Raw genomic sequence first — 285,870 nt, forward strand, 5'->3', positions numbered from 1 at the left:
TGTTCTCTCTAATAAATTCTGGTATTCCTGTTTCACTGTTGAATATCAGTTCAGTGATCCAAATGGACAAGCCCTTCCCCTCCTCCCCAAACCCCTGCTTTCCCATCACACTTGGTCCTCATCCCTGAAGTTGTCTTTCTCTCTGTCTCTCTGGGTTGTCCTTTCCCCTTCTGTTTCTCTAAGTTGCCTTAGAGTCTCTTGGATGCAAATCCAACTCAAACCAGCTTAAGCTTTTTTTGCTCACATAACTGAAAAGTCTAAGGTTAGACTTCAGGTGTAGCTGGATCCAGGTACTCAGATGATGTCATCTGGCATCTGTCTCTCTTCAACTCTTGCCTCTGCTTTCCTTTGTGCTAGCTTTACTCTCTGGTAGCCACTCCTCAAGTGTTTTAAGCAGCTCCAGGCTTAAACCTACCAGTGTAACAAACCCAACAGAAAGAAAGCACTCCTTTTCCAATAATTCCTCAAAAGATCCAGTGCTGATCTTACTTAATCAACTTTTACCGAATCTTTTTATAGCCTTCTTTTTGGCTCTACATAGGCAATTTTGATATATCTGAAAAATGTTCATTTTCCAAATACAAATATTGATATTTTCCCTTAAAAAAAAAAGAACTTTTACCAAATCACATGGCCCAGGGATGGAAGGCAGAGATGGGACAGCTCTAGTCACATGCCTACCCTAAGATCTTGGGTAAGGTCAGGTTAAGTCAGCCTTTTCTAAACTACATGGACAGAGGTAGGGAAGGGATGATTCCTCAGGGAAGATCTGAGAGAGCTCAGTAGCAGAAGGAGATGGAGAGTGGGACACAAATCAGTGTGACACTGACTTGGGAGTGGCCTTCACTTCCTCTGGGTCTTAGTTTCCTTTCGTGAAAAACTGGGTATAGTGTCTGGATCTGATTCTCTGCCCTTGGACACCCTCACAGCCTGGCTTCTTTTCATAGCCTTGGGCATGTGACCTGCATGGAAGCAGCTTCCAGATCTTTCTGCATCACCACCATGCTCACCACTCCCTTCCCTGTTTCTGCTCCCTGTGGAGATTCTATGGTGCAGAGCGGGACAGGGGGAGAGAAAAGAGAAAGGAAGAGATGGGCTGGGACAGGAAGAGAAGAGAAAAGCAATGGAGGCAGAGGCAGAGGCAGGGAGGGAGGCAGCAGTTCAACAGCAAACTTCCGAGGCTGTGCTGGTGCTGGGCACCTCGGCCCACCTCCCTGCTCCCCACCGCCCACAGCCCCCAGCCTGGAAGGGGTGCGTCGTGGCTTAGCTGTGCCAGCACCCTGGCCGGGCTGGGCTCCAAGCCCCCACTGCTTTGTCAGGGTATCATTATCCCCGCTCTGCAGCCCTCGTCACCTGGAGGTTCTTCCTCCCCCTCTGGCCCACACACTGACGTGCACAGGTGCTTCTGTGCCCGCCTCCTAGATGCCGTCTCCTCCAGACCCTCTCCACTGTTGCACAGTCAGTGCCTTTGCTCCTTGGGGTGCCATCCCTGCCCCAAGCCCATTTTGTCCTCCTCTTGTCTCTCTCTGACTGGGTTCTCTACTCTTGGTCTAGAGAGAGCCAAGGTCTCTGCTCCAGGGAGCCTCCTTGTCCTTCCTGGGTAGACAGAGGTGGAAGAGGCCAGACATCAGAGGAGGCACAACCAGGGTGCTGGGCACATCCGGTCAACTGATCCTCCAGTGAGAACTGAGCACTCACCCAGTGTTCAGTCTGCAGTGCATCCACAGGCTTCTCCACAGCTTCAAGTTGGCTGTTTCCTTACTGGTTATCCCATACTGAGGACCCACTTTCCCTGGGTCCCTTATCTTTGTCTAGGAGATGTACAACTTTCACCTGGGTTTTAGGAGACAGCAAGGGCTGAGATCTGCCTCCAATTCACTGTGTAAACCTTGGATAAGTCTCTTCCCCTCTGGGCTTCTCAGTTGCTCCAGAATGAAGAGGCTGAAACTAGATCAGGGATGTAAATTCTGACACACATGCCACCATTTCTAATCCAGTGCCCATGGCAGACATTGCTAATCAATAAAGGCACTCTTCTCAGGACACACTCCTGGCAGCTGCTATTCATCATTCAGCATTAGCTCGTGACTTGAAACTCCTTTGCCACTCCCAGACTGGTTGATCTCTAAGGGCCCTTCCAACACTGACAGTCAAGGATTCTTTTGGCCTGGTTGAATCAATAACATTTTCCCCATTTCCCATTTCTCCTTCCAGCTCATTCTTTTGATCAGCTCATCCTTCTCTCTCTTCCGTCTTGCCTTCTTTCTAAGTTCCTGCTGCTGAGTCCAGGTAAGCCCTAGATAATGTCTGGGTCTCCAAGGTTCTGTTCACTGTCATTCAACCTCAGTCTCCTTGAAAGTTACATTTTTCCAGGTAGTCACACTTAGACATGTTGGACGATTCTGTGGAATTGGCTTGGGGGAGGGAGACAGTAATAGAGACACCAGAGACAGTCAGAGGAGGAGCAGAAGTGACATGACCAGAAAAATATTAAGAAAGAGGTAACAGAGAAGGCAGATGGGGAGGCTAGACTTCAATTCATGTCTCAAGGCCATACTGGTAGGAATGGGGAAGGGAAGTTTGAATGGAATTTATCCTGGACATCCACGGTCACAGTAGGAGGGAGGATCAGGTAAGGCCTAAAAGCAAAGGACAAAGGGAACATATACATTTGTAGCCCAGCTGACAAACGTGAAAAGGGAGGGGGGATCCTTTGGTGGGGAGGAGCTATCAAGAATTACGATAATGAGATGGTATATCAGTGGGGGCTTTATGAGCATAAAACCACTAGTTATTGATCAGAAGAGTTTGGTACAGGAAGGTGAGTGCTGGCCAGCAGCCAACTAGAGGGTTAAAGCAAAGGCTGACCTGAGTTGTAGGACATGTCTATCCCATCAGAACTGCTTTGGAAGCACTTTTGGAATTTCAGGAACCTTTACCCGAGGGGCGTGCGTACGTGTGGGACATGCACCAGGGCCGCTCAGCCAGGAGCAGAGTGACTGCAAGAAAGTCACTTACCTACAGGACTGGGTTCAAGTCCCAGCTCATTCACTTACTTTGTGAGTGAGACTTCGGCCTCAGTTTTCTCATCTGTGAGATGAGGATGAGTAGCATCTAACTTATAGGTCGTTAAAAATATTAAATGTCTGTAAAGTGCTCAGCACGGTGTCAGGCTTGTGACTGATAATAACCGGTAGCTGGTAAGGCGATCATCCTTTATCATAGCGTTATCACCATGGGTAATGCATCCAAGGGTTCCCATGAGGACCCCCCTAATTCACCCACTGTATATATGCCAGGTGCTGGCCTAAGTGTTTACATATGCTACCAACTTTAATGGCGGGATTCTCCCAGGTCCAGGCACACCATCGAATTCCCATGTGACAGATACATTTTGTCAAAACCCAAAAGGCTGCAGTTCAAAATAACTACTTTCGAGTGGGGATTGTGTGTCCTAGAGGAAGAGCTGGACAGCTCCCCTCGGGCCTCAAGAGGAGGGGCTCATTCTTTTTAAGATGCACAAGCCACGTGAGGGGAATAGCACCAGGGCCAGGGTACAGGCTAAGAAAAGACCCTAAGAGGCTGATAGGAGACAGGGGCAGCTTCTCAAGTCAGTCTTTGTTTCCAGCACTGTCATGCTGTGGGCAGGCCCTGTCTGGGCTGGCAGCCCCACCCAGCCTCCTGCTGAAGGAAATGGGGAGGCCAGCAAGCCCTCTGCAGGAGTCAGCCAGGCCTGTGCACTGGCCGTCCGTCCGGATGTCATTTACTAGTGTGACCTGGGGCTAGGGTCAGCTCTGTGAGCAGTCTGTGCCTCAGCTTCCTCACCAAGAAGTTAGGGGTGATAAGAATGGGTTCCTGACAGCATTAAGTGAGAATGATGCATGTGTCATGTAGAGCCTAGGTCTACCACAAAATAAGTGCTTCAAAAATGTTAGCTATTGTTCTTCCAATTAATTATTACTACTGTTCACGAGGTCCCCAAACGTACTAGGATTGAGTAGTTGCACTAATTACAGCCAGGGAGTTCGTAGGGCCGAGTGTGAGGGTGAGTCTTGTCAAAGTCCAGTACGATTCGGTCCCAGTCCTGCCACCCTGTGGAGGCGGCCTGGGTCAGCCAGAGGGGCTGAGTGTCCCTTCGGGGCACTGAGGAGCCCCCCTTTCCCATGGCCATCTGATTGCACAGCGGGGAAAGGCCAGAGGATCTTAGATGATGTGTCCAGGGTCTAGGAGGAGGCAGAGGGATGGGGAACAGATATCTCTGAGCAGCGTTGCCCAGAGTGGCCATCCTGCCCATTCGTGGGAGACAGAGCAGGGTAGATAGGGCCCAAACCTGTTGGAATTTCCCTGGATTTCGGTCCTGACTCCAGATGTGCAGGGCTGGCCACGGGGGAAGGCCGCCCACCACTTCTCCAAGCAATTGCTGAAAAAGTAGGAGGGGAGTAATAGTAGGGGAGGCCATGAGGAGACCCCAGGCCCTCTGTTAGGGACCTTAGCTCAAGAGCCTTCCTGTGCCCATCCTCCACTCCTGCCTGCTTTCCCCTCAGGAGCAGACTGCCTTCCTGTGTTTACCTGGGAGGGTGGGGGCTGCTGCGTCTGGGTATTTCTCTGTACACAGGTCCTTCCTCGTCCCCACCCGACGGATGCCTGGGCTGGACTGTATATTTCCGGAGTTGCCTCCTTGAAATACAGGCTTTTATTTTTAGAAAATTACAAATGCGGGAGCTGGGAGGAAAGGCCTGGGGGCCCAGAGCTGGGGCAGGGGAAGAAACTCAGGGGTCTGACTATGGTGACTCTGGAATGAGAGTGGAGTGAGGCACTAAGTGGAATAACTGAGATGGTGGGAAACATGAGGTGAGGAAGTAGGGGATCCCTCTCTGCCAGCACCCTGAGCAGGGATCAGAGTCTTTGCTTGGTTTGGTTGGGCTGGGGAGGGCGGGCAGGCAGGCGGGTGGAGGGGGAAGGGTCAAGGGTCACCTCTCCGGCATGTAGCTGGATCCCCAGAGAGGCTGAGGAGCCTGGGAACGAGACTGAGCAAGCCGTTCCCCTCCCCACTCCCTGAGGCCTTGGGACTGGGAGAGCAGCTTCCAGCACAGACAACTCCTCAGTCCCCGGGGCAGGGGACATCTTAACCCTTTTGGTGCTGGTATCAGGGAGAGCAGAGAGTAACACAGATGTGGACACATGTTCTCGTGGGCATGGCCCAAATGCTGCATCCCACACAGCTGTGAGCCTTCCTCATGCGGTCCTGCTTAATCTGCTCACCACACCCATCCCAACCCCAAAGCCCCAGCTGGCCTGAAGCAGCAAGAATTCAACTGATTCTCTTCTCCCAGAGCACAGAGAGAGGGGAAATGGGGGCGCATCCCCCTGGGGATGGTTGGCACAGCACCTAGTCCTTCCCTGGTGGGCGTGAAGGGATATCGGACAGAATTTAGAGCGCCTAAGAATAGGAAGTCCCCATCCTGCAATGACTGGGAGGCGCTGGGCTGGGGGTGAAATCCCCTGAGAGTAGGGAGCCCTGCTTTGCATGCCTGTCTCTGTGTGACCTTGGGGAGTTACTTGACTCTCTGGGGTTCAGATGCAGCCTCTGAAAAACAGGAGGAAATCAGACCAGAGATAATCTGGTGCTGGAAGGGGCAGACCCTTCTCTTGGCCCTTCATTCCCTGGATTCCTCTGACCAACGCAGCCCCACGTCCCCAGACACTGAACTTCAGGGCTTTCCTCTCCACCTGCTCCACGGAGGCAGGAAAACGTTTGCTTCCTCCATCCCGGAATAAGCGTGCCCAGCACCATGCCTTGCAAGACCCTTCCAACAAGCTTGTGACCAGTAAGTAAACAGATGAACCACCCACCCTTGACTTAGGGATGGGGTATCTTTTTCTCTTTCCATTATCTCCTCAAGAGCACTAGACTAGGAGTAAGGAGGACCTGGCCTGGGTTCAAATTCTGTTATTGTCTGCGAGGTTCTTGGCAAGCCACGTCACCCCTCCAAGCCTCAGTTTCTTTTCTCTGCCAAGTAAGGATTAGAAATAAAACATCTACCTTGTGGACTTGTCAGGATACATCCAAACAGCCTTTGTCAGTTCTAAAGCAAAAGGATTATATACAAAAAACAAGAAGTATTACTATCAGTTACATTATTGTTAATCCTAGACGCATTGGGGTAGTATAAAGTGTGGTGGTTTAGAGTCTGAGGAGTCTTGATAGTCGTGTGACTTTGGTCAAGTTTCTTAACCTCTCTAAGCCTCAATTTTCTTATCTGCAAAATGGGGATTCTAATGGTACCCACAGCAAAGGGCTGTTGTGGGTGTAAAGGAGAGAGTACACATAAGCGGTCTGAATGGTCTGCGCAGTGCCTGGTGAGTGGCAAACTCCACAAACAGTGACTCCTGTTATTTTCACCGCCCCTCCCCCGCCACCACCTGGAGGAAGTGGTGGTCTCACCCATACCCTTCTTGCCTGATGCAGACATTCCTAGCCTCATTTGGATGAATATGTATCCTGCAGAAGCTGCCCTCCCTGTCGCCGCTCTTAGAGGAGGCAGAGCAGGAGTGAGTGCTGCTGAGGGGAAGCCAGAGAAGGAGGCGCTGCAAAGGGCTGTGTGGCAGCCAGGGGCCAGGGGCCGGGGGAGGGGGGGGGTGGGGGTCAGAGGTTGTCCCCACACCCCCACCAGCCTCCTGGGATTGAGGCCACTCCGCCTGCCAGGCTGGGCCTCATCGATGTTGGGAGCTGCTTATCAGGTTAGCGTGGAGCCGCTGTCTCTGGCTGTCTCTGCATATTACCGGACCCATCCGTCCCGCTCTCCTGCGCGCCCTGCCTGCCCCCAGCTCTGCCTGCCCCCAGCTCTGCCTGCGCTGACTAGCTAATTGGATCTTGGCTAACCTGGTTATGGGCCGAGTCAGCCTAGCTCCTCTGCCTCCAGAAACGCAGGTGGGGGCAGGGCAGCGCGGCTGTGCGCGCGCGCGCGCGTGTGTGTGTATGTGTGTGTGAGTGAGTGAGTGTGTCTGTGTGAAGGTGTCTGTTGGAGCCCTTGTTCCAATTCTCCCGGGGCCCCCTGGACTCACCAAGACTGGATTTTGGCTCCTGGGGTGAGCCCAGAGTACGCCAACCCGCCATGAGTGGTTGAGTTTGGTTATTCCAAACTCAGCTCTAACTCACTACCTAATCTAGATGACTTCGGACAGCTGAGCCTCAACTTCCTCCTCCGTGAAGGGTATTACGGAATAATAAAATGTGCCTCCTTGGGTGGCTTGAAGACGCATTCCAGTGCCTAGCATTTAGCAGGCACTCTGGGAATGAGAACTGCGATCTCTGATTGCCACCGTCATCGTTAGGCGTGCTGGGTTGCTGGGGTGGGGGTGGGAGGGAGATAGAGACGGGGGCGGGAGAGGCTTTCATTCACAGTTCCTTGCAGGTGTTTCCTTTGTGGCACGGCTCCAATCTCCTCAATTGTTCCTTATGCAAATATTATGCTAATGACCACGTCAGCGCGCCCCAGAGCGAGCCGGGTTCTGGGAAGGTGAAGGGTGGGCTGATTCTCCAGGTGTCACTTCGGCTGGTCTGTCCCCGTCCCCTTCCTCCCCTAAAGAGGAACAAGTGCTGGTCCCCTGACAACACCGGTCCTCACGGCAGAGCGAGCGAGCGAGACACCCCCCAACCCTGATTGAGAGAGAAACAAAGAAAGGCCCTAGTCTTGGTAGGAGATGGACAGCCTCATCATCGCCATAATCACCAACATCAAAAACGCCTTTGGAAACGTCAGATTCTTCCCCGCCCTGCTCAGGCTACTCTACAATTATAGAGGCGAAGCCCCTGGCTCTGGGGAGCCGGGGAGGAGTCGGAGGAGGGAGAGAGGGAGAGAGGGAGAGCTCGGGTTTGCTATAAAGGCCGGGGGCCGCTCTCTCTTTGTCCTTGTGGGCAGGGGGGGCCTTGCTCGGGCCTTCCCCCAGCACCTCAGCTCCTGGCAGAGGCCAGGCTCGCAAGAAGTAGGGAGGCCAAGGTGAGGAAAGTGACCCTGAGTCTGCCACCGCGGTTCTGTCCTGCTCCGCTTTCACTTTCTTACCAGTGTGACTTCACCTCTTTGTCCCGTTTCCTCAGCTACTAAATGGGCATGACAACTCCTGCTTCTCTGGGGTCCCCTGAGAATTAAATGAGATGCTGTAGGCCCCACCCAAAGATGATCACAGCTGGCAATGAGAGTGATAGCAAAGGCAAAACGCACGCCCACCCCTGCTCCGGGGCCCTCAAGAGGGTGGTCAGATGAAACTGGTCCCATTCTGCACCTGGCAATGTGAGGTAGGGTCTCCATTGAACATTGAACCTACCCTCCGGGTTAATGTTTAACAAGACTGGCAGTTGACCCTCAGCCTTCTGATGCAGTCCTCTGTTAGAAAAGAGGTGGAAGGGGATGTGCGGAGACACTGTGGGCCCAAGTACAGCCACGGGGAGGGGTGCTGAGGAGGCCACTGTGAAACTAGCTCCTTCCTCATGGGGAACCCCCTGTGGACGGACACTGCCATTGTTTTGTTGAGATGTCAGGCCTGTAGGCAGCTCGATGGTGACCCCTCCAGCCCCCCAGCACTCAGAGCCTCCTCCAGGGCAGACCTGGGCCTTGAGACATAGCAGGTGCTCAATACATACCAATTGGATGGACTGGGGAGACCGCCCCAGCACACTGCCAAATAAATAACAAATTGTGCAAGCTGGCTGCTCTAATTAGACCAAGGAAGACAGTCAGTTATTCATATCACACACGCAGCAAGGCTGACAGTCACTGAGGGTGGCTATAATGAAGAAAGAGTCACCTCCTGTGCCCTCAGGGCCTCCCCTCCCTGGTGGCCTTCTGAAGAGGACTGAACGGCACCCAGTGCTCCGGCTGCTTCAGGATCCCCCTGCCTTCATGGTGGCGCCCTAGATGGACTCTGTCTGGGAGCCCTGCCATTAGGGCCCCTGCCCCTCCTATTCCTGCCTCCCTCCTGGAACCCCCACAGCCTTCTTTCTGCACCTCCGTCTGTTATGATGCCTATCAGGACAGAGCCCAATTAGAGTTTTTTATACCTAAGCCTTATCTCCTCCATGGGATTCTAAACTCCCCAGGGCAGGATTTATCTGGTGTCCATTGCTGCATCCCCAGTGGCGGAAGCCAGCCCCTGGCCTGGAAGGGATGCTTCATAAATCTGTGTTGAAATGGAAAATTAGGGTGTGGAGGAGAAGGGAGAGAGAGGAGAGAGGAGAAGAAGGGAAGAAGAGAAGGAGCCAGAAAGAGGGGACAGCGAGGCAGCCATGTTGTTCTCTGATTGGGGGCCACAGCTCAGCCCCTTTGGTGTTCATAGTCTACTTGGAAAGAGAAGGGGCCACACAAAGAACCTGGCCCGCTGTCCTGCCCTGCTGCTGGGCTCCTGCGTCCACGACCCAGACCTCCTCTCTCTGCCCTGTCAGTCCAGGCTCCCCTCACTCCCCGGCTCCCCTTGGCAACCACCTCTAGGAGATGCTCCTGGGTGTCATCCAGGGGGTGGGGGCCGGACGGGAACCATGCCAAGCCAGGGAGCATGGCCAGGAAGGAGTCGGCGAGGCAGATGCCGCCCCTCTCCTGCTGCCTTGATTAGAGAAATTGAGATGTTAATAATATTCCGAGATGCAAGGTGCTAATTAAAGTTAATTACTGTTTCCTTGTGAAGTAACCTCTCCTCATGTTTACCAGGAGCAGGGCTGCCAGCCGCTCCCCTGGCTCGTGCCAATCACGATGCCCGCTGCTCAGTGTCCCCACACCCTCACAGGTGCCCTCGGCTGCCCAGCCCAGCCCAGCCCAGGCAGGCACCACGATCGGAAGTTCCCAGGCCCTGACTTTTGGCAGGGGACAGACCAGCCCTGCAGAGGAGCAGTGGGGCACATGGGCAGGAGTTTCCCAGGGGGCCTGGGGACAGGACAAGTGGCCTTAGGGGCTGGTAACTGGGTCCTCTGCCTCCTCCCCTCCTGCAGAATCTTGCTCTGTCTCTTTCCAGCTCCTGGACCTGGAAAAAGTTACTTCACGTCTTAGAATCTCGGTTTTCACATCTGTAAATGGGGCTAATAATTCCTACCATGTACAGTTGTTGTGAGGATCAAATGAGACACTGCCTGTAAAATGCTCCCCACAATCACAGAGCTGGGATTTAATAAGCTCTCAATTAAGATTAACTGTGATTGCTATTGTCCTTGTTAGTAACCATCTCCCTCCGCAATCCCTCTCCTGTGTGGTCTGACTGCAGGACTGGGAGTGGGCGAGTTGAGTAGACTTTTGTCCTCTACACATACTGGGACACCACTCCAGGCACACTGCACACATTCCCCACAACAACACACTTGGCAAGCAGCCCTCACCTTGTGGAGGGCCTCCCCCTCCCTGGCCCCCAACCAACATCCTCTTCTCATGGCCCTATCCCTGGTCTCAGCCTCACCCAGGGGAAGAGGAAGCTAACAGGGCTGTCTTGGGGAGAATGAGGCAGGTAGAGTTCTGCAAAGCCCAGAGAGAGAGAGAGAGTATGTGTGTGTGTGTCTCCACTCCTATGTTCCAGGATTCACAGGGCTTTGGGGGAGAGGCCACCCTCTTGGGATGCAAGTCAGGTTGCCATGACAACCACTGCAGGTGCACACCACCAACCTCCTCTGCTTCCCCCTCCACAGCCACTCTGACCAATTCTGGGGGAGACACCATCTGTCTGATGGGAGTCTCCCCATCCCCACCCCAGGCTACCACCCCTGTCCCTTGCCCTGGGCCCAGGAGAGGATCCAGAGACAAGGAAGAGCCCTGGGAAAGGATTCCTCCTTCAAGCCCAGCTTCCTCTGGGGGCTTAGTGCTAACGAGTTAATATTGCTGTCACCTTTGATTTGGGCGGATGGAGGCTTCTGAAGCTCAAGTAATCAGTCAGGACCCCCTGCTGGCTTTGTGCACCTCCCTTCCACCCTAGGAAGATCCCTGGCTCTTTCTCTGAAGGCGGCACTGGCCAGCCCAGCCTGGGGCATTTCCTGTTTATGGGCTTAGAAGGGCAAAGGGAGGGGAACTCAGGCTGGGCATCTGACCCAGATTTGGGGGTGTGGGTGAGTTGGGAGGACACTAATGGCACCAGCAAGCCCTGGGAAACCCCCATAGCTCAGCTGTTTCTGGTGGATCTCTGTGTTTTACCCACTCTGGCCCCAAACCCAAATTCTAAGCATAGCCTTGCCGAGGATAGACCCTGTCCTTGACTTTCTATTTTAAGCTTGAGCTCCTTCTGCCCAAAGCCCCTGCCTCTAGTCCCTCTGGAGGTCTGGATGCCTTCCCCCAAAGCGCATGCCTCATGCCATCTACCCCCATCCCAGCTCCCTCCTCACATCCCCCTCTTCCCCAATCATCCTCTCATCCTCATCCCACCCACTCCCCCCAATTTCCACAACTCCGTCCCTGTATCCACTACAGCCCATCCCACCTACATCCCTGCTCACCTGTGGCCGCCCTCCCTCTGCTTCCCTTCTCTTGGTCTGGCTGCAGAATCCCCAAGCAGATCTATTCCCATTCATTCATTCATTCAGCGAAAATTTTTGAGGACTGGTAAATAAGTTAAATAAGATTCTTGCCTCTTGCAAGCTTTTATTCTAGTGGGAAGAGACAGAAATTGAACAAGTAAACAAATAAATGAAATAATGATAGATTGGCTAAGGTCAAGGAAAAGGATAAAGGGAGGCTTGTGACAGAGATCACAAGGGCACCTTCTAATCCCCCACTCAGATATGGGTCAGGAAACCTGGAGGCAGAGATTTGGCAGAGGCCGTCCCCCAGCTCATCTGTAAGCAGTAGACATGGAAGCTACCAGACCCTGCTGCTCTCCGCCCATTCCCCACCTGCTCTGATAGATACCTTGCTTTGCAGTCAACCATGACAGACAGAGACATAAAATCAGGGAGACCTCCTCCCTGCTACCCCACCCGTGCCCCCAACCCACCAGCTTTTTCCAACTCTGTGGCTCTCCCGATAATGCTGAGATGAGAGGCAAAAGCATCACCAGTCCTGGGGCATCTAGAGAGGGAAACCCAGCAGACAGCCAAGAAAAACGTGACCATGTCAAAATACAGCCTCCAACCTGAACACACTACGACAACGGTAAGAAATAAGATGTGCACCAGGCTGAGGGGTTTTGGAGGGCTCATGGCCAGGAAAGGGTCTGCTGTGGGCAGTCTTCTGTGGGTACAGAGGGCACCGAGCACGTGGCACAGCTCCAAGCCACGTGGAGTCCAAAGCACATTCACGAACACAGCTTGGGGACTCTGTTCTTCCCCACGCTGCAGCCCCATGAAATATTCAGGTTTCTGGACGCTGCTCATCCCTTCTTGTCCCTCTCAGCAAGTGCGCTTTCCCTACATCATTTATGGCTGTCCCCTTTCCTCCTCTTTGAGGCTTGCAGAGGAGGGAAAACCAGTCCCCAGACTGGAGGAGGGTATGTCCTGACCGCTCCCCCCACCACCCCAGGCCAGGGGCAGGATCCAAGCATAACCTCCCACTCCGTACTCCCCCCAACCCTGACAGGGACACCCACCCTTCGAGAGGAGACTTGGGATGAGGCAACAGTAGCGAGTCTCAGAACTGAGAGGTAATTTGGGGGCCACAAGAATGGGGTAGCCGAACAAGAAGAGGAAGACGCACGGGTCCTGGTTCCTGCAGACCCCTGCGGAAAGGAAAGGCGCCGAGGACGGATGATAAAAGCTGCCTTCATTGAGTGCTTACAAGCTACTACACTAAGCAGTTCACATGCATTATCCTCTTAAATCCACACTACAAATTTAGGATTTATTATCCCCATCTCATAACTAGAGAAACTGATGTTCAGAGAGGTTAAGTTACTTGCCCAAGGCAATCCACACAGTTCTGCTCCACACACTCCAGAGAGGTGAAGAGGCTTGGTTAGGGGTGAGAAGTGGGAATAGAGAGGGGTGTGTGGGTGTGTGTGTGTGTGTGTGTGTGTGTCTGTGTGTGTCTGTGTGTGTGTAGGGGGATCCATGCCAGGGCAGTGTCTGCCCCGGTCCCTCTTACTCCCCAAAGATGAGGCTGCTCTCAATATAATCCCCTCCCCCTGCCTCTCCTCCACTCCAAAGTGGCTCAGCCTACAATGGCCTACAACAATGTACGCAAACATTGTTGGCCAGAGATTGGGAGACGCTGAGGAGGGAGGAAAGGAAGGCGAGGAGACAGAGATGGAGAGCAGGAGAGAGAGTGAGAGAGAGCTAGACTGAAACAGAGGCACCGAGACACTGAGCAGAAAACAGGTGCCTGTGAGGGGGAGCGAATGACAGCTGGGTGGGGGTATCAGAGTGACCCACAGCCCTGACTGTTACAGCTCAGCCCATCCACTGGATGGTGACAGAATGGATGGAAGGTGACAGAAGGAACTCCCCCTCCCCACCCCCACCTAGCTCCCTCTCCACCCATCCTTCCCCCTTCCTCTCCTTCCCCTCCCCCAATGTCTTCTCTGGAACAATTCTAATTAGACTAAGTGACTAAGAGGTGGTTTCAGCCTGAACAGCCAATTAGGCCGAGAAGAAAGGAAAGTAGCTCCCCCAAGTCTCCCATCCCTACCCACCCCCCTCATCTGCCTTTTACCCCAAAATCCAGTATTCTTAGCCAATGACTCCAGACTCACTCAACTTCCCATGGTCATGCTCCTCCCTCACTGCCCCCCTGGGCCCCCATTACCTGTGTCCAGACAGCCCTCAGCCCACTGCTTCTTGCCTACCGTGAGCCCCTCCATCCTTGGGCCCTGAGCCTATTCAAGTCTTCCTGGCAGGGGGTGCAAGGAAAGAGAGGGGGTCTCCTTGGGAGGCTATCTTTCTGAGTGTCTTTATTTCTGATGTTGCTTCTCTCTCTCTCTTTCCTCTTCCTCTGGCACTTATTTCTAACATCCATGGACCAGGCCTACTGGTTGCCATGGAGACACAACGTGCAGCTGGATGGTGAGCGTGTGAGAGGAGCTGTGTGCGCTCTGCAGCACGGGTGGCTGTGAGTGAAACGTAGCTGTGTGCGAGGAAGCTTTCCTCAAGGTCTGCCTGAAGGGAGACCTCAGCAGATGGGGAGACTCCAGAGGGCCCCAGTGACCCTCAACCACAAGGCCCCTGCTGGTCAGACACCAATTTATGTTCAATCCAGGGTCTTGATCGGCAGATTCTGGAGGGCCCCCCCCCTGCCCTCCCTGTCCAAGGAGAGGACTGGAAACCCCAGGAAAGGAACCCAGAGTGGGCAGAGACCTTTCCTGTATAGAACAGCTGGAGTGAAGATTAAGTGGTGCAGATGGGCAGGCTGGTAAGAGGCCAGTACCTTCCCCCAACACACTCCAGGGGGTGGGGGTGGGGACGTTGGCCTAGCAAGCCTGAAATCCCCTTCCAGTTCTATTTAATTCACCCGATATTTATCAAGGTCAGGAGGAATGAGAGACCTAGGTTCCTGCCCTCAGAAAGCTTAGCGTCTTAGAGGAATCAGGCTAATCTCTTTAGGGTCTCCCATCTCAGGAGGTTGGCAGCTGCAATTTTCTGTACCTGGAATACTCTGTTCCGAGTTCTAAATCTTCAGGTTCCCTTAGACAAGCTTCCTGGGCCACACTGAGTAAGGCAGCCCCTTCCTCTCCCCTACGTCCAGTTATCCTCCTTCATGTCCCACTGTTTGTTTCCTTCACAGCTCTTTAACACAATCTATAATTATCTCATTTGTTTGTTTGTTTATTGTCTGTCTTCTCCACTGGAATGTAAGTTCTAAGAGACAGTAGGGACCATCCATGCCTGTCTAATTCAGTGCTGTAATGCCAGCAGCTGGAAGAGAGGCTACCCCATAGCAGGTGTTAAATACATGTTAAATTAAAGAGTGGACACATGATTTCCTTGAAGCGCCACAGTAATCCTCCAGGATGGTAAGCATTATTATCCCCATTTTACAGATGAAGAAACCAAGGCTCAGTCACCTGCCCAAGCTCATACCACTGGGCAGTAGTACAGACAGATTTCTAATGTAAGTCTCTCTGACTCCAGGTGTGATGGAAAGACAGACATGGGGACTGAATTTCCTCACCTACACTGCACCTGATTCCTCTGATTCCTCTTCCTGTCTATCTTGTGGGTGTGTGCCTCCACTCCCTACCCAGGCATCTCCTGGGCAGAGAAGGGAGGGGGACAGTTAGAATCTGTAAGGAAGGTATTATCTGACCTTTTCTTTCAGAGGCTTAGAATCCCTCAGTGGCTCCCTCTTGCCCCCCACTTAGGTTGACCAGCAGGCCCTTCTAGCTGTGGTCCTTGCCTCCCTCTCCAACTTCTCTTGCCCTCCTGAACTACCTCACCTTCCCTTTCTGCTCCTCCAGGGCTTTGCTCCGTCAGCCTGGGATGCTGACCCCTTCCTCAGTGGGCTCTTCCCCCATCTGCCTTTTAAAACTAAGCTCTGGCACCACCTTTTCCAGGAAGCCTACTGGACAGTGCTGGAGGAGATGCCTTCTTTGGTTCTCCAGCCTGAATTTATGGCTCAGGGCAGGGCTGAACACATGATGTGGTTATTGTTTACCTGTCTGCCTCTCCCAAAGAGACTGTGTGTCATTCTTAAGAGTGTCCCAGTACCTGTGCTGGGCAGGCACGAGGGAGGGGCTCAGGAAATATTTGTAGAATGAATGAACCAATGAGGGACACTACTTTAGTGCCCAAGTTCCTTGACCCCTTACATCTTTTCCAGGGTTTGGCCTCAACAAAAGGAGCTCCTAACCACCCCCCACCCCCCACTCCCGCCACTGGTCTGGCCAAGTCAGGGGTGGAGATGAGGTGGGGCCCTCCTGCTGACTCAGTGCCTCCTGGGATTAGGAGATGAGGCTTCAAGGTTAGGGGCGGTCACCCTGGCCACTGGTAGAGGGAGGGCTGGGGATTCTGTGACTGGAGGACTGGTGCGGGGCACAGGGTTGCACACGAGCTGAGGCGCTGAACCAACGCCTTGCGGATTCAGAGGCTTCCAGAGGGGCCTTTGCCCATCCTTTCCAGCTGCCCACCTTCCACCCCAACGCCAGGGCGTGACTGATCCAGACCTGATCTTCACCCTGACCCCCCTTACCCCTCCATCCCCGCCCGCACAGCAGATCCAACCACTTGTCTCCGTAGTAGCGAGGGGACCGCGGGTGCGTCCAGGCGCTGCGAAGCCCCGCGTATGGGAATGGAAGAAGGGGCCCCCGCGACCCCCGCCGTACTCGCGGTCGATCCGGGTTTACAAGGAGGCTCATCCAGGATTAGTCCCTGCGCTCGGCTAATCCCAGCAGCTGAACCGACCCCGGGGTCCGGGAGCCAGGCCCACGCTGCGCTGGCGGGGGGAGGGGGCACGCGGGCCGAGCGGAAGCGCACGAGGGGTGCTGGGGGAGGGGCGCCCTGGGAGGCGGGGCGGGGAAACCGGCTGATCCGGTCTCTGTTCTACGACCTCTCCGGAGCCGGTGTTTACCCGGGAGCCGGACGGAGGAGGCAGGGGCCGTTGGGGCCCGGAAGCTGGGGGAGGGGAGTGCAGTAGGAGACTGGGGCCGAGACCTTTTCGTGTCTCCTTACATCGACTTCTAACCCTCGTTCCTGAGCGTGGGAGGGAGCAACAGACAGACCGATTGTCTCTCGCCCTTCTCCCATCCAGTTCCGCAATTCAAACTCGTTGCTAAATGAGGGGGAGCAGGAATGGATACATGCCCCATGGAAGAAGGCAGCACAGCGTAACCCTCGGCAGCGCTGCGCCCCCCTCGCCAGCCCAATCCCTAGCTTGCACTTTCAGCTCCAGTGGGAATGGGGTTGCGTGGAGCTGATGGGGCCCAGCGGATGGGGTGGCGAGCACTTTGAGGTGTGCAAAGTAGATGTCTGCCCGCAGTCTGCGTCCTCTTGCCCCATCCCTGCCTGGCACCGCTTAATCCCAGTGTAGGTCTCGGTCCCCCTTCTCTCGTCCGCGTTCCTCCGCCCCCTCCAAGGTCTCTACCCCAGGCTTAGCCCCCACACGCCCCGGGACGCAGGCCCGAGGGCCTGGAAGAAGCCAAGTGGGGTCCGGTTTTCACACTTTTATTGTAAAGCTCGGGAATAATTACACGGGTCTTTCATTGACAGCTCAGCAAACAAACCGGAAACGAACCGAACCGGAGGGATAGGGGCGGTGCCTGCGCATGCTCGCGGCGGGGTTGGTGGTGGGGGGAGATCAGAGAAAGAGAAAGACAGAAAGAGACAGAAATCATTACAAATCAACGGGATTGTGCTCGCAGCGCCAGGGAGGGGGGGTGGAGTGGGAGCGGGACGGGGGCCCTTCCCGGAAGGAGCGAGGCGGTGGGAAGTGGCACGAACCAAGAGAAACACGACCCCAGTGTGGGCACCCGACTCGCCCAAAACCCCCCTCCCCAACCCCACCCCTCCCCAACACACGAGAGAGACACTGCCCCCCTCCCCACTAAGATAACCCGAGGAGACACAGTCTCCCCCTCCCCACGGGCAGACACACCGCCCGGGAACCTCAGGGCGAGACACAGTCCCCCCTCCCAGAGAAGTCCCGCGTGGAGACGCCCCCTAAGAGACTTTCTCTTGGCCAACACAAGCCAACCCAACACCAGGAGACAGCCCCCACCCAGGGAAGAAATGGCTCCAGGGGCCGGGGCCCTCAGGAAGGAGAGGTATCCCAGAGCCCCTAGAAGAAAAGACAACTCAGAGCTGCCTAGTCTCATCCCAAGTGCTGCAGGTCAGAGACGCGCCGGGAAGAGAGGTGCGGGGAGGACCAGAAACATCACTTCCCAGACATGCTTCAGAGATAGCCCCCCTTCCCTGGGAAGAGAGATGGCCCAAGACTGACATGCCTTAAGTACTCCCAGGAACCCTGGGAGGAAAACAGGCTCCCCAGAGAGCCTGGGTAGGGGGGAGACATGCTCCCATGGTCCCCAGAGGGAATACATGTCCCCCCAGAGACTCCCAAGGGGAGAGATAGGGCCTAGGGAACCCCCAGAGGTGAGGGATGCCCCAGAGACCCTCCCCCCGGGGATGTGAGACACGCTTCAGGGACCCTAGGAGAAAAATATGTCCCCAAATACCCTCCCCCTACCAAGAGACAGGCTCTGAAGTAGGGGGGTGGGGACAGACTACGTCCCCTCTAGGAAGACACTGACTGGGTCAGGCTGGGTTTGAGCGGGGTCTCCTCTGGCCAAATGTCGCCTATTTGTACATAAAACTGTACGCGACACAAGGCATTGGGGAAGGGCTTCACAGACCTAGGACCAAGAGGGGTGGTCCCCAGTGCTGTCACCCATCCCCTGCCCACCTTTGGTTTCACCTCTCGAGTGCCCAGGTGGTGACAGACTCAGCGCCCCAACCCCAACCAGGGGGCCAGGGGCTCTGCCTTTGCCTGTTGGAAGGGCTCCTCCTCTGTGCTTCTCAGCCCTCCCAGCCACCTGGGCCACCCCCTTCCTTCTGGCTTCTCCACTGTGCAAAATGCTCCTCTGCCCTTCCACTCAGTGCTCGGGAATTCTCCAAGACCAGGGCAGGGTGCCCAGGCCATCAGGGGCTTCCGAGGGGAGTCCACTGACTCCAGGAATGCCTCCTGTCTGGACCACCCTCTCCACCAAGCAAATGGGCCTCATACAATCTTCTTGCCAGAATTCTGACCTCCAGGACCCAGGACAGCCCTTGAGGCCACTGACCCACCCACCAGCTGGGCACCTCACATTACCAGCTCCACCACTATTGCACCTGCCCCGTTTGTGCAGGGGGAAGGGGCTATCTCTTTAACAAGCCCCAGCCCACTTCTGGGCCTCCCCCAGGGAAAGGAGCCTTTGGCCAATCCCTAGACCTGGTTTGCTGCCACCCCAGCCCACATCTACCTCCTGCGCTCCATAGAAGGGCTGTGTATGCTGGGGCCACCAGCCTAACAATGCTCTCCTTCCCAGCACTGTTACCCCAAGCCAAGTTAGGGGCAAGGAGCAGAGAATACGGTGATTCTTCAGCCCCCCGGCTTTCAAGGGTGGTGGTGGGGTCTCTGGGGTTACAGGAGTCAAGATCCCAGCAGCACAGCTCCCAAAGGCACCAGACGACCCAGCAGCCTGTACCCACCCCTCCCACCCTTGGGCCGCCCCCCCAAGCTTAGACCAAGTCAAGCAAGGGCCATACCCTGAGTCTCCAGCCTCCCAGCCTGGGCCCCTGGGGAGCTGGAGAGGTATGGGCCAAGGCAGTGGGGGTTTCTGGAAGGAAGAGGGACTGAGGCTTTGAGATGGCCACAGTGGGAGATGGGGGCTCTGAGGATGCCCCTCACACCCTGGCCCCCTGAGGTGAAGAACAGAATCCCACCTCATCATGGCTGACTGGGCTTCTCTGCCCCCCAGTCTCCCCACCCCCTCCCCCACGGGACCCCTGACCCTGGCAAAGGGAAGCCCAACTGGAAGAAGGGGGCCTGGAGCCCAGGGTGTCCTGAGGCAGCCCTTCCCACCCCCTGAGATCAAGGCAATGGTGGTTTTACAGGCTGACGGGTCAGTCATGGCAGGGGCTGGGGGGTGGGGGGCAGGGAGGGGGCAGGGTGCAGGTCCCCCTTCTTGGGGGCAGCAACCAGCCACCCCCTGAGCAAACCTTCCTGCTCCCAACTCACCCAACCAGGCCAGAGGCACAGTCATCCCACCCCTGTCCAGCTGCCCCCCCACAGCCTCAGGGCCCCTCTGTGATGCTTATCTGGATGTGGGGGGCCAGCCTGAGCGGGGACTCCCCACCAGGGCACAGCGCAACAGTTCCAAAAAAATAGAGATTTGTATTCTTAAAAAAAATTAAATAAAAGCCCAGCTCTGCTGATAGGCGAATGTTACCCACATCCCCACCCCCACCCACCATTTGTTTCCCTGGCCTGCACCCCCATCCCGCCACGGCCCCAGGGATATTTACAACATGGAACAGTAGAGGCCTGGGGTGGGGGGCACTGCGGCAGGGAGGAGGGGGCACAGGGCAGGTCCCCCCCAGAGGGGTCCCCCAAGACAACACAACATCAACAAGAAAAGTTGCAAATCAGGCAGAAATGGGGACATCATTCCAAGGTCCTTATATACAGACACTGCATGACCAGCGGGAAGGGAGGCCCAGATAGGACCGGGCGTGGGCATGTAGCAGGCAGGTGGGCCAGCCCAGGAGCAGTACAGGAAGACAAGGCCTCCACTCCACTCCCACCCCCATCCCCACCCCACCTTTGGTAACAAAAGCCCTTCAGGGAGCCCCTGGCAGTCAAGAGTTTCTTCTGGGAGTTCCCAGGGAGAGGGTCTCCTCAGTTCAGCCCTGCTTCAGGGCTGGAACAGGGGCATCCTATCCCCGCCCTGGTCGGCCATGTGGGAAACAATGAATTAAAAGTGTGCTGCCCACCCTTGACTCCACCATCTGCCCAAAGTGAGGGGGTGCTCCCTGGAAGTCGAGGGAAGGGAGCCTAGTTGTTGTAGAGGAGCCCTCTTGGGCATCGGCTGGGAGGAGCCCCATAAAGGGGAAGAAAGGGCTCCCTAGGGTCTGGGGGATGAAGTGAGGGGAGAGGACCTGGACCCTGCATGGGGGAAGGGCCAGCGTGGTCATGAGGCCAGTACCCACCCCCCACTTAGGGCCCTGGCCAGGAAGTCCACGCTGGAGGGGTCAGGAGCGGGGGCCCTGGAGTGGGCCCACCTGGGAGCTGGCCGGCGGCTGGGGAAGGGCTGGCCACCAGCCAGAAGGGAGCTCACAGGTAGATCTCGCGCTTGGCCGTCTGGGCAGATGCCGGTGTGGCTGCAGGTGGGAAGTCCGAGGTCTGGGTCAGGGGGATTTCCTCCAAGGTGGCCGAGTCCTTGCAGGAATCATGGCTACTGTGGGAGAAGGCACTGTAGGAGGGCAGGAGGCGCACGGGGGCCGTTTTGGTGTTCCGGTCTTCCGGGGGGCTGGGGCTGCCGGCGCCCGCAGGCTCCTGCCCTCCTCGGTCCTGGTAAGGCACGAAGGTGGAGAGTTTGAGGGCGCTGCTCTTGGTCCGGCGGCTGGGAGACGACTGGCCAGGCATCCAGCACGTGTCGGAGTGGCCAAACTCACTGCACTCCCGGGTACATGTGCCTGTCATGGCGACGTCGGGCAAAGGGCGCAGGTCTGCCAGAGAGAGAGGGGGAGGGCCGTCGTCAGGCAGGACAGCCTTGCCAAACTCTGCTCTGTGGCCTCCCACCGGTGCCTCCACACTGCTGCAGAACAGGGGTGCACGCCCCTTCCTGCCACCCAGCTCCGCAGGCACACACACTCTCAAATAGACACACAGCCTCCCACCATCCACCTCATGCTCCCTCTCTCTCTCACACACAATCTATCCTTAAATAGACACGTTCCTTCCACCCTCACCCACCTTCCAGACCTCCTCTCGCACACCCATCACATCTGCCCTCAGACAGGTGCACAAACAAACTCATCTACACACTCTGTCATCTAGTTCCAGACAAGCTGAAACGTGCACATCTACCTTCAGGTTGGAGTGAGGAAACCCCCACCCTCATTTAAAGACGCAATCACTTTCTCTTGTGTGCACACGCACATACACATTTACACTCAGAGAGATGTGGACACACATATCTACACTGGGCATCTCCAGCCTCAGACAAAGGTGAGCACATAACTTCCTTCTGAGCCCCCTGAAGCCTCACCATGCTCCCAGGTGTCCTGGGACCCCACCCTAGCGCAGCCCAGCAAGGCCTGGCTACAAAGCCAGGGGTTCGCGTAGAAGCACACACTCACATACCCACAAGTGCGCTCATGCAGCCCCTCCCCGCCTCACTCCGGCCCCTACACCAACCACCACCCCTGGCCTTGCCCCGGCTCCCTGCCCAGAACACCCATGGGAATGGGAGTTGGCCGTCTGACATCAGCAGTAGCCGGCATGGTTGCTGGGCAGCAGGGGAGGGGGGTGTCTCCACGGAACGGCTGGGCCATGAGCACTTCCTGTCACAGTTGCCCCTGTCCCACCCTCGCTTGGGGACAGTACCAGGCGGTGACCCCTCCCCTCAGGGATGTAACTGAGCAACACCACCTGAGGTGGGGGCTCCCCTGGCACCACCCAACCTGGCTTGGCCTCCTGCCAGTGCGAAGTGAAGAGGGGACAGCTCTGTGTTAACCCTCAAAGCTCCTGGGCTCTTCAGCTCAGGGCACAGTGGGGGACCCAACATGGCACGGAGCACTGGGTGGGCGGGGCTGGGTGCTGGGCCGAGTCCCACAGACCCCAGACCCCAGAGCAGCTCCCACATACCTGGCAGTTCAACTCAGGGCCTGCTCCGGCCAGCCGGCTCTGCGCGGGCACAAAAAGGACGAGACGGGCGTGAGATCGCGCATGGAGGGGCAGGGTGGGGGCGGAGGGCACTCTGAGACCTAGGGCCTGGGAGGCTAGACAAGGGCCCTGTGCCCGATGGGTGGGGTGTGGAACTTTTCATCTTTTGGGGGAGTGGGAGAGTTTGGTCTGAGGGAGGGGGTGAGACCTGAGGACAGATCCAAGATGGAGAGTCTTTCCATCCCAAGGGGAAGCTTGTTGTCTCCCCCACCATGGATGACTTCACACACGCACACGAGCTACACACACACATCCTGACAGCATGCCCTGTTGTCCATGCCCGCGCTGACCTCTGCTCCCACCCAGACCCCTCTTCTGCCATCACCCTCCAAACCCCTCCCAGATAAGCCTTTCTCCCCACCAGGTCTCCCCACTCCCTCTCCTCAGCCAAATCCTCTCTGGCTCCTCCCCACAGGGGGTCATCATACCCTTTTCTGAGCTCCTCATAGCATCTAGAGTCCCCTCCTTTTTCTCAAGGCCTTCTGGCCCCGTTAAGGGACCCTCATTACCCCAAGGGTCCCTCAAGCTGCCCTCACCACTCTCTGAGCCCTCTGGCCCCCATTCTCGGGGTCCCTGTTCCCTGGAAGCATTGTAATGGAAGGCTGAATCCAAAGTCTCCAGAATCAGAGAAGCCTGGGTTTGAATCCCTCCCCACTCTCTCACTGACTGCGTATGGCTTTGGGTAACTGACTCAACCTCTCTGAGCCTCAGTTTCCTCCACTGTAAAGTGGGCACAAGAAAGGTCTCAGATCAGAGAGTGGTTGTGAAGATTAAATGACTATATACCTGAAAGCGCTCAGCACGGTGACGACTGAACACACAAGAGCTCAACTAAGAGAGGCCATTTCTAAGGTCTCGTCACCATTCTCAGGCTCCTACTCATTCCCGGGGTGCCCCGACCACACAGACGCCCCTCACCGTTCTCGGGGTGCTCCATCTCTCCTATGCTGCCATCGGGGGTGGTGCGCTCATAGTGATCCTCAGGCAGAGCCAGGGGACCGAGTCGGGGCCCCGAGGATGACTTGCTGGACGGCGTCTCAGACTCCTCCAGGCCACTGTCATAGTAACTGTGCTGGGACGGATCCTGCAGCTCCTGCGCCTGGCTGGTGGCGGAGAAGGTGACGCGGCGGTGAGGTAACTGCAGGGAGAAGGAGTGTCACTGCTGGCCAGCCGGCCTGCCCCACGGGACCCACCACCAGCCCAGGCTGCGGCCCCAGCCAGGCCCACCCTCACAGCTGCCAGCCCCCACCCCGGCCTCAGCGGCGACTAGGACGAGGCCCAGCCCTCTAGCACAGCATAGCCCCCCAGAAAGCCAGAAAGCAAGGACCTTAATAGAGGACTGCCCCTTAATTCTAGGACAGCTCCCAGGACAGCCAAGACCACACAGTGAAATTCCCAACACAGCACAGGCCCCAGTGTTATTATAGCCCCCAGGCCACCACAATAAGCCTAACTCATTACAACCACTTGTTACAGCAGCTTCCCAGTACTGGCACGGCCTCCTTTTAATTCCAGACAGCCAAAACCAAATAGCACAATACCAGCCAACTCCCCTAATTCCAGCATAGCCTCTGAAATCCAGCAAGCCTCCAACTTCTAGAGCAGCTCCTTTCTAAAAGCAGGACAGACTCTTAATTCCAAAACAGTTCACCGATACTAGAACAGTTCCCTATTTCCAAAGAAACCCCCGCCCCCCCCCCCCCGCCCCGCCGAAAACTCCAGCTCCTCACCTGTCTCATTGCTCTGTAACTTCCCATTGCCTCCATCCAGGTGAGGTGCCAACCTCTCTTTGATCCTCCCTTCCTCAGCCCTGGTCTGCAATGCTGTAGGCTGCCTCAAGACTCCCTGCTGAGTCCCCTCCCACTCAGCCCCCATGTCCCTGCTTCTCTCCCCTCCAGAGAGATCTGGGAGTGGAAAAAGGTTGGGGGCAAGATGGAGAGGGAGCCTGGTAACAAACCAGGGCACCCTGGGGGTGGGGAAGCAGAACAATGGAAACTCCCCAGTCCTCCAGATCAGGAAACAGTATAAACTGGAGAGAGTAGGGCCCAGGAGGACCTGGGCATAGGGGGAGCAGCCCGGCATCCATCAGGGATTCGGAAGACTGGCCTTGAATGGAGACTTCTTCTAGGAAGTAGGAAGGAGCCTCTGGGAGGGGCCGCTGGCTTGTGGAGCTAGGATTTAGAGGCTTAGACTGGGGGCTGGGGGTGGGGGTGGGGGGTGGGATGGGACAGTGACAGGCTGTTCCCAGCCTGCAGCCCTGTCTGCCTGCCAGGGGTTAACGATCATCCCAGGAACCTGGCAACCTCAGCTTGGCACTTGGCACAACCAACCAGTCACCCAAACACCCACCTGGGACCGCCACTGTTTCTCCTGCCAACCAGAAATTAGGAGTTGTGGAGGGCGCAGACCCAGGGCCCCTGGAGGCCAGGGGTGGGAGAAGCCCAGGCCCAGATCCTGCTGATGAGGCTCCAGGCTCCCTCTAATCCTCTAAGACTTCGTGGTGCTTTGTCTTTACTCTAAATCTCCCAACAGGAGGTTATCGAGATAGCCAGAAGAGGATGCTGCGGGTCTGCAGACCCACCCTCCTGATACCCTTACACAACTTCCCTCTCATTCAGGGGAGGGGGATGTTGTCAGGACAGGGAGTTTCAGAGCTGCCTTCCCACCTTGGTTCCCACTCCATCTTCAGGAATGGGCAGCCCTTCTTGGGATCCATGTTGTGATCCAAAACACTGAAGGGTCTGGGTGATGACAGATAAGATCCCCTGAATTGACCTGACATTTGGGGCTGGGAGGATGCAAAGGAGCATGTCTACCCGGTGATGGAGTGAACAAGCTCCAGAAGGGTCGGGGAGGCACAGGACATGGTTTTCTTTTAAGATATTAGCCAGCAGCCCTTCCTCCCTGCAGACCTGCACCTGGTAATCCAAGGCACAGCCCTGCCTACTAGGTTTGCGTCACTTGGTCTCTTTTTCCTATGATTCTTTTCTGTAAAATGGAGGGTGGAGTCATACTCAACACTAAATGCTCCCTATAATTCTATGACTCAAATCTTAAAAAGCCTAGATTCAAAATCAGTCTCAAACCCTAGTCCAGAAGTTCTAGACATTTGCTGGATATATCCAATTGGCTGTCTCTATGGGCCCTTCAAATTCAACATACCTGAAACCAAAATCTTTTTCTTCAGTCAGCTTCTGCATGGGCAACGATCTCATCACTGTCCCATCACCCAGACTCAGAAGGTTGACGTCTCCCTGGGAATCCTGGTAGCTCTCCCCTCACACCCCATCACGACCCCATATCCAATTATCCCTTGAGTCGTGCGGGTCTTTTCACTAGAAGGTCCGCCTGATCCATCCATCCATCATCCTCCTTGCCGCCGTCTCAGTCCAGACCTGAGAGAGTCAATCCTCTACCTTCACCTCTACCCACTTTAAGGCCACCATACACGCCAGTGAACTTTCTGAAACTCAGTTCATCCAAAACTCATGAGCTTTCAGGGGGTCCCATTTCCTTTTAAGGAGCTTTTGGCAAGGCATCTGTGTCCTCTACAACATACAGTTCTTTCAGTCTCACGTCTCAGGTGGTCACACTCACTCCCGCATCTGGATTTGGCTCAGCCTCCCGCCCACCTCCTGCTCCTCACTGAAGAGCTGGCTCAGTGTCACATTCCCCTCCCAGGAGCTCACCCCCATGTCCTACGCAGCTTTTCTCATACTATGTATCTCAGGGAGGGGGCACCCTGGTCAAACACATTTGGAAAACCCAGAGTGATCCCAAGTTTATCAGGCTCCTCCTCTTTGCAGGCTTTGCCAAGCCTTTTATAGGCTAATGTGATGGTGCGTCCTCTCCTACCAAAACTTAGTCATGGAACCCCTTTTTTTATAGCAGAATGGAAAACAACACACTCTGGCAATCCAATTTCCTGATGATTTGTGCTTGAAATCTGACTCCATCGCTAACTAGTTTTCATTTTTGTAATATGAGCATTACAATGACCTGCATCACAAAAGGTTATGGGCGCTGAATGTGCTTAGCATGATACGACGCACTTGTTGAGGACTCAGAAAAAGGAAGTGAGCAGTAGAGGTGGTTGGTAGAACAAGTTGGGAAAAGCTTTTCTCTGTGGCTCTTCCCCTCAACACCGAGATTCTCAACTGCCTCATCTTGTCAATTGTGGGTCTTGTAGGAATACCACCATTTTTAACTCAGGGTCTAGGACTGTGCTGAACACACAGCAGAGATGCAGCCCATGTGTTTTGAGGATGACAACAGTGTTGTTGTTTGGTCGTGTTCGAATGTTTAGTGTGGCTCCATGGATGGGCTGGATTGGAGCCAAGTAAAGGATGTTCTCTCAGACCCAGGAAAAGAGAGATGAAGGAGCTAAAGGAACAGAAGAAAGAAAGAGGCGGTGGCAGTAGGGAGAAGAACGAAAGAGAAAGCAGGATTGGTCAGGAGCTGCTGGGTCAGCCTAGAGATGCTTATTTGTCCAGGAGAAAGGAAATGAAACCAGATTTCACTTTTTCCTGCCCTACTCCTCCAAAGCCCCCAGGAGTTTTTACTTTGGGGGTACCCTGGGGAATTGGGGAGTTTGTGGACGGAATCAGAGTAGAGGGCTGGTGCCTGGGACCTCCTGGGAGTGTCTCAAGCCTCTTCAGTCGCCATGGAGACAGGTTGCCTCTGGCCTCAGAGGCTCCCCCAGGACTTGAGGCCCCTCACCCAGACTTTAGCCTCCTCCTCAGGCACAGCCAGAGACAGGGCAGACCCAGGAAAGCAAGAAATGAGAGACGGAGAGAGAGAGAGTGAGTGAGAGCCAGCAGCCGCTCAGGGTGGCCAGAGTGAGGGAGGGGAGGGAGGGGGCAGGATAGGCCCCTCAGCCCCAGTCAGCAGGGAGCACCCTGAGATCGGAACAGGTCAGTCCAAAGCACTGGAGAGCCCCCTCCCGTCTCCCTGGGCCCTCCTTCCCAGCAGCCCAGGCTGGTGACCAGGGTGGGGAGACACAGGGCAGAGCAGGCTAACTGCTGGGTGTGGAGTGGTGTTGAGAAGAAGAGGCTGGGAAGGGGACTTGGGAAGATATGGCCCCAAGGGAAAGTGGCTGGTGTAATTATAGAGGTTCTTTACCTTCACCTGAGGCAGCCAGGCTGCCCTCCACCCCCACCAGCTACTCCAGTTTGAGGTCTTTCGGGAGCCACTCAGTGTGGGCTGGTGGGAGAGGTCAGGCTGGTGGAGAAAGGGCAGGACTTGGGTGCATCGCCACCTGCTCTCTCTTGGTGAAGGGTGTCATTGTCAGGGAGAAGGCCCCACAAACATGCGGTGAGGGTTCACACTGCCAGACACCTCCATGTGAAGGTTGCTCAGAAGGGCAGTTTCCCCAGATACAGACATGGTCATGGAGAGGGGGAGGACAGTCAATTAAGATAGGCTTGAGGGGAGGGGCAGGTCTGGGACGGTGGGAGGGGCGAAGAGCAGGGATGGGAAAGTGGGGCAGGACCTAGGGACAGAGGGCCGTTTCCAGTCTCTCTCACTCCTTCTCTCAGTTCCCGGAAAATAAGAAACCAAAACTCCAAAAATAGAGAACTTTATTATCAGAGGTAAGTGTTTGGGACTGGGGCCTAGCCCCAGGAGTCTGGGGTGGGGAAGAGGGTGACAACGTACACAGAGAAGGCACAAATGGGGAGGCCCCCTTTCCTGTCAGGATCCCCACGCAGTCACCTACCAGGACCACAGACTCCCTGTTTCCGCTCTAGAGAAGCACCCATGGCTGGTCTCAGACAGAGACCCGGATTCGGAGAAAACTTCCCCACTTCCCTCCCCCTGCTGCCTCCAAACCCTTCTACTCATCAGCCCCCACCCGCAGGACCCAGCAGCTGGTCTAGCATCCCAGGATGTGACAAGTCACAGGCTTCTCCCAGCGGGGAGGGGGCAGGGAGGGGAGACACAGAGCATACCCTCAGGGTTCACTCCGCCCAGCTATCCAAGCCTGGTGAGGCAGTGGAGTCATTCCCGAGGTCCCAGCACCCCCCCGATCTTTAGTTCCACCTCCCACCACTGGCTTGGGCTGGTGGGCACGGCAGGCCTGAGATGCGGGCTCTGTCACTCCCACACCTCGGTCCAGATGGCCCCGTGGTATGGGTGGGGTGGGGGCCGGGGCGTGCTGAGCCACAAGGGCTGGCCTACCTGCTTGCTGGGGTATTTGGGGGGGTTGGTGCGGTAGCTGTAGTCGGAGTACTGCTCAGACCCCGTGGACGTGGTGTCCCCGGTGCCCACGAATGTGTTTGCCGGCGGCAGGTCCTGCACCACCTGGTGCTTCTTGGAGGCCGAGGGTGACTGCGGCTGCAGCTGGATGGAAGGCAGTGGGGAGTTAGAGCGATAGTGACGGCCCAGGTCAGGGCTGCCTGGTGGGTAGTTGAGGGGCAGGTGGATGCGGGGGCTGTCCCCAGGGGTGTCGCTCATCAGGTTGAACTTGAGGGACTTCTGTAGCCCGGACTCGTCCTCGTCCTCCACTGGCTTCATGGGCTTGGGAGACTTGCTCTTCTTGCCCTTGCTTTTGTTTCCCTTGGAAACTTTGCTGCTGGGTTTGGGGGCGTACAGGTCCTTGGTCTCCTTCTTGCCAGCCTGGTAGCCACTCTTGGCCTCCCGTTGCCGGCAGTAGCGCACGAGCACGGCCAGGGCGATGAGCAAGGCCACGGCCACAACACCAGCCACCACGCCAAAGAGGATGTTGCCACGCTGCTTGGAGCGCTCGTATTCTGGATCCCCGGCAATGTCGATGTCCAGTGGCGTGTCCAGGCTGTGGCCCAGCAGGGTCTCCAGCAGCGTGCGGTTGGCCAGGGTCTCGTTGACATACAGGTGGACCAAGGCTGTCCCATAGCGTGGGGGCTTGCCGCGGTCACTGACCTTCACCACCAAGCGGTGCAGCCCGTGGTGGCGCCGCTCAATCTCCTTCTCCAGGGTGATGGCGCCTGAATGTGACCCAATCTGGAAGAGTCCATAAGGGTTGCCACCGGCGATGCTGTAGGTCAGCTCAGCATTGACACCAGAGTCTATGTCCTCAGCCATCACTTGGCTGACTGTCTCACCCAGACGTGTCTGAGGGGTCAGCAGCCGGTGGGAGGTGTTGGAAGGGGCGGTGATAAAGGGCGCATTGTCATTCTCATCCAGCACGTTGATGGTGACACCAACGTAAGCTGAGCGAGGTGGAACACCACCATCCACCGCCTTTAGCTGGAAGGTATAGGTGCTTTGCTGCTCCCGATCAAAGCTTAGGCTAGAGAGGATGGTGCCCGTGCCATTCTGGATAACAAAGTCACCGTTGTCCTGCTCCACTGTGAGCTGCACTCGGGCGTTCTCCCCCTTGTCCCCATCAATGACAGTCACCATGCCCACTGGACTCAGTGCCGGCATGTTCTCCATCACTGAGAAATTGTAGCCACTCAGCATAAACTTGGGGTCATTGTCATTGCAGTCCAGCACATTGACGAGGACGGTGGCTGTGCCCTGGAGGCTGGGGCTGCCCCGGTCGGCTGCCACCACCTTCAACTCATAGCTGTCCCGCTGTTCCCGATCAAGGGATGTCTTCACCCGGATCTCTCCAGTCTCAGGGGAGATGGTGAAAAGACCCTTGGCGGCCGGCTCAGGCTCCAGAGAGTAAACCAGCTCAGCATTGGAGCCCGAGTCAGCATCACTGGCAGTGACCTCAGCCACCACTTCACCTGGCTTATTGTTTTCTGGGAAGGCGACCTCAGTAACACTCTGAGTGAAGACAGGGGCATTGTCATTGACATCCACCACCTGCACCTTGAGGGAGTTGGTGCTTGAGAGTGGGGGGTTGCCGGAGTCCACGGCCACAATCTCAATGGTGTAGTCTTTGACCTTCTCATAGTCGAGGGGGGTGGTGGTCTGCAAGAAGTACTTCTTCTTGCTGTCACTTCCAGTCTCACTGGCCTGGCGTAGCTGGAAGGGCACGTCACCTGCCACCACACAGGTGACAGCTGCATTCTCTCCCTCATCTCGGTCAGATACCTGCACCAGGGCCACAGCTGTCTCCTCTGCCACATCCTCTGAGATGTTAGCCATGCCGTCTTGGTGGGTCACCAGCCCGATGCCCCGGATCTCGATGGTGGGGGCATTGTCGTTCATGTCCTTCACAGTCACCACCACCTGGGCTCGGGCACTCTTGGGGTTGGTGCCGCGGTCCTTGGCGAGCACCGAGAAGCGCAGGGTACTTAGGTCCTCACGGTCCACGGGGCCCTGCACAGTGATAAGTCCGGTGTTCCTGTCCAGTCGCAGAAGACGCCTCACAACTTCGGGTGCCTGGTGGAACGTGTAGTCGATCTCTGCATTGGCACCTTGGTCTGAGTCATTGGCCTTCACCTATAGGGCAGGGGGTGAAAAACAAGGAAAACAGGGCTGGGTTACTTCGGGGATAACAGATGAAGGGATGCACGTGCTGCCTTCCAATGAGCGTGGCAGACACGACTAATCTAATGCAGCACCTTTTCCAAAAGCAGCACATGCATACACCACCCTTTTCCCGATCCTGACACTGTGGAAGATATTACTGATCCGTTTCCCTGAAGAATACAGATGCAGCCCACAAATCCTCAGCGGTGATACAAGCAACTACTAGAGATACGATATCATTATAACTCTCCTTATCATTCCTAGACTAGTCCACCCAAATACAGGGATGAGGATCCAGTTAGCAACTAGGGCGGCCCTTCCACCCAGTTAAACTGGCCCTCACCCTTTCTGAAGAGCTGGAAAGGTGTGAATAGTAGAGATAGAGTATGCATGACATATGTGTAAATATTCATGCATGCAAATACATGAGTTGTGATTATGTGAGAAGGTATGTGTTTATGCACGTGTGTTTGCACACAAATGGAGACCCACATGACCACCTGGAGGCCACAGGTGCGGGGATTTCTTTTTTGAGAGCGGCCAGGTAGGGATGTGGGTCAGGAGGAGCCTGCCAGGCCAGGCCAGGCCACTACTCTGTCAAACCGGGGAAACCTGTTTCTTCTCTCTTCCCCTCCCGGGGCTGGCGCTGGCGCTGGCTGGGCACCAACTTGAGGAATCTGGCCGAGCCTGCAGCTGGGAGGGAGGGATTGGTGCAGGCTACAGAGCCTGCTGGCAGCGGGCTGGGCTCTCAGCACTAGACAATGAACTGTCTGTCCCTTTGCAGTGGGCACGCCCTCCCACGCCAACGCCACTCGGCCTGTCTGTACAAACACGGGTGGTGATGGGGCAACAGGAGCCAGGTGGGAATGGCCGTGGGGTAGCACTGGTCAGGGAGAAACAGGAGGGTTGGAGTTATGTCACAGCCAGATAGAATGTGATGGCAGCACGGGTGGGGGAATGAGGGGGAAGGACAGGATAGGCACAACTTGGCAGAGTCTCTGGGGAGCAGAACAAGAGTCCTGGGTTCAAATCTCAGCTCCACCACTTCCCAGCTTTGTAACCTCGGGCCAATTATTTAACCTCCTTAAGCCTCAGTCTACAAATGTATAAAATGGGGATAACAAAACCTATTTCACGAGGTCGTGGTGAGAATTAAATGGGATGATATGTGTAAAAATGCCTAACACTGCCTGGCACATGGCAAGTGTTCCCTAAATAGCATTTATCCCTCTTTTTGTCCATCCATCCATTCATCCATCCATCTGTCCATCCTCCAACTGTCCATCTCTGAAAATCAGTGCTGACACAGCATTGGGCTTCACACCCAGCGGGCCCTCAAGCCACTGCTGGTCTCCCCTCCTTCCCATCAGGACTTTTTCAATCGTGGAGAAACACGTGGGCAGGGTTTCCCAGCTACCTGGTCTCTGCTCACTCCTCTAATGGTTTCTCCTTGCCCTACTCCCCTAGTCTGTCACTGACTTTTTCATTATAATTCCCACTGTCTCTGTGTCTTGACATTGGTCACCCACCTCCTTATCTGCCTCTCTGACCATCTTACCTCCCTTTGTGTCTGTCTGTGACTCCTGACTTTCATCTCTGCCTCCCTCCTATCTCGCTCATTTCTCCTTTGGCCTCTTTCCCACTGCGGGTTCTCCCCTATCCTTTTTTTTCTGCTACCTGTAGCCTTGTCTCTGCCTCATGCTCCTGCTTCATCTCATTTCCCAGCTCTTACACACATGGGCTCTGAAGCCAAACTGCTGGATATGGCCAAGGTGGGATCTAAACACATCAGCTGGGTGATACCAGGCAGGTTCCCTAATCTCTACGGGCTCAGTTCCCCATCTGTAAAATGGGGATAATGCTTACCTTGTACGGTGGGAATTAAATGATATAATACACATATTGTATTCAGAACAGTGCCTGGCACCTAGGCTATTATTATTTGCCGTCCCCGACTGTCTATCTCCCTTTTCTTTCTCAGTCTCTCTTCTACAGGTTCCAGTCCACTAGCCTCTAAAAAAAACTCCTCCCTATGCCCTTCTTCAGTTCGAGGACATGGGACGAAGGGTTTCCAAGGATGGGTAATGGTGTACAGGGCAGGCCGAGCCCTTCTCAGCTCCCTTACATCAAAGATAGATAGCTGCAGCCCATGGGGAAGGAGAAAGGAGCCGGGGCTGGCAGGAGGCCAGGGCAGAGATGACAGCGGGAGATACGCCCACCTGTCTGCGAGGATGCTTTCTTTGCTCCCTCCTAGGACCTGGCCCCACCGAGCTGCCCAGTGCCTGTGGCAGTTCCCATGGAGAAGGGTGCTGAGAACTTCAGCAGAGGCCACTGACCCCCCACTGGGCCCAGCCCCCCACACCCATGGGTGCCCCGTGCCTAGGGAAGGAGGCAGGTGCACAGACATCTGAGTATGGTTTTCTAGCACTTGGAGGACTCATCTAGCTAAGATGATCTCATCTGACTGTCAGGGACGGGCAAAGTAAGGCTCTGTCCTCCAGCTTCAGGAAACTCTCATCTGGCCAAAAGGCCCGTGGTTGGGAAGATAATCTCTTCTTGGGAGAGATTCTACTTGGACGAAGGGCGATTCATTTGTTCCAACTTAGCTGGCTTGGCCTGGGAGGAGAGTATCATTTGACTTGGGAGGGGGTTTCGCTTTGCAGGTTTCTCCAACTTGAGTCTGCCCTGGGGATGGGGGATTACTGTTCACGTGCTATGCCGCTGTCACCTAAGTAGCGTGACAGAGCAAAGTGAAATCACCTGCTGGGGTGTGGTGGGCTTGTCTCACAGGCTGGGGGCTGGGGAGACGAGATCTCTCCACAGTATTTTGGTCGATTTTTTTTCCTAAGTGAAGGGAACTCTCATGAGGTTGGGGTGGGCTCCCATTTCTAAAGGTGGGTCACCCTGACAGTTAGATGGACGGGCCTCTCACCTGGATGACTGAGTGGCCTATGGGGCTGTTCTCAGACAGCTCGGCCTCGTAGGAGGGGCGCTCGAACTTGGGGGCGTTGTCATTGGTGTCGAGCACGGTGACTCGCAGCAGGGCACTGCTGGCCCGTGGGGGGTTGCCACCATCCTGCACCTTGATGGTGAGGTCATAGGAGTCCCAGCGCTCCCGGTCCAGGTTGCCCATCACTATGAGCTGCGGCTGCTTCCCCTCCTGGTCTTCCGCCACCTGCAGCCCAAATAGTTCCTGGGCCTCGGGCCCGGCCTGCAGCTCATAGGATGCCACGCCATTGGGGCCAGCGTCACGGTCCGAAGCCACTGGGATGGGGAAGAGTGAGCCGATGTTGGTGTTCTCGGGGATGGGCAGTGTGATGACTGGCGAGGCGAAGTTGGGCGTGTTGTCGTTGATGTCCTGGACCTCTATCTGGCCCTCTAGCAGCCGGGGGCTGCCATTCTGCACCAGGTCCGTGATAGACACCTCAAACTCCAGGATGCAGGGCTCACCAGGGAGCTGGTTCTGGCATTCCCGGAGCCCCTCACGGTCGATAGAGGTCTCAGTGGTGAAGATGTCGCCCGTCTTGCCATCTACCCGCAGGTACGGGGCGCCTACCTCTAGTTTGTACAGGTGGCCCACGTCTGGAAAACCATAGTCAGCTGCGAGGCTCCCAATAAGAGTGTTGGGTGGCTGTTCCTCTGGCACCTTGTACACCACCCGGGTGGCGTGGCCTGGGGATGGAGCCAGCAGGAGCAGTAGTGCCAGCAGCCTGGTGGGCAGCAGCACCCGTTGCCCCCCAGGGCCTGGGCTGCGCCTCAGGGGCCCCATCTGGGCAGGCTCCAGAGTCAGGAGAGCTGTAAGGTGGGGAGGCAGAACAGAGAGTCAGCTGGGAGGAGAGCCCTGGCCCTAAGGGCTGCCCAGATCCAGTCCCCCACTCTCCTTCCCTCACCTCCACACTACTCTCCCAAGAGAGAGCTGTGCCCCAGCACAGAACCCCGAGTCTCACCCGCGGCTGGGTGTAGCAGCGGTGTCTGCCTGAGCTTGAGAAGCCGGTAGGGGCCCTGAACAGGTCTAGAGCAGTTCCCGCCCATGGAAAGCCCTGACCCTCCTGACACTCCCTCCTTCCCTCCCTGCTCTCTACTCTCTGCTTTGCCCAACACCTCCTTCTCACCAGCATCCAGCCTTAGTCACCCATGCTAATTACCCTGATACTGAGATAGGGAGAGACAGCAAGTGGAACGGTGAGACCTGGAGCACCCCCCTCCCCCAAACACGGTAGGAGAGAGACACAGGTATGCTTATACTCCCCAGACCCCAGACCCCAGATCATTGCTGCCCACACTGAAGGCCACTTTCACTGGCTGGAGGGAGAAGGGATGATGTCTTGTTCCTCTCCCTTCTGAGATGCCAAGTCAGTGCATGCATGTGAAGTATAACATCTCAAATCCCTCTCTTTTGACGATAATCACTGCTAGTGCTCAATGTCCCCACACCCACGAAGGGCCAGCTTGAACTGGGCACCAATCAAGGTTTGAAAATGGTTAGGGTTGAGGAGTAGGTGTTAGCCCTCCCCCAGCTCCTTCCAAACACACTTGCCCCTGAGCACGCACACCTGTGTGCACACACACGGTTCCTGGGGCTCCTTCACCCTCCCTCTCCAGCTTCTGGAGGTCAGGACTAGGGTCAGGGCTGACTAGCCCTGGAATTGGCACTGGGAGCTGCCCTGGCCTGTCCTTAGCAACTGGGAGCCCAGCAGGTCTAACTGGGACAGAGCTGCCAGTGGCAGCACCAGCCCTTCCCTGACCATTCCTGCCACCCCTGCTCAGTCTCAGTGAACATCCTCTCCCCAACCACCCCCAAATCTTTCCAATTAGAGCCCTGTATGCCCCAGCCAGCCACAAGCTGCACTCCCATCACAATAGCCCACTTCTGCCCATCTCCCCCAGCTCTGAGCTATGCATCAGCAGACCCCAGGCAGACCCTCCAGCTACAGTCCCAGTTGACTCCCTCCTTTATTCAAATCCAGTCTTTGGCCCAGCATTTTCAGCAGAGCCTCAGGCTCAATCTCCTTTTCCTAGCTCCCCTCTTGCACCTGGAATACCTGCCCCACACCTGGAAATTCCACCCCAGGCCCTGTCACAGGTCACAGCCACCCCACCGAAGGCAGGCTCTGGTCCCCCATGGAGCCTTTCCAGGCCTCTTCAGCCCACGGTGACCTTTCCTTCCTCCAACTCACAGCCACTTATTGTGTGTCCCAATCCCGCAGCGATGAATCACCTTGTGGCCTGGGATACCACCGCCCATGTTGTTCAATTCCTGTATTGTGTGCCTGTTTCTGTGTTGTCTGCCTCTCCAAGGGACAGGAGAGGGACAGGGCTCCCTACACTCATCCCCCAGCCCCCACCTATGCACCGTCACAGAGCTGGGCACACTGTAGGTGCTTGTTCATGCATTCACTGAAAGTTTATTAGTCACTTACAATGTGCCAGGCTCTGTCCTGGGCAGTGGGACACAGCAGTGAACAAGACTGAGGTGATCTGCCATTGTGGAGCTAACAGTGGTCCTAACTCAATGACGATTTGTCACTTTTGTTGGGTGGTACCCATTTGACACATGTAAGGCAGCAGGGTAGAAAAGAGCAGGGACTGTGACATCAGACAGTCTGAGGCAAACCCCAGCTGCTCACTTACTGGCTGCCTGAGCTGGAGCAAGTGATTTAGAGCCTCAGTTTCCTTATCTGTAAAATGGGGATAATACTACCTTTTTCCCAGGGAGCTTGACCTTATATGGGCTAAATGCCTAGCACAGTGAGTCCTCAACAAATGTTCCCTCAACACACTTATCATTGTAGTTAGGGAGCTGTCTGGGAAATAATTTGTGAATTGTCTGTCTGTCCTACGAGACTGTGGGCAGAGAGCGGGAGAACCTCTGCTTTGTTTACTCCTATATCCTCAGGGTCTCGCCCTGGACCCCGCACAAAGTAGGTGCTCAGTAATAGCTCCTGAATGACTATGATTATTTTAGCTCCCAGGCTTAGCCTCTTCTGGAACTTTCTGTGTGGTGGCTACTGGTTTCCTTGCCCAACTTCCCTACTCCACTGAGAACTCCCTGGGGTCCAATTTAATCCTTCTCTGCTTAGGTCCATAGTAGACTCTCAGCAAATGGTCACTGAATGCAGATTCCTTACACACGGCCTCGCCCTGGTCATGGGCACTCCTCACACTAATGGGCTCAATGTGTGTGAGGCTCTTATCAGATTAGAGCGCGTTTGTTCCCAGCTTCAATCTTAATCTCTTTAAAGGAAGGAGGAATTTATCTGATGCTCTGTTTGGATCCACCCTCCATCTACTTCCCCTCTGTCTGCGTGGACCTGGCACTGGGCTCATCTTACTGTCAAGCCCCAACTCAAACACACCTGTCTCCAAAGAACCTCATTCCCTTCTGGGCACCTTATCCTGCCCTCCTCGCCATAGCACACACACAATATGGGATCACTGTGAGCACCACCTCTGTGCATAATCTCGGCAGGGTGGGGGTTACTTCGGAATCGCCCTAAACCTGACAAAGAGGAGAAATAAAGCAGTGATGGTTTGCCTCCACTCACTCCCTCCGGATCAAGAATTTGTAACATTTTGCGGTCACATCCCCCCTTTAAGAATTTTATGAAACTCCGCTGCCGATTTTTCCCAGAAAAATGAATGCTTACAAATTTTTGCTACAAATTCAGAGGTCCACGGTCTGGCAGCATCAGGGTGATTTTGATTTGTAGCTGCTCTAAGAGCTACCGATTAAGTACCGACCTCGGGGCTTTCTTCCCCAGCTTGAAGCCTTCAGGCCTCCCAGGCAGCACAAACACAGCAAGAGTGTGACACGTTCTCCCCTCCCCCCACCCACTTCCCCCCCACCCCAACACACATACATCTTCTCTCACTCATCCTGTCACCCTTAGGAGTCAAGAAATGATTGCGGTATGTAACTTCTGAGCTGGAAAGAAAACCGAAGAGGAATATCCAAGGCAATAACCAACCTGGTGGTTGGTTAAGAGGGGATGGTTTCCCTGGAGGAAGGAGGAATTTGGGGGGAAATGAGGTTGGGGGAGGGTTGCCCAAAGTAAGAGCAAGAATTGAAGAGGGTTTAGCTCCTTAAGCACCTGGAGAGTTCTTTAACATGACCATTATCTGGCCCCACCCTTAGGAATTTTGATACTGGAGGAGGGACCTGGAGAAACCCCCAGGCTGAAGGGTGAAGGCAGCAATGGTCTGGGACCTTCTGGGACAAACTTTGAGATATACTAAGTCTTTGGAGTTAAGAAATAAGTACAAATTCCATTATCATCACTTTTACCATCATCATCACTGTCTTCACTATCACCATCGTCCCAGCTCACACTCCCTGAGATTTTACTACATTTACATCCATTATCCCATGGAATCCTGCTAACCCTCTGCAATGGCTACTATTTAGTATTACAGTGCATCCCATAGTACAGATGAGAAAACTGAGGCTCAAAAAGAATAACTGTCTTGGGTCAGAGAAGTAGTAAGTGGAAGGGTTGGGATTTGAGAAGAGTGCCTCTTCACATGTGTTGGGGAAAGGCTGGACGGGGGAGGGAAATCAACAGAAATCCCTGAGGCCAGATTCTGTTTGTTATATACCACCTCCCCTCCAACACACACACACACACACACACACACACACACACACACACACACTCTCTCTCTCTCTCTCTCTCTCTCTCTCTCTCTCTCTCTCTCTCTCTCTCTCTCTCTCCCTCTCTCTCTCTCTCTCCCTCTCTCCCTCTCTCTCTCTCTCTCCCTCTCTCCCTCTCTCCCTCTCTCTCACTCCCCGGGCTGCCAAACCTGCCGGGCAAGGAGGGAAAGAGAAAGAGAGGGCTTAGGGTTCAAGGAACGAAGGACCCCATGCCTCCCAGGCTGCTGCTCCACATCCCCACCAACACCCCAGCCCTGAGGCCTGTAAAGATGCAGGGAGAGAGAGCAGCCAAGAGTGGCTGTGAGGCGGCCCTTCCTCTCTCTGCTCCCACCATCACCGAACTTTGTCCTGGTGGTTGGTTGTTGGGAGTCATTAGTCCCAGGCTGCAGCCTTTGAAGTGATTAGTGCCTTATCAGCCCCTCCCCCGGCACTGGCTGCCTTCCTGGCAGGGGTGTCCTAACCTCCACCTAGTGACATGGGCAACCTGGACCCTGAGAAGCCAGAGCCTGAGCAGGGACAGTGACTCATTTTTCTCAGGCCCATGGAGCACAGTGAGGTATGAGGGGGCAGAGTCCAGGCAAGGCCAAGGAAAACGCCATCTGTGTCAGTATCTGGGGAGGAAGGAGGGCAGCGGTGAGGGTTCGCCTGGAATCTTCGTTGCCAGCCCACCTCAGGGACCGGGGCCACTTCCTGCTGAATACTGTGGCCAGAGAGGAAACACATAGGGGCAGCCATCACTGTTCCAGTAGCTAAGTCAGCCCTGACACCCTCCACCCCACCATTACCCCTGCACTGTTACACAACCAACAGCCACCGCCACTATGGGCACAGAACACTGAGGGGAAAAGCAAACATCTGGGAGAGGAGGGTAAGCAAGCTGGGCTGTGTAGGGTGGGGCTGTTCAGAGGCTTCCCACAGTGACTAAGTGTGCAGCCCTCAGCTCCTCTCCCTTCTCTTTCACAACCCTTTATTAGCCTCTGCAGGGTTTCCAGGCACCTGCATTCTTCTGTCAGATTATCGTTGTGGGGGGGGGAGGGTCAAACCCTTGTTCCACCACTTCCCAGCTGTGTGACGTTGACCAGGTGACTTCACCTCTCTGAACATATTTTTCATATTGTGAAATGGAAATAATCTTGCCTCTTGAACTTATTTGTAAGGATTAAATGAGATCTGATGCATTAAGGTCTATTACGTTGTATAGGACAGATAGCTTTCCATCACTGAACAGAGCATTTTATTTCCAGTGTCAGGCACACAGTAGGTGCTCATTGGTTCAATAAATAAACAAACCAATCCCCTGCCAGTTGGGAAGACCTATGAAGGTAAAGATGGTGTGTATCTTACTACAGTACTGCATCCTCATCACCCACCATGGGCCCTGGCAGACTGTAGGTGCTCAATACATGGTTGAAAGACTCTCTCTGCAGCACCAGCTATCCTCCCTCATGGTAGGGGCAGCCCTCTGCCCGTATCAGAAGGCTTTCTCCTTCCCCCACTCTCCCATCCCCCCAGTCTTGACTTCCCCCACGCTCCCGGGCCCTCTCCTGGCCCTTCCACCCAACTCTTCACGACAGTTAGCTTACTGTCTCAATCTAGCCCAGCTCTTCTGAGCAAGTAGCCACAGCAGGAGCCCCTCTGCCAGGAAGACGCCACACCAGCAAGATGCCCCTTTCCAGCTGGAATCCCTTTTAGAATTGGGGCTGGATGGGGGGAAAGGGGAGAAACTAGATGCTGCCAGAATTGAAACCAGGCCTGCGCCCCTACCGCCCTGTCCCTGGCCATCTTTGGAGGCCCTTCTCATCCCTTTCTCCTCGATTTCACCCTACGCCCTTATCTAGTTATAATTACAGATTCCAATCCTCCCAGACCCCCAAGTCAAGAAAGCACGCGCGCGCGCACACACACACACACCCGCCCCGTGGCACACACTCAGACCTCTGGGCTGTCACAAACACCTTCCGGGCGCCCTCTTTCCTGGCAGCTACCGAGGGTTGGCCCAGAGCAGGTAATGGAAGGCTCCCTGCGTCTTCCGGCAGGACGTCCTGGACTCTGCCGGCCGGGGGCAGCCCCCTGCCTACACCGCCGTGGTCAGGGCGCTCCCCCGACACAGCCTGCGCGTGGGGAGTCTCCTCCCAGCGGACGCGGGAGTGTGAGTCGGGGGAGGGGGGACGGCGGCTGTTCCTTAGCCATCCTCCAGCTCGGCCGGCCCAACCCCCACCCCGGCGACGCCGGGCCTCCCCGAGCTCGGGGCGAGGCGGGAGCGCGGCGCGGGGAGAAAGCGCGTCGCCAGCGGGCCCCTTGCGCCTCCAGCCCCGGGGGCCGCGGCGGGGAATCCCTCCTCCTCCGCATCTCGGGCCTCAGCCTAGGGTCCCCCGCAAGCCGGCGCCGGCAGGAGCCGCGCAGCGGGCGCCGGGAGGGGGCGGGGAGGGAGCCGGCGCCGGAATCACAAAGCGGCGAGCCTGGCCGTGGGGAGAAATTCTCATAAAACGGACCCTCTCGCCGAGGGCGGATAAGAGGTCGTTGCCCCACGCTAAATCCTCAAAGCCCTCCAAGCCGCCCCGAAAATTCCCTGCTAGAAGGAATCGTCGCCGACCACTGCTGGGAAACTGAGGCCAAAAGTCTGGGCTCCCGAGGGTAGCTAGGCGGAAGGGGTGCGGGTCCTTCTGGCCGGCTAATTTTGCTTCTGTGCGTGCAGTGATCTCCCTCCTGATCTCAGGGTCTTGTGGGCGCACACGACTCTGGCCTGCAGCTGGGACCCGCGGAGGGGACGCCCAGGTGTGAGAGGGACACAGGTGCGTAGGACCCAGATGTGCTGGGGACCCAGGTGGCTTGGAGAATGCAGCTAAAAGGTCCGAAGAGGGTCGCGAACACTGCCCAAGCCTTTACCCTCTGCAAAGGGACCTAGAGCCCTAGAGCTCCGGGGAGGCGGGATGGCGCGGCCTGCCAGGTCCAGCTCGTTCCGGGAATACCCGGCCGGCCGGCCCGGCCCCGGAGTGGGGGTGGGGGAGGCGCTGGCAGGGAAGCAGATCCGGCCAGCCGGCCAGCCCCAAGGGTTACCGCTGGGCCGATATTTACACTAACAGTGTCGCGATAAGGGGAAAGGGGCGCTAGGGACTCTCTGGGCGGCCCGGCGCCTTCCCCTGATGGTATCTTGCCTCCGAGGGAGAGGCACAGAGCGTCTGTTTGTGTGTATACGCTGCAAGGTGTAATGTGACACTGTTGGTGTAAGGTGTGTGTGACAGCCAGTGTTAAGATGTGTGAAGCAGTAGATTCTGTGTTTGTGACCGTGAGGCGCTGCTGTGGGTGCCACTTGCTGTGTTAGGGTGTGTGCCGTCAAGGCGTGTGCTGAGACATAGGGTTCTGTGGTTATAGATGCAGTCAAGAAGTATAAGCGAGGCGTATGTTGTGTACCTATGTTCTGGCCAAGGAGTGTAACATAATTTATGTTAGGGTGTGTTCCTTAAAGGAATATGTGTGTGCGAGGCTGGATTTTGAGTGTTCACATGGCGAACCGTGGCCGTGACACTCGTACATGAGGGCACGAGTTTGTGTTTGTGTGTACATGTCGCGGAATGTCACACCCGGTTGTGTTCTGCTGCTCTGAATGGCCACGGGTTGTATGTCCGTGCTGCTGAGCGTTCAAATGTTGAAGCGGATTCTGAGCTAGTGACGGTGCCCCAGTGGGCGCTGGTGTGCGGGAGGTATGCCTGTGTGCACATATGTATGTATGCGTGTACATATGTCCGTGGTCTGGCCCTCCAGGTACCCGCGGGGAGCTGGAAGCACCTGAGTGATCCGAGCTGATCGCCCAACAAGTGTGTGTGTGGATGAGGGTCCTTGCTTGCTTCGTCCTCAGGGAACACCCCCCCCCCCAACTGAAGGCTGTGCGCTTCCTCCAAACCATCTCCGTCCCTCGCGCTTCTGGAGCCCCCTTATACCGCGCGGCTCCAAGCGCGCCGGGGTGCGGGACGCCTAAACTGGGGTCCGATCCAGCACCTCTTTCCTCGTTCGAGCTTCTCGCCGCGGACCTTGGAGGCCAGAGTGCCCCAGCCGCAACCCCCATTCCGAGCCCCCAACGGTTCCCACCTCAGCCCCGGCGCGCTGAGTACCGACTGGGCCCCCGTGGCCTCGGTCGGCTGAGCGCCCCTCCCTTGGCTCCCTCCGGCCATGGCCGCTCCCCGCCGGGAGTCACCGCCGCCTCCACCGCCACCGATCCTTACCCGCCTCGGGGCAGCGCCGGCCGCGGGCCCTGCTCTCCAAGAGCCGCCACTGGCCCCGGCCCGGGCTGCGGCTCTGCACGGCTCGGGCTGGCGCTACGGTTCAGGGTCCGGCTCCGGCTGGCTCTGGGCGCAGCAGCCCCGGCGGCTTCGTGTCCTCGCCGCGCTCCCGCTCCCGGAGTGTGTGAGGCTGAGGCGGCGGCGGCGGCGGCGGCGGCGGCGGCGGCGGAGCCAGCAGCGAGCGGAGCGCACAGCCGGGCCCGCCCCCTCCCTCCCCCTCCCTCCCCCTCCCTCCTGGCCCGCCCGCCCGCCTCCCGCCCGCCTCCCTGCCCCCCCCCCAACCACTGCCGCCGCGGCCGGGAGGTGGAGCTCCGGACAGCTCTGGTCCTGCTGAGAGGGACCCCGAACACCGCTCCCCAAGGCCAGAACCCCCTTTGCTATCTCCCCACTATTGGGGACCCTGACGCAGGCCTTCACCTTCCCTGGCACTTCACCTTACACTTATCCCTTCCGAGCCCCCATCTGGGACCCCTCTCGAATTCCTTTCCTGACCTCACTCAAACACCTGTCCCCTACCTTGCCTCCTGGGAAGTCCAGGCAGGGGAAGTGTCTCCCCCAGTGCCTTCTTCTCTGGGCATCTGCTCCTTCAGATCTACCTTTTCCCTACTCAGACCCCCAGATCACCCCGAGTGGCCCTCCCTTCCCACTGCGCTCCGCTCAGGGGAAGTCCACCCCTCCCCCTCTGGCCGAAGCCGCAGAGCGGTCAGCCTCGGTGGCCGCAGCAAGCCATGGGGGTGGGGCTATGGAGGGGACCGTGGGAGGGGGAGGGTAATGGAATCCAGAGGCACCTTTAGAATAAGCAATGGGGAAGATATCAAATGTGAGGATGAGGTGACGCGCCTGAGCTTGGGCTATTAGAGGGTCCCCCAGTCACCTGCCCTCTGGGAGGCATGAATCTGTGGCCCCAACACATTTACCAGTGACATACACACATTCACACAGAGTCACACGAGTCCCTACCCTGCGAAACCGCGCAGTGTCACGGCCTGTGTCACACGCCCTCGCACTGCCACACGCTCCTTGTCACACTCACACCGAGTCACACACGGTGTCACACGCAGTGTCTCACACACTTAATACTCAGTTTCTCTCGCTCAGCTCTGGCTTTCTGGCGCCATCTAGAGGTGTCTGAGCAGCCTGGAACTCCTTTTCCTTCTTCAGGAATTGGTACCCCAGACTCTCAAATACCCCAGTCCAATAAGACCTCCAGCCTTTGGCTACTTCCGGGCAAACGCAGAGTGTTCTAGGCCAGAAGACTGAGAAAGGCTGTCCCCGGCAAGGCCTGGCACTGAGTGTGGAAAGGCCTATTATGAGATGACTGGTTGCTGGGCCTCTATTTACCACAGCCTTTGACTCCTCCCCCTTCTCCATCCTTATTTTCCCATCACTTCCACTTGTCTATCCATTGTCTCTTTCCTCTGCTTCCTCCCTTTCTGACGCCTCCCTTTCTGTGAACACTCTTCACAGTAAAGGCGAGATCTCTGGCGGGCTAAGGGCTTCTAAGATCTCTCCAAGAGCATCCCTTCTCAACTGGACTCTTTCTGGCCTGGGCGGCCCTGCTCTAGTCCCCAGGCCCAGCCCTCAGCCCCAGAAGGCCAGATTAAGGGCTCTGGATGGGAGATGGGGTGAGCCAGTGAAAGCAGGATCTGTCTTATGAGTGGCTTCTCTTTGTCCCTTGCAAAACTCATATGCTTCCCATCACTGAGCACAGCTCCAGCGGAGGAATCAGTGGCCCAGAGAGGAGAAATCTTCCACAGAGGAGCTGCCCCAGCATCCCTGCCCCCAGCCTGTGCCTGCTGCCCACTGCAGCAAACCCTCCCCAGTCTGCTTGCTGGGAGCCACTCAAAGGCTCCTCTGTTCTCCTCCCTTGCTCAGTGCTGAGCAATATAGGCAGCCGCAGAGCTGGGCAGGAAATGCTAATCTCCCAGATGTTCTCCTCTGTCCTCCCTGCTCCACCACCATCAAACCCAAATCCTGCACCTAGTAATAGGAGCAGAACTGGGCCAGGGCAACACCGGGGTGTGTCTACTCTTTTCCCTGTTCCCCATCCCCTCCTACCCTAGCTGCCAGGCTGGGCTCTGTGGGACACCTGACTCTGGGACAATGTAGATATGAGGATGGGACTATCATCCCTAAGAAGAAGGGCAGGCAAAGGACAGAGACTGGGAGGTAGCATTTGAGAGGACAGAAGCCAGGCTCCTGGCCCCATACCAGACTAGGAGGAGGACCTGGCTGGCAAGTAGAGAATTGAGGGACTTCTAAACTGATGGTACCTGAGATTCCAGCTGAGACTGCGGCCAGGGATTGGCCCCTGGGGGATGCTTTTTTGGGAGTAGTTGGGATGCTTGTGGCTTAAGTCTCTTGCTGTGATATTTATATACCTGGGATGGGCTGTGCCTAAGAGAGTTAGGATGCTGTAGAGCCTGGCACTGTAACAGAAAAATTGTTGCCTCTGATTGCAGCTGGGACACTGTTATGATGCTATGATGCTGGTGTGCCTAGGCTATAGCCAGAACAGATTATTGAAGAGGCTGTTGCCAAGCCGTGTGTGTGTGTGTGTGTTCATGTTGAGAGGAGGGCTGTAACTGAAATGCTGTTAGACTTGAAGCTATAGGTGTAGCCTGGCATACCTGAGACTGGCTATATAGCTGAGAAACTGTTCTCTGTTACTATGACGTAAGTAGAACTGTAGCTGGATCTATTGCTTAGGTCCTAGGAGATGAGAGGCTGTTGCTAGGAGCCTGTACCTGGGAGGAAGGCTGTTACCTGGGATAAGAGCAGAGCTACTGTTGTGTATAGGACTGTAGCTCGGATGCTATTGGTCCTGAAACTATAGCTGTGATGACAGCATTCTGGGGATTGGCTATAGCTAAGATGCTGTTGCCCAGGCTTGTGGCTGGGCTGTTATCATGTGCAGAACTCTAGCTGGGATGCTGTTATGCCTGCAGCCATAGCTCTGAAGCTCAAGTGTAGCTGGGAGGCCATTTCCTGGTGATATAGCTGGACCACTGTTGTGTGGGGGCCCATAGCCCAGACTCCGTTGTCTAGGCGATGAGAAGCTATTCCCTGGGAAGCAGTTCTAGGAGGCATGCTACCTGAGATGGGAGCTGATCTGCTGTAGGAGCTGATCTACTGTTGTACTTGGGACGGTTCCCGAGTGGCTGCTGCTGCGTCTGGCTGGCTGGGTGGGGGAAGGCAAGTGAGTTCTGCCTTGAGGTCTGGGAGATGCCAGGAACCTGAGGCTGGGCGGGGGTTGCTGCTCTGGGGAGGCTTCAGCAGCTGCTTTGCTGTGGAGCTGGGAAGCCTGTTTTCATTACTGTTTTAACTCTTTTTTTAACCTTGTTTTTCTCTCGGCTGCACTTTCGCTCACTCATTAATTTTGGTATTTTTCTCACGGTGCCTCAGCCCCTGTCACGGCTGCCATGGCAACAGGAGGCAGTGTGCACAGCGCCAAAATATCTGATCAAAAAATAACCAAAATAAGCAAACACCAAAACGGCTGTACTGGGGGCTCTGGCCAAAGGAGAGTGATGGCTCAGGTCCAGGAATGTCTAGGCTCCCAAGGGACCCTTTTTACTCCCCTATCTTCCCCAGGGAAGCTTTGCTGAACCTTCTAATAACCTGAGAGGCCCCTTCCCAAGGGAACCCCCACCCAATACATTCTCCTAGGACTCTGAGGTTTCCAATGGTCACTGCTCAAGAAGCAACTTTGTTTGAGGTGGGACCATTGGGATGTTGTGAAGGCTGGGCTCACTCCCAGGACCTGACAGTCCAGCCTCTCAGAAGCTCCCTACCTGACCTCACCATGAACATCTGCACCACCCCACCTACCCCTCTCCTGACCCCTCTTTCCATAGTCTTCTTTTACTTTCCCTCCTCCCAACCCCTACTTGGCCACCTCCAATCTCTTCTTTTCATACCCCAACATACTGACAGAGTGGATAGAGGGGAGGAAGCTGAAGCCTCCAGACCCACCCCACTACCGGAGGTGGGTGCTAGGAGAGATGCTACAGAAGCACCTGACACTGCTAGGCCTCTGGCCACCTCTAGCTCCAGCTGCCTATGGGAAATTCCTGCACAGCCCTGAACACCTACACCCACCCCAATTTCCCCTCCAGTAGCCTTCTAGTGCCTCCTTCTCTCAAATGGGCATGTCCCCAGGAGGGGTAAAACTATAGAGCCTCGGGGGGAGGGTATAACTCAAGGGCTAGAGCACATGCTTAGCATGCATGAGGTCCTGGGTTCAATCCCCATTACCTCCTCTAAAAATAAATAAGCCTAATTACCTACCCACCCTGCTCACCCCCCCCAAAAAAAACACAACAATAGAGCCTTATGTGAAAAGGTACTGCCTGTCTCCCTTCCTTCTTCACCCACTGATTTCCCTTCTGTGGGGGCTTGTCTAGATTTCTGAAGCGCTAAGAACTGGAGGAACAAGAAGGAGCTCTTCAACTCTGCCTCGAATACATCATGAAAATATATCCCTGGCTCCTCTTCTTGATGCCTCCCCAACAGTGAAAATCTCACTCCCAACAGTCCCTAGAAGTAGCTAGAACTCACCTTTGGCTCCTTACTTTCAATTCCTCCACCCTTCTCCTCCCCAAGAGCAGTAGTGGCCTTGGCCTCCTGGCAGAGCCTTCCTGGACCTGTTTCCATAGAAACCGGGTAGTCTGTGCAGTGCAAGAAGGGGAGGGGAGACAGGAGGAGTAGGGAGGAGGCACCAGACCTCAGAGGTAGCCCCAGAAGAAGGGACCTGGGCGCTGAGAGAAGAAGGAAGCTGCCCCATCCAAAGGGAGTATGGGACCTTGATTTGGAGAGGGGAGAGAAGACGTAACAAAAGCTTGATAGGTTCTGACCCCACACAGCTTACTCTGCTAACTCCTGAGGAGAGGGCACAAGACTGTCCCCTCCCCTGGCACGGAGAGAAGGGTTCCTCCCTCCCCACCCAGGCCCCTAAAATCCTTCTTTACTGCTTAATCTTGGATGAATCTCTTTCCCAGGAGCCACCGGTCTTAGTCTAAGACAAGGACCATGGAATACCTCCCCTCCCCCAAGAGCTACGCACTCGCCCCAGACCAGTGGCTCCGTGCTCTGGAGGCTGGGCAGCCCCGGGACCCGGTGGCCGCTGCTGACCCCGTGGCGTGCGGCTCTCAAAGGCCCCATTCATCTCTGGGGGCTGAAGGCACCATTGTCCCTGGTGGAGGGTGGTGGGGGCACTGGGGGGTCTCGACTCAGAAGGAAGGAATGCGTCTGGAGAAGTTGCCCCCAGGGCTCCAGTCTCCAGGTCCCCACCAGATCTCCATCTGGACCCCTTCACGACCCTGAGCCCTTTCCCCCGCTAGCTCCCGGCAGCCTTCGCGCTTCTCCTGAGGGTGGGGACTGTCGCGGTGCAGGGGAAGCCTCGCCTCACCCATCCCGCTCACTACGGAGAAACTTTTCTGGGGCTGGGAGCTGTCCAGCACCTCGGGTCCTGACGGACCAGTGATTCACCTAGGTGCCATCAGACAAGAGGGTGCTGAGGGCCAGCCTAAGCTGGCGAGGGGCTCGGGAGCTCTCCTCCACCCAGGAGGAAACTTTGCAAACCATACCTGGCTGTGTGGGCATGGTGCAGCTCTGGACATGAGGATCCATGGATGCTGAGAACTGACCCAAGGAGCAACTTGACCCCTGCCCTATCTGAGCAGAATTGAAGGGTCAGGTGCCACCAGGCCACTCCCCGGGAATTCTGTCTCTGACCAGAGTCAAGGAAAAAACTGGGAGAGGTCAAGCCCTGCCTCTCCCTGCCCCCACCTCTTCCCTTCCTGTACCTCTGTTTCTGTTTTCCTCACTCTCTTCTCCCTCCTCCTTTCTTTCTCTCCCTGCTGGGTTGGGGGCTGCTGAATTATTATTTCCCAGCTCTGCTAATGTGCTCCCTGCTGTGGGGAGGGATCATAATTCTGGGAGATGATTAAGTTTCAAATTGTTTTTCTGCACGTTGTTGAAGATGAGGCTTTAATATGGTCCCTCCCCAGATAGGGAGCCTAGCCTGGCCCCAGCTGCTTGCCCCATCCCTCCTCTGCTAGCCCTCTCCTATCTGATAGGCCAGGCCTGGGAACATGTCCCTGAGGGTCCCCCCTAAACTTATGGGAAGGGGGCATGGACTTACCCTCGACACAAAGAAAAATACATACAGTGTGGTGGTGAGAAACACTGGTTTTGAAATTAGATAATTCAATTCAAATCCTAACTCTGCCACTTAACTATCTGTGTGATCTTGGATGAGTTACATAAACTGAGCTTTAGTTTCTTCATCTATTCAATGGGGATAATTTAGCAATTGTCTCATAGAGAGCTTGTGTGGATTTAAAATGATAATGCATATAAAGTGTTTAGCAGAGTACCTAGCTCATGGTAAAATTTGGTAAATGTTAGTGGTCATTAGGACATACAAACCCCATCCTGTGTGATCCTGCCTCCCTGTCCTTCCTAAATTTGTTCTTTAGTTCAGTGAATGTATCTCTAATGCCTACTATTTTCCAGGCACTGTGCAATAGAATTTAAGTTATTCAGGAGTGAGGAGGTTGGTTTTCTTGCTTATCTACCTTCAAACATCCCTTCACTCGCCTCCTTTCAATTTAAATTCACTCCCATTATACCCTCCCACATACTTTCAGCTCTTCCTTCATTATTCCTACTTCATTTTTACTTCTTTCTCTGCAGTCTTATCACTTCACCTTGATTCTTATCCTCCTAACAGACACACATCTTTTACCTTCTATATCATTCTTCATCCCATTTGGGGCCATTATAGTGAATAAAGGGGTTGAGTTCTCCAACCAGGAGAGAAAATCCTGAGTCATACCATGGGTGTGTGTATGTATATATGTGTCTATGGGTCACACACATTAATCTGTATTTAATGGTGGATCTGTAGCAGACTTCTGACTGCCACATTTGAACTGTATACTTATTTGACTGTCTATCCCCTGTGCATTAGCTTTGCAATCCTTGAAATATGTCTCTTTCTTTGCCTACTTACCTACCTGCTCTGCCCCTGCCTCTATGTCTGTTTTACTCCAAATGAGAAAGCCTACTGATTGTCAGTAAGAGAAGCTGATTTATGATAATATATATTTGTCTCTGCTTAACTGGCTTCCTACCTTTTACTATACTGACTCCCCACCTCCCCTCGTTTCTCCAAGAAGTCATTTCACAGCTGTTTGAGGTCTTAGTTCAGTGAGGAAACAGAAACTACTCTAGGTATTTTAAACTGAAGGGCATTTAACACAGGGAATTGAGAGCTTACAAAAATATTAAAAAGACTTGTGGAATGGACTCCTAAAACAGCTAATACCTGGAGAGGTATGTATGCCGTGATCAGAAAGATGCGACCTGAAGCCACCATTGGAACTACTGAATTAAAGAACACACTGCCAAAGCTTTGCCATCTAGGAATTAGGAAAAAGAGACCAGGAAGCTGGAATGACTGTTACAGGAGAACTCCATGTCTCCAGGATACTGCTTGCCAGCAGAAAACCAAAAAGAGCAGAAAGAAGTCCTCTTTCACTTTTCTGCCTTCCAGTCACACAAGTGCACTTAATTGTAAGGGAGTCGGGGAAATGTATTCTAGCTTTCTAGGCTCTGTAACACAGGAGAAGAAAGTCAGATTAGAGGACGCATGCCAACTGACCATATTCAACACTAATTTGGACCCTGCCCTTTAGGAGTTCACAGACCAGAGGAGCAGAATACCAGGATCAATGAGGGTTGAAAGGATGAGCCAGAAAGTGTCTGCGACAGCCCAAATTTCAGCCACGTGAGGTCTGGGACATTAGCGGTCTTAAACTGACTCCAGACCTAATTTGTAGCTATGGAGCTCAGACCCTGCTAATCACTGGAGGAATAAAGCTGAAGTCCATGTACTAGGGAGAGGTGGGGAAAGAAGAGACCATGACCCAATGTCCACGATAGTTCTCACTTCCTGGAATGGGCTGTACACAATAATCCAGGGCCCTAGGTCCGGCCCCAAAAGAACAGGGTCCATGCCCAGTGGCAGATCCTCCCCCTCACTAACTGGTTTTAGTTTATGTGGCCCTCTGTGGCTCACCTGTCAGCTGCCTCAGACCATCATTCTAAAATGAGCTCTCGGGATCACCACTGGGAGAAGAGAGGTCCAGAGGGGAGGCTAAAATGGGCCTCTCTTCTCAAGCAGGAGGGCCTGAGCCCAGGAGTGTTTTGCTGAGGAACATCCAGAAACTGACACCTTCCAGCGGTCTGTTTTGGCTTCCTCCTGCAATTCCAGATGTTTTGGCATCTCTTCTCTTCTCTGATTCTAGGAATCAGGAGCCAGGTCTAGGTGCTTCTAGGACAAGGAAATCATGGCAGTTTCTGAGATCCCCAATAAATCCCGTGTTCATAAATGGAATCAGTTTATATCTGCGGAGTGAATATGAAAGTCTAGGGATAAAAGGTGGGCTGGCATCTCCTCATGGGCTTAAAATAGAAGGTAGTATATCCCAGTGGGTCAAAGCTTGGCCTCCAGAATCCTGTCCTGATTCAACTGCTGCCTAGTTAGGTGCTAGTGTGACCTTGGTCCAATGACTTAATTTATCTGATCTTGTTCCCCATCTGTAAAATGGGAATAATATCTACTTACCTCATAAGACAGTTGGAGAATTAATTGAAATAATTATGTATAACCACATATAAAGTGCTTGGTTCCATTCTTGGAATATAGTGAGCTTTCAGTAAATGTTCGCTGTTAGTTTCTTATTACTATCAATACCGTATGTTCTCAGCAACAAACATTTTCCATCTTAATTACAGGGAAACATCTAGAAGAGGGGGTTCCTCACACAAGACTTGCACTATGAGCAAGGAGTATGAGCTCTTAGTCACATTTTGGAAAAGTGGGGAGCCAGGCCAGGCCAGGATGCCCCTCAAGCCTGTTTCTTCCAGCTGAGAGGTCTCTGTCCCTTTGAATCATAGTGTTGTCCCTGTGTGGTTCTATTAGGCATCTTAACATACCCCAGGGAAGGAGACATGATGTCCCTCTGGCAGGTGAGGAAAGGTGAGATTAGGGATTTTCAGAGGTCCAAGATCAAAAAAGTTTGGAACCATCTGCTCTGACATTTTGTGCCCCCTTTTCTCCTTCTTTGCTCTCCTTTCCTCAAACTCTCCAACTTCATTTAAATTTTATTGACCATCTACTATGTACCAGGCACTATGTTAGCACTGGGGCTACAGTGAGGAACAGAGGGAAGGGCAGCCCTTAACCAAGTGGAGCTCTCAGTCTACTGCAGCCACAAACTATACAAATATAATGACACCAAGAATCATTTAGTTACAGTTCTAATAGATGCATCTAAGGAAAATGACAGAGAGTAATAAGAGTGGATAATGGCAGAACTTAACCTCCCTTGTTAGTCTAGGGGAAGAGGCTATGGGCAGGAAAGGCCAGATTAGACCTGAAGAATGAGGAAGAGTCAGCCAGCCAAGGACGGGAAGTGCCCTGGGTAGAGTGAGTTCCTGGCAAAGTGTTAGATGATAACTTTATGGGGTGTTGCCTTGACCAGAGGTATTTGATTCTTAACTGGGGACTCCCAAAGGGGTAAATATCTAATGGTGGGATTTTTGAGAGGCATGTGACCAGTTGTGACCCATTGATAGGGTCAGGAGGCCTTCTCACTAGCATTCAAACCAAACCATGTGATCAGGAGGACTATCTCTGGGTATGTGGTGTGTGTGGGTGTGTAGGAATGTAAATGTGTGTTTGTGACTGTGAACACCAGCACAAGTATGTATAGATAAATGCAGAGCTATAACTAATAATTTTGACACTGGGGCCAAGCAGCAGAAACATATCTTTAAATCCAGTGTATGCCAGTTCATGGGGGAGCTACAGGAGAACAGAGAAGGAAAACTGCTCCCCCACATGCACATAGGAGCCCACAGCAGTTGGATTCCCCTATCCTTGACCTTGGACATCCCAGATCATCCCTCTCTGCCAAATGTCAGGGGCGAACTAGGCGGCCATGCTAGTGACGCATTGGTGTTGAAGGTGGGGGAGGAGGAGAGGCTTTAAAATTTGCACAGTCTTTTAGGAAATCCTTATTTGAAACATCAGCATCCTCCATTATTTTGTTCGGGGGCCCTCGGTGAGTGAGTATGCCTTTACAGAAGCTTTGAATATATGTACGCATCTATGTGTGTAGGAATGTTGACTGTAAGTGCTTATGTGTATGTGAATAGGTGTTTGGGGACACAAAAGTGTCAAATGTGATAGCTAAGAGCCCCTGTGAGTTTGGGGCCAGTGGACATGTTTGTGTGTGCCTCCCCTCCCACTATGCCTGTCTTCGCTATCTCGTGAGATGCAGAGACTGGGATTATCTGCTGGTCAGGGCTGAGTCCCTGCATATTAACAACAGACTGAAAATGTACTGACCACAACAAGGCAAACAGAACTAATAGGCTCACATTTACCTCCATTCCATAAAGCAAGTGGAACCTGGGCCCACTGCAGTGAATGAGCTTCAATAATTCAGCCCAGCTGCGGGTGTGGTATTGACATAAAGCTAATTTAACACTGGGAGAGCCAGGGGAGGTGAGGAGCAAATATGCCTTCACTTGCAGCGTGGTCCCTCTGCCACTCTCTGGTGCCATGCTGGAAAGCAGAATCCCACAGTGGGAAAAGGGCCGGAGAGGTCACTTGCCCTCTTCCCTCCGTGCAGACAGTTGACTTTCTGAGGCTGTTAAGACGATGTTCAATTTTCCTCTTGATGATATTCTTGAATAGAGACTCCCCACCCCCATCTTAGGACTTGAACTTCCCAACAGTGAAGGAGATGTTTCTTAGGTCAGACCAAGGTCTCTTCTGTATCTCTTTGAAAAATCAAAACTGCTGGCACTAAAGGGTGTGATGGTTGGAGGAGTGAGGTTGAGGCTTTTGCTGGAGAGAAATGGAACCTGTGGTTAGTATCTTACATGACATCCGACAACCCGTTTGATTTTCTTCTTTCTCAAAAATAAGAATCACTCATTCAACATGCCAACAATGTTTACTGAGTTCCTATTTTCCTTTATTTATTCAATAAATGCTTAGTAAGCACCTACTGGTACTAGGTGAACCAAACAGTCTGGATCCTTGCCTTCACAGGTTGATAGTATAGCAGGAGAGAGAAGCATTAAACAGATAAGCACATGAGTAAGTATCTAAGTGCACCTTGTTGCTAATGCTACTTATTTCTATTCATTCATTCATTCAACCATTAGTTCAACGACAGAATAACAGTGAGGAACAGCTGTGGAATGGAAAGGCCACTCGGAGCCCTGAAGGATGAGTAGCCTGGGGAAGAGAGTGGGAAGAGTAAACCAGGGGGAGGGAAAGGCACATGTTCAATGCCTTCTTGCTGCAAGCCGATGATTAAGCTTTACTGGGGCCTAGTGGGAGAGAAGGAATTGGAAAAGAAAGATCTGAGTTCAGATTCTGCTTTTGCCACTTTACAGCTGGGTGGCCTTGGGCAAGCTGCTTCTTCCCTTCAAGTCTCAGTTGTCTCATCTATAAAATGGAGATGATAACATTTCCCTCTTTATAGGATTGTTGTGAAAAATTAAGTAAAATAATGTTCTAAAGTGCTTACCAGTGCTTGGGATATGGTAAGAGTCAATAAATTACTATTATTGCTGTTATGATTATCCTCAAATGCTCCAAGTTCTTTATTACCCGCAGGCTTTGGCATAATTTGTTCCCTCTGCCTGGATCACACCCCATTCCCTTTACTCACTTATATTCATCTGTCAAGTAACAGCTGAGATGTATTTCCCTGAAAGGACATTCCTGACCCCTAGATCTATGGCTCTTAAACTTTACTGCATGTAAGAGTCACCGTGTATGTCAGTGTGTTCTTATTGCAAAGCAGGTTCCCAGTTTTGACAAAGTACCATGGTAATGTAAGATGAAACGTTATGGGAAACTGAAACTGAATGAGAGATAAAGAGGAACTCTGTACTATCTTTGCAACTTTTCTATAAATCTAAGATTATTCCAAAATATAAAGTTTACTTAAAAAGCAGATTCCTATGCAACTTAAAACCACGAGGCATCACCTGATACTATCCAAAAGCAAAAAACAAAATAGAAAATAACAAGTGTTAGTTAAGATGTGGAGAAATTGGCACGCTTGTGCACTGTTGGTAGGAATGTAAAATGATGTAGACATTTTGGAAAATAGTATGGCAGTTCCTCAAAAAATTGAAAATAGAATTACCATATTCCACCGATTCCATTTCTGGGTGTAATCCCAAAAGAATCAAAAACAGGGTCTCAAAGAGATATTTGTACACCCATGTTCATAGCAGCACTATTCACAATAGACAAAAGGTGGAAGCAACCCAAATGTTCATTGATGGATGAATGACTAAACAAAATGTATTATACGTACAATGGAATATTATTCAGCCTTAAACAGGAAGGAAATTTTGACGCATGCTACAACATGGATGAAACTCAAGGACATTATGCTAAGTGAAATAAGTCAGAGACAAAACAATGCATACTGCGTGATTCCACTTATATGAGGTATTTAGGGTAGGCAGATTTATACAGACAGAAAATAGAATGGGGTTTCTAGGGGCTGGGAGGAGAGGAAACCTGGGAGTTGTGTTTTAATGCGTATAGTTTGTTTTGCAAGATGAAAAAATTCTGGAGATTGATTGCTCAACAATGTGAATATACTAACACTATTGAACTGTACATTTAAGATGGTTAAGACGGTAAAGTTTATGTTATATATACTTTACCACAATTAAAAACATTTTTAAATAGCAGATTCCTGGACCCCACCTTCTGAGTTTTTGACTCAGTAAAGAAATAGAAAAGCTGATCCTAAACTTCATATGGAATTATAAGGGACCCTGAATGGCCAAAACAGTCTTGAAAAAGAAGAACAAAGTTGGAGGATTCACATTTCAAAGCTTACCACAAAGCTATAGTAATCAAAATAGTGTGATACTGATGTAAGTGTAGACATACAGATCAGTGGAGTGGAATTGGGAGTTCAGAAATAAACTCATACATCTGTGGTCAATTGATTTTCAATGAGGGTGCCAAAACTATTCAGTGGCGAAAGATTAATATCTTCAACAATTAGTACAGGGACAACTGGAATCCAGTGCAAGTAGAAGAAGGAAGAGGAGGAGGAAGAGGAAGAGAAGTTGGATTCCTACCTTACACTGTACACAAAAATTAACTCAATATGGATAAAAGGCCTAAATATAAGAGCTAAAACTATCACATTCTTAGCAGAAAACATAACTTCATGACCTGAATTTGGCAATGGTTTCTTAAATGTGACAACAAAAGCACAAGTAACAAAAGAAAAAAATTGATATATTGGGCATCATTAAAATTAAAAAATTTGGTATATCAAAGGACACCAACAAGAAAGTGAAAAGACACCTTGCAAGTTATATATGCAGTAAGGTTCTAGTATCCAGAATATATAAAGAATTCTTACAGCTTAATGACAAAAAGACAAATAACCCAATTTAAAAATGGGCAAAGGACTTGAATAGACATTTCTCTAAAAAAGATTATACAAGAGGCCAATAAGTACATGAAAAGATGCTCAACATCATTAGCATTAGGGAAATGGAATCAAAACCACAATGAGATTTCACTTTAAACCCACTAAGATGACTATAGTCAAACAAACAAAAATTACACAACAAGTGTTGGCAAGGATGTGATGACCTTGGAGCCCTTGTACATTTCCAGTGGGCATGTAAAATGATGGAGCACTGTGGTAAACAGTTTGGTGGTTTCTTAAAAAGCTAAACAGAATTAGCATACGACCCAGCGATTTCACTCCTAGGTATACACACAAGAGAATTGCAGACAGGTACTCAAACAAATACTTGGACATGAATGTTCATGGCAGCAATATTCACAATAGCCGAAAGGTGGAAACAACCCAAATGTCCATCAATGGATGAATGGATAAACAAAATATGGTATATCCATATAATGGAATATTTTTATTCAGCAGTAAGAAGAGAGGAAGTACTGACATATGCTACAACATAGATGAACCTCAGAAACATAAGCCAAAGAAAGCAGAAACAAAATGTCATACAATGTATCATTTCATTTGTATGAAATATCCAAGACAGGTAAATCCATGGAGACAGAAAGTAGGTTAGTGTTTGCCAAAAGATGAGGGAGGGGAGCACGGGGATTAACTGCTTGATGGGTATGGTTTTTTGGGGGGATGATGAAAATGTTTTAGAACTAGGTAGAGGTTATGATTATACAACTTTGTTAATGTACTAAATGCCACTGGAATATATACTTCTAAATGACTCATTGTATGTTATGTAAATTTTACTCCGATTAAAAAAAAAACAGGGAGGGTATAGCTCGAATGGCAGTGTGTACTTAGCATGCACAAGGTCCTGAGTTCAGTCCCCAGTACCAGGCACAGCAGCTTTGATTCCAAGACCCTTAGACGTGGCATCCAGAGGTACATACCTCTGTTGGCATCTCCTGGCTGGAAGATGCTGCCAGGTTTTCCTGGCCTCCTGGCCGATCCCAGCGCCTTTTGGCTGGGCGACTGCTCTTGCTCTTGGCCGCTTCCACGGTGCCTGAGAACACACAGTCAGCAGGATGGCTTCCCTTCTTGTCACTGAGCTGGGCCTGGGCCATCCTACTGTCGCCTGTGCTGACTTCTGAGGCCTCAACCACACTGCAGGAAGCATGATGCAGCCAAGAGGGTGTAGGTGAGACATCCCGGGAACTGGCTGGAGCCTCACGGCTGGACCTCTCATATAAAGCCGGCAAAATGCAATTTTCTCCTCACTGTTCTTATCCCTCCCATCCAGGCTTCCCTCTGTGTCTTCTCTGAGGGGGAGGGTGAAGTTTTCCAGCTCTGTCGTGCGTCACCCTATTCAGTTCTCACACAACCCTACCGGTATGTGATGCCTTAATTGTGAAATATAACAGATAAACAGAAGATGTCTGAAACATGTAAGCGAACTGTTTAACACGTACTCGTCCCCTATAATGTATTAATATAATTATAATTTACATTATAGTATTAATGTACTATCTACTATTATTACATACATCTGTGATAAACATTTCCTTGCTCTTCTTTTATTACCCATGTATGCATTCCTAAATCATATCATTTTGTCTATTTTTACACTATAAATGAATGGAATAATACAATGTATATTCTTTTGAGGTTTTTTAAAAATAATGAATTTATGTGGAGTTCACTTACGTTGTTTAGTGTATCTGAAATTACTTGATATTCATTGCTATATATTCCACTGTATGAAATACCACAATTTATATTTCCATTCATTATAGTTGGTCATTGGGTTGTTTTCCCTTTTCGGACATCACAAACATTCTTGTACATGAGTTCTGTTGTCCATGGGTCCATCATTCTCTAGGGTATATAATTAATAATGGAATTTCTGCATCATAGACTATGAATAGCTTCAGTTTTAATGGACAAGCCCAAAGATTGTTTTTCTTTTTTTTTTTTAAAGCTCAAACTTTATTCTTTAATTTTTTTTTCAGTGGAGGGGAGGTAATTAGGTTTATTTATTTATTTGTTCTTTAGAGGAGGTACTGGGGATTGAACCCAGGACCTCATGCATGCTAAGCATGTGCTTTACTACTTGAGCTATATCCTCCCCCACCAAAGACTGTTTTTCAAAGTGGTTGTGTTAAGAATTATATTTACCCCTCTCTTTTTATTGTTGAGGGAACTGAGGCTTGGGGATGTTCATCAGTAGCTCAGGATCACCAGCTCCAAGGGGCTGTAGCTATGATTAATACCAAGTCAATCTGACTTTGCAGCCCAGGCTTTCAACCAACTCACTACCCACCCTCTACTTTAATTAAGGTATGCTCAACTTCTGAAACTAGGAAGCTTAAAAATATAAATGTGTATTTCTCTCTTGTATCACGATCTGAACGGACTGTTTCAGATCAGGAGACGCTTCTGTTCCACACAGCCATTAAGAAATCAAAGTTACTCTGGGACCTTGTCATGGGGTGCGTGGTTGAGGCCAGATTGGTGCCATGTTTGAGTTCCAGCTGGTGAGAGAGTGAAATTATGTGCAAGGTTTTACGTATGTGTAAGTTTTTATGAACTTGGCCTGGAAGTGGTCCATATCCCTTCTTAGTCACCTGGCCATGCCTAGCTGTGATGGACGGTGGAAAATGTAGACCCTGACTGGACAGTCACATCCCAGCTCAATTCTATGATTGTGGACGATGGGGAAGATGGATTTTGGTAGACAATTGGCCATCTCACTGCAGTGTATTGCTTCCCCCCTCTCATTTCTGGAATTGTTTCTTCCCTGCTTACTTTGTTTAGTAACTTTCCCCTTCTTTTCTATCTCATGGCAACCTCAAGGACACATTATGTAATCAATGAGTAGGTTTTAGCTCAGGAAGAAGGCAATAGTTTTGTTCTAGGTAGTTGTTGGGCAAAGGGGATAGAAGTGCCCTCCTATACCATCTGACTCTTTATAATAATCATATTTTGAGGGCTTACTTCCTGTAAGGCATGGAGCACATGCAGAGACATCATGTCTGCTTACCATACATAGGAGTTCCGGAAAACAGCCTGTGTGGATGAAGAGTTAAGGGCACGTGCACCTACGGAGTGAGATTAGAACCAAATCATAAGAGTCCAGATATGTAGCCATGTCCTACCCTGCAGGGAGAGTCCTACGTAGCACATGCAGAGAAGCTTGGACTGGATGGGAAGGAATGTGCGTTCAGTGTGTGCTTCACAAAGGACGTGCTATGGAAGAACCTCACACTTTGAGTAACCCCTCCCTTCCATCTCAGGACTGGACATACAGCCTTGAGCCTTAGCAACGATGGGTCTTAAGGGGCTTGCTCTGTGGAAATCATGGTTTCTTCTATTCAAATGGTCCCCTTCAGTGTTCTGTGGGTCTCCTGATACCTAGGGGCATCCTCAAATAGAGGCGACTGGACTGTCAGGAGGAGCGTTTTCTGTATCTGTTGGGGAAGTCTGCCTGGATTATGTAGGAGACCAGATGAGATGACCTCTAGTTCCTTTCCAAATCTGGGCCTGTGTTCTAAGGTTAAATGGATATTGTTCTAAGGTGTCAGACATCCTGAACCACTAACATCTGGTCTTTTCTTCCGCCTCATGGAAAAGAGGGTGCCGCTTTCTGCCACAGATGCCCTATCCTGGGAAAACTGGAGGAGCTGCTGGACAAGAGTTGGGGGTGAAAAGGGTGAGGATCAGAAAGATGTCACAGTGTGTCCTGGCTCTGCCCTAGCTGGGCAAATCTAACTACCCTCAGCCTCAGTTTCTCATCTGTAAAATGTACTTGTATCTGAGAAGGAAATAATAATTATCCCCATTTTACAGAGGAGGAATCTGGGGCTCAGCGAAGTTACTACTCAAAGTAGAGTCAGGATTCAAACCCAGGCAGTCTGACTCAGAGCTGAAGCTCGAAATTATTAAGAATCACTCCTGGGGTGGGGTGTGCAGGAGGCGTCGGGGGAGGAAGAAGTAATCTAACACGTTTAATGCGGATCTCCACTGTTAGAGCTAGAGTAAGTGTTCCAGCGGGAAGGGAGAGAGCTGTCGTGAGTGGGCAGGAAGGAGAAGGAACACAGACTCACTGTGAGTCTCTCTTGCCGTTTTTCTCGGCTTTACAGCCTCAGGCTGGCACCATGCGGGGGAACAGCCACGTTAACATCGGTCTAGGGCGTCTGCCCCCCCAAAAGAGGCCATGCAGCACCCTCTCTGCAGGGTGCCACTCCGTCCCTGCCCCCAGCAGCCAGGGTTTGGAGGAGGGGGGAGGGGTGCAGCGGTTGCCACAGTTCATGCTCGTCTGGATCTCGGGGGCAAGATTTTCTCAAAAAGCCATATTAAATAAATAAAAGGAAATTCAGCAGATGGAAACATGAATCAATGAAAACTCCCAAATGAGTGCAAAGATTTATGTCAAAAAACAAAACATCAACATCTGGGAGCTGCCGCGGCTCCTCTTGGCTGCTCGTTTGGAATGGATTCTCTGTGTCGCTTTCCGTCTCTTTCTGGCCCTGAGAGAGGACAGAGAGAAAGAATGAAGCCCTTTTAAAAAACAGTCATTTTTAGTCAGAAGTGAACGCTGTTTTCCCCCTCAAGGATGTAGGAACCGTGATCCGGGCTGCGGGGGCCCCGGGATCGCGGGGAGAGGGAGCCCCCTGCCGGACGCAGAGAGGCGCCCCTCCTTCCCCACCCCGCGGCTCTCTGGGGTCCGGAAAGTCAGAATCTCACAGCTGCCGCCGCAGCGCGAGCGGGCACAGCAGCGCCCACCGCACTGCGTCCGCGCTCGGCCGCTCCCCGGCCCGTCACGTGGGTGGAGGCCCGCCTGGGGGCGGTTGGGTGGCCGCCACCGTCCGCAGTCCCGCCAGCCGCCAGGGAGCTCGTCTCGCCAGAGCGAACCTCTGCGTGGGTTCTCCCAATTCCGTGGAGGAGGACTGGGGACGTGCGGCGAAACTGGAACCTAAGACTCGAGGAACACGCAGCACGGATCGAAGACTGCATTTAACTCTTAGGCTGGGCCACGCAGGGATTAAGAGGGTAGGCATTCGGATCCTGATGTCTGAGTTCAAATCCCAGCTCTGCCACAGCCAACTGAGTTCAAATCCCAGCTCGAGCCACAGTGACCTCGAGCAAGTTAACCCCCCTGAGCCGGGGTTTCCTCATCTGTAAAATGGGATTAATAGCACCCGCCTTCTGGGGGATTGTGGGAAGTAAATGAGAAAACAAAGTACTCAGCCCAGTGCAACTCTACATAAAATTGAATAAATGTTAGCTATTATCAGGATAAAGGCTCAAATTCTCATCATAGTCTATAAGGCTCTGCATAACCCATGCTCTGAGTTCTGTGGCCTTGGAGAAGCCACTGACCTCCTCTATCAGTGGGCTTTAGCCTCATTCACCTTGTCTTCCACCAAGCAGCTTAGCTCCCTTCCACCTCAGGTTCCTCACCTGGAAGTATATTTTCCACCTTCCACTTTAACCCAGGCTGCCCTTTCTCCAGGACTCAGTCTACCTGTCACATCATCCAGTAGTCTATCCTTGATTCTCCCCTCACCCAAATGTAGTCTCTGCTCTATGCTCTCATAGCAACCTTGGCTTCTTACTAGCAATGCTCCCAGTTGTATTATCAGATTTGTTATATGTTTAATGTCCACCACTTCTTGGACAGTTCACTCCATGAGGCCAGGAGCCCATCCTGTTGCATTCACTGTGATATCCCCAGTCCCCAGGACAGTGACTGGCCTAGGCCCTCTATTTGTGGTGAAATGGTGGGACTCTGAGACCAGAGAGAATCTTGAATTTTCTATATTGTTTTACCAGTTCCTTCCAACAATAAACATCTTTATTAATCTAATCTATGTGCCAGGTCCCATGTTGGGGACCAAGGACACAGATCAGGGTGAAGACAGCAGACAGGGTATGTGTGGGGAATGGGGATGGCTGTTCCTACAAGGGCAGAGCCCTTGGTTCCAGATGGTATAGGTGGATTAAGTTTCATGCTTTCCCTGCATTATCTTACTAAAACTCACAACTATTTGGTAGACCTGTTATCATCCTTATTGCACAGATGAGCATAAAGAGGTTAAACAACCTGCCTAGGGTCTCAGAGATAGCCATGGCACAAGTGGCATTCAAACAGGGGCACATTCTGCTTCAGAGCCAGTGCTCTTAACTACTTGGGCCCCTCTGCCTCGGAACAAATGACTGTGAGGTTACCCCCCACCCCCACCCTGCCCGCCCACGACCCCCATTCTGCTCTGGGTGAGAAGGGGCCACTGCCCCTCACCACGTTCCTGCCAGTAGGGAGGCCGCCACCCGGCTGAAGAGAGGGAGGTGGGAATGCAGGGCCAAGGGGCAGGCGAAAGCCGTGCACCATGCTCCACACATGAGCTTAGTGAAGAATGTTCACAGGGTGGCAAAGGGGACCTGCATCAGCGCAGCTAAAAACAGGAGCACCTCTGGCTTTGTGCTGTCAAACCCTGGCACTGGAGGGAGGCCCCAGCCTAAGCTGGCTCAGCACCCCGAGGGTGCTGCTCTCACCTTTCACACCCATCTCCAAGCTCCACTGATCCTGCTACATCTCCTCTCACCTCCCCCAGGGCTTTTTTTTTTTTTTTAAAGGTTGGATTCACATCCTTCATTAGCTCTCTTAAGGGCCGCCTGGCTCGCTCTCCCGGATTCTAAGAGTCAGCCAGCAAAGCATTTGGAGGCTGACAGGGGAACTGTTCTTCAGTCTTCCCTGATGAGACCTGACTGAGGTTAGGTCGGGGTTCCTGAAAGGATTTGATGAGACCACCCCTCTTTTTCAGGTCCCCCGACCCTCCAGCTCTCAGAAAGCTGCGTCTTCCAGCAGTATCTGGAACATTCTGACAGGTGGATCTGAGCTCACAGCAGGACATCTAATGGAAAAGAGTAGCAGGTGATGTGAGACTGGAACTCAGGAAAGACAACAAGGGTAAGGCTAATAATTGCTACCGTTTATCAAGTCCTTTCTGTGTGCTGGGAGCTGTGCTAACTCAGCACTTTGTGTGTAGTTGCTCAGTGAATCTTCACATCAGCCCTGTCAGGAAGGGAACAGGATTATCCCCATTTCGCAGATGAGGAATTGAGGCTCAAAAAAATTCAAGTAACTTTCCCAAGTTCACTCAACTAGAAGGTGGTGGGGGATTGAAGCCTGGGCTGTTGGGATCCCAGAATCCAAGCTCTTAACCACTCTACTCCCGTTTAGGGGCCAGCAACCCAGAAGAGAGGTCAAGAGAAGAGCGACAGACAGAGCACTGGGACGCAGGAAAGCTGTACTCAGCGTCAGGAGGAATAAGCATTGGCAGAGACAGAGTGATCAGGAGGTAAACAAACTCGGGAGATGCAATATAAGGGAAACTGGAGAGGAGACAGATTCAAGGGCCTGACGCAAAAGATGGCCATTTTTACAGGACCTGGTGACTAGCTGGCTGTGGGAGTGTCTGACACCTTTGGGGTGCAGATCACGAGAAATCCAGGAAGAAAGCTAGAGAGTGAAGACTCACTTCATTGGCTCCTGAGTCTACAGTCTGCGTCTTTCCTGGGTTTCAGCTACCTCCTGCCTTTCGGGTCTATTAGCTGCCCCCCCACCCCCCCGATGCAGGAAAAAGAATATGGGGCGAGAGGATGGCCGTGTCCCAGGTCTCAGTTGAGTCCCTGGGACATGTCCCGCCAAGCATGGGTCCTTGCCTTCTTACAGGAAAGAATTCAAGAGTAAGCCACAGTTGAGTAAAGGTAGATTTATTCAGAGAGATAAATACCCCATAGACAGAGAGCAGGCTACTTCAGAAAGCAAGAGAAAGGCTAAGAGGTGTGGGTGTTAGGTGCTCAGTTTCAAGTAAAAGTAGGTAGACACTCCATAGACAGAGTATGGTCTGTCTCACTCAGAAGGGAGAGCAGTGGTCAAGAGGTGCGGTGTTCCTAGTTTTTATGGGCTTGGTAGCTTCATATGCTAACAAGTGGGAGGATTATTCCAACTACTTTGGGGAAAGGGGTGGGATTCCCAGACATTGGGCCATCACCCACCCTTTGACCTTAAAACTGTCCTGGCACCTGTGGGAGTACCATTTAGCATGCTAGTGTATTTCAGTGAGTGTATATTGAGGCTCAAGTTTTACCGGGAGTTGGATGTACGACCATCTTGGTGCTCACTGCTGTGTCATTCTTTTAATGGCTGTGTCCCCCCTTCCCTCCTGTCTCACCCTGACTCGTCTGTATCCTGATAAAACTTTTCTCAAAAACTAGCTTCCATGAGTTTCTAATCTTTGCAATAAGAGTCAAAAGTAATATGCTGGTAGGTAGAGAAAGGCAGAGTTGAGCCAACCCGGAGTTCAAGGTTTATTCCTGGACGGCTTGGGGAAATGATACAATTGACAGAAATAAGGAAGGGGAATGATGAGGCAGTTATGTGAAAGTTAAGAAGTGGATGTCCCACTGAGTCAAGAGCTCTGGATCAAGGAGACTGACTGAGCCAAGGCCCACTGGCGGTTAATGAGGTGGTCTTTGTGTCAGAAGAACAGCGATGGAAACTGGGAGACGGCTGAAAAGTGAGGGAGTCGTAAAGGAATGGGAGGCAGAATGTGTTACCTAGAAATCTGGCAGCAGAGAGAACGAAACAGAATGGTTGCTGAAAAGGGCAGGAGGATCAAATAAAGAATTTTTCCCCCAAGATAGGAAAGACCTGTGTATATTTCATGGGAAAAAAAAAAAAAAACTAGTAGAGAGATATTTGCTCGTCATGAGGGTCAGGATAACTATAGAGACAAGGGTCTAGAAGAGACAGGAAGGGAATGGGACTAAGAGCAAACACACAGCGTTTGGCCTTAGAACAAAGGAAAGAGACAGACCTCTTCAAATGAGTCTGTGTTCTTGTCATTTCCTCTAACTCACATTGATGCCTTGCATTTATTTGTACAGTGTGCAACTAAACATCCACAGCGGGGCTCCCAGCTGCTCACAAGTGCCATCCCTCTTCACATCACTCTTTGCTGACCATGTGCCAGGCAATTTATGTTTTGTCATGGGAAGGGTACAATGCTCATGCCCATCTTATAGATGAGGAAACTAAGGTAAAAGATTAGAATTCCCTTAACCAAGGTCACCCAGCTGGTAAGTGGGAGACCTGGTTGGATGCCACAGTCTCCCTTCCAGAACTTGTACTCTTCTTTGCTGCTTCCTGAAATTTCAAGAGTTGAAAATGGTTGCCTATAGGGAGTAGGACTAGAAGGGAGAGAGCTGTGTGTGGCCAGCACCTCCTGGGTTTTGTTATAAGCCTTTTAGTATTGTTTGACTTTTTACTAGAGTAGAATCTCCTTTCACTGACCCTTTCTTAAGTGGGAGGTCGAATCCACTGAGCCTAGCATGGTCCCTGCTCTTTGCAGGCAGGCTCTTCCTTAACATGGTTCACACATAGGGAAAAACGGTTTGACCACCTGGCCAACCTCAGGTCCAGATCCTACAGGGCATAAAAGGCTTTCTATGACATGCTTTAAAAAAAAATTTTTTTTTTTGCTTTTTTTAAAACTAAAACAAAAACTTGTAAAAAGGAGTTTGCATTTTTAATAATACAAATTCCTACTAACAAAAAGCAAAAAGAACTGATATTGGTGCTGAGGTGATGACTCAGCCTTCTCAGTGACAAGGTGAGGTCACTGGCTAGAAGAGACAGGATGAAAATGGGGGCCTGACCCTCTCCAAACTGTCCCCCACACAGTAGCCAAGAGCCTTTTTAGGATCCCCCTGGCCTGATGATGCCCCTCCTTCCTTCTTTGATGTTTCATGCCCTCAGGACAGAGTCCAGACATGGGGTGTGGTCGCTATGTAAGATTTTATGATCTTGCCCCATTTACCTCTCCACGCCCTCCACTATCACCCGCCCTAGCTACAGCCACACTGATCTTAAATTGTGCTCTCTTTGCCTCCCTGAGTCTTTGCACCAGCCGTTTCCCTGGCCTGAATTGTGTTTTCCCTTCCCTTCTTCATCTGGCAAGTTCCTTGACCTCATCATTCGGGTTCATCAGCTTAGATGTCACTGCCTCCAGAAAGTCTTCCTGACTTCCCTACCTAGGTTTTGGGCCTCCCCTAGGTGTTCCTGTAGCATCCCATACTTCCCCCACATAAAACCACGCTTCCCAGTATTCGGGCCCGTGTGTCCTCCCCTCTCACCCTGATTCTGGACTGACTCTGTGAATGGCTTTAGCCAGGAGTGTAGGAGAAGTGACACTGTGAGGGGCCAGGCCGAAGCCTGAGGAAGCCTGGCGGTTTCCACTTTCATACTTTGAGAAGCTCTGAGCCACTATTTAAGAAATCCAGCTCCCCAGCTGGAGAGGCCCTGGGATTACATGGAGAAAGAAAGAGGCCTAGCTGAGCCTTCACAGGGCCCCAGCCCCAGCTGCCATCTGACTGCCACCTCATGACAGACCCCAAGTGAGACCGGCAGAATTGCCCAGCTGAGCCCAGTCAATTCACAGAACTACGAGAGATAATAAAATGATTGTTTTAAGCCACTAAATTTTAGAGTGTTTGCTATGCTGCAATACATAACTAAAGGACCATTCTGGATTTTAATTGTCTGCTGAGTTTGTTTGCCCTGCTAGACTATTTTCTCTGTGAAGGCAGGAACCATATCCATTTAAATAAAAATTATTATATACTCAGGACATTCTCCAGCGCAGAATAAGATCTTCTACACTTGATTAGTGCAAATTAAGAATGTCTACAAAAACGAAGGCAACAACAAATGTCTGGAATACTCACTGTGTTGAGTTCACACTGTTACCAAGGGAAGGTGATTAACTGGACATCAGGGCAATAAGTTCCCAGTATAAGTTAGTCAGCATACCCTTATAGAGAGATTGAGTCAGACTGACTTTGGGCCACAAGCCAGCAACACAGAACAACCTTGGGAGCAGAAGAGAATGGCTAATGGTTTGGGCCTGGAAGTTCAGGCAAAGCTAAAGTCAAGGAAACAAAGCTGTCATCCCCGATGGTATTCCTCTGGGCAACACTGACCAGGTGACGTGGTGCGTCAGTGGGAACTCCAGCTGCCCTCGCCAAGCACCCCTCACTCAAATGGTTTGTTAGTGTTCCCAGGCTTCCAGGGACAAGAGACATCAGAATGCCATTTGACATATCAGAACAGACAGCTTATCTTCTTCAAAAATTTTCAACTTGCTTTCAACACGGAGGGCACTCAATGTATGTGAAAGGAATATATTTCCACTCACATCAATAAATCTCGTGACTGGGGTCTGTTGGCTGTAATCATTATCAGCACAAGATGTCCAGTCAAGTCAACGGGCATTGTTTGAACATCTTCTGTGGGCTGACAGTTTGTGTCAAGCCTTATGTGGGATGCAGAATGGGAAAATGCCATCCCTGCCCTGAGGGAGAGAGCTGGGGAGACTAGACTTACACAAATGAGATAATTAAATAATGGGACAACATATAATTACTGCAAAATTGTGTAAGGAATTAAATGCTACAGGAATTGGGAAAAGTGGAGAGCAGCGAGGGCTCCAGCTGTTGGGGAGTTGTCACTGAAGAGCTGGATGTGGCCGAGCCTTGAGGAATGAAACCAAGTGCAGACTAGCTGCAAGGAAGAAGGATGCAAAGTGCCAGGAACGAGAAGGGAGCCACACCAGCATGGTTGTTATTTTATATTGAGGTGATAACACAAGGAATGTGAGAAGTGGCTGCCCCAAATCCCAAAGCAAGGGTACTTCTCACGTTTCCCAATACTCACACTTGTGGGCTTTTATTCAGTTTCTTCCACATGCAATGCCTTTCTCCCTTCTCCACCTGGTGAACTTTTGCTCGTATTTCAAGGTCCAGCTCAAAGGCAACTGCTTTTCTGAATCCTTCCATGGTATTCTACAACCCAGTGCTCACGCTTCTCCTGGAATGTGTCTATGTCTTCTGCCTACTCACCTCTACCACTGTAATTCATAAAAACTTACATTTATTTGGCTTTTATTATGTGCCAGGGACTATGCTAAACATTTTAAATGTGTTATTTAAGCCTCACAACAATTGTATGGGGTATTATTTTTCCTATTTTATAGATAAAGAACCTAAGGCTTAAAGTGGTTAAGTAAACTGCCCGAGAACACACAGCTAGGAAGTAAGACAGCTGGGATTCAAATCATCTTTGAAACTCCAGAGACAACTCTCATCTCTGGACCAGGTCTTCCTGGAGGCTCTAAGTGCTCCTAATTCATTGGTCTTTTCAGATTCTAGGATGGTGGCTGACATATGGCTCAAAAATTGTTGAAAAATTACTTCAGTAGTCATATAGCATGCCTGGGTCTAAAAGTTGGTACCTGAAGTACTCTTTTACCCCAGGTAGAGACTTCTACCAACCTAGAAATCATATACCTGGGGGGAAGAAGGAGGGAGTATAAGCAACTTACACTTGAATTTGAGGTCCTTTATTTCATGGATGTAAGTGTGGTGAAAGAGGAGATTCTTTGCCACAAAAGAACACACGGACAACACTGGCTGGGTCTGAAGATAGGAGATCTGATTAACATACGGGAGACCTGGAGGCCAGTCTCCTCTTAGGTATTTTGAAAGCAGCCCTTCAAGTTGTCCTTGTCAAACCAGGAAGGACCAGTCGAGATCACTCCATCTGACTCTATCGTGGCGCAGACTGAGACCCAGACAGGGGAATGGCTCGGCCAGAGGCTAGTACAGTGAGACAGGGGTAGATCCCGGGAATCGGAACCCCGCCCGCAGAGTTTTTCATCGCCTACGCAGTCGGGCCTGGGCCTGCATCTCCAAGCAGAGGGCCTTGGGCAGAAAGCTCGGACTACTGGCTTCCTCTGTCAGACCCTAAGGCTCCTCTCCTCCACGCTCTGGGCCTGATGTCTCCCAACACCTCTAGCCTTGGGGCCTGGGGAAGATTGTCCCTTCGCGTCTCCACGGTGTTGGCAAGGTCGTCTCGCACCACCGAGGCCGCCCTCCCGCGCTTCTCAATGGTCCTACTTCTGAGGAGGTTCAGCTCCGCCACCTACGACCCCCGCCTTTGCGCGATCCCCCCATTCTTGTGCGGGCCAATGACACTTCCTCCACCGGAGCCCGGGCCCACATCCCAGCGCCCTTGTCTCAGTTCACCACCCCGCGGCCCCAAATACGCCTCACCCCCACTTCCTTTCTCTGGGTCCGTCCTTCCGGCTGGGCTCCCTTCTAATTGGCTGGCGGAGAGCTTCCTGGGGGACTCGGCCGCTCGCAAGGCGCCACCGCGGCCACTCTAGCCGCCGTCCCGCGCTTTGGCCTCGCTCTTTCGGCTGCTATCTCCCTATGGTGTTTGCGACGACATGTGGCGGCTCCCGGGTCTCCTGGGCCGGGGTAAGGGCTGCTGGAACCGCGGGTCTGTGGCTGCTGAGACTTGGAACCGACGAGGGGGCGAGCTGGAGGACGGAGCCAAAGCACTGATGGGCGGGGTTGGAGCAGAGGAGAGGCGGGGCTCTAAGGGGCGGGGGTAGATGCGGAGTTCTGAGCCGAGGGAATTTGGGGTGTGGGCGTGACCAGTGGGAAAGGGTGGGGCTTAGATCCAAAGAGATGGGTGGGGCTACTGGAAGGGGAGGAGTCAAGTAGAGACGGCGGGCAGAGACAATAACGGGGTTAGTGGAGGCCAATCGAGTATGCAGGGCCAATGAAGAGAGGCAGGATTTAGAGACAAAGAGCTCCAAACCTAGAACGAGTGTTTGTGTATGAATGACTAGTCATTTTAGAACAGTGGTTGTCAGCCCTGGGAGGGCATCGGAATCACCCAGGGGACTTTTTCAAAATATAGATACTCAAATCTGAATAATCCTGGTTTATTGGTTGTGGGGTGGCATGCTGGAATCTGTCCTAGGCCTAAGATTCCCACCTGTAAACTTGTTTAAGAATCTCTGCAGAAGCAGGTACCAGTGATTCCTGGGTTCCTGGCGTGGGGCTCTGTCAGTGGTCATAGGGAGGATTGGTGGGGCCACCACTGCCTCAATCCTGTTCATGTCGAAGTGACTGATCCTTGTTCTGCACAGCTCTTCCCCATGTGTCCAGATCTGGCCTCCGTGGGGTAACCCCTAAGTCCACCAGCCCAGATGGGCCTCAGGCTACGTCCTCCAACCTCCTCGTCCCTGTGCCCAGCGTTGACAGGTGAGATACTGCCATTCCATCACCCATGTTCTCCCCTGGCCTCCCTCTCCCCAACTTGGGACAGAACTCGATAGCCTCTGTTGCATTATCTAGGTCCAGTCCCCATGGCCCAGGCCCAGGCCCAGGCCCAGGCACAAGCAGGGGCCCAAGGTCCCATGGATGGAAAGATGCCTTCCAGTGGACGTCTCCCCGTGTCTCCCAGAACACATTTTGGGATGCCATATCGTGGGTAAGTTTTCCCCAGTCCTGTCCTTGACCTTCAGTGTGAATGACGATGCTCCTGTGTTGAAGTATAGCCTAGAAACAAGAGCTTGGTCATCATTGTGCCCGCACTCAAGATTTGAGTAACCCATGGTGCTGGAGCATATTTGGGGAGATATCACATTCCCCTTCTCCCTGCTCCCCATGTATTTATTCCTCTCATTCAGTAAACATTTATTTAGTATCTTCTCTGAACTAGGCATTTTTGCTAGGCACTTAGGGACATAGCAGAGAACAAGGTCGATATGATTCTTGCCTTCATGAAGCTTACAACTAAATAATAGTAACTAGCTAATATTTTATTTATTAATGTAAAGAATTATATATGCATTGTCTTCTTTAATCTTTACAAAATCTTGCAAAGGAAATACAATCTCCATTTTATAGATAAGGAAACTCTGGCTCTGAAGCTTTAGGTAACACACTTAAGGTCACACAGCTGTTAAGCAGAGGAACCAGATTTAACTCTGGAGCTCCTGCTCTTAGCTCCAATGCTGTACAGCTTGGTTGCTGCACCTCATATGGCTCGTTAAAGTACGTGGTACAAATCCTGGCCCCATAATAGTTGCTCAATAAATATTTGTTCAATCTGATCTATAAAGTCAGATGCTCAGTAGCTAATACTGTGTCTCAACAGGGCAGCATCTTTGCCTTCCAGGTTCTGCTTATAAGGTATTCCAAATGAAGTTGCCACTCACATCACTCTTGTGTCTGTCACATCTCATCCCTCTTACTTTCATGCTGTGTACTTTGGGCAAGTGATCTGACCTTTCTAAGCATCAGTTGTCTTATCTCTGACTTGGTGTCATCAGCAGAGCTGAGCCTGGAATGTCTCCATGCCATAAGCACGTCTTCCTGGGGAGCTGTGGACTAAGGGCATAACACACCTTGGAGAGGGGAGTGTTTTCCCATTTTGTCAAAGATCTGAGCCTATATCCCAGGGGTCCTGATGCCTTCCCTCAGCTCTGTCACTACTGCCCAGGTGAAGGGTCCTGAGCACAAGCTATCTCCAGTGCCACGGATACATGTCCCCGCTATTGACATTGCTGGAACCTTCTCTTCCTTCTGGCCTCAGCATACACATCACTTCTACAGAGAGACTTTCTCTGACTCGCTGTCCTGTCAGGGCTCCCTCTCATGCTCTGTGTGAACTCCTGATTTGTTTCCTTAGTGGCATTTAGCATAATTTGTAGTTATTTATTTCTCTGTGTACTTGGATTTTGTCTTTTTCCCTCAATGAAGATATAAACTCCATGAGGGCAGAGACTGGGTCTGTCTTGTTTCCCACTGTACACAGTGCCCGTGGCAACAAATAAGTATTTGGGTGTCCCTTCCCGTGCACAACACAGGAAGGGACAGGGAAAACCAGGCAGTCACTGGACTAGGAGCTAGCTCGGGTCTTCTGCAGACCTGTCAGAGAAGAGACACCTACAACAAGCCTGTATCTGTGAATGTGTGTGTGGTGGGCTGGCTGGGTTGGCAGGGAGGGGGGTTGTGCCAGGCTAGAGTAAGAGTGAACCTTATAGGAAATGCTGACCTGTCTGCATCTGGCTGCAGCTGTGGCCAAGCCCAAACTTACCACATCATCTTTTTGCCTACTTCAACTCTGTTTATTCAGTCACTCACTCACGCATTTATTCATTAATACTATATCTTAGTGCTCTGCCAGGCACCGGGGATACCTTGGTGAACAAAACAGACAGGGTTCCTGACCTCATGGTGCTTAGAGACTAACAGGAGAGACAGACCTTGATAACTCACTGTAGAAATGACTATTTAAGTAGCAGCGCACTCAGGGCTCAAGAGGGGAGGTTTGGGTGCTCTGAGAGTGTGTAGTAGGGGAGCAGCCGCAGCCAGGAGTCAGGCAAGGCTTCTCGAGGAAGTGGTGTTGGAGCTGAAGGCTGAGACTGAGGGAGTTGCCTGGCGGAGGGCTGTGTCCCCTGATGTGCTGTCTTCCGCAGGGCACTCTGGCCGTGCTGGCCCTGCAACTGGCAAGGCAGATCCACTTCCAGGCGTCCCTGCCAGCAGGACCTCGGCGAGCGGAGCGCTGCTCTTGGCGCAGCCCCCTGGACCGTTTCCTCTCATCTCCCTTGTGGCCCCTGCACTCCTGTGAGCTCTCAATCCCGGGGACAGGAGGGTTGGGCTGGGAGTTTCCAGGAAGCATCTCTGGACACACCTCAGGAAAAGAGCCATCAGCAGCTCCTCGCCTTTCCTATCTGTAGTCAGAGGAAGGGGAATGTGAGGAAGTTCTGTCTGCCCAGGGTGCAAACCACACCTGCCCTCCAGTGTCCTCCCATGTCGTCCCCTCACCATCTGTGGAGGGAGCCCCAAAGGAGTCCAGGCTGTTTTACATCCTAGGTGTGGCTTCCTGCCTACTCCCCAGCCAGGTTAGGTTAGGTCATTCTCTGGTCAATCATTCATTAATAAGTGAATCTTTACTAAATAGCTGTTATGTGCCATGGTACAGAGTCAAAGGAGCATGATGGTTAAGGCTCTGGAGTTCCACTGTCAGGGTTCAAGCCCAGAACTGCCGGTACTAGTTTTGTTTCCATAGATAAGTCACTTTTAACTTCCCTGTGTCTCAGTTTCTTCATCTATAAAAGGGGGTAATAATAAAACCCACGCCATAGGTTTCTTGCAAGGACTAAATTGAGTTAATACAAGTCAAGGACCTAGGACAGTGCCTGGCACGTAGTAAGTGCTCCGCAGGTATTAGTTTAAGTTCTTGCCCTTATTATTATGATTATAATCATTATCAATATTACCGTCAAAGTGCTAGGTGCTGGCACTAGAACAGAGAATAAGGTAGATGTCTCCCTGCCCCTGGAAGAATTCAAGCAGAGGAGTGACTTACGCTTAAGATGGGGGACCAGCATAAAGGTGGGGCCGTCTCCACCCTTGCAGAGGAAAGCCAACTGAGGAAATGGAGAAGGGGGCACGTGAAGGATGCGTCACAGGAGTTCCCAGATTCTTCCTTTGGCCCCTCCAGACCTCAGGGAGGGCTCAGTCACCCCGAGCAGGCTGAACTGATCCTCTTTGACGTGAGCGCTCTCACTGGCTCTTTCCAGCACTGCGGAGGTACGTTCTGCCCAGCCCTGACCACCCGGCTCCTAGGCACTCTGGCCTCAGGAAACTCAGGCTGGGCCACGAAGAACCCGCCACTCAGCCCGAGAGCCTCTCTTCACACAGCTCCTTGGGAGCAGCTGGTCTTCAGGGTCCCTCTGAGGAAGGTACGGTCCCCCCCACCCCAAATCAGCAGCAGGCCAGTGGGGTGGGCGTGGGGAGCTGGGCAGATGGACATTTGTTGCTGCATATGGCAGATAAGGGAACTGTCATTCCTGGAAGCCCCCAGGCTTTCTGGGGCAGTTTGGAATTATTTGGGTTCCTGGCAGTAGTGCTGGATGGAGGGGCTGGGTGGACTGGGAGAGTGGGAAAAAAGGAGAAATAGCACCTTCCCCCTTTGCCCTGGTGGGTGTCGGCCCTCTCCCTTGCAGACCCCAGTGACACCGGCTTCCTGGAGGCCAGCAATAGCTTCAAGTCAGAGGCAAAGCCAGCCCAGCCTCAGCCCCCTGGCAAAAAGCAGGTATTGTCCCCATTTGGCCACCCAGATCCCCGTAACATTCCCCTGGGCGGGTGAACTGTCCTATGATGAGTCTTTACATTTTTTCCACAGGAACAAGAGAAATCAAAAACTCTTTCTCTCGAGGAGGCCGTGACTTCCATTCAGCAGCTCTTCCAGCTCAGTGTTTCCATCGCTTTCAACCTCCTGGGTAAGGGGGTAGACTCTGCCTCAAGACAGGATGGGAAAATGGAAAGGGTGTGGGGTAGATCAAACAGAGTCAGGGTAGGGAGTGGCTTACACAAGAGAGAGTTTATTTTCTCCCAGATGGGTAGACCATGGTGGCACAGTGGTGTCAGCGACCTATTTTCAGTCAGATGGTTCTGCCATTCTTAAAATGGGTTTCCATCTCAAGGTCCGGTTTGCCTCCTATTGAAATTCTAGCCAGCTAGAAGGGGAGGCGTGGGAAAGCTAAAGGACCCTTCCTTCCCAGCTGAGAAGTTGCACAGATCATTGTCCCGAATGAAGACTTACGGCCATCCTAATCACAGGGAACCTGGGAAGTGTAGTCTTTAGCTGATTGATTACAGTTCCCTGAAAATTCGGTTACTGTGTAAGGAGGAGAAGATAAATCTTCGAGGACACCTTGCATTATCTACCACACTTAGGCAGGAACAGACTCCTGAGGTGTGAAGCAGGCCATCAAGTACAGGAATAGGAGCACTTCCTTGCCCACATCTGTAGACTCTAGATGCCCCTGCACTATTTGTCCTGTTCTCTGCAGTGACTTGGCTTGTTTCAGGCCTTCTCATATGGAGATCCAGACTCCCAGCAGCATCTGTTGAAGTCTAGTGGGCAGGTGGATAAGAGGCTGGGGTTCATTCAGTACAAATGTATTAAGCATTCACCTTCTGCTAGGCCCAGTTTAGGTATTGAGGATACAGTGATTCATAAGACAAAGTCCTTACTCTCATGCAGCTGACATATATTGAGGGAGAGGAAAACAAAAAATTGGCAAACAAATGAAAAATGAAATTTCAAATGCTGTTAAATGTTATGAGGAAAATTAAACAAGGAGATGTGTTAGTGACTTGCACAAGGAGCAGCTGTGATTTGGAAGGCCTCAAGGTTGGGAAGATCCTTGAGCTGACTGACAAAAACAAGCCAGTCTTGTTTCCATCTGGAGAAAGAGCTTTCCGAGCAGGGGGAACAGCAAGTGCAAACGTCCTGAGGCAGGCAGTTTTGTTTGTTAAAGGAACAAAAGAAAAGTGAATGTGGCTGAAGCTTAGTGATTACCAGAAGAATAGAGAGATGAAGTCAGAGAAGCAAGTGGGGGCCAGATCGGATCAGGCCTCCTGAGCTGCGGTGATGTGTGGATCTTTAAAGTGAGTCAGGAAGCCATTGGAGGGTTTTATGCTGGAGCAGGAAGCAAGTTAGTCACATAATCTGATTTACTTTTTCAAAGATCTCTCTGGCTGTTGTGTAGACAGACGTGGATTGTAGGGAAGCCAGAGGGGAAACAGACTGGATTGGAGCTGGTACTGATAGGTAAGCAAAATGCGATGGTGACTTGGTGTAGGTTAGAGGCAGAGGGGCTGGATCGGGGACCCAGCGTGGGGAATGGGGACAGGGTATCCTTTGTCCTCTCAAGTCTTCTCCTCAAGGACGGAGGGCTCTGTGAACCCTCCACAGCCAGTTTCCAGGCAGCCAGGAGGTGACTAATTCACTGCTAGCTGAATGGTACCCGGCTTCTACCTCGTTAGCTTTTTGTGATTTTGATGGGCAGACAGTCTCTTCTGAGAATTTTCTTGCCCATTCCTTCCTTCATATACATATCCATTTATTCAGTAAGTGCTAAGCACTGTGGCAGAACACAAAGGGAGCATAAGCCATAATCATATTTTGCATTTGTATAGAGCTTTCACCCTATGCAGAGTTATTTCTTCTACACTCTTTTTCTGCTTCTGCCTCCAGGATTTTACAGTATAATTGAGGGGACAGGGTTTGTACTCCTGAAACAGTCTAGCTCCTAGAAAAATCCTTGTATATTAAGTCAGTGCCAAAAGAGTGTTTAAAGCCTGAGTGTGGTCTGAAGTTTCTAGAACAGAATAGGATGGGAAGGCCTGATGATGGAGGCAGAAAAATATCACAGGCAGGAGAAATAGTCTGAGCAAAGGCTTAGAGATGAGAGTTGGCTATGCCCAGCCCCTTCTCTGTTTTCCTTTTTGTTTGGCTGATAAAAAAGAACATAGGCTTGATTGCTGGACATCCCTGAGTTCAGGTCGAGGCTTTTTTAATCTCTCAGCTTCCTCATAAAACAAGATGAACAACATCAGCTGTATCACTTACATTATGTTGGTTATAAGCAGCCTAAACCCACTCTGGCTCACCTAAGTACAAAAAGAATCTGTTGGAATCTATTAACCAGCAAAGCCTCAGAAAGAACAGGAATCAGGGAAGCTGCAGGGATCCAGGGGGCGGTAACTGAGAGACAGCATCTTCCGAGTGCTGCTGTCACAGTAAACCTGCAGAAGCTGTTTTCTCTCCTGTCCAAACCAGATCAAGATTCAGATTCCTGAAAGAGGGTCTCATTGGTTGGGAAGAGCGCAGGTCGCATTGATTGACAGCACTGGGGGGAGGGCTGTTTCCAAAGGGAAATTGGGACGCTGTCACCTAGAGGAGGATGGTGTACAGGAGGGCAGAACCCACCGTGTCTCTGGCAAACCAGTGAAATACTCAGAGGATAGGAATACAAAATGTCTAGCACAAAAAAGAAAGGAAGGAGCTTTTGGATATCTGGCCGAGGATGTAGGGAAGTTCACAGAGGAAGCTGTGTTTATGTCCTGTGCTTTCTTACAGGGACAGAGAACATGAGGGATGGGGACCACGTGGCTGCCTTTTCTCACTTCCAGAAAGCAGCAGATCGCGGCTACAGCAAAGCTCAGTACAACGTGGGCTTGTGTCACGAGCATGGCAGAGGCACCCCCAGGGACCTTGACAAGGTACTGCACCTCCTCCCTGCCCCAAAGCCCGTCCCCTGTGCTGTGCTACCCAGAGTGACCTCCAGAGATGAGCAGTGGGCAGGGCTTGGGAAAGTCCAGCTTCTCTCTCCCAATTGGGAGGGGAAAATAAGAAAGAAGCTCCCAGCTTCTAGGAATTTAGATTCAAAATTCCGGGAGACCAGGGACCTTGCCTTTCTTCTTTGCAGCTATATCTTCACAACCAAAACATTACCTTGATGAATAGATTAATTAATCCCAAAATGTAGGATGAGTACACAAAGATGTTATATTTGAGAATGTATTTCTTAGAATTGTACATGATGGCCAAAGAAAAAAGAAAGCAACTTGAAGTTCCTTCAGTAGAGGATTGGTTAGTAACATCTATGTGAGCCTTAAAAATGATGGGCTAGATCTATATTTATTTGCAGGGAAAGATATTCATGGTGTATCATTAAGTGAAAAAATTGGTTCTAAAATAGTGAGTGTGGTTCTCTCTCTCCAGACACACACACACACACACACATATAATGTATATGTATATATATGTAAATACATATAGTATATATGGGAAGAAATTTGCAAGGCTATACACTAAAACGTGAACAGAGAATGATCTTTAAGAGGCAAGATTTCTTGGAATTTTATGTTTTTCTTTTCGACTTATCTGTATTTTCTGACTTATCTGTAATGATTATGTAGTACTTAATTAAAATAAGTTTCTAACATTTCATTCCCCCAAAAAGTTACCAGTAGACTGGCTGTTTCTCCCTTTGCCCAGGCAGCCCTTTATTACCAGTTGGCTGCCGGCCAGGGCCACAGCCTGGCTCAGTACCGCTATGCCAGGTGCCTGCTGCAAGACCCAGCCTCCTCGTGGGACCCCGAGCGGCAGAGGGCAGTGTCCATGCTGAAGCAGGCTGCAGACTCAGGCTTGAGAGAGGTAACTGCCATTGGTGCAGTGGGTCCTGGGCACCTGGGACGTGGGGCCTCCCAGGGACCATGTGAGGCCTAGCAGTGACCAAGGTACCTTTTTCCTTCCTCCTTGACCACAGGCCCAAGCTTTCCTCGGGGTGCTTTTCACCAAGGAACCGTACCTGGACGAGCAGAGAGCCGTGAAATATCTTTGGCTTGCAGCCAACAATGGGGTATGAGATCTCCAGGCTCCAGGCATGTGGGGGATCAAGTCTGATAAAGGAAGGGGATTTTGGAACTGGTACTGAGTTCTGCTGTGCTTAGGAGACAGTTAATAGGAGCACTGGGCCGGCTTCAAACCTTAGTAACTCTCCCTGACTTACGTGTGCCCCCTGGGTGGCTCTCGTGGTGTGCAGGGGCTGGCTCGCACCAGCCTGCGAGTATTGTCGGTAGCTTGGTATCAGCTATAAGAGGAGCATTTGCACCACAGAGATCGCCAAATGCTACAAAGCAGGGCTTTTTCCCGTGAAGAGCGGGTTGTTAACCATTTACTAGCATACTACTGGGCTGGTCACTTCTTATTTTCCTTGTCTCTAAAATCAGGATAATAATGCCTGCCTTACCTGGCTACTACTTCACAAGGTTGTTGTGAGGATCAAAATCTAACTGAGATAATAAGTGTGAAAGCACTTTGTATACTGTACACCTGAAAGGTACACCCATCACAAGTGACCTTGTCCGGGGAAGTCAAGACGTGAGGTGAAGACAGTGAGCAGTTCGGTGGGGGGAGGATGTCTGCGTGTCCATGAACGGGGGGGGTTGGCCTCTTCCAGGCAGTGTGACCCAGAGTTTGTTACACAGAACATTAGTTCCATGGGCTGTTTATAAGTAATACAAGGAAAATGGTCAGATGGGCTCAGGAAATAATGAGTTAAAGAGGGACCTTTAATGTAGGGAATCTCAGACCTTTATGTCAGTGAGAATCACTGAAAAGACATCTGTGAGTCTGTTGTATCCTCAAGTGTCTCTGAGCAGTATATGTATCCTTATATTTTTTATTGAAGTGTAGTTGACTTACAATGTTGAATTAGTTTCTGGTGTGACCAGTATATATATATATATATATATATATATATATATATATATATATATATATATATACACATTTTTTTTTTTTTAGTGAAGTATAATCAGTTTACAATGGGGCAGTTACATGAACACCAGTATATTTTTTGAGTTGTATCTTGAAGGACCAGGAGCCCTGGATTAAAGCCAGCAATGTGCATGTTCTAGACTGTCCCTGCAGTGGGGCTGCAACTTCTCCTTGTTTTCTGGCCAACACAGTGATAGCTTCGTTGAACCCTTGGACATCAGAATACTTCTCCTTTTTCACTCAGTGTTGCCCAAAGTATCTGCAGTAGCCGTCAAAAGGGCTACCAGCCTCTTTGCCTGCCTTTCCTTGAAAGAGCCCCACAGCTTTCCTTGGGCTGAATGGGCCTTGTGACCGTGTCCGGGACAAGCCTGGGGCACCCTGGCCTGCTTTAGTCACCCAGCCTGCCAGGAGGAAACGTGCGCAAAGGGATGTTGTGTAACAGCACCCAGCAGGGTGGGTGTTTGGCCTTACAAATGTCCAGTGCTAGGTTCTAAGCCGGCCTGTAGCCAAGGAGTCCACCATATTTATCATATAGGCTTTGGCCTACATGTTACAGAAACTCTTTCCAGAAATTTGACTATAGAAGGTCGAAGAGAAACAGAAGCATGGTTAGAAGATTGAATATAATGAAAATATTTATCACAGAGAGGGAGAGATCAGTGATATGGGCGACTAAAGGTATGAAAATAATAACTAATCTAAGCACTTTCCACATATTGACACACTTAATCCTCACAATGATGTAATAAAGTAGGTGCTATTATTATACCCACTTTACAGGTGAGGAAACTGAGGCACAGAGACATAGAGTAACATGACTGAGGGTACACAGCTGGTAAGTGGTGGAGCCAAGCTTGGAACCCAGGCGGTCTGGCTGTAGAGGTGGGGCTCCTAATCCCTGCCGGATACCGCATCTCCGAGGAGCCCAGTTCTCAGTGAGAGGGGAGAGAGGGTCCAGGGCACTGGACAAAGGGATTAGCCTTTTAACCTTTCAAAGGAGGAGAGCGAGTTCTCTGTAATGTATGTTCTGTAGCCCTCTCGGTAGAGATTCAGGAAGGCATATAAGGTCTTCAGAGGCCGAGCCTCCACCCTTGCTCCTGACTCTTTCAGGATAACGCAGGAGCCTGGCTCCCTGGGCTCCCATAGCAAGGCTGAGTGCTTCCTGCAGCCTTCACCCCTTCAGTGCCATCCTCAGGAAGAGAAGCTCCCTCACTGCTCTGGCCAGAATCTCCCTGGGTGGAAAGATCCCTGTCTCCTTTGCTGGGCAAGCTCTGGGCCTCCGGCTCTTCATAGCTAAGATCCCTTGGTCCAGGGAGGGTCGGGGCTGGGCCTGACCCTGCAGGGATGAAGTGCAGGCATGCCTGACTTCTGCGCCTTTCTCCTGCCTCAGTGGTTCAGTTCTCCAGTCCTGCATGAGTGTGCATCTATGTGTCTGTCCATCTTCTCTTTTAGGACTCACAGAGCAGGTACCACTTGGGAATTTGTTATGAGAAGGGCCTTGGTGTGCAGAGGAATCTGGGAGAGGCCATGAGATGTTACCAGCAGTCAGCAGCTCTGGGGAACGTGCCCGCCCAGGAGAGGCTGCAGACCCTCTTTTCCATGGAGGCAGCAGGTACAGATGAGAGTCAAAGCCAGCAGGTCCCTCCTCGGAGCTCAGCACCCTGTGACACAGAAGGGGGTGGCAGGAGCCCTCGGTCTCCTTGTCATTTCCTGCCCCAGACCAACCCAACCTGAGTTTTCACCCCTGCTCGGTCACTGAACTTGGGCTTCATCTTTGCATCTGCAAAGGCTCTGGTTTGCACCTCTGTTTCTTCACGTCTGAAAATTCATTCATTTGTAGGATTCACTGGGATGACAGCAAAGGGCTTAGCACAGCCTGGCGCACAGTCAGCGTTGAAAAAATGGTAGCTGCTCTGATGATTTGTCAGGAGAGACACTATCCTGAGGCTGCCTCAGTGCCCTGACTTCCCCGTCTAGGGCTCTGGGAGCCCTGCTCACTCCTCAGTCACTCGGGCTGGCCTGGGTTAACAATGCCAGGGAACCAAGTCCTTTAAGGAGGCCCTTCTCCGAAGTCAGAGCCCAGGAACGCAGTGTGAGTAAGAGTTGCTCTCACCTCTCCTCGCAGCCCCGGGGTCCGGCGAGCTGGCAGTTAGAGGATTGAAGTCATTTTCCAGCCCATCCCTCTGCAGCCTGAACACCCTGCTGGCAGGAGCCTCGTGCCTGCCACACGCCTTGAGCACAGGGAACCTTGGCCTCCTCTATAGAAGCGGGCATCTCAGAGCCAGCCCCGGAGCCCCCAGCAGGGCTGTCCCCCACCATGCGTACCCCTTGGAAAGGAGTCTCGTCAGACTGGGTTTTGGCTAAGGTGAGATAAAACAGTCACTGGTACCTCTCACTGGTGCTGGGGGGCGAGGCGGGCATGGAGGGGGTGGGATGGCAACAAAAATCGGGTGTCGGCGTCCCTTTCCAGGGTGGAAATTCCAATAGGAGATCAGGTTCTCAAGCAGTTTCAAGTGCATAGCTAATAAGTGACTTTGACGGTTTCCCCCAGTTGTAGCCTCACAAATGAGCGGTGAATGCATTCAAGGTCATTTCTGGTCTACGTAAAAAGGATTTGTCCCGTGACCTGTGAAGACCTTTACTTAAGGATCCAGAGACCCTGGTCCTTGCCTTCACCTTTGTCTTTGAGCAAATCACTTCCCTTTTACCCTGGCCATGCCTCAGTTTCCTTGGGCTTAGACCACATCATTTTTTGCCAGTATCTGATGTGTGTGCCTCCTGTGGTTCACAAGAGGATTTGGGGTGATACTCGGGGTTTTTATTATTTTCTTTTCTTTTCTCCTTTTTCAGTTTAAAGGTTTTTTATTTTACTAGTTGTATACTTAATATATATCATTAAAAAACATGATTAGCATATTATAGTTTCACAGATATGAAAAATAGTGTATCAAGTTAGAGAAAAACCTTGTGGCATTGTGTAAAAGGGGAGCACAGATCCAGAGAGGTGGCAGAAGTCGTCAGGTGGTTCCATGAAGGGCTAAAACCCGGGAAATACAGAATCAGGTGGCTTTTGTTCATCCCCAGTGGATTCGTGATTGTCTCCACTTCCCCTCTGATTTGGAAGGAAGGGGTTTAGGGTGTACATGCCTGATGTAACTGCTTGACTTTTTCAGACCTCCACCCTTCACTCAGCCCTGAAGATGGAGCCTGTGGAGCCTCAGAGAAATACCTCGACTTGAGTTCCAAAGAGGCCAGGTATCCACCCACCTTCCCAAAGAACCTTAAGTCCCTGCCCAGCACTGTAAAGAAGAGGAAAGTATGTGAACGCCCAGGTTCTGGCCACGTCACTTTGAAGCAGTGGCCTGATTCGCTGTGTTGCTTCCTCAGTTGTAGACCAAGGGCAGCAGCCTGCCCTCCCCCCTGCGGGCAGATGTGGGGCATTTCATTGCAGAAAGGACCTTGGTGCTCACTTAGGCCTGAGGAGGCGGAGTGATGCCCATGGTTACGTGGCTTTATGAGTCACCAGGCCAGGACAAGGACCCCAGCCTCCTGACGCCTGGCCCAGGGCTCTTTTGCAACAGTTCTCACCGTCATTTTATGTGAAGGTGTTATTATTGTCCCGCTGATAGGAGGGGGTAAATGGAGATTGAGCCTCCAGAGTCTTGGAGCAGGAGTATGTAGATTTTGAGACCCTCGTTTGTGAAAGGTGTGCCAGAGATAGATGTGAGCTTAATAAAACAGATCCTGGATTATCTCATCTCTCTTGCCCTTGAGTGTGTTGGGGAAAGCCAGGGAGACAGGCCGCGGAAGCTGAAAGCTGAGGCTCCATCTTCATCTTTAAACTCTCCATTAACCAATTTAAAGGGTCTTAAAAGCTTCTCCAAGAAAGAGACATAGAAAAAAATGATTTCTGAGTCAACGCTAATGACTCCAATTACTGAATTTGTGCAGAGCTGTTCCCTGGCTTCTGGATGTTAGCCCAAGTTCAATAGCAGAGATGTGGTGGAGGTAGCGGGTGGGAGGGACTGAGGACCAACCCCACTGGGGACTGTTCAAATGGGAAAGACCAGTTAGCATGCCCAGCCCAAAGAGGGGAGGATTTGCAGAGGGGAGTTGTCCGCATTTCCTTCTCTGCTGCCCCCAGCCTCTGGTGGTCTCACCCCACTTTTCCCAGCACCTTCCTGTCACTGCTACAGCCCTAAGCTTCCTCTAGCTCCAGGACACCCCCTGCTCCATTTCCAGGGCTGCCCCGCACACTGGCCTCACCCCCACAGACGGCTCCTGAGAAGTATGGACGTTGGACTTCGGTATCCTCAGCGCTTAGCACGATGCCCAGTCGTGCAGGTAGCGGCTCAATACACATTGGTTAAAGCTCAGGTTGTTTTTTTTTTAAGCTAAGCAGTGCACTAATCTCTCTGGGGTTAAAAAAAAGGTTTCTGTGGTCGAATAAGTTTGGGAAACGTTGCACTAGACAACCCCCTTTTATAGATTCACAATGCACATCAACATATTCAAGGTTCCAAGAAGTCCGGCCGTAAAGAACTCGGTTAACCCAGTGCTTCCCTTGAAGAGTCGGGCACAGAGCCCGGCTCCCCGCAGATTGTCGATGAAACTTCCTGGGGCACCCTCTGTGTAAAATGTCACTTCTTGCCCTCCCCACTCGTCAGCTCTTCCCCTCCTGTTGTCACTTGAGGTCCTCCGATGAGCACTTCCTCCTGGCTGTGCCTGGGGCCGAGGGGCAGTTCAGACAGTCCAGGGACACTGGGCCTCCAGTGTTGATGGTCAGATAAGGCTCTCCCTCCCCCTTAGTCGTTAGAAGTGAAGTGCTGAGCCAATTTAGGGTGCCACATGTGGAGGTCGGATATTTTTAAGCTTTCCTTGTGGAGCAGGAAGGATGCAAGAGTTGTGAGAGAGATGCTGTTGAGGGACCAAAACTCCCCGGCTGTTCAGTCCCTGCAGTCTCCATTCAGCCCCAGGGGACAGGCCTCCTCGGCAGACCCTGGAACTGCTGTGCTTGTGCCATTAAAATCCCATCATTAATGACACATTGTCCGTGCCCTTAAAGGAAATGTGAGGGGAGGCCAGGGAGGTGGCCCCATTCAGCAGGGCCAGCCTGGGTCAGGATGACCCCAGGTTCGAGCCCTGGTGTCCTCAACAGTGAGATCTTTGTGTGAGGCTCTGCCACCTCGGTTTCCTCGTTTGGAGATGCTGTTTTCAGGGAGCGCTGACACGATGGTGGGAATGAGGTTCATTATATCTTCAGTGCTGATACAGGGCGGGGTACCTAGTAAATGTTCAGTCAGTATTTATTCAGTGAATGAGTGATTCTCCGCTTTGTCCTCTCTCCACCCAGCCCCCAGCCTACCCAGCACCTTAGAGGTGCTTTAAATATTTGTTGAATGAATGGTTGTGTATGCCCCAATCACCACTGCTATTCCTAGTGCCTCTCCTGCCCTGTAGGAACTGCTCAATAAATACAAAATGTTTGTTGAATGAGCATTGCTGATCAGGCCTCCCCTCCCCCCACCCATTACACTGCGCCCAGTACTCAGTTGGGACTGGAAAACGCTGACCTATTTTCTAGGTACACACCGTGTGCCAGGCTGAGCCTGTGCTAGAACTCCTCCCTCCCCACTCCTGTCTTCTCATTTTGGGGATTTGGTTCCCTCCAGGATCCCAAGGATAGTGGTTGCCATCTCACTCTTGTTTCAGTCAGAGGAGAGGTAGGGTCAGTGAGCCACCAAGCTGAAGCTGGATGACAAACTAAGAGGCTGCCTGTCAATCTCGGAACTGCCCCCGGGCTCCGAGTAAGCACTGCATTGCACTCCTGGTGCTGGAGAACGGCTGACTATTGATTAAAACAAACAAAAAAAAATGTCCCTCTGCGTTTTCCAAATTAAGACGACATTTAACTGAGTGCTCGCTGGCTCGCCTGCTCCTTCAGTCTCCCAGGGGACAGGGCCCATCTTGGTGGAAACTGTTTTGAACATGTCCAAAGTCTCAGCTCTGACATCTTGGCTGATGTCAAGAAGTTTCTGTAAGCTTCCTGTTCAGCACACTCAGTTCTGTCACCATATGCACTGTCTCACTCTCAGCTGGTTATTGGGGGAAGGGCTGATATCAGCCAGCTAGGAGGGTTTGCAAGGCGCGGGCCGGAGCACCAACTCTCCTGTCCATACACCCCCGCCCTGATCAAAGGTCGGTTTTCTCAGAACAGGGACAGCTCTATGCATGAGTTCTCTGGGTTCTGCAGGGAATAGAGGATCACAGTGGTCCTTAATCTTATTTAGGTCACAGACCCCTTTGAGAATCAGATGAAAGCACTGACTCCCTCCCAGAGAAAAATGCGCATCCTCCCAATTTTGCATGCAATTCAGCAGGATCCTAAAGCCCAAACAAGGACCCTGGGCTAAGAATCCTTGATACATTAGAAAGAACATCATACTGAATCTCAGATGCAGATCCCAGCCCTGTCACCAGCCTGCCATGTGGCTCTGGGCCAGTCAGCCCTTGTTGTTTTGCCATTTCCTTGGTTATAAAATGTTCAGGCTCCTTGTGACTAAAATTGCCCGTGTCTGTGGAGGTTTAGATAGTGACTTAGAGCAGTGCTGCTTAACTTTTTATAGGTCACATGTTCCTTGGAAAAATCTGATGACTCTGGATCTTCTACCTGGAAGAATGCCTGGACACAAAGTTTTGCCTGGTATTCAGGGGGTCCAAAGACTACAGATTTAGGACTTTTGAACTAGGGTCAGGCAGTGACCTGGTTGCCAGCCCTGATTCAGTTTCCTGCGATTGCGTCCTCTCCCCATCTCTTCTTCCCTCACCTCCCAGCATCAGCTCTGCACTGGAAACCCACCAGTAATTGGTGAGGGGAGGGTGGTCGGCACTCTCTACTCTAGTGCTATGGTTTTCAGACTTTGCTTTTACAAAATGGAATCTTTTTTTCTTTTTTTTTCTACTGAAGTCTTACCTGGAGCTCCAATATAGAGAAAATTTATTTACCCATTTACTCTGTAAAATTTATTTTACCCATTTATTCATTTGTTCCTCCATTGAACAAGTATTCATCAAGTGTTGCCTTGTGCCAGGTACCTGGCTGGTCAGGCTGGAGACCCCACCTGCTTAGTCTCCCCTGGCCTGTTTCATTGACTTGGGGAACCCAACAGCTTGAAAATCACAGATCTTGTAAAGAGATTCCTCTGACCTGGAGTGACATGATCAGACACCTGGAGACCTCGCTCCTGAAGCACTTAACTTTTGGAGGCCTCATTTTCCTCATCTGTAAAATGGGAAAACAATACTGATGACTCACTGCCTTCCAGGTGTGGAAGGTTTTCATTATCCCTAGTTGGGAGTATGATTGGCCCATTTCTGTGGACAATGAACATGAGTACTGAGCTCCAAAAAAAAGACAAAAGGAGAGGCACAGAAAGGAATTTTTGCCTTCATTGTCCAGGAGAGCCCCCATGCTATAGAGAAGCTGAATTACTGCTTGGAAATTTCCAGGAAAACGATAAGGCCGAGCCTTGGGAAAATACATACTGTTTTTTTTTTTTTTTTTTAATCCTTCCCCTGGACAGTTTCCTGCTGTCAGTGTCAATTTCATAGATCCAATTCACACACTGTCCTCTAGGGCCTGAATTCAGTGCTGTGACAGAGGAAAATTTACCCACAAATGGTGGGTCTGGAAAGATGACTTCTGTACCTGAAGGGCTGCTTGCTGGGAAAGGACAGGAGTCTGCAGAGGCTCAGCCTGCATCCGGTCAGATCCAAGCCCTCTCACTCTGAGCTTGGAAGAGCAGAGATGCCGAAGCCTGAACGGCTTTGGAAATGTTCTTTCCACCAGTGTTTCTTGAGGGGATCTCAGGCAAGTACGCTCCTGGCAAAAGCTCACCAATGGGGGCTTTTCCTTTCCTTTCATTGGCTGGCAGTCTAGTGTCAAGTCAAGGTCATGGGTTTGGTATTAGATAAGCCTGGTTCCAATTCGTGACTCTCCCTCTACTCTCTGCTTGATCTTGAGCAAGACACTTACCCTCTCCAAGCCTCATGGCCTTGTCTGTGAAATGGGGATAATACACCTCCCCACCAGGGTTGTGGGGAAATTAAATTGAATCCTATTGTAAAGACAGGTGCCTGGCTGCATTAAAGCTCTATAAATACTCATGCTTTTCTTAGCCCCAATTTTCCAGCTGAGAAGCAGATCATTTGATAATGTAGCACTAGAGGAGGGGGATCAAGAGTACACATGTCCATCATTGCCTCCCTAACTGTGCACCCTCCTGTCCAGGCCCAGCATGACCCTGGCCAGGGGCTGGATGACAGAGCCCTCACTCTTGTTCTTCCCTCCTCCCTCTTGACAGGTCCAAATAGGATAATGTTTTTCTTTTATTAGTAGGTCCGAGAGCTCTGCCTGGTGCCGCAGGATCCAGCCCCCAACTCCAGTGCGCATCAAGGCCATCCTTTCCTGCTTGTGACATTCCTTGGCATCTGTTCTGCAGGAGGACAAACCCTCTGTGCTACATGTGTTTTGCCAGCAAACACTTAATCTCGGCAAACTGTTTCCCTCCTCCAAAAAATTCACAGGCAAAGGCAGCCCCTAATAAGGGGCTGCTTTGGTCATCCAGCTGTTTGTCCTTGGGCCCCTGCCTCCTCTATGGGGCAGCCTCAGCCACCTCTGGTCAGTGAGTTCAAAGATTAGAGAAACCAGCTCATGTCCCAGGATCCTCAGGGCCTGGGCTTCCTAACATCTCCCGGGGCCCCTGGTTCCTGGATCCACAGGCCCCTGCTGCTGCTGCTGCTGCCACCGCTGCTGGTCCTGCCCTCGGCCCCCTTCTTTCCACCTGGGCCCCCGGGCACTTCAGAGCCAGAGGCCCCGCTGGTGGCCAGGTCTAGACTGAGGGTCCTTCCGCAGACGGAGAGCCGCCGCAGCGCCTCGGAGGCGGCCTCCACCGGCACCGCTGAGCGCTGCTCCAGCAGCATCTCCAACAGCGAGCTCATCTCCGACAGGAAGGTGCTGGCCAGCCGCGTGCCCGTCGGGCTCAGCTCGGGCCCCGGAGACTTGCCGAACGTCTGGAAGGTCCTGGGCTCCTCCGAGGCCGCAGCGTCCGGGGAGGACACGTTGTCACGGTAGTTGGTGGCGAGGGGCAAAGAGAGCCTGGCCATCCAGGCCGGGTCGGGGACGCTCAGCCGGTCCAGGGCCAGGCCTGCAGGGGGAGGAGGGGACACGGTGAGGGCGGGGCCCAGGGCGGGCGAGGGTGGGGCCGTGGGCGGCGCGGGGGCAGCGGACAAAGGAGGGAAGGGAAGTAGGGGGGACAGACGGCGAAGGGAGAGGGGCGGGAAGGAAGGGGCCCTGACAGGGAAGCGCGCTGGGCAGGAAGGCAGCAACTGAAGTCTGCTCATGATCTGAGTGAGGACTCGGCAGGGGGAGGAGGCAGGCCGGGAATTAGTAATTGGCCTGTTTCTTAAGAATCTCGCGATCCACTGTGCGTTTCAGGTCTAGGCGTACTTCATCCATTCCTGTGCAGCCTTTTCAGTCCCTCGGGGTACCACTAGCTGAGGATGGGGCTTAAGGAAGGAAATCTCTCTCTCTCTCTCTTTTTTTTTTTTTTTTTTTGCCAGTTCTGGAGTTCTTGGCTTGGTGCTGCCTTCCTATTCATAGTAATGATGACCACTTATTAAGTACTGCTGTGCCAAGCAATTTACATAGTTACCTCATTTAAGTTCCACATAAACCTTTGAAGTCAACAGTATTTTATGGATGAGGAAACTGAAGTTCCAAGAAGTTAAGTCAGACACCTACTAGGCAGCCAAACCCATATTTGATTCCCAGGTCTGATGACTTCAAAGCCCTCTTTGATTGCATCACCCCACCCACTCTCTGAACAGGTGGCCCTTCTCCCTGGATGCTCCAGATGCCCACCTGTGGTTCTGGAATTTCCCATAAGGCCCCATAAGGTCTGTACTGCCACCACCTGGCCCCATGCTTTCAACTCCTCAGCCTGCACCTCTCAAGCTGCAGGAAACCCTGTGAAGGGGTTGGCTGCCTAAGGGCTGTCCTAGGAAAGGGACAGGAGCAGTGAAAAAATGTCTCCCAGATCCCAGATGCCATCATTACACTTCTCCTTTTCCCATCTCTTCAACAGAAAACTAGTCCCAGGCCCGATGATAGAGGCATAGCCAGAGGAAAGAAAGTATAGGCCTTGTGGTTCGGAAACTGTCTTTAAAAAAAAAAAGGTACAACATCTACTTTACCATGTATGTAATGTTTGCTTAAGGTGAGCTGCTCTAAAATCTGTGCATAGAATGAAGGACTGGAAGGGAATACATCAAAGTATTAACTGAAATTACCCCTGGGCGGAATGATTTATTCTCTTTTTGTTTATCTACATTTGTCTACATTAACCAAATATTACTTTTGTAATTTTGAAAAGTTATTCCAAAATACAGCTAAATGCTGTTTCTGCTGATAAATGAGTCTTGGTCTTGCCTTGTCAGGCAGGACTGTGCAGCCTGTGAGGCAGGGTCAGGCCCCTCCTGGGCTGGTCCAGCCCACGCCTGGGACTTAGTGAATGTTTACTGAATGGTTGAATGAACATAAATATTAACCCTGGACATTTGGGAAATGTAAACCTTAGTTCCCTGAGACTCTGGGGTAATAAGGTTGGAACTCTTTTGGTGTTACAGAATCAGGCCTTTCCTTGTACAAGGGTCAGAGAGCTTTGGAAGGAATGAAGCTTGGAATGAGAAAATCAGCGGGTTGTAGAATGGCTGAAAAGCAATGATGGATTCACTTTGCGGTGGGTGGGCACCCGGCAGACCTGGGTTTGATTTCCCAGCTTTGCAGCTTATGAGCAGTGCGACCTTGGAAAACTTGCTCAACCTCTCTGAGCCTCCTTTTTCCTCTCATAAAGTAGTGAAATAGGAGTACTCTTGTCGGGTTGCTGTGAGCATTCATTGAGCTCACGCAACTGGTAAAATATGGTCATCCGCATACACTCAGGTGGGGCTTTTATCTGATGCAGCCAAGACCCCAGTGTCAGGCACCCTCACTAGCAGCCCCATCACTGTCCAGCTGTCTGTGCTGTGCGAAAGCAGGGCTGTGTGGGAACTGAGCCCACAGGATCCAGCACAGAGCTGGCTAATACAGATATAACATGAGCCATTGAAGTCATCTGAAATTTTCTGGTAGCCACATTAAAAAAGGAAAAGGAAAAGAAAAGGTAAAGTGAATTTGTATTTTTTTATACTTAATAGCATCATTTTATCAAGTAATCAATATATTTTTAAAAGTATTAATGATATAGTTTCCATTCTTTTTTCATACTAAGTCTTCAAAATCTGGAGTATATTTTATACTTATAGCACATCTCAATTTGGACTCGTCATTTTCACATGTGGCTAGTGGCTACTGTATTGGACCTTAGAGCTCTACACTCTAGACAATGCTGTCCTATAAAACTTTCTATGTAAGTGTTGTCCAAAGCAATATCCATTAGCCACATGTAGCTATTGAGCACTTGAACTGTGGCTGGTATGACCGAGGAACTGAATTTTTCATTTTACTTAATTTTAATTAGATTTCATTTTACTTAATTTTAATTTAGAGCCACACTGCCAGGGTTAATAACCACTGGCTGCACAACCTTGGGAAAAATATTAAACACCCTGGCCCCTCAGTTTTTTTCTTTATGAAATGGGGATAATGAATAGTCCCTATCTCATAAGATTTTCTCATGAGGTACTTAGAACAGGATGAGCACATAGAAAGCCTTCAATAAACATTAACTGTATTTTTTTAACCAAGGAAAGGGAAGTCCCTGCCATGCCTTCAGCTCACAGGATATGTCCAGATGAGAAACAGATTATTAACTACAGAAACAGAAAACCACATGGGTTGGATGGACCAAGTGTTACCTGAAGGAGGCTGACTGGTATGTGTGTGGGGCGGGGAGCTAGCAGATTCTTGAATTCTCAGGGTAAAAGGATATTTAAACACCCCAACGACATGCAGATGAGTGGTTTAGGAGGTAAAGGGAGGTCCCTTAATGGCAGGTTGGCCCTGGCTGGCTTCCCTTCAGTTACTGATGAGCTAGGTGACTCTGAGTGGACTGTGTTACCTCGCTGAGCCTCAGTTTGCTTATCTCTAAATTGGAGCTCATAATCTCTACCTCAGATAACTGTCTGGAAGCTTAACTGAGATAATGTGTATAAGGTGCTTCCTTGGTACCTGGCACTCACCAAGAGCTCAGTAGTTGTTCACTCTTCTTATGATGATTTTTCAGATGAATAATCAAAGGAAGACCTTCTGAAGCTTCAGGGCAAATAAAATATTACTGATATTCCTCTCTAGAAATAGAATGGCTATGTTTCCCTGTAGTGGATTGGAGCAGAACTCTGAAGCCTGGGCACATGAGGGGACAGTAGGAGCAGAAGCAGGGTCACCTGGTGAGCCCCTACCTGTGTTGGGGTCCAGCAGGCTCGACAGCTCTTCTTCTAGCAGCTGCTTCACAGAGAGGTCCTCTTCGGGGTCCGAGGGCCCTTCCTCCTGATCCAGTTCTGTCTGACCACCAACTCTGGCACCTGGGCTATCTGTGTCTGGGGTGGCGCTCCTGCAGAGGAAGTCCGTGAGTGAGGAAATTGACACATAGATTCGTTCATTCCTTCTCATGAATATTCACACCAGCTTTCTTTCATTCATCCCCATAGGGAACTGGGTCCATAGCCCAACCTTCAGAGTCAGACCAGCCTGGGAGACTTGATCCCAGCCCTCCTGCCTACTCTACTCTGAGTCTGTTTCCTCATCTGTAAAATGGGAGCAATAAATAACACCCACCTCATGGGGCGTTGTGGGGGTAAACTGAGGTGTTGCATGTAAAGAACTTAGCACAGTGTTGTAAGCACCCAGCAGAGGACTGTGAATACATTGACATTTCTCCCCATTGTCTCTGCATTCCTTCTCATTACCTGGCACAGGGAAGGAGTTTAGTAAACTTCGGTTGATCCAATGCAGTCATCCTTCCATCTTCCATCCCTTCATCCCTCTATCCGAGTTTGAGCTCCAGTGAGGGCAGAGATTTGTCTGCTTCAGTCCCTGCTCTCTCACCAGTGCTCAGAACAAGGGTTGGTACACAGGCAGGTGCCTAAGAAATACTTTGTGGACTGAGTGACTGCATGCTCCCTCCTCCCTACTGGAGGCTAAACCCCAGAAGAGCAGGTCAACAGAGGATGCAGCTGAGCTGAGGCATCCAAAAGCTACTCAGAATCTACTATGTGTCTCTTGCTGTCTCCACCCTGGCCTCTCCCTCCCATGGACCCTGCCTATCAGCTAGGGGTGGTCAGTTCCTGGGACTGCCTCAGAATGGTGGGGACAGGCCTGTCCCCTCATCCCAGCAGGTGGGAAGGCTCCCTGAGGGTCTTTGAGGCCTGGGAGTCCTTGCTGTTTTTCTTTTGTGGCCATTTTTGCTCCTATGAAGGGATCAACAGGGAGGTGGCAAGTTTGCAAGCAATGATAGCAACTAATGTTTAATGAGTGATCACGCTGAGTCAGGCCTATGCTTTGCAAGTTATATACACCTTCTCATCAAACCTTTCACATCCGTAAGGGGTTCTCTGATTATCATCCTCATTTTACAAACAAGACCAAGACTTGTAAAGATTATGCAGTTTGCCCAAGGTTTGCACAGACTAAGTGATAAAGCAAAAATTCAAATCCAGGCTGATGTGACCCTAGCGTGTGTGTACTCACACCTACCCTACACTACCTCTCACTATCTTTGCAATAAAAAAAAAAAGCTTTTTTTTTAAGTTGTCACGGCAAGAGTACCAAACCAGAAGTCAGTGTCCTGAGAGCTGGTCCCTGCTTTGCCACTCACTGGCTATTTGACCTCGAGCAAAGTCACTTTAAGGGGAAAGGACTTAGCATTGCTTGTGTATCTCCTTTGTGCCAGGCACTGGGTCACGGGCTTAGAATACATGTGATCATCAAATCCTTACCCCCTCACTACAAGGAAGTGTGGGGAGCTCTGTTTCATAGATGAGACACTACAGCCCTGAGGCTTGATGTGACTTGCTCAAGTTTAGATAACTGGGCTGGATCAAACCACTTAGAGCCTCACTTTCTCCATCTGTAAAAAGAGGGAGTTAAATTAGATGTCCTCTTGAGGTCTCCTAGGACAGCTCAAAGGAACACACCCACACACCCGCATCCTTAGCTAGGAGACTTCATATTATGTTTAAGGGTCAAGAGAAAGAAGGCTGAATGTTACAGATTTAAAGTCCATAGCCCGGCACGTCTGCAGTGAGGGGACAGATAGTCAGAACCTCAGGGATGAAGTCATTTCCTTAGTGACTCTGGGTCCTGTAAATACTATAAATACAGTTGCTCCAGGACCAAGCTGCCTGGGTTGGGGGATGGAAGCTCGTGGCTGCAGTCTCCCAGGGAAGTAGCCTCTGGGATGGGCTCACGCTTCCCCATGTCACAGAGGCTGCAGGGGTGAGGGCAGGCCGGTGCAGGGGCTTGAGAAGTCAGCGGGGGCTACGTGCCGCTTACCTGCCGCTGCCAGGCTTGGCCAAGTACTTATTTCCCCGGTGGTTTGGTTTGGGCTGGAATTGGCCCTGATGCAGCAAGGACAGCAGCTGGGAGATTTGCTACAAGACAGGAAAAATCTGTTGACTCCACACAATTCCGACCCAGCACACTTCCTCACCGGATGTTTCCCTCAATGCCGGCGCTTTCTTTTTATAGTCTTTCCTCCAGCTTCAGATGTTTGTGGATCAGATGGGGGATGGTGAGCGGTGCCAGTGACGGAGGCAGGGACGTGTGCAGGCAGCTTCCCTGCTCGGCCGGCCGTAACACCCTGGGACCTGGGTGTCTGAGAGAGAGAATGAGGATCCTCGGGGCCCAGCCTCTCACTCTCATTCCCCCAAGAAACCTGCTTCCTTGTGGAAGCAGTGGAGTGGAGGTGAAAAAGGAATTTCCTGACTGCAAATGTATCATTACTTCGATAAGGATTATCTGAAAGTGTTATTTCCCCGGCTTCAGCAGTATTCAAACACTCAGCCAGTGTTAGTGGGCCAGATGTAAGACTGTGCTGTAGAGAAGGCAAAGGGGTGTCTTTGAATCATTCATTTATGCATCCTTTCATTCACTCGACAAGTATTTAATAAGGGCTGTTTGTGCCCGGCCCTTGCTTGCTACGGGAATAAGAATGAGAACGAGAACCAGTCACTGCCTGCATGGAGCTTGCAGTCCGCCAGGGTGGACAGTCTGGGAGGTCGGGCCAGGGCAGTTACTACAGGGGGTCATGCTGAGGTTGGGAAAGGACGGGGGTCTGTGGACACAGACGAGGGCCCCTCACCCAACTGGAAATGAGGAAGAAGTTGAGAGTGGAGTACAGAGGGAAGCAACTCACTTATGTTCTCAAATGTTTTCTGAGTCCATACTACATGTCAGGCACCTCTGCCAAAACCCAAAAGTTCCATAGGAGTTTGGCAAGTGGAGAGAAAGTGAGGATCTGGGTAAGGGGTGAAGGGAGTTGCTGACAGAAGGCACTGCAAGCTGAAAGGCCAGAGGAGACTGGAGTTTCAGAAGTGAATGGGGCAGGGGGCTGATGAGATGTCAGGGCCAGACCTTGCAGGCCCTTGTGAGAAAAAAGGCAAAAGACCAGGTCTTGGGAGGCTGAGTTCGAGTTCAAGGTCATTCCAACTTGTGTGATGTCCGCCAGGTTTTTATACATACTCAGACCTCAGTTTCCTCGTCTCTAAGGTCGATCTAAAAATAGCCGCCCAGCCTTCTTCACAGGGTTGTCAGGATTAGTTAGGTGGTATGAAAGTTAAAAATGCCCTGCAAATTTGAGGGTTTGGGGTTGTTACTCCTAGAAATGCTGCCTCTGCCTCCGGGGCCCAGCCCCCATCCTCCCTGAGGAGGCCCACTCTGCCCTCGGGGAAGCTCAAGACAGAAAGTGCCAACCTCAGAGGAGAGTTGGAAGGGGTGCTGGCCAGGACTGGGGTTTCTCTGTGATTTGGGAGGGTCAGGGTCCCATTGCCTGCCTCAGGGCAGATCCTACCTCCTGGCCCAGGCCCAGAAGCCCTCCTAAGGCACCTGCTCTGAGTGACAGCTGATACTTCAGGGACACTCCCTGAGTGCCAGTCCCTAAGCTGTGAGCTGTCATTCAGGGTCATTTCACAGTTAGAGCCAGATTGGGGTTCACATCCTAAATCTGCCCCTGTCCCACTTCCCATCCGTGTGGCCTTGAGGAATTACTTATGCATTCTGAGCCTCAGTTTCCTCAGCAGTAAAAAATAATAATGAGACCCAGGTCATGAGTTGGTTGTGGTTGTGGTTATGAGGATTAAATGAGTGAAAGTATATAGACTGCTTAGTAATAGACCTTATGATAAACATTTAATAACTGTCCAATGGTATATATCTCGTGTCATTCTTCAGGAACCCAAGGAAAGAGATACCATTACACCCACTTTGCAGATGTGGCCCCTGAGGCTCACAGGCGCTACACGGCAATTAGTGGCAGGCCTGGAATTTGAAGCAGGATCTGACTCCATTGTGGCCCTAAGATGCTGGAAAGACATAAGCATTAGGCAAGTTGCTTCTTACCCTCCAGTTGATCCCACTTGGGCACCCTTCTTTCTTTCACCCCAGTGGGGTCACCCATAAGGCCTGCTCTGCTTTCTGTTCACCAACAGCCAGCACAGTGTTTAGTACGAAGAACTCTTTCAGTAAGCATTTGATAAATGAATGAGTGAATGAGTGAATGAATGGCTGTGGGCAATTTCTGGGGCTGCATAGAGGCCCAGGGCAGGACTCCTAAAAGAGCAGCTGGGCCCTCTCCAGGTGGCTTCCTGGGGAGGGGGTGGGGGAAGGAAGCTGTGTCCTTGCTCCACAGGAAGCGCAAGCTGATGGTCTGGCCAAACAGAAGTGTGCCTTGGGCGGGCAGCCTGGCACAGGGTAAATGATCTGGGCTTCAGAGTAGATATGGTGAGATCAGGCACCATCCCAGATCAGGTTTCCCCTTTGGGTCCAGTAAGTCCTAGGTCACTAGATGACACGGCCATTCATCATCCCATTTAATCCTCAGCCCCCTGGGAGGTAGACACAGGGTAAGTTTGGCATCACAAACCCCATTTTATAGATGAAGAAAATGAGGCTCAGATGTTAATGTTGCTCCTAAGTGGCTGTGCTGAAATTTGAACCTGGATCTGCCTAACTTCCAAATTCCAAGGTTGTTTCCACTGCCCCGTTTTGAAGGCACAGCCGGTGGGCAAACTCTGGGGTCTCAGGCAAGGTAAATGCATCCCCTGAGCCCAGGGGCCAGGATGCCTATGCCGGCCTGCTTCCCAGAGAGGTTGCCCGGATGAGAGGAGGGCAGGTGAAATGGAGAAGAGCTTTGCAAAAATCATCCTAATCATTTTCTGAGTACTGACTACATGCCATACACTGTTCTGGAGGCTTTAAGTACATTCATTTTATTTTCAAGCAAACTTGGGAGATGGGTGCTATTAACTTGGACACCTTCAACAGAGCAGCTGAGTAACTTCCCTGTGGTTCACAGCTTGGAAGAAGTGAAGCCAGGATTTGAACCCAGGCAGTCTTGTTCCAAAGCTTGGACTCTTAATCACTACCTTTGCTGTGTGTCTCCTTGTGCCAGGCGCTTTGAGTAAGTACTCATATAGGAATTAGCTGATCAAAAACTTAGGACAAGTCTGTGAGGCAGACGCTCTTACTGTCATTCCTATTTTATAGATAAGAGAAGTAAGGCTCAGAGACAGTAAGTCATTTCCCCAGGATCACACAGCTCAATTCTGTTGACCTCAGAGCTGTGTTCTGAACCACTGCATCCAGTGCATCCTAAAGTGCTCAGTGTGCCCACAGGATGAATGTGAGGAATGTGATGGTGATGGGGTCTGATGCTATTGGTGGTGGTCCAGGGGTGACCAGAGAGAAAGCCGCCCACAGCAAGTTACCTGAACAGGAGGTGAATCCACAGTGAGCTCCTCTACCGGGTTCCGCTCCGCAAAGGCAGCGACAGACAGCCGGACCAGGCTTCGCAGGATCTGATGGGGCCCTGACTCTTTCTCTGGGGCCACTTTGCTGTTGAGATTCCTCTGCCGTCTCAGGGTTGCAGACGAGGCCGACAGGCTCAGGGGGACCTCCTCACTGCCCTGGTCTCCGGGCATCCTCCCTGTGGGGCTGCCTGTAACCTTCAGGGGCCTTGAGCGGGGCTGGCCCGTGGCAGGCTGGGGCTCAGGAAGGTTCAGGTTCTCGCGGGAGGCGTTCCTCTGCCTGGGATGGTTAAAAAGGAGGTTGACAGTGTCCTGTAGCACCTCTCGGCTCTCGGCCAGCGTTCCCTGGTTGCCTTGGTTACGCAGGGTCCTGTACAGAGTCGGCGTGAGGTGATAGGGGGCCTGTAGGCAGGCGTCCCAGCCTGCTTCCATCATTGTTTCCTTGTCCACATGCTTGGGGGACTGCCCGGCTTCACCAGGCTCATCCATCTGGCCCCTGAGCATAGGCACGAGGTGGATGTCCGCCTTCTGAATGTGTTTCTGGGGCCTCTTGGGCTGATGGCGGTAGGTGGACTCAGCCTCCCGACAGTTGTAGGCCCTGTTGTCCTTCTTCTCTGTCCGGCAGATGGACATGATCAGAGCCAGGATTAACCCGAAGATGGCCAGCAGTACGACCAGGCAAATCACTGTGAGCATGGATGCACTCAGGGCCCTGGGCTCACGGGCTGAGTTCCTCAAGTGGTCCACACTGGTGACAAACAAGACCCTTAGCAGGGCTCGGGTCTGCAAGGAGGGGCTGCCACAGTCTTCCACCACGATCTCCAGTTCCCACTCACTCCCAATGAGGCTGCTGGCATTGGTGATGTTGATGAAAAGCTGCCCCAGGTGGGAGCTGAGGACAAAGAGGTGGGCTTCGTTCCCACTCTCAATACTGTAGAGGAGCTCTCCATTTGCCCCCGAGTCTGCATCTCTCGCTACAATGGTTGTCAAAAGGAATGGCCAGGAGCTAGGGGTGGCCTGTGGTGATGTGTCGGGGCCTGCTGGACCCAAGCCATTGGGAGTCTCAATGGGCACCAGCAGGTGACCTGTGGAGGCATTTACAAGCACCGAGAGGCTAGCTTTTCCATCACTCAGTATGGGGTGAATCACCTCTGGGGCATTATCATTGGCATCCAGAAGGCTGACCCACACAGAGACACTGGATGCAAGCTGAGGCTGCCCCCTGTCCTCTGCAATCACCAGGAACTCAAAGCTGGCCATCTGTTCATAGTCCAGTGACCTCTGAGCAGTGACCTCTCCAGTGTCTGAGTCAATAGCTACCAAGTGAGAAACCGGGGAATCCTGGATGCGGTACGAGATTTTCCCATTAAAGCCCAAGTCTGCATCATGGGCCTTGACTGTAATGAGGTGAAGAGAGGGTAGGTTGTTTTCCCGAGTGGAGACCTGGTACCTGCTCTTCTCAAACACAGGTGCATTGTCATTGGCATCACTGATCTGAATGCTGAGCTGCTGCTTGGCTGATAAGGGCTGGGGTCCTTGGTCTTGGGCCAATAGAGTGAGGGTATATTTGGGCCACTGCTCTCTGTCCAGCGTGGCATTGGTTAGCAGCATGTATGTGTTGCCATTGGTCCTTTTCAGCCTGAAGTGGCCCAGCTCTTGGCTCAGCCAACAGTAGACCAGGCCATTGTTTCCCGAGTCCAGGTCGTTTGCCATGATGAGAGCAATGAAACTGTCCTTGGGAAGAGCTTCTGACACCAGTGATGGCTGGGAGGCCCACGTGATGTGGATGCTTGGGACGTTGTCATTGACATCCAGAACCTTGATGAGAATTTTGCAATGGGCTGGGATGGGATTGGGACCCAGGTCCCTTGCCTGGACATCCACCTCATAGGCAGGATTCTTCTCATAGTCCAGGGGCTGGCGCAGAATCACCTGGCCTGTCTTGGCATCAACACTGAAGGTGTCCAGCACCTCTGGAGGCACGTGCTTACTGAGGAAGAATTCCACCTCCCCATTGGGGCCTTGGTCAGGGTCTGTGGCGGTCAAGTTTATGAGGAGAGTACCAGGGGCGGCATCTTCTTGGATTTCTAGTGCCAGGGAGCTCTCAGCAAACACGGGGCTATTGTCATTGGAGTCCAGGACGTTGACCTTGACTAAGCTGGTGCCCGACTTAGGGGGTTTCCCATTGTCATAGGCAGTTAACACCAGGTCAAAAAATGAATGGATTTCCCGGTCCAACTCCTTCACCACCACGAGTTCCGCGTGTTTGGTTTCATCGGGTCCCACAATGACATCCAGGGCAAAGTGCTCACTGGGAGACAGGGTGTAGGAGTGCAGGGTATTGGGGCCAGTGTCTGGGTCCAGAGCTCTGTCCAAGGGGATCCGGGTGCGCAGGGAGGCACTCTCAGAGATTTCTAGCTCCTGCTCGCCTTTGGGAAACTGTGGCTGGTGGTCATTGATGTCCAGCACCTGGATCTCCACGTGGATTAGAGCCAAATCCCCTGTGGCAAGCACATCAAAGGAAACCAGGCAGGGATCCTGCTGCCGGCAAAGCTGTTCTCGGTCCAGCCGCCTCCCTGTACTCAGCAAGCCGTCCTCAGGGTTCACCTGGATGGGGAGCTCCTGAGGCAGCTGCAGGATCTGGAAGGTAGCCCCCACTCGCCTGGGCCTCTCCTCCCGGCCCAGTTCCCGAGACAGCTTTCCTATCACCGTGCCAGGTGGTACTTCCTCTGACACTTGGTATTTCACAGTAAGAGTGGCCACCTCCTGACCATCCCCTGAAAGGAACAAGTAGCCACCTGGCCCCAAAAGTCCCAGCAGAAGTGGCAGAAGTCGCATCATGCTTACCGCCAGAGTGGGCTAGATCCAGAAACCGCTAGAGTTCTTCAAAGGCTGGGCAAGTCCTCCAGTGTTTCCTGGGGGGCTTGATTAGCCCCGTTCTCCTGCCCCCAGACCTGCTGGCACAGCCTCGTCCCATAATTAGATGATGGAACTAGCAGAGTTCCCAGGCAAGGCCATCTTCATCAGAAGAGATCAGAGAGGTCCAAGGACCGACGAAGTGAAATTGCCAGGGAAGGCCTCGCACAGGGGCACCCGTTGGTCCCCGTCAGCAAATGATAGGTAAGAGCCGGTCCAAGAGGGACTTGATCCAGGAGAGCAGGATGTGGGGATCTGACTTCCAAACAGTTGCTAGGCTGGGGAAACAGAGAAGCAGCTTTTTCCTATGGAAACCCCACCTACAGGAAAAGGGAGGGCTGTGAGTGTCGATGCCAATTAGAGAAAGAGAGTTTCCGTGAAGCTGAGTGGCTTGCCGCTGAGGAGGATGCGGCTGGGGACAGGCCGGATGGGAAGGTGCCGTCCATGCAGCAAGGCGCCCCATGAGGGGAAGGGAGCCCCTGCTGTGGCCAAGTGGGCTGAGAGCCTGAGCTCCTCCTGGGCAAGTCACGCCCCCTGTCTCCCTTCCCTTCCTTGTGTCTCCTTGTTTCCGTCATCTCCCCGTCATTCCTCTCCCTTTCCGCTTTTTCCCACACTCTTCTACCTCTCAGTCTTGACTCTGCCCTATCATTCATTGTTGTCTCATGGGAAGCAGCGCTGATTAAGAGAGCAGCCATCAGAGCCATACTGCCTGGGTTCAAATCCTGACTCCGCAATTTCCCAGCTGGGTCTCTTGGAACAAGTCACTCAGTCTCTCTGGGCCTCCACCCCCTCATCTTTACAGTGTGGGTGAGAATAAGAACAGTAGCCCTCTCAGCAGGAAATGGTGAGGACGGGGTGAAACACGCGTGAAGGGCCTGGCCCAGAGTCATAGGCGATGATGCTGTTACCAGCGGTGAGTGTTCCGATCTGCCCACCTTGTGGCTGCCTCTGGCTCTTACACTGGCCCTTGGGCAGTCCCAGCCCATACGGACCCATTAGGGTGCTCTTGGCCTTGGCTCCTGAAGCACAAAGACCTCTCTGACCTGACTGAGTGGCCTCCCTCCCCTCTCCCTTCCGGCTCCCAAGTCTCGCAGCCATTGTTCTCTGCATCTGGTCCAGCCCGAGCCCCTGTCCAGGGGAATCCCCCAGCCTTCTGCTCCTCAGTCTCGGGGGTTTTTATGCTTTTCCCTCTCCCACACCTTCCTCTCCCTTGCCCTCCCTTCCTCCAATTCTTCCCTCCCCACTGCTGTTCATGACTGAGAGTCCTATCGCAGTGATGAGGCCCAGGAAGGGGTGAGTGGGCGGTTGGCTTGGGTGGCCTTGATGTGGCTGGCCACTTTTCATTCTCCTGCTCCACCTGCTGTCCCCACCATTCTCCCAGACTTGCATTTTACCTCGAGGTTGAGTCCAGAGGGTTGTAAAACATTTGAAGTGATGGGAATGAAGGGCCAGCTTCCCCTAGATGGGTGTTTGCAGCTCAGTCCTTGGGGCTGGATGTGCCTGTTGGGACACAAGTGACTCCAATAAGGCCCATTGGCCTGGAGGCCTGTGGCCATTAGGATGGGGCAACTGAGGACCTCCCTGGCCTAAGCACCACCTGCACTCCCTCCCTTCCCCCCTGTGTTTTCTTTTCCACGACCTATCCTTTCATATTCTACTCATGAAGGTTTCCCAACCATCTAGCTGAAGCCTGTCGAAACACAGCAAGGGTCCTGAATCCACAGGGCAGTTCCTACAATATAGCGCTGGAGACACACAGACAGAACACTCACTAGCTCGGAGACATCGCACAAGTCACCTGACTTCTCTGTGCCTCAGTTTCCTTCTCTGTAGAATGTGGCTGACCCCCGTCTCAGAGTTTACGGTAAGGATTTGATGAGATGGTACTCGAGGGCTCAGCACAGTACCTGGTACAGAGAAAGCGCTCATTATGTGCAACTAGCTTTTACCTTGGATTATTTTCCAGGTTTTATACCTTGAATGAAAACGGTAAAACGGTCTTGCATTGATCCCTTCACTTTTTTCTCTGCCTTCTTGGCCAGCAAGGCTCATTTCCCAGGGCTCCCTAAGCTGGGGTGTGGGTCTGGTGCTGCCTGTGCTTCGAGGGGAGCCAGAGCAGGCCCCAGGCTCCCAGCTGCCAAATAGCCCCTCGGAGCTCAGAGACGTGCGGGAAGCTCATTGCCCTCTGGTCAGCCACATAGGGGTCTCACGGTCTGGCCCTCACTCATCCTACTACGTGCATGGCGGTGAGCAGGACAAAGTGACCCCAAGGGGCTTGCAGTCTCCGGTGGAAGGGGGATGAAAGAGGTGGGTCCAGTGGAGTGGCTGTGGTCCAGGCCGGGGCAGGGGCCTGGGGGGCTCCTGCTTGAGGATAAACCTGAAGGACATGGAGGAGTGAGCCACAGGAGGGTGGGTGTGTGGGGGGAGGGGGTGGCAAAGCATGCGGAGGGAGCAGAATGGACAGAGGCTGGAGGTGGGTGAGCTGGCTCCTTATATTCCTATAGGAGGGTCTGTGGAGCGGGGGTTGGAAGGTGCGCTGGGGATGTCAGCAGGGGCTGCCAGATAATGAAGGCCTGGGGCCCCATGCTAAGGATTTGGACCTTGTCCTGAAGGCCATGGGGAGCTCTGGAAGGGCTCTGAGCAGGATGAGGAGAACAGCAGCTGAGTGCTTTACTTCATCGTCCCAGGCCACCCTCACAACCATGCCAGGGGGGTGAAGAAGCCTAGCACAGAGGGCTGGGTAACTTGGCTAAGATCACACAGATTTACCCTCCAGAAAGCCCCTGCAGCTGCATTCTGGGAAATGGATTGTAAGGGAACAGAGAAGAGGGAGGGAAGAGGGCCAGTTGCGAGTAATGCAGAGGAGCTTTGGTGCAGGAAACCAGGGTGCTGAGAATGCTTTCAGAATGCCATCTGGTGGCCAAAGGCGGAGAGACAGGCACTGAGGCAGGGAGGTGGGTGGCTGCCGTTCACAAATGTCTACAGCACCAGGCCTGTGTTCCTGAGCCATGGGGAACACAACGGGAAGAGCTGGACCCAGATGACAATCATTTCTCTTAATGGGAAACCTAGTGTGACCCAGTGCCCACAGGAGGAATTACGGAATTCTTGATTCTACATGTGTTAACATTTATATTCTTGAAAGGGCATTGATGCGTGTGTGTGTGTGTGTGTGTGTGTGGCCTTGACTGGGAACCAGGGATGCCAAAAATGGATTCACAGATCTGAAAAAGTTTGAATTTGGCTTTTGTAGATGGTTTTATTATTGTTGTTTGTTTTACTCACACCAGGGGCATGAAGCTAAAACAATCCTTTACGAGTCCAAAGCCAGCAAACAAGGCATCAGACTCTTTGAAGGCTGTTACCTCTGGGAGTGAGGTCCCCATTTAGTCATATTTTTCCCCCTTTCTGGCTGCAGGGTCTGTTGATCTTTTGCAGCCATATGTCAGAGGGTGAAACTGGAGTTTGTCTGGAAAGACTTCATCACCCTGAATTTTGAAAATAGCTTTGAAGGAGCAGAGGTCCTCTGAAATAGATTAGAAATAGCTGAGACTGAAACATTTTTTAAAAGAGGGCAGACTTGGGGTTGGTGCTTGCAGACCTTGCTCACCACCTGCCTTGGGGTTGCTCACACTTGGGTCTGTTGCTATAGGGAGGGGATGGGAGATGAAGTGGGAAGGCGGAGGGTAGTCAGAGGATCTGTTTAAAACCCTGGGGTCCTGAGGAACCTTGAGGAGTCATACCAGCTGGGGTGGGAGGGACTCTGACCCTTGGCGGATTCACAGACACGTTGGATGAAGGCTAAGGTTACGCCCCATACTGTGAATATCCTGCAGGACGGCTGCCCACCCCAGGGTTCCTCTGTGAATCTGCCCAGCAGCTGCCACAGTCACAACCAGCAAGGCAGCTTTGGTAGAGCAGGGAAGCTTCATCCTCCAGATCATTTTGGTTGGGGAGGTGACTAAGTTCTGCCTCTTTTTAATTTTTTTTTTTTTTTTTTAGCAAAACCTTGTTGAAGTTAGAGCCAGTCTAGCCAGGAACCTTGACTGGGAGACTCAAGTAGATGTTCCGGGTCACCTTCTCCTGGCACAGCCCTTTGTGGTCTTTGTTGGGACAGACAACAGATGTTCACTCCCACACAATGGCACCTCTTTCTGAGCCCCATGCAGAAAGAAGACGTACTTTGAAGGGAGAGATTTGCCAAGAAACAGAACTTTTCAAAAAATGAAAAAAGGTTTATATCTTGATTAAGAGTGGTATCTCTCAAAAGGGCCCAGATAGCACAATCACTTGAAAGGCTTTTCAAAATATCAGGGACAGGGCCAGAAAATTCATACTTTTCTCTCTCCCAGCCTGCCAAGGAGAATTTTCTAATTGCCAGCTCTGTTTCCCTCTCTTTGAAAAGGCTTCATCTTTCAGGTCATTTGAGACCAGGTTGGGAAAGTTGATTGGGCCTCTTCGCTTGAAAAAGGGGCCTAATTGATCTACATAACAAAAGGAAAAATAGATGGGGGGACAAGGTTGAGGGAATTATCAGGGGAGGGTACCCTAGAGCACAGCAGAGAATATGAAAGAAGTAGATTGAAGATAGGGACTTTCCAATGGATTGTTGTAACCTATGGAGATCCTTTACGATCTTCAGGAAAAATGCAAGAAAAGACTTATAGTTTATCTTATGTTTTAGTAAGCACAACATGGCTCCCAAAACTGGACCAGATAAATTCTGAGTTGATAAGAGTTTCACATGTATTGTGTCTCTCCCCCTGGTCTGCTGTGGGCGACTTCCAACATGTAGATTTCAGTTCTGATGCACTACAGGTCGTTCTGCCATCTACCCCTTCCCACCCCAACCTCACTGAGATCCACTGACACAGAACTTCTCAGAAGCACCAACAACCTTGTAAGGACCAAACTCTACAGCCATCAGGCCTTTCTTACTGAGCATCCTCCTGGTCCCCACCACTCCTCCGTGCCTGTATCACCGCTCCCCAGAAGCTCTGTGCACACCCGGTTCTTCCTCCATTTTTCTGCAGACTCTTCTGTCTCCTTCTTTCCTTCCTCCTTTGGTTTTCCTTCCTTTAAAAAAACTCCCAGTTGTGGGCATATTCCCCAGTACTATCTTCAGCACTCTCTTCTACGTGGGGTTATGAGTACAGAAGTAGGTTGCCAGATTTAACAAATAAAAACAATGCCCAGTTAAATTTGACTTTCAGGTAAACAATGCAAAAATTTTAGAATAAGTATTTTTATCTGGAATTCTACCCAGAAGTAATGTATGATCTCAGCACACATTTCTTTTCTGTTTTCTCTTCTCCTCTTCTTTTTTATTTTTAGAATTTTGGTTTACACAGTGAATTGGAAAATCTATCAGTAAACACAAAAATCAAACACATTGACTTTGAGCATCATCTGTGCATGAATATTCAGAGGCTGACTCTGTTGATTGGCCTTGTTACGTATTCAGCATTTCTGGGTAACTCCAGGATCGAACTGTTCTCACACTGAAAGAACCACCCCAGAGGAAGCTGGGATCACACTCATTCACTAATTTATTCAGTCATCCACTTACTCATTTATTGGGTGGAATTCAGCATATTCTTCTCCATTTACAAGGTCTTTTTTTTTTTTTTTGGCAAGGGAAGTAACTGAAGTTGACCCACATTTTCCCTTCCTCTAAACCATTGGTTTGGTTTTCTTTCTTCACATAGAATCTAATCAGCCTAATTCTCACCTTGCTTCAGAAAGGTTCTTGCAGGAAGAAAAATGAGTCTTCCCATCATTACATAAATTCTCATGGGGCTTCCCTTTATAAGTTTATGACAGCCAGGAGTTGAGCCTGGAGCTCCGAGCTCCGAGAGAAACAACCACACACTGATTTATGATGGCAGCTGCTGCTAAATCTCACCCCTCTTTCCTTCTTACAGAGCCATGTTACCTTGGGGTTACAAAACTCTGTTCACTGTTATTCAGGGGAATAATAATAAAGTGCCAGGTTGCAAGTATAAACATGATCATTCTGTGCCTATTATTGTAAATCAAATTTTACCTTGCATCAGAAGCACAGAAAACATTTTATACTGTCAGCCACCACAAGCCTTTTTAGGAGTGTCTTTTTTATATAACCCTGGGATGACCAGAGGTGGTGTTTAAGCTGCACTGACCAGGGAAGCTGGCCACATGGGTGGTCTGGCTATTTCTCCTTACAGACCTAACTGAGTACTTTCCTTGAGTGAAGTGTTAACTTGATCTAAGCTGAGCATTAGGGTAAATGATGTGGGCTCAGGACTCCAATTTCCTGGATTCAAAGACTGGCTTTGTAATTTACCATCTATGTGACAGTGGCAAGCCACTTAAGTTCTCTGTGATCAGTCTCTTTAACTTTAAAATAAGGATGATGTAATATGTTATAGGGTTGCTATCAGGTTTAGCTTAGTAGCGGGGCATGGGATATGAGTAGTGTTCTAATCGTTAATTGCTTATAATCACACCTTTAGTGTAGTAGCTCTCAGGTTTTTTTTTTGAGGACGAAGCCCCAATTTTAAAGAAACACCAATTTTTCAGATTCCTCAGTGATAGCAGTAAAATTTTTGAGTTCTACAGAGTGTGAGCCAATACAACAGGAGACCAGCAGGAATTCAGTAATACTTCTGTACTGGGGTGGGACTCACCACTGTCCAGTCCTGTCCCAGAGTTGGGGGAGGGCTTTCCGTTCCACACTGCTGCCCCTCTATATGTCAAGGCTTGTTTCAGGGGTGCTCGTGAGTGGCCTTTGAAAAGGAGGCTGCCCCTCCCGCCCTGGGGCTGGTGGGATGAGCTCAGCAAAGTCTCTGGACACCATTGGATGCCAGTGCTGGATGGAAACAAGTGCAGGTCCTGATGGAAAGCCTGCTGGTCCCTACAGGACCAGACGTATTATATGATTCACTGCTGCATCTCTACCCAATGGCTTGGGTCTTGACCTCTGGTGTAGGTTACGCACCCCATCCTCTCCTAGCCCTAGACTCCATCATCTGGAGTCCCTGGGGTGGGGTATGGAGTTAGGTCTCTCTCTCTCTCTGCATTCTCACTCTCACCTATCATTATGTCATAAATCATAATCCTGACTTCCCTAGGGCCTTCTCTTTTCACTTATTTAAATTGAAATACAGTCAGTTTATAATGTTGTGTCAATTTCTGGTGTACAGCGTAATGTTTCAGTCATACATATATGTATATATATATATATATTCCTTTTCATATTCTTTTTCAAGTTTCTACAAGATATTGAATATAGTTCCCTGTGCTATACAGAAGAAATTTGTTGTTTATCTATTTTCTATATAGTAGTTAATATCTGTCCCTTTTCATTCTTTTTTTTTCTTTTTAATAGACTTTATTCTTTTAGAGCAATTTTGGGTTCACAACAGAATTGAGCAGAAAATACAGAGTTTGCACACAGCCCTCCCCACCCACACATACATACTCCCCTACCTTCCACATCCCTCATCAGGGTGGCATATTTGGTACAATCAATGAACCAACCTGGGCACATTATTATCAACCAAAGTCCATAGTTTATATTCGGGTTCACTCTTGATGTTGTACATTCTGTGGGTTTTGACAAATGCATAATGACACGTAGCCACCACTATAATATCATACAGAATAATTTCATTGTCCTAAAAATCCTTGTGCTCCATCTATTCATCCCCCCCCCCGCTCCCCAAACCCCTGGAAACCATGATCTTTTTATTGTTTCTGTAGCTGTGCCTTTTGCAGAATGTCATTTGGATGGAATCATACAGTTTGTAGCCTTTTCAGACTGGCTTCCTTCATTTCATAATATGTCTTTTAAGTTTCTTCTATGTCTTTCATGGCTTGATAGATCATTTTATTTTACTGCACAGATATTTTTTAATTTACATATATGTACTGTTCATTGTTTCCAAGAACGTTTAGAGCTTTAGCTTTTTAAACTTACATAGTTACCAAAGGAATAGAGCCAACCACAAAATAAGAATTAATTCAAAAAGATACATACACCCTGCTATTAACAGCAACATTATTTACAATTGCCAAGATATGGAAGCATCCTAAATGCACATCAGTAGTTGAATAGAGAATGGAGGTCCAGCATATATACATGTAGTGGAATACAACTCACCCATAAGAAAGAAGGATATTTTGCCATTTGTGGCCCTTCATTCACTTTTTTTTTTTTTCACTTCAAAAACCAGAATTTTATAACTGGCACAAACATTTCCATTACATCAAAAACAACCAAATCCCTACAAATAAACCCAACCAAGGAGGTTCCCTATACTCTGTGTCCCTTTTCATTTTTAAAGCCAGAATAATTTTATTCTGTCTGTATATTGGTTTCAACAAACCCTAATTTTTTGCAGACTATAAGAGAGGGTCAGGCTGATGAGGAATTTGTCCTAATACTATATGTCACCACTGAACAACACTGGTAAAAATCACTTCACCTCTTAGCGCCTCAATTCCCTCATTTGTGAAATGGGGAGATAAAATTGCCTCAGTCATGGGGTCCTGGGTGTTTAAAAGAGATAAATCATGTAAAGTGCTTAGCACGGTGGAGGGCTGTGCACGTGGTGAAAGCTCAATGTAAAAGACTAACCAGGCACGTAAAACCAACAAAAATCTGTTATTTTTATGGAGTCTTAAAAACAAAGTTTAGTAGAAAACTCCCTTTATCCAATCCTGACCTCCAAACTGGACTCTGAATGCTTAGTCCTCTTTAAACCTTCATCCAAATTATTGACAATGCTTTGAAATTCTCTCTTCTATTCCCTCCATCCTGTGACCTCTGACGTGAGGTCACAATGTGATGTCACAATTCACCTCCCACTCCGCCTTTGTGAGAAGTTCCCTAGCTGTTTCTTTGGCTCCCTTCCTTTCTGCACCTGGGAGGTCTCTGGTCGCGTTCATGGTCTCGGCTCGGAGCACTCTGCAGTAGAGTTGCCATGCATTTTGCTCTTGGTTTTATTTCCTTGGACTAAACATAAATCATGATATTAGTGAATGGCTTCAGAGATTCTTCTTCCTTCCTTTGCATTTTTAAGGAGTACGGTTCTGGTTTTGGTATCCATTACAGGGGTAGGTAGGTTTCTGTTCCATAGCAGTCAAGATTTACAGTACAGAAAATTAGGACTGATTATCTGCATTTCAAAAATGTACCTTCTGTGGCAGTCAGGTAAGCCCTTCCAGTGCCACAGTTTTCCCACTTGGCTTTTCTTCTCTGCCAGGTACAGGACCAGCAACGTAATTTACAAAGCCCAGTGCAAAATAAAAATGCAAAGCCTCTGAAAATTATTTCAAGAATAATTTTTTTCTAAAAGAATTTCAAGATTCTATGTCTTCTTAGCCTGAGGCCCTCCAGAGCACAGGGTCCAGTGTGACTGCATAGCTAGCTGGCCCATGAAGCCAATCATGTTTGGGAGACAGCAGTGGTTAAGACCTTAAGAATGTCATAGGTTTTAGTTACAGGCCTAGTTCTGCAAATTGTTTTTTGGGGGGAAGAGGTATACGATGAAGACACAGGAGCTTATTAGATTGTTAGGGTCATATTAGTTTGATGGTTCCTAGGAGTAGGAACCAACATTTCAGCATCCCACTGAAGTCCTGAGAATAGTACTTTGTATCTAAATTTTTTTTCTTGAGATATAATTCACATAAGATAAAATTCACCCTTTAAAAGTGTACAATCCAATGGTGTCTGATATACTCACAAAGTTGAACAACCATCACCACCATCTGGTTCCACAATATTCTTATCCTCCCAAAGAACCTCCATACCCATTAGCAATCACTTCCCATTCCCTCTTGCCCGAGCGCCTGGCAGCCACTAATCTACTTTCTGTCCCTAGGGATTTGCTTGTTCAGGACATTTCATAGATATGGAATCATGTAGTATGTGGCCTTTTGTGTCTGACTCCTTTCACTCAGCATAATGTTTTCAAGGGTCATCCATGTTGTAGCATGTTATTAGTACTTCATTCCTTTTTATAGCTGAGTAATATTTCATTGTATGGACATATCACATTTTGTTTATCCATTCATCCATTGGTGGACATTTAGGTTGTTTGTACCTTTTGGCTATTGTGAATACTGCTGCTGTAGTGTACATCTGTGTACACTGCATACCAATAAGTATATACAAATGTAACTGTATTTGTGTACAAGTTTTTGTGCAAACAAGTGTTGTCAACTCTCTCGGATAGACACCTGGGAGTAGAATTTCTGAGTCTTCTTGTAAGATACTTTTTCAGGAACCGTCAAGGTGTTTTCCAAAGTGGCTATACCATTTTACATTTCCACAAGCAATATATGAGGGTTCCAATTTCTCCAAATCTTCACCAACACTTACTATCTGTCTTTTTAAAACATTTTATTGAGGTATAATTGACATACAACATTATATTAGTTTCATGTATACAACATAATGATTTGATACTTGTATGTATTGAGGAATGATTTCCACAATAAGTCTAGTTAACATCTGTCACCATACATAGATTTTTTTTTCTTGTGATGAAAAATTTTAAGATTTATTCTCTTAGCAACTTTCAATATACAATAGAGTATTATTAACTATAGTCACCATGGTGCACATAACATTCCCTTGACCTATTTATTTTATAACTGAAAGTTTGTATCTCCACCCATTTTGCTTCCCCTCCCCCCAACCTCTGGCAACCACCAAACTGTTCACTGTATCTATGAGCTTATTTTTTTCTCTTTAATTTTTCTTTTTATTATAGCAGTCCTAGTGAGTGTGAAGTGACTCTTCTTAGAGCAGTTTCAGGTTCACAACAGAATTGAGCAGGAAATACCGAGAATTTGCACAAAGCCCTCCCCTCCCCTCCACATCCCTCATCAGTGTGGCTTATTTGGTAGAATCGATGAACCAACATGGGCACATTATTATCAACCAAAGTCCATAGTTTACATTAGGGTTCACTCGTGATGTTATATATTCTATGGGTTTTGACAAAGGCATAATGACATGTAGCCACTATAGTATCATACAGAATAATTTCATTGCCCTAAAAAATCCCTTGTGCTTCATCTGTTCATCCCTCCCTCCCTCCCTCCCTCTCCTCAAACCCCTGGAAACCATGATCTTTTTATTGTGTCTGTAGCTGTGCCTTTTGCAGAATGTCATTTGGTTGGAATCATACAGTTTGTAGCCTTTTCAGACTGGCTTCTTTCACTTAGTAATATGTCTTTTAAGTTTCTTCCATGTCTTTCATAGCTTGATCATTTTTTTTTACTGCACATACATTTTTTAATTTACATATATGTACTGTTCATTGTTTCTGAGAACCCTTTAGAGCTTTAGCTTTTTAAACTTACATAGTTATCAAAGGAATAGAGCCAACCACAAAACAAGAATTAATTCAAAAAGATATATACACCCTACTATTAACAGCAACATTATTTATAATTGCCAAGATATGGAAGCATCCTAAGTGTGCATCAATAATTGAATAGATAATGAAGATGCAGCATATATATATATATACATATATATATATATAATGGAATACAACTCACCCATGATTTGCATTTCCCTAATGACAATAATGATGTTGAGCATTTTTTCACATGCTTACTGACCATTTGTATATCTCTTTTTTGAGAAATGTCTATTCAGATCCTTTGCTTATTTTAAAACTGAGGTATTATTGGTCTTTCTGTTGTTGAGTTGTAGGAGTTCTTTAAATATTCTGGATATTAAACCTTTATCAGATATGTGATTTGCAAATATGTTCTCCTATTCTGTGAATTGTCTTTTTACTTTGTTGACAGTGTCCTTTGAAGCACAAAGGTTTTTAATATTGATGAATCCAATTTATCTACTTTTTCTTTTGTTCTTGTGCTTTTGGTCATATCTAAGAACTTTTCCTTAATCCAAGCTCATGAAGATTTACTCCAATTCTAAGAGTTTTTTAGTTTTAACTCTTACTTTTAGGTCTTTGATCCATTTTGAGTTAAATTTTGCATAAGGCATGAGGTTGGGGCATGTAATTTTAATTTCTATTCAGCCTCTTAATAATCATGTACCCTTTGGTAAGTTCTCGAACCTAAGTTTCAATTTTCTCATTTATGAAGTGGGAATAACAAACAGTACCTAAATAATAAGGTTATAGTGAAGATAAAGAGAAATTTTACATAAAGCACTTAGCACAGGGTTTGAAGCATCCTAATTGCTCAATAAACCTGGTAGTCATTACTGTTATAATGCAAACAATGAGTAAATGCCTTCATAGTGGAGGTGTCAGAAAGATGGACAGCTTTTCTGAGACGGTCGTTGGGATCCCGGGAGGGAGAAGAGGCTTAGCCTACGGGGGAAGCAGGTCTGGGACTGTTACAGGAGTGTCTGCCCCAGGTAGACCGCTGTCTCATGACCACCTCTAGGGATTAGTAAAAAATTCTAATTCCCGGGCCCTATCCCAGAGCTACAGAAAGGCGCCCCCTAGGCACGGGGCCCTCAGAAACTGCATTTGTATCACCTTCTCCAGAAACTTAAGTGTAGCAGGGCCGCGGTAGGGGTGACGGTGGTCGCACCTGCAGCGCCGCCTTTGACCTGCGGGGGGCGGCCAAGGGGCAGGGGCGGTCACGGCGGCTGCGCAGAGCCTTTCTCACGCCGGGGGCTGCACCAGCCAGATCCGCCGGGCTCAGCTGACAGCTTCGAAGACGGAAGAGGCGGTGCGCAGGTTGAGCCGGGCGTTTCCAGGCAGGGCCGGCGAGTGGAGGTGAGGGGACCCAGAGCTAGGGTGCAGGGCGGAACTTTCGGGCCCGGCACGGCGGGGCGGTCGGAAGGTACGGTGGGGACAGCGCTCCGGGAGCGCGAGGCGGAGAAGGGCGGCCGGGCCGGGACAGCTCAGCTGGCCTCAGCTCCCCAGACCCGGGACGGGGCGCCTCCAGCCCGGCCCGGCTAAGACCTCCGGGCATTCAGAGGAGGAAAGGGAAGGTCCGGGCCCTGCTCGTTCGGGACGCCCGGGGTCGGCCCACACCTCGCACAGCCGCACAGCGCCCTCTGTGTCCAGCCGCCGGGGTAGGTAGCAGGGCTTGGGCCTGCCCGCAGTTGTAGGTGAGTCGTGCAAACAACGACTCAGCAGGCCCGGCGGTGAGCGGTGGAGACACCGGCAGCGGCGTGCTGACCCCAGGGCCGGAGCCCGCACGGTGTGGCCTGGGAGAATGAGTAGGGTTTTCCCAGGCCCGAGGGGAACCCGGCAGAGGAGGGGCTTCCCCCGCTGGTGTAGCGGTTTCCGGTTTGCACCAAACTAATGTTAAAGTTGAATTCTCTCTCGTCTTCTGGCCCCGGGTTTATTCTCGTTCCTGTGTTCCAGGTGAAGAAACTGGGTGGTCTGCATCAAGGTTTAGTTCTATATTAGCTGTGTGACCTTAGGTAAGCAAGATGCCATTTTTCTGTGTGTCGTGGAAATAGTAATAGGACTTGCTTCATGGGGTTGTGGAAAACGAACAGGAGTTAATGCATCTGAAGGGCTTAGTGCAATGCCTAACACACGGTAAGAGCTCACTAAGTTACTTTCCTTGCTGTGATTGTGACGACCTACCCAACCTACTGCTTCTGGTGGGATGTGGCAGCGTAGGCACTGAGCCTTATGATTAGTCCCCCATTTCAGCACGCTGCATCTCACCCCAGTTTAGTTCTAGTTTTTTCCAGTGTCTAACGCAAGGTACTGCTAGATTCTGAGAACAAAATACACAGATGCAAAAGACTTGATCCTCACCTTAAGTCACTAATGCAGTCTGGTAGGAGAGGAAGTGCAAGTTCAGAGGAAGAACTGTAATGCAAGGTGGGAGGTGACAGTGTCATAGGAAAGTTACAGAAAAAAAGTTTGCTGGAGTTTTAAAGAAAGTCATGACGTCTAGTTGGAATAGGAGCTTTGGAGGCGGATCTTAAAGGCTAAATGGATAGAATCAGAAGGAAATTTAGGTCAGCAACCTGAATTAAGGGACTGGGACCTGGTGGCAGCTTCAGAAGCTGGAGTCTGGTGGGGTAGATTATGAGGAGCTGCTGATGGCACACACTGCTTGGGGTAGAGCTTCTCAATCCTGGCTATGCATTAGAATCAGGTGGAGAGCTTGCATAACTGCTGATGCCTAATTTAATTGCTCTGGGGTATGGCTTGGCTATTAAGATTTTAAAAAGCAGCTCCTTGGGTGATTCTAACATGCGTACTAGATGGGAAACACTAACCTAACACTAGAAACTAGAAACTCATCTCACCCCGTTTATAGTGTTTAAACAGGAAGAAACACAAAGCTTAATTAAATTATCACCATATACTGCACGTGGTTAAATTGTTTAAGTAAGGTAATGTGAAAAGACAATACAGTACATAGTAGTAGGGGCTCAATAAAAGTATTTCATTCTTAGCTTACTTGGGAGTCACACATCTGAGAATCTGGTTTAAAAGTTATGGTTTTATATCATATTTTTGCCTATAATTTAAGGATGTTGATAGGATTCTCCAAAACCTATCTATGAACTACCCTCCCCTTCTTCATTCCCAGTTAGGAAGCCTGATTCTAAAGCGTGTAGACCATGACTTAAAAATGCATGTGTGTGTGTGACTGCTTTTGTTGTTTTGTTTTTAAATATCCTGCTACTGGGGAGAGGAAAGGGGGGAGGGGCAATGGGGATTAAGAAATACAAACTATTTTGTATAAAATCAGCTACAGGGATATATTGTACAACATGGAGAATATAGCCTATATTTTATAATAACTATAAGTAGAATATAACCTTTAAAAATTGTGAATCACTATATTGTACACCTGTAATTTATATAATACTATATATCAACTACAAAAAAAAAAATCTTGCTATCATGCTTAAATTAGCCTAATGTTGAGTGTCCCTGGCAGGATTAATTCATTAGCAGGCGAGAGGAAAAACTGGAGGAAGATAGGAAATGAAGGAGTAGAGGAAGCAGAACAGGAAAGGAAAAACAAAAACAAAAACAACACCAGGAAGTTGTTTGTTAGGGGCACAGTGTGCTGTCCTTTCATATGTCCTTGGTGTTTCTCCTTAGCTCCTCCCAGGGCTGAAGGCACTCTCACTGCTGGGAACACGCAATTGTCCCTTCAACCACATGGCTCAGGCTGTGCTAGGAGAGTAACATGCAGCTGTAGATTAGGATTGACTGTGTTAGGATGTGTTTGATTTAAGTGGTGGTAATGAAAATTCAGAATTTCAATCTGGAGCGTGTCTTAACACCATCTTTTGTATTTTTTTCTGCAGATGGCAGGATTTCTATAGTATATCTAGTATGAGTTCCACATCTTGGCCTCTTATCCAGCTTCAGCAGTCTCACCTCCATCAGCTGGAGAATAAATGAGATTTGCATGAATTCCAAACTCTGAGCTGAAATACGGATTGCGGTGCTAATATCCTTTTCTTCTGGTTATTATTAACAGGTACTAACTGACCTAAAATAGAATATATCACTGTGTCTTAGATAACAGCACAGCTTAAGCAGAACCATTATTTGCTGGGAAAAAAATTACTTTTTGAAAATGGAATCATTTTAAATGAATTTGTCAAAGTTTTGTCATGTCACCTTTTATAATGTGACAAACCATGTCCTTATGTTTCAGTTTTGTGCATTTCAATTTAAAAAAAGATTTCTCTGGAGAGGGAACATATTTGCAAATGCAGTTATAGTCCAACATTTTAATTGACAAAATGGTAATATTTGGTTTTTGTTTTATTAAAGTATTATTTCATAGATCTGCATTACATATTTTTTCACATTTAGATTATCTGATATTGTGGTGCATCCTTCAGTTGCTGCAGTTAAAGAGCATTGATTCATACTTTAAATGCAGCATATTTTCGTTGTTGGTGTTACCTAAATAATGGTAAATCTTAAAATTGATTTGACAGAATTTGTCATTATTTCAAAAATTTAATGTTATTTTGCTGCTTCCCCAGTTATCTGTCTGATATCATACCTGTCCCTGTAACATTCTCTAGGGTAGGGTGTTCCCGACTGGGAGCAGTTTTCTTCCCCCTCCACAGCAGGGGATAGTTGGCTAAATATCTGGAGATATTTTTGATTGTCACAACTCTTGAGGGAAAGGGACACTGTTGGCATGTAGTAGGTTGAACCCAGGGATGCTGTTACACATCCTGTAATGCACAGGACTGCCTTCCACAACAAAGAATTGTTTGTTTCAAAATGTCAGTAGCTGAAGTTGAGAAAACCTGCCCTGGAGATTCCCGTGGATTTAAAAAATTCATTTATTTTTAAGTAGTATATCAAATATACTTTGACAACTTTTGGTAGCAAGGCACTTTGCTAGGTTTAGTAGGCAAGTCAAAGTAATTTGTGATTTGTCCTTTTAAAAAATGTTTTTGATTATGCATTTATTCCTAAATCATCCGTGACTAATGAAGTTGGCAATTAGAAGCACCACAGCCATCCTTTTTGAAAAAGGCTGTTACTCTTGCAGAGCTACGGAATACTAGATATCTTTTTTTAGTTTCTTAGTTTTTAGTTTGACGGAAAAGTGAGAATACTGATTAGTTCTTTACAGTTGTAGGTGAGGAACTTTCTTTTTGGGGGGGAATTGGGGGGAGGAGAGTGCCACTAGTCTTTTCCAAACTCTGCCTTTTCTGTTCTTAACTGTTTTTAATGATTATCTTCAACTCCCAGAAAATTAAATGTCGTCAGAGGACCGAGAAGCTCAGGAGGATGAATTGCTGGCCCTGGCAAGTATTTATGATGGAGACGAATTTAGAAAAGCAGAGTCTGTCCAAGGTGGAGAAACCAGAATCTATTTGGACTTACCACAAAATTTCAAGATATTTGTGAGCGGTTAGTTAATATTCTCTTAAACGTGTTTTTCTAAATAAAGGTTATTCTCAATTTCTTAGCATACCCTAAATTATTTATCATCTTGTGTTTACAGGCAGTAGTGATAGATGGTAGTATTACAGATTTAATGCATATTTCTGTTGTAGTTGAAAATTGGACTGGGGGTAAACAGTTTTCAATTTGATTCCGCCTTTTTGACCACTGAATTGGGATATTATCCTGCATATTTCATGCATCCTAATCGTCTAACAAGCAGTTCATCAGCCATGAGTCATTGGCTGTTAAATAGGGATAATAAAAGAGAAAATGAAATAATACATGTGAAAACCCTTGGGAAGATTTAAAGTACCATAGTGGTTGTTAATACTATTCGGTTTCCAGAATCATTTCAACCACCATAAACACATGACACATGCTGCTATTCTATGACCTTTTGCTTCAGAAAAAAAATTAAAAACTGTTACTTTTGATACAAACATTCAGATCGATGCATTCTTTCTCAGAATGTTTCTACTATAAAAGCTTTGAGTAAAGAAAGTAAGTGTGATAATTTAAAATGAAACTTTGATTGTGAGAGTGTTATGTGTTGTATCTTGCCCTTAAGCCTGAGATCACTGGATTGGCACAAATTCTCTATGATTCATGGGTAGTTGGCACATGCCAGTCTAAGTAGGTCATGGCTCTTTGATAGAAATAAATGTCCTTTTCTCTAGATTGTGTCTTTAATTATCTACTGTAAAACAACAACAAAAGAAAACATTGTGTATTACTTGCTCATTCGTGTTAGGAATTATACTCAAAAGTGTATCCAAGAATAAGTTGTGTATCTTTGTTTTAAATTTCATAGTGCGTAGTAGAGTTTTTAAGGGCTTACGGATTTTTTTTTTTTAAGGTGGCGGCTATGAAGTAAAATTAGGGAACAGAAAGTGCTTTGGAGGAGGGATTTTATCCCCTCAGCTAAAGCGTTAAGTTTTTCTTGAGCACTGCTCAACAGTAATGGACACTCAAGTGCTGACCAGCTGATCCTTTCTAACCTTTGTTTTTGGTTCAGGCAATTCAAATGAGTGTCTCCAGAATAGTGGCTTTGAATACACCATTTGCTTTCTGCCTCCACTTGTGCTGAACTTTGAACTGCCACCAGATTATCCATCCTCCTCCCCACCTTCATTCACACTTAGTGGCAAATGGCTGTCACCAACTCAGGTTAGACCCGAAACTTAATTTCTCCTATCCATTTTTAGAAACTTAAAAAATCATCTTTAATTGATGACTACCTCAGTGATCTTGAATTCAGTGCATGAAAAACAAACGGCTTTGATTTTGTAATTTTTTTTTTCCGTTGCCTACAGAATCCTAATGTTAATGAGTTGAAAATGTTTGGTGTTTCAGAAAGAAATGACAATAATTAGAATGATTAATCATTATGAATTACGTAGGAGTAATTTTTAATCAAGCATATTGTTTCTTTTCTGGTCTTGCTATTTTCCCATTTAGTCTGGATTGTAATGGAGACTTTAAGGTCCTCGTCCTCCTCATTTTCTCTTTTTCCTTAGATGTTGCTATTGCTTTTTATTTATTCTTTTTTTTTTTTTTTTAGTTTCTTATCCATTCCTGAAAATAAAGATTTAATTATAATTAGCAGGACTAAAATTGAGCTAATGTAGTTATAATAAACAAATTTCCTCAGAAAACATAAAAATGCTTTTATTTTTAAAGGCCTGTATATTAATAACAAAGAGTTGTTGACTGGCCTCACTGATGTAAACGCACACAAGTAGAAATGCATATGGTTACTGTAGCTGTCTCATGAAGGACTGAGACCTTATATTATGAGCCTTCATTTCCTCTGGGTTAGAGATCCTTTCTAGTAACAACCTCAGCTCTTGATTGAGACATGAAGATGACTTGAAGCTAATATGAAGCATTCTGGGATAGATAATGGATCAATAGCAGCGGCTTTTTAGAAGTCAGGATGAAGATTGATAGGCTGATGTATTAAGACAAAAGCTGTCAGAGCTACTTGACCTCATGGAACAGCTTGTCAGTTTTTCCTTTTTGATCTTGTAATTTTCATTCTCCACCCTACTCATCTTTAGATGAGAGTCTAATCTTTAGATGAGAGTACTTTTGTAAAATTGAACTTACGGTTTTAAAACAAAATTAAACTTTAAAAAGGATAATACATGTAGAATAAAAGGGAATTTTACCTTATGTTTTAGTATCTGTGCCAGAGACAATACATACAAGACAGTGGATTATGTGCCCAAGAATATAAAGGATGTTTGATGTTTAGATCACCGAGAGTTGACTGAATTATTTAGATGTTTATAGTCCCATTTCTCCAGAGAGCTCCTGATACTTCATGTCCACACGTGTACCCATACACACACGTGCTTGCACAAAACAAGGACAGATTAACTGGGTGTGTGGTTGTAATTACAGATTCTAGCCAAATAGCATACACCTGCTGCTGGCTTTGGGGGTGTGGAGAGAAGAGGGTTGTTCATTATTTTATGTTACACAGCTAAAATTACCGTAGGACTGTCTGCAGATACATTTTTGCCCATCTGGTTGACATTTTTAATTAGTCTCTTATGTTCCTTGGTTCAGTTCTTGTTTGTTGCTGGGCCTTGAGTCCTTGGCATTGTCAATTTTACCTGTTGATAGTGAAGTTGCCGTATTGACTGAGCTGAGTTGGTGGATAGAAGTGGGTTTAGTTTTCTAGTATTTTACACTATTTCTCTTATAATATTTTTATAGTCTTTTTGATGTACGTTTATGTACATCCCAGATGCCTCTTTTGAGAAGGGGCTGGATAAGAAAAGGATGGAGGAGAATGGCTTCTTCGTTGGACTTGTTGGCTCAAGAAACCCTTGGAGCTGCCTTCCCTTTTAGTATCTATTACATTTTACAGATTTCAGCATGTTTCTGGTGGATCATATAAGCATATTCATGCAAATGTAGAAAAACATCAGTTGTCTAATCTTGAACTGGTCAATAAGTGTTTAAGTTTGTGTACGTAGAGGATTTAGTGAGCAGCAGTTTGCGGTGTAAGGAAGAGAGAATGTGGTCCTTTTTCACTCGATACTTAAATTTACAAAATTTATTTGCATCTAGAAGGCTCATTTTTTGGTGTTTACCTAAAAAGAAAAGCTGCTTATGATTCCTGAGCTCTACTTACAAGTATTTCACATTTCTAATGGCAAATCTTCTTATATTTGCCTTTCAAATTGAGCAGACCGGTTTTAAGGAGGAAAAGTTGAAATACTTTGGTTCCTTAGCTTAGGAAATGTAAGCCTTCCCTATGGCAGCCAAACCATTGTTGAGGGCTTGTAATCTTGTCCAGGTTCAGGCTCGGTCTGCCTTCCTCTGTTAGTCAGGATCTGGCGTAAGCCCGGATTGCTTAGTTAAAATCAGCTTGTAAATCTGAATAACAAGGACCCTGAGGTTAGATTCTGTTTGTGATTCTTTCACACAAGTTGGCTTCTTGCTAGGACTGAAAGAATTAACTTTAAAACTTGGAGGGTATTTTTAAAGTATTATTTTCCTAGTCATTATTGCAGAGTACCTACAGGGCTAGGACTCCAAAGGAATAGAAATGGTTCATTTCAGAACTAGATCTCTTCTCCTACATGAGATAGATAGCAACGCTGAAACGGAGAAAAATAAAGAATAGAAAAGTCCTTCATTTCAGTGGCTCATATGTAAAGCTAATTCTGCATCTGGTGGAGTCTTGCCATTTCTGTTGTTTTCATGGTACTTTTATCTTCTGACTTTGTGCTTTACTGTGGCTCATGTTGCTGAGTATTTTAAGAAGTGCTCAGATTAGAGCACTGGTGCTGTTTTGCAGCACAGTTTAACACAGCAGTAAAAAAAATCATGTTAGGAAGTGTAAAAGCCTAATTTAAAAGTTAAAAAGATTTCAAGGGAAATCAGGAGTTGACAGCATCATCATCTTTCCAAACTCATCAGCATCCTCATGTGTTTTTTCCTAGCTGTCTGCTCTCTGCAAGCACTTAGACAACCTGTGGGAAGAACACCGTGGCAGCGTGGTACTATTTGCCTGGATGCAGTTTCTTAAGGAAGAGACCTTAGCGTACTTGAATATTGTCTCTCCTTTGGAACTCAAGATGGGTTCTCAGAAAAAAGTGCAGAGAAGGATGGCTCAGGCCTCTCCCAACACAGAACTAGATTTTGGAGGAGCTGCCGGATCTGATGAAGACCAAGAGGAAGTTGTGGACGAGAGAGCTGTGCAGGATGTGGAGTCGTTGTCGAGTCTGATCCAGGAGATCTTGGACTTTGATCAAGCTCAGCAGATAAAATGCTTTAATAGTAAATTGTTCCTGTGCAATATCTGTTTCTGTGAGAAGCTAGGTAGTGAATGCATGTACTTCTTGGAGTGCAGGCACGTGTACTGCAAAGCCTGTCTCAAGGACTACTTTGAAATCCAGATCAGAGATGGCCAAGTTCAATGCCTCAACTGCCCAGAACCCAAGTGCCCTTCAGTGGCCACTCCTGGTCAGGTAACTTTTTATTGTGCTGCCCCCTAATTCTCTTTCACAAAAGGAGACACCTCAGGAACTTCCTTGATAAGGCTCATCAGGGCGGTCTGAAGCCTTGGAGCCAGCCCACAAGGTGTTTCATTGTATCCATCAAGAATGCCATGGTCTTAACTTTCCCTGTTAAGCAAATGTAAATGATTCCTTTGCTGGCTTTGAAATGGGCGGTCCTTGGCCAGGATGAGTGTTAAAAAAATTAAGTAGTTCTGGTGATTTACTCTGTATATCTGCTAGATGGGGGAGTTACTACCTTATCTTTGTGTGAGGTTGAATCTGAAGGGTTTATCCCTTGGAATGGTTAACCAAATGTTTACAGACTTTAAAGACAGCCTGCTTGGTTTCTTTTTTTTTTTTTTTTAATCAGCTTTATTAAAGCATAAATGTACTCATTTAAAGTGTACAGTTTGCTTTGTTTTGATAAATGGTAGGCTCATGTGATCATGTCATCTCAGGGAAGATACAGACTTCCCCTCCTGGGTTTGATTTTGAAGTAAGGTAGAGTGTTTTAATTTATGTGCATCTGGTTTACACCAGCATCCTAAGGATCTCCTCAGGGTTAGGACTCGTTGGGAAATCATCAAACCTGTGGTATCTTATATTTTTAACTTCAGGTCAAAGAGCTAGTGGAAGCAGAGTTATTTGCCCGTTACGACCGCCTTCTCCTCCAGTCCACCTTGGACCTGATGGCAGATGTGGTTTACTGCCCGCGCCCATGCTGCCAGTTGCCTGTGATGCAGGAGCCTGGCTGCACAATGGGCATCTGCTCCAGCTGCAATTTTGCCTTCTGTACTTTGTGCAGACTGACCTACCATGGGGTGTCTCCATGTAAGGTGACTGCAGGTAAGTTGTAACCGTGTGACCTCAGTCTCCCAGTGCCCCCCCACCCCCCTAAAAAAGCCTATAATTTCAGTCCTTCAACTTGGAAGTGTTTGTTCAACAGATATTTTTGTCAGTTACTGTCCTAGGTTCTGGAGACATAGCAGGGACTAAACAGCCTCATGGGACTTATATTCTAATTGGAGAGATAGGCAAACAAAATAAGTAAGAATATTAGATGATGGTAAATGCTGTAGAGAAAAAAAATATAACAAGGACAGGATATAAAATGTTCTGAAAGGGTAGAGGCTTGGGATTTTATTTAGAAAAACCAGGGGGAGACCTCGCTGGCAAAGTGGTTTGAGTAAAGACTTGAAGGAAGGCAGGAAACAAGCCATGCACATATCAAGGGGGTGCATTCCAGGGAAGGGATGACAAGGTAATTTCCATCTATGAATAAGGAATAAGGTAGATCGTGGTTGGCAAATCATAGCGTCTAAGCTGTCACTCGTTTCCATGGTACACATGTCTGATCAATCATCAGGTGCTTTCTCCTTGAGCCCAGGGAGGCCTCAGAATCTTCCTCAACAGAGCACTTCAGAAAGCCATCCTCTGTGGGGATTAATAGACACACATTGTATATGAAATAAACAAGAACCTACACAGGTCCTTGTATAGTACACGAAACTATATTCAATTTCTTGTAATCACATATAATGGAAAAGAATCTGAAAAGAAAAAATATATATATATATAACTGAATCACTTTGCTGTACAACTGAAACTAACATTGTAAATCAACTACACTTCAATAAAAAAATTTTTTTAATTAAAAAAGAGTGAAAGCCACCCTCTCTTAAGGTAGGCACAGGAGGTGAAACCTGTTAGCCATTTCTGACCTAGATAAGGATTGAGAAATCAGGCCCTCTTCATCAATATAACTAAACTTTGGTGACGTAGTCTTTCTCACACTAACAAGGATGATAACAATAGCTACTTTTTAAGGTTGTTGTAAGGTTCAGATGACCTGTTGGAGTGCTATTTAAAGTTGTTATACTTGTTATAGTGGTCTGTGACAAGATAAATACAGGAACTGAGAGTCAGTGTTTGAAACTTTAATAATGATTTCAGAGAGTAATTTTATATCAGATCTAATAAAAATTTAAGCTTACTTTCATTTTTCTTTTTTCTTTTTTTTAACATTTTTTATTGATTTATAATCATTTTACAATGTGTCAAATTCCAGTGTAGAGCACAATTTTTCAATTATACATGAACATATATATATATATTCATTGTCGCATTACTTTCATTTTTCTAATAATTCATTTGATTATATTTCCAAAAGTATTGGTCCTTGACAGGGTGGGGGAAAAAAATTGGTCCTTCACCGTAGATGGTTTGAGAATGGATGTAAAATGCATGTAAAATGCAAAATGGTAAGTGTTAATACCAGTATTACTATAGTTACTAATGGTTAGCAGAGTGTCATTATCTCCAAGAAAGTACCCTGAGAGGAGAATGAGTAAATACAGTACTTCCAGTTGCCTAGAGCAGGTCTTATAGTCCATAGGCAGCTGGGATGGGGAACTCACCAGAGTATAAGCTTTTACTTTAGACCTCTGTATCCTTATCATTGAGAGGCTGAAGTACATTTCAGATGTTTCACAATATTTGAGGAAGAAATTGAAGATAGGCTTGGGAGCTTCAGCAAAATTAGCAGTCTCTGTCTATATCTCTGTATTGGATATGACCATATGAAATATATGATATACTAATAGTTTTATTGTTTGGAGAGCATAAAAGCAGTAACCTTTGTCCTTAAGATGTCTAGGAACACAAAAAATGCTTTAAATTAGCAGAGGGGACAAAAGTGACAGGATAAACAGAATACATGTCTACTACATCTAAGTAGAAGTGATGAAGCCATGGGAATGAACAAAACAGAGAAAGGATTCACAGGTGAAGGAAAAGTGCAGATAGAGTTCTGCCTCAGAAGATGTCCACTGCATCAAAAGGGAAACAAAACTCTAAATAATATGAGGAGAGTAAATTAATAAAATAACTAGAACATTGTTGAGGGAGGTCTTTAATTAGTTGTGTTGAAAAATTAAGGTAATTTTGTGAGCAAAAGCCTTTGTCTATAAATAAAGCCTTTGAGAATGGCTGCCCATTCCATTTGAGTTAAGTGATAAAGCAGTAGAAACCAGATTGAAGAGTGTCAAGGGGAAAAGTTGACAGGAGGAGTTTTTCAGTACATGCAGGTGGTCAGTTTTATTCACTGGCTTTTTTTAGCATGGAGTATTGAACAATTGGTCTTTGCCCTTAAGCCGAAGGTGCTGTTGTTTAATTTGGTAGGTCTTGTTATCAAATGGTGAATGATGCTGACTTCATGGAAAATCAGCTCTGTTCCACCCTTTGTATCATTTAGAGAAGTTAATCTTTCACTGTATACTACTAGTTGCACAAACATACCAACATTCATAAGTGAAGATCAAAGGAAAAATATAAGCTATTATTCTGTCACCTGTAACAAGTCCAGCTTTTGATTCCTTTTCATTCTCTGTCATTTGTGCATGTGTAATTTTTACCTACTTACAACCTAAATGTGCAAAATTTTTCTGGATTCTGTAATGAGTATTTTAATTGAGTTATAACCATCCTAATAACTAAATATTAATGTCATTAAGTGGCTCTTTCACACATAATTATTCCCTTGGACATTTAATTTGTTTGCCATTGTTACATGCATCTCTGTGCATATAAACTTTTCTCTGGGTTAATTTCTTATGATGGAGTCCCAGAAATAACATTATTGAGTAGTCAAAGGTTATGGCCATTTTTAATGGTTTTAATCAGCATTACAAAGTTGTATGAAAGTTAATTTTCCGTTTCACTTTCTAGAGAAATTAATAGACTTACGAAATGAGTACCTGCAAGCAGATGAGGCCAATAAAAGATTTTTGGAACAGAGATATGGTAAGAGGGTGATTCAGAAGGCACTGGAAGAGATGGAAAGTAAGGAGTGGCTAGAAAAGAACTCAAAGAGCTGCCCGTGCTGTGGGACTCCTATCGAGGTAAAGGTTTGGGGACAGACTTGGAGGCAAACCTACTTGCAAGCGTGTTATAATTTCCTCAAGAAACCTTTTGATTTTGTGACTAATGAAGAAAACACACTTTGGTATTTATTAAACCTTCTTACTTGGAAGTTGCAAGTTTACTGGAAATACTGGTATTGACCTTAAATGTATGTAGACCTCCCTTTTCAAAGTGCTTTCGTACAGTGACAATTGTTCTCACATTATAGCCATCTCAAAATTGAATGGGTTATGAGGAGGCCATACTAGAGCTACAATCAACTCTTAACTCATCTGTGTGAGTTAAAAAAAAAAACAAAACCCAAAAAACCTCAAGCCTGACTTCTCAGAACTGTTTATCCTAGAATTTAGCACACTTATTTAACAAGTACCTACTTAAGAAATAGAGAATTTTCCCATCAATCTGAGTCAAGATAGATAAATCTATTGCTTCTTGACAAAAATCTTAATATATTTTAAAATCAAAATGTATCTTTGCGTTTAATTTATTGTTCCAACCCGTTATGTCTGAATTGGCCCTGGTAGTGATGCCTGTTACTCCGTTAAGGACATGGGCATTCTGTTTAACCACTTCTGACATGCCTCAGCTCTGTGATAGAGTGGGGGACTTGGTACTGTTTAGTTAGATTTATGTAGAGAATATAAAATCCCATGTATTAAACCCAAACGTTTTAATATTAATCTAATTACATGTTTCACTTACAGTGTACGTGTTTGTCTTGGGTCTACTGTTCATCAGAAGGGATTTTGCTAAGTATCTAGTTGTAGGAACACCTGCTAAGTATTTTCTGTGTTTTACTTGTAATGAAAAAGAATTAGATTTCAACAGTTATCAGTGTGTCATCTGTACATCTCAACCCTGCACTGGAAAGTGGGGAAGACTAGGAGAATGTTGTACCGTAGCATTTTGGCATGTGCATTTCTCTTTCTATCTCTCCCACCAGAAATTAGACGGATGTAACAAGATGACATGTACTGGCTGTATGCAGTATTTCTGCTGGATTTGTATGGGTTCGCTCTCTAGAGCAAACCCTTATAAACATTTCACTGATCCTGCTTCCCCATGTTTTAACCGGTATGTACACACAAAACCCCTAGTCTCGGTAGCAATTTTTGGTACTTGATTTGCAGACCATGAGTCCAGTTAATTTTACTTAAGTACTCTGACTATTTAGAGAATTCTCTTATGTATTTTCCCCTATATATGAGACTTTCTTGAAAATGAGTTTTATGATGAAAATATACTATCTGGGAATTTTATTTCTTATCCTCCTCAACTTTTTATAGTGAAAATTTCCAAACGTAGAGAAGAGTTGAAAGGATAGGACTATGATTAGTAGGATACCTTCCACCCAAATGAACAATCGGTAATATTTTGCCGTATTTGTTTACTAAATTATTGCTGAACTATTTGACCCTAAGCTGGAGATAAGATGCTTCTTCTCTGTATATTTCCACAGGTCTTTCCTAAGATAAGAAAATTCTTCTACATAACAAAATGCTTTAAAAAGTTTGACAGTGATGGCATACTATCATCTAATAAAATACTTAAAGCTTCTCCATTATCCCTAAAAATATCTTTTAAACCTGTTTTATTGAACCAGAATCTAATTGAGTTCAACCATTTTCTTTGATTCCGTCTCTTTAGTTTAATAGAGAAAAGTTTTGTCCACTTTTTCTTTGTATGTGTTAGGGGGGAACATTGACTTTGAAGAGTCCAGGCTGTTACCCTCTATAACCTCTTACCTTCTGGATTTTGGTTCTCCATGGAGTCTTTTAGTTTTCTTCTGTATCCTTTCTGTTTCCTGTCAGTGGAAGTTAAATCTGGACTGAAGTTTGACTAGATTTAGAGTAGCATTTTTGGCATGAATACTTAATGAAGGGTGATGTACTTCATATAGTATCACATCAGATCCATAGTGTCAGGCTTTCTGCTGTTGGTATGATGCTCAGTTCTATCATTTGCTCCATTGTAAAAGTAAGTTTTCTTTTTGTCATTAGTAAGTGGTCTGTAGGGTGATGCCTTGACACAGTATGAATAGCCTATTCTCCAGCAGCTCCAATTTCAGCAGCAGTTGATAATCTTTGCTAACAGGCCTCTGTGGAGTACCTACAATCATTGGTGTTATCAAACTGTAAGATAAATTGAAGAAGCAAGCTCTGCCCATGAACCGTTGGGAATATAGTGTTGAAAATTGCATAAATGTTAAGTAACATAAGGGAAGGAAAAAAGACATTGGCAACTGTAAAACATTCTACAGATGGAGAGTGCAAGTGAAGATGGAGAGAGCGGAGTGGTTAGCATGTAACAGAGTTACAGTGTTTTGAAGGAGTTCAGGTTCTAGGTTGCCTGACTATCCTAGTTGTGGCTTATTCCAGATATTGTACCACACTGAGTATCAGTTTTGTGATACCTATCTCCTATTATAGTTTATCTTTGGCCCTGGAGAGTTGTCTGAATCCTAAAAGGGCTATTCTTATAAACTTTAAGGCAGCTTATTCAGAGGGACCCATATTTCAGCCCTCCCCAGTGGAATGTTTAAAGAGGGAAAGATATGCAAAGATGTTATCAGAAGAGTACAGAAAGTATTTTTGAAAACAGGAAAGAAATTTTATTCCATTTCTATCAGGTGTATTAAAGTGTACCTTATTTTCTGCTTCGAGGTTGTTCCATGCTGTGGATGTTAATGGAGATATTTGGGAAGATGAGGTTGAAGACTAGTTAACTCCTGCTGCTCAAGATACGGACGTGGAATGGTTTGCCCTAATCTTTTGTCAAGTACACAAAGTAACTTTGCAGGATATTTAGGGTACCATTCATTCACTCTTCCTAGGCAGAAGATATGGAAGAACAAAGTTTATATTTTCATGTGGTACTACTGATTAAGGCACATTCGTACATTTTTCATTGTAACATAATTGAGGAAATATTAAGCCAAAGGTTCAGAAAATGGAAACTAGAAAATATTAAATATTATAATGTGCTGAAGCTTTGAATAGTTAAAAAGTAAATATTTATTTTCTTCCCCAAGCTTTAGGTAAGGAGAAGAGGGGTCAAGAGTTAAACTTACAGACCTTTTTATTCTAAGAAGCATCCCGCTAAGACATCTAAGGGAGCTCCCTCAGTATACTCCTGATAGCTGGGGTGGGTAGGCGCCTTATTAAACTGTCCTGAGAGCCTGATCCCATTTACTCCATGTTACATTCCTTCCAACCTGAATTTCTGCTACGTTAGTTTTCTTTGGAGGAAGCTCTTTGCTCTATCACTGATTGGATGACCCACTGTCATTTTGATCTACTGCTTTTCAGAATAGAAATTTATAGATAATTATTAAAATATTTTTAATACCATAAGCAGTATGGGTCACCAGATATATTTCTTCGTGGCATATAGTCCACTGGTTTTGAGCCAAGTCTATAGTTTATTGGTACTGGCTCAGAGGAATTTCAGCCGTATGCAGCTTTCCTCTGTCTTCTAGGCAGTAGAGCCTAGATTCAAAACAACTTGTCTTTGCTACCTTTTGTTCTCCTTTCTCTCCGTTGACGCTCACCCTACCGTTCATTGGTAGGGACAGTTTTACTATTAGCTCCAGCAGCTAATATTTTTATTTCCTCTGCTGAGATAGGAGAAAGCCTAATATATTCCCAAGCTAAACCAGCTGAACTTTCATTATCTTTGCTTTTTGAACACTACACCACCATAGTTCCCGTCCTAACTTTCTGAATTCTTTTTAAAGCTCTTCTCTAATGAGCTATGGAAATTTGTCTTCCTATCCATTTTTTTTTTTTTTTTTTGCAACAGCACTGTTTGGGGGGATAATTTTGGCTTGATACCTAGATCCCTGTTTCTGGGTTTTGTTGGCTTTTAAAAAAATTGTCTTTCCTTATGGTTTGGTGAGTGGCTTGGTAGCAAAATAAGATTTTGGGGGAAAAAGGACAGAGGACTTCAGTTGCAGGTGTGAACATGTTCTTTTTTCCTACCTTGTCATTGAAAATTGAGGAATCACTTATAACCGTTTTATGTGTGTGTATCCGAAGAGCACGGACTGTTTCTGGATTGTTGATGAGGATGCTTAATCTTAAAAATAAAAATTATTTAAAAATTGTCTTATAATGAGAGCAGAGTTGCTGCTGTGTGTTCTGTCACCAAGGCAACTGATCACATTTAAAAACTATGCAGTGTATAACACATATTCTTAAAGTGAGCAGAAAGAAGCATGGAATGGTGCCTCCTCCTCTGCCTGGGCTTGTGACTGAACTTAGATTTTAGGGCCTATGTTTTGTTTAAACCACATAGTTTTATGGACTTCGATTCAGCACACTTTATGTAAGAACTAAAGTTAACCTAAAGAATAAGTTGAAGATTAGAAATGGAAATTAAGACAATTATTCAGTACTGCTTGAGAAGAGTGGCTCTTCTCAGTGGCTGAATAGGAGTTCAGCTCATATCTTTCTCTAGTGGCCACTCAGAAGCTGTTTGGCTCAGGGCTAGTTGATATTTGCTAGAGATTATTTTATTTTAGGCTGTTGCACATTTTGTTGATGAGGTAGTGGAAGGAGGAGAGAAGCCTTAATTTTGTGTTTCATCTTCCCATACAAAATCTTCACCCCTCAATTTTCACAAAAATAATAGGGCTTGTCAAGTTTTATTTTTGAGGCATGAGTTATGAACTAATTTTAAGATAGTATAGTTTTGGGTAGAGTACTTCTGTCTCTGAGTAAAATATAAGATTGGGATAACCCCCCATAAGACCTGTGAAATAAATGAGTTTGTGGAATATTGGTTTATCAACTAGATATATGAGTGAACAAAGAATTTTATGTATCTAGCTTAAGTTCATGAAGGCTTTTTTCACAAATAGTCTGAGATTTGTCATAAATTGACATGAACCTTATGGGTCCTTTTGGTGGAAGTGAAGGAGCAGAGGGTCCCTTTGCAATTTGCCAAAACCTGCTTGAAGAGGGTGCATGTCTTGATTTTATATGAAAGGTTTGGACCAAGAACTGATAAATGAAAATAACCTGCTGAATAACTTTTGAAGTCAATATAGAAGTTTTGTGACTTTTTAAGCTTGGGATTGAACTAACTTCAGGGCCTGCCTTCACCAATTGGGATGAATCTTGTCCCATTCATTTTTTTAAGTAAACTTTTTGTTTTACAATAGTTTTAGATTTACAGGAAAATTGCAAAGATAGTACAGCAAGTTCCCATATACACCCTAAACCCATCTCCTTATTATTAACATGTTAGTATGATACATTTGTCATAGTTAATGAACAAATATTGATACATTGATACATTATTAACTAGAGTCTATACTTTATTCATATTTCCTTAGTTTTTCCCTAATTACCTTTATCTGTTCCAGGATCCCATCCAGGACACCACATATTACTTGCAGTCATCATGTCTCCTTGGGCTCCCCTTGGCCATCATATTTTTATTAGTAGTAGTGCATAAACATTATATCTTGATGCATTTGTATTGGTCAGGAGCCAAAAACCATTTCTTGGAGACTGATTACCTAATCCTAGCAGGCTCAGCAAATCAGTGAAATTCTTTTCTGATTGGTCTTTTGGTTGCTTTAAATCAGTTATTTCTAAAGACACTGGGTGTACATGGAGTTGTAGGCTCTGTGTTTGTTATGGTCATTTTTCTACTCAGCTTCACGAGGAAATCATTAAGCACTGGACAAGTTGATCAGACTTATGGGTCATCTGGACTCACAAGGCTCTGCACTAGTGTGAGAGGATTAGCCTGCCACCTCAGCTCAGTGCTGAACCCAGCGAGTGAGCATCTCGTGTCTACATCCCTTCCTGTTGAGATGGATAAGGGAGAAAACCCTTGGCAGCCATATTCCCAGACATATAACACTGGCAGCAAGGTCATTTTTCTGTAGTAGAGAGTTCTAGTTTACATTAGAAATCCATTAATATACTTATTTTTTGTTGTTGTTAAGAGAAAATTAGAGTTAATCAGATATATGCTAATCATAAAGCCATTCATGTGGTTTCCTGAGTTAGAAGGAAAATTTAAAATTTGGACTATTATTTTGGGAAGTCCAAGTATTAACTTTGTCATAAGCACTACCAGCAGGTGGCAGCAATTCCCACGTTACAAATGCAAAAACTGGTTATGACAGGAGTAGTATTTTGTTACAGAGCAGGTGCATTTCTGGAATTTTAATTTTCCTCATTGTGTTTCATTATAGTCTGTTATACACTTTGATAGGCAGAATAGCATTTAATGATACCAAGGCGAGAACAGCAGTATTATCAAAAACTGTAAGGCCACTTAAAACTGTTCTTGAACCATAGTTGACGTCCAATTATGAAGTGACATTAAAGTGTCACTCCTGAGAGTAGCACTTGCCTGCAACCAGTGAAATAAAGAAAAGAAGTTATAGCTGAAACCACTAAGACAGACCAAGGAATTGTAACACTGGGGTGCCCTCTAATACTGATAAGAGTAGCCAGACCGTCTGTTCTCTGAACTTTGGCTCAATTAAAAAAAAAATCGGCCACCCGACCAAGTTGAGGGTTTGTGGTCAGAAAGCTGTTTATGATAATTATCAACTTTCAGCACCATAGTCTAGACTTTGCAGTTATTCAGGTAGCATGAATGTTTACCACTCCAAGTAGTCCCATGTGTCTCTGAGCCAGAGGATGCTTTGGAGAAGATTGTGCACATTGAAAATTTAGTGAGATTCTGATGCCAAGTTGATAAGTAGAAAGTCAGCACAGTTACTTCTTTTCCTTACTTTGCTCTTTTTTTCCCCATTGAGTTGACAAACTAAACTAATATTAATACAACACAAATGCATATCAATTTAAAAAGTGATTGTCTTATTCTCAATCCCATTCCATTTCTTGCAACCTACTGTATTTCCTAGTATTCATTCACTCATTTAACAAATATTTATTGAATACCTCACTATGAGCCTTACTATTTTTCGAAGTGCTGAGAGTGTAACAGTGATTAAAACATATAAATCTCGCTGTCCTTTTGGAACTTAAATTCTGGTGGAAGGAGACAGACACTGAGCAAATTGTATGGTTTATCAGAAGATAAGTGCTTTGGAGAGAAGTTGAGAGAGGGAATAGGGAGCTAGAGGAGGCAGAGTGGTGCTGGAATATTAAAGAGTGGAAGGGACTTCATCAAGATGGCACCTGAACAAAGGCTTGGCAGCCCGGGAGTGAAGACCTGTGGACACCTGTGAGAAGGGAGTCCAGGCAGAGGGAATAGCAGGGGTAAAGGCTCTTGGGGTTGGAGCATGTTAGAAGGCTCCCTGGTAGCCCGTAAGGACTTAGGCAAACTGAGGAAGGGAAAATTTTGAAAGGTGGGGTGGGAGTGGGGAGTGCTGCAGACTGCACTGGGCCTTGGGTGAACTTTGGCTTTTACCCTGAGATGGCAGCCTTTGGAGGGCTTTGAGCAGGAGTGTGATAGGGTCTGACTTATGATTTAGGTGAGCAGGGGAAGCCAGGGCAGAAACAGATCAGTTAGGAGACTGCTGCAGTAACTCAGGTGAGAAGTGCAGGTGGCGTGGACCAGTGGGCCAGCACTTGGAATCTTGAGAAATGGTCAGATTCTGCACTTTCCTTGAAGGTAAAACTAATAGGATTTGCTGACAGATTGGATGTATAATGTGAGAAAGTGAGGCATCAGAGTTGATTTCTAGGTCTTCTTGAGTAGTTGAGATGGAGAAACCAATAGGTAGCACTGACTGGCCAACGAAGAGCAGGACTTTAGTTGTAGATCGGTGACTTTGAGACGTCTGATAGTTGTCTCAATGCAGATGTTGTAGGCAGTTGGATATTCTAGTCGAGTTCAAGGGACAGATTTGGGCTGGAGATTCACATATGGGAGTCAATGAATAGATGGTATGTAAAGCCATCAGACTGGATGAAATTACGAAGAGAGTCAGTTTTATGAGAGGAGGTCCAAAGACTGAATTTTGGGACACTTTTAAATGTTAAGAACTCAGGGGATGAGAAGGAACTAGCAAAGGAGACTGAGTGTGGCCAGTAAGGTAAGAAAACCAGCAAAGTGTGATATCATGGAAGCCACTTCAGATTTGAAAGAAGGAGTGGTCAGCTGTGTCAGATACTGCAAATAAGTCAAGTAATATGAGCTCTAAGAAGTGACTTGGCAATCACTGTAGAGGTCGTTGGTGACTTTGACAAGTGCTGTTTCAGTGGAGGGGAGGTGAAAGTCTGGAGTGTTTGAGAACGAATGGGGCATCCTTACGACAAGAAAAAAGTGAACAAACTGAAAATTAACTTTCTTAGATCCAACAGATTATTGAGGTCACAGGGCAAACGTCCACAAAAACTAGAAAGGCAGGAGAATGCAGAAAATACAAATTAGTTCACCCAAGGTAGAAGCTGCTGGAGTCAATAATCAGGATTTAAATGAATTGCTAGGGGGCTGAATGTGGACTCACTTGAGAGTTTAAAACTCCAGAGAGCAATCTGCAACAAGTATCCAATGTTATTACAACTTAAAAAAAAAAAATTCCTGGGAGCTAGTCTGAGGGGTTTTACTTTCAGGAGCTCTGTCAGGTTCTCACTGGGAAGATGGCAGAGAAACCGCCTTGTGCAGAGGGGAGCCGGGAAGTGGCCATCCTGAAATACACCCAGAGCTTTCTGTTTCCATGGCAGAAGCCTGCCCTCAGGGAAAACTACTTTGCTGGAGTCCTCTGTGACCTCAAGGAAGGACAGCTGAATGGCTGGAGCCCCCTTTAGCCTTCCTGTCTCACATAAGAGGGGGGAAAAAGAAAGGCTAAGAAACTTCTGTAGGTCTCAGCCCAGAGATTCTAGCCCAGTAAAGTAAAACAGATTTAATGACAAGATTATAGAATGCCTCTCCCTAATACCTTAACATCTATAGGGTTCCAGTATCATAGCAATGGATTACAGCTTTTGAAAAAGTTGCAAGTCACAGCCTCTATTTTAAGAAGGAGTTTCTAGGGAAATCCAGAGACAACAGGGGAGACAAAAATAAATGACACTGAAGGAAATTGAAGCCTCTGACACCTCCAGCAAACATTAAAACACAGCCTAGCTGCTAGCCACATAAACATAAAGCCTCACATTAACAACCTGTTTATCTCAGTTCCTATTACCCAGTACCTCATATCCAACTTTCAGTAAAAAAAAAAATCACAGGGATGCTAAGAGGCAGGGGAAAACAGTCTGAAGACATAAAGCAAGCACCAGAATCAGACTCAGATAGGGCAGAGATTTTAGAATTATCACACTGGGAATTTAAAATAACTATGATTAACATGCTAAGATCTCTGACGGAAAAAGTGGACAACGTGCAAGAACAGAAGGGTAGTATAAGCAAAAGATGGAAACTCAAAGAATCAAAAAGAAATGCCAGAAATAAAAACAGAAATGAATGCCTTTGATGGGCTCATCAGTAGGGAAAGCACGGCTGAGAAAAGAATTGTTGAACTTGAAGATCTGTCAGTGGAAACGTCCCAAACTGAAAGGTAAAGAGAAAAAGAAATAAAAGAAAAAGGGTACAGGGTATCTAAGAACTGTGAGACAGTTGCAAAAGGTGTGTTAACATGTGCACAAGGGGAATACCAGAAGAAAGAGAGAATGGAGGGAGAGAGATTAGAGCCAGAGTATAGGTAACTCCAGAAATTTTGCTTATTGCAAAGGGGATCAGAGAATGAGGCTATTATAGAAGGGGACAAACAGGGTAAAGAGTTGTGTTTTTAAAGCTTGTTTTGTATTCTGACGGGGGTGATCTGGGAAAGGACAGTTTGATGCTGCAGTTGAGAGAGGGTCTTGCTGGAGCATTGCCCTCAAGGAGGCAGGAAGAGATGGGATCTGGTGCACAAGTAGAGGGAGTGACCAAGGAGCAAGTGACAGGAAGAAGGCAAACAGCGAGGGCAGGGCTGGCAGGCAGGTGTATGTGAGGGAGGGAACTTGTGGAAGTTCTTTCCTGATTGCTTCTGTTTTCAAGGTTATCAGCTGAGAGAAAAGCTGGAGAAAAAGGGATTGGAGGCTTGAGATCTTATGCATTAGTTTTTTTTTTTTTTTTTTTTGATTTAATGAAGTATAGTTGGTTTACAATGTGGTATTAGTTTCTGGTATACAATGGAGTGGTTCATTTATACACACACATACACATATGTATATATATATTAAAAAAATTTTTTTCACTATAGGTTATTACAATCTGTTGAATATAGTTCCCTGTGCTATATAGTAGGATCTTGTTGTTTATCTAATTTGTGTATAGTAGTTTGTATCTGCTAATCCCAAACTCCTAATTTATCCCTCCCCACTTTCCCCTTTGGTAACCATAGGTTTTTTATGTCTGTGAGTCTGTTTCTGTTTTGTAAATAAGTTCATTTGTGTCATTTTTGTGGATGTCACATGTAAGTGATACCATATTTGTCTTTCTCTGCCTTCACTTCATATGATAGTCTCTAGGTCCATCCATGTTGCTGCAAATGGCATTATTTCATTCTTTTTCATGGCTGAGTAGTTTTCTGTTGTATATGTATACCACAACTTCTTTATCCAGTCATCTGTTGATGGACACTTATGTTGCTTCCATGTCTTGACTATTGTAAATAGTTCTGCTGTGGAACACTGGGATAAATTAGTCTTTAAGGAGATTGAATGGACTAGGGGAAAATAGTTGGTGTTAAGGGCACCCTTGAGGTCCAAATTACTGTTTTGTTTTGGGGAGGAGGGTATAGCTCAGTGGTAGAGTACGTGCTTATCATTCACGAGGTCCTGGGTTCAATCCCCAGTACCTCCATTAAAAAATAAATAAGTAAACGTAATTACCTCTCCCCCAACAAATTACTGTTTTGTTTTATTTACCTATTATTTCGTAACTCAGGATTCTGTCACAGTATGTCTTACTGAAAATTTAAGCATGCTTTACTAGCATGTCATCACAGTTCTGGTTTCCAGAAGAGGCATCAGAAAATATCCCAAAGAGGGATGGGAAATCAGGATGGCTGCTTTATGTTGGAGGGTCAGGAATGAGCTCAGATAAATGACATTTGAGCAGAGAGCTGAGGAAGTAAGGGAGTAAGGCATAGATTTATCTGGGGTGGGGCTAGGAGGCCAGGCTTTTGTATCCATGTCTACTTTATAAATAGACGTATTGAATGGGAGAGGTGATGTCCATTTTTATGTCAACATGCTGCTACTTTTTACTAAATGATGAAACTTGAAGTACATCCCATCCACTCTTCCTGAAATACAACTCCATATATACTTAATATTACCTTTTTGAGTATCACACTTGAGGTTTTATGGATAGATTGAACCTGTTCCACCTAGCTATACTTAGTGCTTCTTTATTGATGAAATTGTCACAGCCTGGCCAATGGGAGCCTCATTAAACTGGATGCTTTGCCCTCTCAGTACTGGCTTGGACATTTTCTTAAAGCATCTTTGTTTTCTGGCAACAAAATATTCTAGGCCCACTCTTATCTCTGCCCCTAAACATATAATTGCTCCTCTCCAAGAAGCCCTGAGTAGTATCAGAGGCCCAGTCTGGCTCAGGAGTGTACAGCCCACTTGATCCACATTAAGAACTAGTCGTGGCAGGATGACACTGCTCTTGGGCCACGAGGGAAACACAGGCCTAAGAGACAAATCTCTTTAAGGTCTCTCCTTTAACAGACATCTCCAGTTTAGCTGTCATCACTAAGTCCTTTCTCACTTCATTCTAAAACGATTTTTGTCTTAAAACACACCTACTTAAAATTTAATTCCTTCGTTACTGGATAAACAAAATGAGGTACATCCACACAATGGAATACTCTGCAGCAATAAAAAAGAATGGGCTGCTCGCTACATGTTCTGTGGATAAACCTCAAAAACATTATGCTTAGTGAAAGAAGCCAGACCCAAAAGATGTAATGCTGTATGGTTCCATTTATATATGAACTGTCCACCAAAGATAAATCTTTAGAGACAAAGCAGATCAGTGGTCACCCGGGCTGGGATCGGAGTAGGGGATGAGAGGGATTGTGGTGAGGAATTGTACAACTCCATAAACTTAGTCAAAATCATAAACTTACATTTAAAACAGGTCAATTTTATGGGCATGTAAATTATCTTAATACGATTGTTAAAAAATTAAACCCTTCTTCCAACTTCTACTTGAACCTCAGATGGTTATACTGATCCAAGATGTTCCACTATATTGACTTTATTAACTAAAAAAAAACCCCTTATTTTCCATAACTTGCAGTTTATAGACCCCTCCTGGTCACGAATCTGCCTTATTCTTTTTAATAGCTGTATCCTTGTTTGGATACCAAGCAGACCCAGAACATGACGATTTACTGCTCATCTCCTCATTCCTACCATTTCTTCACACAGGCGCTTCCTTTCTATGAAATATTTTGATTATTTCCCCCTCTGGTGACTGAAGAAGAGACCAGCAGTTGCTGTGACTGTGACTGCTGCCGCGCCACTTTGAGGAGTGAGTGTGAAGCTTTGCTCACTAGCTTTTCCCAAAATCCGTAAACATCAACCTAAACCAGCTTCTGACCTTTGGGGGTAGAAGTCCATAAATGACACATTTTACTTGAAAATACTGGATTTAATAGAAAATATCACATTGTAAACAAGTCCACTGATCCATTAGCTTAGAACAGAATGACAGCACAATCACGTATAAAAGCTAAAGATGAAACGCTGGTACCAGACACAGCACTTACGGAGAGGCCTGAGCCAGGCTCTGAAAGGTCTTCCCTAGAAATAGAAGCAGCAGCAGCTTCGAACAGGCACAAAAAATAGGGAGGAGGAGGAGGCAGCATCCACACCATCCAGGCGTAAGAGTAAAAGGAAGGCAGAGCAATAAACTCATCTGGTGAACAAAGGGTGAGGGGCCAATAAAGGGGCAAAAGCAGTGTATTTCCTGATGTCTAGGGAACATCAGACCTCGCCACGTGAACCCGGGAGGGTTAGGAGGGCAGGGTATTTTAAGTGGGGAACAGATAGTAAGCGGCCTCAGAAGCAGTTGTTATGTTTTTGGCACTCAACTCTCAGGGACACAGGAGAACTGGTGATTTGTGTGTTGTTTCTAAACTAATCATCGAGCTGCTTGCCCTGGCCCCATAACCTTGTTGAACACAACAGTGAATCCTGGCGGTGTCTGTTGCCCCAGTGGACTGCCTGCGTATGAGTGAGTATGTAAGAGGCGCCACACTGAGACCTTGGAACAAAACACAGGGCTCTGGTGGGAAAAAGGTTTCCGCCTCCCTCCCGGTGCTGGAGGGCCCCTGAGGGAGGGGAGTTTGACCTGGCTGGGCCCTTTGAGGCTCTGAGTTTTATCAGCAAAAGCCTTCTCTTCAGCTCCACCCACCCAAGGAGTCCTCTGAGTTCATGGAAAGGCCAACTGAGACAGCAGGAAAAAACAACTGGGGAAAGAAAGTAAGGGACAGTTTCCTTCCCACGGTGCTTGTTACTGACCAGAGGGACGGCTTCCCTACACTGATGTTAGACATTGGGAGTGTTTGTTCCTCAATCGGGAACAGTTGATTTTCAAATAAGGGACAGGCCTGCTTTAGAGGGGCTCTTAAGATTCTCCAAAGAGGTTTTGTCCAATGTACATAAGCTCCTAACTCCCTCCCAGCTGACAATCAGTGCCCAGAATGATAGAAAGTCCTAACAGGAGAGTACTGTACATGTGAACAGTGTCAGAGGCAGGACAAAAAGCTGAAAACCCCTAGTCAGTGGGGCAGACATCAAAATTATGGAGTGATTTTTTTCTTTTTTTCTGATTAAGAGTAAGTTACAAAGAAGTAGCTAAACTCCAGGAATGGACTCCACATTGCAGAGCTAAGAACAGTAAGTTCACCCACTTATCCGGACTAACCATACTAGATTAAAGAAAAATAATTCTGTCCTCCCAAAGACAATTTCCAGAAAGACCCGCCTGTCCCAGTGAGGTAACTGACACTAGGATTAGCACAGGCTAATCACTGTATGGTTTCTTAGAAGACTGGCTTTTCTCTGTTTCTTTCTCTTTGATACTGTACAAGGGGTCCACCAACTTGTTATGAACAAGCATTAAACCTACAAAAAATTAAAAACAAAAAGTCATTAATGCAGGTAGAGGCAGAGTATCGGCACTAACATCCAGGAGCTCTCAAATTTTGTCCCAGAACTGACTCCATCTTTCCTCTGTGGCCCCAAATGATAAACACTCTAAGAACAGGAAAAGTTGTTACTGCTAATGAATGCTAGAATCCATGTGGCCTTTATTAATTCAGCCTCTAGAAGAGTTGGCCATTAAAAGGTTAATCTTTTCACCAAAGAACAAATCCCTAATTTGCCTGCTCACTAAATGTGAGTGTCCTTTTAAAGTGAAGGAAAAAAATCTTCCTGACAGTTCAGTGCCTTGCCTAGAAGGAAAAGGCCCGTACGAGACCTAGAAAGACTGAAAAACCTGAAGCTCAGTATCACTGCAAGGAGATTACCAAATAGCTCTTGAAACTATGACTTTTCATTTCACTTTCTTTCCTTCTCTTCAGAGCAAACAGGCCTCCAGAAATGGACCCTTGCAGTCATAGGTGGAAGAGAAAGCTGTGTTCTGAGAGTAGGGTTTGACTTTTATTAAAATCAGAGCTGTCTAGTTAAAGTGGCCACAGCATGCAAGCTAGACCCATGCCTCACTCCTGGCACACCTGAACTTGGCCACCAGCCCAGCCCACTCCTCTGTCACCTTTGAAATACTTGACGGTCTTCACTTTCAGCTCCAGGGTGGCATCCTCGTCGCACACAAACACCGTGCGGGGATGCTGCTGGAAGGCAGACACGGTCCACATGTGGTTCACTCCCTCTTCAATGGCCTTGTACAGAGCAAAGGCCTTGTGAGCACCCGTGATGAGGATCATCACCTGGGGATTGGAAAACAAGCCTGATGCAGGAGAAAGAGCAGCGGAGCTGGGCATCCAGACACCCGCGTTCTAGTCTGGCCACCCAAAACGATCGTAAGGGCTGTTGTTTTTATATACCACTGTAAGTAGTTAGCATGCGGCACGCTGTGCTCCATGCTCTGTGTGCTTTACCACACAAGTAGCCTGAGGTGGGGAGCACCCTTATCCCCACGTCCTAGGATAAGGAAGTAGGCTCTGTGACAGGGGGTTAAGTAATTTGCCCCAAGTTGTTTCCGACTCAGACTCCATGTTCTTGACTGCCACGTTATTACTGCCTCCTGGCACCTTTGATGATGACTGTGAAAGTGCCCCAGAACAGATGTGCCATACAAAGGCCCACTCCTTATCCCAGCAGTTCTGATCCTGGGCCCAGGGGCTCCTAGGCTGGGTGAGTTTTCACAGTCATAAATGATAAAAGAGGGGACCCAATCTGCACCACCTACAAGGAGGCCTTGGAAGTTACCTGTGTGGCTACTAAGGTCAGACCTCAACAAGGCTGCCCCTTTAACTGGTCATTTTCAGTTCAGAGTATCAGACCTACTCATGTGACTTAGAGTAATGCTTTTTGTCTAAACAAAACAGGCACAAACTCGTCTCAGCAGTTAAAGTATCAGGACATGTAAGTGCTGGAAAGTGATTAGAAAGAACTCAGCTCTGCAGACACCCTTTCACTGTAATTCACTTGTACTGGGGACTTGTGAGCAGGATTTGCTGTTCCTTTCTTGAAAGATGAGAAAACAGAGTCATAGAGAAAATGTGACTCTGCTCAGGACCCCAGAACTCATTTTAGAAAAGAGAATTTCATAATTCCCAACCCCAGGTCCTTTCCCAGATCAAGATACACCACACAGAACAGGAAAAGCCTTTAGATGTAGTGTTTACAGGCTGCAAGGCCAAAAACAGTGACCTCCCTAGGTACTGACTCAAAATCACCCAACAGAAATCTGGTGCTATTGCTCATTTCACAAAAGTCACTTTAGACTGGGAATCATTTTCACTGATTTACATGTTTGTTTACAGACTTGGGCAAAGAAACCTGAATCTAAAATGTCTGTAGCTGCTTTCTACTGAATATATCCCAGAAATAAAGAGAAAATCCTTCTAATGCAAGTAAGGAAATTGGAACCACAAAAAATTCAAATAATACCCAACTTTCTATGGAAAGACTCACTAAATTCAACTCAAGACACTTACATATCTATCACACTTGTCCACATTTATGAATCTGAGCACAGAGCTACAACCACAAGCATCCTGCAGCTGCAAGGGGAGCTCCCTTCAGTGACCACCAACTACAGAGAACCAGAGGGCTCCTCTCAGTATCTGAGCAGGTACAAGTCATATTCTGACATTAGTGGAGTGGGGCTCCTATTGCCTGTGACAACTGGAAGGGGGTAGGTAAGTAAGTAGAGACCAGGACCTGGGGCCTCCTGGGCAGTCAGTGCTGAAAGGCTTCAACTTACACTGGGAACCATGGTTACCTCCACAGAGGAAGGAGATCAGTGACAGGGTCACTTGGAATTTTAGCCTTATTTTAGAATGTCTTTATTTTTAACAAACATGGATGCAGGTGGTAGCTGTATAGTTTAATAGCAAAAAGGTAAGTCCAGCCCCCCAGTAAAGACCTGTGGATCCCCTGATCCTTACCTCTCTAGCATCCATGACAGTGCCCACGCCTACTGTCAGGGCCATGGTGGGCACCTTGGCGAGATCTCCATCAAAGAACCTAGCGTTGGCCAGGATGGTGTCCATAGCCAGCGTCTTCACGCGGGTCCTGGACACCAGACTCGAGCCCGGTTCATTGAAGGCAATGTGTCCATCAGGGCCGATGCCTGCCCAGGAGAGACAGTCAATGCAGCCCTGTCAGTCCCAGGGATCCAAGATTTCAAGAATGAATAATCTCTTCTTCCCAACTTGGGGTCTGAAAAAAACTGTCTCTCTCGCCTCATTCACCCCATGGGCAGGTAGACTTTAAGCATATGATCTTCTCTCATTTCCATCTGAGGCACACGTAGACATTGTTAACTTGCTACCACCCTTAGAAAGCTAAGCAGGGAGCAATCCAGAAAGCTTCTGCCTCCCCACATCATCCAAGTGTAACTTCTCTCTCTCCTGCCAGTAGTCAGGGGTCCCACCCCTGGGATAAAGTTGCAGCGAATAAAACACAGGGCCTGGAAAGGGACTGCCAAGTTTATAAAATCTCAGAACATGAGCACTCCTAGCCTCTTCCTCCCCACCTTGAAGTAAAGAAGGGTTAAATTTGGAGCAGCAGTAAGACTGTTCAACTTCATACCCTTGTGGGTAACTCCAGAGGCAGTGACAGATGGAAATGTAAGAGGGCAGCTCAGGGTAGGAACAAGCACAGACCTGACGGGGGCACCAGAGGTCCCACCCTCTCTCCACTGCTCCAATCGGCTGACCCCGGACAAGTCACAAAATGTCTCTGGGGTTCAATGCTATCTAGAGCATGCAGAGGCTGATGGTAGAATCTTCTGAAACTATACGAGGCTGTGATTTTGAATGTTTAACTAAGCCCCAGGACTGATCATAAAACCTTGACTGGGGAATAGAATCTTGAGTCCAAATCCAAACACCTCAATTTACAGACAAGACAGACAAATGCAGAAAGAGGAGATGCCCAAAATCAGGGCTCCTATTCTGTGCCTGCCCTGCTGCCTCAGGCTAAGAAATGACTCGCACCGTCAGCCGTACAGAGAGAGGAAGCTGTGTGGAGACAGGTGTGGGTCTTGTCCTCCTTCCCCTATGTCCCAGCCGCGCTGGGCCCGCGCTGGGCACTGCAGTGTTGAGCTCACCTCCAACAAACAGCTCAATCCCGCCCGCAGCCTTGATCTTCTCTTCAAAGGCGTCACACTCGGCCTGCAGGTCAGCTGCATTCCCGTCTAGAATGTGGGTGTTTTCTGGGTGGATGTCAATGTGCTTGAAGAAGTTGTTCCACATGAAGGAGTGGTAGCTCTCCGGGTGGTCTCGAGGAAGGCCTGTGGAGCCGAGGCCGCACTGTCAGGCCAGGCCGAGGCACAGCTGGGATACCCCCAGACCCTGGGAGGCACTTCCAGGGAAGTGCTCATCAGGGAGCCAGCCCTCGCACCCTCAGTCGCACGGGAGAGGCTGGGCTGCTGTCCCTGTCTACCCACCACCATGGCCCGCGGCCGTGGAACTGAGCCACAGGAGCTACACACCGGGGACCTGAGGAATCCCCTCATTCTGATTCCTTTTCACAGGGAATGACTGGAGGCCAGGGCCACTCTGGCCCTCCGGAGGTGGGCTAGCCTCCTGCAGTTAGGCTGGGCCCATCTGGGCAAAGAAGCAAGCACTCCCCTTACCCTGTGCCTCTCACCCCATCACTCACCCCTAGTTACACCCTGCTTAGCCTGAACCCCAACTTGAACACCAGGTGGTTGGAGAGAATTATTTCAGGGCTTCCCCAAAAGGGGTTTTTTCAGTCAAGAAGAAAAAGAATGTTTAAAATGCATGTTCCAGGGGCTGGGGGAGTGGGGAAATGGGCAGTCAGTATTTAACGGGTAGAGAGTTTCAATTTTGCAAGATGAAAAGAGTTCTGGAGATTTGCTGCACAACACTGTGAACTTGCTTAATGCTGCTGAACAGTACTCGTAAAAATGGTTAAGATGGTAAACTTTATGTGTATTTTACCACAATTAAAAAAAAAAAGAATGTTTAAAGTGAAACCATGTGGGTAGCGGTTATAGCTCAGTGGTAGACCATGTGCTTGGCATGCACAAGGTCCTGGGTTCAATCCCCAGTGCCTCTGTAAAACGGGGAAAAAAAAAACAAGAATAAAGTGAAGCCATTTCAAAATGATGGTGGTAGGTGGGGAGGGTAACAGAAGCCCAAGGTGCCACTTTTCAGCAATAGAAAAGGACACCAGTCTCAGCTCCCCTCCCAGGGCACTTGGCAGGAAGGGGAGCTGGAAGGTGAACAGTGGAGAGACAGTCCAGCACAGACATTGGGGGGGACACATCCCAGCCATGGGACTCCAGATCCCATTTGTAATCATTTGTTCCAGAAAGAAACGGCATGGAGTTGGGGAGGAGGCAGAGGAGGAGATACACTAATATTTATTAAGCACTTGCTCTGTATAAGAAGCTTCCACTTCTGTTATATCACTTAATGCTTGCAGCCTGTGAGGTCAGCTTTATTACCCTCACATCATAGCTGGGTAAACCAAGGCCTGGAAGATACGGGTATCATCAACTGAGCCTACCGCCAACGTCACTGGTTTCCTGAGACATCCTGGATCCTCTTCTGAGCTGATCCTGTGAGAGGAGGAGTCAACTCTTCTGGAACCAGGTAAGACCTCAAAAGACAAAGACTCACCCACATACTCATCCATGTTGAAAGTCTTCACATATTTGAAGGACAGGTCTCCATTCTTATAGTACTCAATCAGCTTCTTGTAGCAGCCAAGCGGGGTGCTCCCTGCCAAGAGAGGCCACAGCTATGAACCCCCTTCAGCCCCCAGTTCCTGGAAGCCCAGAAGGTACTCAGGAATGAGTCAGGGCTGCTCCACCAGGAGAAACTGTCAGATCTGAGAGAAACAAGTCAGATCTGAGAGAAACAAGTCAGATCTTGAGTCCTACCCAGTGCTCCAATCCCAACTGCCACCCATTGCTTGTTTAATGCCTCTTCCCCTCCTAGACTATAAGCTCCAGGAGGGTGGGGCTGTGTCTGTCTTGTTCACTGCCCAATCTCTAGCACTCAGCACACTGATGATCGAAATGACTACGTTTAGCATGCAACTGAACATCAGACTTAACTACTGACATGATATTCCCTGAGCAACCAGTATGTGAGAGGCACAAGGCCACCCAGAGAAGTGAGGGACACAGCAGCCACCTTGGGAGAGCTCACTGTCTAGGAGTGGGGACGTGAAGCATAATGTCAGCTGTGCACAGGTCCTCCTCTGGGCCGGGGAAGACTTCCCTGTGGAGCAGCAAACTCCTCAGTCTCATTAAAAAGTCAGTTATAAAATCCATATAAAAGGCAGGAGGATGGCTGCAGATTTTAAAAAGCCTGACTAGACACTGGATTAATTTAAAAAACTATAAAAGATAAATATGGACAATTAGGGGAAAAATTTAATGTAATTTATATTAGATGATGTGGAATTATTTTTAATTTTCTTAATGATAATAGTACTGTGATTATGTAAGAGAATGTGTCTATTCTGAGAAGATATGTGCTCAAGGATTTAGAGGTAAAGTGTTAGGATGTCTGGAACTTACTTTCAAGTGGCTCATAAAAAAATGTGTGTGTATGTGTGTACAGACAGGATATGAGCACAAGAGATGAAAGCAAACGTGGCAGAATGTTAACAATTGGTGAATCTAGGTAAATGGTACTGTACTCTTCTTTCTGCTTTTCTGAATATTTGAAATATTTAAGAATAAAAAGATGGAAATAAAAGAGCCCCACCCAAATCAGATCATTCTTCTCATAACACACTAATGGCCTCTCATTTCACTCTGAGTAATGGCCAGTCTTAACAAAGGCCCTACATAATCTGGCCCCTGGCTACCTCTCTCCTCCTTAGGAATCCTGCTCCAAGCAGTTCTACCTCAGGGTCTTTGCACATGGTGTTTGTTGCCTTTGCCAGCAATGCTCTTCAGGAACTGCACAGCTAACTCACCTCTTTAGGCCTTTCAAATGTCACTTTCTCAGAGAGACCATCCCTGCCCCCACATCCAACACTAATCCCCTCCTCCCCGCCTGAACACTCCCCTCTTTCCCTGCTTCATTTTTCTGCTTCCCTCCTATCATCACCTAGCATACTCTATATTTTGCTAATTCACTTGTTTATTCTGTCTTGCCCACTACAATTTAAGCTTTAGGAATGCAGGGGGGTGTGTTCTTTTTACTCACTGCTATATCCCTGGCACCTAGAGCAGGTTGGCATACTGTAGGTGTTCAGTGAGTATCTGCTGAATGAATGACAGTGGCAGCCCCATCCACACAAAATTATCAGCCTGTCCCTGTAATACAGCCTTAGCCATGCCTGAGCCACACAGCTTTCCTGTTCTTCCCCTGAGCTTCATCATGTCCATTTTCCAACCTTCCAGCCTTCCCATCAATTCTGCAAGCCCCCGAGAATCTAGCCAATAAACCCTTTTTCTGCTTAAGTTAGCCAGAGTCAGTTTCAGTGGCTTCCACCCAGAACCCTGACTAGCGCTTCATTTAACAGAAGTCATGGGCCAAGCAACCCACATGCAAATGCTGTGTTGGTTCAAGCATGACAGTCAAGAAGAGGCCAGGTATTCTTGGAGGGCCCTGAATACCACTTTGAGGGTCTTGGATCTAATTCTGCAGATGATGGGGAACTAGGGAGGGGTTTCAGCAGACACCCAGACTGTGACCCAAGGTCACGCCACAGTTAGAAAACAGAGTGTTAGACATAACCTGAGACGGTGGTTTCATAGGCAAGTGCAGATACTGCTCCCACAAACCTCCAGAGCAGAAGTCAGGAACCTTCAGCCCACAGGCCAGACCTAGCCTGCTGCCTGTCTTTGTACAGCTCATGAATTAAGAATAGTTTTTACATTTTGAAAGTTTTTAAAACTCAAAATATTATTTTATGATGTGTGAAAATTATGTGTACTCAAATTTCAGTGTCAAGTTTCACAGGCAGACAGCCACGCCCATTGTGTATTGTGTATGGCTGCTTTCGAGCTACAAGGGCAGAGCTTAGTAGTAGCATCGGAAGCTGTCTGGCCAGTAAAGCATAAAATATTTACTGTTTGGCCATAAACAGAAAGTCTGAAGACTCCCGCTGTAGTGGATGGGCCACTGAGGCAAGTCTGCCCCACTTCGGAAAGAAGTAATCAGAACATTAGCCTTGACAAGCTGGGGTCAAAGTATCTTCCCATGAAGGCAACATTTTGATATTTTCCCAGAGAAACTGGGAGTGTTTTTCACTTAGGTCCTGTGTTTAATTAAGCCTTAGAGGAAATGCTTTGAGTGACTATCTTCTCAATTCTCTCAAGGATGTTGCTTAGCTAGAAGCACTCTATATGCAGAGAAGAGAAGTTAGTTCATTACACAAAATGCATGCCTTCAGGTATTTCGACTTAATTGTTAAGGAAACCTGGTTGATAGGGCTGACTTAGGATATAGCTTTAAACTCAGAAAGTCTTTCCTGCCTAACCAAGATCCCTTCTACTCCAGGACTCTTTAGGAGCACGCAGCAATGCAACCAACCCACGGAGGAAACTGCGTCCTTGGAGTTCTATGTCCAGGGGGCAGGGGAGTTGTTCACTCATTGGGCCAGTACCTCAGAGCCCTCCTTGAAGTCCCCAGGCTGAAGGAGCCTACCAACCTGGCCCCTTAAAAGCTCCTAATGCCCATGCCCACCCTCCCCATCCCACAACGCACCGGTGGGGAGCCCCAGGGTGAAGTACTTGTCTGGCCCTGGGTTAAACTGGATGATGCGGTTCCTGATGTACTTGGCTGCCCACTCACTGGCCTGAGAATAGTGGTCCAGGATGATGAGCTTCATCTTGGCCTGCAGGGGCAGGTGACAAAAGGAATGGGTGGTAAGGGATAGGGAGAAAAGGGTGGAGGTGGTTGGGGTGGAGGGGAGAGGACTCTTGCTGTCAGAGCCAAGAGAAAAGAAAGCCCCCTTCAGTTCACAGAGCATTAACACACTGGGCCAAGCGTCTCCACCACCCATCGGGAGGTGCCGCTGTAGGACGGACCTGGGTTCTAATTCTGGTTCCTTCATTTATCAACTGCAGGACCTTGATTAAAGGACCCAAGGTCTCTGAGTCTGTTTTCTCTTAGGTAAAAATGGGGACAGCAGCACCTACCTGACACATTTCATGACGGTGAATGTTAATGGAGAAAATGCATGTAAACCACATGTAGTATTCATTCGATATGTTGGGCCCCTTCCCCACCCTTCTACCCCAACCTGGCTGGATACTCTACCCACGACTTGTCCTCACAGAGGGCTCATGGGATCATCTTGGATCCCTAGAGCAGCAGGGGGCCTGGAGACGTGTGCTCTCTTTCAGTACCAGATAGGTGCTCCCACTTGCCGGCCTTGCTTTGTGGATCTTCAGTTTCCCCCGAAGAACACGGGGTAAAGGTAACTGCCCCGGAAGGTGGGCGTTTGCTGCCCCCGGCCCCCTCCCCCGCACTGCGGTCAAATCAGAGTGGGAAGGCCCGAGGCGGAGATGACCGGTTTCGCGGTTCGGGGGGCAAAGGAGTGTTCTCCCCACCCGGATGGCTGCCCACCGCCCCTCCCTCCCGGGATCCGAGCGGATCGCTGAGGTTCCGGCCCCGGGGTGCCAGAGGCTGGAGCAGCACCGGACCCCCGCCCGCGAGGAGGGTCCCCGAGGACCCCACTCCCCACTTACACGTACACCTCCCGCGGCTGCTGTAGCGACTACGCCGGCGACCCCGCCCCGCGCGGGTCACGTGGCTGCGGGTCACGCGGCGCCGCGCTCCACCCGCGGGGCAGACTCCGAGGGGCTGCGGCTGCGGGGAGGACTCTGCCCGGCGGGCCAGGGGCCACCCACCCTCTCATCTCGGCTCGGGGGCCGCGCAGGCCCGGGAGAAGCCGTGGGGGGCGGAGCCGGGAGACTGGTTTGGCCCGAGGAGAGTGACTTGAGGGGTCCCAGGAATGCAGTTCTCGGGGCCGCCGGCTGGGGCCGGTTTTTCAGTGTTTGGGGTGGGGCGGGGGAGGAAGAGCAGAATCTCTTCCTTTAGGGTTGGGCTTGGCTCTGCCTTCAGTTTATTTTTATTACTATTATTATTATTATTATTAATTATTATTATTATTATTATTATCGTGTCATTTACCGAGATATTACTCCTTTTTTTCTTTTAAATAAAATGGATTATTTTTTTCCTGACCTTTTTTTTTTAAAAAGGTCAATCTTTGCAGCAGTATCAACTAGAGAAAAAGCTAGGTCCCTGGTCTCTACTTACTCCCTACCCCAAGATATAACCACTGCCAACAGTTTAGATTAAAGTAGTTTTTTGTGACTATCCTTACATCGTATTTTACAGAAAGGAGAACACACTACAGTCAGCTGGGCGGTCACACCGTGCGGTTCCCTTGATTCGGCGGGCCCCGCCCCTTGGGCCGCGCTGCGGACCACCGTGAGAGCCTGGGCTTCGTCTGGTGAGACCCAGCAGTGGAGCTAATACCTGTACACTTCGAGGGGCTTGTTCTTGGGCTTCAATGTTGGTGTAGGTTTGGGGGTTTTGTTTTCTTGTTTTTTAAATTCAGGCAGAAATCTCATCTCAGCCTGAGGATTGCAGATGTTTCTCAGTGAGGTTCCCACCCCAGCCTCCAGATACATGAGACAACACGGGCCTGGCCCACAGCAGTTGCCTTCAGATCTTCCCAGAAGTGACTTCATGTGACCTTAATTGGGCCTGTTTCCCCTGAGTTACCCTTTCTGTAGGGAATCAGTGCAGGTGTCTGTTAAGCCTGAAGTCTCTGGAGTCAGCTTGGGGACTAATCAGAAAGATCTGGGTTTGAATTCTGGTTTGGCCGCTATCCACTTCTTGAGTGAGTGACTCAAGCAAATTACTCAGCTTCTCCAGCTCTTAACTTCCTTGTCTGGAACACGGGCATTGAGTAGAAATCAAGTAATACTGACCTCATGTGGCTGTTGTGAGCAGTAAGTGAAATACAGTGGGCCCTCCGTATCCTTGGTTCTGAATGTACAGAGGAACCAACCTCAGATGGAAAATAGTCGAAAAAACATTCCTGAAAGTTCCAAAAGACCTAAACTTGAATTTGCTATGCTCCTGCAAGTATTCACATAGCATTTACGTTTTATTAGGTATTATTAGTAATCTAGTGATGATTTAAAGTGTACGAGAGGATGCGTGTAGATGATACGAATACTGTGGTACTTTATGTAAAAGACTTGAGCATACGTGGATTTTGGTATCTGCAGGGGTCCTGGAACGAATCCCCGGGCGATACCGAGGGCTGACTGTATTAGCACAGCTTGGCAATCATGGCTAGCCTTGGTTACCTCTGATTTCCTCCTACCCGCCTCACAGGCCTCTCTCTAACTCTGAAATGCTGTCTTCCCTAACCTTCTGCCCTCCTCATGCTCCTCACACTCCATCCCTGGGTTTCAACTGTTACCCACACTCATCCGCCCATCCTCTTGCTTTGGAACTAAAGTTGATTAATTAAAAGAATTCTGAGTCCCCCTCAAAATTTTTTGTATGTCAGTTACCTATATAGTCTCTGTGTATTCTCTTTCCTTCCTGTCTTGAAGGCAGATGTGATGCCTGGAGCTGGGGAAGCTATATTATAACTATGGGGCAACAAGCATGAAGATAGAGTGGAGGATAGAAAGAACTTAAGTCCTTGATGTTTGACCAGTGCGAGTCCTCCTACTTCTGGACTTCCTCTAAGGGAAATAATGAATAGCCACTGTTGGTAGAGTTCTGTGACTTGAGACTAAAAACATGACTCACTGTTACAGCAGATGACTCATGTCTTCCTTGGGGTTTTGTTGGTATTTTGGAGAGATATCTTTCTTCTACAAGAATCTTGAGCTATAAAATCTAGGAAAGCTTAGAGCTGCCAGTAAGGAAAATAGAACAAATAGAAAAGAGGTACAGAGCTCTGTGGTGTCATTTGAGCTGCCTAGATCTAGCCATGTCCAAAGCCAAATATCCTCTGTTGGGTTTAACAGTTGGGTGAATAAACGAGTGAATACAAAAATAAATATCTTTTTTCCCCTGAGGCTAGTTAGAAGAAACTCTGGAAGGATACTGAGTTATCTCTTGTGGCATAGCAGATCACCCCAAAACTTAATGGCTGACAACAATAATTGCAATAAGGGCTAAAAAGAAAGGTGCTATCAAGCCGTGCAAAGACATGGAGAAAACTTACATGTGTATTACTGAGTGAGAGAAGCCAACCTGAAAAGGCTATATATTGTAATATTCCAACCATATGACATTCCAGAAAAGGCGTAACTGTAGAGACAGTACCACGATGGTTGCTAGGAGTTATGGGAGAGGGTGGGATGAACAGGTAGAGCACGAGGTTTTCGGATAGCGAAACTATTGTGTATGATACTATAGTGGTGGATACATGTCGCTATACATTTATCTAAAAGTGTGGCGTGTCCCAGAGTGAACTCTGATGTAAACTGTGAACTTTGGGTGATTATAACGTGTAGGTTCATCAGTAGTAACAAGTATACCACTCTGGTCAGTATATTGAGTGAAATCTCTTGAGAGACCCTGAACCAGAATCACTCAGCTAAGTCAGTCCTGAATTCCTGACCCACAGAAGCTGTGAGATAATAAACATTTGTGGTTTTAAGCTGCTAAATTATGAAGTAATTTGTTAATGCAGCAATAGATACCTAACACAGTCAGAAAAATTCCATAGGTGGGGAAGGTTCTGAGCAGGGGATTCAAGCCCTGTTTCTCTCCCCTGTGCTTGGAGATGCATCATCTGACCCACTGGAGTCTCCATCCTCACGCACACATTCCCACACTGTGCGGCCCTCTGCCGTGTTGGGGGACTCCCCTGCCCAGGCTTCTGCTGAGGCTTTCTTCCTGTTACTTGCTGTCTTCTGCCTTCTCATTATCTGAGGACATGTCTTACCTCTATGACCAACAGCTGTATCTCACTGATCTTTGCATTTCCCGTACCACCTCGCTCAGGACCTTGCGCATAAGAGCCAAAGCCCTGCATGTGTCAGAGCATTGGCTCTGGAGCTCCGTGGTTCCGATTCTAGATCACTGATGTATTAGCTGGAGGACTTTCCTAACCTCTCTGCGCCTCAGTTTCCTTAAATGTAAAGTAGGGGAAATAATAGTAACTATTTCATAGGGTTGTAGTGAGGATTAAAATATGTTGACACAAGTAAAGCATTTGGAACCATGCCTGATGCATGGCAGCTGCTCCATAAATATCAGTTATTAGATTGAATTGTACAAAGTTGTCATTTTTCTGGGTCAAAAAACTAAATATTGGCAATGTCACATATTTTAACATAGTAATAGTATCTTTGACCAGAGTTATATTTGAAGAAACAGTCCAGTAACCAACCAAAATTGTTATTAATGGCTCTAGAATAATGTCAAAGAGAATCCAAATGAGAACTCAGAGCACATCTTAAAATTCTTCCCTCATTCCTTTTACTGCTACCAGGAAACCTTTCTCTACCACTCATTCTAACCTCCCAACAACAACAAAAAAATCTCTGCCCCAACAGCCCACCTCTCATAGCCAGTCAAAGTGGGTGACTGCCTGCCCTTCCTTCAGCTTGCCTTCGTTCACCTCTTCCTCTTAGTAAATTTCTCCCAGTCCTTTTTGATCCTGGGTTTGTTGTCCCGGTTGTCTCTCTTTTCCTCTCTCTCATTCCAAAAACCCAGACGTGGTAGTACCGAAAACTGGCTTCTTAGGGAGCAGAAGGGAGGGGAGAGGCAAAATTCCTTTTTTCTTTTTAAGAAATTTTCATGGTGGCAAAGACACATAACATGAAGTTTACCATCTTAACCATTTCTAAGTGTACCGTTCAGTAGAGTACACTCACATTGTTGTGCAACCCATCTCCACAATTTTTTCATCTTGCAAAACTGCAACTCTCTACCCGTTAAACAACCACCCCATCTCCTCGTGCCCCCAGCCCCTGCAACTGCTGTTCTACTCTTTGACTCTATGAATTTAATTACTCTAGGTGCCTCATATACGTGGAATCATACGGTATCTGTGTTTTTGCAACTTCACTTAGCATAATGTCCTCAAGTTCCATTCATATTATAGCATGTATTGGAATTTTCCTTAAATTTGCGTTAAAGGTTGAAAATTATTCCGTTGTGTCTTTATACTATAATGGTATTATATATATAACAGTATAATATATATAAACCATATTTTTAAAATCCATTCATCTGTCCATGGACACTGGGTTGCTTCCACCTCTTGGCTATAGCATATCCCCGTTTAAAGGGGAAATATGAACAAATTTGGGGATCTCAGGCTCCTTCACAAGGGAAAGACAGTAAACTGTGTAATTGCATGGTTCAAATAGTAAATGGGAAAGCAGGTCAGAGCCCTAGGAGAGCCACACAGATCAGAGCTTGGGTGGCATATCCAGGAACGGATGCCAGAGCCACTCTGTCTGTTTGGCTTTGATTCCCAGCTTTACCACTTACTGATTGGGTAACTTCTGGGAAGTCACTTAATTTCTTTATGCCCTGATTGCTTCATCCATGAAATAGGAAAAATAACACCTTCTTTATAGTATGTACTGTTCCTGCCAAGAGTAATTACCTCAGGGAGGAATAAATGATTTAATATATGTAAGGCACTTAGAACAACCTGGCACTGAGTTAGTTGTCACTGAAGGAACGTTATAATTCTTACTAGGGTTTTGAGATGGTCCTTGAGTTAGGATTTGGTCATTGAAGAGTAGGAGGGAGGCATTACACACAGGGATGATCAAAGGCATGGAGGCACAGAGGCTGGGGTCATCATTTCCAGATCTAAGAAATAAAAACACAGGACACCCAGTTAAATCTGAATTATTTCTAATTTCCTATGCATAGGTACTTTGAGAGGAAAGAAAAATATTGCATGAGACATACTCTAAAAGGATATTTTTGTTTATCTGAAATAAATTGTAAGTGTCTAACTTCTCTCTTTATATTTCCCTGGTGATTTGGCTCCTCTTAATAGTTCCATGTTTTACAGAATTTGCTTATAAAATTCCTTAAAGTTAAGTCTATGTTGAATTTACATTTTAATATGATTTCTTTAGTGGTCACATCCAAGTTATTTTATTCTTGGCCATTGAGCATTCACTAATGAGAAATGGTGCTCAGCGTTAGCACTGGGCGCCAGCATATACTGGCATAAAGTTAACTGCTCCGAGAATTGCTGTTCAGACTTCATTGGCTGAAGCCCATAATCCCATCTTTCCTAGCATAGCTTGCTTTTCCCACTCTTCAGGGTTACACTGCATCTCTTGATCAGTAACTCTTTTAAATGTCCACAGACAAAAAGGAACATTGTTATCGATTTTTATTCCTTTTTTCCTTCATTGTTACGCATGATGATTCCACCCGTTTCCACGCCGAAAGAGTATTTAGTAACATCCATGTAAAAGGATTGAATTTTTCAGTGGGTGAAATTCATTTTAAAAGACAGTCTTAGCAAGTTCTGCAATAATTATCCACTTTGGGCTAAAATTTATTTTCCTGTTCATACATAATATTGTCCCTTTTAAGAATAGCTTTGATAGTAAAAGGGGTACATTTTCCATTGATTCTTTAATGCATTCAACACATTCCTTTAAGGAACGAAGCACTACAGAAACATGGTTCACTCCTCTTTCCATTGCATAATCATATCGCTAAATTAATATTGAAAAGGAGGAAGAAGAAATACATAGACTTCATTCAACGCATTATTTTAAGAGTCAGCGAGAATTTGGGGGTCCCTTTCCTGAGAATTGAAGCATAATGTCAGTGCTTCAAATTAGTGGAGGATTCTCTCAGCTATGGTGCTTAGAGAGCTAGTGGTTTTTGAATGTGGGAGAAATAAAAAGTAATGGAAGGCCAACAGAATCACAAAAAATCCTCAGTCTAACAGTATAAATGCTGAAGTAGGAGAACACTTCATGACAGTGACTTCAGTCCCAACAGAAAAGACATCAGATACTCTTGAGGGGTGTCAAGCAGAACATGAGCAGGACCACCAGCACCTTCCATACAATTATTCACACTTTCTTCCAACTTGAAATAAACATTGTACCTTTATGCAGACATCCACCAAAAGGTATATTTGTATTGCCTCCAACAGAAGTAGTAAAAATTTCTCATTAACTGTTTTTTAAAAAAAAATAAAACTTTGGCTCTATTCTGATATCCAAGAAGTTCACTTGGTAATGATAATACTCCATTTTGACCTTGACTTTGGTCAAATTCTGATATAAGCATTCAGTTACTCAACCAAAATGTGTGCACTTATATGGGAAAAATATTTTTCTTTCCAGTTTTATGAAGATACAATTGATTTTAAAAAGGCAGGGAGGGAAATAGCTCAGTGGTAGTGTACATGCTTAGCATGCACAAGGTCCTGGGTTCTATCTCCAGTATCTCCATTAAAAAAAAATCTATCTATCTATCTATCTATCTATCTATCTATCTATCTATCTATCTATCTATCTGTCTGTCTGTCTGTCTGTCTACCTACCTACCTACCTATAATACAGCTAAGTTTAATGTGTACAGTGTAATGATTTGACTTACATACATCATGAAATGATTACCACAATAAGTTCGTGAACATCCATCATCTCATAGATACAAAATAAAAGAAAAAAATGTTTTTCCTTATAATAGGAACTCTCAGGATTTACTCTCTTAACAACTTCCATTTATAACATGCAGCAGTGTGAATTATATTTACCACGTTATACGTTACATCTCTAGTACTTATTTATCTTATAACTGGAAGTTTGTATCTTTTGACCACCTTCATCCAACTCCCTCCCCCTGCTACCCCTTGCCTCTGGTAAGCACAAATCAGAAACTGATTTCTTTTCCTATGAGTTTGTTTTTGAAGTATAATTGACCTACAACACCATGTTAGTTCCTGGTACACAGCATAGTGATTTGGTATTCCTGTACATTTCAAAATGATCACCATGATAACTCTAGTTACCATCTGTCATCATAGAAAGATATTACAGTGTTATTGACCATATTCCTCACATTATACATCTCATACCCTGTGACTCATTTACTTTGTAACTGGAAATTTGTACCTCTCAATCTCCCTCAGCTGTTTCTCTCATCCTCCCACCGCTCTCCCCTCTGGAAACCACCTGTTTGTTCTCTGTATCTATGACTCTGTTTCTGTTTTGTTATGTTTGTTCATTTGTTTTTTTAGATTCCACATAAAAGTGAAATCATATGGTATTTGCCTTTCTCTGTCTGACTTATTTCACTCAGCATAATACCCTCCAGGTCCATCCATGTTGTCACCAGTGGTAAGATTTCATTCTTTTTTATGGCTAATTCCACATGTTCTTTATCCATTCATCTATCAGTGAGCACCTGGGTTGCTTTCTTATCTTGGATATTGCAAATAATGCTGCAGTGAACAAGGGGGTGTATAGATCTTTTCAAATTAGTGTTTTTGTTTTCTTCAGATAAATACCTAAGAGTGGAATTCCTGGATTGTATGATAGTTCTCTTTTTAATTTTGTGAGGAATTTTCATAGTGGCTTCACCAACTTACATTCCTACCAACTGTGCGCAAGTGTTCCCTTTTCTCCACATCCTTGCCAACACTTGTTATTTGTTGTCTTTTTAGTGATAGCCATTTTGATAAGTGTGAGATGATAACTCATTGTGGTTTTGTTTTGCATTATTAAGTCTTGTTTATATATACAAAAACTACATAATTTCATGTGTATAATTGGATAAATATGGACGTATGCATACCTTGGTAAACAATCGCCACAATCAAGGTAATAGATATATTTACCTCCAAAAGTTTCCTGTGTGCCTTTGCTTTTGTTTTTGGGGTTGTGTGTGTGTTTACGATTAAATCTTAAGTCAATGTACAAATTTGCTACTGTTCCTGAACTCTCATCTGGAAGGGATTCTACTTCCAATAGCATTATATGCAAGCCTTTTTCAGAAGAAAAGTACTGCACAAGGGAAAAATGGTTTCTGCATTGTGGCTTTGCCATAAAAAGCTGAGACATTTAGATGTTCGATAATTCCTCTAGTAACAAATGGGGCTATTATATTATTATTATGGCAGCAGATTTCATCCTAGCATTTGAAAATGTGCTTGCAGTTTTGGAACTGTAGTAGTATATCCAAAGACCTACTTGAGCTGAAATAGTGATGATGGTATACAATTGTGGAAGACCCTCACATTTCCCTTGCGATTATTTTATCTTCTTAATCTGAATTTTTCTTAATCAAAAAATGGTTAGCTTATCCCTTTCCTTAGTACTAGAGGAAATCATACATCTCTTATGCTTAGCCCTTAATATATGCTGGTTTACAGCTGATTCTCCATCATCTTTTAATGGTAAATGAACAACTGCATACTGCGGAAACCTTCAAAGGGAATTTTTTCTTGTTTAATAAATGTTCACTATTCAGAAAGTTCAGCACAAAATTTACACTTGCTTTTTATATTTGGGGGTTCATATATACACGACAAATGGATATCTGATAAAGAGTTAATACAAAATATATTAGGAACTCTTGCAACCTACTAGCAAAAAATAAACAAAACCATTTGAAAGTAGGTAAAGTATCTGAATAGACGTTTTGCCAAAGAAGATATACCGATGGCCAACAGATACTTGAAAAGATATTCAACATCAATATCATCAGGAAATGCAAATCAAAAGCACAGTGAGCTATCATCTCACACCTGTCAGAATGGGTGTTATCTCAGGAAATAATAAGTGTTGGCGATGATGTGGAGAAAAGGGAACACTTGTGCACCATTGGTGGGAATGTAAATTGGTGCAGCCACAATGGAAAAGAGTTTGGAGGTTCCTAAAGAAATTACTGGATCATAGAACTGCCATATGATCCAGTAATTCCACTTCTGGGTATTTATCTGATGAAAACAAAAGCACTAATTCAAAAAGATGTATGTACCCCCATGTTTATTGCAGCATTATTTCCAATAGCTAAGATATGGAAAAAACCTTTTGTCTATCAATGGATGAATGGATAAAGAAGATGTGGTATATATTGATATATATATATATATATACACACACACACACACACACATACATACACACACACAATAGAGTACTATAAAAGAATGAAATCTTATGGAGCCATAAAAAAGAATGAGATCTTGCCATTGGCAACAATATGGATGGATCTCAAGGGCATTATGCCATTATGCTAAGTGAAATAAGACAGAGAAAGGAAAGACAAAATAGCATATGAGCTCACTTATATGTGGAATTTAAAACAACAACAAAAAACCAAGCTCATAGATACAGAGAACAGATAGGTGGTTTCCAGAGGTGGGAGGGATGAGGGGTAGGGGAAATGGGTGAAGGGAGCCCTGAGGTACAAACTCCTAGCTATAAAATAAATGTCATGGAGATGTAATGTACAGCATAGTGACTGTAATTAAACTACATTGCATCTTTGAGAGCTGTTAAGAGAGTAGATCTGAAAAGTCCACATCACAAGAAAAAAAAAATTTTGTACCTATGGTGACAGATGTTAACTGGACTGATTGCAGTGATCATTTTGCAATAGGTAAAAATATCAGATTATGTTGTTCACCTGAAACTAATATGTCTATTATACCTCATTGAAAGAAATATGGCAGGAAGGTTTAAAAAAAAAAAATGGTAATAGAAACCACTGTAAGAATCAAAGAGATTGAAGGTGATAATCTCACAGCTGCAAGATTGTATCTGTCATTCACAAATTCAAACTCATGACTGACTATAAACAGGGGCCCAACTGTTAAAAGGGCTGCAAATTTGCAAACTAACACAAATTGAACTTGACATCTGATGCAAAAAACCCAAAAAACCAAAACAAAAAAAACCCCTTCCTGTTTGCCTGAAAGAGAGAGCTGTACTTTTACAGCAAAGCCTCCCCAACAAAGCCTGAGCTTATTTTATGTAAGATTTTGAGAGCCTGGGCGCAGGGGCTGGGGGACTTCCAGAACAGGAAAGATTTAGGGACATAAGGACTTTTAGCTGTGTTAGTGAATCCCTGGAGCAAGGCTGCCGTTCATTCGCTGGCTTTCTAGTGGCCCACGGAGTGAGGCACTTGCTGATTGGCTGTCGTCTAGGAGTCTGGGGTAGTCATTGATTGGCTTACTTTCAGAGGCTTGAGCCTGGCAAGGATGTGCTGGTTTTCAGAAGCATAGTTACTGGGATGAAAGTATCGCTGATTGGCTGATTTTCAGAACAAAAAACGTAAGTTATTTCTAATTTACGGTGGTTCCTGTTCACGAGTTGGGACTTTGGCCAAAGAACAATGTTTTTCTTTCCTGCATATGAAAATAAGTACCTTTAATTCTCATTCTCCCCTTTTATTTCCCTCAGCCAAACTTGCAGGAGACCATAAGAGGCTGTTTGGGTCTTTATTTGTGGAGATGTGCTTTTTAGCTAGTGATGCCATTTAAGTGATTTAAGCACCAATTACTGTGGACAAAAAATAGCTCTGACGTCTAGTTCACTTCCTCGGAGCTCTCTGATGCCGGTGGAGATAAAAACCAAGGAGGGTCCTCCAAAGCATCCTTGGAATTTATCACTGAAGGTCTCCTCATTGGGGAGTTAGTCTGCTTTGAGGAGTATAGCTTGTTTTCCTGGCAAAAACAGATCTCTGCAGCATAAAATGTATTACAGAGAGAGCAGGACAAAAACTTTTGAAAACAGAGGGATTGGAAGCAGTGAACCCACTCTAGCAGAAAAGCATCATCATTCTAGCAGCTAATATTTGCTGAGCACTTATCATGTCCCAGGGACTGTCCCAAGTGCTTTGCATGCATTGTAATCTCGTTTAGTCCTTAAAACAATGCTATGAGGTAGATACATTTATTCCAGTTTTACTGATGAGGAAACTAGCATTCAATGGTTTAGAAATTCACCCAAGGTCACGTAAGTAGCTGATCTGGGGTTTAAACCAAGGCTGTCTATACTCCTGGCCATTTGATCATACTGCTTCCGAAAGAGGGCTTCTCCCAGCACAGCCTAAAAATCAATGAACAGCAGCAAGCATAGTTGCCATGGAAACATGTGGTGTTCCTGAGTACCAGCATAGCTCCTGGACTGTGATTTTTTTTTAAACTGAGGTGAAATTCACATAACATAAAAGTAACCATCTTACAGTGAACAATGCAGTGACATTTAGTACACTCACAGTGTTGTATAATCATCACCTCTATTTAGTTCCAAAACATTTTCCTAACCCCAAAAGGAAGCCCTCTGCCCATTAAGCAGTTTCTCTCCATTCATCTCTCCTCTCAACCCTTGATAACCACCAAATCTGTGTTCTGTCTCTGTGGATTTACCTCTTCTGGATATTTCATATAAATCGAATTGTACAGCATGTGATCTTTTGTGTGTGGCTTCTTTCCCGTAGCATAATGTTTTTGAGGCTTATCCACATTGTAACCTGTATTAGTATTCTTGGTCATGGCTGAATTAACTTTCCATTGTGTGCACTGACCACAACGTGTTTCTCCATCCATTCACTGATGGACGTTTGGGCTCTTCCTACCTTGTGGCTGTAGTGTGGCTGTGAACACGTTTGTACAGGTACTTACCTGCGTACCTGTTTTCTGTCCTTTGGGTAGATACCTAGGAGTAGATTGCTGGGTCATATGGTAATTCCGTTTAACTTTTAAAGGATCTGCCAAATCAAAATATTAGAATCTTTCCTTGGTAGTTTGGCTTTCTCCTATGCAAGAAAAGGAGAGCTCCTTTTTGGGGTGAATAAGACAAGCATAGTGTGATACAGTGGAGGGAAGACACGGGCTGACCTGGTTTTGGATCTGTGTCCTCCCGCTTGTTGACAGCACCTGCGTCAGCCAGTTATAAGCCTCCTTTCCGTAACTGTAGAAGTGGAGATGATCACGCCATCCATCCAATCATTCGGTGACTCTGTTGAGGGCTTATTGTGGGCCAGGCCCTGGGGATAGAGCAAGCCGTCCTGGGAGGGAGGGAGGACCGGGAGGGAATAATTTTGCAAGGGAAGAATCTTTTTGTCATGAGAGTAATCACTCCCTTTACACAAGTAGTCAGTGAACAAGTCCAGATGCGCATGTATCTTTCCTCTCTTTCCCCAGCAGCCAACCCAGGGCCTCCAGAAAGAGAGAGGTCATTTGGGGTTCTGGGGTGGAAAGCAGCAGAAACTCCATGGCTTGGTTTAACAAAGATTACAGGAAAAGGATTGAGATAGTTCCCGGAATTGAAAGAATAGCTAAACAATCAGTCCTCTGGGAGCCGGGAAGAGGCCAGGCAGTGATGGGCTCCCCAGCACCATTAGTTTCTAGCTGGGCCTCCCCTGGGGCTCTGCTTTGGATGGCCCGGCTCCGACCTCTGTCTCCACCTGAGAGCTCCTGACTCCAAGATGCTGCCTATCACTGCAGGTTGGGCTGTGCCCAAGGGCGGGGGTTCTTCCTTCATGTCATAGTCATCAGAGGTTTGATTTCTCATTAGGACAATAAAGTGTCTTCAGGAAGGTATCTTTGTATAGAGCCGCAGTTGGAGCTGAAAGTGAAAATCAGCTTGAACTGCAAAAGAAAAAAAGCTGGCTGGCAGGCAGAGGAGATAAAGCCAGCTGCAAAGCCAACAGGAAACACTTTCTCTCACAGTCAGACAGCAGCTGTGAAATGCCATAAGGACCCCTCTTTGGGTGACCGTTGCTTTCTGACCTATGACAAAAGACAAAAGCGAAGGCCTGCTTTGCTCTTCTCATGTGTTACTGAGGATAACCTCAGTGACAGCACTCTGTCCCTAGTTAATTTCTGGTTTTCTCAATCCTGAGTCCAAAACAGCAACCAGTCCAGAACTGATTCCTGCTTCTCTTCGACTCTCCTTGGAATCCTTGAGCTAGAAACTAGAATTTACAAATGAGCTGCCTTCCTTCCACGCGTCCTCTGGAGTGCCCCATCTCGCTGCTTGAAACCAGGAAATCTGATTCTGTCAGACCACAGGCTCGCTCTTGTCGGCCTCTGGCTGATTAGGCTGGAGTGATTTAGTAACAGCTGTCAGGGGCTGGCACACAGGACTGTGATGGCAGCGCCACTAGGACCATAGGTTGGAGCGGGGACATTCCCCAGAGGAAAGGGAGATGCTGTCATCAGGAAAAGGCGAAGGTACTGGGCATGCAGACCCAAGAGATGGCTCTTGGAGTAGAGGTTCAATTAATGCTAATTATTATACAGCAAATATCCTATAAAGTTATGGATAGTAACAAGGCCTAATAATGATGGAATGTCTGCTGTGTGCCAGCCACTGTTTGCCTACTACCTCATTTCATTCTTAAAGTGACCTCACACCTGCCTTACAGATCTCTGCAGTTTCTGGGACGTACTCTCTGTGCAGGGAGAATTACCTGGCATCACTGCTGGTGGCAGGTTATTTCTAGTTCTGAGTACCACCTCGGCAACTGTGGCCTAGCAGCGTCCCCTGGATCCCTCTGCATCTTGGTCGGAATGTGTGAAGTCAAAAGTGGCTGTAGACCCAACTCCCGCCCTCCTTCAGGACAGGGGACTCAAACTCTGCTCCGGCAGCAATAATGATAATAACAACCGTTAAAAACACTCATGAGCAAAAAAACCCAAAAACCAAAACACACACACACACACATACACACACACACACACACACACACACACAAAACACTCGTGAGCTGTTTCACCACATGCCAGGAACTGTGTTCAGAGCTGTGTGTGTATCATCTCATTTAATCAGCTGGACAGCCCTGTGAGGTACGTGCTTCCTTATCTGACAGATGAGCATGCTGAGGCTGGAGGTGGTCCTTGCTAAGGTCATGTGGTTGGTGAATGATGGAGCCAGGACCCGAACCTGAGGCCGTCTAGAACCCACGTGCTAAAACACAAAGCTGCATTGCTTGCCTGACCTGGGACCACCTGTGAATGCAGCCTCTGTTTATAGTTTTGTACTTGTTTCTGTATGTACTTGTTCGTATGTAAATATATTTTTAAATGAATGAATGAATGAATGAAGCACTTAGCACAGGGCCTGGCACGTGAGTCATTATTATTACAGTTACAAATGGGTGTGTTCTTTGACAAGTATGTCAACTAAATCCTATTCTCTCTGTAGCTGTAGCTTACGATTCTTATTTTATCTTCATTACTCAGTGATGTTCTGTTCACCGTGGCTCTTGAATGCTCTGCACCTCTCCCCTGAATGCCATCTGCCAGACTTCTCACACTCTTAATCTGGCAAGCAGACCCTTAAGGGCAAGTACCTGAAAAATGAAAGCATCTCTTAGCAAATTCTTTTGGCAGGGAAAAAATCCTGTTGTCACGGGGTAAATAAGTCATCGCCCCCTAATTTTTCTGTGCATTGTGTCAGAAATCCACCCTCGAGGATTTGGGGAGTGACAGAGGAACAGAGACTATCATGGCTGTCCCACAGATTTGGGACACCCTAGGGCGGGTCTCTGCTGCTGAGAGTAGCCAGAAGGGCTCAAGGTATGGGCACCGGTGATTGGCACTGCTGTCATTGTGGGCAGTGGGCCACAATGCAGGTTTCCAGGCCCCACCCAGGCCCACTGAGGCCGTATCTCTGGAGGTAGTGCCAGGGAAACTGCATTTAGCATGTTTCCTGGTGAAGAGCTATGGTCTTATTCTAATAGGTAGGGGAAGGACCCTGGGCCAGGGATAGGGTCACTGTCAGAGGAGCAAGGATGGATGCTTAAAAAGTGCCTCGTGGATGTGGAGGGCTGACGTTATAGAGCGTCTCCTGACTTCGCTCTCATGTGACTTCCCTACACAGCTTTTCATCATGGCTGCACTTGCCTCATTAATGTCAACTTACTTATTATACTCTTGTCCTATGATGCCACCTCTGGGGAAGTGATGGGGGAGCAACCACTCTTCGTGCTTCTCCCCCTAGACACGCTTCTGCTTCCTGAGGGCTGCTTGCTCAGAACCTAACAGCTTTCCAGGCCCCTCACTCTTTTTCATACTTCTTCTGGTCCTTGCTGCTGCTGTTCCATTGTGGGGGAGGCAGGGAGGGTGCTCCAAGAATGTGCAAAGACCCATCCCCTTTGACAAGTTCAAAGATGAAATTCATAGGAATCACTTCACTTTTGGATTTGAGGCACTGATACTTTGTGCCCAATTTAGTAAGGACGGGACTGAGAGAACTGGAGCCTGTCTGTTTATCCTCTTGGGTGGCTTTCCCCTCCCTCCTTTCTGCATTGGTTTGTTGCTTGTCTCTAGCTGCTGCTGCAGGTTTCACTTATCAGTATGAGGTGCACTGGTGATGCCAGCAGAGGAGGCAGGGTCTGAGTTGTGCTTGGCTGGGGCGTTAAGAGGAGGCTCTAGGAGCATTGTGGGAAGAAAGGAATAGATGTATGTAAATCACCTTGCTACAACAGCACAAACAGCTCAAATTCAAAAATGGGCAAAGGACTTAGATATACATTCTCCAAGGAAGATACACAATGGGCCAATAAGCACATGAAAAGGTGGTCAGTATCACTGACCAATAGGGAAATGCAAATCAAAACCATCATGAGATTCCACCTCGTACCCATTAGGATGGCTATTATAAAAAAAAAAAAAGCAGAAAATAAGGGTTGGTGAAGATATGGAGAAATTGGAACTCTTGTGTACTGCTGGTGGGAATGTAAAAATGGTGCATTGTGAGGGAAAACGGTATGGCAGTTCCTCAAAATATTAAAAATGGGATTACCATACAAACCAGCAATTCCAGTTCTGGGTATCTGGCCAAAAGATTTAAATGCAGGGACTTGGGAAGATAGTTGTACACCTATGTTTGTAGCAGCATTATTCACAATGGTCAAAAGGTGGAAACTACCGAAGTGTCAACTGATAAACTAGATCAATATAGATATACAATGGAATATTATTCACCCCCCAAAAAGAAAGAAATTCTGACACATGCTACAATGTGGGTAAACCGTGAGGATATTGTACTAAGTGAAATAAGCCAGTCACAAAAGGATAAATGCTGTCTGACTCCATTTATATTAGGTACTTAGAGTAGTCAAATTCATAGACAGAAAGTAGAATGGCAAACAGACCCAGGTTGCCAGGGGCCAGAGGAAGGGAGAAATGGAGAGTTATTTTTAATGGGAATGGAATTTCATTTTAATGCCTATGAGAAGATGGAAAAAATTCTGGAGATGGAGCTGGTGATGGTTGCTCACCAGTATGAATGTACTTAATGCTATCTACTTAACCAAAATGGTTAAAATTGTAAATTTTGTGTTATGTATATTTTACTACCATGCAACAGAAAGAATGGGGACAGGACGGGTACCTCCCTCAAGCGTTGTAAATAACAGTCAATCAATATTTATCAAGCCTTTACTGGGTGCTGGGCACTGCTCCAAGAATTTTACACGTCTTGTTTCATTTAACCCTCGTACAAACCTTTAAGGTAAATTTTTTTAAAATTTCCTAGCTGTGTCAAAAAATCAGTCAGTCTAAGAAAGAAATGGAAAACTTTATTTGAGCCAGATTGGAGGATTATAACCCAGGAAGAGCCTCTCAGAAAGCTCTGAGAACTGCTCTGCTCGTTAGAAGTCAAGGCACGGTTATGTAAGTTTTTTGAGACAGAGGGCTGTCCATCAAATGAGGTATTGTTGACAGTTTACATGATCCAGATTTCAGCGTCATCCTGGTGGGTCACGTGACCCCTTACAAGATCAGGAAGGAATGTTATCTTTTAAGGAGTCTCTTGTTGATGCTAGGAGAATGTTGCTCCTTATGGTTGAGCAGGTAGGTGTTCCTGCCGGTGGGGGAGGCTTGGTTGATGCAGAATGCAGATACACAGTGTACAGTGTGGGGAGAGAGGAGGCCAAAGGGCAGAGAAGAGTTTCTTAGGTTTAAATTTTTCTTTTCTTGCCATAAAATGTGAATTTTATTTCACAGTTGGATAGACTAAGGTCCACAGGGCCTACTGGTCAGTCATCTAGTATAAGGCCGAGATGGGTTTAAAACCCAAATGTGGTCCAAGTGAAGCCTCTGGAGTACGTGACTTCTTAGAGCAGGACTTAGACTTGGCACTGCTGTTTCTCCAGGACCTAGAACAGCACCTGGCACGTAGTACGCGCTTACTAAAACGTGCTAACCGGATGAGGAGCTCCAGATCCTGTGCTCTCGACTGCTCTGCCAGTGAGGTCTTGCACCAAGAGTGTTCAGCACCGGGCTGGCCCACGGTAACCTGTCCATCAATAGAAACAATTCTCAGCACCATCGTGGCCCATCCATGTGGCGGGGAGCTCCGAGGAGGGATATAATTCACCCCCACCCTGTCCTGTGAGCCTGGCTTGTTCCTCCCTCAGCCCACTTCTAGGCATCCCCCGTTCTTGGCTTCCTTCTGCCTTTTCAGTGTGTTTTTGTTCCTCTCTGCTCCCAGTTGGACTGAGTGCATTAAGAACAAGATGGTGACATCTTTGTGTCCCCTCCACAGCTGCCACACACAAAGCTTTAGGCTTCAAGGGCCCAGAAGAAATAGTGGGAAACCCCATGTGCTTTCTGGGTGGGGAGGTGTGTACGGCTTCTGTTCCGCAGGCGCTGAGGCCCCGGGAAGTCAAGGGCAGACAAAGCCCTTACTTCCTGCTTCCCTGGCTGGACCCTGACCGTTAGTTCTGGCATCCAAAGGTCATTCTATTCGAGTTGGGAAGTATTCTGGTCAGATACAGAAAAAAGAGAAGAAAGACTCCCAGAATATTGATAGGAAAGAGAAATTCCCAAAATGAATCTACTCATCGACTTAGGAAAGAGTTAGGGGACCCAAAGTTAGGGGACTGGGCCATATCTTTATTTGTTCAACAAATTCAGTATTTACGGATGTGCACCTCCCCACCACTTCCCTCTCCAGCCCTTCAGCCTGGCAGCTGTGCCAACTTTTGGTCAGTCCTGCGGGCTGTCATGTGTCTGTGGCCGCACAGATAAGATGTGCCCCCGTGGAGATCTGCTGACCGGGAAGCACATGGCTCTGAGGAGACTGCCTGCAAAGGAGAAGCATCTCTATTGTGACCACAATATGTAAGACCCTTTGGAGAAACCTGTATTGTGTTTTCGCTGAGATCTTGGTTTTCTTAGCAAATGCCCTCTTTTTTTTTTTTTTTTTTTCAATTGAAGTGTAGTTGATTTACAATGTTATGTTAGTTTCTGGTACAGCATAGTGATTCAGTTATACATATATATGTATGTTCTTTTTCATATTCTTTTTACAAACTATTGAAGATAGTTCCCTGTGCTATTGTAGGACCTTGCTGTTTATGTGTTCTGTACATAGTAGTTTGTATCTGCTAATCCCAAACCCCTAATTATCCCTCCTCCCCTTTCCCCTGTGGTAACCATTAGTTTGTTTTCTATGTCTGTGAGTCTGTTTCTATTTTGTAAATAAGTTCATTTGTCTCACTTTTTTAGATTCTACATATATGTAATATCATATGATATTTGTCTTTCTCTGACTTACCTCACTTACTATGATAATCTCTAGGTCCATCTATTTTACTGCAAATGGCATTATTTCATTCTTTTTTATGGGTGAATAGTGTATATACCACATCTTTATCCAATCATCTGTTGATGGACATTTAAGTTGCTTCCATGTCTTGGCTATTGTAAATAGTGCTGCTGTGAACATTGGGGTGCAGGTGTCTTTTCAATTAGAGTTTTCTCTGGATATATGCCTAAGAGTGAGATTACTGGATCATGTGGTAACTCTATTTTTATTTTTTTAGGGAATCTCCATGCTATTTTCCATAGTGGCTGCACTAAAATACATTCCCACCAACAGTGTAGGAGTGTTCCCTTTTCTCCACACCCTCTTCAGCATTTATCGTTTGTGGACTTTTTAATGATGGCCATTGTGACCAGTGTGATTTGATACCTCATTGTAGTTTTGATTTGCATTTCTCTGATAATTAGTGATATTGAGCATCTTTTCATGTGCCTATTGGCCATTTGTATGTTTTCATTGGAGAATTGCTTGTTTAGGTCTGCCCATTTTTGGATTGGGTTGTTTGGTTTTTTTTTGTTGTTGAGTTGTATGAGATGTTTGTATATTCTGGAAATTAGTCCCTGTCAGTTGCATCACTTGCAAATGTTTTCTCCCAGTCCATAGATTGTCTTTTCGTTTTGTTTATGGTTTCCTCTGCTGTGCAAAACTTGTAAGTTTAATTAGGTCCCATTTGTTTATTTTTGCTTTTATTTCTATTGCCTTGGTAGACTGACCTAGGAAAACATTGCTACAATTTATGTCAGAAAATGTATTGCCTAAGTTCTCTTCTAGGAGATTTATGGTATCCTACCTAACGTTAAGTCTTTAAGCCGTTTTGAGTTTGTTTTTGTACAATGGGAACGTTCTAACTACGTTGATTTACATGCAGCTGTCCAGCTTTCTCAACACCACTAGCAAATGCCCTCTTGACTACCAACCGGGCAATTTCTGATGCCTCTTGGAGTGATTCTGAGCTAATTGCTGATCTTCTTTTCCTCCTGATTGACCCAGATGGACCAGTCCCTTAAGTACCTCCCCCTACCCCACCCCCAAAAGCCTGGGTCTCCAGGATTATTTCATGGAAGGAGGGTGGTGTAACCACCACTGTTTTCTAAAATGCACATATTTGCATACCACTTCATGATTTGCTGTTGTTGTTGCTATATCCGTGTACCGTCTGTGTTATTGCTTACTTAAATATTTTTCTTTAGAGTCATCTTTTAAACTTTGGCATTACCCTAACCAATTGTTACCTATGAACCTATGAATGGTCCATTATACACATACATGTACTTACACACTCACAATTCTATTCTAAATAAATGCATAACTAGTAAAAAGAAATTTACTGGCATACCACTAAAATCATCAGGTGCCCGTACTCCACCTCGGGAACATTGGCTTGACCTGCGGTGCTAAGAGGAGACCTGTGGAGGTAGGTTCTCTTGGGCTTGTGTGGAGCATGGCTCAGCTGTGGCTGTGGGAACCTTCTGGGCCAGTGGACTGGGATCTCACCTCTCTCTTCTCTGCATGAGTCCTGGGACATTCTCTTCATCTCTGGGGGCAAACACAGCTAGACGTTGGTACGTAAACCTCTGGAATCACTCCACGCTCCTACTAGCATTAGGGCGTATTCCCCCAGTTTCTGCTCTTCCTTCTTTTAGTGGAGCTGGTTTTGCTCTGCTCCATCACACCCTGGGCTGAGCCTCTGCTGTGCAGGCAAACTGCTGACTTGAGGGGTGGCCTCTGGAACTCTGACTGGTATCTTCAGTCCCACAGAGGGCTGGTCAGCTCAGCTGAGTAACCAGAGCCTGCGTTCCTTGCTTGATATATCTCCTAACCCTCGTTTTAAGAAGTTTATTTCAAAATTTCAAAATTAGTTTTATTGAAGTATATTTTAAATATCTTACAGCGTGATGAATTTTTATCCACCCATGAAGCCACCAATCAAATCAAGATACAGTCTTTTGCCATTCGATATGGTAGCTACCAGCCACTGTGTCTTTTGAGCAGTTTAGTGGAGCTGGTTGGAACTGAGAAGTGCTGTGAGTGTAAAATACACTTCTGACAGCTTAGTACAAAAAAAGGGAACATATACAACTTAGTACAACAAAAGGGAACATATATCATTGATAGTTTGTTAATAGTGACTAAATGCCCACATGACAACATCTTGGATGTTACATTAAATAAAAAGAAATCCTTTAAATTAATTTCACTCTTTCTTAAAATGTTAAATTACATATGCAGCTTGCATTATATTTCTTTTGAACAGTGCTGATAGCGAATGTTCCCAGCACCCTAGAAGTTTCCCTCATGTTCCTTTTTTGTCAGTATCACCCCTAAAAGTGACTCCTCTTCTGATCTCTATCATCATAGATTCGTTTGGCCTGTTCTTGACCTTCATGTAAGTGGAATAACATAGTATGTATTTTTTAGCATCAGGCTTCTTTCTCTCAACATAAATTTGTGAAATTCATCCATCCTGCAGCATGTTATAGTTTGTTCTTTTTCACTATTCTGTAGTATTCTGTGACATGAGTAGGCAACAATTTATTTTACCTATGCTATTGCAGATGAATATTGGTGTTGTTTCTAGAGTTTGGCTGTGGTTAATAAAGCTCTAATGAATGGTTTTATATATGTACTTGGGTGTGCATGAACACTCGATTCCCTTGACATATGCCCAGAAAGGGAACTGCTGGGTCACGGGGTAGATGTATGTTTTGCTCTAGTAATACTGCCCAATGGTTTTCCAAAGTGGTTGTTACAATGGAGAGAAAGTCCTGATTGCTTCACATCCTCGCCAACACATGGCATTGTCAGTCTTTTTGATTTTAGCCAGTCTACTAGGGAGGTAGACAAGTTTTGAATTGAAAATAATTTTTACCATTTTCTTCTTTCTACAAAGTAACAGACCCCCACCTAGAAGATGTGTAGAATCTACACATAGGCAAAATGAAGAGAGTAAAAATACCTACCACCTTAAGTCAACTACTGTTAAAATTTGATATACATATATTCATCCATCCATTTATCTGTGTGTATCTGACAGAAATGGTGTCCTACTACAATAGTGTTTTTTCTAACAATTTACCATGACCGTCTGTCCATGTCTATGAGTATTCAACTACAGTACAGTTTTTTTTTTCCTTTTTTGGGGAGGAGAGGTAATTAGGTTTTTGGTTTTAATTTTTTTTAATTTATATATAAATGTGTATTTTTTTTAATGGAGGTACTAGGGATCGAATCCAGGACCTTGTGCTCTCTACACTGACCTATACCCTGCACCCGCTACATAGTTTTAAAAGCTAAATAATGTTCCATTTTATGGATGTGCCATAATTTAACCAGTCTCATTACTCTTGAGCATTTAGGCTATTGCCAATTTTTCACTATCATAAACTATGCTATAATGTGCATCTTTGGCCTAAAGAATATTACGCTTAATGAAAGAAGACAGAGAAAGACAAATATTATATGATATCACTTATCTGTGGAATCTAAAAATTAATACAAATGAATTTATATACAAAACAGAAATTAACTCTCAGGCATAGAAAACAAACTTAAGGTTACCAAAGGAGAGAGGGAGTTGGGGAAGGACAAATTAGGAGTATGGAATTAATAGATACAAACTACTATACATAAAATATAAAATAGATAAGCAATAAGGATTTACTGTACAGCACAGCGAATTATACTCAATGTCTTATAATAGCCTATAATGGAATACAATCTGCAAAAAAGAAAAAGGAAAAAAGCGCAATAAATTACTTTGCTGTCAACCTGAAACTAACACAATATTGTAAATCAACTATATTTTAATTGAAAATGATAATAATACACCCCCTTGCTATTAAATCTTTGCTCGTGTCCTTTAAAAATTTCCGACTATGGAGTTGCTTGTTAAAAGGTTGGTATGCATGATTTGAAGGCTGCCAAACTGTCCCCTTAAGCAGCTCCCTCCCCATTCTTGACAACAAAAACCTAACTCCTCAGTGCATGCTGGTTTGAAGGCTAGAGGGAAGAAAATGCTCTCTAGAACACAGAGTTACCCCTTCTGAGGTCTGAAGTGCGGAAGTCACCACTTCCATAAGCATGCCGGGTCATCCGTAATGCAAAAGCACAAGCAGACTGTGTTCCTCTGTGGCAGAGGGGGTGCTGTTGGGTTTCCCAAGGAGGAGATACTCGGAACAGGGAAGGGAAAGCTGTATGTCCTGGGTTCAATCCCCAGAACCTCAGTTAAAATAAATAAATAAATCTAATTACCTCCCCCCCCTGCCAAAAAAAGACACTGTATTAAAAATAAAAAAGAAATGATTGATGGATATGGTCACATATGGATATGAAATGCTTCAGAAGGGAAAAACAAACCAAAAGATAAATGAAAGCTGCAGAGAGAGATTTGCAACTTATGAGACAGACAAGAACTAATCTCTTAGCACGAAGAGCTCTTAGAAATTCATGCACGCATGTGCACAGACACAAATAGACCCCAAAACACATCCTAGAAGCGTGTCTCCTCTCCTGGGTGACTGGACTAGAATTGGATGTGAAATGTCTTTGTTCTGCCCACGGAACGTTACCCACAGCCAGTACTCAGATGGCATCTGTTGATTTCAGCTCTTTAGTGCAGCAGCTCCAAAATGTCTGCCCCTCTTTCCGTTCCTCACCCTAAGGACTCTCCTCTCTCACTCAAAAAAAAAAAAAAAAAAAAAGAAAAGAAAAAAGAAACCTCATTAAGATGCTTTCTGTGCAGTTTGTGACTCACAGCTGGATTATGGCACCCGCAGTGCTGATTTCAGCAAGAAATCCTCCCCCAGGCAGGCATAGACTGGGTTCCTGCAATGCCCAAAGGGTGACTTAAAACTGAAAAGTCTTTGCAACCATTGAGCACCTCCTTTTTATGCCCATACTATGTATCTGGAACCATATTTATTTATTTTTTAATCTAAGTTTGTACTCATAGGGAGAGTGCAGACAAGAAGAGGCCTTGGTCAAGAAGAAGGAAATAGATTAGTAGGAGTTTGGGATTAACAGATCTACATTACTATATATAAAATAGATAAACAACAAGGACCTACTGTATAGCACAGAGAACTGTATTCAGTTTCTGGTAATGAGCTGTAATGGAAAAGAATCTGAATAATATATATATGTTTTATATATATAATACATATGTGTATAATATAATATAGTATATATACATCTGAATTGCTTTGCTGTACACTTGAAACTAACATTGTAAATTGACTACACTTCAGTGAAAATAAGAATTTAAAGAAAGAAAAAAAAGAGGGAGCATGGACTGGGAGATCTGGATTTAATGCTAGCTCTGCCACTTTTATATGCACCACCAGACACGTCCCTTCCAGCTCTGGGCCTCAGTTGCTCCCTGTGGCAAACAAGTGGGGGGACTAGGTGGTCCCCACAGGGTCTTCCAACTCTAACATCTAAGGATTCAGCTCATTTTCTCTACTGAACATGTGGGCTCTAATAACCATTTAACCTTATTTGAGAAGTTTTGGAAGTCCCTTGAGAGTCCTTCTCAGATTTTAGAACCCACTGAGAGTAAAATAGAAAATGCTTTCAATTACTGAAGTTTATCCCTCCATTTTCTAAAAAAGATTCCGTTCCACTCATTTGGAAAAAGCAAAATTGCAACCGAGTGAAATGACTGAGGAGGCAGTAATCAGGTTACGTGTGGGTCTGCCCCGGTCTCCACGTGTGCTGTGGTGATGCCTGCTGCCCTATAATTTGAAAAGTGCCTGTTGGGTTTGCAGGGACTTAGTATCCTCTGTTACTTGGGGAGATTGTGCAGACCTCCAGACCAGGTTGGCTCCAGACCCAGACAGAATAAGCTAAGGGTTTTTTTTTTTTTTCTTTCAGGCCCTTCCTGCCCCACAATAGCCTTCTCTCTGTCTATGATTTTGGAATTTCCACGATGTCAGAGATTTCTAACATGAGCGCTTCCCCTTTGAATAAGGTCTTTGGCAGTGGTTATTTTGGGTTGTCCAGCATGTCTCTTCCATCGCCTCCCCTAGAACCTCCATTCCCCTTCTTCTGATCTGGCCACAGCTGTAGGAGCCAGTGTAAGCCAAACATTAGACTTCATTTTCCTGGACCCATGATTGATCCAGATGGACATGACATACATGATGCTAGGAGAGAGAAGGTCCCTGTCCCTAGACCTGAAACTATCCCTGGGGCTGCTTACCTGGGAGGATGGAAGTCTGAGCTGCTGGCAGCCATCATCCTTGTGCATGGAAATAACCTGACGTGGAATGAGGCCAAGCTGAGGCTCCAGAGATATGGAGAGACTGTCATGGGAGGAGGGAACCAAAGAAACAAGAGGGAGATTCAGAAAAGATGGGGGTGATGAGAGAGAGAGAGAGAGAGGGAGAGAGAGAGAGAGAGATTGATTCACCTTGAAGCTGAAGCTTTGATTCCTGTAACTCCCATTAGATTCTGTAAGCTACCTACTATCTTCCCAGCTACATAAGTAAATAAATCCTCTTTCTGCTTCAGATGTTTTGAATTGGGACGTGTCCTGAATAATGTATTATTGTATCTCCGGGAAGCTCTTCTTAAATTGTGAATGTGTTATCCAGAGGGATGACACAGGAAACCAGTAATGTAGATTAGGTTTTCAGAGAAGCTGTGACTGGTACATAGAACAGATACCAGGCAGATAAAGCAAGGGTATTGCTAGGGAAAGAAAGGTGTTGCTAGCAAAGGGCAGAACCTTGTACGTTGCTGGGGGGAGTATCGTAAAGCGGTGCAGCCATAGTGGAAAACAGTTGGGCATTTCCTCGAAAAATTGAACATACGTTATCCTACAACCCAGCAGTTCTTTTCCTACGTATATGCCCAAGGGAACTGAAAACATACATTCACATAAAAACCTGTACATGAATGTTCATAGCCACATTACTCATAATAATCAAAAAAGGGGAAACAAACCAATTTCCACTAAGTGATGGATGGGTAAACAAAGTATAATATATCCACACAATGGAATATTATTCAGCAATAAAAAGGAATGAAGTTCTGATCCATGCTACAACATAGGTGAACTTTGAAAATAGTATGTTAAGTTGAAGGAGCTTGTCACAAAAGGCCACATATTCTGTGATTCCATTTATATGAAATATTCAGAACGGGCAAATTTATAGACAGAAAATAGGTTAATGGTTGCCAGAGGCTGGGGTACAATGACTTACATACTTTAAAAGGGTGAATTAAATCTCAATTTAAAAACAATTACTCTTATCATCCTGGTCATTCCCATCTTTATGTCATGCCATCCAGAGTACATTTTGTGGTTTGACTCTGATTCTCCCCTAGACTTCCCCCCTCCAGCTCTCTGTCCCACCCTGATTCCTCCACAATAGTTAGAACCCTTGGGACACTGCCTGGTATGAACAGGAGCTTAGGCTGACTTCCCTTGTAAGGAAGCTAGATCCTTTTCCTCTTGCTCAGTTATTTTGCTGGGGTACAAGACCAGTCCTAGCATGTCAAAGGGGACAGGCAGCAGTGGACTGAAACTAATTCACAATTTTGTTTAAATTTACTTGTCAAAGGCAGAAATATTCAATTTCATGCCTGCTCCCAATTCCCTGCACTGGGAGCAGATTTCCAGAAGGCAATTATGTAGAACAAAATGTAATGGGTAACAGGGGGTGCCTTGTGAATTATTCATAATCCGATAATGATTTTAACCCATTTGGAACATGACCTGCTGTTGGTGTTAGCTTCTGGAAAGTTCCCAAAGTAAGCAACATAGAGGCTTCCTTTAGCTCTGCTTATATAACCACAAACGTCCTGCCTTTCCCCAAACCACCTGAATAATTAAAATCAAAAGAGGCTCGGGATCCCTTTTCCTCCTCAAGTCGACGAAGCCGAGGGCAATGCTTCCTCACAGACTTCATTTTGCTCGCCCATCACTCCTCCTTCGAGTCATCCAGGGTGGTTGGTACAACCTCGGGACCCACAGATGGCTCGGTTCTGGGAAGGCACTCAGTGCTTACTTGTTTTTGATCGTTTGAATGAATGAATGGTGGAAAGAACGAGCTATTTGTAGTAAAGAAGGCTTGGGCTAAGTGGTTTTGCTGCTTACCAACTGTGTGATTTGGGCAAAGGTCTTGCTCTCAGTTTTTTAATCTGTAAAATGGGGAGAATAATACCTGCTTTGCTAGGTTATTGGGAGAATTTGAGATTATAAGTGCTCAGTAAGCAGTAGCTGTTTTCACGGTCTTTCTTCCTAGTAGCAGCCCTAGAACTTTCTCAGATCTGGCAAACAGTGTCAACCAAAGCTTTCTAGGGCCAAAAGTTCCTGTGTCTGGCTGTGCAGCAGGATCACCTGGGCAGTTTTTTAAAATACAATTTTGCAGATTCTGCTCTGGAGATTCTGATCCAGTAGGAATGGGATGGGGTCAGCGGATATATTTTTCAGTTGTTTTTAAATTAAGGTAAAATTTACCTGCAGTGAAATACACCGATCTTCAGGGTACAGTTGGATGAGTTTTGACAAATGTGTAGGTATAGAACACTTCCATAGCCCCAGAAAATTAAATCCATCCCCACCCTGCGTGGACTGCCAGTGTTCTGATTCCATCACCATAGGTGGGTTTTGCCTGTTCTTGAACGTCCGCAGAATCGTACGGTACTCACTTTTTTTGTGTCTGGTTTTGTTTTGTTTTTGTTTTTGCTTCTCATGATGTTCTTCAGCTCCATCCATGTTGCTGCACGTATCACATCACCACTTCATTCCTTTCTGTTGCTGAGTGGTACTCCACCACATGGCTCTGCCTCAGTTTATTTCTCTCTTCACCTACTGGGGGTCTTTTAGGATTGCTTCTGGCTCTTGTGAATAAAGCTGCTATCAATATATTTTCCTTTATCACGGGTAAACACCTAGGGCTGGAATCACAGCATTTAACTTTCTGTTTTACTTTATTTTTAAATCCCTTCAAATGATTTTGGTGATCAGCCAGATTTGGGAACCCCTGAGGTAGCGAAAGACCAGCATTGATGATTTGGCTGATGATTTGTTCAGCTTTTGTTTCGCTGTGCAGGTGTCAGGGATGACTTCTTTCACCAGGGAGACATCTTTTGTCCCCTCCCCCGGCCCATCCCTGCAGCTGCTCAACTCTCCTCTCCCTCGCTTGCCAATTTCTTAGCAGAGAAGAGAGTTCCCAGCCAAGGATCCCCATGAGTATCTCAGATTGTATCATCCAAATAGTTCCAGGAAGCATTGGGGGCGTGAAGGGAACCAGATAAGGCTGCCAGCCCAACAAAGACTTGCTTTAACCTTGGGATTGCTAAACTCAGGATGAAAGGCCACCACTCCAGCCACCTGAGGGGTTGGTGGGAAGGTGGGAAGGGGTTGGCCCTTTCCTTCTGGGCCCCAGCAGTCCCTCCACCTGACACAAGTGGGGCATTTTGGGACTGAGGCCTCCAGTAGAGCATGTGAAACTCCAAGAGAAGTGCAGTGGCCAAGACCCCGCTTACTCCTCAGGCTCTGGAAACTGGAGTCTGAGTTGAGCGCTGTAAACTATGATGGGAGAGAAAAAGTTGTCCAAACACAACAATTTTCTTCCAGGGGTCATGCAAGCTGTTGGCTCAGGAATAATGTATTTCTTCTTTCTGAAACTGCTTTTCCTTTTGGGGATTATTAGAATTTCACAGTAGGGCTGAAGACATTGGGAGCTCACATGATGCTCTAATCCAGCGTTTCCAAAGGGTGGTACATGTGTTTTGGTACTCAGGGTGGTTTTAGGGATTATATAGATGAGTATGATTAAAAATAAGTATTTGTTTTAGCACATAGTTGAAAAAATAAAACTTGCCATTAAATATGTGATTTCATGGATATATTGCTTAGCCTGGAGCCAAGTTATAAAGATAAATCAATTTTCAGAAAAGTATTAAGTATGTAATAGGACAGGTGATCCACAGGAATGACAAAAAGTATGAAGGTGGAGGTGAGTGACTGTGGTTTAGAAAACTGTTGAACCGTGCATCTGACAGGTGAGGAAACCAAGGCCCCGAAATGCATGTCACCTGCTCACAGTCAGACTTCCTCAGAGTCAGGACCAGATTATCAAAGTTACCTGGTTCCTGGCCCGGTACTCATTCCCCTAACCTGCTCTTCTCTCTTGTAAGGAGAGAGAGTGATCTCAAGGCCATGTAGCCTAGTCCTAGGTTCAAAGTCAAATGCATTTGCAGAAATCGCCTGCAGTTTGCCCAGACCACAAAGTCGGGAGGAGTCCATAATAGGACCAGGCTCCAAGAAATCTGAGTTAAGGGAAAGGAACCAACCTTCTAAGGAAGGAGCAAGCACCAAGGTCTTGGTAACTCTCCTCATGTGAAATCTCTCGGGGGGAGGAGGACAGAATTAGAACAGACAGCTGGTTTCTCCATCCCTGTCCCCCATCCCTCCAGAAGATTAAACATGGCCTCTAAGTCAAGGCACCAGAAGGCAGGGGGGGCCGTGTGAGCAGTCTACCTCTATACAGGTTGAGGTCATCAAGAGGGCTCTGGTTGTTCACAGGAATAGCTTCAGGCAGCTGGAGACGTGTCAGGGCACAGCTTCCAGATGACTGTCATCTTTTAATCTTCACGCATCCCGTAGAGAGACCCAGAGGAGGCAACTCAGTTAGGATTCTAGCCTTTGCTGAGCCCTGCAGCGCTGCGAGTGAAAAGGGCAGGCATTGGAAAGGCAAGCACGGACTTGAACTTCTTGAGCTGGAATATGTAACTGCCGGTGGGAGAGCAGGTCTGTGTTACCCTTTGTCTTCCCTGAATGGGATCTGCTGTCCCTTGCTGAGGTGTCCCCAACCTCTGCAGTCTGGGAGCCATTCGTTCTTCCTCTGTGTCACCCTCAGGGGGTTGGGCTAGTGTGGGACCTGCTGAGCCCCTCCCCCGAAGGAAGTCTCAGGGATCTAAGCACGTGACCCCCATCTAACCTCAAAGTAGGCGTGGGGGGTGTACCGTGTGTAAGTTGTCCCAGTCAGCCTTACGGGAGCTCCGCACGGAGGAGGACAGTGTTTCATCCTGGGTAAACCAGAGTCTCTGCGTGAACTCCTCCAGCCAACTTCCTGTCCTTGCTCTGGTCCCTGGGAACTGGAGCCCTCAGAATTTGAGAGTGGGATAAGTTAAACCAGAAACTACTGTTCCAAGGCTTCTCCTATCCTTTGCAGGCTCAGGATGAAGATCCTTTTGTTTAGTAAAGCACCTTAATGTGTTTTTAGAATATGCTGGGGTTGGCACAGGAACCTGATTTGAGTGGAGGCGGACAGCTGAATACCTCTGCAGCAGAAAGTAACAAAGAATTTGCCGGTGCCTGCTGGGAACTAGGGGCAGGGCATAAGGTCAGTAGGGAGGGAAACCAGATAAGATCCCTAGTGTGAGTGTGAGCTCTAAGGATAGAAGACAGTGAGAATCAGCCCACAAGTTGGTCTTGTTCTGAGCTACAAAGTGTTCCCCATCCATTGCCCCCAGACCTTCAGTAAACCTGCTGTACACAATTGCCCAGTGTTGGTGGTGACTTGGGCTCATGCATGAAATGGGTGGGGCTCTACATGAGGGCAACACAGAGGAGGCGGGCAGAGAAGCCCCCAGAACAGAGGGTGACCTTAAGAGCTGGGGTGGAACTGAGGAAAAAGCCCCAAGGCGGCCTCTCTGGAACAGAAGTGAGACCATAAAAGTAAGAAAGCAGATGTAGGGGTGGAGTGGGGTGGGGACGAGGGCATAGCAGGGGCACCCAGTGCCATGGGCCTCACTTTTTAAGAACGGTCTAGACCTGGGATGGTCTGTTCCTTCCACTGGAAACTTGGGAGTCTCCTTGTCAGTACTCTGATCCTATCCTTGACCTTCAGTGGTCAGTCCAGGCCTGGGAACCTCCCACCTGGCCCAATGAGTCTCTTCCTTTGGCATTTTGGTCTTGAAATAGGAGAGTGCTTGAGATCAGGCTGTCTTCAATGACTGAGGCTGTGAAAAGTAAAATTCATAGGATCTGTCAGCAGCCACGCCTCCTGCCTTGTAGGAGAAGCCACTGCAAGGAGAAAGAAGGATGCTGGTGATGAAGGAGAAGGGCACGAGATGGGGGTGGAGTCCTGATGACTTTTGGGCCTCACCTCCCCAGCTGCGTCACTGCCTTAAGAACCCTTCTCCCTAAGTTTGGTCTCTGCCACTTGCACCCCAAAGTGGTCACTGGACACCAAGCACCATCTCCTCACCCCTCATCTGGTGTATCCCTCCCTCTCCAAGTGGGGAGCTTAGATGAGCACAGGGGAAGACATCCAGCCCTGGGTCAGCGCCCCTCCGTTCCTTTTTCTGCACCACACTTACCACTACAGCAAATTATGTTTATTTGTGTGTTTTCCTGTTTATTTATACCCCCTCTTTCCTGGAGAAATGTAAAGTTCCATTCTGTCTTGTTTAACGTGGTATCCCTAGTGCTTGGAATGAAGTAGATTCTCATAAGTCATTTAATGAATAAATGACTGAACAAAGAAATCAGGCTTGAAGTCAGGCCACGGTAAACCTCAGACAAGGTCACAATTGCAGCAGATTTGTGCCAGACACTAAGTTCCAGATGTTTGAAAATTTGTGTGTCCAAGCTCCCTGCGCATCTGGTGAGTGAGTGTGCCGGGGCGAGGCTGGATAACACAATCAGTGCTCCCTAAACCACAGATAAAGAGCCAGAGGCTGGGTACGACCAATGGGCTCTTGAGAGGAGAAGCTCAGTGCAGATTACAAAGGTTTCCGGCAGGACTAGCGAACTGAAAGGCAGCTGTAATTAGAAAGCGGAGGCATTCAGAGCTGCCTGGAGGTCATAGGGGCTGGGCTGGCGGGCTGGGGCGCTCAGACAGGAAATGGACGCGGAGGCACTGCAGTTCGGGGCTGACATAATTGGACAGCGATCGGCAGCCAGTTGCCATGGTAGCAGCCAATCCGAGGGGCCTCTTCTGTGGCGATGAGTCAAGGTTTCTAAAGAAGAGGCTGAAAAAGCTGCTTTTGTTCCCACTCTGAGCGAGTTGCCGTCAGATCCCTGCGGGGGTGATGCGGCTTGGGGCCTGAGCCAACAAGTGCTGGCCACTGTGGTCAAGATGGGGCCACGTGAGGACCCCAGGGGGCTGGCTGGGGCTGGAGAAGCTCACTGTGGTCATTCCCTGTAGCTCCTTTTATCTCCCGATATAGAGCAGTGGCCAACGGCTTGGGTTTCAGAGTCTCAGAGTGCAGGGTACAGATCGATGTGTGGCCTCTTAGCAGCCGTGTGACCCTCAGGAATGAGGGAGCCTCAGTGTCCTTTCGTGTAAAGAGGGACTATACTGCCTTTTCTCCAGGGCGGTTGTAAGGATTGAGACAAGTGATGCGTGTCACACACTCCCTTAGTGACTGGTACATACTACTGTCACTCTTTCAACAAATGACACAAACTGCTTCTCAGCAGCTCTCCCAAAGGGTGCTTAGCTCCTGGGGAGTAAAAGCCAGGTGTTGCTTCTTTAGGGATATGAAAAAGGCAGCCAGCAGAGCCTCAAAAACAAAACAAAACAAAACAAAACAAAAACCAGGAGGCGACCAGTTAGATCAACAAAGTGATATTTAAAAAGCAAACATTCTTAAGGCAGTCTTGAGAGCAGTGAGCCATCAGAGAGCCCTTCTCCTTTGTTCTTCTGGCCAATTTGTGGGCCTGGACAGGATACAAAGATGAGGCCGTCCCTCCCCTCGCCTTCCACAGCAGGAGGAAGAAAACAGAGGAGAGGGCTCTGAAGGGAGTGCTTCCTCAGATGTTCAAGGGAGGTGGGGGAGAGGGGCAGAGGAGGTGTTTTGCTTAGAGACTAGGACTGGCCAGAGGCAGACAGAGGCAGGGCGTGACTGGGGACTGACCCCCACCCCCCGCCCTCCCCAGAAGACGTGCTGAGAGATGCAGACATTCCTATTTGGACTCTGGCGCAGTCCTCTGTTGCTATGGCAACTCAGTGGGCTCTCTTGTGGGTGGAAGAAGGCATCCGCTATGTGGAAATCAGCATTGGAGGCAGCAGCTCTGCCCTTTTGCTGCGAGGGTCCAGGCGTTTCTCAGTGATGGAGAGACGTTCCCTCTCCCATCTCGGGAAACTGGAGGAGGCTCCTGAGGCTTCAGGGCTGTCACTTCTGTTCCAGTCTACACCTGTCTCACAGTGAGGAACCAAGCTCCTGTGTGGAGAGAGAGCTCCCTGGGGACCTCTCCCTTGGAGTGTCTTCCCAGATCACAGCTTCCCCAGGAGGTGTCCTCTTCATTTTCCTGGTTGATGTGTTCATTCATTTGTTTGCTCATTCATTCAACAAGTATATACTGTGAGCCTACTATGTGAGGCACTGGGGGCAGAACAGTGGATCAGACAAGACAGACAGAGCCCCCGCCCTCAGGGAGCTCACAGTTTTGTGGGGAGAAGACAGTAAACAGATGAGTAGAGAGAAACTCGGAAGGTGGTAAATAGGGTGGGATGATGCCGAGAAACTGGAGAGAGTGGGTGGTCAGGGAAGGTCTTTCTGCGCCGAAACTGGCAAGCTAAGAAGGAGTCAGGGAATTGATGCGGGTGTGAGGGGTGTTCCAGGGACGTGGATTTAGAGGAGAAAGGAGGGGAGTTGGTGAGGACAGCAGAAAGTGAAGCTGGAGAGGCAGCATTGGGGCTCGGCCTCGCCAAGGAGTCTGGATTTTACTCTAAAGGCAATAGGAAGCACTGACGGGTTTTAAGCAGGAGAGGAAACTGACCTGACTTGTCTTTCTAAATGGCTCTGCTAGTCTGCTGGATGAGGGACTGGGGGAAGCAGGGCAACCAGCAGGGAGACTGCTGGGGTGGCCCAGGTGCATGGGCTTGGCCTGGTGGCTGTGTAGAAAATTTGTAGGGCTTTGCTGGGGGACTGAGGGTGGGGGATGATGGAAAGGTGGGTTCACAGATGACTCCCAAGTGTCTGCCTTGAGCGGGGTAGGTGCAGCTGCCATCTGTGAAGGGAGGGGTGGCAGAGTGCAAAGGGGAGGGTTGCACTGAATCTCGGTATCGCAGCCCGCAGGAAGGGCATTTAAGTTGCCCAGAACTTCTATCTCCATCACCACATGACCCCTGACAACTAGTGCATTTCATAAGCAACATCTCCAAGGAACTGGGCTGAGAGGAAGCTTTCCCAGGGTGGTGGCAGAACTTAGGGCAATAACAGCTCTCTTGAGAGGTGACGGCCTTGACAGGTCATGTCCTGGCGTGAGAGGTGGCATCCTCACGGATACCTAGAACTAATGTACCAGGGACTGTGCTTAGTGCTTCTGATGTGACCGCTGTCACTTATTGAGAAACAGTGAGCTGAGAGGGGCCGAGTCTCGTACTGAACGCCACACAGGCAGCAGTAGCAGAGCTTGGATTTGAATAGATGGGGCCTGTCAAGCTCTCTGCAAGACCAAGTGAGGTCAACTGCTGGGCTGAATAAGAATAAAGGAGAGTGAATTGAGGAGCTGTTCCCTGGACAGTGAAATTGGAAGAAATCTGGGGAGATGGCAGAGGGCTCTTGGGAGAGGGGAGGTGACCTGGCAGGTTGCCATGAGGCCAGGGCCTGAGAAGTTTGGCCAGCAGCTCCCCCCCAGGGTACAGCAGTCAAGGAGGGGTTCAGAAGCGTGGTGCCTGCTATTCATCATGACGTTTTCTGTCCGGCACTGTGTTGTGACGCCTCCTTTACCCACAGACCTCAGAAAACATGGGTGTTTGGGAGAATTAAAGAAGGAACAGCAGTAGTGATGAATATGGACAGAGGTGTGAGAACAGAGAGGCCAACAGCAGATTCAGGAACAGGATGGGGACAGGAAGTGACTAGGACAACGTAAGCAACCCTGGCATCTGCAGAAATCCTGGGGAGGGAGATGGCCTTGCCGTAGGTTGTGAAGCAGGAAAAGCAGCCATTTTATTTGGTTATCGAAGGAAAAGGTAATATCTGAAGGCTGGGAGATTGGGGAAATCAAGCCACTCATGATTTTATAACATCACAAACTGAGGAGCAGAGCATGTCCAGAAAGAAGCCCAGGGGATGCAAACTTGCATGTGAGTCAGTGCAATTAACCATCAGCAGTTCGCTCACGGGGGCTGGTGGCGGCAGCACCCTGAAGCCTGTGTTAAAGCACATGCCAGTTTTTGCCCTACAGCACTCCCCCGAAGGCCCCTCTTTCTCCCGTCGGTGTTGCCATACTGCTTTATTCAACCAGAGGCTGGGGAGGAAGAGGACAGGGACCTAGAAGGGGGAAGAGTGAGGAAAGGGCTCTCCTGACACGTCCTTCACGCTCACCATTCTCTGCCCCCAATCCCTGATGACAGTGCAAATGGTGTTTTATGTGTTTTTTTTTAGAGTTTGCACTTTCCTGTGGATTTGCATGCCTCTTTTTGTTTGTGAACACTCTGTCAGTCTTAGGTCACAATCTCTAAGGGTACGCACACAGCAGCCCTGTACCACTTACCATGTCACTGCCTAGTGGAGATCCCTGAACTTTCTTTTTGGAGGGTAATTTGGGAGTATCTCTTCACACTTTAAATGTGCATATGCTTTACCTCAAAAAAATTCCTCTTCTCTATCTTAGAGGAATTATTTTTACCTGTGCCTAGTTTTCGTATACAGCATGGGGGTGTAATAACAAAAAATCAGGAATAACCTAAACGTTCATCAAAGGGGAAGTTGTTACATAAACTGTGGTGCATCCATACAGTGGAGCCGTAATATGGTGGTTACAGAGAACAAAGTAGGTCTGTAGACCCTGAAATGGAAATAAGGCCAAGACAAAATGTTAAATGAGAAGAGCAAGTTGTAGAGTCCATAGACTGTGATCCCGTGTAGGGAAACAACAGAAACGACCTTCCCCACAAAGCAAAAGGCTCAGGATGCACAAAATGCCAAATTGGCTGTAGTGGGCACTTCTGAGGAGAGCGTGGGTATTGTTTGGCCTTTTTTTCCAGCAGAAATTTATTTGTGTTGTTGGGGCCCGGGGTAGGCTACCTTCAAATGTGCCTCAATGGCATACTGATGATTTGGAATTAAAGTTACTTAAGAAACAGCCAAAGCCAGAGGGGACACCCTGCCTCTGTCTCCTTGAAAGCAGGAAGTAGATCTCTCATGTGAAAGGTGCCCTCCCTGCACCTGGAGGCAGAAGGACTCCCTTATCGCCAAAGATAGGGATTCAGGCCAAGGAACCTATATAAACAAATCTTGTTACTTCTTTAATTTTCTACTCCAAGCCCAAACTCTAGATTCCTCACTAATTGGTCACCCAAAACCTAGGTTTCTTTGTCCTGTCAATTCCTCACATGGCTACTTTGGCCACTTCTGAGGTCCCGTTTCTATGGGACCTCCTTGTGCATGAATTAAAATGTGTTTCTTTTTCTCCTGTCGTGTGTCAATTTTATTATTAGTCCAGCCACAAGAACTCACGGAGGGTAGAAGGGGAAATTTCCCCCTCCCCAACAGTGTATTTCCTGTGTAATTAAAAATGATGAAAAAGCTCTAAAAATAAACAAGTGTCCCTGAGTGACGGGCAGAGGAGGGCTGGTGCTGATCACCTCACCCCCGGTGGGTGCTGTTGGCCCCAGACCTGCCCCAGCATCTCCAGATGATAAGCTCCAGGATGAGCCTAAGTGCGGGCCTAGTTCCCCAGCCCCAAGTCAGACAGTTTCGGCCCATGAAAAATCCCAAGGTCACAGCCCTGTCACAGTTCATGATGGTCACATGCAATGACGCTGGGCCTTAAGATAAACGGTTGAGTGAAAAAGCAAGGTGGGGGGACAAAAAGCAAGGCACAGGACGTTGTGAATAGAATTCCACTGCTTGAATTAAAATAAAAACTGCTACTATGCTGACTTGTGTATGCATAGACTATTTCTGGTAACAGTGATTGCTTCTGGAAAGGGCAACAGGGTGGCTGAAAGACAGAAGTGACAAAGAGCCTTTCTTACAGACACACTTGTGAAATGTGTGTTGCCTAACTTAAAATAAGTACACTTTAAAAAATTAAAGTATATATGTATATGTGCATATATATATATGGCACCAAGGGAAAGCTATGAGAAAGGACCCTTTTCCAAATTGTGAGAGACATTGTTGAGGGACGTCTCCTTGACTTAGGGAACCTAGGGGCCACCGCTAAGACCATATTGACATGCAGGCTACTGTCTTAGGTAATGACTCAGTTTCTCCTGATGCACCTCCAAATGCCCTTTTGGTGAACCAGAAATCATCTTGGTGCTGTGATAGAGCACCTCTGCAGGCATCTTGTTTCTTAGTTTCCTCTTGAAGTTTTTAGGATAATAAAATGCTAATTTATTATATTTTACACTTTAGTTGGTTCATACCACAGGATTTTTTAAAATAATTTTGTTTCTCTTTTTCTTTTTTTTTTAACGGAGGTACTGGGGATTGAACCCAGGACCTCATGCATGCTAAATAAGCATGTGCTCTACCACTGGGCTGTTTCTCTCCCCCTATACCATTGGATTGAAGTTTCCAAAATTGTAGCTTCCTGTTGTTGCCTGCTCGGGAAGCGTATGGTACACACAGCCATTCCAGTGCCTTTGCGGAATGAGGCAGGACCTAAATAAAGATACATGAATAAATACGTATACCCTGCTGTGTATCAAATGGAGCCTATACTACTATCGTGTTCCAGTTTCAATATCATAAACCACCCTCCTTTGCAAGGGTGTACGTGCATACACGCACACACGCATGTTTCTCATAAGTAAGTGCTCTTCCCACAGGGTTCCAAGGACAACGGGAAGCCGTTAAAAGCTTTTGAGCAAAGGAGTGACCCAGTCAAATTTGTATTATTAAAAGGTCTCTGCCTACAGTGTGGAAAATGGAAGGGAGGCCAGAGTGGGTGAGGGGAGAAGAGATGGGAGGGGAGGCTGCCACAGTGGTCCAGGCTGGAAGTGATGGCAGTGATGGTGAGAGGGTGGGCGTGGTGAGATAATAAACGTGCTTTGTGATTTGTAAACGCTTTCCGCGGGGACTCACTGTGACCACCCTGTGTCAGCCCTCTGCAGCTCCACCTCACACTCCAGTCCAGGCAGAGGTGACAGGCTCTCCTTAGAAACAGCTGAGGAGAGAGGAGGAATAGCGGCTCATGTTGCCTCGGCTCCTGATGGGAGGAGGAAACTTGAGTCGTGCTGGAGCCCTGAGATGCTCAGAGTGCAGACCTCTAATGAGTCCCTGAAGAGGGGCTTGTGGAAGTGATCGCAGGTGAAGGCAGAGTGAGACAAATTCACGCAGAGAGGCAGGACCTTCCCCTTTTTTCCTTGCATTTACTTCACCTCAGCTCAGCTCTCTTCTTCGGGAGACAAGCTTTGCTGGAGCTGCTGCGCTAGAGACATGCAACACCCCGGCCTGAGTAAGAGGGGATGTGCCTGAGGCTTAGCACTTAACCTCTTTGGACCTCAGTTTCTGCATCTGTAAAATGGTGATTATCATCCCTCTTGTGGAATTTAACATGAAAAATTATGAAATGCTGTTCTTGCAACACAGAAAGCCACAGCCTTGTAAAATGATGTTTCAGGCTGTGTTCCAGGTGCCACTCTGATGAGTGAGGAGGAGGAAGAGTGGGTGGGGCTCTCGACCTCTCCCATCCCTGTTTCAAGGCAGCCCAAAGGGTTCTGATGCTAAAACAGTTTTAAAATCTCTATTGCACAGCATTCCTTATTGGGCAATTCAGATACCTGACCTAACCCAGGGGTGGCAAATAAACCAACCACCATACCAGAATCCTTTGCCTGTGGCAGACATCACTAATCAATCACAGGTTTCTAATGAACCTTAGTAAAGCCTCAGAAGTATTTGTAACGTAACGCTTCTAGCAGCTTGTTCCACAGTGGGCAAGTGAGATGAAATCAATTTTCCACTCTTTTTTGACTCCTCATTGTAGGTTGACCTTGAGTGTTCAACTGAATTGAGGACAACAGCTGCTCTAAAACTTCATTTGGATAAAGAAGTTTTAAAGCGAGGCTGGAATCTTTGCTTTTGCCTTAGCCACTTTGGGCAGCTATACAACTGCTTAGTCAAACTAAGGTACCGTAGACTGGGTGACTTAAACAACAAACACTTCTCACAGTTCTGGAGGCTGCAAGTCCAAGACCAGGGTTCCGGAATAGTCTGGCTCTCTTCTTGGCTTACAGATGCAGTATTCTCATATGACAGAGACAGAGGTGTACCTCTTATGATTCTTCTTATAAGGGCACTAATCCCTTCATGAGGGCTCCACCCTCATGACCTCATTACTTCCCAAAGGCCCCACCTCCAGGTAACATCTCACTGGGGATTAGAGCTTCGACATATGAATTGGTGGTTGTGGGGGAGGACACAAACATTCAGTCCCTAGCAGCTGTCATACCTTGCTTTACCAACATATATATTAGAAAATAAGAGCTGTTACTTTTGGTCAGTTACAGACGGTCCTTCACCCTAGTATGCCCCACCCTCCTCTTGTTTTATACATGCAAATCATACTCATCATTTAAATCCTAATTCAGACGCCACCTAGTTACCTCCTCCACGAAGCTGAATTTTCTTCTCAGAATTTTCACAACATTATATCTGTTTTGCTTATGACATTTCACACCTTGTCATAGTGGTTTTTCTCTGTAAATGCTTAATGTTTCCATCTAGACAGTGAGCTCTGTCTTCATACACATTTGCATTGCTCCAGGGTAGCCTAGTAGTTACTGAGTAAATATTTGCTGAAAGAATGCATCTACATAAGAAAATCCAAGTACTAGCCCAAAAGGCTATTTCGTTTTTGTTAAACTACAAACTGAAGCGTCCTTGGGCTCTGGTGGTGAATTGAAAGTAGTTGCTCACATGTAAATTCTAGAAAGATAGGTGGGCTTTGTTTTATTCATGTTTCACTGATGCCTAGAACAGTGCCTGGCGTACAGTAGGCCCTCAGTTTATTTCAGTTGAATGAACAGAAGAATGAATGAATAAATAAATCATGGTTTGAGAAAAATGCGGTAGCCTGGCAATGACTTCTCTTGTGTTTATCTCACATGAGGTAAGGCATTAAATGATTAACAGGGTCTGGCCACTTTTGAGACCAGCTGGACAATTGCCTGGTCATTTCTATGGAAACTTGAACATTTCACATTTTTCCAAACAGTTGAGTTCAGTGGGTGGGGAGGCTGTTATTTGGTTGAGATGTGACTTTCACCTCTAACTGGGAATTTACTTAATCTTACCTGGTGGAATTCTGAGTAGATAAGTTCCTTTAAAGGATGAAACTCTTCTGCATATTTTTCAATTTATATTTGTTATCAAAATAGCTCCTGAAATTCTATTATTTACCCTGTGTTTGGAAAATAAAGATTTCTGTCTTCTAGGGCCGTTCTGCCAAGAAGGCTACTGTCGAATTTTTCAATTTCTCTTTGCTCTGGGCAATTGTTTGATGGTTTGCTATCAAGCAAGATTGTCCTCTAGTTTGCTGCTTTGCTTTACTTTTGGTTGCGCACTTACTGATGGCGAAATCCGCAATCAGACTGAGGTGGTAATATTCCTAACCTCCAGGCAAAATATATTTTTGAGGGGGGAGGGGAGGTTAACCTCCAGGCATAATACTGACATCAGAGGTGGCTTTTTAAAACCGGATGTTGTAATCCACTCTTTGACACATAGTAGGTGCTTGAATAAACATCAGAGCCTTGCTGTTAGTCATTTGACAAATATTTATCCAATGCCTGCCCTCCATCTGAAGTTACTGGTATTAAATACAGGTTCAGAGAACATGACTGGTGTGGTCTCAGAGTCAAGTTGGCTAATTAATATGGGTATGCTATTATTTTCTTGTCTGGCCTACTGCTGCCGAATGGCTCCATAGAAGCCATAAAACTAAAGAGAGCTTAACCTTCCTTTAACATTTGTCATCAACAGGGGCTCAGTACTGTGCTATAAAGGCCCGAGTAGAGATTTCCTTGGGCCCTTTGTCAGTTCAAACTAGTATATAACCATTAACTAGTTGATCCAAATGGGCCCTCAGGGAGGCCTGGTAGTGCCATTATCTTTACATCGCTGGGAGCCAGGTGGCTTGCTCAAGGCCGCAGAGTAAGGTCAGAGCTGCCTTACAATGGCAGCGGAGACTGGAGCCCAGTCCTTCTTTGGCAGGATTGTTCAACTGCCCTCTTCCCAGGCATTTGCACATCTGTCTTTATTTATTTTTTTCATCCTTAGTTTTTATAGAAGTATAGTTGATTTACAATGTTAGTTTCAGGTGTCCAGCAAGGCAATTCAGTTATACATATACATACATACATATATATATATATAATTTCAGTTTCTTTTCCATTATGGCTCATTACAAGAAATTGAATATAGTTCCCTGTGCTATACAGTAGGTCCTTGTTATTTATCTATTTAATATATAGTCACGTGAATCTGTTAGTCCCAAATTCCTAATCTATCCCATTCCCCCACCCCTTTTCCCTCTGGTAACCGCAGTTTGTTTTCTGTGTCTGTGAGTCTATTTCTGGTTGTGTATCTATCTTCATTGTTCCCACGGAAGAGGAGCTTCATTTTGCCACCTTCTAGTCCTGCCCACTGGTGACCTCATTCCGACTGTCCTCACTTCTCAGACACCCTGCCTCAGAGATGCCCTTTGGTGAAACTGCTGGCCCCTGAAAGCAAGACTTGATGGCCTTTTGTTCCAAAAATCATGCTCAGGTGCCGTGCAGACATCAACAGCTGAAGCTGTGGAGTCAGGCAACTTGGGCGCAAACCTTGGCTTTGTTGCGCGGTAGCCGTATGACTTCAGACGAGGCACTTAACCTTCCTCAAACCTGTTTCCTCCTCTGTAAAGTGGGGGTGTGTTAATAACAGTACTTACGTATGGTGCCGTTGTAGAAATTAAACGGCATCATGTCTGTAAATACTTAGCACACGGCTGGCTGTATAATAATTGCTACCTAATTATTAGGCCACTTTTACAAATTGCCTCCAGGCAGAAAAATAAGAGGCTTCTAAGTCACATCCAGTCTCTTCAACTAAACGCGCCTGACGAATCCATAAATAGAAGAGAAACCACCCTGTCAAAGTGGCATGGAGCCAATCTGACCTATATACATCTGTGTTGGCTACAACTTGAGGAGAAGTATGTATGTATTGAAAAAGGAGTATACCTTATGGTACCCAGACGCAGCAGATTGAGGAGAAAGCAGACACACTTTGGAGAGATGCATTTATTACCATTAGGAGGCTGAACTGACGTACAGCTGAGCAACCGGTATCCTGACATTTATCTGTATTCCTGATGCTTTAAGGGCTCTATCTGAAACCAGTCTAATGACCTTCCTACCAAGGCTGAACAATTTGCTGATAGGGCTGCAGGGTGCTGTGGGCCTTTGTGTATGTGTGTGTGTGTGTGTGGCTTTCATTTCATTTCTGGAATAAAGGAAGTGCAAAAACATTAACTCTGAATCCATCAAAGAAAGAACTCTGTAATTGCAGTCTGGCAGCAAATGCGCTTGTGCTGTGTGCACTCTGAAAGCCACCGATGATTAATCCCGCACATTTACCCTGAGCCCAAGAGCAGACATGCAGTCATGACAACCGCACCAGGCGAGAGAAGGTTGTGTTTGAGCACTACAGCTTTGGGCCTGCTGTGATGTACACGGGTAGCAGCATCCACCAGCTCTCAGCCCAGAAATCCTGACCTGCACATCCACTGTGACAGCCACCAGCCACCAATGGCTATCGAGCACTTGCAACATGGCTAGTTTGAATTGAGGTGTGCTGACAGTGTAAAACGGGCACTGGGTTTTGGAGACTTGATATGTAAAAAAGAATGTAAAACATTTTTGTATTGTGTATGTTAAAGTAATCACATTTGGGACATGTTGGGTTAAATAAAATATATTATCGAAATTAATCTCATCTTTTTTTTTTTCTTACTTCTTGAATGGATCTGCTAGAAAACTGGAAATGGCATATGTGGTTTACATTTGTGTCCTCCTTTATATTTTTATTGATCAAAGCTGCTGTGCAGGTGACGCAGATGCCTCCTGGGTTTGCCCCCTGGCTCACAGTGATTCTTCTTTTTCGGGTGACTGCCTTTGTCTTGATCTCAGGGTTGAGCGGCCTCCCAGTAGCCATGGTACTCTTCTTTGACCTGAGGATGGATGCTTGACTCTAGGCTGTCAGAGAGCATCCCTGGGAAGTTGGATTAGGAACAGGTAGTTACGTGGTTACCATGTAACGTGGGTGGCCGTGGTTTTCTGCTCCCTGGTCAGAAAAGCAGTTGGAGCTCATCTTCCAAAAGAAGATAAGAATGAAGAGCATGTGTAGGTTTAGAGAGGTGGGGGAGGCCCAGGAGTCCTGCTGGTGTTTGAGTCTGGTTACGATGCAGATTTGGCCCAGTGAGATTCTCATCCATGGGTTCTGTCATCCTGCATCCTTATCATAAATATCAGATTTTTTTTCTGACTACCAAAGGAGTCTGAATAAGTCATCCTTCAAATCTACTTTTATTGCCTCAGGTCTAAACAGAAATAAATTTTCCATAAAGTTCATGGAAGTAAGCTTAGGGCCACTCACTTGCAAAGTCCCCTTCCAAAGCCCTATTTTATGTTTTTACTTTTGTATTTTTTTTCTTAAACAGGGACCCCCAAATTGTCTGCTGCAGACAGTATAAAATGTGGATTTGCCCTGCGTGTGCATTCCTCTCTGTGGTTGCAAATGCAAACCTGGGGTGATTCTGGGAAGACTCTTCCTCCGTAACACCAGACTCACAACTACCTTAGAGCTTTGACAAGCCTCCCTCTACCTGTTTTTCCCCCAGACCTTGACAGAGTGGGCTCCTTCTTACGAATCATGTTTTACTTTCAATGTTGCCACCTGCAAGAGGCCTTCCCTGTATACCCTCCCCGAGGAGCACTTGTATCTCTATCACACCAGCCTGTTTTATTTTCATGACAGTTTCTTGTTTGTTTATTTGCTTAGTGTTCCTCTCCTCCTACTCCTTCTGAAATGAAAGTACCATAAGGGCAGGAATACTGTCTGTCTTCTTCACTCCTGAATTCCCAAGCATCTAGAACAGTGCCTGGCACATTGTAGGCATGCAGTAGACATTTGTTAGGATTGTATTTATTTACTAAATATTTATAAATTGCGTCTTGTGTGCAGGGGTCATTCTAAGAACTTTACAAATGAATGAATAAATAAAGTTCCTATTAGGAACTATTAGGAAATCATGTTCTATGACAGATACTCAATCCTTAATCCCCTCTTACTGGGAAGAAAATTGGAACTCATCAACAAATATTTATTAAGTGATGCCAGTGTTTCAGACCCCTGGGCTAAGTACTTGACAAACATTATCTTATTGGACTCTTCTCAGGAACCCTATAAGGTGTGAGCTCGCTTGGGACTACAGTTGGTTGCATGTAACTGAATCCTGACAACTGTGGCTTAACCCACTAAAGGTTTATTTTTCTCATGTTAGCATGAAATCTAGAGTATGTAGTCCAGGATTTGGACAGCATCTCCATGAAGTCATCAGGGACCTGGTTTCTTCTGCTCTGTCATTCTTAGTGTGTGGCTCTTTTATAGTGGCAAAGATGGCTACTGCTCCTCTAAATGTCATGTTCTTGCTTCAGGCGGGAATAGGGGGAAGAGTTAAGGGCAAAGAATATATACCAGCTGCGTCTCTCCCTTTTGGTCGGGTATACGCCAATTTTCTTGGAAGCCCCTTGTGATGTCTAAGAAATAGATCAGAGTACTGCTTATATCTCATTGGTCAAACTGGGTCACATGGCTATCCCTAACTGCATGGAAGTCTGGGAGGTGAGTATTTTCAATTGGGCACATTGCTGCCCTGTATAAAATCCAAGTTCTGTTGGTAAAGAGAAAGAAAGTAGAGATGGCATAGGGAATTAGCTATGTTTACATGACTAGGATCTATTATTGTGTCCAGGGCCCTAAAGAGTGACAAACAAAGTCACAGGTACCCTCAGGATTCTGTGTGTTCCGGGTAACTGGAAACACCGAATGCACTGACGGTTGTGCAGGGTTTTAGATGATTGGATAGGGAAGAAGCTTTTTATTTTATAGATGGAGGAAACAAGGCTGTAAGTGATGAAGTGTTTTGCTCAAGATATAGTGTCTAGAAAAGACTGAGAGGGGGAAGAATTTATAGAACTGAGATTTAAACCCAGGACTATCTGATTCCAATGCCCGGTATCTTAAAAATTGGCCTTCCTGGGACTTAAATATAGTTAAATTGTGATTTTTCTGGAATCAAAAAAGCCATCTTTTCCAGTTAGCTTTTCACAGTAATAACATATACTACTGATTAAGCATTTACTGTATGTGATTTTTATATGCATTATCTCATTTTGAAAATGGCTTTACGCTTTTCATATACATCATGCCTAATCATTATTTTTTTTTTTTAATGTTAAATCCCATAGACAAAGAAGCCCTAGCAGTATGGAAAAAAATGAAGGGGAAAAAAAATCTCCCCGAAATCCCACCCCCCAGGGAAAACCAAGGTTAATAAACTAGTAAACATCTTCCCAAACATCTCTCTTTGCAGATTCACACAGTGGAGACATGTTTACATATCTAAGTGGGAGCAGATACACATACAAGAACCGTATGTTCTTCTGTAGACATAAATTGTCCCAGCTGATCATTCCAACAGCTCTGTGGGGTAGCTATTACTATTTCCATTTCATAGGCTTAGAATGATTCTGTGACGTGCCCCAGGACACATAGTTAACAAGTGATAAAGTGAAGCTAGTTTCAATTTTACCTGAACCTGTCACCTCAAATCCCCAGCAGAATTAGAACTGACAAAGCAAGTGTCTCTTTCCCTGAAGAATTAAAAAGATAGTCAGACAGACAGACAGACAGTCCTACTATCAAGGCATTTTGGAGATAAGAAGGCACGGCTGGCTCAGTGGACTGAGCAGCAGTAGTGAATAACCCATTGTGAATGAAATAAAGCATTTTCAGCGCCATAAGGCTTCTGAGACATTGTTAATCTGAAGTCTATGTGAAGCAGGGCTGCACTGATGTCACCCAGAGCAAGACAACCTGGCCTTGTCCCATGACTGAATTTTCTAAGACTGTCAACGTTACCGCTTGTGATGTGTGCAAGTGATATTCACTCTGGTGCATTACAAATGGCTTTTTTTCATGCCACTCCCCAGCCCCCAGCTCTGCGGATGCTTTGCTTTGTAGTTGCATTTGCCAAATGTTGTGGACCAAGCTGAATAATCTTTAGAGCTATAGGAGTTTGAGTGAATTAATGAGCTAGGGGTCCCTCCTCTCTTATTGACGAATAGCATATCAGCTACCAAGGAGCCCACTGAAGTCTTTAAAAGATGTTTTGGCATTAATAGGGTACAGATTATATGACAGAATATCCGTATGTTGGAAAACCATGTGCTGGTAAAATGAATGAGGTGAATCAGGAAAGAATGCCATGATGTATTATTTAGTAAGAAGGAAAAAAGCAAGGTACAGAATATAATGTAGAGCATGATCTCTCTCCCTTTTTCGGCAAATTTTAAAAGATGTGTGTGTGTGTGTGTGTGTGTGTTTGTGTGTGTGTGTGTGTGTGTGTCCACATAGGCTTCTTCTTGAAGGACTCATAAAAAATGATTAACAAATAGTAGTTGTTACCATTAGGAAGGGCAGGAACAGAAGTTATCACTTATTTTATACTTTATTTTATAGTTTTATACTTTTATATTATTTTATACTGTAAGGTTTGAAATTTCAAACCTTATGCGTGTATTACTATTCTAACGTTATAATAATTATCTGATATCAACAGGAGTGATCTGGGCAATGAAAACAGGGGCCGTTATATGTTTTCCTCTCTGTACTTCTCCATATTTAAAACATATTCAAGTTTGTTTTTGTTTTTTTTTTTTTTGAGGCGGGGGCAGTTAATTAGGTTTATTTATTTATGTGTTTAATGGAGGTACTGGGGTTTGAACCCAGGACCTTGTGCGTGCTATACCCACCCCTTTCTCAAACTTATTTTTAAAAGATGTTTTCAGAGAGATTTCCTTCCTCCTTAAAAAGAACAAGGGACCCTCTCACCTTATAGACTTTTGGTGATGGGAAAATTTGTGAAACAGCACAAGGGAACACGATCTGGGCAGCAGTGTAACTGAATTCAGTTTGGAGGACAGATTTATTTTTTCTTTTCCAATTTTATTGTAATAACAAGCAGGACTGCCAAACAGTGTCCATTAAGTTCAGTGGTTGTGGCTGCCTGGGGTGCTGTGGAGAAGAACCCAGAGGCCACTTGCGGGCTTGGCTGTGACGGGTGAGCCATGGCTGCCCTGGGGGTGAGGGTGGGGGTATGGCGGGCAAGCTTCATGTGGGTGGGTGTCGCCAAGGCACACGTTCTCCCCCAAGTTAGTTTCAGCTTCTTCCTAACTCCCAACATGCCAGCCAATCACAGTGTGCTCCCCACAAGGTGCCAACATCCCAGAGGGGGAAACCGGGTTTAATGGAAACACGAGAGAACACGAAAACTGATGATGCAAGAAATTAGCAGTGAACACTGGGAGACATAAGTCACAGCTCTCTTTGTTCTGGGACAAGGGGGAAATCACCATTATTCCATCCGAATAGGCACTAAAGCCAGAGCAAAACTGAGTAACAACTAATCAAAAGGGCCACCACCTTTTCAGAAGCTGGCCCTGCCACCCCTCACCCTTAGTGAGCTTCTGTGGCCAAGAAAGAGACAGAACTAGGGCTCTGTGCAGGCTGAAACCAACAACGATTTCATCTCTAGGGTCTCCAGGTCTTTGTGAGGCACCAGGGTAGCCCCCTCTGAGGAGGTGACACCTGAACTGATTGCCAGGTAATACAAAGAAGCCAGCCACTGGCACGTACCTCCTGCTGCTTCGAGCCTGGGCACCATGGGATTTTTCAGGCACTTCCAGATAGATGTCACCTCTGGCCTGGGGCATCTGCCAGGGTGTAACCAACAAGGGTCAAAGAGGCTTTTTCCCAAAAGGGGCTTTCTGGGCTTCCCCGCAGCTTGTCTTCAGCGTGTCTGGCCGAGTACATGGCTTCTGGTCCACAAAGGTGCTTCTTGCACATTGTCTGCTGCCAGCATTGACTAATCGGACTTGGTGCTGCTTAAAATAGCAGCATTGAACAGTCTGTTTATTCTGTTTCTCCCAGAGCTGCAAGTAGCCGACACCGAGGGGTCAGGGAGCTGTGGGAGGAGGGCTGGGGGCTTACAATGCTAGGTCTGTTCCCCTCCATGGCCACCTTTGGGATTTGGTCAAGTCGATTTGATTCAGTATTTCAATCCTTTTTCCTTTGCTTTTGTTTTTATTTTTGTTTCTCAGTACAAACTGCCAAGTATAAAGAAATGGCTCTCCTTTCAAAGTTGGCAGGTGAAGGATATGATCAAACAGGAACATTTGGTTTTCTGCTGTGGATGCCCTCTCTCCTCCCTAAAATGCTGAAGACAGTCTTCTGACTACTCTACCTTAGATAAACCATGATTTGTCCCTTAGAATTGGGTGAAACTGGGGTCTTATAAACAACAGAGTGGGGGTAGGTGAGTGGGGTCAGAGGCTAGAAATCTGATTCTAGACACACTTGCCCGCATTCTATTATTTAACAAATGCAGTATACTTATGGTGCTCCTACCACAAAGATGCCGGTCTCGTTTTGAAGACCTTCGAGTCTCCTAGGGGAGTTGGGTCTGTTAAAACACTATCTGCCTTTGTTTGGCTTCTTTGATTTCTTTTATTGAACCTTGACTGTGGCAATCGTGTTAAGGGCAGGATTAATGGGCAAAACCTATTAAGGGTTTAAGCTAGTTTAAAATTTGAACCTCTGGGACATAAATGAATGAGTGAAGTTACCTGCATCCTATTCTTGCAAAGAAAAAAGCTTAAAAAGTTAGCATTGGTGAGTTTGTACACTGTGCTTCAGGACCACCCTCATTTTTATCACTGGCTTCTTTTTTTTTTTTTTTTTTTTTTGATGGTTTATAAATATTTGTTAGATTTGAAAGTTGTTTGCTCATCTATCCTATGAGCATCCATTCAGCTGCCTCTCAACTGGGAAGCTGCATGACTGCTGATCCTGTCATAAATGCCCTGGAAATCTTAGGGTTACAGAAGGTCTGCCTTTGCTTAAAACTCCTTTTTGCATGCCTCGTAGCAACCCATCTCTTCCCACCTTTATACAAAAGGTCTCCAAAATCTGCACCCCAAGCAAGCCATCCATAGATAAAAACATATACCTGGTAGTAAAAATGTTGGTCTGGACACGTCAAAAACTCAAGTCCACCCCTTCAGCTTCCAGCTAATTCTGCTTAGGGCCTGTCTGCCGTGAATCCTCACTGGGTTCCTTTGAGCACCCACCTAGCCATGTCCTTCACCAGGCTGCAGGTTTCTTAAGTAATTAATTTCCTAATTTACTCTACTTAGCGGTGGTTCAAATTAGCATAGACTGAGAGGATTAGCCTAAGGCCTCCACAAATGAAATTACATTTTCCTTTAAAGAAACAAGGCTAGGGGGAGGGTACAGCTCGGTGGTAGAGCATGTGCTTAGCATGCACGAGGTCCTGGGTTCAACCTCCGGTACCTCTGTTAAAATAAATATAGTAAATAAATAAAAGAAGCAAGGCTGTGAACAAATAAACTTTTTAATCCTTGGAAAAGATGGCTCACAGGATTGGTATTGCAGAGAAGTACATGACTTTATACAAAAGATAATGTACCTTTTATCTTTTGGTGAGAAGGGATAAATTGGGAATTCAAATTTTGCACCAGTTGGGGATGATGGAAATGTTAGCTTTCTTGATTGTGGTGGTGATTTCCCTGGAGTATACATCCACCAAAATTCATCAGATTGTACATCTGAAATATGTGTAGTTTACAGGAATCATATCACAATAAAGATGTTAAAAAAATAATGCTCTATTTAAAGGAAATGTATTGTTCACACAAAAATATATACATGGTTGTTCATGGCAACATTATTCGTAATAGCCAAAAAGTGGAAATGACCAAAATGTCCATAACTGATGAATGGATAAACCAAGTGTGGTAGAGCCGTACCATGGAATATTCAGCAACAAGAAATGAAATGTGGGTACACACGCTATAATATGGATGAACTTTGAAAACATTATGCTAAGTGAAAGGAGCTTGACACATATTGTATGATTCCATTTATAATGAAATATCCAGAATAGACAAATCCATAGAGACAGAAAATAGATAATGGTTACATAGGACTGGAGATTTGGGGGGAATGGGGAGTAACTGCTAATGGATACAGGCTTTCTTTTTGGGGTGATGAAAATGTTCTAAAATTGTTCCACACTGCAAGTATCCTGAAGGCCACTGAATTGTGCATATTAAATTGATGAATTATATGAGAGTTGTATGCCAATAAAGGTGTTCTATAAAAAAAAAGACATGCATACATTTAAGCTTTTGAAAAATTGAGTCATTTCAGGGATGGTTGGGGCAGCTTGCTATCTGTCTCTTGAAGAATCCTATCTCCTTAGTTTATCTGATTTGTATGCTGAGGATTTTGTGAATTAAATTTTCTACAATGCAGGACTCACGATAAATGAACAGATAAGTGAAAAAGAATCAGGGATCCGGAAATAAGCACATGTATTTAAGGTGATATTGTGTATAAAGGAGACTCTTTAAATGATTATTCAGCAAATGGTATGAGATGAAGCTAGTTATTAAAAAAAAACTCCCAAAAACCTGAATTCCTACCATACTCTTTGTCCCCAAGTAAATTGAACTGGATCAAATATGTCTTTTTTGTAAAAAAAAGAAAGCCATAAAACTACTTGAAGAAAATATAGGCGAGTGTTTTAATGATCTGCAGGGTGAGAAAGATCTTCCTAAATTAAAGCAAGAAGTTAAAAAAAAAAAAAAAAGACACAGCCATATATTTGACTAAATTTTTTTAATGCAAAAAACTTCAATACAGTAAATATCCTTCCTCTCTCCTCTTCTCTACTCATTCTACTCAAATTTGATCATTTTTTCAGGGTGGAGCTAAAATTGCCCTCCCCTGTGGCATCTTTCCCAACCACTCCAACACATATGACCATTTCTTCCTTTCTTGAACTTCTGCTGGACTTAGTCAAAAATACAGGGATGGAAAGAGGAGGTGGATGGATTGCATTTTACCCACCAATCCCAGACAACTGGCAGTGGTGACTCAGAGCACTGTGTTGAGAAGGATGCTGAGCTGCGTTGACCTCAGTGGGAGGGTTGTGATGGATTACTGCTGTCTGTCCGAGGCCTGGGGGAGGTAGCACGAGTTATATGCATTTCCTCTGCCTTTGGGCATCCCTTTATAAGTACCTAAAGCCCAGGAACCACTCTTGCACTTCTTGTTCTTAATGATATGTTTGTGTTGCTACTGTTGTTACTGCTTTTATATTCCCCCAGAATCTCTCGTGGAGCTATGTACAAGAGTGCCCAATAAATACTGAAATGGTTCTATAAAAAATACTCTAAAAACAGAACGATGGCATTCTGAAACTAGTGCTTTCCAGGAGCAGAATGGTTCCCAAACACAGAAAATAGCCCCGAAGTGACCTCTAGTTTACGGTGTGGGGCCAGGTGGGTGGCAGGGACTGGGTGCCCTGGAAACAGGCACATCTTTACTTTTCTTATTTAAACAAAACCTGTTTACCTTCAAACTATACTCACTGTGTGTGGGCTTTGTTCGTGGGTAGAAAATGGAGGGGTTTGTTGAAACAGAGAAAGCTGGCCACAGAGTTAGAATTAACAATCTATTTACTGAATGAATGAACACAGGAATAAAATAAAAGAACTGAAAACAGCTCTAACAAGATGAGGTGTTCCATGGAGCTCAAGCATCACATGCCCCTGGCAAGAAGCTAGCAGTCGTGTCTTTATATTAAAACCAGCTCCAGGTTAACACAGCGGCTGAGACTCAGTTTGGAGGTCCACTCACAGCTGAACAAGGCTCTCTCCCAGTCTCCTCAATTCTGTCTGCAAGTTGAAACTCATGCCTACTCATTCCAGCACACTGCACCCCAGCCTGTGGACTCCTTTCAGCAGTGGTGCTCATTTCATCTCAGCTCACCCACGGAAAGCCCAGGCCAGGAAAACTCCCTGGGTCTCTGTGGTTGGAAGATCTGTGTCTGCAGAGGTATCGCTGGAGAAGTCATCCCTCGCACTTGCTGCAGTTTTGAAATGCGGGGAACACGTGCACAGAGGTGTGTGATAGTTCCTGGTATTTGCAGTTTACAAAGTCCTTTTACATACCCGGTCCCATTTAGTTGATCTTCAGGAAATAAAAGACTAAGCCAGATACCACATCTTTTTCCTTGAAATCTATCTGCTTTGGAAGAGCAATTTTTGCCAAAATTCATACGAAAGGTTTTTTTGTTTGTTTGTTTTTGTTTTTGTTTTTTTTTCCTGCTGGCAAGAGACACTTTTCTCCCTACCCTGATAAGGGAGTCTAGACTCCAGGTGGGAGGAAGGCTTATCTTTAGGCTGCTGGCTAGGTTAGTAAGGAAGGACTACACCCCAGGCAGTGATGTCTGTGTTTTGGAAGGGAGAAGGGAGTGACGTTTTTAGGCTGCAAGCCTCTTCTGGGAGAGCTGAGGACAGATCTATTTTTGGAAGCGTTCTCTGCCACCCACGAAGAGCTCAAAAGGTAACTAAGCACCTGGCGGGTTTCCTGTGGGGAAAGTTGTTAAGGGCTGGAGGGCTTCTGCGTGTTCTGAGTCATGAAGTTTGACTTCGTCATCACTGATGCAGAGAGGACACAATATGCCCCCACCCCCACCCCGCCCCCGGCCTTGTTTTGAATCATATTTGGTTGCGTGATGACAGTACACTAGGGGACGGCATGAATTCTCAAGTCATAAAAGACTGGGCCACAGATTCACAGAGAACAGGAGGCCAGGGTGATGTGTTAACCCAAAATTGCAGATGGCGTACTTCAAGGATGGAAGGAAACTTGTGTTAGGTATCAGCTCTGCCACTTCCTGGCTGTGAGATCATGGGCTTGGGACTTAACCTCTCTGAGCTCACTTACCTCATCTGTAAAGCGAAGGATCAAATCAAATTATTTCTAAAGTCCTTTTAGCCCCAATTTTCTATGACACATACACACAGACGAGATACTTAACTTTCATGTCACTTGTTCCCTCATCCATAGAACAGAGATAGAAATAGACTCTGTCTCATGTATCTACTGTGAGTGGTAAAAAAAAAAAAAAAGATAATAAATGTAAATTACTTGGCACAGCCCCCAGCATAAAGTAAGTGCTCAGTGTGTGTGAGTTATTAAAGCACTGTTCTTGGGGCCAGTGCCATCAGAGGCACCTTTGTTGGGGCAGTGGACAATGAAAGGTGTGCCTTCAAACTTTTTATGGTGACAAACATCAGTGGGATTTTAAGCTGGTATTCTGGATGATGTGTAGATGAGGATACTGACCATCCTTGCTTACAGAGTGACAAAGGCTTAACAGGTAAAGGGAAAACAAGGCAAGAGGATGTTCAGTGTTTCAACAACGCAGCTTCCATTCAGCCCACCACCACGTGAGTACCCAGTTACACAATTTAAAATCAAAATCTGGGGTTTTGCATCCTATTTTGTCACAACCAACTCTGGAAAGGCCAGTGTTCCCAGGATGCTTTCTCACCTAGTATCGCCGCCCTGTTACAGCACTGCTGACTCAAGGGAAGGAACTGGCACCCGGGAGGGGGAGGGGCTTGTCTTTGCTCCATCTATGGGCTTTAGTTACTGAAGATGTGGTGATGAGGGTGAGACCTGTGAGAGAGGAGTTCCTGAATGATTTGGCCAGGATGTCAGCACTGCTTAAAAACTAAGATATTATTTCCAGGTATGGAATCTCATTGAGAACTAGAGATTCTTTCTTATACTTTGCCTGAGGCCTGCTCTGAGTCATCTGGGAACGGTTCCCTGAAGACCTATAGGAGCCAGCATGCATGCCCACAAGCTGCTGCTGAGTTTAAGCCAACATCAGCGTCTTCCACTGGGGGGGCCCCTGAGGGTCGCTTCTCTTTTGTGTCATAATTAGCACAAATTGTTTCTCCCCTGACACACCACGGCAGTGCAAGCTCCGAGCTTTACTATTTCCCACGTGTAATTGTGTTCCTTATGATTCTCCCTAAACACAGTAAGAAAACTACCCACCTGGGAAATGTGAGAAACCCTTTTCTTACCCTTCTAATCAGCCTGAGGGTTGGAGATGTAAGCATTTTTCCCTAATCACCTTGTTCTTTTTTTCAGGGAACTAGTTAATGCAGTTGGCTGGTACATAGTGTCCAATGATGAGGGTCAGTCATTCGATTTCCTTGTGGACGCTTTGCTGTTCTTTGCCGCCCACAATGCCCCTAAATAAATTATGAGCCATTTTTTTAAGGGAGCAATCACTCAAAGGTATTACGGGGTCACCTCCTATGGTCACACAGATCATATATTGCCCAGATGCGGGGGGGGGGTGTCATGTGTCATGGCTGTTCCTGGAGTGGGGCAATGTGTAATTTGCACAATCAAATATGGCAGTAAATGGACCAGCTGTAGCATCACTCCTGACAACAAGGATTCCCAAAACTTAAAGCATATATTCTGTTTAGGAGAGAGGGGTCAATTTAGCATCTTTATAATTAAATATTGCCGAAGACTCTTGGAAGAAATTTCTCCATTGGTTTTGGTATCTTCTCTTGTTTTACTTAGCTCAGGTTCACTATCAGTTGTATAACCAAACAGGTCTTTACTTTAATTGGATGCCAAATTTATGATGCACTTGAAATATGTGTAACTTCATTTTTGTGTTAACCTCATTCCTAATGTTATTTCAATCCTACAAGGGCCTGCTATGTGTCAGGCTCTGTTCGCACAGAGACGATAGTGAACAAGAAGACAAAGTCTATTTCATGTTCGTTGCTACTCTTGTTTTGCTTTTTCTTTCTCATCTACTTTAAGCTGTGATTTCTTGCTATACTGTAACCACTTTAATCCTTTTTGGATGAAGACAGTGTATAGGATAAGTAAATACTGTAAACATATGCATCTAAAAGTAAAGCACTATAATACATGAAGCAAAACTGACATAACTGAAGAGAGAAATAGACAGTTCAACAATAATAATTGGAGACTTCAACAATACACTTTCAATAATGGCTAGAACAACTAGGCAGAAGATCAACAAGGAAACAGAAGATCTGAGTCACACCATAAGCCAACTAGACCTAATAGACACCTACAGAACACTCCACCGAACAACAGCAGAATATACATTCTTTTCAAGTAGACATGGAGCATTCTCCAGGATAGACCATATGCTGGACCATAAAGCAAACTCAATAAATTTAAAAGGATTGCAATAATACAGAGTATGTTCTCCAACTACAATGGAATGAAATTAGCAATCAATTGAAAGAAATTGGGAATATGAATGCATATGAGGAAGTTAAACCACACCCTGCTCAGTAACCAATGGGTCCAAAAACTCATATAGGAAATTAGAAAATCCTTAGAGATTTATGAAAATAAAGCCATAACACAAAACCTTTAGATATGTTAACTAAAACAAGTAAGTAACCACCCTTAGCATTTCTCAATTTCATTTTGGGGAATAAGTGAGAAATTATTCTTTCATAGTTTCAGCTTCTAGGCAGAAAGCCACAATGTAGCACATATTTGATTGTGCTAAATTAATATGTGCTGAATTGAAGAATCAGCTGTATTCTGGTGGCGAGAAGGCAAACCAAGGAGTCAAGAACCTCATGCTGGATTCCTACTTGACTAATCCTTTTCCTCTGACATACTTTTTCACACAAGCCATTTATATTTTAAGAGCTTTTATAAATTCCCATCCTCTTCACTCTTTTCCTTCCCTCCCCATTAGGCAGGCCTTCTTCGTTATTCTGTGGTTTAAACTTCCTACTCAGGCTCTTAGCATATAAACTTTTTTTGTTCCTCTGTGAAACTAGGGATTGGCAAACTACTGCCTGGGGGCCAAATCCAGCCCACCACCTGTTTTTGTACGATCTGCGTTAAGAATCGTTTTAAATTTTTTAAAGAGATGAAAAACATTAAAAGAATATTATTTCATAATGTGAAAATGACAAGAAATTCAAATTTTAGTGTCCATAAATAATTGGAACACAGCTGTGCCAGTTTGTCTGGTATTGTCCATGGCTGTGTTCATGATACAGTGACAAAGTGGAGTATCTATGACAGAAAGCTTGTGGCCCACAAAGCCGCAAATATTTGCTGTCTATCCCCTTATATAAGAGTTTGTGGACCCCTCTTCTAAGCTTTGATACAAGCATATTCATGACTTGCTATATGCCTTCCTCTCTTCCCATCGTGACAGAGCTTTTTTCTCATTCAAAACCCTTCCTCCTCTATCCTCACCTGATTATCACACCTGGCCACAGAATTCTCTTCACCACCTCTTGGTATTATTTAATATAACCCAACGCAATTATAATTAACTTACAATTTTTATATTTAAAAGTATGTCCGGAATCTGTGTTTATTATCTTCTTCATTTCAGTGTGAAGTCTCCATATTTCTTCTGTGTCCTCTATTTCCCTCCACACAAAGTTGTCAGACGGATCTAAGTTTGCATGTTGGTTCCACCACTCACTAGCGGAGCAAGTGATATACATTTCCTGAATCTCTTCATCTGCAGAATGGTTTTGTTATGAAGATTAAGGAGATGATGTATGAGAGTCCAAGACCTGGGAGGTGCTCTAAAAACAGTAGTAATTATCAGTGGATAATTTCTTTATTTGCCATAGTAAGACATAACCTTTGCCCTTAATGAAAGTCCCAGTAATGTAAGGGGAATTTAAGAAATAGTAAGTCAGTAGAAACGGAAATGCGTGGTTCAGCTGGAGCCCTGTAAAGGTTAGCTAGAGACATTCAAGGCCTGAAATGAGATATCAGACCAATGAGGCTTTGTTTAAAATTTAACCAACCCTTCTTGGTTACTTATTGAGCTCAGTACTGCCTAGGACAGGCCTTGGGTGATGTGAAAGACAGAAGACCACACCTATCCTGGAGGAGACTTTTGTCTAAATTGGGGGAAGGGATGGGGAAGCAGATATGAGCTATGCTCTTACTTGTCCATAATCTTTCTCTTCTCAGGATGGATGATTCAGAGTCAGCAATTCTCATAAAAAGTATTGCACATGGAAAGTATTACTGCTGTTCTGTGGGGAAATAAGCTTCTAAGTGTAGCAATCTGAAATTAATAACTTTCTCTGTGGAAACTCTCTTGACAACATCTCAAGATGAAGCCAAAGAGTGCAATTTTTATAGGCTTGGATTATCTTCTCTGTCTGCTTGGCTTGCAGCAGGCATGGATCTGTGAGCCAGAAATTCAGAGGTTTCCCCTTCACTGTACAATTTGCTTGCCATCCGGACACCTTTTGCCACAGTGACTCAGTTTCTCACTTCCCCAGTTTACCCAGCCATTGAATCAACACAAACTATTTCGATTTACTTACTTAAGGCTTTGGGAGAACTCAAAGGGAAAAAAAAAAAAGAACAAATCTTTACTATTAACACAAAACATTCTTATTCAGGACATCAGAAAAGGAATAGGAAAGGGAGATTAGAAGCTGGAGATTAACTTTTTTTTTTTCTTTTGAGAGAAAATATTCCTATGAGAAAGCCCTGTATTTATATTATGATTAATATGTACGTCCACATGCAGGGAGTAGCTATTGAGGGAGAAAGCAATTTAGGAAAGAAGTAGATGGGAAGGACAGCAGCTTCTTTTCCACAAAAGCCACAAAAGTGCTGCAGACACGCATGAAGGCAGCAGCTGTTGCTCCAAGAACCGTATGTTTCAGCACAGACGTCTTCTTTTTTTATGCTTTCTTACCCGTAAATTTAGATAATCTGGGCAAAGAAGTCTGGATTTCTACTTTCCATTGAAGAGATTTTCTTAACATTTGAAATTAGACTTTTTTTCCCCTTTATATAAGACCACACGGGAGGATAATATGTTTGGAGTGACTCACTGTACCTTATTACATGTAAAGGTTGTTTTTTTGGATTATAAAGAACAACTGCAGGACCGACTAAGGAGCAGACCACTTAGAAACGCTCAGATGGACACGTGGCTGGATTTGTTCACTCTCCTACAGGGGAAATACATGAGGCCAGTGCTTGGCAATAGGGAAAGACATGTTGGAGTTTGGATACTGGTAGAGAACTCGAAGTGAGGAAGAGAAACATACAGAATTCTTGTTGATTACAATTGGCTCCTATATACAGAAACCTCAGGGTAAGTTCAAAACACAGCTAAGCTTTAAAAGATATAGTGAACTAAACTTGAAATTTAGAAGATAAAACAATCATCGTATTAATGCCAACTCTAGACTACCAACTTGGAATGGCAATCAAGAAATGGGAACGGCGACAAGCTTCAGAGATCAAGGTTTTTGGGGTTTTTTTGTTTTTTTTTTCTCTGTGTTGGACATGTGGGTAAAAGCAATTTCAGATGGCAGGGTATGACAGAAAGAAACAGCAGACCTCAAAAGCCTGATACAGTGCAGATAGCTAGACTGTGCTAGATGCAATGGGAGATATCAAAATATTTAAAAGACAATTACTCTCATCTTCACAAAGTGGATAATTTAGTTGCATGATAATGGTTAAGAAAGCCAGCTTGATGAGTTTACATTCCAGCTTTCCCCCTTAAAGCTCTGTGTTCTCGGGTAAGATATTTCATCTCTTCAGGCATAACTCCCTCTTCTGTGAAACATCAATAATTGTATCTCCTATATGGCTCTTAATGCTGCCTCTCTTTCCTTCTTCCACAAGGCAAGCTCTCACTTCCCTCACCCTCTTTGCATACATGTTCCTGTCACCTGGAAAGCTCTTAGCATGGCTATGTCTTTGAAATTTCGCCTTTCATGTCACCTCCTCAGAGAGCTTTGGTTCATAAAATACCGTGTCTGTATCCACGGATGAGGTTGTTAAAACTATAAAAGGACTGCATGAAAATGACGGTTCTAGTATTATCAGCCACTCTAAATAGGCGTTGAGTTCAAGGGGTTCACTAGGAATATAAGGTCAGCAAACTTTTTCTCTAAAGGGTCAGAGAACAAGTAATTCAGGGTTTGCACACCATACTAAACAAATAGGAGCTGCTATGTTCCAATAAAACTTAAGTTTTGGACACAGAAATTTTAATATCACATACTTTCTATGGTCACTGGCCCAGCTTTGGCCTCTGCCATGTAGTGGACAGACCCTTGATCTAGGAGGATGGCAGACATGAAGGGCATGGATAAGAACCAAGATTCTGCAGCCAGATACCAGGGATCCGATGGCTGCTGTGTAAGACTGTCAACCTCCCTGGGCGCCAACGACCGCTAAGATGGGGCTGCGGCCCCTGTGTCAGGGGTGTGTGATGTGGCTTAGAAGAGAACAGGCAGGGGAAGGTCGGGGTTCGGAACCAGGCGCCCTTCACAAGCATCGCCAGCTCCGCGGTGGCCTGAGAGCCATCAGCTTTGGGAAGAATCAATCCTGGAGGCGAGGAGGCGAGGAGGCGAGGAGGCGAGGAGGCGAGGAGGCGAGGCGGGGAGGCGGGGAGGCGGGGAGGCGGGGAGGCGGGGAGGCGGGGAGGCGGGGAGGCGGGGAGAAGGGGCGGACCCCACCCCGGGCGGCGGCACCGCGGGGCCAGGCGGGGCGGGCCGGGCGGCGCGAGTCGGGGGCGGGGCGGCGGCGCAGCGTCGTCGTCGTCGTCGTCGTCCCCGCCTCCTCCCTAGGGGCCGCGTCGGAGGCTCGGCAGCGGCTGCGCTCACAGCCCGAGGAGAGCGGCTGGCCCGGCGGCGGCGGCGGCGGCGGCGGCCACTGAGACCCACCCGAGGCGCGTCCCCGCCAGCCTCCCGGCGCCCCCAGGCCTCAGCGCCCGCGCCCCTTCAGCTCGCTCGCTCACTCGCCCTCCTTCCCTGCGACCGGCTGCGCCATGGCGTTGGCGTTGGCGGCGCTGGCGGCGGTCGAGCCGGCCTCCGGCAGCCGGTACCAGCAGGTGAGCAGCGCCTGGTGTCTCCCCGGACCCTGGAACCGGTCCCTGCCGTCCCCTCCCGCCGCTTCAGGCCTCCTCTGCGGCCCCGCCTGTGGCCAACTCGGCGCCGCGGCTTGGCAGGCCGCGCTGGGCCTGGGCGGGCCGGCCGGGCCCCGGGCTCGGATTCGAGGCGGCCGCGACCCGGGGCGGGTCTGGCGCGGTGGAAAAACCTCCGCCCCGCAGCGTTTCGCACTTCCCACGGCGGGCGGGTCCCGGGGTCAGAACCCACGACCCTCCCGAGGCGTCGACCTGGGGGCCTTCAGGTTTTCTTTTACCACCGTGGGTTTGATGTCACTGGAAAGAAAAAAAAAAAAAGGATGAAATGGAAAAGGAAACTATGTGGAGAGGAAAGATTAAAATCGCTGCGACTGCTGCCGACAGCTCTCCGCAGCGAGATGCGATTACTCAGGGTTTCAGAGCCTAGTCTGCTTGTCGAAACCCATCCCCCTCGCCTCCGTTTTAAGACAAAAGTCAAAATGCGACAAGGGACAAGCCCGCAGTTTGCAGTAGATTTTTAAAAGGCGGCATTTAACTGGTGATGCCACTAAAATGTCGAGCTACGTTGAAGACTGCAGGGCGTGTGCCTGAGTGTGTGTTTTTAAATCTTGGAAATGACGTTTAAAGATACTGAATATTGTAGCTGCGGAGGCAGTGTGTGGGGATCATTGGATTATTATCTCCGGTATGATTTTTAAATTGAGGTCCTAGGAAGAAGAGCTGCTTGTTTTACTCGCCTCTGTCTGTAGCCGGGTTTCCCTCGGAAATTAAGAAAAACATTCTGCAGGATTTTTAGAGGTATTTCATCTAACACATCATAATTGTGGGAATTGAGCCAGTGTTGATTGGAACCGCAAATAACGGCTTGCGTTTTTGTTTCAAATGCTTTCAGTATAATTTGCGTACGAATGGCAATCGTGCTTTTATGAAATTAAATGGCCTATCATAGATGATCCACAGTTTCATATTTTAGACGTAAGGACAATCAATACGATTAAAGCATCTAGATTAACCCTGGTGGGGCCAGTTACTAGGTTGTTTTGCCGTCGTCAGCCCTGTGTTGTAATTTCCGCCCTCCTACAGCCCGACTCCCGATATGACTGGTTAAGAATTTAGCTTACTGGTTTCATAAGCACGCCCAAATTGTGGCAATGCAGTCTAGTCCTTAGATCTTTCACAGCCTGGGGTCTGGCACGTTCTTTTTTGTATGACCTTGGCTAAGGCTCATGATTCCTGCCTGCTTTAGTAAAATACAAGTGACAGGTATCAATTATCTGTCATCAAGGTGTTCGCAAATCACATGTACCCCATAGTGTAATTTAATTCATTCTTTTCATCCTGCCTTGGATAAGGCAAACAAGCAGAACGCTATGGCTTTTCTTTGTGCTGCCATCTTCTTGAGCTCTTAGGTAATGCTGATACACTGCTAGAATACAAAAAAATTTGTGGAGTATCACGATTGCGTATTTCTCAGTGTCGTGTTTAATAGCTTTAAATATGCAGAATTGAGGTATGTTAGGGACAGACCATCTTTTTTTTTAAATCATTATTTTGAAGAAACCTTCAAAAGAATGAAAAAAAGAACTGATCTTACTAGAAAAATTGCAAAATATGAAAGCCAAACCCCACAACAAAAACCTATCACGGATAGATAGCCTAAGTTAATATTTTGGTGTGTATCCTTGTGGACTTATAGCTATGTAAATACACAGAAGTATAGGTCAGTATACATGTGTACAGATAAAGAAAGCTAATATTGATTGAGCATTTACTATGTGCCAGTCATGGTACTAAGTGCTTTATATCCATTATTTCACTTAATCCTCACAAAACCCCTTTGAGGCAGGATTGGTACTGTATAGATGACCGAAGTCAAGACTGCCAAGAGGCTCAGTAACTTGCTCAAGGTCACAGCTTCTAAGTAGTGATTACAAGGATAAAATACACATGTACCTCCTTAAAAACACAGGCTTATGGTCCAAATATAGGCATATACATTAGCAGATATATCCATGTGCATATGTATTCTCTTATGCATCCATGCATACATACACAGGTACATCTTCGTACACGTGCCCCTGATTATACCTGCACACACTTTGTGCATAAATGCACAGGTATGTTTATATACTCACATGTTCTCAAACACATGTGCATCCACTAATTTGCATTATGTGTATTGTGCACATATATGTACAAAGGCACACACTATAACTACATAATAAGATGGGTTCGTATTTTAATGTCTGCATAGTGGGCATTTGTATGGCTGAACCAGAATTTAATCAGTTGCCTATTGTTGGTCTCTAAGGGTGTTTATAATTTTTTTCAGTCACTGAAGTTTCTTTTACATACATCTTCAACTATTTCTTTAGTATAAAGTTCGAGGTGTGGAAATGCTTGGTGAGAGGATATACATATTTAAAAGGCTTTTGAATTATGGAATGTTGGTGAATTGTCCAGGCAACTTGATCGGAGCATGATACTCTCGTTGTCACAAAGGGCCCTTTTGACTTCTATTTGATCTGGTTAATCAAACTGAGCTGGTCATCTAACAAGGTAAGTGTAATGGAAAATTGTATGATTCATTCATAAATGCAAACAATGCTTTTGCCTTTATGGTCTTTTGATTGATAGAGCAATATGTGCAATACAACTTGAATTTTTAGCGTCATGACAGACTACACAGGTAGGCTGGGCTCATAGGTTCCCTGTGGCTTTATTTATTTTTTCTCTTTTTGCATTTTGAAGCTGAGATTGTGTGTCCAAACATTCTGAAGCACTGTTTAGAAAGGTCTAGGTAGATCCAATCTTGAGAAACCTGTTGTGTGTTGCTTTCTTTGAGGAACATTTATTCCTGTTCATCCATTCTAAGCCCTCTTTGCCTCACTACGGTAGATCTTTGGCTATATCATTAATTTTGCCAAATACTTCTTGAAATGTTTTGAGATATTTGGATTTAAATCCAGTGAAAGTAGGCAACTATAATATTTGCCATAGAGGCTTAAAAACAGACTGCAGAATGTTTTGCTTTAGATTTGACTCATTGTCTGCTAAAGAAGTTGCCTGTTTGTGGACATCACTAATAAGTTCATACTGTAGTCTGATGACGTTGTAGAGCAACTTTGGGAAAAGGAGGTTTTGATAGATGAGGGAAAGAGTTTCATCTCAAGCAGGCCAAACCATTTTCATGTTAGATGACGTCGCAATCCTGGAAGAAGGAGCAAATGGTGCCTGTGTGTTTTATTTTTTTAGTTTCAAAAGACATTTTAATTATATCATGGAATGCCCCTTAGAATGTTATATCAAGATTTAAAGGTTTTGCTGTATTTGTGGCCTATATGGCCAATGATCAAAGAAAATTTTTATAATACTGAGAAAATGGGTAGAATGATTTCTTAGAAAAAATTTTTAGTTGTGGTAAAATATACATGAAGTTCACCTTTAGTAATTTTTTTGTGTGTATGTGGAAATACTGGGGATAGAACCCAGGACCTTGTGCATGCTAAACATGCACTCTCCCACTGAGCTATACCCTAACCCCAATTTTAACTATTTTTAAGTGTAAAGTTAGTTCAGTGGTGTTAAGTACAGTCACACTGTTGGGCAGCTTTCACCACCACTCATTTCTAGAAACTCCATACTCATTAAACAGTAATCTCTATTTCCCCTTTCCCAAGCCCCTGACAGCGATCATTCTACTTTCTGTGAATCTGATTACTGTAAGTGCCTCGTATAAGTACATTCATATAGTATTTGTTCTTTCTGACTGGCTTATTTCACTTAGCATGATGTCCTTAAGGTTCATCCATGTTGTGGCATGTGTCAGAATTTCCTTCCATTTAAGGCTGAATAATATTCCGTTGTATGTGTATACCACATTTTGTATATCCACTTTTAGCCATTGTGAATAATCCTGCTATGAACATGGATGAACAAGTATCAAATAAGTCCCAGCTTTCAGTTCTTTTGGATATATACCCAGAAGTGGAATTGTTGGTTCATATGGTAATGCTATTTTAATTTTTTTGAGGAACTGCCATACTGTTTTCCATAGTGATGCACCATTTTACATTCCTACCAGCAGGGCACAAGGATTCCAATTTTTTCACATGCTCATCAACACTTGTTATTTTCTGTTTGTGTATGTGTGTGTTTTTGATAAAGCCATCTTAATGGGTGTGAAGTGGCATCTCACTATGGTTTTGGTTTGCATTTCGCTAGTGATCAGTGATATTAGCATCTTTTTGTGTGTTTGTTGAACAACTATATACCATTGGAGAAATGTTTATTTAAGTCCTTTGCCAATTTTTTGAGTTGGGTTGTTTGCTTTTTTTTGTTAAATTGTAGGAGTAGTTTCTTTTTCTTTTAAATTGAAGTATAGTATAGTTGATTTACAATATTGTGTTAGTTTCAGGTGTACAGCATAGTGTTTCAGTATTTTTGCAAATTAGACTCCATTATAGGATATTACAAGATAATGAGTATAATTTCCTGTATGTGTATACCCTTGTTGCCTTTTATATATAGTAGTTTGTATCTGCTAATCCTGTACCCCTAGTTTGTCCCTCCCTCCTTTGCTCTCCACTTTGGTAACTACAAGTTTGTTTTTTCTATTTGTGAGTCTGTTTTGTATATGTCTTCATTTATATTATTTTAGATTCTACATATAAGTGATATCATACTGTATCTTTGACTTGTTTTACTAAGCATAATATTCTCTAGGTCCATCCAGTTTGCTATAAATGGCAATATTTCATTCTTTATGGCCAAGTAATACTCCATCACATATATGTATACTGCTTTGATCAGTAATCCAGTCATCTGTTGATGGGACTTGGGTTGCTTCTAGGAGTAATATCTTAATATTTATTTACATTTTCAACTTTTTCTATGAAAATTTCAAACGTATACAAAAGTATACTGTAATAAACCTTATGCACGCATCACTCAGCTTCAACAATTATCAACAAATGGCTAATCTTTTTCATTTGTACTCCCTACCATTATTTTGGAGTAAACCCTAGAAATTATATCATTTCATCCATAAATATTTTTGTGTATAATTCTAAAAGATATAATAGTATGATATTTTAAGCAGATACTATCCCATGAGGAATATATAATGAGAGCACATTTGTAATTTGTTATGAACCAGGATTTGTGAGTGTCAAAAGGGGCAAATCTGCAACTGTCCATTGTATTTGACTTACTCTTGGTGAGGTGCTCTAGGAAATCCTGGCGTTATCCAAACTGATGCCACCCACTTTTTTGCCTGCACATAAATTCAAATTACTTTATCTTTGACACCAATTATATTACTCTATATTAAACTAGATTATAAAATAAATCCTACCATGAGAGTGATTTTGTACTTTTGTTAATAAAAGAAAGGAAGACTTGAAGAACTTATTTATTTGTTCTTAGGGCTTTAAAATAATTACTTTGATTTCTTAATGACTTATTCTTACATATCTTTGAACAAGTACCACTGTTTAGTGGAACCATATTCTTGTAGTAGTGGATGATGCCCCTTTAGATAAAGCACCTTTTAACTCTTTAATTAGAGGTTAATGCTGAGAAGCAGCTTGATGATCTTCTCTTTATTCTCACGTCATTTTGCCAACATGCCAGGCGATTGGTAATACCATGTATTGAATCTGTTGAACTTTACACACTCCAGTTGTAATTGCTTCTTGAGGCAGTTTAGATAGAAGTACAGTGTGTGTTGTTGCCTTCACCAAGTGTAGTAATAAAGCGAGTGTTAACCAGACATCACTTAGCACATCCTGCTGTTAAAATTAAGCTGACTCATTTTTTCTGAATAACAGAATTTTATTGTAATTCTAAATACTAGATCTAAATACTGATCAATCTCAAGATGTTTCTAGTGAAATAATTTTCTTACTGATTAAAGCAGTTTCTTTCACATGTATTACATATTTATTCCCTACTGGCAATTTAGTATAATCTTTGACAGTGTTTCTTTTAAATTCATATATTGCAATAATGTCAGTAGTTAATCAGAGGCTTGAATGTGATTTGATGGCCTTTTCTGGAGATTGGATAGTTTATGAATAGAAATACAAAGTTTAGGAAATGGTTTCTGTTTAATAACATTTTTATTTTACTTGTCATTCAGTGCTTAAATGTGGCATTTAAATATTAAGCGTTTTGTGTTATAAAATAGTACACATATACATTCTTCATACATTGGAGACAGACAGTAACTTTGTAAAGGAAAACTTGATTTCCCTTCCCTTCCAGTCTCTCCTCAAAGATATAACTGCTTCTTAAATTTGGTGTGCATTCTTCGGGCTTCTTTCTTTTCCTTAAAAAAAAAAAAGAATGTTAAAAATTTAAAAAGTAAACTTAACTTTCTGTAGCATTTTTAGATTTTCAGGAACATTGATGATAGTAGTTTCTGTATACCCCAGACACAGTTTCCCTTTTAACATCTTACATTAGTATGGTACATTTGTGACTATTAATGAACTAATATTAATATGTTGTTATTAACTAAAGTCTATACTTTATTTAGATTTTCAGTTTTTATCTGTGTCCTTTTTCTGTTCCACCATCCTGTACAGGTTACCACATTACACTTGGTCATCACGTCTCCTTAGACTCCTCTGGGCTGTGACAGTTTCTCAGGTTTTCTTTGTTTTTGATGACCTCGTCAGTATGAGGAATATTGGTCAGGTATTTGTAGAATGTTTCTTAATTGGGATTTGTCAGATGCTTTTCCCATGATTAGACTGGGGTGGTGGGGTTTGGGGAGGAAGACCACAGAGGTAAGGTGCTGTTTTTGTCACATCATACCACGAACGCATACTATCAGCACGGCTTATCACTGTTGATATTGACCTTGATCATCTGGCTGAAGTAGTGTTTGTCAGACCTCTCTATTGTAAAATGACTCTTCCCACCCCTCCACCCCCCTTTCTGTACTGTGCTCTTCGAAAGGAAGTCACTGTGGTCACTAAGCACAATCCATACTTAAGGATTGGAGAGTTAAGCTCCACCACTACATTGAGAGCAGAGTATCTATGTAAATTATTTGGAATTTTTCTGCATGGGACATTTGTCTCTTCTCCATTAATTTATTTATTCAGTGATACTAGTGTGGACTCATTTATTTTGTTTTTTGGGTTATAAGCTAATACTGCTTTATTTTGTTGCTCAAATTGTTCAGCTTTGGTTGTTGGGATCTCTTTCAATTGGCACTTATATCCCTTTGACAGAACTCCATCTTTGTGGTTTTTTAAAGCCCTTTGGCACCAGTCTCACCATGTGTATTTTTTGTGCCATCCTAGAATCAGCTGTTTCTCCAAGGAGCCCTGGTTCCTTTTATTGGAGAATGATATTAGAAACCAAGATCTGTGCTTGTTGCTGTTAGTGTGTTAGGGCTTCTGGGCCTTCCAGGCTGACAGAGTAAAGCGATGTATATGTGTATGCATGTCCATAAGCATTTCTGTATGTAACCATCTGTATCTATATTAAACTAACTGACTCTGCATGGATCACTCCAGCCTCCTGCTCTCTCTTATCTTTAAACTTCTACTCCAACAGTGAGAAACCTGGCTTCTCCCACCTGCCGTCCATTTACTTAATTTAACTTCAGTTTTAATATACATGTCTAGCTGTATCAGAATCGTTAACTCACACCCTTGTGGGAAACAGTTTTACCAACTAGACGACAGGGCATACGTACAGTTTCTTTTACCTTGGTCCTGCAGACTTGACTCATTCCCAGGGTTACTTAGGTTAGCACCTTTTCTTCTCACCTTCTTCAGTGAGGTTGTTTGATAAATTTATAATACAGTTAGATTGTTTCATCACATTCTGCATACCATCCTGAGAACCACTAACCACCTAAGTGTTTTTTTTTTAATTTCACATGCATTAAAGTTCACTCTGTGCTATAAAGTTCCTTAGGCCTTGACAAATGCCTTTTTCTGTTTTTGTTTTTTAAACAGTACTTTTAAAGAAAAGTGGTAAGAGTTATTTCTCTTATTTTCCAAATTTTCTACTAATGATCATGTTTTGCTTTTTTTTTGAAAAAAAATTCCTTAAAATTTTTTTTGTTTGTGAATAATTTCAAACTTACAGAAAGTTGCAAGAATAGCATAAAATAATGCCCATGTCTTATCCATTGCCCTGATGCATCCTAAACAGAAAGGTTTGATTAACAGTGAATATAATCCTATAAAAATTGAAAGCACTACAGATAAAACCCAAGTCCCCTGAACCACCACAATTCTTTCTCAGTTGAATTCAGTGCTTATTTTGCTGTTTACTGTGTTACTAGATTTTAAAAATTTGTTTTGTCCTTGTTAAATTTAGGTGAAAATTCTGCAGACTGGGTAATCAGTGATACAGTGTTCTTAGTATTTTGAAGTTTTCATTTTAGGAGCTTTATGGTATTGTATCCAGATTTTTCACGTATCTGTGTTAAAAAGCAGTTTTTGAAGCTTGTGACATACACTGCAGTATTGGGAAGGCTCACCTTGGGCCCTGTCTAAGTAGAGACTTATTCAGGAGAGCAAAAAAGGACTGTATCAACACATCTAATCAGTAATATACTGTGTAGCTTCTGCCATGAAGTAAGTAGGTGTCGTATGACTGTGGGCAAGAACTTTAATTTCCTTCTAGCCTTATTTTCTTTTGTATAATGAAGTAGTTTAGTAGTTAGATTATTTTGACTCCTTCACGCTTATGATTGATTGTTTTTGTGCTTAGAAGCTGGTGGCTTTGACCCAAAGGGATAGCATTTTATTGATGATTTAGCAAATATCTTTCATGATGAATAATTATTTTTTAAAGTGGTGTCAGTAAATAAAGATGGATGATTTTATGTCCAGTAGATTTTTTTTAAATTATGCATGGTTTAAAAATATAGAGAAATCTTAATAGTATGTTTTAAAAGAATGAGTCACTGATGAGTAGAGTATTGTTCCATAATTTTGCAGTAGTTAAAACATTCTGTTTGTAAATCTTTTCCTTCTGGTCAACTTCAAACAACCATTGTATATCATGACAAAAAATTAATGATGCTATTAGAAAGCAGGAAACTTAATTGATAGTTAAAATTTTTCTCAAATAAACTTTTAAAAAGCAATTTTAGGTTCACAATAAAATTAAGTCTTTTAAAAGCAAGAAAATATTTTAAAGTTTTCATAGCTTTTTTAAAGAAACTGACTCGATTTCTGGTATTATTACTCACTTTTAGTAGTTTCACTTTCAGAATTCTGGAAAATCTGCTTGTGTTATCATAGAAACAGCATAAGAAGTATGGCTTGAGGGCTGTCTGCAGCCTTCAAGGTCTTATACATGATTACTGTTTGATAGGAGATTCTTTTCAACACTTTTGTCCTTGTGAAGTTGAATTGCATTTTCAGATACAGTATTTTAGAGGGTACCTACTTAAAATCACTTCTCAGTCATGCAGGTGAGGGTGGACAGCATTAATGCTCTTAAAACACATTGGTCCAGTTTCATCTTAGGTGAGAGAGTTAATGGAGGTGATCACAGTTAAGTGATGTTATGATCTTTACAGCCATCTTGTCACCATTCAGCTGTGGCCAAAATGACTAGCTGAGTCAAGGGGGAGAAAAGGCAATTTATGCTGGGGGTGAAAGGTAATCAATCATGGGTTTATTACATTAGCATCTGCCATTGTTTGGGAGGTTAGAACATTTTTTATTTTTTGTGGATCAGGTTTAATGTAGTCCAAGTGCCATTTTAAGTTTAAGACTTCACATTTTATTGAAAGTATTTAAGGGAGAATCTTAATTGTGTTTGAAAGGATCTTGTACCTAGTTAATGCTGTAGTTAATTCTGAGAAGTGAACTTTTTTCCTCTGTGAAAAATACAGACGGACTTTCAAATGCTACAGTGATATTATGAAAGAATATTTAATGATGAAGGAAGAGTCTACCATGGAGTGAGTGCAAAAAGTTGTAAGATTATTTGTATTCCCCCAGAAGGCTAGAAGGACATCTGGAAGATGATATTGTGGTTTTATTTTCTTCTTTATATTTCTGCCAGATTTTCTCCTTGTGAACTTAGGAATTTTGTAATCAAGAAAAAAAGTATTTTTTTAGAAGTCCCATTGTGCTGTTTATTATTATAAAAATGTTACTTTTATGCTTGTCTTAGAGTATGTATAGAGTTAAAAGTGTCAAGCTACCATTCATCAAAGACTTCATCCTATGAGCCATTTGTAATTTAATTAATAAGGCATTTCTGAAGTTCCGACCTGCATGTTTAAACATTAAGGAATGAAAACGGATGTACCACAGGCCTTCCTAATTAAAAGTTTACTGAGCGCCTGTAGATTGCTGCTTTGTCTGTTCTCTCTCCTTCCTATCTTCCCTTCCTTTTTTTCTTCTTTCCCTTACATTTAATACCCAGCACAATTTAACACATACAGTAAGTATTCACTAAATACCTGTTTAGTGACTTCAGTCCTTTTAGAATGTATTATGATATAATGTTAATTAGATTAAGTCAGAGAACAAGATAGTGGATAAAAGGCATCATTTTGAGATGGACGAGATCACCCGGTTGCAGAGACTTCTAGGAAGCTACTGAGAAGATACTAGAGCCTGGCCTTGAAGGAAGGGTAAGATACAGATGCGAGAGGCCAGGACTTGGGAGTGGGTGGAGGTCGACTCTAATGATTTGTTGTTTGCCATGGCAAGCTTGTTTCAGTTCCTAGAATATGTCACTCTCTCTGGCCAGGAGGCCTCCTCTCACCCTGTTGCCTCTACCCGGAATGCTCTCTTCTTTCTAGCCTCCACCTCAGTTTAGGTAGTCTGTCCTAAGGGGAATTTGAGTACCTCCCCTCTCCCGCAGTTAGGTTAGTTTCCCCTGAACATGAGAGTCCCCTTTTGTGACACGTTTTGTAATCACATTTTAATCTTTGTTTCTTTTTATTTAGTTTTTATATCTTACATATATAGGTTAGGGTCAAATCTTACAGGCTTATTACCAAAAACAGGAGTCTCCTGCTTACTTGCCTGCTCCTTAGCTCTTTAAGCTGTTTCTTTCTACTGTTTTGCTGTTATCCTTATAGGTTAAAAAAAACACATTTATCATGTGCGACTTCTTGATTTTTCAGTTTTCAGTATTTAAAAAATTGACTCACCACTGTGGGATATAAGGATTTAGCTTTCTTTTAGCATCCTCCTACAACTGCATATACTCCACTTCCTGACCCTCCATTTTTCTAATATAGTTATATCTATAATGTAGTTAGATCACTGTTTAGTGTTTACAATAATTGAGAATAATAAAGGCTGTTCACAGCTGATGTATGTTGTTTGCTGTGGTTACTTTTCCTTGCCTGGTAGTACCTAATTTTTTCTAAAGTTAACAGATTTTTTTGTTTGTTTGTTTGGCTTATTTTCTATATACATATTGTAAATTGCTTATAGTATAAATCCATCCTCAGACTCTAACCTATTAATCTTAATAGTTTTTTGATACATTCAAACACATCAGGTATTTTATTGATTTCATTGTTGAGTTAGGAAGTGGGTACGTGCATCTTTCCTTCCTGGCTTTTGACCTGCTCTAGAAGGCTGCTCTCAAGGCCTCCTGTTTAGTTGTCATCCTGGGGAATTTCCTTTTTAATTGAAGACCCTTCCCTTGAGTCACATCTTTTTTTTTTTCTTTCTTGGATTATTGTCTCACTTCCATGGAGTACACCCTCCAGTATCTTTCTGAGAAAGAATGCACAGGGGTTAAACTTTTTTTTTTTTGAGGCTTTGAACATCTAAGACCTTTTTTTTTTCAAATCTTCACTCTTACTTAGACAGTTCTTGGTTGGAAACATTTCCCTTCAGAATTTTGAATTCTTATGCTCCATTGCCTCCTGGGTTCCACTACTAGGAAGACTGAAGTCAGTTGTGAAGTCTAATTCTTTAGATGTTGTCTACTTTCTCTGTCTCTCTGGAGGCCTTTAGGAGCTGCTTTTTGTCCCCAGTGTTGTTAAATTTCACTATGTTACACCTTGGTGTGGATCTATTTCCATTCTTTGTGCCAGGCACTCAGTGGGCCCTTTCAGTCTAGAAGCTGAAGTCCATCAGTTCTGGGAAATTTTAAAAAGTATTTGTTTGATTTTTGTTTTTCTGTGCTTTAATTTTTTTTTCCTTCTCCTTTTGGATCTTGGATCTTTTGTACTGATTCTTAAAAATTTTTTAACCTCCTCTTATATTTTTCATCTCTTTTTCCTCTACTTTCCATGAGATTTTCTCAATTTTATATTCCAACTCTGATGAAATTTTAATATCTGTTATTTTTAGTTTTCAAAAGCTCTTCAGTTGTCCCCTCCTTTTTACAAAAATAGCACACTGTCCTTGTTTTGTGGTTCTAATTTTTTTCTCTTGTTTCTCTGAGAATATTGAAAGTTTTTTCTTTTCTTTTTAAAGTTTATGCCTTCCTGCATAGTTGTTTTCTCCATGTTGCATTTTTTCTCTTTGCTTTGCTCTTTTATGACCTTTAAGTCAGAAGCTAGAAGCTTTCGTTAGCTATGTGGCGATCTTTATCTGCTTGGTTGAGAGTACGTGATCAGTATGCAAGCTCAGTATGCTTGATGGAGCTTCCTGCCAAGGCTTCTTGCCTCGTAAACCGACTAGGCTGTTTCTCCAAGTGACAGTGTCTTTAGGTCTTTCTTCTTGGACTGGTCAGTTTCCCCAGAGACTAGGCCTGGCAGCTAGAATTCTGGGAGCTGATTGGCAGAGGAAGACTGGGCAATCTCAAGGGTTAGTACGTACATCTCTCATTTAATCAGTCTTTTCTAATATGCTGCTCTTTCTCCTAAACTCTGGTGTCTCCAGCCCAGACCTCTCTGCTTCACTCTCTCCAGAGAGTAAACTTCCAGGCTCCTAATGGGGATCCTGGGAGCTGTGTGTGTTTACCTGGGTCTCCAACCTCTCTTTCTGCTTTTAAATCTTACTTTCACTCCTACTTCCACTGGTAACCTGCAACCACAAATTCTTGAGCGTTTGGAGGGTGTAGTGCAAGACAAGTTGCTTTTCTGTGTTCTGCTTTAGCATTCTGTCTTCTTGGGTCTGCTGTGTAAGTTGTCACCTGTCATCCTGCTTCTAGCTTTCAGGATTTTCTTGCTGCTTCCTCTCTTGTTACTTGCTTTTTGATCTGGGTTCGATTTTTTTTTTTTTTGCCTCAAAATTAACAAAACTTTAATTAAGGAAATTAGTAATTTGGCATTAACAGATACACACTAATTAGTAAACAAGGACCTACTGTATAGCGCAGGGAACTATATTCAGTTATCTTGTGATAACTTATTAGAGAAGAATCTGAAAAAGAATATATATATGTATAACTAAACCCCTTTGCTGTACACCTGAAACATTGTAAATCAACTATACTTTAGTTAAAGAAAATACTTACAAACAAAAAAATTAACAAAACTTTACTAGTATTTACATTTAGAAGGGTTTTGGAAGGGATAAGAAGCAAGTGTGTGTGTTTAATCTTTAGCTGGAACATTGTAATTGTAATTACTTCTTTTAATTATCTTTTCTTTGCTGAGCTTTAGACTTTCAGAGAGGTCAAAAACACCAGTCACATTCAGACCCCACACCAGTCATGGCCTGACATGTTCTTTGAATAGTGTTAAGTAAATATAGCAATTGCACACTTACATAATGGTACATTCTGTGATGAGGTGAAGGGGAAGATATGAAGTGCTTAATGCTTCTCCCCTTGGCTCTGGTTCTTACAGAAGGGGACCTCATGACCAGGCCTAAGTTAAGGCAGACTCTTGAATATATTACTGTTTCCCATCCATAATCTCTGCCTTAGTATACTCTACCCCAGGCATCATCATCATCATCGTCGTCATCTAATAATTATAAGCAAGCATAGCCGAGAGAGCTCTGGTAGCTCATGGGACTAGCAGAGCCAAGCAGGCTGCAGTCAGCATGAGTCTGGATTCTTGGCATGTCTATATATTTGACTTTGCTGTCTTTTTAATGTAGAATATCCCCCCCCCCCCTTTTTTGGGTATGCCGTTTGGTTGTTTTTAGAAGGGAAAAACTTTTTAGGAATTACAGTGTGATTAAATGCCAGTTTTCCAGGGGGAGGGTGTATCTCAGTGGTAGGGTATGTGCTTAGTGTGCACAAGGTCCCGGGTTCAATCCCCAGTACTTCCAAACACACAAAAAAAACCCTAATTATCTCTCCCCCCAAAAAATTGTCCTTCACAGGTACCACAAACATATATTGAATACCTGTTTGTACCCAATACACTGTGCTATGTTATATGTTAAATACTAAATGTTAAACGTTTATTTGTAAAGAGATGAAAGTTGGAGAGGTCTGTTTCTCCTTTGTGTTTCTTACACTTTTGTTACATTTCTTTTTAAAATTGGCAACTGTGGAACCATAGTGTTGATAGGTGTATTGCATAGGTACCTTATGAAGCATGAAGATAAATCAAACACCTGTGAGTATACAACCTGTATCATAGCAGTCTTTTCTGAATCCTTTTCCCCACCATACCCCTTTGCTTTTTAGACCAGTCAGTAAGAGAGAGCTGCTTTTTCCTTCGTCGTTTTGTAAAGCGCTGTTTCTCCTCGGTTCTCCACATGTTGTATGTGCTTCTTGTGCTAAGTACTGATGGGGAGGCCACCTGCTGTTGGTCACTCATGCAGCCGTCATTACTGTCTCTTCTACAGATAGAGCAGTCATCTACCTGTGGCTCCATGCCTTGAGTTACGTTTATTTGGTGATTTGTAAAGTAACACAAATACTTTAAGTAAATATAAACTAGTGAGTTAAGATGGCATTAAGGCTAGCTGCCATTTCTTCAGGTAGGTTTCTGTTAAATCTACACCTCCAGGTCTGCTTTAGTCAACATGTGCTAATGAGGTATCCATAATGTGCCACTCACTGTTAAAGTGTTGGGGTGACTATAGCAGTAAACCATGCAAAGGTCCCAGTCTACAGAGGGCTCATAGTCTGCATTGTTAACCAAGCCAGGGCTCGTGTGCCTGTGGTGCAGAAAGCCAAACTTTGACAGCAGGTGTTTGCAGCACAGTAAGGGTTTATTTGCAGGGTGCCAAGCAAGGAGAACGGGCAGCTTATGCTCAAAAGACCCAAACTTCCCATGGCTTTCAGGTGAGGGTTTTTAAAGACAAGTTTAAGGGGAGAGGGTCAAAGGATACGTGATTAGCTCCTGGACCTCCTTCTGATTGATTGGTGGTAAGGTAACAGTGATGTTTCAGGGATCTCAGCCTTCTGGTTCCAACCAGTCTGGGGTCTATGTGCTTGCAGTCAGCATGTGGTCACCATCCTCTACTGGGTGGGGGTGTTAGTTTATGCAGAACAACTCAAAGATATACATTAGATTATCTGTATTCTTTCAGGAGGAACTAGGAGTCCTGTGTCCTCTGTTGTCCTAATCATTAACTGCTTGAGCCGGCTCTTTGGGAAGACCTAGGAGACTAAAGCCTTTTTTTACCCCTGCAAACAAGAAACAAGGCGGGGAGGAGGGTATAGCTCAAGTGGTAGAGTGCATGCTTAGCATGTACAAGGTCCTGGGTTCAATCCCCAGTACCTTCTCCAAAAATAAATAAATAAGTAAACCTAACTGTCTCCCTCTTCAAAAAATAAAAGTCAAATGTATTTAAAAAAAAAAAAAACCAGTGGAGATGGAGGGGCAGCCCCATAGGGTCCTGACTGGTTTAATTCCCCCATTTTCTTTGATACCCCTTAATCCTGAGGGAAATTGGGGCAGGACAGGAAACAGATAAAGTTTTGGATAGAGTGGTTAATCATAAACTCAACAGGGAAACTCAGTTTTAGGGGGACTCGGTTTCACAGATTCTGTGCCAGTCTCCTTTTCTCCCCTTGTGAAATTGTTAATGTAATATGGTTTACATACAGAAACATGCACAAGTCATAAATGCGTACATAGCTCTGTGAATTTTCACAAGCTGAACATGCACATTAACTAGTATGCTGATCAAGAAGCAGTATTACCAGCACTCCAAAAGCTCACTTTAAGTGCCCTTCCAGCTGTGCCCCTGCCCAGGGTAACCACTCAACTGGCAGGTTAGATTTGCCTGATTTTGGTCTCTATATAAGTACAGTCGTACAATAAATGCTCTTGTGCCTGGTTTCTTTTGCTCAGCATTATGAGACTGACACATGCTGTTGTGCGTTGTTACAGTTTATTCATTCACATGGCTGTATAGTATTCCATTGTGTGAAGTTACCATAATTTAGTTACCCATTTTGCTGTTGATAGGCATTTGGGTAGTTTCCAATTTTATGAATACTGTTGCTTTGAACATCTTGGTATGTCTTTTGGTGAATATATGTGTTTCTGTTGGGTTATATAACTAGAGTAGAGTTGGGACATAGAGTTTGTATAAATTCATCTTTATTGGATATTGCTAAACAGTTTTCTAAAGTGGTTCTACAAATTTACATTCCCAGATTGAGAGTTCTGGTTGTTGTATACCTTCAGCAACATTTGCTATTTTCTGCTGTTTATTTTAACCATTATCTGTGGTTTTAATTTGCATTTCTGTGATGATTAACAAAATAGAGTGCCTTTTTATAAGTTTATCAGCCATTTAGATACCTTCTTTTGTGAATTGTCTTTTCAAGACTTTTGCCCATTTTTCAGTTTGATAGCTTCTTTCTCCTTACTGAGTTTTAGAAGTTCTTTATATATTCTGGATATGAGCCCTTTGTTCAAAAAATACTATCTTCTCCTGTTCTGGATTGTCTTTTCATTTTCTCAATAGTGTCTTTTGAATGAATAAAAGTTCTTAATTTGGGAAGTGAATATGGGTGAACATCTCCATGTCCTTGTGCACAAAAAAGGTAATGATAAAGGAGGAAATTGATGGTTCACTTTTGATGACCAGTAAGACAAATATGTACTACTTCTGCAGGAAACTGCTGATAAAAATATGCCATCCCTTGTGATAACCCAAACACTAAGCTGGCCAGAGGGTGGAAAATATTAACATGAAAAACAAGCTGAGCCCAGAAGAAACCAGTTACTGTATCTAAGAAAGAACTTCCTTTGGTATTTTATTATAATGGTACTTGGAATAGTGCTTCTATCAATAGATTTAATGGAAGAGTTATTTTGTCCACGTTGACAAATGTTGATCTTAACTTTCATCAAATTAACTTTTTAATATTCCAAATTATCAGCCTGAATACTATTATTATGGCTTAAATAACAGCCAGTCTTTCTAGTAAATTAATGAAAAAATGAAAGTGCTCTTTTAGGAACATTAAGGAAAAAATAGTCAAAAATTGGTGTGATCCTGGTATATGATAGTGTCTGGTAAAATTTAACTGAATGAACTAATTCACACTTCCGATTATCCACGTGGAAGGCTCTTGTGGGTTATGGTGGAAGAAAAGGCAAAGAGAATAGAAAGTATGACTCACAGCATATTTACATCTAACTCTACATCTGTAGATTATAAATTTACATTAATGGCATTTACATTTTAAGTACTCTTTCTGCAGTACAGTTGTTTTTCGGGAAAGTTGCACAAATCAAGCTAATTTAAATATTTGCTAGATAGGCATGTGGTTTAATGATAACTTTGCATTGGACTGACTTGAAAGAGTTGACTGCTTTTGTAATTATAATATGACATTATATAATTGTTTTACCAGTTAGGATTTTAGGAGGGACATATATATGTATGTATGCTATATCTGTATCATAAATATGTATATCTAAATATAAATATATATCTATATATATGCACAAACATGTCTATATGTGTGTATTAATGTGTGTATATGTATATAAACATCTTAATGGAGGCTAGAGGTATTCTGTATGCCAAGTCCAGAATCCTTTAAGTTCTATTGTAAAGACTATACATAGGTACAAGTAATTTTTAAGAATTGTTTTTGAAATCTAAAAGAATCCTTGAATAGATGCTAGTTGTAGTCTGTGTTCTGTTGGGATGTATAATATTTTTTTTTCTTAAACATTGCTTAATATGTCATTTAAAATGGTGAATAGTTAGGAGTTAATTTTTGCTTCCGTGATGATATTTTAGAGCATTAACATATCTTAGAACACAACCCATAGGGTTTTAAAAACACAAACAGTATTTACCATTCATAGGGATTAGATTTTATGTAATTATTTTAAAATGAATCTGGTCTTGCTACTATTTTCAATTTGTTTATTTACTCTGTATACAATAGGTGAACTACCCTGTCAAAAGCAAGGGGAATAAGCCAGGTGCTTAGTCTCCAATTCAGCCTGTCTTTGCAAGACTTTTAATTCCTTCCCAAGTAGGTTCTGGATCACTGAACTAAGACTTGAGTTTTCTTATGGAACCAAGAAGTGAAGAAGAGGTAAGACTCAGGACATGGACTGGTTAGTAAATAGTTGGATGCTACTTCTTAAAAGATACTATGTTCAAGGGTAGAGAGACTTACTCTTATCTATTTGACAACATTGTGTAATTGTCCCTTGTTTCCCCAGTCTTTAGTAAAATCATGAAGCATGGCAAGGGATGGGAGGCTCCTGCCATTAACCTGGAAGGCTCTTGGCTATAGATTTTGCTGAAGTTGGTGCCAGGAAACACTGGGCACCATTTATTTGACATTGTGTTGGTGAAACCATCAGATGTGAAAATACTTGTATGTAAGATGTGGATCCCAGGACTTGGCAGGTTGATGACAGTTTTCTGGTGCTACCCCAAAATCTCACAATGCCACTGTCATAGCCATAGTTGGCAAGTTCAGTGGCTCCATGGATAAGGAGTGATTTTTCCCAGTGCCTTGGCTTCTTAGGAAAGTTGAGGTTGGAGATGAGTGGCTACTATCTTGCCTTCCTCTTTTCTCTGTGAATGGTATAACTTCACTTGTTTCTTGGAGCTCAGGTGAAGAAAACAAGAAAAGCCGTCAAATTGGTGATCATAGTTTGAAGCATTTGCTCTCATTTCTGAGGGCTGACATAAATATGGAGTTAAAATATTTTCTCTCTTTGCAAACCAAATTGTATTCATTGGTTGTATGTATGTATGTTAACAGTGATAACCACAAAAATCTTTAAATAGAAAGCTTTATAAACTGATGGCCTTTCTAAGAGGATTTACTGCAATATTCTTTTCCTGTTATTGCCATTGTCTTTTTAAAGCATTATTCTAATTACTTTGCTTTTCCTTTGCTTTGGTGAATTTTGATTTTTAAATTGTGTTTTCATTTTGTTACTAAGAGGATTTGCATTTGTCTTCTCCCTCTGCCAATGAGAGGTGTTGTTAGGGATAGTCTAAATCTGGTGATTTGTTTTTAAAGTTATCTTTTGGTAAACTCTTGAAGTAGAAAAAAATAATACTGTTTATTCTCAGCTTTTAAAATAGGTTGTTAGTCAAACTACTTTCTCATTTCTTTTTTCTTTTTAATGGAGGTCCTGGAGATGGAACCCAGGACCTCATGCATGTTAAACATGTGCTCTACCACTGAGCTATTACCCCCCACCCCAATCTTTTCATTTCTTTATTGTAATATTTATCTGTTTAGGAAAGGAGAATATTAAGGAATTTTTTTTGAACAATGATTAGTTTGCAATTCAGTGTGTTATTTTTCTTTATTGTTTCTATCCATTCACAGATTTGTGTTCCATGTTAAGCTCTGGAGATGTTGGTGGGATAAGACCCATCACCTCCCATTAAGGGGCACAGACATTGATAGCAAGAAAATAATGATTTGGAGTAGTCAGTTTTCAGTGTTGTTTTAAGTGAAATGCGTATTATATAGGTTTGCAGTTTGAAAATTAGAAAATACTCTTACTTTTTTTTGAGATGTAATCCACATACCATAAAATTCATCCTTTAAAAGTATACAATTAAGTGATTTTTACTATGTTCACAAGGTTTTGCAGCCATTACCACTGTCTATTCCAGAATATTTGAATCACCCAAAAAAGAAACATTGACACATTAGCAATCAGTCGCTCTGCCCTTCTTCCCTTTTCCAGCACCTGGCAGCCACCAGTCTACTTGCTGTCTCTATAGGACTTGCCTTTTCTGGAGATTTTATATATATGGAATCATACAATATGTGGTGTTTTGTGACTGGCTTCTTTTGCTTAGTGTAATGTTTTCAAGTTTCACCTATGTTGTAACATGTATCAGTATGTCATCTTTTTTTTTTTTTGATAGCATGGTTTATTTCTAACCATCCTTTTGTATGGATATAGCATTATTTTGTTTATCCATTCATCAGTTGATAAAGAATTTGACTGTTACAAATAATGCTGTGAGCATTCATATACAAGTCTTTTTTTTTTTTTTTTAAGTTTATTTGCTCTTTAAACTGCATGGATTTAAATACACTCTATTTGATGTTGGTACAGAGTGGAAACTTCCTCTTACCACCCCCTTCCCCGCCCCCTTAAAATAAGATGCTTAGTGTCTGGGAAGGGGTTAAGAAGTCAGGTTGAGAATGCAGAGGAGGGAATGAAACAACCTTTGAAGACATCCCTGTCAAGGGAAAGTTGACTTCTCCCTAATCCTGAAAATACAGCCACGCAGCCACAGGAAAATCCAGTGGCATGCTATCTGCCATTCTCGGCACTTGGCTGGTCTTCGCCTGCCCTAAGCAATTAGAGCTGAGCATACACATTTTCCCTTTCTCCATGACCCACAGCTAAGGTTAGAGCACGCTAGCAGGCTGCAGACACCTACTCAGGTGACTGTCTGGTATCTAGAGACCTATGTACAAGTCTTTCTGTGAAAATATGTTTTTAGTTCTCTTGGGATTATATCTCGGAGTGGAATTGCTGGATCCTTTTATAACTCTGTGTTTAACTTTTTTTGAGTAACAGCCAAGCTGTTTTCCACAATGGCTACACCACTTTACATTACCACCCAGCCATGTATGAGGGTTCTAATTTCTTCACAATATTATTCAGCAATATTTGATTCTCCCACCTTTTTTTTCTTTTTTCTTTTTCTTTCTTTTTTTTTTTTTGCCATGTTCGTGGGTGTGATGTGGTATCTTGTGGTTTTGATTTGCATTTCTTAATGACTAATGGTATTGAACGTCCCATGTGTACTGGCCATTTGTATAGCTTTTTTGGAGAAATGTCTGTTAAAATTAGATCTTTTTTTTTTTATTGTTGAATTTCTCTTTGTCAATTATTTACCTTATTCAGTTGTCATCCCCTAATTAATAGCAATTTAATAGAGAACTGTTCTTGAATGTAAAGAATTTGGTGGTATTGGAATAATACAATTTACAGTCAGTATACTGTATACAGTTAAAAATCTACAGTCTGTACTCATAGATACAAAAACAAACTGGTTTTTGCCAGAGGGGAGGGGAATTGGGGTGTAGGTGAAGTAGGTGAAGGGGATTAAGGAGTACAAAGTTCCATTTATAAAATAAGTAAGTCACGGGGATGTGATATACAGCATAGGGAATACAGTCAGTACCATTGTAACAACTTTGTGTGGTGACAGATGGTAACTAGATGTCAAGGTGATCATTTGGAAGTGTCTGTGAGTGTTGAATTACCACAATGTATACCTGAAACTGACATGATATTCAATGTCAATTATACTTCATTAAAAAAAAACTACAGCCTTCATACAATAGAAAATGTATAGTCCTCACAAACAACAGAGTGACATTTATAGTCGTCTGAACAACAGAGTAAAATAGCATACCCAGTTGTTTACCTAAAGAAATGTGCTTGTTTACTTTCTGGTAATTACACTGTCTCATTTGGTGGGATTTAAAGAGAATGCAGAAGTAGTGGGTTGGTAATAAGAGGTTTAAAAATTGCATTTTAGAGTGAGGATATAGTACAGCTCAGTAGTAGAGTGTGTGTTTAGCATGCACAAGGTCCTGAGTTCAATCCCCAGTACCTCCATTAAAAAAAAATTAAATAAATAAACTTAACTGCCTCCCCACAAAACAAAAGCTTAAAAAAAGAATTAAAAAATAAAAATTGCATTTCAAGATAGAAGTTTTAGAAATTAACTCTAAAATTAGAAGTGGTAAATAGCATTTAAAGCTAGAGTTTAGGTATTGATCTAGGATTTTCTGAGATTAATTGTTCATAACTTAAAGAAGGGATTTAAAACTTAGAAGAATTTTCTTGCTGTTTAATTAGGACTCAACCAAGAAAAATACAATGAGTGGTACAAATACTTGTAACTTTATGGGTTTATTAGATAGTTTAGCATTATATTCCATATACTTGTTATGTTTGTGTGAGTTATAAGGTATATGTGTATATATATATTTTTTTTTAAAGGACATGTGTTTTATATTATATTTCTGTAGGATAAGCCAATATGTAATCGGCTTAATCATGTATTTTGACATATTTGACTGAGATACTTATATATGGTATTTCAAAAGAAAAATAATTTATACAAACACAATTTCTATAACTCACCCCAAATTTATGCTGTATTGACTATTCTAAAGGCAATTTTGACTTATTATTTAGGTCTTTCTGAGGCTTAATATTCTTTATCATTCAATAAACATTTCTGAAGAACAACTATATTCTAGGGACTCTGCTAGGCATTCAGTAAATACACAAAAATGTCCCACTTTGGAGAATTCACCGAAGTACATAAACAAATTATCATAATCCAATTAGATAATTATCATATTAGAAATATCTGTCAAATGCTGTAGAAATTTTTTTCTACTCTGCTGCAGCCTCAATTGAAATGTTGTGTCTGCATTAATTTTTTTTAACATTTTTTATTGAGTTATAATCATTTTACAATGCTGTGTCAAATTCCAGTGTAGAGCACACTTTTTCAGTTATACATGAACATATATATATTCGTTGTCACATTTTCTTCTCTGTGAGCTACCATAAGATCTTGTGTATATTTCCCTGTGCTATACAGTATAATCCCGTCCATCTATTCTACATTTTGAAATCCCAGTATGTCCCCTCCCACCCCCCGCCCCCTTGGCAACCACAAGTTTGTATTCTATGTCTATGAGTTTGTTTCTGTTTTGTATTTATGTTTTTTTGTTGTTGTTGTTGTTTTAGATTCCACATATGAGTGGTCTCATATGGTATTTTATAAGGTATATTTTGATACCTCTTCTCATATATAAGGATTTATGGGTTTTTGGCTTATTTTTCTCTTTGTTGTTTAGTAGAGGTTTTTTTGTTTGTTTGTTTTTGTTTTTTGTTATTCTCTCATTCTTAGTAAATAGAGTCCAAGAATGGCTTTTATGTGCCTCTAGGTACTGCCATCCGGTGCAGTTGTAAATACTGACCCTGACTTAGGCCTGATCCTAGCCCGTCTCTTCTATTGCTTAAAAAAAGCCTCATTTCTAAATTGAAGACCATCTTTAGAACTACTTAGGGGAGAGTAGTGAAGAAGCCTTCTTACTGGGGTGAGAGCTCAAGTAAGAATTTAAACCTGTAGGGTACAAATGTCTTTAAACTTGTTAAATTCAGTTTGCTTCTATTAGAACTGGAGCTATGTATGATTTTTATATGGGGGATTCTTTAAACTGTGGTTTAGCTAAAATGTCATGTATTTATTTCTAATAGCAACAGTACGATAGGATACAGAGGAAGGTAGTAAGAAGGAAAAATATCCTTTACTTTAGATGTGTTATGTTTCGCAGGCTAAATCTAGACGACAAAACATTAATAGCATCTATTTGTAGACAAATATTAAAAGAAAAAAAATTGAGGTTGATCAAGGCTAAGAAGTACCAGATCAGATTGTAATACATATAAAGTGGGAACATGGAAGAATTTTAAGGTTCTTCTGGGGAGCCATGACTCATGAGTCTGCTCAGAGTATAAGGAGGAACACGGGTAATCAGGATAATGGGAGTGAGAGCACTCTCTGGGGTGTGGTGAAGAGAAAGACAATCTGAATTTTCAGATGAGTGAATTATTCCTATGTCAGCCATGAAGACATAGTTTTGTACTAAACTCAGTACTTTATATGGCATGTATAGGTAATTGTATAATTTTTTTGGAAAAACCACTTTTAAATCTTATTTGGAGATAAATAAAATTGATCAGAATTTTTTTTTTTTTTTAAGAAGTTATGTGACAGAAAAGAATCCAGGGGCCCAAAGGTATTTGTTGTCTGTAACAAAGACATATTCAAAGGACCTTCCCCTGCCAACCCAATAGCATGGTCCAGGGGGAGAACAGAAAGTCCCACCACTCCTGAAACTTGTCTCTCAGTATCCCCTACAACCAAAAATCTGTAACAGGTAGGTTGGACTCAGGCTTCCACTGACCCAGTTGCTAGAAGAGACTGGGCATCTTTCCAACACTAGCCCCAAAGTGACAATGACACTTAATCTCTTAGAGAGCCTTGAGAGGGAGGCTGAAGATCCCTGAGCTCCAAGATGTGGCAGAGAGGGCTGCACAGGAAAGGTTCCCAAGGACAGAAAAGGAGAATCTTAAAAATACATTTCGGAACCAGCTAACCAATTTCATAGCCTCATAGTCAAGGCCCACTCTGGTTCTGGTGCACTTCTCTCTGCCTTGTTAATTAGTGCCTGACTTGTTTGGCCTGCCAAAGCCAAATTAATCATGATAGGTGCTCTACTTAGGGATTCTGTTGTGTAACAAGTTATTATTCACGCAGAAGGTGGTCACTAAATACTTTTTGAAGGTGATTTCTCTTTTCCTCCTACATTATAGTACTTTATTTTAAACACCTCTCTTGATGGGGCCTAAACTTATCACCAGGATTATGAAAAACAAGTCAGAGTTGGGAAGCCAGTACAGTGAGGTCCTGAGATCATCTCAGTGTGTGGTGCCTCCATAATCATAGTGGATATTTTTTGCTATTCTTGTTTTTTCAGTTAGAAATAAGTGGCAAATTTTAATGGAACAAAAAAACTTTACTTGTAACTGTTTCTTTTTTCCTCATCAAAGAGAAAATGGGGGTTTCTGAGATGGTTGGAATTTCTTTGATCTGTTATCTGTTGTTCTGGTATGGGATGATCAAATTTCACATTTCCAGGTTTCTAGGAGACAGACAACCTATGCTGTAGATACAGGCATTATAACTCCTTTATTCTTCATTTCTTAGAATTCTGTATTTCTTAGAATTCTCATGATTACTTTCTAAAACCTAAATTATGCAGAGGTAACATGATTAGTTGACCAAGCTCAGGAAATAGAAAAAGGGGTCAAAAATATCAAGCTAGGTTTAAATAAAGAACATGACTGGCTCCAGTAAATTAAGGCAGCATTCTTGAAAAGTCTGTATGTGCGTCTTGGTTCTCTTTCGCTGCTTTTTGCAACATTCCCGAGGCACAAGAGTTGTTAGGTGGGAGGAGGCTGAGAATGCCCCTGTCTAGAGAGCTGCAGATAATGTTGAAAATATTCCAGGCGAACCTGGCCCCAGGAACCCTATTTAAATTATTTACTGTTTTGGTTTCCCAGGAACATTTGGCTTTACTGTAGCTGTTTTGCCCATATGCTTTCCTTTGAAAGGAAAATTCATCTTATGTTACAGTACAGTTATTTTGGGAGTGCCTAAAGTTTAACATTAGATTACTAGGGTTCAAAAAAATGTGCCTAGATGGTAGATGTTGATGAAGACTTGGCAGAAGAATTCATTGGACATTGATTAGCAGTGTTAATCAGAACAGTTTTGTTGGCTTCTGATTTTGAATAGTATAGGGATTCGAGACTGAGATGGTTCAAATTTGATTTCTACTTCATGCTATGACAGGTCAGGCTCTGTTTTTCTGTCTCAATTCAAGATAAAGTTCTTTCTAGCAGTTGGGTTAGAGGTATTTTACAGTTGGCTCTATATATCATTGCTGGTGTACAGCTAGGACCGTGACCTCCAGGTCAGTTACACTAATAAATACTCTGTTAGTACTTTACAGATCGACTCCCATTCTTAGCCAGTTTGTCTTTTAAAGCTGTAGTCAGTCTGTTGTCACACTGGAAAATTAAATCAAATGTCTTTCTTCTATAAAGATGAGTTGGGTAGACTGTCTAGACTGGTGATGGCAGGAAGACACTTTCAGTGTGAGTTATCTAAGGTAACTAGAGCTGTAGATGGTCCAGTGAGAAAGTTGCCAAGATAGGGAAGAGGAAGATGTATTGACAGAGGTTATATGTAGAATTAGGTAGAATTTTATGTTTTTATAAATATTTCAGTTACTTAAGATATAATTTTATGCACAAATTGAATATAATGGTAAACCTTGGTTTTGCTGTGATTTGTCTGTGTCTTAACAGATTGTTATTATTAGATTATTTTTCCAATTGAAAAATTATACAAGTGGTAAATGTTCATTACAAAAAATTAGAACATATGTATAAGAAACAGAAAAAATCCCCTCCGATTGCATCTCCTGAGATAAACAGTGTAAAGTGTAGATAACTATCATTACAGATCTTTCCACCACATGTTCGTCTTCCGAAACCAAAGTATGTGATTCATAGGATTTGTTAAATTTAGCTTTTTTCATGCAGCAGTACAGCATAACTGTTCAAGTCATCGCATTTTCTTTATTTTCATTTTTGTGATTGCTTAGTAGTCCTTTGTGATGTGAACTGTAATTTATTTAATAAGTCTGCTATGATTGGTATTTAGATTGCTCTTAATTTTTTGCTGCAATAACATTTATATCTTCCTTTTTTGCCTCTGTCAGATTATTTCCCTAGGATAAATTCCTGGGAGTAGAATACTTTGTAAAGGATTTGCACATTTTAAGGCTTTTGAAACATATTTCCAAGTAGCTATCCCTGTTTTCAGGTTCTCCTTTGTCAAATTGGCTTTATGCTTGCATTAAAATATAAACATTTTTTTAGCTGCAGAATGAAGAGGAGTCTGGAGAGCCGCAGCAGGCTGCGGGGGATGCTCCTCCACCTTACAGCAGCATCTCTGCAGAGAGTGCAGGTAGGTGACAGCATGAGGGGCTGCTGAGCTCTTGAGATGCATTGGCCAGAAGCTTTTGTCTAGTGTGGCTATGTTGGTGTTTGCTTCAGCTTTCCTTGAGAAGTCTTTGACATTATTTTTGGTTTGTAGCCTGAAGTGAAAAAAATTCATGTTACTGTTCTGAAAAACAGATAAAACCCTGTTCCAATGTGGCTTTTTTATGGAACTCCATTGCTTTCCAAGAGACTCTTAATATAAAGGAAGTAAGAGTTCAGGAACCATATGGTCACCTGATTCGGGTTTTTTGCGGGGGAGGTACTTTTACTCATTAGCGGTTTTGCTCTTTGATTCTAGTACCTATGACCTAGAATATAGTATGTTAGATTCCTTCTATGCTAATAAATTCTTCATTAAAAAACCTAGAAGTCTCCCAACTCTTTCATTCTGTTCCTCATAGTTTAAACCCTCCTTAATTAACCTTTTGTCTTCCCACTTTATGCCAGATTATCTTTTTAATTTTTACATACGTATGTGGAAGGTATGGGGGAGAAGAAAGAAAATTGCAGTAGTTTAGGACTTTGGGTAATTAGATCTTTGTGATAACCAGTCTGCTTTAATTGCTGAAAATTGACCAGTTTTGATGGAACTTCTTCCATACTCTAAAACAGAACTGTGGTAGAGTGGCAAGTATGTGCCTGATGGTTAGAAATAGAATGGTGCACGCATGTTGGTAGGGGGGAAAAGGTGCAAATCACTATTTTGTATACTCACTTTACCTGTTTTAATTTGTGGTATATAAATTTGAACAGTATAACAAATATATTGGATTTTTTTTTGTTTTGAATGTACTAAATAAATTAGAAAAGATTGTCATTAAACTATTCATGGAAACTTAAAATTGTATGAGGTGTCTGTATTGATGGATACCATTTTTAAAAAGAATCCTTTTAAATAGAGAAATGAAAATGTTCTTGATTTCCCTCAATTTAAGGTAGTAGATATCAGTTTTATTCATGTATTCAGAGTTACTATGGCTGTGGGCTAATTCAGATTGTACCCTTCAATTTGTAATATGACTTAATAGTATGATTTGATTAAAAGTAAAAAGAAAATTTAAAGGCAATTATATATATTCAGTGTTCTGTATTATACATGGATGCATATATATGTATACATATGTATGTATGTAAAGTAGCTATTTTGACAGAGAAAAATAAGTTTCTTGAATTCAATTAAGTGGCAGCTTTAGTTTCCATAATATATTTTCCTAATTTTCTTCTAAAAGCTTTGATATTTTATTTTTCTGATTTAGATAGATCTGCATTCCATCTGGAATTTTTTCTATATAGTGTGAGGTAGTGGTCAAGATTGTTTTTACATATAGATACTCATTTGATCCCATACCATCCATTGAAAAGACCATTAACTATGGTATTTGCTCTAGATTTTTCATAGAGATGTGTGTTAAGATTAAGGAATAATAGTATTTTTATTCCTAATTTGCTAAATGTTTTTGTTATTAGTAGGTATTGAATTTTATCGAATGTTTTTTCTGTCCATGTGAAGACAGTAGAATTTTTCTCCTTCTTTCTGTTAATGAAGTGAATTCTGTTGATTGATAATTTCAATAATATACTACAGTAAAATTGGAAATTAATTACAATTAACAAAAGAGGAGAAAAGAAAAATGTTAATATTGATCAACTATAGGAATTTTTCAAAATTCCTAAGCTTTTAAAAAAATTGTGTAGAAAATTAATCCATTTGTAAGTAGATCTTTTCTAATAATGCATATTGAATCTTTTGTAATAGACGTTAATGAGAATGAAGATGCAACATTAAAAAGGAGTGCAAGATTTAACACAAATAAATAATGGATCTGTAACTGAATTAGTTACATTAGGCATGTCATAGAAAACAGTACATGTAAAAATAATGTGAAAGAGTCAAAGTGCCAAAATCTGTGAGAAATGAATTTTAAATTTTTTTAAAGTTTATTTTCATGTTTATAAATGGGAGGAAACCATGGTACAGATTTATACAGACAGGTCAAGTATTTTTAGCTTAAATTTTTCCTTTATGCCATTATTAATATTAAATGCTTTTTGTGAACACACCACATAACAGCCAGAAAAAGTGTTCAAAAGCACTTGGAAGGGAGGGCAAAGTGAGCCTGGAATTTAAATAATTGAAAAGAGGATAAATTTAAAAATTGTTCCCAGTCTTATACTCATCTTTAAACATCATTTGATTCAGTTATTCTGTCTGTACTGTTAGAGAAATGGCTGGTTTTTATTTGCCAGAGTTTGCAGAAATCTTCTTTTCCTTCATTTCAGCTAATCATCAGATAATTGTGATTTCCTTTTTATTCTGCAGCATATTTTGACTACAAAGATGAGTCTGGGTTTCCAAAGCCTCCCTCTTACAATGTGGCTACCACACTGCCCAGTTATGATGAAGCCGAGAGAACCAAAACTGAAGCTACTATCCCTTTGGTTCCTGGAAGAGTAAGTCCAGCTTACCATGTTACAGGGTGCTGGTTTATGAGAATTAAGTCCTTTTCATTATCTCCTTTTTGATATATTACTTTGATAAAATTGATTAGTAAAAGTATAGCTAATTTTAAAAAGCAAGTACATTTTCTTTTGGAATAATAAACTCTTTTCCTCAAAATGATGAGGTAAAAGGTATAGATGAGCAGAAAAATCACTAGTCAAGCCAGCTCATCTTTCCTCTACCTCTACTACCACAACTTTCTCAAGTCTTCTGGCATGGCTGAAATGTCTTGGAACAGGAGCTGATTTAGGAAATACACCAACTTCGTCTTGATTCTGCACACTTAATATTTTGGTGTAAGGTAGATAACCACTGTGGAGTCTATGAAGAGCAAAAGTGGAACTTCATAGAATTAACTCAGAAGGGCTCTAACAATCATCTAGATGAACCCCATGCCACCAGCAGTCCAGATCATGCCATCTGTGTAGGCCAAGTGAATTCAGTGAATTCCCATCTGGTCTGATGTTGATTCATGGGAGTGGTGGTGGGGTGTGATGAAAGCCAGTGGAGAGTTTTGGACACTCTTGGTTCATGATGTCAGACCTGTAAGTAATACAGTTGTGGGTTTCATAAATACTCATCCAGGTTGACGTTATGGAGGGAAGGCCTTAGGCCAGATATTGGAATAATGGGAAGCAGGATCCAGTACCCAGGAATGTGGAGCAATCAGGGTTCCAAACTCTAGTCCTGGCAGGAAATGAGTGAAATATAATAACAGGAACAGAAGCTTAGTCTGGGCAGTGCAGTGACACAAGCCCCAGAAGTTCAGGCCTTAGGATAGTGGACTGTTTGCAGATCCCATCTACTGTGAGGGGTAAAACTCCTAAACCACTACTTGGCAGAAGTAACAGTTTATAAGTCCAGTCTAGGCTGATTCTATATGGTGACATGCATTCACTTCTTGGAGGTGCTAGGGAGAAACTAAGAACCCTCATGCAGCTCATTGTCTGAAGACAAAACAGTCTTAATATAATTGCCATGTATTGGAAGCAAACAACATGCTTGATACTGTGCTTGGTGCTTATATGTATTTTATATATTGTTTCCGTTCCTCGCAATAACCTTGCAAGGTAGAGATTATATTATCTCCATTTTACAGATACAAAAATTGGGGCCCAGAGAGATTAAGTAATTTGCCCAAAGTCATACAGCTAATAAGTAACATGGGCGAGTCAAACCCAGATATTCTAGACTCTGAATTCCTTATATATGTTCTGTAGACCTGTTGGATTATAGTAACTCTTTCATGGAAATAGACCAGATTAGCTCTAATTAATCACAGATCTCTTTAGAATACTTTTATAAGTGTACATATTTAAGAACTTCTTAAAGGCTTCTGTTATTCAGGAAACATATATCAAAAACATTTTTATATGATGTGCTATGTATTTTGCAGTGGATAGGTAGAAGACTTTGTATAAGGCAATGCTTCTGCCATACAAGAGGTAAAAGTCCAGCTGGGGAAAAGGCCACAAGTACCCATGGTCTAAGCAGCAGCACAAGAACAGTAAGCGTTAAGAACTGTGACTTTAACCTTGTGGTCATGGGGAATTGGGCCCCCAGATTTTGATGGATAAGTACATTCCAGAGGAAAAAGCTTAGAAAGCAGATGGTGAATTCAGCCAGGTGCAGGGCAGGTACTGTGGATGTAGTAATTGGTTTTGCTTGATCAAGAGTTTGTAACCAAGGTGGGAGGGTATAGCTCAGTGGTAGAGCGCACGCTTGGCATGCATGAGGTCCTGGGTTCAATCCCCAGTACATTATTTAAAATAAATAAGGAAATAAACCTAATTACCTCCCTCTGCCCTGCCCCAAAAAAGAGTTTGTAACCAGAACTGTATGTAAGTTGTAGAATCTTCTGAATCTAGGCTGAGGCGTTCAGACGTACATATAGGTCATGCAGAATCCTTCACAGTTTTTAAGCAGGGGTATAATAAAACAACAAGTACGGTGTTTTTGAAACATTGACCTGGCAGCAATTTGTAGGAGGAATCCCGGTAGTAGAGATACCAAGGACAGAAAGAACAGAAGGCATTTGCAGTATTACTGGACATTACTTCCATTTATTTTTGTAGTATATCTTTGAGTAGTTATGCAAAAAACAGAATCACTTTATAATTTGGCAAAGCCATTTATCCTGCTGATATGAATTCAGAATACTAGGTATTTCATATTTCCGAAAATAGAAAACAAACACATTCTTGTAAAAATTTCACACAATAGAGGACATGTGTTCAGTTGGATGGAAGTAACACTGACACTTCACTTTCTCTAGTTCCCATTCCCCAGGGGAACCAGGTAACAACTTGTTATGGATTTCCCAGTCCCTTTTCTGTGTAGGGCAAGTTTTAGTTGTCCATAAAGTTTTGTTTTTTATTTTTCATTTGAGAAACCCTCATTGGATTGTGTACAAGTCAACCACTTTTACTTTTAAGCATAGAATCATTTATTTTTCAGTATCTCAGCACATCCTACAATTAATTGAAAAGATAAACTACATGTTGGTGTCAGTGTTGGTCAGGATCATGTTCCTTCTAGACTTGTAACACTGTATTTTCAACTTAGGATGAAAAGGATCCTATCTGCCAATAAGATTGGAAGTGAGGTTTTTCAGACCTGTCTACCAATGTAAACAGATAGTTGTGGAGTTAAGCAGTATGCACCCCTGTCAGACCCTTCATGTATGGTGACGCTGTCTTCTCCCACGGCCCCCAAGTCAGTCTCAGAGCGCACTTGAGCCTGTCAGTGGTATCTCCTTAATAGGCCCTGAATTACTGATATTCTAGAATTTAAGCCAAAGGTATAGGAACATTTTCTCCTTTTTCCTTAGATACATATAAAAAAGAAAGAGTGAACAGTTCTTTGTGAACTTTATAATTTTTGAAGTGTTTTGTTAAAGAACTTGGGTTATAAAATGAAAAGTGCTTTCATGCAGAAAACTATGGGAACAGAAGATTTGTTTTTTCTCTAATTATTATCTTTTACTTATAAGACAAAACGATAACTTTAACACGTACTGAGACTTGCTTACAGTTTTGAATTGAGCCAAAGCAGAACATTTTCTCCTCGGTACTCACTTTTGTCCCTTTCTCTTTTCTTGATATCTTTCTTTGCCTTGAAATAATTCGTTGTGAATTCACCTTATTTTTCTTTTCATTTAGGATGAGGATTTTGTGGGTCGGGATGATTTTGATGATCCTGACCAGATGAGGATAGGAAACGATGGGATTTTCATGTTAACTTTTTTCAGTAAGTATATACACACAGCAGAGCTGCTTCCCACAAACAGGAGCGCTTTGCATTATGGGTGAATCTGACTGAATTAAAAGGACTAGTTGAACTAATATGTTAATACACTATATTTATTTGATGCCTTTTTCTGATCTCTGAACTGAGATGTTCAGAGCTTAGTACACTTTTATCTTAATATCCTTTTTCTTTGTCTTCTGTTTCTGTGAATATCTATGGAAAATATAATTAAAGCAGTTATGAGGATGCTACATTTTTCCATGAGCTAAGCTTCGTCTTTTGGATCTGCAGGGCCCCTTAGCATTCCTCCTACTTGTTCCTGACCTGTAGGCTAGGAATCAAATGCCTTTGTCTGATGAATTTTGTTTTGCAAGCTGTTTTCTAACACATCAAAGTCAATCCAGTTTTTTCCCCCTTGAAGTTATTTTGCATTTATCTTTCCATATGCTGGACTTGGAAGTGAGCAACCGTTTCTTTTATTTGCTGTATAAAAAAGATAAGAAGGAAATGCAGAGCTTTTAGAGGTGACATGTTACATAAGCTGTTAAAATTCATAGAAGCGGGTGGGTGAATGACCTGAATCATATTATTTGGGGGCACTGATTTAATGTTAAATAATGTTTATTTGATGTATGAAGATGTAACATGCAGTAGAGGGCACAAGTTGTAAGCATGCAGTTTGGTGATACTAACTCATTTTTGAAAGTGACTACTGGTAGATGTAGTGGTACAACACCTGATATTCAGAGACTGTGTTTTTTTGTTTGCTTTTGGAGGAAAACTGAGGGTGGATGTTTTGGGGAAGTGGGATAAGGGTTGTGGAGCGTGGGCTAGGCTCTTACATCCCTGGGAAAGCCACTGAAGCAAAAGCAAGTGCAGGGCACTCTTGCTCCTTGGGCAGCAGTACACGTCTGACATCTTTTGTTCTCTCTGCTCTTGCAGTGGCATTCCTCTTTAACTGGATTGGGTTTTTCCTGTCTTTTTGCCTGACCACTTCAGCCGCAGGAAGGTATGGGGCCATTTCAGGATTTGGTCTCTCTCTGATCAAGTGGATCCTGATTGTCAGGGTAAGTTGTACACTAGCAAAGATAGAGTCTGTAGAGAAGGAAGAAGTAGAACAATTTTTAATGTTCTATTTTTTTTCATTTGCTTTTTGGGAATTATCTCAGCATTTAAAATGATTTTTTGGTTTGTCTTTGTTCTGGTTTCATGAAATTGAACCTAAATCAGCTGCAGCTGGTACATGCACACAAGTTTTGTAGTCACATCTAATGAATGTTGGTGGTCTGAGGGCATCTATTATGCAGGTTGTTCACCAGCTGCTTTCTCTGTTTTAAATGTTTATAATATGATAATACATGTATTCTGAAATTAGTTGTTTTTGTAATAAAAGGAAGGTTATCACCTCTCTGGTAGCTAATCAAAAGCACATGTTCTTTTTATTAATGCTACTGAAATTTTAGTCTCTCTTTTCTCCTTCCCTGTCTTCTTTTCTCCCTCCTTCCTCTCTTCCTTCCAGGACTGGTTATCAGTAGCATCATTGGTTATGCCAGAATGCTTGGAGAGCCAAAACTGTTTAACAAGCCCTACTTTGTTAGGGGCCCAGTGCTTTGCGAGTTACCAGTTAGTTAGAATCGCGTGAAGTAAGTTAATGTTGTAGATGATCTAGTCTCTTAAGGTGTCCTCTGATTTCAGTTAAGTTTACTGCTATTGTTAACTTTATAGATAAAACCAATATATGTATCATAAACTGGCATTATTAGCTAATTAATGGATGTTCACTGACCACAGGAGTTTTTTTTAAATTCTTTATTTTAAAGCAGTTGTTAACATTGTTAGGATTCCAAGTTCCTTTGAGAATCTGTTAAAAGTTACAGGCTTTTCTCCAAGACAGCTAGTGTACACTCACCTAAAACATGGACTTCAGGTTACGGCCTCAAGCCCTAAGGAGGTTCTTCATTCCTTGTTTTATTAATAAATACTGTATTTTAATGTCCAAACTGTGTTAAAGCCTCCAATAGAAAACAAAATAAAATTAGTTACCAGTCTTTATTTTTACTAAATTTTAAAGTGAAATTTTTAGCTGAATTGAATGAATCAGCTTATATCGGTTAGGATGGCTTTGTGAGCAAACCTGGTTCAAAATGGCTTAGGAAACAATGGGGAAGTGTTATTTCCAGTGAAAATACATTCTGACCCGGAGGTTAGTTAAGTGTTTCAGTGACATCATCAGGGACAGCTCACATTTCTGCTCTGCATGTTGGTGTGGCTGTTCCTCCCTCAGGGCTAAGATGGTGATGGCAGTTATAGGCATCACATCGGAAGCAATAGCGTTCAGCAGCAGAAGAGCTATTTCTTCTCCTCTTTTTCTTTTTAAAAGCAAGGAACCCTTCTCAGGAACCCTCAGTTCCCATTGGCTAGAGTAACATCACGTGCTAGTCCCAGGCAAAGCAGTGCAGTGATCATGATGTACGTGAGAAAGCATCCAAGGTCAGGGCGTGGCTGGAGGAGTAGGAACAAAATCAGGGTTCATTAGAAAGAAGCCAAATAGTTGTTTTGAGTACTGGGCAAGCAAAATAAAAGTATCAAGACATATTTCTAGATGAGAGAAAAACGTGGAGGGAAAAAAGATTTTGAAAAAGAAAACAAGTTTAAGTGCCTTCAAAACAAGGAGTATATAAAGCCTGAAAGCTGTCGTATTTCAAGATTGCTTTTTCATGAAAGGAAATATATTGCATACATCATACTCACTTCAAATCAGTACTATGTAAAATACTTTACCTAACATTTTAGAAATTTTTGTAAGCTCTAAATGAACAGCATTAGTATACAAAATAAAATCTTTAGTGTTTTGTAAATTCTTAAGTTAAAATGTGAAATTGTGTCTGTTGAGCTGCCCTAAAATATTTTGCTTTGTTTTTCAGTTTTCCACCTATTTCCCTGGATATTTTGATGGTCAGTACTGGCTCTGGTGGGTGTTCCTGGTTTTAGGTAAGTGCTTTTAATAAAGACAAGAGAAAAGATTATGTTAAACTGTAGAAGTAAAATTACTTTCAGTAAACCCTCATCTCACCTCCTACATAGTAATATATCCATCGGCAGTAATAAATACTATTTTTAAAATATTTCAAAGATTAGGCTGCTGTCACAATCAGAGTAACATGCATGTTCATAAAACATCTCAGTGGTGGTAGATTTTTCCTAACACACTTATCTACACTCTCACCTTCCCCATGTGACCAGGGGGATGATGCACTGTTAAGATGACTTTATAGTCTGTAGATTTTTTTTTCCTCTTGTGAGCTGTTGCCATAAAGGGTTCACAAACCCATCCCCAGATTGCTTACAGATATATTGTAACCAGTTGAACTACTCCTGAATGTATGTGGCCTATCTTCAGCTGAATCTGTCAGTAGAAAACAGAAAATGTATAGCCTTGCTAGATGTAACTTCTGGAAGAACCGCCATTGGGTTTCCAGAATTCTTTAGTTCACTACTGGTGAGAATAAGAAGTATTTTGTAATGGGAGGAAGGAATTTTTTTTATTTTAATATACTATCCACTTCAGATTGTTGGTCTTAAGATTATCCTTTTTACTCTAAATTTTTAATTTTTATTTAAAGTTTTTTTTCTAAGGCATCTTAAGGCAAAGAAATGAACATTGTGGTGAATACTATTAGCTTCTTCATTCTTTGTAGGGAAAAATGTGTATGATACAATAACAGACCACCATCACTGCTGTTATTTCTCTAAAACAATAGGGCTATCCTGTAGCAGTTAAAGGTGGTATAATTGCTTCACTCTGCTACTATGACATCATTTTCTCCTATCCTAACATTTCTCCTACTTCAGGCCTTTTTGTTGTCTCCTTGATTAAGATCCTTGGTGCCAGGGCTGCTGTTGGGTCTGGCCAACACAGTGTAACACCTATGCCCAGCAGTTGCTTAATATGTTCAGGACCTATCTGCTTTGCCTAGGGTAGCAGAGCCATGCATTACTGACCTTAAATTTTATTTAGAAAATACAAGCCATTCATGACGCCACACCCCACCTCCTTAGTAGCACCATCTACTCTCCTATCAGTCATTGGCCTTCCAAGGAAAGAGAAATAGTGCTTTTTACCTCCTCCCTTGATTATTGAGAAGCCTAATAATAAAAAAAACCTACAGGAGAGTTACTTTAGAAGAATAGTTCCTTGGCTTGCTTATTTTCTAAACTGTATCTTTAAGAGAAAGTCTGACTCCTCATCTTCCCCCAAGCCTAAAATCCAAGTGAATTCTGAATGGACCAAAGAAGAGTCATTAAGCATAATTTTAGGTTGATTGTTGACTGCATAGATACTTAACAGAAATATAATGGACTGGTTTCCCTTCATGTATTAAAGTTTCATATGAGATGAATATGTAACACTTCGTAATTGATTATTCTTGCTATCTTACTGCTTACTGGTAAGCAAAAAATGGTGAGACTTTGGATGTACCTTAGTGCATTTGGATTCAGTGTTTGGGTCATTTTTTAAGAGAACCTTTTTTTTTTTTTTTTTTTTTTTTTGAGTTTTTCCTACAAAGACCGTGTTTACATAAAGCTCTCAAGCTGGCAGCTCATGAGCTCCATCTAGCCTGTAGTTGCGGTTTGTATGTTTCACAGCTATTTTCAGAAGTCTTTTTTTTAATTAGTTGTCATTGTATAAAAATCAGTAATTTTTATATAAAATGTCTGAAGTTTTAAGCTTTTCTTAAAAATTGGATTAGCTAGCAAAACTGACCTAAGTTCCCACGTGGCACCCATCCTTTGACTGGAGTGAGGTTGTAGCTGTACCATCCACAAAAGTTACGTGCTCTTATGGCTTGTATCACTAGGATCCCTTCACTCAGCATTTGAGGGGGTGACCCCTGCTCTTTAAATCACTTGTTGATTTTGGTGCCAAACAGAATGCTGTACGCCATGCTCAGCCCTGATAACTTCGTTCCTGCCAAAAATCATTTCTGTCTGAGTACAAAGAGTTTTCCACGACTTGAGTATATTTTTAAATGTATCCAAAAGAAAGTGGTTGCCTGGAGCTGGGGAGATGAGAGGAGGGAGCAGGAAATGGGGAGGGACTGCTTAATGGGTAGACATATTTTTAGGGACGATAAAAAAGTTCTAAAATTAGATTATAGTTTTAATTATTCGGAATGCCAGTGAATTGTATACATTAAACGGGTCAACTTTATGGTATGTAAATTATATCTCCATAAAGGGGTTAAATGTCTAAGACTGAGGGACCATCTCTTCAGGAGGAGGGCCAGGAATATGTGAGCTACCCTTGGAGGGGGCTCCTCAGCTTGCTTCCCTGCTGACGCTGAAATTAAGAATAGAGTATAGACTATGAGAATTGTTGTAAAGGGGAGCCTGACATCTAGTGGACAACATTATGTACTGTCGTCAGAAAAAAAAGCCTGTGACAAGAAAGGATGAAATTTTTATTTGAGAAAAACACAGTTTATAACCTCTCTGTGTTTAGAGTGAATTATCTTGGAATACTTTTTGGAGCTCAGAAGGTAGGTTTTGATAATGTTTCTCAGTGATGCTTCCAAATGTAAACGTTTGGCCACATCTTAGTTTTTGTTTCTGTTTTAAACCAATTAGATTCTGACTGTGCAAAAGAGGCTTTTATTTGGCTCTTGAGATTATGTGTTCTCATTGAGAAATGGGAAATTTGGTGTGGAAATCCTTTGGAAATTTTAGAGGAAACTGTGTTTTGATACCTTTTAGCAGAAAAATGATGAAGTATTGCTATCAGGAGGGATATTTCTGGGGAGCAGACTTAGTATGGAAATTATAAATTCATTCTTGACTTTTCTTTTTTAAATTAGGCTTTCTCCTGTTTCTCAGAGGATTTATCAATTATGCGAAAGTTCGGAAGATGCCAGATACCTTCTCAAATCTCCCCAGGACCAGAGTTCTCTTTATTTATTAAAGGTATTAAAGAAAAAAACTTTATTCTAGTGCCAGTGTAATCATGTGTTGTTACGTTGCAGATTATTCGTCAGGTTTAGAGTAGAGAATACACCTTGTGGTGGGGAATGAAGAGAAGGTACGGAAGCTACTTGGTAGTTTCTAGTTTAGTGAGGGGTGTTTCTGTGGAAAAAAGCTATGGAAAAAGGCGCATTAGAAAAACTGCCATAGGAGAAAACATGCTCTCATGTTCTGACAATGCCCAAGAGGCGTGACTTGGGACTCAGGTCCCTAAATCTTTGAGCTGTGAATCCTGAAGCCACTGCTGCGGTTGTACCAGTTCCAGAGGAAGAATTGAGAAGGAGCCCTTGAGGCCTAATCACACAGCTCAGTTATATAGGGTCCCTAAGCCCCAGAGCTGGGAGAGACCAGCAGTACTTCAGGAACCCCTTTTGCCTGGCTATTTATTGACCAGCCCACAAAGGCTTCCATGTCTTAGAATTAGTCAGGGAGTCTTCCTGCTGCCTTTCTTCAGGCGCACAGCCTCATGTTACCACTCTGGTGGGAAGGTCAAACCCAAGGAGGGGAAAGGGAGAAAAGGGTCTTTTCTCCTGCCTAGAACAGGAGGACTAAGCCTGCCAAGGCTCTTCTTTGATTGACATGTGGTTTTCCCCAGAGGCTGACTCCATCTCATATCAGTAGCTGCAAAAAGGAAGAGATAGGGAATCTTGGGAAAGAGAGGCCTCTGGTAGCAAGATCTAATGGGCTTTCTTGGAATTGACTCTGTTCCTTAAGACTGTTGAGGATAGGTGGGTCCTGGAGCACACCTAGGGGCCAGGCTGGTTGACTGCCTCAGACAAGGTTCTGTAAAGTTGTAGCCCTTGAGATAAACCTTAATTGACAGAAAGTATAAATGAGAGTGCAAAATGTAGGGTAGGGAAGAATTTGAGAATCACTGGAGGCAAAGTGTTGAGGAGAAATAGAGACAGGAAAATATGGAGCTGGCTCAAGGGACAGCAGTTTGATTGTAGCATTAAGAAGTGTGGAAGGTGAAGGCTGGAAGGCCAGGCTGAGACAGTGGTGAGCGCTGAGCCCGTCTGCCGTGGAGCCGCAGAACTGAGAGCAGCCCTTTAAACGCAGGGATGTGTCGGCTCAACACAAGGCTAGCCCCGTGGGTGTCAGTTTGCTCTGTATTTGCTGTTGGGTTATCACAGTTTATCTAGATAATTAGATGCGAAGAGGTCTCAATTTTGAAGATTTGTGGTGGTCTTAGGACGCAGAGTAGAGTTCTCAGTTTTGAAGATTCATTGTGGTCTCGGGATACACGCTTCTAGAGAAGAAAGTATCTCCCATGTTTAATTTGGCAGGTGGTGAGACAGCATTGAAAGTTTTTAAGCAGCAGAATATTATGTGAGAACTTCCTAAATGAAATAAATTTTTTTTCAAGTATGGTGTTACAGTAATAACTAACATTTGTCAACTTTTCCATATATCAGGTACCGCGTTAAGCACTTTACATGTATAATTAAATGTACCTACATAAGTAACAGAAGGTTACAGTGACTGATAAGCCCAGATACACGTGTGATAGAGTACGTTCATAAAGCATTTCTTATAAAAGTTAAAGTTTACAAAGAACTTAGGCTTCTTTTGGTGAAAGTCAGTTTCTTCAAAGGAGTATGTACTTTTATTTGAGAGAAAATTTTAGTGTCGCTTGTGTTTATGACTTTGTTTTCAAAGAAAGGGCATTTCTGGGGGGAGGGGAATGTTTTATTGCATATTTAAAATGTGATGAGTGGTATGCTCTGATTCTGAATTCAGTTACACAGTCTGGGTACAGATGGATGTTGACACCACTGGCCTATGCCCTTATGCCTGTAGTGTCTTTGTTTGTGTCTAGGACGTCTTAATTTAAGAGGCTTGTCAGATGTTTTATGTGGTTTTATGCAATTACCATTGTCTTCTTTTTTCTTTGCTCTACATGCCTGATTATAATTTATAGTTACTTCCAAGCTTTTTAAAGTCTTACCGCCTGTAGATTTAAAAGGCAATTCTTGAGGTCACCACAGTTCTCCTTATGATGAGTGCTTGAAATAAACTACAGATGTCCACCAATCCACTGGTGACCGAAATATCCTGAGGGGACAGATTCTCCTTCTTCCCCCTTTCTTTTTCTTCAAATAACAGATTCTGTAGGTCTAGTCTGATGGTGGCTTTGAACTTCTAAGTGGACTGAGACCACACCTCTTTCTGTTCTCTTCCTTCTTCAGTTAGAAGGAGATTCAGGTTTTATTAGGGGCGCAAACATTATTCACCTTGCTTCTAAAACATGACAGGTTGACATGACAATGAAGGTTGAGAGAGAGACTGAACTCAGCTTTCCTGTATGGTTAGGGACTTCATTGAGGGTTTTTCGGTTTATAAAATTTGTTGTTATTGTTTTGATCTTCTAAAATTTCTGAAATGTTTTATGGGTATATCCTAAATGTAAAACAAAGCACGTTTAGGATTACGATTTGCAGCAGGCTTCCCTTAGTGAGTAGTAATGCTGTTGGAGCTGTGAGGGGGGTGACAGGTCTGCTGCTCTCGAAGCTTCGTAGTGCTTCAGGGGTTGTCAGAGACTTAGGGGCGCGTGGGCGCCCTCCGCTGGAGGGCGTAGTAGAGTTTCTTTGCTTTCCTGTCTGTCTTTGCTATTCTAGTTGATTTGGAGTTGTTCCTGGCATGCCCAGAGGATTCAGAGCTCTAAATTAAGGGTTTGGGGACTTGGAGCAGCATTTAGAATTGTAATGACTTCCTTACTAATTTTCAGTATCCCCAGAGGGGACCTGAAAAGCCCTCGTATCCTGTGGGACTGAATTTCCTTTGTCCGTTGACAGGGGTGAAAACTGTCCATTCAGATCCGAAAGTAGAATATTTTCTTTCTGTACTTCAGAGGAAATTTAGTTTAATTTAGTTTGCAGATGTCCTAGAAAACCATCATGTAAGGTATGCAGATTTTCTTTTCTTTCATTGAGACTTCATACTTTCTTTAATGGAGATCCCACTAGTTAAAAGTTAGCTGTGGGCTTATTTTTTGCTGGAAAGACACAGGTAGGGAATTTCTAAAAGTACTTTGCCGCAGAGAAAAATAATTCAATCCCCATGCTAAGATCTGGCATTGCCCCCAATATAGTATATGAACACACACACACACACACACACACCTTGAAATGACCTCAAAAGGCCTCTTTCTAAAGCCAAAGTAGATGTTACAAAAGCTGAACACTAAACTCATGTACTGCTGCCATAGGGGCAGCTCTCAGGTTCCCGTTAGAGCTCATTTAGGCTTATAAAGGAAATCTGGTTTCCTCCCTCGTGGCAAGAAGAGCCAGAAGGAAGTGCTACTAGCGTTGGGCACAGTGGCAGCAGGAAGCGAGTGACTGCCTGTGAGGAGGCAGAAAACACAAAATGTTCCTTCTGCGTTGTTAACAAGAAACAGATACCTTTTAGAAACATCTTTATCTGAAATGGTCAAGAAATGTAAAGTGTTATACTTTTTTAAATTTACCAGTTAACTAGAAAATAAATTTTTTATGGGGTACCACTTCCTCTGATGCCTCCAGCTAATTGAGGAGTTGGCTGTCGTAGTGTACGGTTACTTACAGTCACACAGGTAACTGTTTTCTAACTCTGCTCCAGAAGCACTTGTATATGTGAAGCATAACATTTTAAATTTGTTCTTTTAACCACATCTGAGATAGGAGGAAAGAAAGTTTGTAATCCTTGGTGGCATTGATGAGATAGGGCCCTTTGTAATTGTGATCACTGTGACCGGTGAGCTGTACCTGTCAGGCATCACATATCTTAACTCTTTCCCATATGATGATAAATGCTTTCCTTTTTTCCTTTCTGTAATCTTCTCCTTCCTCCTTAATACCTCTCTTACTTTATTAAAGGAAATTCCTCTCAAGTTAGTTTGATTTGTTGGACTGTATTGTAAAGTAGCAAGACAGTAGAAAATGTTTCCAGTGGAATTTTTACTTAAAAAAAAATGAGTATCCAAGAAGAAATTGTTGTCTTCCTCTTGAAATTAAATGATCTGTAGGCTGTTGGATTCCTTTCATTTCTGAAGTGATCTAATCTGAAGTTCAGTAATGATATCCACAGTCCCTAAAACCTGTCTCTTCTCCAGTTTGCACTCTGTCATTGTTTTTGTAACAGCTTGTAAGTCAAGTTGATCTGAACAGGCCTCTGAGTCTTAGAGAGCAGTGAGTGCCAGTCTTTGTCATTTGGAGTTTGTATGGTGATTGAGATCACCCAGTAGTAACCTGTCTAGGTCCTCTTCATGGATTTTCAATGTTTGTTGGGTGGCTCTGCCTTTGAGGGATCTGTTAAAGCTAGTTTACCTGTGTGGAAGCAGCGTGAACTAAGGAAAGTGGCCAGGTAGTTATCTGGATTGTATCTCATGTTCTTGCAAAACTAGCGTTTTGACCTAGTAGTAATTATTACATCAGTTTTCATCTATTAATGGAAACTGATAAAACTGAATTTACTCAGGTTTGTAATGAGTCTAGATAGCCTTATTGCAAAAATCTCTATTTGACATCTGTCTGCCAATTTTCTTTTTGCTTCTACTTGGCCTTCAGGGTTCCTTATATCCTAGTGTCATTGTTCCTGCACATTCTCAAGTGTCTAAAGGACCATTGCTCTTATGTCAGTGTCACTGGTTTACTTCAAAAGACCAACTGAATTTGGGGAAAATATTAACAGTTCAAAAAGAATATGTTGATTTCCTCCAATGTTGTAGCTTCTCTGCATCTTGTCAGCCTTTTAAAGATTTATACAGTAGTCTAATCAGAAAAGGGCTGCTTGTGGCCTTTGGAGTGATTTGGAAAGATGGAAAAGTGAGCTGAGGGCCTATGTATGAGCCCATCCAGCTGTCACTTGGTGCAGTGTTGTTGTTGTTTTTGGGGGGCTGGTAATTAGGTTTATTTATTTATTCTTAGAGGAGGTACTGGGGATTGAACCCAGGACCTCATGCATGCTAAGCACGTGCTCTAGTGCTTGAGCTATTCCCTCCTCTCCACAACGTAGTTTCTAAATAAATATTTGTTAAGTTGTTGATGTGTCTCTTTAGACTATTTGTTAGCATTAATATAGGGAGTTACTTGTATTTTTTTCCTGTTATTTCCATCAGAACCAAACCAATTTGTATGCCAATACAGAAATGCCTCAAAGTATTAGATGAAGACTGCATTTAACAAAGTATATGGACATCGTTTTGAGAGCATTTATTTTAGTCATATATGTTCCTTTTTTAAACTTAGTTGGGGCTATGTATGTCTTTTTCCCCTCAGAGATACATATCCCAAAATATAGTCACTTTTTTCCTAATTGATCAGGAAAAGTACTTGTGGTACCTGTGAGTTTACAGTCATTTTCTTACTTTGCCCTGCTCCAAGTATAGCATGTTACCATTGGCATCCTTATTGAAAATCCTCCTTGTGTGAGATCTGGCAGAATTGGCAGCGTAAACATCTTTCGATGTAGTAGGAAAATTATCTGTGCATTTGGATTCTACTGTCTCTTTGTCTCCAAGTTTCAGTCATTGCTGTTGAGGTTAAGTGTAGGATGAAGGAAGTGTTACTTGCTTTCTGTTCTTTTGTTAGGAGATTTAGAGAGAGAGACCCTTCACCTCGTGGGTGTTAGAGAAAGCATTTAGGTTCTTTCTAGTTCTAAAGTCCTTGATAACTTTAAGAACCAAAAATGAAATGTTTATTGAATACTATGATGTCAGTGTATAGTAATCTTAAAGCTATGTTAAAATGTACTTCTTGTCTCCAAACATCCTGCCTTCTTTTGTGACTACATCCTTCTTTTAGCCAAAATAACAACCTAACCAGAGTTTCAATATTCAATATCCTTCTCTGGCAGATGTTTTCTGGCAGAGGCCTTCCTGCATTTATGAATTCTCTCTCAAGAAGCAAGAGAACACCTGCAGGAAGTGAATCAAGATGCAGAACACAGAGGAATAATTACCTGCTTTAAAAAAAATAATGTACTGTCGAAAAAGATCATTTCTCTCTATTTGTTCCTAGGTGTAAAATTTTAATAGTTAATGCAAAATTCTGTAATCATTGAATCATTAGTGGTTAATGTTTGAAAAAGCTCTCGCAATCAAGTCTGTGATGTATTAATAATGCCTTATCGTTTGTAGTCATTTTAAATAGCATGAGCCTTGTCCCTGTAGTCAGTAGGGGGCAATCTTGCTTTATTCATCCTCCATCTCAAAAATGAATTTGGAGTTAAATATTTTAGTGTAAGATATGTATAATGCTGGCCATTTAAAAGGGGTTTTCTCAAAAGTTAAAACTTTTGTTATGACTGCATTTCTGCACATAATCCATTTTGCTGTTAAAATTAATCTAGAAATTTATTTAATCGTACTGTGAACACCTGGAAGCAAAATCATAGTGCAAAATACATTTAAGGTGTGGTCAAGAATATATTCTTAATTGGTAAATAATAAGCATTAATTTTTCATAGTCTGTATTCTAATTTTGAAGTACCTTACTCTGTGTTGTGTACCTAAGGGATTGTAAAGGTGTTGTCACTGTATAAAATAGAAAGGACAAGGACAAATGCAGCCTAATTACTAAAATGCAATTCTTGACACTTTCTGTATGATTATAGACCCTACCCCTTTTTTTCTTTTTCTTTTGTCTCCTGATGATTAGAACAGGGGCTGGGAGTAGGGAGGGGATTAGGTACTAGGAGCAAAGAAAGAATTAGCTTGGAACTTTTGAGATGATCCCTAACATACTGTATTCCTTGCTTTTACAACGTGTTAGCAGAGACCAATGTGTTATAAATGTAGAGTGATGTGCTTTCTGCCAAGTGGTAATTCTCCTTGGTTTGCTATGTTAAAACTGTAAATAAAACATTAATAAACGTCTCTTGTGTAGCAACTTTTGCTGTGGATGAGTGTTTAATTTCTTAGTTTGCCCTTGTTAATTGCTAAGGCAATTTTTTTCTAATCTTCATTCATACAGGTTCATACAGAATCATTCAGTGAACACAAAAAAATCGATCGTGGGCCAGTTTTTTCTTCTTTTTTGGCACAGAAAGTTTCTTTCTTACTATCATACTCAGTATACTCCAAAGAATGTATATGAAAAGTAGTTATTCAAAAGATACGGACTAAAATATGGAGGAATTGTAGAGATCTTAAGCCATTCTGGAATTCCTAATTATGCTTCATTTTTTTAGACATAATCTTAGATAACTTATTTCTAATGTTTTTTACATGTTCCCTCTCTTTGCCCTTTTTCTCAGTTGAACGCAGCAACAGGTTTAAATCCTTTGAGCACCCAGTTGATGCTAAAGATTTCCCATCCCTCCTGATGTCTATTCTTGTATCAGTTGTGTTAAATTTAGAGACCAGTATTTCGTGTAATACCAGCCATTTAATTCTTTTCTGTCTTTGACTTCTTCAAAATACAAAGAAAAAAAATGTAGCAAGTTGGTCAAATCACTACACAAACCAGCACTAACATGATATAATAGCAGCAAATGTTTGTTTATGTGCTGCATGTGAATATCCAGGATCAGCGTGGGAAGGCCATTTAGGGGAGTCAGTATATAGTGCACAGAAGTGTACGTTACTTGAAAGCCAAACAGGAAAACCGAGTGTCTCCTGGATGGACATTTCAAATGATCATTCTTGCTCGAAATTTACTGATTACTATGAATAATAGTATAGTATGTTCTTGTTCAAAAGTTATATTTTACCATAGATAAGAGTGTGGGGGGGGTGGGTTATGAAAGTCTGAGAAGTTTTTATATTTTGAATTAGATTATACCAGTAGTAGAGTTTGGAAGAGTTTATAGCCTATCAGGTTCTAAGTTTCTAAATGAATATCTCTCTTAACCATCTGAATAAATTTGGACATGGGCAACAGAGAGAACTATTTATCTTACAGGACAAAGTAGAGGGGACCTAAATCACATTACCTAAAACACTGTAGTTTTGCTTTGTGTTTATTCTGTACAGGTCCTTGTGCCTTATTTGCCTTTGAAGATTCAAGGACTGGAATTCTCATTTCTACATATGTGGTGGTCCTTAAGACTTAGACACATGTAAACCTACAGTTTGATATGCTTTACAAGTAATTGGGAAGATGATTTCTCTTTTTTAAATGTTCTAAAAGTCTTTTCAGATTCATAAAGATGGCACCGTATGTTACCTAGAGTCCTTTACTATTACGGTGGAGATGTTTGTACTGCACTGTTACTTTCCATCTTTCTCTATCATTCTTTTCGGTCTCCCTTTGGTAGGTTCATTATTAAGAATAACCTTTTCAGATAAATGGTGAATGTTTAAATTATTTGAAAGCAGATACTGAGGAACCACCGTTATTTGTGTGAGGTTATGGAATAAACTGGCTTGACCTGGCTAAGGGACAGCTAGGGCTCATTCATGACTACAGAGGTCCCTCATGTCTCTTACTTGTTGTTACCATTTGGTATTACACAAACTAAATTGTCTGACTTAAGCTGCGTCTCCCTATGAGTCATTAGTAGCCCAGATGAAATTTGGCCTTCATTATATTCTTATACTATGTTTAGAGGAAGAAGTAACTACTGAAAGGGAGTTTCAGGGCCATTAGAAGTGGTAATTCAACTTAAGCGGTTACCTGAGGTAGCAAGGTTCTGGGTGAGAATCGGCAAAAATAGACCCCACAAGTTGAGTGCTGGCCTCCGCTTTGAGTCCAGCCCTACCACCTCGTCTGACCTCTTCTCCTTGAGGGGTTGCCGTAGTTGATACTGAAAAATCACTTGGTCCTGATGCTAGTAAACACCAATTATCAAATTTTAACTTAAAACATGCCAGGCATAGATACAGAACTATACATTTATGTAAAATGAAGGGAATATTCTATGAAAAAGTAATGTGGCCCCTACTACCTGACCGAATCTGGTTCTTAGTGAAACACTGATGATGAATACAGAAAAATCATGTAAGATGTAGCTTAATAATTTCCAGGTTCTGCTGATGTTTTTTAGCTATTTAAATTTTCACCTTTTCACGCTTTCTGAAGATGACTTGCCGGGTGATGAGAGGCGTAACAGAATGCAAATATGTTTCCGTTGATGGTTTGTCTGTTTTTTAAAAATCTCGTTTTGTATGTCTTTAAGCCTAAATAGCATTTAGAGTCTGTGAGGTTGGTAAGGTGGATTGAGTGAGAGCATGTGCTAAACTACCAACACTGAAGTAAGGTACTCAGAGGTTTAAGTCACCCTTTGTCTATTCCATGTACTTTGGTGTGACACCTGGTTGCACTCATTTAGGGCACCCACAAGGAGCGCTCTTTGACAGGGAGCCTCTGAGTTCTGGTTCTCTGTCGGCGCTGCTGCTGACGTGGAGGACATCTCAAAGAAACACACCAGGAATTCTTGAAGGGGAGAGTGAGTTCAGGTTGAGAGTAAAAGGTTTTCAGGAGGAAAAGAGGGGTACGGAAACCGATTGTATCATTCGAAAAAGAGGCTCTTTTATAACCCAGTTCATTGCATCACCTACAACTTGACCGCCTGTCGAAAGACCGGCTCTTTGGACAACCTGTGGATGGAGAGCTGTCCGCCTGAAGACAGCTTCCCTGTCTAGAAATTTGAAATAATCCAGTCTCCACTGCATGGCATTGTCTCTCTCGCCCTCCAGTTCCTCTCAGAATTTGTCACTTGTAGAATAGATTTATAACTCCAAGTTGTATTTTAATACCCATTTTTGCTTAAAAGTCTGGTGTTTCCTTTAGCATGGCTTTCTGATTTTGAGCGTTTTCATTCAGTTGGCAAATTAGGAAGATGTAAACTTAAATGCAAACCTGTTAAACCCGAATATGGAATATATGAAACAGACTTCTTGTGTTTATGCAGGATTTCATCTGGGTCAGAAACTGAGATGTAGTTGTATGCAACAGACAGCTCCAACCCTGCTTTGTATGTTGTTCATCCTGCTCTAAAAGTGATTAATCATTTGTGTGAGAAATGAGATGTTTCACAAACTTTTCCCCATCCATACGTAATTGCAGGTTGATAGACACCCAGACTGAGGAAAGTGGTTTACTTTAAATCTTAGATGAGTGCTGGAGCGCTGAGAAGACAGTATTCATTGTTATTCATTAGTTGTCTGGAAGGTTCACCAGAGGGTCAAAAACCTTAAAAGAACAAGAAACAAAAAAACTCAAATGGAGAAGGAGAAGTTAATTTCTTGACACAAACCATTATCAGCTAAATTATAGAACTAAGAAAGTGCTGCCTTCTGACTCTGAAACTCAGCTCAACTCTTTTCTGAAATTCAGAGCTGCACTGATTTTTCACCTTGCTAGTGAGGGTTTGCATTCACATCCCCTACTGAGAGCTGCTTCCCCCATTTAAGCCCATTTAAGTTACTTCCTGAGCCAAGTAGAGAGGACTGGAGCAACCTATTATCATAACTCGGCTAGAGTTACACTTGATGAAACATCCTTCTTTTCATTTGCACGACAGTCAGAAATGCCTAAAATGTTCCCTTAAGTGAGGTTTTAGAAAGAATTTTGCCATCTGCTTCCTGCTTCCACATCTTTATTTTGACAGAACCATTTCTCTGGCTGTGTTTGGCAGTCGCTGGGTTTAGATGTCATTCTGGTCATTTTAGTATGTTGTTTTTTCCTCTGATTATCAACATTGAGGGTTTTTATATTCATGACTTATTTCCAGTATACATTTTAACTGGGATTGCAGATAAATTACTGAGCGAGCCATTGGATGGACGAATATTTTTTTACCACCCCTGTTACTACTAGCATCATTTGGTACCGTATAATTCTAAGAAGTGGGCACTGCTGGGCTAAAGAAGTCAAATTAGTCCATTTTCTTTCTAGGTTTGGCTCAGTGACTCTCAAACCCTAAATCTGTGTACCCACAGTCATGTGTGTGAGAAAAGCCCCCTTTTGGGTAGTTTTATATGTTTTCCCTGGGGCTGTATGTGTGAAATGGGGTTTAATCTGTATGCAGTTCTCCCAACTATTTTTGGCCTTAAGCCCTTCTGTGATTTAGCAGTTGCCTGGATTTAGGTATTGAAACTAATATTTTTCTGATACCCATCTTGTAGAATTATAAATGGTCAGACTTGGTTCCTGCAGAAGTTCTACAGAGTTTCCAAATGAGGATAACGGGTAAGTAAGTACTCCTCTCAAACGTTCATTTTCCACAGAAGACAACCGAATAGAAGAGACCTGCAGAGCGTGTATACCTATGCTTAAACTTACAGTTAATTTTTCACTAGCGTATTTTCATGGCATTGATTGTTGGGTAAAATTAAGATTAATTTTGTCTTCATGTAGGTCTTCTCAAAGTTCATGGCTACAATATTTTCTTCTTTTTATAGCAGGACTATGGGAAGGCATGTGTCTGCAGAGCAATGGTGAACAGCCATAGGGAACATAATTTCTAAATACTTGGCTGGCTATGAGTGATTGTGGACTGTTCCTTAGAGGTCTTTAAAAATAAGGTAGATCCTCTGTTTGGAATGGTTTAAGGGTAAAGGAAAAAGAATGCATTAGCAGGCCCCTTAAAGTCGCCAAGAGCTCTTGAGATTTGTATGTGGCCCATGTCGGTGACAGATGGAACAGTAAGTTTGACAGATGTCACGTCTGCAGTTCCCAGGCTGTGCTCCCTTTAATGTATGTGGTGACCTTCCGCAAGCACTGTCCTAAATAGTCTGCAAGAGGAAAGGGAGTGTGTCTAAAAGTCTGGTAAACCTAACTTGGGTGGCTTACTACCTCCTGCTACTTTTTTTTTTTTTTTAAGATCCAGTCATCAGAAGAGTTGCACTTTGTCAGAATTTCCAAAATGAGGAATCAGAAAAGCACCCTCTAGTTTCTGAAGTCATTTTCAATGTTTGTATATTCTGAAGGAATTTTGTTTAGGTGGCATTCCCTAATGTTACCTTTAAGAATCCTTTCCCTAAGGGACCATGGGAGAAAGAAGGAAGATTAGGTAGGGAAGGAGGCCCCAGAGGAAATGAAGTCTGATTTGTTAAGAGGACAGGGGAAGAGTGTAGCAAATCGGTTCCTTTTGTTCTTTGCTTCTGCTTTAATCCTTTAGACTCACAGGATAAGATTGCCTGGTAATTGCTCAGAGCCCCCTATAAAAGAGGATTGGCCTAAACTGAAGAATAAATTTGAAGAGTGGCTAAGGCTTTTTTAAAAAAAATTCCTCCTTTATTTGGATCACTTTTCTTTCCATATGATTATGTCTCCAAGAAGTGGTTGGATACCTTCTTGAGAGGTTTTCTTAAAAAAAAAAAAAAAAAAGGAAAGAAAGAAAGAAAAAAGAAACAACTGTCTGAAATTCCAAAGACTCTTCCCCCTCCACTGTAGCATTTATGTAAGAGTGTGATGAATTAAATTCACTAGACTGTAGTTTAAACTTAAGAAAAATAAGAAGACTAATGTGTTTTATGGTGGTGTTTTTATACAAGTGGCTGGTTGGTAGAAGTATATTGACCATTTTAAAGTGCAATTTGATTTTTCAAGGGGAGACATTTAAATTCTCTAAGTACAGACACTGTACTTAGGACAAATTATTGTGTTTGGTCCTTGGTGCCAATCTCAATCAAGTCCTCATTAGGTGCTTATTTTCAAATAGTACCTGATTCATCTAAAAACAGTATGCTAAAAATTGTCACTAAAACATATCAAGTTTTAATAGCAAGCCATGGATACTTTCACTGCCTTTTATTTATTGTCGGATGTATTTTATTAGAAGGAAAGGTAAATAAGTGTGTTTTGCAGGAAATATGTAGCACAAGTCAACTCCAGGAGCAGTTATTATTTCTTAACTAGACGGTCGAGCATTTACACACTTAGTTTATTAGTGACCTTCCCATAAAACTTGTAGGAACACAGGGCAAAACAGAGGTCATAAGTGTACCCAGGCTGGCCCTCTAGAGTGCAGCTTTGGTGACATCAGACACCTGAAGGGAGGCCAAGACACCTCCCCTACATCTTCATGTCCCAAGTGGCCTTGGCTTCACCTCCATCTACAGTGTTTTTATTTCCCTTGGAAAGAATTACAGATGAAATTCAGACAGGCACCTGTGTGTCAGAAGTGATGAAGTTCTACCTCTGAAAAAGAGAGTTTCTATATATTATAAATACTTATGATCTGGATTTCTACTTTTTATTTGTTGTAAACCACTTGACTGAGATACGGCTGGCATACAAAAAGCTGTACATACTTAATGTGTACAACTTGATGAGCTCAGAGATTAGTGTACATCTGTGAAATCATCTCCACAATCTGTGCCGTAAACATCTCCATCACCCCCAAAAGTTTCTTCTTGCCTCTTTTTTACTATTTTTTTTTTTTTTTGATGATAAGAACACATAAGACCTACCCTTTTAACAAATTTTTAAGTACACAGTATTGTTAACTGCAGGCACTGCACTGTATGGTGATTGCTAGGACTCACTAATCTTGCTAATGGAAATGCTGTGGCTTCTTTTTTTTTGGAGAGGTTTTTTTTTTTTTGGGTGGAAGGTAATTAGGTTTATTTATTTAGTTTTTTAATGGAGGTACTAGAGATTGAACCCAGGACCTTGTGCACGCTAAGCATGCACTCTACCACTGAGCTATACCCTCCGCCCTGCTCTGGCTTCTTAGCTATAGATGTTTCAGGCCTTCATTTGATAAATACTAATCTGTGATAGCTGATTATGATATGTATGACCTTGTGCTGGCTATAATGTATGTAGGATTTGTACAGAGGAGCCACTGGGCACAAGGACATTCTGGCAAGAGAGAGGGCAGGACATAAGACAAAGAGATTTCCTGTCCAAGAAATCATAACACACCATCATTTTCTCTGCCTAATTGGCGTCAAAGGTGAGACTTTTTTTTCTGCACTTTTCAAGTTGTGATGACCTGCCCCTAATGTAGAGTTCACCACAAGGGCACTAAAGATCTTCCTAAAACCAAGTACTCTCCAAGGAAAGAGAGATTCCTGCCACCTGAGGAAGCCAACCCCAAAGAGCCTAGGAGGATGGACGGGAAAGCATCTCAGGGCACTTGTGAGGCTGGAACCTGGAAAACCACTGCGAGGGGAGATGCGAGCATGAGTCCACTGGTGGGGCTGGACCTGTGGCTCCCCACGTGCCAGCTGTGTAGTCGCGGGCCACTGGCTTGCCCCACCCAAACTTCAGTTTCCTAATCTGTGTTCCAGAATATTTTCTCACAGGGCTGTTTTTAGTTCTAAGTGGGATAATGTAGGTAAAGGGCCCAGCACTCAGAAGACAGCTCTTTGCAGGTCTCCAACCAGCTACAGCACTGGATCCCAGGGCAGGACATTAAAAGGCCAAAGCTATAATTCAAACCTGGACATTTATTTCCTTATGAGGACCATGTAGCTTTCATAAATTCTGCCTTTCTTCATTCCTTCTTTCCTAAAGGCTGTCATTAGCCCATCCCTGATAAATCAGACGACTCTAAATCCCTGCTGCCCAGATGAGAATATGACTTGCTCTTACTTTTCTGGGAATTCCATCACGTGTTTCTGTAGGACCTCACACATACCCATGTTCATGTGATCCCCACGGGTTGCTATCAAAGGGATTATTGCACGTTCTTTACCAGCAAGTAACCAAAGCCTCCCTCCCCCGGCAAATAATTTTTCAACACTCAGTCACATCAAAACACTCTATAAATCCAATAAACTCTGATTCTCATTTCCCTTCCTGAGTTCTGTCGGCTGAAATTCTGGCCTCCTTTTTTCTTGGGCCATTTGTATTGTATGAGGAGATTTGCCGTATGCTCAATTCGTGTGGATTTAGGTCTTCAAAGCGTCCTTTGAACTTCTTATCCTTCGCCTTGTTTCTTTCTGCACTTGCCTTAAATTCTTTGCTACTTTCCCGGCTCTTCATCATGGCCCCTTTACCTGCCTCTCTGCACCTCCCTCTCACAAGGTTTCCAGTACTTCTTAGATCACTCTGCTGCTTTTGGCCTTTTCCTGTCCCACGTCCCTACACATCTTTCTCTCCCACCGTAGAGAGGGCCATTTCCTCCGAGGCCCCCTTTCTCTTTCCTTTCAACTAGTTTTTTGGGGTTTTTTTTTCCTTTTTTTGAATTAAAGTATAGTCAGTTAAAATGTGTCCATCTCTGGTGCACAGCACAATGTCCCAGTCATACATACATATCTTCGTTTTCATATTCTTTTTCATTAAAGGTTATTACAAGACACTGAATATAGTTCTCTGTGCTATACGCCCTTTCCTTTCTCTGCATCCTGGTTGGGCCTCGTCAATCCAAGTTACTCTCTGCCCTCTTTACCTTCCCACCCAACCAGATCACACACTTTACCTTCCTTCCTGAAGCGCTCCCGTTAGAATCCGCGAGTGCCCCAAGGTCGATGATCCCAGCAAATCCAAGCCCGCCCAGTACACCTGCCTGTTTCCTCCTTTCATCTGGGACCTGGGGAGCTCTGCACAGACGAGGCCTCTGCTACAGTGTCCCCGGGCTCACCTCTGCTCCATGCACTTCTATGTTAGTTCGGTTTGGTCATTAGACAGACGACAGGGGAGTGTCCTCTGCTCATTGCTCCTTCTCTCTCTCCGTGGACACACATGACTTCTGCATGAATCTCTGGAGGCTTTGGTCTCTCTGGAAAAGCGCCCAACAGTCAGTTAGCCCCCATCTTCACAATCTGCTCCATGTTCCTGAACCAGCTTCCAAGAGATAGTAGAATTCTGCGTTTTTAATTGAAACTTGATATTCTAAAAATATCCTTAACCATTAAAAACTATAGTAAAATATCTTTATTGAAATGTATATGCAACCTATGTGATTATATGTGCTCTTGTTTACAGACTGAAGTGGAGCAAAGATGAACACAACATATAAATGCATTTATTCAATAAAAGCAGTATTTTATCTGCTTCGTAGATGGGAGTCTCAAGATTTTGTTTACAAAAAGTGTTTCACAGCTGAAAAGAAGGTTTGAAAACCACTGCCCCAAATCATCTCTTACTGTGGCTGAAACTATTAAATCATTGTACATTTTTTTCCCCCGTGAACTTACAGGGGCTTCAAAAATACCATGATTTTGTAATCATAATAACAATAATAATAATAAACAACAAATCTAAAAGTCACCTCTAATCCTACTACCCCCAAAAATCAACTGTTGGGACTTTTTACCCTTGTTTTTGTGAATTTATCATTTTTACATAATGTAGTACTAATCACTTGTATAGTCTGATGAGATGCGGTTTCTCATTCAGCCATTTTGCTTACGTTAGACATTAAATTCTTTTTTTTTTTTTACAGTCTTTTTGCTACAATGGAGATTATCTTGCCTTTTCTTATTTTTCAACTAGTTCTGATGAATCCTAAATGATAGTGTTTTTAAAGCCAGCTTTTAATACCTCTCCTTTCCACGGTTCCATCCCTAAGGAGAATGACTAGGCTGTTGTGGCAATTATAACAAAGGCTTCCTATGATCTTAGTCTGTCACTGATAGGGTGACCAAAATGTCTCTGTTCATCTGAAATTCACATCAAATTCCTTGACCCCATGGATTCAGCCTGCAGTAAAGTTGTGTTGCAGACACCTGCCATAGACAGATAGTAATGGGTACCAGTTACCCATCGTTTACCATGTGCTAAGCCCCCTGCTGCATTCTTTATACACATTACCTCATTTAATCATCATCCCAAACTTTTGAGGAGGGTAGTACTATCATTCTCGTTTTATATTTTTAAAAAGGGAGGCTCGCGAGGTTAACTGACTTGCTCCGTAGAGCTCTTGGTGGTGAGGCCACTTAAGAGCTCCAAACTAACTTGGTTTGTGCTGTCAGAGCACAAAGTCTTCCCAAAGCTGCAACACCTGTGCTTTGAGCGCACCTGCTCTGTTCCCTCTTTTTGCTTTTATTCTCCTGCCCCTATGAACACTTCCTCTTCTCCCTTCTCCCAGGCTCCCAGCTTCCAACTCTCCTTCCTGGGAGCGGGAACAGGGGGATTCTGGCCTGGAGGCACAGAGCAGCCACTGTAACACAGCCTTTGACCTTGGCCTCAGGCTTTCCAGCTTGTACCACAGGTTGTTTTTCTTACCACCACCTCCCCCAAGCCAGTGGGGCAAGCCCAGCTCATGACGTGGGTCTTTCTAGTTACTGCTCAGATGGAGCGATTCCTGTAGGCTCTTAAGGCTAGTGCTGGATAGAGACAGGACAAGACCCAAGTGGCCTTCACTCTCTCAAGTTACACAGAATGACATCTTGAGACAGTATGTCAATACTATTTTTTTCATTAAAATTTAAAAAAAAAATTTTAAATTGAAGTAGAATTGATTTACAATGTTGTGTTAGTTTCTGGTGTACAGCATAGTGATTCAGTCATATATATATTCCTTTTCAGATTCTTTTTCATTATAGGGTATTATAAGATATTGAATATAGATCCCTGTGCTATCTAGTAGGACCTTGTTATTTATCTGTTTTATGTATAGTAGCGTGTATCTGTTAATCCCAAACTCCTAATTTATCCCTCCCCCTCCTTTCCCCTTTGGTAACCATAGTTTGTTTTCTATCTCTGTGAGTCTGTTTCTGTTTTATAAATAAATTCATTTGTATCTTTTTTTTTTTTTTAGATTCCACATGTGAGTCATAGAAAAACAAATGTCAATACTAATTTCTTATTAGTGGCTTCTATTTACTTAGCACTTACTATGTCCAAGTACTGTTGTAGTGCTTTTCATGAATAATATCTTTTAATCCTACAATAATTCAACAGTAAAAGTGCTCTTATCCCCATTTTACGCTGAGGGAGATGGCTCAGAGGAGTCAAGTAACTTAGATAATGTCACACAGGAGACAGAGCAAGGATCCAAACCCAGGCACTCTTGACCACTAATCAGCACACCTCAACCTCTGCTGCTTTTTTTTTTTTTTTTTTTTTTGCAAAGATAATTCATGTTGATTATGGAAACATTTCAACTGATTTTGCAAAATTTGCCTGCTGACAATAATGCTAAATCTGAAATATATTTTTAACTTGTTAAAATGCCACTAATTCTAATGTGTACCACTCTGAACCTTTATGGGATGAACATGTAGTCTTTGAACTGCTGAAAATAATCCTGTTTTCACGTCAGAGAAGGGTGTTGGAAGCTGCCCAACTGATGTCATATATATTGAGCTGTTCATGAGAAATACTTCTTCACTGAGATTTGAGAACTAATTACTGAAAACAAAAGTTATATTCACAGGTCTACTATTATTAGTCTCATCCTTTTAAAGTGAACTTTATTTTTTTATACATGATATTTAGGTTAAGCTCTGTTGTGAACCTGAAAGGACACAATCCATTATATTTTATCATCCTTTAATAGACCTTTCCAAGAACTTTATAAGTACTCTAACCAGTGCTTCTCAAACTGTAACATGCATATGCATTGCCTGGGGATCTTGTTAAAATGCTGGTTCTGGTTTAGAAGGTCTGGGCTGGGGCTCAAGGGTCTGCATTTGTAACAAGCTCCCAGATGATGTCCAAACTACCCATCCAGAAGAATCATACCTGGAGGAGTGGGGCTCTTATCATCTTAATATTCAAGAAAGAAATTCCAATTCAAAACTCTTAATTTACAAACACTGTTTGCTATATAAACCAAAATTCAAATGGTTGTGAGAAACAACCCCCGTCTTCCAGCTCTATAGCAGTCTAACTTTCTTGGATTTCCTCTGGCCTTGACCTTGACTCCTTTTTTGGCTGACATTAGTGCCTATGGGTAAACTCACCAGCTTCCCCAACCCCCCTTGCTTCTTTGTGAGCTGAATCATTCATGCCTTACTTACTGGTGTGATGTGGGTGGGTCATGGCTTGAACTAGCCCATGTGTCCTGCTTGAAGACTCTGCAGTGAATTTTCTAGAAAACATTTTCTCAATCTCAATTGTTAAGAGGCTGCTGTGAGGCAGGGCAGGGGGCAGAGAGAAAGATTTGGAGCCCCAGGATTGAAGATCAGCCTGTTCCTCCCTGTGTGCATTTGTCTGATAAAGTGCAGGAAAAGTTTGCCTTTCTCCCACCCCTGCTCCGCCTACTCTGAGCCTGGTCCATGTGCAGAATGGACTCCGAATGGTAGTTGTGGATGCTCGGAGCACAAAGGGTTTCTTGTTTGCCCAGGGGTCTATCAGTGTTTAAATAGAACTGGCGGAAGCGCAGGCGCACCGTATCAGCAGCTTATCGGGGCCCATGGTTTTCCATGTACCTTTGCTAGTCTCTTGCGTTTACCCAGTTCCATTAGCACCGAGTTAAAAATTGCAAGGCCAGGCTGTACTGCACCGAGATAGGGCAGGGAGAACAAGCCACTTACTGAGTGTAGGGGGCTGTGTGGGTCCGTGAGCTCTTATTTGCCTTCTGCCCATGTTGAGAATTAAGCTGTGGTGGCCTGTGTATGAAGAGGCAGCCAGACAGAACCAAAGTCTAGTTTAGGAATGCATCCAGAAGATAGGATGATGCCGGGCATCCCTGGGGCACGAGTAGCGGAGAAGCCTCTTGTTAACCTAGCTCTCTGTCTTCGCTCACCAGGTCTGCCGCCAGCTCAGGAAGTGATTAGAGGAGTTGTCACCTACGAACACCTTAAAATCGTGTGCAGTTTTGGCCTTGGCAAGTGTGTCTGCATGCGTGTTTCTCTGGGAGCGGATCCATGACCCAAAGGGCTAAATATTCCTTTGCTATTTGGGTTGCATCTTCCTGGAAGGAAATCTTTACGACAGATAGATGGGGAGCCTGCTTTAGAAATGAGTCCTTTCCATTTCTAATCCTCCCTCCTACTTTCCAAGCACTTCCTCTAGGCTTTGTGCAATAGTCTTTATCAATATTACCTCATTTCATTCTCAGAACAATCTAATGAGATAGGAATTCTCATTTCTATTTTACAGACAAAGAGACTGAAGCTTAAAGAGTTGTAATTTGTCCAAGGTCACAGAGCTAAGTAAACAATAGCGCTCAGCACCTGAACCTAGGCTTTCTGATTCCATAGCTCTCTGTACTGTGGAAGGCTGTCTCTAGTGTTTTAATATACTTGTCTGAGCTTTTCATGCACATTTGTTAATTTGTCTAGTTGCCACCGAACTGTCCCAAACTTTGCTTATTGAAAACTGAGCTTCATGAGCTTTGTCCTATTTCTATCTCATCTATATTATTAAATTTCTACTTAAAATTTTTCTATTAAATGTTACTAAATTTGTTATTCCTTAGCCTCATCCTAACTAGCATTCATGAAGTAACCCTTGACATGCTAATTTCATTTTTCTCAAATTCACACTAAAATAAATATATTACCAATAAAATGAAAAAATGTTATGCCCACCTAACATCATTTAAGGTACATCAGGGTCTTGGTACTGCACTTTGAACAATCCTGCTGTAAGATGTGAAGGCCGAGTGTCTGTACTGCTGCAGTTGTGCCTGAACTATTAGCCTTTCTCACCCAGGCCCAACTCCTGGAGCATGGGCTGGGAGCCCCAGAGAGGTGGTTAGGTTGACTCTAGGGAAGAAACACTTCTGTGTCTTTTAGGACCTGTTTTCATTGCTCTAAGGAGGCAGCAGTACCAAGAAAAAGACTATGACTTCGCTTACCTTGAGGGTATTATAGTATTCCAGAGATGGGGGCAAGATTCTGTGCTCAATGCTGTGTGCTCCCACCGAAAGGGAATTGCTGGGACCCTGGGAGTGGTGGAAGAAACAGCCTCACTGGGGGGCAGAATTTGGGTGGTCAGGGGTCCCAGCTGACGAAAGAGGCCTCTAACGAAATCCCATTTGTTCCCATTTCCATTCTAACCAAATGTTCCTCCCCAAATTCCATCCCCTCTGGGCCATAAATTAATGGGAAATTTGGAGCCCTATTGTCTGAAATAGTGTGTGTATTTGACCTACAACACTGTGTCTTTAATATAAGCAGCTAAAGAATAATTCCGAATTTCCTGACTTCGCTGTTATGCCAAAAATGTAACCCTCAGTAACCAAGCATCCTCATTTTTTCCAATAAAGTTGCAATTGATGTGTTAAACTTTCTGGTCTTGGACCTTCAGCAACTTGGTCATTTGGCAATCCCTTCAACGGGCAACTAAGACAAAGAGGGGGGCTAGTGGGGTGGGGAGTCCACATTCCCGGAGTCTGTCTTTTTTTTCACTGGCCTAGAGAAATCAGAGTGCTTTTCAAGGACCAGCTGGTTCAGATCTCTCCAACTAGGCCCACCTGTAGCAGAATGGTGACGTCAGTCTGCCCCTCAGCTGATCTGGTACCTTGATCATTCCAGATAGTGGTCGCCTGCCAGTGGTGAGTTGGGCTGTTACTATCTTCAGTACCAAGATGTGGGGAAAAAAAAATCTGCAAAAAAAGGAAGAAAGAAAAGTCTGCTTTTGGATTAGGCTGGACATTTAGTATCCTGACTCCTCATCCTTGAAGTTCAGCAGTAGCTGACTCAGGATTCTCCTCTGGGAGCTGCAGAAGTTCTGGTCTCGAAACAAAATTCGACCTCTCTGGGGTTGCGGTGCCTCTACTGTCTCTACCCACAAGCGCCACGGCCTTAACCAAGGATTCCCGGTGCGGGGCTTTTAAAACTGTCCCTCGTCGGCCTCCCTCGTCGGCCTCCCTCTCCGTATCCCATCTTCCACCGCTGCCCTCCTCCCCCCCAGGAGCCTGTGGCTGGAGTTTGCAGGAACACCAGGCTCTCGTGGAACCCTGCCAGTCTCGGGAGATTCCGAGGGAGATAAAAAGCACATCTTTGACCACTTCTTTACCAAACAGACCCGAATGTGTAATTAAAGGCCCTGGGACTCTGCTGGAAATAGGTTTAAACTTGAGGTAATCCCTTCTGGCACTTCCTCTTCCTAATAACCATCAACAAAAATCAAACAAATCCACCTGGCTCCAGCCAGTAAGTCTAACCAGCAAAGGTCACGGGAGGAGCGATAAGAGAAGAAAGCGGCCACAAACAGCGTTACTGGAAACACATGTCGGGACGTGTTAGCAAGTGACTCCTGCCAGCACCATCCTGGCCCCGAGATGGGCCGGCTCCGCTGTCGAGAAACTCATTCTCTGCCACTGGGAAGGAATGTGACACGCATGGGAGGGGAAGGCGACTTCGGGGAGCTCCGCCCAGCCTTCGTCTCTTCTCTCTGTAAGAGGTGACTCAGCCAGAGAGACTAGAGGTGAGGCATGTTCTTTTGAAGCTAATTTTTTCTTCTTTCCAAAACTACTGCATGGCTGTTACTGAATGTATTATTGAGAAACAAAACACAGGAGAAAATGATTTCCCCCAATCCTGCCATGTGGTGTCTGCCCCGCAAATACTTTGGTGCATCTTCCTTCAGGATGTTTTTGGTACTCGGATGCGTATCTAGGTGTGAAACATAGAAATGCAAATGCATGGGAAAGGTTTTTCAAAAACTTTCAACTCTGCGAACTATTTTGAGCTTGCTTTTTGTTTCAATCTATCGTGAGCATCTTTTTTCATTGTTTTGCATCGCATCCTTTTAAGAGTGAGTCGTATTTCATCACCTGACTATACCGTAATTTACCTTAATAATCTGTTATAGAATGTCAAGTTTGTGTCCCAGTTCCCGACCTGTCCTCCCTGCTCAAGCTATGTTGTGGAAACTTCCTGGGTATCTGGCTTTGGGCTGAAAGGGCAGGGCAGTCTGCTGGTTTGAGTCTGCCCAGGTGAGCTCAGCATCCCCTACCTCTGCTTTGGACAGGAGGAGACCTGGTGTCTCAGAGATAGTAGGACCCTCACTGTGGGGGGCCATGCCCGAGGCACCTTGAGAACCACGTGGAGCAACCCTGTGAGAGGGGGATAAGGCCAGCCAGACCCTCCTCACTGCCTGGAGACACTGGCTGCCAAAGCCAAGGTTAATCCAGGATAACGTGGCTGGTCGGGTGGGGGTTTGCTGAGGACCAAATGGAAAAGTCTGTGAGAGCTTGAAAGAACAGGAAGAGTCTTCCTTCCCTTTCTTTCCTAGGTGCCTATGCTCCTGTGGGCCCCGGGGTGGGTCTGTGCCAGACCGAGGGCTGTGACACTAAAATTGAGGGGGTCACTGGTGAACTCAGCACCCAGAGTTCTGCAGACCGCTTGCCTGTTTGTTCCCCACAACGTGTTTGCTATCTGTGACATTTGCAAAAGGGGATTGCAATTAGGTAAAACTGCCAAGTCAGGACAAGGTGAACAAAACGGGTGGTGAGTGCCCCTACTGTTGTGGGGCTGGTGCCTGTTAGCACCTCCGTTTTCCAGGAGAGGAACGTCAGGCGGAGGATTGTTGAGTTGCTTGCCTAAAGTTGTGGAGCTGGGATTCCAGCCCAGGTCTGACTCCAGAACCTGCCCCAAACCATCATGCCACATGGCCTCATTAGGAAGCACTTAGAAAAGCTTTCTAGCCAGGAAGGTTTATAGATATAACTTACTTATAGTTAACAGGACAAAATCAGGCTGTAAAAAACACCATTGCTCAGTGGTATTTAGACAGCTAGCTTTGCACAAAAAGCTGGGATTGGAGGCAGGGAGGGCGAGTCCTGGAAGCATCCTCCTCAGAATGGTTTTATGTGAATTTGTCACAACAGGAAGTAGGACTAATGGGGCTACACTGAGTGTTTGCATCTTGGGCTAGGATGCAGCTTCAAATATTTACTGTTTTGAACTGAATTTGTTAGTTTGCGTATCTTTGAGTATGAATATGTAACTGCAGAGTGGGTCCATCTTAAATCTAACTGCATATTCCCAAAAGTTGGCTTTAAAAACAAACGAGGACAGAATTCCAGGTTTGTGCTTTTCCAAACTTTTCTTTGAAATTTGGCCTGAGATGCTAATAATTTTGACCTCATGGGCCAAAATGAAAAAAGGCTTTGGAAGGGAAGAATGGACTTGGCAGTATGTGTTTGTTGTAGGATCTCCAGACTTTGTCAGTGAACAGCATACGGCGAGGAAAACTGTGGCATCATTACAGCCATGTGGGAGCCTGGAACCGGGTTTTTAGCGCCATTCCCGGGAAGGAGGGAAGAAAATGTGGTACCAAGGAGCGCGCCCTCACTTAAAATAAAATCCCAGCCCACAGAGGCACAGACTTTGCGGGAGGGAGATTTCCTGGGGAGGAGCTGCTCTTGCCAAGATTATAATTGGCCCACCCACCCCCTCCATCAGAAAGACAGTGGCACCAGGTCTGTGAGGGTTTTTTTTTTTTTTTTTTTTTTGCCTACTTAGGGACACTTGGGGAAAACCCATGTCTTTGAGCCTGAGCGCCTAGAAACTGACCTGGTTTTGTGTCACACTGTCATCCTGCCAGAGCCCAGAGGACTTGCTGAGGGGCCAGGCCTGGCCCTGGAAATGGTCTTAGCAGCACTGCTGTGCACACAGAAAGGGCTTTCTCCTGATGGGGGTGGGGATTCTGCTCTTTCTGCCCGCTTGCCTGGTTCTCAGGGCTGGATTGGAGGCAGCGAATCCCATCTGCTTGGTGAGTCCCTGTCACCCATAGAGAAATTGGATGGCCTGGAAGCCAGGGGCTGGGGGACATAGGGACCAGCACGGGCAAAGGTGCCCACCTGCCTAAGGACAGAACAGTTAGGCAGGGCTCAGGGCTTGGAGGTGGCCTTTGGTGGAAGCAGATTCCAGCAGGGCACCTAGCATTTCCTGGCAACTGGGGAGGAAATCAAGGGAACACAGGCCACCTGGAGGTATTCTGAAATGATCGGGGTAGGGGAAGGCAGAGTGGGGAGTAGGACCCAACGTGAACAAATGAGGTGGGGGGTGGGGATGAACTCTGAACACCTGGTCACTTTTTCCTACTACGTTGGGTACTGCCCACACCCTCCCTGTGTCGGGCAGCACTGTGGGTGTGAAGTGTGTAAAGAGAGGACAAGATCCTGAGCGTGAGGAGCACGGCCGTAAACTGCAGCGGTAGACAACCCCCTAACTGCGGCGTCACCCGCACAGTAGCGAGAGGAACCGAGAGCAGAATGTGGTGTTGCTGCCGGTGCCCTACAGCTGGTGTGTTACTCCCTCTGCTTACTCACGTTTCTCAGCGAGGTCTTCACAAGTGGATCTCAAGAGCCTTTAGGCCAGACACCAGTCTTCTGCCTCTCATGGCTGCGCGAGCCTCACCCTTTTGAGAGTAAGTGAAGGTCACTGCTTGTGAACTGGCCAACCAGCCTTGAACCCTGTGGCGGGAGGCGGGGTGGGGCTGATGTGTTTGGAGACTGCACAGCCCCACAGACTCTTTAGGGAAGGAGGCAGAAAAGCTTCCGGGTAGCTCACTTCAGGCTCTGCTTTCTGAAATGCCAGTTTAAAATCTATTGCACATCAGCTGTTCTGCTTTGGGCGAGTTACTTAACCTCTTTGAGGCTATTTCCCTGGCTGTGAGCGTGGACCACCATGCTGACCTCACGGGATCTGAAGGGCTGCTTTAGCTTTGTGCCTGGCTGTGGTGAGCACTCAGGACTGGGCTCGGCTTCTCAGGGCTCAGCTCTGAGCCTCTTTATCTTTTTTTTTTTTTCAATTGATGTAGGGTTGACAATATTGTGTTAATTCTGGTGTGCAGTGATTCAGTTACACATGTATATATTCCTTTTCATATTCTTTTTCATCATATGCTATTACAAGATATTGAATACAGTCCCCTGTGCTATACAGTAGAAACTTGTTGTTTATCTGTTTTATATATAGTAGTGAGTATCTGAAAATCCCAAACTCCTAATTTATCTGTTCCCTCCCCTCCCTGCCACCTCTTGGTAACTGTAAGTTTGTTTGCTATGTCTTGTGAGTCTGTTTCTGTTTTGTAAATAAGTTCATTTGTGTCATATTTTTCAGATTCCACATATAAGTGATATCATATGGTATTTTTCTTTGTCTTTCTGGCTTATTTCACTTAGTATGACGATCTCCAGGTCCATTATGTTGCCACAAATGGCATTATTTCATTCTTTTTCGTGGCTGAGTAGTATTCCATTATCTATCTATCTATCTATCTATCTATCTATCTATCTATCTATCTATCTATCTATATATCACCATATGTGTATCATATCTTTTTTATCCAGTCATGTATCTTCTTGAACTAGAGTTCCCTCCAGATATGTGCCCAGGAATGGAATTGCTGGATCATAGGGTAAGTCTATCTGTAGTTTTTTTAAGGCATCTCCATACTGTTTTCCATAATGGCTGCACCAAACTACATTCCCACCAACAGTATAGGAGGGTTCCTTTTTCTCCACACCCTCTCCAGCTTTTATGTTTGTGGACTTTTTAGTGATGGCCATTCTGATTGGTGTGAGATGATACCCTATTGTAGTTTTGATTTTCATTTCTTTGATAATTCGTGATATTAAGCATTTTTTTTTTCATGTGCCTATTGGCCATTTGTATGTCTTCATTGCAGAAATGTTTGTTTAGGTCTTCTGCCCATTTTTTTGATTGGGTTGTTTGTTATTGAGGTATATGAGCTGTTTGTATATTCTGGAAATTAAGCCCTTGTCAGTTGCATCATTTGCAAATATTTTCTCCCATTCCATAAGCTGTCTTTTTGTTTTGTTTATAGTTTCCTTTGCTATGCAAAAACTTCTGAGTTTAATTAGGTCCCATTAAAAAAATTTTTTTTTTTGCTTTATTTCTATTGCCTGCGTAGACTGCCCTAGGAGAACTTTACTAAGATTTGTGTCAGAGAATGTTTTGCCTATGTTTTCTTCTAGGAGGTTTATAGTGTCTTGTCTTATGTTTAGGTCTTTAAGCCATTTTGAGTTTCTGAGTCTCTTTATCTTGTTTCATCAGGCACTGGCTCTTTCTAGAACTGACTTTCTGCATTCTGCTCTGAGACAGACTCTGTGGAGGTCCAAAAAGAAATTAGTCCTAGAGGCTTACTTTTTTAAAAATTGAAGTAGAGTCAGTTTACAATGTTGTGTCAATTTCTGGTGTACAGCATAATGTTTCAGACATACATATACTACATATGTTCCTTTTCATATTCTTTTTCATTATAGGTTACTACCAGATATCAAATATAGTTTTCTGTGCCATACAGAATAAACTTGTTGTTTATCTACCTAGAGGTTTACTTTTAAGGAAAAAAGGAGGGTTTAAAAAAATGCTTTGACCTCCTATTGGTTTTTTGAAAGACATAGGGTCTGGCTAGGAGTAGAGAAAAGACCAGTGTTACACAGGGTTGTGTAACCATCACCACCCTCCGTCATCATCCCATACTGTAACCCTGTACCCAACAAACAATAACTCACAATTCCCCCATCCCCACAGCCTCTGGTTACCACTATTCTACTTTCTGTCTTTATGAAGTTAGCTATCATAGTCACTTTATATAGGTTTGTTAATATTTGGTCATCTCTGCTGTATCTTTTTTCACTGGTATATTTTAAAGTATATTAGAAACATGACATTTCCCTAAATATTTCCCTATACATCCATAGGAAGTAGGAATATATTCCTGAGTAACCTTAAGATCGTATATCAAAGTTAGAAATAAAATTTGCATTAATTCCTTAACGTCATATCATACCAAATCCATATTCAAATTGTCCTAAGAATATCTCTTACAGCTGGTTTATTTAAATCAGGACCACATACTGCATCTGGTTCTTATGCCTTTAAGATGCTTTGATTCTAGAACTTTCCTCCGCACCTCTCCCCACTCTCATGACATTGGCTTGTTGAAGCAACCAGGCGGATTCCCTGTAGAGCCCCACCTTCTGGGTTGGTGTGATTGTTGATTTTGGTGATGTTAACTCCTTCTCCATCGTCTGCTTTTCCCATAAACTGAAGTTAGACTGAGAACCTGATTAGACTCAGGTGTGGCCAAACTGCGTGTTTTTTTTTTTTTTTTTCCTCTCTTTAACAGAGGCACTGGGGATTGAACCGAGGACCTTGTGCACGCCAAGCATGCACTCTACCTCTGAGCTATAACCCCCACCCCACTGCGTGCTTCTTATTGCCTGGAATTAGGGTGTATCCTGTCTGGTGGCCCTACTGTGGGTCCCTCTGTGCCTGGGACAGAGGTTGATTGTGGGTAAGGGGCTCTTGCCTGATCCCACAGTGTCAGTAAGTTTTCATTTTCCACCCTGCTACCAGCAAACAATGGTCCCATGTTGAATACTATCCAGTTCCCCTAAACCAGTGCATCCATTCATAATCCCTGCCTGACTCAATTATGCCACTGTTACAAAAAGTGATTTTTCTAATTTTTTTGTTCCTTCTACATTTATTCCCTAGAATTTGTAAAGAAGAGCTCCCCCTCCTTGCATGGGACTATCTGATTACCCTGAAATAAAGTACCTCCTAAAAAGACGGGATAAATGCTAAATTCTGTCCTTTTCATTACCAATTTTCAGAGTAAGGAGTTGGGGGCATGTTTGGCCTTTAAGGGGCTGAAGACTGAGTGTAATGAAGGGTTAGGGTTTTCTCTTCCTTCGTTTTCTCCACTTTCACTTGTGATCCTCAACTCTTGGAAAATAGGCTAGAGCACCATGGGGGACCGGCTGCCCGTCCTCATTGGTGGAGCCTTCTACTTGGAATTTTCTCATTCCAGGCTAGTTCCTTGGGTGGAGTGTGGGTAGGGAAAGTGTCATTTCTGGATCCTGTGTTTGTTCCATTTTTAGAATGAGTTGGGAGGGCCTTTGGAAGGGATATAGTGTCATTATTTCTCGAGGGTTCGTCTTCCTGGCTCTCTGCTTGTGGGATGTCATGGATTTTTATCATCCTCTTCCTGAACGGTCATATGTTTCCAGTCTTTATTTTGCCCTTCGTATGATTAGCTGATGACTAAATGGGTATCAATCCATCATTCACCTCATATTTATGGAGTGTGGTCTGTGGGCTTCATCCTTGGGCTGTGTCCAGAGGAGGTACCCCTTAAGGAGCTCACTGTCTTGTTTGGGAGGAAAGACATATACATGTAGGAGGTGGAGTCAAAAACAGTGCTAGCCCAAACAGAATTGTAAAAGTAAGCTCCAGTGGACTGTCTGGACTGATAGCGATCATCTATTGAACACTTACTCTATACTAGGCACTTATCTTTAAAACCCCTGGAAGGTAGGTAGACATTATCATCCTATATTTCGATGAGGAAACCGGAGCTCAGAGGGATTACATAGTTTTTCCAAGGCCGCACAGCTCTTAAATCCAGGAGCTCAGCTGTGTCTCAAAGCCCAGGCACCATTCACTGCGTCATGGTATTCTGTTACCAGATATTAAAAGACATAGGAATTTAGAGAAAGTAGGAGACTAACTACAGTTATTATCCACAAAATATTTGTTACTTTGGAAATTAAAATGTTTCCCATTTAGGGGAGGGTATAGCTCAAGTGGTAGAGGGCATGCTTGACATGCACAAATTCCCAGATTCAATCCCCAGCACCTCCACCAAGTAGGAATAAATTATTAACAACTCCCCCCACAAAAAAGAAAAAAAAACTTTAAAAAAATAAATTGTTCCCATTTACATGTGATTGTCAAAATCATAGTGTGCTAGCAATGTATTAAATATATTATGGCAGTAAAGCAAACATTCATAGGAAAAAAAATACGTCCATAATCTCGCCACCATAGTAAGTGCTTCCAGTCTTTGCCTGTGGGCATTGGTCTTCCTCTGTGGTGTTCATCATTGTGCATGTATTATTCCATATTTTTTGGTTTGACTTTATATACATTATAAAGATTTTTATGAAGTTTTGTTTTTAAATTTTAAAGACTGGATAATATTTCATTGATGGAATAGAGGAGAATTTACTTAACCGGTAAATTCTTCCTTTTGGGTTTCATGTAGACGGTTTTTAATTCTTGTTATCTGAAAAAGCACGAGGGAGGTCTCTGTGCAATTTTCTTTTTATCCCCTTGTGACGTATCTCCTCAGCAAATTTCCAGGTGTTAGTTACCTGGTTCAAAGATCTAAACATTTTTTTTTTTTTTTTTTGTACTTGACATATTTTGCTGAATCGCTCTTCGGAAGGACCCCACACCATTCCACGCTACCAGCAGTGATGAGGGGCTGTTTCTTCCCCAGCAGGGCCAGCACTGGGGAGGCTCTTGGCTTGCATTTTATTCTCTGCTGATTTAAAAGGTAATACATAGTCCTTAGAACTTTTATGTATATAAATACATTAAATACACTAAATACTTGCCCACCATTTGTTTACTATTTTGTATTTCTTCTATATGAGTTGTCTATTCCTAAACTTAACTCATCATTTCTTGGGGCCTTTGTAATAGTTTTATGTCCTGTATGAGATATTTACATGTGGGAGTCCAGTCCGGACAGGAAGCAGAGTCGCATTCAGCTGGTGAGTTTGCAGAGTGTACTAAAGGGACAGTTTCTGGCCGTGTTTGGGGAACCAACAAGAAGAGAGCATCAGTTTGCCCAGCCACTGTGACACCTCAAGAAGCAAAGGGGGAGGGCGGGTGCAGCACAGTGGTAGAGCGTGTGCTTGGCATGCATGAGGTCTTGGGTTCAGCCACTGGTACCTCCACTAAAAAAAAAAAAATGCAAAGGGGAGCAGGTATCAGGCCCTGATAAGGGTGGTATATGGAGGGGGTCCCAGCTGGTGATGACTCCTTCTACCCTTCTCTCCAGCTGGTACCCTGATCTCAGACCCCTGACCCTCTACACCTGCATTTCCCAAATTGTGAACTGACTTTAGGAGGTCCATGGATAAAGATTTTTTTGAAGTTTAATAGTCATATTAAAATATACACATATTCAATGCTTCTATCTTATTTATGTAATAACACATTTATAAAATCTATTATTTCACAGATGTTTATTTTTGGTATAAGGCTAACTGTATATTTAACTTTAAAAGTGAACTTGGTTTGGTGGACTGTATGGAATAAAAGAGTACAGGGCTACATGGGCATGGCACAGGGGACAGAAGTGTGGGGAAACGGGCTCCCCTACAGGGACACACCCATATGATTCTTTGATCTACGATTTCACACACACACACACACACACACACACACACACACACACACACACACACACACACACGCCTGAGATAACTATCCTGGGAGGTCAAGGACTCTTGGTTACTCGTGGTCACTTTTCCCTGTTGTCCCAGTATTGCAGAGAGGATTCAGGAATGCACCAGAAGTTTGCTAAGGCCCCATCCCAGGTCTTCCCTCACCTAACTAGTAGGGGAGCCAGACAGGGCGCCCTGTGTCTGCTGGGGCTCGTCAAGTATTGGCCCAAGCGCTTGTGGGCTCCCCTGAGTCCCCACAGTCCTAAGACTGAACCCTGGGCTGAAATGTGCTCCCACAGCAGAGCCAGAGGGAAGGAGGTAAGTGGAGCCAGGAGCCTGGCCCACATTTGCTCTGGGGGACCTAAGTCTCACCCCCTTACTCAGGCTCCCACCCCCCCCCCGGGGCATGTAGGTGTACCTCAGAGGACAATACCCACAGGGGCTTTACCTGGTCATCAGTGGCTAGTCCCCTCCCCTTACCCACCTGGGAGACTTGGTTAAAGGCCCTGCCTCCCCCCTCGTCCCACCCCCTCCAGCCCCACACAGCGGTGTCACTGACAGACGCGAGTCCGTCAGTACAGCGGGCTCCTTAGTGTGATGTGTCTTGTCTTTGGGAGCGTCTGCTGCACTCAGAGAATGTGCCTGACATGCCCCTCTGCGTAGAGCTTTTACAGGAGAAACCGGATGACTTTAGGCAAAGGACAGATTAACATTATGATTTATTATGGATCTTATTATGTTACTCAGAGAAGTGGTTTGGCAATATCTTTCTGAGAAGTGGCTATTTCTTGTGGAATAGTTTCAACAGTGATTCTGGGTTTGGAGCTAGGCAAACTTGAACTCCAGGGAAGTGCTCCCTGTCTTCAACCCTGTAGGTGGAAGGACCCGATGTCTTGGTTTGCCTAGGGGCAGGCCCAGTTTATGCCTCTTTGTCTTCTGTCATTTAAAAAGTATCTTGGTTTAGACAATAGATTGTGACCACCTGAACTGTAGAACCAGCCCTTACGGGTGTCTCAGTGGGAAGATTCCACACCACCCCTTCTCTCTGCTCAGAAGTTTCTGATAAAACATAGGAAAAGATAAGAGAGACAGAAGAGCTGGGACTTTTGGAGGAACGGCCTCTTGTTCTGACAGGGAGAAAGCCCTTGGGCTTGAAGACAAGCCCGGGAGGTAACTTGTTCTCCTGGCTTCCTTGGGATAAAAATATTGTGGTCATGGAGAGCCCCAGGGAGGAGGCCAGGGAGCGGCCCACGGGAGCAGCAGGACCGCTGCTGTGGCCCCTTCTGCAGGGGCAGGGTCGCCAGCACCCAGAGCCCAAATGGCCTTGATGCATCTGAGCCCGACCAGCCCTGGCCTGTCCCAGCACCTGCTGCGGGAGGGAGAGGAGGCCTCTGCCTGTTTTTCCTGGGCCTGGACCCCTGCTGGGGCTCTAGGGTGGGGGGTGTCAGCCTAATTCTGGTCTTCTCCTGGCCCCCACCCCTCGCCCCATTGGTCAGCCACTTCCCAGGGAGCAGACAGGGGACCAGAATGGGCCTGTCTCTGGGTTGAAGGAGTTACTTCTCTATTTGTTACTTGGGGAAGGATGTGTGTGGTTTTACTTAATTATAGGACATGCATTGTGTTCCTGCTGTGGGGCAGACAGGTGCCTGTGCTTGCTTGGTGCTGGAGGTACAGAGGCCCTGGCTCCAGACGAGCCCTTTGAATGCCTTGGGTCTGTGGCGCGATGCTCAGGGCACAGAGAAGGGAGCGATTGCTCTGCCTGGGCTGGGCCAGGGGTCGGGGGGTGGTGTGGGGGCCGGGCAAGGAGGCTCCAGAAATGAACATCATATGAGAACAGCCTTGGAGGATGAGATGGACTCTCATGGTGGGCAAGTTGGGAAGGGCTCTCCAGGCCAAGGAAAATGCTTGAACCAAAGTGTTGGAGGAGTGACACAGCTGGGTGGGATTGGCGGGGGAGGGAGGTTCTCACAGACCGGCTGTGCAGCCTCAGGCAAGTTTCTTCACTTCTCTCAGCCATAGTTGATTTATCTGTATAATGTGGATAATATAACCTACTTTCCTTCATGTGAGAATGAAAGGAGACATTGGTGTCTGGCATATAAATGCTTGCAAAATGGAAATTATTGGCCCTGTTTTGACTGCTAATCATAAAGGTGGATTGTTCTTTTCTAAAACACATGGCTTGTGTCACTGGAGTGAGGGCAGTGCTGCCCTCCCAAAGCAGGTCTGGCCTCGTGATTTCATTTAGGAAGATGCTATCCGGTAGGAGACGTTAGTGGAGGAAAACTCACCCTGCTGGCTCGCTCCGGGCTCTGCTGTCCTCTTCCTCTGACAGTTGCATTGGGTCAGCAGTGTGGCTCTCGGCATCAGTAGATGCATTTATTAATTACTTTTTATTCTGCAAATACTTACTGTGACCCTACTGTGTGTCAGGTCCTAGATCCAATGTCTTAGTAAGAGTATGTGGTTAATGGTGACAGGGAGGCACCAAACCTGATTTTATAAAATTAGAGATGTGTTTGGAGGCCATAATTTAACTGCTTTTTGTTACCTAGTACCTGGAAACAAAGTGGGGTGGGCTGGAGGGGGATTTCTTTCTGTGCGTGTCTTTGATTGGAGTGTGAGTGCCTCAAGAGTGGCCGCCATGGGGACAGAGCACATTTGTCCTTTGGGTTGTCACAGATACTTATTGAGCACCTACTATATGCCTGGCATTGTTCTATGCACGAGCTGTTTAAATGGCCTTTGAGATATGAAGAGTTCTTTCAGGACCATGATGATGACCTCTCCATGATCATTTTTGCTTTGGAAAAAACCCAGCCCCCTTTTCCATGCCTGTTTTTTCTCACATGGTCTTGTCAAGAGAACACCCACAGACCTGTATTGTTGTGCATGCTTGAATCAGATGCCGCTCCGGGCAGTGATGGCAGGGTGCACTGTGGAGGGGGCAGTGCAGAGGGGCCTTAGCTCCTGTTTTACTCTCTGTGGGGGTGGGGGTTTCCCTGAAGGACAGCCCATGGACTCTCCCCTCCAGGATGTCACACTTCACCCTCCGTGGGGTTGATGATCCTCCTCTGTTAGTGGAAGGACCACCTGCTTCCTCTCTCCTCACCCCACACACACTTTGAAATCGGTCTCAATAGGAGGGATTCTATCCCCTGTGTTTCACTGGAGCAAATGGCTGCCTAGACACGTTAAGGAGACCAAGAGTAATCATAAAACTAATTTAAACAACAGGGTCCTACTGTATGGCACAGGGAACTATATTCAATATCTTGTAGTAACCGATAATGGGAAAGTATTATGAAAATATGTATGGATGTGTGTATAACTGAGTCACTATGCTGTACACCAGCGACTACCACAATATTGTAAATCAACTCTACTTCAAGAAAAAAATGAATAAATAAATAAACAGAAGGGAAAAAAATCTACTTTAATAGTATCAGCTGCCATCATGTTTGTGTACTTAAAATGCTCCAGGCAAACAAGTGCTTTTCATATGTTATTTTATTTAATCCTCCCAACAACCCTGTCAAATTCGTTCTGTCATCCCCATTTCACGGGCAAGGGAAACTGAGACCAAAAGATCCGAGTAAGTTACTAGTCCATGGTTACACAGATGTAAATAGAAGACCTGGGAGTTGAACCCATTTCTCTCAGACTTGGGGTGCCTTCACCCACACGCACTGTCCTGCTGGAGGGGTTCACTCACTTCTCTCCTGACCCTTCCCTTCCCCTCCCTCACCTCCTTCTCTTTCTTAATGATTCTTAGTTAACAAGCCAGGCTCAGAAAACCCTGATGATAACTGAATCACTTTGCTGTACAGTTGAAACATTGTAAATCAACCACACTCCAATAAAAAATTAAAAAAAAAAAAGAAAGAAGGGAAACTTGATGTATAGCTCAGTGGTAGAGTGTGTGCTTAGTATGCCCCAGGTCCTGGATTCAGTCCCCAGCACCTTCATTAAAAATAAATTAAATAAATAAATAAACAAACCTAATCCTCCCCCCATCCCGAAGAAACAAATAACAACAACAACAACAAAAAATAAAACCCTGATGAGCTTTCTCTACAGTGGAGCCATTGATAGTAAGGCACTCACGCTGGGGCTACAGGGGTTAAAACTCTGGCCTGGTGCTGCAGGAATGAAGGCCTTGGCCTTGGCTATTAGTCCTCCTTTCTAATTAAAAATCGCCACCACTGGCTTTCCTCCCGTGCTAACTAGAAGAGTGTGTGTGTGTTTGTGTGCAGAGCGCTTCATCTCCGTTTCCTGTTTCATATTTAATTCGACATTTTTTCCAGTTTGTGGATGTGGAACACGTGTAAGCTGGGGACATGGTCTGTTAGCAATCATTCCCGCATTTGGGGGCTGGCTCGCTCCCACTGAGCCCAACCAGAGGCTTGTGGATCCTAATCTTCCTGCCTCATATAAGTTCCTTTGTCCTGAGCATCCTGGTTTCTGGAGGGACTGCCCCTGGAGTTTGGCCTTGCACATTGCTTTCTGGAAAAGTCTGGGATGGTTCTTGTGTAGGGGGTCGGGTTAGATCGGGCTGGAACTCCAACTGGTAGATAAAGCTAGAGGAGGCTCTGGGAAAGACAGCCCCCATCGATGGTTGGTTGGGTCGGGGTGAAACGCAGCTCCAGATCTTTGTTTTTGGTCCAAGCTGGATGAGAGTCATGGTGAATATTAAGTGTTCCCCTTCTGACCTTTCTCTGAGGTCTGGGGTCCCAAACCAACCTGGATTGTACTCTCAGGTGTGGCTGCCCCTGCTCAGCAGCATGGCCTTGGGGACCCCGTCATGGAGTGTGGGGTTGAGGCCCCAGGAGGGGACAGTGGCACTGGGGACTGGGGAAGCTTTGCCTTCTCACTGGCTCCCCCTCAACCAAGCAGTGGCTCTGATGAGGCAGATGGCAGTCCTTTGGGGCCTTACATGTGCTAGGGACCCCCCCTCAACGTCATGGGTGAGAGTTGGGATTCAGAGGTTCTGTCGAGCTTGCCTGAATGCCCTGGTCTCCCCAGTGGTAACAGCTCTCATCCTGCTAACTTGAGCTTCTCCAGTGGCCTGGGTGTTTTGGGGCCCTGACATTGTTGTTGTTGTTGTTGTTGTTGTTGTTGTTGTTGTTGTTGTTGTTGTTGTTGTTGTTGTTGTAATTAGCCTCTGCTCACTAAGGATTATCTCCTGTAGAGAATGGAGTCAAAGCAGTCGTAGAACTGGAAGCTTACCAGTCAGTCTGACCTGGAAAGGACAGAAGCTGGGGTCCTTGGAGACTTAGAATGTGCCTGGGGGCAGAGAGGGAGATCTGGGGACTCCTGACGTTGCATGGTTCTGTGTGGTGTGCACATGTGCATTTCCTAGGGAAAGGCCTTCATGAGCTTCCCAGGGTGTCTGGACTTCTCCAGAAAGTGAAGCATCACCGGTCTGATCACTCCCTCGCCTCACCAAAGGGTGCTGTAGGAAAGTCCCAGCGGAATATGACGGGGGTGGGGGCACGGAGGGGGCAGTGGGGCCAGGGTGTGTGTAAGCACTTCTAGATCGCATACTTTCAAGTAATTTCTGGTGATAGCAGGGGACACTCTCAGAAGGGTGGATGAGGTAGACATATTTTGTATGTCTTTGCAGACAGGAGTGATCCATTTTTATTATTTGCTTTTAGCTTGAAGGATGTACAGTGAGGAGTCTCCAGGATACAGAATTATAACCAGCCCGGACTCCCTGACTTTGAATAATCCATTATAAAATATAGTTCCTTTAATCACAATATTCTTATCTTCTGTTTGTTTCTGAGCTGAACAGAAATGCACTAAGCTACACCCCAGCTGTAGAGTTTCTAGACCAAAGGCTACTGTTTTCTTCCTGCAGGAACCCTGGGGTGTTTGGGGGTTAAAAGGCCTGGACCAGCCATGTGTGTTTAAAAAACAAGGCTGATTCCGCAGCCAGCGGCTCCAGCCTGACTCCATCCTGCTGTTAATGGAGGACAGAGGACCACTTATAGCTTCCTCTTCACCCCATAACAAATAACCTGGTGCTCCCCCAGGCCTTCCTGCACCCCCACCCCCACTGCCTTCCCGGTGGTGGCAGCAGCAGGCCTGTTCCAGTCTGGTTTCTCGGCAGGCCCTGCTCCTCTTTGTGATAAGGCCCTACTAACTGTGTTAGCCGGGGGTGGGCGGGTTCGCCTTGCCTCTGTCTTGTTGTTTGGCTGGTCCAGAGCCTCCTGGGCAGGGTGTACACGTCCCTTGTCATGCAAACAAAGCTTGGTCCAGCTTTGAGCAGGTCCCTCCTCTGGGGAGGCCTCCCTGACTGCTCTCACCCAAGTGGGTTACCTCTTTGTTGTATTCATTAAACAAATGTTAGGCACCCTTGAAAAAAATTATTTATCGCAGCCTCTATGTACACAGTTTAGCTCATCATTTTCATCATCATTATCATAATTCCCATTTATTGGAATTCACTGTGTCCTCAGTTTGGTACTGAGCATCTTGCATGAAATGTTTTAGTGACTCAGTGCAAGAGTCCCATGAAGTTGGCACCATTAGTATCCCATTTTTACAGATGTGGAAATTGAGGCATTTCTGCACTCCCTTTTCTTAGCTTTTAATGCAGCCTTCTGTGGTCACATGATGTGTTTATTTGGTTACTTGTTTCATATCTGGCTTCTGTATTACATCATGAGCTCCAGGATGGAAGGGATTTCCCTTCTGAGGTGCTGGGGACCCGGCATGAGTAGTGCCCAGCACTTGGAAGGTACTCAGTAAATGCGTGTTTGATGGTTGAATAAGACACAGCAGGCTGTCACTTGTCCATGGCCTCACAGCTCATCAGCAGTGAAGCTGGAATTTAAACCTGGGTCCACGTGTGCAGAAACTTCAGCCAGCAGTGCCTCTCAGATGTCTGAGTTCCTTTCCCCAACCGGACCTTCAGCTCCATCAGGTAAGGCCTAGGTCTTCCCTGAAAGGGCACCCAGGCTTTGGAGTGGGACCCGCCTGGGTTCCAAACTCAGTTGGGTAACATTTGGAAAGCTACCTGTCCGTTCTGAACCCGAGGGTCCACATATCTGAAATAGGAAAACTAAAACTCACCTGCCCAGCTTGTTGTGGGAATTAGAAATAATACATGGGGTTCCTGGTTTATTATAGGTGCTCAGTGAGATGACAGCCAGCTTGAAACTGGCCTTATCCTACGTTTTCAGAAAGTCAGTGGTCTGGGCTGAAAAGGCTTAACAACCTATTTGTCTTTCTTTCTTTCTTTCTTTCTTTTTTTTTTTTACTTTTTTTTATTGAGTTATAGTCATTTTACAATGTTGTGTCAAATTCCAGTGTAGAGCACAATTTTTCAGTTATACTTGAACATACATATATTCATTGTCACATTCTCTTTTGCTGTGAGCCACCACGAGATCCTGTATG

General features: G+C 45.2%; 6 protein-coding genes, 3 long non-coding RNA genes and 1 other non-coding gene across 27 annotated transcripts; 5 read left to right on the forward strand and 5 right to left on the reverse strand.

Moving 5' to 3' along the window:
• Window positions 1-5,434: 5,434 nt before the first annotated feature.
• On the forward strand, window positions 5,435-65,123 carry LOC141577099 (uncharacterized). 3 transcript variants are annotated; one of them, XR_012505671.1, is made up of 3 exons: window positions 5,435-5,828; window positions 63,025-63,170; window positions 63,444-65,123. It is a non-coding gene; the product is annotated as an uncharacterized LOC141577099 (long non-coding RNA). The 3 variants fall into 3 exon arrangements; XR_012505670.1 differs by lacking the exon at window positions 5,435-5,828 and adding an exon at window positions 40,320-40,519; XR_012505672.1 differs by lacking the exon at window positions 5,435-5,828 and adding an exon at window positions 40,340-40,375.
• Window positions 17,012-42,812, reverse strand: PCDH1 (protocadherin 1). Of its 3 annotated transcripts, XM_074360847.1 has the most exons (6): window positions 42,591-42,811; window positions 33,652-34,514; window positions 28,494-30,689; window positions 23,235-23,454; window positions 22,239-22,277; window positions 20,961-21,097 (listed from the first exon to the last, which is right to left on the reverse strand). In XM_074360847.1, the coding sequence occupies exons 2-5, from the start codon at window positions 34,486-34,488 to the stop codon at window positions 22,252-22,254; spliced, it is 3,279 nt and encodes a 1,092-aa protein (XP_074216948.1). In that variant the 5' UTR covers window positions 34,489-34,514; window positions 42,591-42,811; the 3' UTR covers window positions 20,961-21,097; window positions 22,239-22,251. The 3 variants fall into 3 exon arrangements, with proteins under 3 accessions (XP_074216947.1, XP_074216948.1, XP_074216949.1); XM_074360846.1 differs by lacking the exon at window positions 22,239-22,277 and having other exon boundaries at window positions 17,012-21,097; window positions 42,591-42,812; XM_074360848.1 differs by lacking the exons at window positions 20,961-21,097; window positions 22,239-22,277; window positions 23,235-23,454 and having other exon boundaries at window positions 27,879-30,689.
• Window positions 60,614-69,512, reverse strand: LOC141577100 (uncharacterized). The gene is made up of 2 exons (XR_012505673.1): window positions 69,377-69,512; window positions 60,614-60,729 (listed from the first exon to the last, which is right to left on the reverse strand). It is a non-coding gene; the product is annotated as an uncharacterized LOC141577100 (long non-coding RNA).
• On the forward strand, window positions 69,445-83,019 carry DELE1 (DAP3 binding cell death enhancer 1). The gene is made up of 13 exons (XM_074360849.1): window positions 69,445-69,583; window positions 70,264-70,378; window positions 70,472-70,607; window positions 72,601-72,748; window positions 73,708-73,869; window positions 74,134-74,222; window positions 74,313-74,409; window positions 77,058-77,200; window positions 77,979-78,137; window positions 78,250-78,342; window positions 80,715-80,874; window positions 81,388-81,627; window positions 82,436-83,019. The coding sequence occupies exons 1-12, from the start codon at window positions 69,553-69,555 to the stop codon at window positions 81,624-81,626; spliced, it is 1,572 nt and encodes a 523-aa protein (XP_074216950.1). The 5' UTR covers window positions 69,445-69,552; the 3' UTR covers window position 81,627; window positions 82,436-83,019.
• Window positions 83,020-83,709: 690 nt separating this feature from the next.
• PCDH12 (protocadherin 12) lies at window positions 83,710-100,514 on the reverse strand. Of its 2 annotated transcripts, XM_010950544.3 has the most exons (4): window positions 97,245-100,495; window positions 93,814-93,911; window positions 91,722-91,873; window positions 83,710-88,468 (listed from the first exon to the last, which is right to left on the reverse strand). In XM_010950544.3, exons 1-4 carry the CDS (start codon window positions 100,122-100,124, stop codon window positions 87,990-87,992), a joined length of 3,609 nt encoding a protein of 1,202 aa, XP_010948846.2. In that variant the 5' UTR covers window positions 100,125-100,495; the 3' UTR covers window positions 83,710-87,989. The 2 variants fall into 2 exon arrangements, with proteins under 2 accessions (XP_010948846.2, XP_010948847.1); XM_010950545.3 differs by lacking the exons at window positions 83,710-88,468; window positions 91,722-91,873; window positions 93,814-93,911 and adding an exon at window positions 93,925-94,135 and having other exon boundaries at window positions 97,245-100,514.
• Window positions 88,367-129,650, forward strand: RNF14 (ring finger protein 14). Of its 13 annotated transcripts, none has more exons than XM_045513373.2 (10): window positions 112,820-112,960; window positions 113,558-113,616; window positions 115,480-115,625; window positions 116,878-117,058; window positions 118,110-118,261; window positions 121,054-121,581; window positions 122,229-122,457; window positions 125,338-125,510; window positions 126,476-126,606; window positions 128,196-129,650. In XM_045513373.2, the coding sequence occupies exons 4-10, from the start codon at window positions 116,905-116,907 to the stop codon at window positions 128,251-128,253; spliced, it is 1,425 nt and encodes a 474-aa protein (XP_045369329.1). In that variant the 5' UTR covers window positions 112,820-112,960; window positions 113,558-113,616; window positions 115,480-115,625; window positions 116,878-116,904; the 3' UTR covers window positions 128,254-129,650. The 13 variants fall into 13 exon arrangements, with proteins under 13 accessions (XP_074216954.1, XP_010948852.1, XP_045369330.1 ...); XM_010950547.3 differs by having other exon boundaries at window positions 112,821-112,960; window positions 115,480-115,655; window positions 116,897-117,058; XM_045513370.2 differs by having other exon boundaries at window positions 112,960-113,027; window positions 115,480-115,655; window positions 116,897-117,058.
• A 6,594-nt stretch (window positions 129,651-136,244) lies between these two features.
• Window positions 136,245-136,317, forward strand: TRNAD-AUC (transfer RNA aspartic acid (anticodon AUC)). Its single transcript has one exon. It is a non-coding gene; the product is annotated as a tRNA-Asp (tRNA).
• A 1,785-nt stretch (window positions 136,318-138,102) lies between these two features.
• GNPDA1 (glucosamine-6-phosphate deaminase 1) lies at window positions 138,103-149,012 on the reverse strand. The gene is made up of 7 exons (XM_074360856.1): window positions 148,855-149,012; window positions 147,869-147,998; window positions 144,818-144,919; window positions 143,278-143,460; window positions 142,112-142,296; window positions 140,251-140,425; window positions 138,103-139,601 (listed from the first exon to the last, which is right to left on the reverse strand). Exons 2-7 carry the CDS (start codon window positions 147,990-147,992, stop codon window positions 139,501-139,503), a joined length of 870 nt encoding a protein of 289 aa, XP_074216957.1. The 5' UTR covers window positions 147,993-147,998; window positions 148,855-149,012; the 3' UTR covers window positions 138,103-139,500.
• A 59,515-nt stretch (window positions 149,013-208,527) lies between these two features.
• Window positions 208,528-254,393, forward strand: NDFIP1 (Nedd4 family interacting protein 1). Its single transcript, XM_074360858.1, has 8 exons — window positions 208,528-208,777; window positions 235,638-235,725; window positions 238,081-238,211; window positions 241,422-241,509; window positions 242,452-242,576; window positions 244,434-244,500; window positions 247,365-247,470; window positions 253,360-254,393. The coding sequence occupies exons 1-7, from the start codon at window positions 208,715-208,717 to the stop codon at window positions 247,466-247,468; spliced, it is 666 nt and encodes a 221-aa protein (XP_074216959.1). The 5' UTR covers window positions 208,528-208,714; the 3' UTR covers window positions 247,469-247,470; window positions 253,360-254,393.
• LOC123615568 (uncharacterized) lies at window positions 254,387-273,694 on the reverse strand. The gene is made up of 4 exons (XR_006723222.2): window positions 272,518-273,694; window positions 268,711-268,842; window positions 262,984-263,121; window positions 254,387-257,639 (listed from the first exon to the last, which is right to left on the reverse strand). It is a non-coding gene; the product is annotated as an uncharacterized LOC123615568 (long non-coding RNA).
• Between the last annotated feature and the right edge of the window lie 12,176 nt (window positions 273,695-285,870).

The sequence above is a fragment of the Camelus bactrianus genome, chromosome 3, assembly GCF_048773025.1.
Source record: "Camelus bactrianus isolate YW-2024 breed Bactrian camel chromosome 3, ASM4877302v1, whole genome shotgun sequence".
NCBI lineage: Eukaryota > Metazoa > Chordata > Mammalia > Artiodactyla > Camelidae > Camelus > Camelus bactrianus.

Excerpts from the sequence above, each read along its gene's own strand:
- NDFIP1 (XM_074360858.1), top strand. The coding sequence starts at position 208,715 with ATGGCGTTGGCGTTGGCGGCGCTGGCGGCGGTCGAGCCGGCCTCCGGC. Across the intron at positions 242,577-244,433 it reads AGTGGATCCTGATTGTCAGG|TTTTCCACCTATTTCCCTGG; the intron begins GTAAGTTGTACA and ends TTTGTTTTTCAG. Across the intron at positions 244,501-247,364 it reads GTGGGTGTTCCTGGTTTTAG|GCTTTCTCCTGTTTCTCAGA; the intron begins GTAAGTGCTTTT and ends TTTTTAAATTAG.
- PCDH1 (XM_074360846.1), bottom strand. The coding sequence starts at position 34,488 with ATGGGGCCCCTGAGGCGCAGCCCAGGCCCTGGGGGGCAACGGGTGCTG. Across the intron at positions 30,690-33,651 it reads TAGGCCACTCAGTCATCCAG|GTGAAGGCCAATGACTCAGA; the intron begins GTGAGAGGCCCG and ends CCTGCCCTATAG. Across the intron at positions 21,098-23,234 it reads GATGGAGCACCCCGAGAACG|ACCTGCGCCCTTTGCCCGAC; the intron begins GTGAGGGGCGTC and ends TCTCTCTGGCAG.
- DELE1 (XM_074360849.1), top strand. The coding sequence starts at position 69,553 with ATGTGGCGGCTCCCGGGTCTCCTGGGCCGGG. Across the intron at positions 70,608-72,600 it reads TTTGGGATGCCATATCGTGG|GGCACTCTGGCCGTGCTGGC; the intron begins GTAAGTTTTCCC and ends TGTCTTCCGCAG. Across the intron at positions 77,201-77,978 it reads CCCCCAGGGACCTTGACAAG|GCAGCCCTTTATTACCAGTT; the intron begins GTACTGCACCTC and ends CCCTTTGCCCAG.
- GNPDA1 (XM_074360856.1), bottom strand. The coding sequence starts at position 147,992 with ATGAAGCTCATCATCCTGGACCACTATTCTCAGGCCAGTGAGTGGGCA. Across the intron at positions 143,461-144,817 it reads CAACATGGATGAGTATGTGG|GCCTTCCTCGAGACCACCCG; the intron begins GTGAGTCTTTGT and ends TCGGCTCCACAG. Across the intron at positions 142,297-143,277 it reads GATTGAGCTGTTTGTTGGAG|GCATCGGCCCTGATGGACAC; the intron begins GTGAGCTCAACA and ends TCTCCTGGGCAG.
- PCDH12 (XM_010950544.3), bottom strand. The coding sequence starts at position 100,124 with ATGATGCGACTTCTGCCACTTCTGCTGGGACTTTTGGGGCCAGGTGGC. Across the intron at positions 93,912-97,244 it reads TGGATTCACCTCCTGTTCAG|CAAATCTCCCAGCTGCTGTC; the intron begins GTAACTTGCTGT and ends CCTGTCTTGTAG. Across the intron at positions 91,874-93,813 it reads GCCAAGCCTGGCAGCGGCAG|GAGCGCCACCCCAGACACAG; the intron begins GTAAGCGGCACG and ends CTTCCTCTGCAG.
- RNF14 (XM_074360853.1), top strand. The coding sequence starts at position 116,905 with ATGTCGTCAGAGGACCGAGAAGCTCAGGAGGATGAATTGCTGGCCCTG. Across the intron at positions 121,582-122,228 it reads CAGTGGCCACTCCTGGTCAG|GTCAAAGAGCTAGTGGAAGC; the intron begins GTAACTTTTTAT and ends TTTTAACTTCAG. Across the intron at positions 125,511-126,475 it reads GCTGTGGGACTCCTATCGAG|AAATTAGACGGATGTAACAA; the intron begins GTAAAGGTTTGG and ends CTCTCCCACCAG.